Source organism: Trachurus japonicus, chromosome 16 (assembly GCF_045865225.1).
Source record: "Trachurus japonicus isolate A0001 chromosome 16, Traja_1.0".
Taxonomy (NCBI): domain Eukaryota; kingdom Metazoa; phylum Chordata; class Actinopteri; order Carangiformes; family Carangidae; genus Trachurus; species Trachurus japonicus.
Genome location: NC_140922.1, coordinates 12,612,191 through 12,838,440, shown reverse-complemented (window position 1 = coordinate 12,838,440; position 226,250 = coordinate 12,612,191). Strand labels below are relative to the sequence as shown.

At 42.7% G+C, this 226,250-nt stretch overlaps 23 protein-coding genes and 1 non-coding gene across 45 annotated transcripts; 8 read left to right on the top strand and 16 right to left on the bottom strand.

Moving 5' to 3' along the window:
- Nucleotides 1–3,094: 3,094 nt before the first annotated feature.
- Nucleotides 3,095–13,670, bottom strand: gnl1 (G protein nucleolar 1). The gene is made up of 12 exons (XM_085801621.1): nt 13,459–13,670; nt 11,994–12,138; nt 11,474–11,610; nt 11,200–11,351; nt 9,593–9,664; nt 8,206–8,398; nt 7,917–8,015; nt 7,611–7,793; nt 6,801–6,979; nt 6,295–6,481; nt 5,423–5,563; nt 3,095–5,312 (listed from the first exon to the last, which is right to left on the bottom strand). The coding sequence occupies exons 1-12, from the start codon at nt 13,529–13,531 to the stop codon at nt 5,047–5,049; spliced, it is 1,827 nt and encodes a 608-aa protein (XP_085657747.1). The 5' UTR covers nt 13,532–13,670; the 3' UTR covers nt 3,095–5,046.
- Nucleotides 13,671–14,681: 1,011 nt separating this feature from the next.
- znf384b (zinc finger protein 384 b) lies at nt 14,682–23,619 on the bottom strand. Of its 8 annotated transcripts, none has more exons than XM_085801609.1 (11): nt 23,403–23,610; nt 21,322–21,413; nt 20,952–21,180; nt 20,361–20,474; nt 19,217–19,371; nt 19,054–19,145; nt 18,009–18,233; nt 16,661–16,828; nt 16,454–16,532; nt 16,172–16,330; nt 14,682–16,024 (listed from the first exon to the last, which is right to left on the bottom strand). In XM_085801609.1, the coding sequence occupies exons 2-11, from the start codon at nt 21,409–21,411 to the stop codon at nt 15,629–15,631; spliced, it is 1,707 nt and encodes a 568-aa protein (XP_085657735.1). In that variant the 5' UTR covers nt 21,412–21,413; nt 23,403–23,610; the 3' UTR covers nt 14,682–15,628. The 8 variants fall into 8 exon arrangements, with proteins under 8 accessions (XP_085657735.1, XP_085657736.1, XP_085657737.1 ...); XM_085801610.1 differs by having other exon boundaries at nt 19,054–19,130; XM_085801611.1 differs by having other exon boundaries at nt 21,346–21,413.
- Nucleotides 23,620–24,488: 869 nt separating this feature from the next.
- On the top strand, nt 24,489–31,992 carry LOC146971963 (uncharacterized). Its single transcript, XM_085801617.1, has 13 exons — nt 24,489–24,786; nt 26,666–26,784; nt 27,249–27,493; nt 27,836–27,959; nt 28,247–28,368; nt 28,920–29,006; nt 29,194–29,283; nt 29,590–29,678; nt 30,368–30,590; nt 30,732–30,854; nt 31,012–31,177; nt 31,367–31,455; nt 31,611–31,992. Exons 1-13 carry the CDS (start codon nt 24,697–24,699, stop codon nt 31,715–31,717), a joined length of 1,674 nt encoding a protein of 557 aa, XP_085657743.1. The 5' UTR covers nt 24,489–24,696; the 3' UTR covers nt 31,718–31,992.
- A 455-nt stretch (nt 31,993–32,447) lies between these two features.
- Nucleotides 32,448–40,208, top strand: pianp (PILR alpha associated neural protein). Its single transcript, XM_085801620.1, has 6 exons — nt 32,448–32,581; nt 33,111–33,167; nt 33,369–33,778; nt 34,165–34,243; nt 37,676–37,822; nt 38,542–40,208. Exons 2-6 carry the CDS (start codon nt 33,157–33,159, stop codon nt 38,561–38,563), a joined length of 669 nt encoding a protein of 222 aa, XP_085657746.1. The 5' UTR covers nt 32,448–32,581; nt 33,111–33,156; the 3' UTR covers nt 38,564–40,208.
- Nucleotides 40,209–41,656: 1,448 nt separating this feature from the next.
- Nucleotides 41,657–52,372, bottom strand: cops7a (COP9 constitutive photomorphogenic homolog subunit 7A). 2 transcript variants are annotated; one of them, XM_085801619.1, is made up of 8 exons: nt 52,301–52,372; nt 48,444–48,566; nt 46,554–46,629; nt 45,672–45,760; nt 44,658–44,860; nt 44,418–44,523; nt 43,580–43,758; nt 41,657–42,233 (listed from the first exon to the last, which is right to left on the bottom strand). In XM_085801619.1, the coding sequence occupies exons 2-7, from the start codon at nt 48,564–48,566 to the stop codon at nt 43,585–43,587; spliced, it is 771 nt and encodes a 256-aa protein (XP_085657745.1). In that variant the 5' UTR covers nt 52,301–52,372; the 3' UTR covers nt 41,657–42,233; nt 43,580–43,584. The 2 variants fall into 2 exon arrangements, with proteins under 2 accessions (XP_085657745.1, XP_085657744.1); XM_085801618.1 differs by having other exon boundaries at nt 43,589–43,758.
- Nucleotides 52,373–53,777: 1,405 nt separating this feature from the next.
- On the bottom strand, nt 53,778–60,634 carry LOC146971960 (CD209 antigen-like protein C). The gene is made up of 6 exons (XM_085801607.1): nt 60,209–60,634; nt 58,651–58,761; nt 55,739–55,870; nt 55,483–55,634; nt 54,398–54,519; nt 53,778–54,050 (listed from the first exon to the last, which is right to left on the bottom strand). The coding sequence occupies exons 1-6, from the start codon at nt 60,297–60,299 to the stop codon at nt 53,888–53,890; spliced, it is 771 nt and encodes a 256-aa protein (XP_085657733.1). The 5' UTR covers nt 60,300–60,634; the 3' UTR covers nt 53,778–53,887.
- A 1,040-nt stretch (nt 60,635–61,674) lies between these two features.
- On the top strand, nt 61,675–63,862 carry LOC146971959 (C-type lectin domain family 4 member D-like). 2 transcript variants are annotated; one of them, XM_085801606.1, is made up of 5 exons: nt 61,675–61,736; nt 61,868–62,044; nt 62,185–62,336; nt 62,436–62,557; nt 63,601–63,862. In XM_085801606.1, the coding sequence occupies exons 1-5, from the start codon at nt 61,715–61,717 to the stop codon at nt 63,764–63,766; spliced, it is 639 nt and encodes a 212-aa protein (XP_085657732.1). In that variant the 5' UTR covers nt 61,675–61,714; the 3' UTR covers nt 63,767–63,862. The 2 variants fall into 2 exon arrangements, with proteins under 2 accessions (XP_085657732.1, XP_085657731.1); XM_085801605.1 differs by having other exon boundaries at nt 61,850–62,044.
- Nucleotides 63,659–84,213, bottom strand: cd4-1 (CD4-1 molecule). Its single transcript, XM_085801604.1, has 11 exons — nt 84,085–84,213; nt 72,068–72,189; nt 68,600–68,678; nt 68,365–68,511; nt 68,099–68,254; nt 67,297–67,539; nt 66,816–67,196; nt 64,992–65,249; nt 64,734–64,834; nt 64,576–64,619; nt 63,659–64,367 (listed from the first exon to the last, which is right to left on the bottom strand). The coding sequence occupies exons 3-11, from the start codon at nt 68,655–68,657 to the stop codon at nt 64,337–64,339; spliced, it is 1,419 nt and encodes a 472-aa protein (XP_085657730.1). The 5' UTR covers nt 68,658–68,678; nt 72,068–72,189; nt 84,085–84,213; the 3' UTR covers nt 63,659–64,336.
- Nucleotides 84,214–84,778: 565 nt separating this feature from the next.
- Nucleotides 84,779–88,558, bottom strand: cd4-2.2 (CD4-2 molecule, tandem duplicate 2). 2 transcript variants are annotated; one of them, XM_085803322.1, is made up of 9 exons: nt 88,449–88,558; nt 87,433–87,473; nt 87,071–87,244; nt 86,839–86,979; nt 86,284–86,514; nt 86,096–86,170; nt 85,833–85,963; nt 85,686–85,735; nt 84,779–85,489 (listed from the first exon to the last, which is right to left on the bottom strand). In XM_085803322.1, the coding sequence occupies exons 2-9, from the start codon at nt 87,458–87,460 to the stop codon at nt 85,414–85,416; spliced, it is 906 nt and encodes a 301-aa protein (XP_085659448.1). In that variant the 5' UTR covers nt 87,461–87,473; nt 88,449–88,558; the 3' UTR covers nt 84,779–85,413. The 2 variants fall into 2 exon arrangements, with proteins under 2 accessions (XP_085659448.1, XP_085659449.1); XM_085803323.1 differs by lacking the exon at nt 88,449–88,558 and having other exon boundaries at nt 87,433–87,554.
- A 287-nt stretch (nt 88,559–88,845) lies between these two features.
- Nucleotides 88,846–100,062, bottom strand: usp5 (ubiquitin specific peptidase 5 (isopeptidase T)). 2 transcript variants are annotated; one of them, XM_085801510.1, is made up of 20 exons: nt 99,785–100,062; nt 99,081–99,209; nt 98,859–98,925; nt 98,627–98,754; nt 98,155–98,300; nt 97,708–97,892; nt 97,442–97,536; nt 96,314–96,507; nt 95,974–96,045; nt 95,277–95,364; nt 94,990–95,115; nt 94,748–94,901; nt 94,028–94,190; nt 93,841–93,929; nt 92,501–92,686; nt 91,964–92,107; nt 91,733–91,869; nt 90,473–90,620; nt 90,216–90,300; nt 88,846–89,745 (listed from the first exon to the last, which is right to left on the bottom strand). In XM_085801510.1, the coding sequence occupies exons 1-20, from the start codon at nt 99,890–99,892 to the stop codon at nt 89,652–89,654; spliced, it is 2,538 nt and encodes an 845-aa protein (XP_085657636.1). In that variant the 5' UTR covers nt 99,893–100,062; the 3' UTR covers nt 88,846–89,651. The 2 variants fall into 2 exon arrangements, with proteins under 2 accessions (XP_085657636.1, XP_085657637.1); XM_085801511.1 differs by having other exon boundaries at nt 92,558–92,686.
- An 804-nt stretch (nt 100,063–100,866) lies between these two features.
- p3h3 (prolyl 3-hydroxylase 3) lies at nt 100,867–108,367 on the top strand. The gene is made up of 16 exons (XM_085801509.1): nt 100,867–101,488; nt 102,402–102,586; nt 102,830–102,988; nt 103,421–103,613; nt 103,715–103,846; nt 104,274–104,416; nt 104,714–104,803; nt 104,909–104,961; nt 105,047–105,126; nt 105,201–105,328; nt 105,415–105,510; nt 105,591–105,741; nt 105,890–106,007; nt 106,231–106,306; nt 106,419–106,559; nt 107,817–108,367. The coding sequence occupies exons 1-16, from the start codon at nt 101,212–101,214 to the stop codon at nt 107,985–107,987; spliced, it is 2,193 nt and encodes a 730-aa protein (XP_085657635.1). The 5' UTR covers nt 100,867–101,211; the 3' UTR covers nt 107,988–108,367.
- Nucleotides 108,368–111,540: 3,173 nt separating this feature from the next.
- On the top strand, nt 111,541–117,708 carry gnb3a (guanine nucleotide binding protein (G protein), beta polypeptide 3a). 2 transcript variants are annotated; one of them, XM_085801507.1, is made up of 9 exons: nt 111,541–111,749; nt 114,826–114,938; nt 115,135–115,280; nt 115,547–115,610; nt 116,156–116,318; nt 116,439–116,505; nt 116,590–116,791; nt 117,038–117,254; nt 117,366–117,708. In XM_085801507.1, exons 2-9 carry the CDS (start codon nt 114,882–114,884, stop codon nt 117,470–117,472), a joined length of 1,023 nt encoding a protein of 340 aa, XP_085657633.1. In that variant the 5' UTR covers nt 111,541–111,749; nt 114,826–114,881; the 3' UTR covers nt 117,473–117,708. The 2 variants fall into 2 exon arrangements, with proteins under 2 accessions (XP_085657633.1, XP_085657634.1); XM_085801508.1 differs by lacking the exon at nt 111,541–111,749 and adding an exon at nt 113,769–113,916.
- Nucleotides 117,709–119,045: 1,337 nt separating this feature from the next.
- cdca3 (cell division cycle associated 3) lies at nt 119,046–121,814 on the bottom strand. Its single transcript, XM_085801506.1, has 6 exons — nt 121,743–121,814; nt 120,860–121,010; nt 120,659–120,779; nt 119,642–120,568; nt 119,492–119,559; nt 119,046–119,322 (listed from the first exon to the last, which is right to left on the bottom strand). Exons 2-6 carry the CDS (start codon nt 120,989–120,991, stop codon nt 119,230–119,232), a joined length of 1,341 nt encoding a protein of 446 aa, XP_085657632.1. The 5' UTR covers nt 120,992–121,010; nt 121,743–121,814; the 3' UTR covers nt 119,046–119,229.
- Nucleotides 121,815–122,656: 842 nt separating this feature from the next.
- Nucleotides 122,657–133,130, bottom strand: pex5 (peroxisomal biogenesis factor 5). Of its 3 annotated transcripts, XM_085801503.1 has the most exons (17): nt 132,888–133,130; nt 130,597–130,754; nt 130,392–130,430; nt 130,125–130,242; nt 129,864–130,010; nt 129,558–129,642; nt 129,013–129,103; nt 128,603–128,725; nt 127,403–127,516; nt 126,926–127,009; nt 126,456–126,575; nt 126,116–126,259; nt 125,845–125,915; nt 125,316–125,537; nt 125,051–125,216; nt 124,802–124,959; nt 122,657–123,919 (listed from the first exon to the last, which is right to left on the bottom strand). In XM_085801503.1, exons 2-17 carry the CDS (start codon nt 130,708–130,710, stop codon nt 123,673–123,675), a joined length of 2,043 nt encoding a protein of 680 aa, XP_085657629.1. In that variant the 5' UTR covers nt 130,711–130,754; nt 132,888–133,130; the 3' UTR covers nt 122,657–123,672. The 3 variants fall into 3 exon arrangements, with proteins under 3 accessions (XP_085657629.1, XP_085657630.1, XP_085657631.1); XM_085801504.1 differs by lacking the exon at nt 127,403–127,516; XM_085801505.1 differs by lacking the exons at nt 127,403–127,516; nt 128,603–128,725.
- Nucleotides 133,131–134,491: 1,361 nt separating this feature from the next.
- Nucleotides 134,492–156,634, bottom strand: clstn3 (calsyntenin 3). 2 transcript variants are annotated; one of them, XM_085801501.1, is made up of 19 exons: nt 156,303–156,634; nt 155,104–155,170; nt 152,419–152,541; nt 150,600–150,810; nt 150,258–150,466; nt 148,942–149,091; nt 147,579–147,764; nt 147,199–147,486; nt 146,542–146,654; nt 144,023–144,182; nt 143,153–143,212; nt 142,876–143,024; nt 141,656–141,804; nt 139,205–139,431; nt 138,902–139,063; nt 138,371–138,516; nt 138,042–138,177; nt 136,727–136,911; nt 134,492–136,640 (listed from the first exon to the last, which is right to left on the bottom strand). In XM_085801501.1, exons 2-19 carry the CDS (start codon nt 155,168–155,170, stop codon nt 136,491–136,493), a joined length of 2,871 nt encoding a protein of 956 aa, XP_085657627.1. In that variant the 5' UTR covers nt 156,303–156,634; the 3' UTR covers nt 134,492–136,490. The 2 variants fall into 2 exon arrangements, with proteins under 2 accessions (XP_085657627.1, XP_085657628.1); XM_085801502.1 differs by having other exon boundaries at nt 155,104–155,162; nt 156,298–156,376.
- Nucleotides 156,635–157,115: 481 nt separating this feature from the next.
- lpcat3 (lysophosphatidylcholine acyltransferase 3) lies at nt 157,116–170,315 on the bottom strand. Its single transcript, XM_085801500.1, has 13 exons — nt 170,049–170,315; nt 167,400–167,507; nt 165,577–165,683; nt 164,949–165,042; nt 164,680–164,717; nt 163,241–163,419; nt 162,972–163,080; nt 162,786–162,872; nt 162,310–162,473; nt 160,418–160,565; nt 159,815–159,970; nt 158,878–159,021; nt 157,116–158,779 (listed from the first exon to the last, which is right to left on the bottom strand). The coding sequence occupies exons 1-12, from the start codon at nt 170,131–170,133 to the stop codon at nt 158,902–158,904; spliced, it is 1,395 nt and encodes a 464-aa protein (XP_085657626.1). The 5' UTR covers nt 170,134–170,315; the 3' UTR covers nt 157,116–158,779; nt 158,878–158,901.
- Nucleotides 170,316–171,082: 767 nt separating this feature from the next.
- LOC146971949 (U7 small nuclear RNA) lies at nt 171,083–171,136 on the bottom strand. Its single transcript, XR_015037979.1, has one exon. It is a non-coding gene; the product is annotated as a U7 small nuclear RNA (small nuclear RNA).
- Nucleotides 171,137–172,849: 1,713 nt separating this feature from the next.
- Nucleotides 172,850–177,019, top strand: tpi1b (triosephosphate isomerase 1b). Its single transcript, XM_085801499.1, has 7 exons — nt 172,850–173,050; nt 175,139–175,262; nt 175,435–175,519; nt 175,623–175,755; nt 175,910–175,995; nt 176,102–176,189; nt 176,281–177,019. The coding sequence occupies exons 1-7, from the start codon at nt 172,942–172,944 to the stop codon at nt 176,397–176,399; spliced, it is 744 nt and encodes a 247-aa protein (XP_085657625.1). The 5' UTR covers nt 172,850–172,941; the 3' UTR covers nt 176,400–177,019.
- Nucleotides 177,020–179,058: 2,039 nt separating this feature from the next.
- Nucleotides 179,059–180,389, top strand: LOC146971947 (uncharacterized). The gene is made up of 2 exons (XM_085801579.1): nt 179,059–179,337; nt 179,460–180,389. Exons 1-2 carry the CDS (start codon nt 179,166–179,168, stop codon nt 180,239–180,241), a joined length of 954 nt encoding a protein of 317 aa, XP_085657705.1. The 5' UTR covers nt 179,059–179,165; the 3' UTR covers nt 180,242–180,389.
- A 6,586-nt stretch (nt 180,390–186,975) lies between these two features.
- Nucleotides 186,976–200,865, bottom strand: atn1 (atrophin 1). Of its 7 annotated transcripts, none has more exons than XR_015037838.1 (10): nt 200,420–200,656; nt 198,059–198,196; nt 197,440–197,541; nt 196,944–197,063; nt 193,854–196,720; nt 193,468–193,684; nt 191,761–193,321; nt 188,976–189,132; nt 188,594–188,774; nt 186,976–187,781 (listed from the first exon to the last, which is right to left on the bottom strand). XR_015037838.1 is itself a non-coding variant. In XM_085801523.1 (10 exons), the coding sequence occupies exons 2-10, from the start codon at nt 198,083–198,085 to the stop codon at nt 187,748–187,750; spliced, it is 5,277 nt and encodes a 1,758-aa protein (XP_085657649.1). In that variant the 5' UTR covers nt 198,086–198,196; nt 200,420–200,865; the 3' UTR covers nt 186,976–187,747. The 7 variants fall into 7 exon arrangements, 5 of the variants coding, with proteins under 5 accessions (XP_085657649.1, XP_085657652.1, XP_085657651.1 ...); XM_085801523.1 differs by having other exon boundaries at nt 188,952–189,119; nt 200,420–200,865; XM_085801526.1 differs by having other exon boundaries at nt 188,976–189,119; nt 191,761–193,318; nt 200,420–200,771.
- Nucleotides 200,866–203,099: 2,234 nt separating this feature from the next.
- Nucleotides 203,100–207,964, bottom strand: LOC146971945 (gamma-enolase-like). Its single transcript, XM_085801570.1, has 13 exons — nt 207,741–207,964; nt 207,254–207,339; nt 206,998–207,093; nt 206,817–206,875; nt 206,654–206,723; nt 206,410–206,543; nt 206,078–206,300; nt 205,796–205,993; nt 205,218–205,294; nt 204,718–204,842; nt 204,513–204,621; nt 203,918–203,976; nt 203,100–203,723 (listed from the first exon to the last, which is right to left on the bottom strand). Exons 2-13 carry the CDS (start codon nt 207,336–207,338, stop codon nt 203,654–203,656), a joined length of 1,305 nt encoding a protein of 434 aa, XP_085657696.1. The 5' UTR covers nt 207,339; nt 207,741–207,964; the 3' UTR covers nt 203,100–203,653.
- A 1,173-nt stretch (nt 207,965–209,137) lies between these two features.
- On the bottom strand, nt 209,138–214,597 carry mlf2 (myeloid leukemia factor 2). Its single transcript, XM_085801583.1, has 8 exons — nt 214,506–214,597; nt 213,155–213,263; nt 213,032–213,067; nt 211,940–211,993; nt 211,709–211,837; nt 211,231–211,390; nt 210,912–211,127; nt 209,138–209,637 (listed from the first exon to the last, which is right to left on the bottom strand). The coding sequence occupies exons 1-7, from the start codon at nt 214,547–214,549 to the stop codon at nt 210,916–210,918; spliced, it is 744 nt and encodes a 247-aa protein (XP_085657709.1). The 5' UTR covers nt 214,550–214,597; the 3' UTR covers nt 209,138–209,637; nt 210,912–210,915.
- A 1,091-nt stretch (nt 214,598–215,688) lies between these two features.
- On the top strand, nt 215,689–220,027 carry cdc42l (cell division cycle 42, like). The gene is made up of 6 exons (XM_085801588.1): nt 215,689–215,738; nt 217,678–217,782; nt 217,955–218,027; nt 218,152–218,261; nt 218,687–218,884; nt 218,987–220,027. The coding sequence occupies exons 2-6, from the start codon at nt 217,678–217,680 to the stop codon at nt 219,074–219,076; spliced, it is 576 nt and encodes a 191-aa protein (XP_085657714.1). The 5' UTR covers nt 215,689–215,738; the 3' UTR covers nt 219,077–220,027.
- A 596-nt stretch (nt 220,028–220,623) lies between these two features.
- Nucleotides 220,624–224,470, bottom strand: wnt4b (wingless-type MMTV integration site family, member 4b). Its single transcript, XM_085801576.1, has 9 exons — nt 224,108–224,470; nt 223,543–223,781; nt 223,042–223,195; nt 222,772–222,856; nt 222,517–222,648; nt 222,049–222,191; nt 221,831–221,971; nt 221,558–221,720; nt 220,624–221,455 (listed from the first exon to the last, which is right to left on the bottom strand). The coding sequence occupies exons 2-9, from the start codon at nt 223,629–223,631 to the stop codon at nt 221,286–221,288; spliced, it is 1,077 nt and encodes a 358-aa protein (XP_085657702.1). The 5' UTR covers nt 223,632–223,781; nt 224,108–224,470; the 3' UTR covers nt 220,624–221,285.
- Between the last annotated feature and the right edge of the window lie 1,780 nt (nt 224,471–226,250).

Sequence of the window (226,250 nt, the reverse complement as noted above, 5' to 3'; positions counted from 1 at the left end):
CACATGGGCCTAACACAGACAAATTTAATTAACAGTTTTGAAATTTATGGTGTCATGCACCAGTAAATCTGGGGTCTTTGTCTGGGCGTAATTACTGCCATACAGGTTTGAGGGCCACAACATAGTTAGGGCTTTAGCTGGGGAAATTAAGCAGCTCATAGCTCCGTCTGTGAATCGGAAACAGTTCCAGATGATTCCACTCTTCCCTCCTCTGAGTTTATCTTGTCAGCAAATAGCATCTCTGAGTACCACACGAGTTGGCACTGAAACCAAATTATGCGGAATGGGGGGATTTCCGCCCACTTCCACACCGTAAATAATGGTTATGGCAACCCTCAGTGATGATTATCATCATACCATCCTAACTCACTCATGGACTGTGCCCAATGGGTCACAATAAACATAATGAGATAATAGCAGCAGCCAGATTTACTCTGACAAGCGGATCGAATAGGCGTTGAGTGTGAATAATTAGACAAACACTGTCAATACAGTCATCCCACGATAACAGTGACACAGAGCACTCAAACGGCACATAAATCTCCAGGATGTGTTTCAAATTTTCGACAGATGACTATGGAAATCGTTTTATTAGAGGCTGATTCAGGTGATAATATATTCCATATGACTCACAGCTCATAAAAGCTGCGACGCAGTGGACAACAGCTCCGAGTTCTGTTTTATTGCTCAAGTCACTCTCCCCCTCCCAAGCATATCCTGTTTTATTAAGTGTAGTCATGTAAGACATACGGTGGAATGAAATTGGAAATAGGTGGTGCTTTGATAAACAAACAGGATTATAACAGAAGCAGATTCACAACATATCCCTGAGCAGCACCTTTTCAAGACTGTTGATTCTCATCTCTGCTCTTCAAGGGATCAGATGCCTCTTAAGAGGACAAACAAATCACACACAGTACCATCCAAGAATGTCTCAAAATTAACTATGGGATTGTTGGAATATAATGTTTCAGCCTCAAGATGCTGCAGAAGCCAATAGCTTTTGATTTCGGACTATTTATTGATTGATCTTCCACACCTCATTTACAGGTTGGAGTCTATCCCATAATACATTAACCATAAATCCTGCTTATTACAGAGCCAATATAGAGTCTACACATAGACACATAGATAATTACTTTAACATCATCAGAATTTTTTGTTTCCAAATAAATATAGTCTACCACAAAAGCTCAAGCTTGCTATTAGGCTGGATTATTCTTTAATGATTTTGTGGTTGGGTAAGTTTTACTTCATGTCATGCTATCTGTGTCAAACATCGCCCATCTGTAAATCGACCAATTAAGTAGTTTGAAAGGGGTTTTAATTAGATGTGTTTTCAGGGCAGCTGATTGTTGCAATCAGCGAATCTCATCGTTGTAATCATCAGTGTTTGGTACTAATAAAGGGAAGTCACCAAACTAATTACAAGACAACTTAAGCCATAAAGCTCCATGAGAGTGAATTCATGCCTGCGTCTATTTGGCAGTCAGGGAGGGTACAAAATGTAATTAGTCTGACAAAGCTCATCCAAACATGTCCAGGCTGTCCGATTGATCACAAACATCCCGTCAACTTTTGTCAAATCAATTAAAAGGAAGAGATCACACATCATCTGTTCACGTTTTAACTACGTACATTTGAAACTATAGGGATTTGCCAGATGAGAGGTGTGTGGGTGACTTTTTTTAATGTCAGCTTGTTTCAGCCCTTTATCTGTTTGTTTCTCTCTCACTCTCTTTGCTAATGTATGTCCTGTATTAATACAGTCAAATGACCAATAAAGCTTTTCATTTACATGTTTTTCAGTTTCTGTTGTCAGACAACAGAACAATCAAATAGTGGCTAGAGTACAAACTATTAAGATGCTGAAGCCGCTTCTCTGTACTGATGAAATCTTGATTTTAAAACGTTGAGAAAAATCAACATTCACGTTAACTATTCACAAGATGGTTTTCACATAGTCCTTTTTAAATGGACCACACGCAGTGCACTTAAAGTGGTTTTTTTATGCATTGTGAGTTAATTTAAAGACGGCTCAACTCTCTTTACGGTTCACAGCTCTGATGGAGCCTCCGTCTTCCTCATGTTCACACCGAAGTTCCTCTGAAGTGATGAGACCTTCACTGATTTGGGTTCAGTGTTGTGGAAGCTGTTGCGATCAAAAGGGTTCAATTATAGTAGAGATGCAATGGTAAAATAAAAGTCAACAAAAATTCATTCATTTCTTTTGATGGATGAAAATTGTTTGTGGTTTCAAAAGTTATTAACACAACAATGACAAAACAAGAGTTGAACCACTTGGATCACGATGTGTGTGTGTGTGTGTGTGTATGTAGATACATAACATTATGACTACTGACAGGTGGAGTGAATAACACTTCATCATAGCACCTGTTAGTGGGTGGGATATATTAGTCAGCAAATGAACACTTTGTACTTAAAGTTGATGTGTTAGAAGCAGGAAAAATGGGTATTTTGACAAGGGCCAAAAAACTGCAGCTCTTGGGGTGTTCCCAGTCTGCATTGGTCAGGATCTGTCAAAAGTGGTTCAAGGAAGGAACAGCAGTGAACCGGTGACAGCGCCATGGACGGCCAAGGCTCATTGATAGAAATGGGGAGTGAAGGCTGGCCCTTGTGGTCCAATCCAACAGATGAGATACTGTTGCTCAAATTGGCTCTGATAGAAAGCTGTCGGAACACAGTGCATGACAGTTTGTTGGGTATTTGGCAGCAAAAGAGTCCAACACAATATTAGGCAGGTGATCATAATGTTAAGCCTGATCAGTGTATAAAGGCATACATTATATTCTCAAAGCTCACCTTGAGTGGTTGTCTCTCAGTGTTTGCTTTACATGCAGTGCGGCTGCCTAGCAACTGTTTGAAAGAGTTGAGTTTGAAAGAGGAATGAGTTTGTGAGAAAACTTCAACTCAATGACCGATGGGAGAATTATGAGCCGTCATATGTCAGTCGGTCAGTACAATAGTGATTTCCCAGCCCTCCTTGAAAGATAATCTGTCGCAAATGCATCATCTCACATTACAAGCAAATGTTGTAAAGATGTCATCAAACCCACTTCCAAAGGCCAAGATAGTTTAGAGGAATATTTTCTTTTATTGCAGAAAAGCAGTCCAGTTCGTCATTAGGCATACTAGGAATGAAATGAGGAATGCAGCAAATAGCCCAAACACACCTCAAGCCTTCACACCACAGTCTCCAGATGACTGCGGTTTGATTATTTCCAAAAAAACTAAAACGCACATCAACACAGCAAAAACGTCTGCTGTTTCCAACATCCTGGTAGTGTTGAGTAACTGCTTCACATTGTACCAATGGTAGAAATGATTGCATGTGGCTGCAGTGTGATGTATTACATGGTAACACAGCACTGTGCTGTAAAGATTGTTCAGTGAACACATGAAGCAGCGCACACTAAATATACAGCACTCAGGATTGTAGCGGAGAGAAAGAGAGAGAGAGAGAGAGAGACTGGTCAAACAGTTTCAAGAGAAAGTTAGATCTAAAAATAATAATAATAATACTAATAAGATGCCCAAGAATGAGGAATGTCTGCAGCAGGTGTTTGAACATTATAGGACCGGGTCTTGAGTTTGAACACGGTCATAATTATATTTCATAAAACCAACACTGATGGAGTGTGTGATGTTATTTATAATGAAGGACAAATGGAAGCCACAGAGGCCAGTCTCTCTTTCTGTGTGGTTTGACATTTTGTTTAAGATACTCGTTCACTTTCTTGACAAGAGCTAAATGAGAAGACTGATACTACTCTCATATGGCAAATAGGAAGCCACAGCCTGCAGCCTGTTAGCTTAGCACGAGAGTGGACACAGGCCTGGCTCCATCCAAAGGAAACAAAAACTCAGGCTGGTAGCCTGGCATCAACAAATGATGCATCATATAACCTCACACTTTGGTGTCTGTACTTCTTAAACAAACAAAATAGTCTATTATCTTTGGAGGCATCAATTTTCTCATCTCACTGGCATCTTGGCAAGAGAGCCAATATGCAAATATGTCAAACTATACCTTTAAAGCGTCTCAAATGGATCACTTCCGCTGCCTTTAGTATTATAACTTGAATGAGTGTAGCTATATCGTACACTAAATACTGTAAATCTCTACCAGCATATATGAATCATTTTGTAGTAGTTAAAACACTACAGGTTAAATTCTTTAAACAGCCTCATCCAGGAATACAGGATTCAACCCGCCCCCCCCGCCCCTCCCGCCCCTCCCCTCCCCCCCTCCTTGACTGTGTAGAAGCACACCTTGTAAAATATCACTCTCAGATACAGTATCATCTAAATCAAACCCAAGTTCAGATAAATGGATCTCTTACAGGGTCGTAATACTGGTAACTGAAAAACTCTGTGAGGAAATATCGGTTTCATCTCTCACATCCCCATCCCACACCCTTTAAGCAAAGTTGAGACATATTATGGTCTACAAAGAAGATTTAGAGTGATGGTCTTAAATCTCAAGCTGCTCTGAGAGCCGAATGGCTGCTCCAGTGAATGACATCATATCGACAGTGCATCTGATTTGTTTTGTTTTTTTCAACCATTCCTGAACTTTGGCATCTCAGCTGTGAGGTCACTTATTAATAGAGATTGAAAACCAGTTGGTTGATTATTCCAGACTCAGGGAGGTTACTTGTTCATTTGTATTTGAGAACTACATGCAAAAAGAAAGATTAAATCAAATCAAATCAAACCAAACCAAACCACCCCAAACCCATTCGTAGAAGCAACATTAAAGAACAAGCTTCATGGATGAACAAGCGGAGCAGAGGCACAACATGGATTACATGAATATGCTCTGTATATCATAGGGAGTAGGAGACAAGATGAATTCATTAGGATAGATCGTGTTTGTGCACACGGAGGGAAATGACATGAGGGCGGATAAGCAACAAAAAATGAGAGGGAATGCAGGTTTTGGCAAATAAAAGGAATGAAAAGTCAGTGGGGAAAAGTCAGGGAAGAGAAACAACTTATCACCGCTCATCTTTCCTTCTGTTATCACTCACACTCATTTTCCCGAAGGACATTGTACATGTTAACGGTGAAGCCAGATGGCTTATTGTCCTCCCGTCTTGGATGTCCAAACCCCTCATCTTCATCATCCCCATCCTCATCATCATCTGCATCCCTGTCTCTCTCTTCCTCCGGCTCGGTACTGGACTCTCCGTCCTCCTCATCGTCCCTGTCTCCCGTCCCTTCCTCCTCTGTCATCCGTCCTTGTAGGGTCATAATCTCTGGCAGGTCTGGGTGATTTTCCCATTGCCCTGTAGACCATAAATAATCCCCAAAAGAAATTAATTCCACCCACCTGCCATTTCAACTTTTCAAATACACTTGAAGCTGAAATTATTAGTCATGGAGGAGACTCTTTTACCTCTCAGGCAGCTGTAGCTAGGTGGTCTGAGGCAAAGACACAATCTGCCATCAATTGCCAACCGAAGGAGACTGTTAGCCGCACGATAGACATCATTGCGAGCTGCTTTAGCCGTCTTATATCCTCTCCTCTCTGCCCAGGCTGAGGAATACAAAGAGATATGGGGGAGAGAGGGGTCTCTTAGACAGTTTAACACATCATGGTGAGGGGAGAGATATGCAGCAAGGCTGGACTCAGACCTGGACTACTGAGGCAAGGAGCCTCAGTACATGGTTAGATGTTCAACCATGTGAGATACTGGGTTGCACAGACATTAGCATTTTGAGTTAAGGTCACATATATGGCCCTGTTGACATAAACTGACACAACTAATCGAGGACTGAAAACAATCACCCCAAAATACAGTATTTACTCTGGTGAGCATGGTTTCATTTTATTCCATAGTTCCAAGTAAACTATACCAAAAAAGACAGAATAACACCATTCTTATACCCCTAAGTGGAGACTGTCTCTTTACTTGTGAATCGTTTAGATGTATACTGCTGAATTACAATTAGGGTACAATTGGGATTTCAGTTGGAATGGTTGTTTTTGAATTTCATTTTCATTAAAATATAAAAAAGTCCTTCATGTCTGGTATGATGTGTATGCTGTGGCATACAGTGCTCTTAAGGTGCCACAGGTGTACAGCATTTTGACACATTTAACCTTCATTAAAAACAACAGCAGTTTCAATTAATTGTAGAGCCGTACTGACTGTTGATTATGAGCCATGACATCAGTGCTGGTAAATAGTGGTAACCTACTGTGCACATATCATTCTCACACTCAAATTACATTAAAATGTCTGGTGTCACGGTGGACTGTCTTACCCTCACACACATCCCACGCGGTCCAGCTAAAATCTTCAGACCCTTGGTTTCTGTTATGGGGGTCCTTCTCCAGCAGACTGGGATGTTGTAGCTTCAGCACGGAGAGGAACGGGGTTCGCTCACACAGGTATCCAACTGAGCTGTAGGGCTCCTGGAGCTGAGACACTGGGTAGATGCCAGCCAGGATCTATAAATACAAAAGCAAACTCTAAAGAAAACAGGCCAGGGAAAGAAAAAGTTCAAGGAAAAAAAGAAAAAAAAACGAAAGACAGGTCCAAAATCAAGGTTGAAAAAAAAAAAAAAAATGTAAAAGTTGAGCAGCCATCAAACCAAACAACCCTGGAGTCTTTGAAGCATATCAAGAGGGAATGTATCAAATCAATAGTCAATTTTGCCAGAGCTGTGTGAATGTGTTGTCCAACACATTTAAGTTTCCACTGAGTCTAAACAACCGAGCAAACTGAAAGTCACATTTGCTCTTTAGTACGCAAAAAGTGAGTTTGTACCTGCAATTGTTTATTGACACGGGAGGGAAAGACAAGTCCAGGGCAGTCACAGAGTTTGACTGTTGGGGTGAGGTAGTAGGTCTGGAAGTATTTGGTGTGGCCTGGGGTTCGAGACACGCTCACCACCTTCCTCCCCACCAAGCTGTTTATAACAGACGACTTGCCAACATTTGGAAACCCTGGAAAAAAAGAATGAGTTCATGTTAGTTACGGTTAGTTTTAGTGCTATTCCTTAGAAATTTGATTGGTGATCTAAAGCCTTAAATAAAGCCATAATTAGGGGCGGTGCGTGGCGGTTAAGGCGGCCGCCCCATGTAGAGGCTGCAGTCCTCAACGCAGGCGTCCCCGGTTCGATTCCCGCGTCGGGTGGACCTTTCCTGCATGTCATTCCCCCTCTCTCTGCCTCCCCCTTTCCTGTCTATCTCACTCACTATTAAATAAAGGCAAAAACGCCAAAAAATATACTATATATAAAAAAATAAAAAATAAAAAAAATAAAAAAAAAAGTCATAATTTACATATGAAGATGTTCTATTATTAACTTTATATAGACATGTTTTTAATGTGTCACTTGAATAGAGCATTGAAGCACTGTGACTTTTTACAAAAGGTAATTCGTGGAAGTATGACAAGAGATAGTGTGGGGCCTGTTGTGCACACACTGAAATGACACAAAAGGCTTTATCTTCTTGTTTCTGGTAAATCTTATTATTTGAAAATTGTGATGTAATTATCCGGTGTTTGCAAAAACTGGCCAAATCTCACTCTTTATATTTGTTTTAAGAATCTCTACAAACAGAAATGTCCTACCTATACAGCCCAATGTGAGGACGCCATCTTTGTACAGCTCCTGTGATGGACGGCTCATCTCCATAGCACTGTCACTTTGATGCTCCACCAGCACTGACTCAGCGGCGTCATCTGGGCGTTCTACATCTAATTTCTCTGCAACAGCATCTCTCTGGATCTTCTGTTCCCAGCTGGACAAGTCAACTGAGAAAAAACAACAAGAGGGAACACAAATGAGTAGGACGAACTGGTAATGTCGACAACTTAATGCCTGTGCTATTACAGTGATTTTATTTTAAGTATGCTAGATGGCGTGCACACACGCACCTCTGCCTGCTGTGATGTCCTGACAGGCCTTCAGGATATCTATAGGACCTCCTGCATAACTCCAGTTAGCCTTCTTCCTCATCCTCTTTTTCTGGAGCACTATATGCCGACAGAGAAGGAGACAGTTATTCTTACTGCAACAAGAGCTGCAGACACACAGCAGTTTATTCTGGTGATACTGCTCTGAAATGATTTCATTTCAATTATATTCATCATTCTTATATATTATTATATGCGTCACTAGTGTCCACCATTTTTCCATTCCCCCCTTCTCCCTCTACCTACTTACCTGTGCTGTAGGGCTGTCCAGGGTGGGAGGTGAAGCAGACTATTTGCAGGTGGGGGAACTGAGAGGTCATGTAGTGTTTCCAGGCGATCACCATTGGAGGAGGACACAGGTCAGCTTTGTTCAACACCAGGATCACCTGCTTCTGTAGATCACCTGTGATGTAGTGGTACAGGGATGGAGGGAACTGCAGCACCTAGGTTTAGATGATGACACACCTTGTTAAAATACTAACAGTGATCTAATCCAACATATAAACCACTCAATCAAATCATTGACTTGCGCACTGTTTCTAAATTTGGATTAAATCTGAATAGAGGAAGTAAATTAGTTAAAGCAGATATCAGTGGAATGTTTTTGTTAATATAAGTCCTAAATAGTCCTATTTTCCGTCAGCAATCACTTACATGAAGTATTTCAGCCTAAACACGAGTCTCTCCGTCACTCTGCTCTGCTGTAACCCGAGGAGAAAATTTTCCTTGTGGGATACAAGTGTTATCCAATGAGGAGAGAGAACGGCATGAAGGGCTGTGTGTGCAGCCAAGGGATGCGCGTGAATGTGGTGACGTAGCACGAGGACCAATTGATGCCTGACAAGGGCGGGGGCTGCTAACTCATGGTGCGTTCAAAGAAACTCGTACTTTGTGTTTTTCCTTCCTGTGAAGTCATACCAGTTCGATCTGGTACGAGTTCACGGGTCGGAAGTTACGAGTGGCCGTTATAGGGAACTTTCACAGACAACAGGACGGTAAAAACACGAGCTACGGGTTACCTGGAACGCTACCAAGTCGTAGTTGTGACTTGAAGCTGTAACTTACGGTTTCAAAAGCCTGCCTTGAACACAGCATTAGCCGAAACGGCCGTGAAGCTGATATCTGCTTTAACAAAATAAGTGTTAGAATGAACGTTAGAGACAAAGCATGTCAGAAGCAGACATTTGTAATTGTAATTGGGTTTCATTTTAACTTGGATAAATAAGCTGCAAATCAATCACACTAGTAGACAAAGAAGAGTAGTAACCCATGACCATTTTCCCTCACTTCATCACCAAGAGCGCAGCAACGTATACAAGATTTATTTTTCAAAACCTTAGAGGGGGAACAAATGGTCGTTGTTTAATATTTTGAGACACTGCAAAACTGAACTACTGATTAATACTTTTACTTTGTTATCAAAATTAATGGATATATTTCCCTGTAACTAGTAACTACAGACAACTGCTTATAATATTATAAAAACAAAAACATGCAACAATTGTAACATTAAAATGGATTGGGTACTTAAAGAGATACAGAATAAGCATCATATTCGGTATTGAGATGGATCTTGAAAGTGTCTCCATCTGGTGGCCTGCTTCATCCAGCAGGCTTCTGCAGACAAGACCACCTACCGGGTGCCTGATGTCCACGATGAGTAGAATAACATCGGACATTTCCAACACTCTCCATAACTGCCTCCATGTCTAAAACAAAATCAAAATAAGAGTGTGTATGGTTATGATTGATACTGTTAATAAAATAGAGTGATGGATAAGTTTACAGTTACTTAGGAAAGACGGACAAAACAACTTAACAAATATTCATTATTATGTTTAATGCAAGTCTCACTTTCATGCTATAAAATGACTATCCACTAACAGAGGCAAAATAACATGCTCAAACAAGCAGCTTACTCATATGTTATTTTTTTTCCTACTACTTTGATCCTCGGCACCGTTTAAATAGACATCATCTCTAGATTAATGAGAGTCACTTATTACACCACTAGCTGCTGTGTTGTGCCTCCTGAGCTTAGCCCACGCTTTGAAATTAAATGATCTGCTGGGTTTTTAATTTTGAAAACAGTGGTACCATTTTCACAGTCTGAGCAATATCACAGCATGCATGTTATATGCAGTATGATGCCGCTTTATTGCCAGTGGAAAATACTAGGCAACGTGCAGGTATGACATATAATTCTGACAGATCGCAACATGATGTCAATTTGCCAAGATGAAGTTTGTGATGTGTCCTGGAACAGCCTCAACCGTTATTTCTTTTAGATGAAAGCGGCGAAGCGAGTTTCTGGGGTAATTATCTGTTTACAGGCAATCCATTTTGTACAGGAACATTGCTAGTGGTTTATTGCTCTAAAGTGAACTTCTGTGCCACCAAAACCTTTCTGATGTAACACACATGCGTCTATGACTACATGCTAAACCTGTTGTTGGTCTGAGCCCAAAAAAAAAAGGACGAAAAAACACATGTGTTTATTGGCTCAAAATAGTAATTAAAATGGGTATATTCCTGGCCTACGTGCATTTTTGCAACGAGTAGCTGCCCAAAAATGTCACATTTTATGTTGCAGCATTATGCTAAAATGGAAAATAAGAATATATTTTTTCCTCTATCTACACTCAATAACCAATGACAAGGCAAATATAAAATTTCAGAAATTATTACAATATTAAAAGGGGGGAAATATAAATACCATTCTTCATCCTTCAGTTTAACACTTAAAATCTAGCTCTAGTGCCTGTCATCATCTCTAACCCGAGCCCTGGCCCATCTTCTCTGAGATACTGATTTGGAAAGGCAGACACCTGTAGGTTCCATCCGACATGCATTAATTCAGGTTCACCAAGTGCTATGGGAAATAGATCTCCCTTGTGTGTGTGCTACTGTAGATCTAAGATGTGTGTGAAATAAAGTAATGACATTATTGTAAAATCCATGCCCTGGTAGAATGTGACAGCAGTGAAAGTGAAGAAATTGGTGCACCACTCATCCCCAGTCTAATGTATACTGCATTATTTACTAGCTAATTTAATGCAGATAAAGATTTTTACCTCTGTGTGAGTTACTTTAAGTCACTGAGACAATATTGCTATGTGAAAAATGACTCCCAAATCTGGACATCTCATCATTCAAATTTCAAAAGTAGTTTCCCAGTCAAGCACGGGAACTTTGAGAATCAAAAGTGTGTATCATGGTATACCTAGTCAGCTGACGTACTTACCTCTAGATTGTGTTCAAAGTGGCTGAGAGAGCCGGGTGGGTTTCTGGAGTGTAGCTCATTTAGGTACTCTTGGTACGACCTCTCCTCTTTCTTCAGCAGGTTCTCTCGTGTCATTTCATAATTCCAGGGCGGCCGTCGTGGGAAACCAAGACCTGGAAGTGGATAATCAAGTTTCAGTGTGTCAAGCGGTGACCCACTCTATTAATTTACTCTGTTTGGCTTATTTTGAGACTGCCATGTGAAGAGCATTAAAGAAATAAAGAAACAGCCAGACCTTTCTCTGAGGGATAGATGTCATCGATGCTGACTTCAAGCTCTTTGTCTGAGACATGCTGCAACACCTTCTCCCTGGCCATCTTCTTCCTTTTTTCCACCTCCTCTTTGCTCTCTTTCTCAAAGTGCAGTCGGAACCTGAGGAGAGGAGTAAAATCATTAGTTATTCTGTCACACTGCATCACTATAGCTTAAAAGTGATGATTTAATATAGATTTCACTTATCTACTTACTAATTTAGATACATATTGGATTAGAACATTCCCATTACACAGTATGGACAAGGACATTGTGACAGACAAATTTAAGTAATCAAGATATAGGCCATTTCTGATAAAATATCGTCACCAAAACCCAGTGTTGAAAACTAGGCCTCCTTTTCTTTTATTATCTGCAGGCTCTGACATATTACTCCAATTAAGTATCTAAGGTAACCATTTTTTTCTTATTCAAGTGTCATCCTCCTCATTCTTTTAATCAAAGTCGACCAATGTGAGCATGAACAGTGATACTGAACTCACCTGTTGGGGTCATATCTACCTTCTCTGCCGGGCTGCTGGTTTATTCTCCTTACATCAGTGGTCTCACTGTCTGAGGTATCTGACTGTCGCTCTCCTCCTCGCTCCACACTGGCATTACGGCTACTGGGCCCAGAGCCGGTGTCACCTGGAAGTTGAGGACAAAAGTCAAACGCAGGCGCACATCACTACACTTTCTAGAATTAGAAGTTTGGACAGACACCATTTAAGACATTTGAGGACATTACTTTGGACATTTTGAGAGGCCTTTTCACTATTTTATTGACATTTCATTGATTAATCTAGATTAAAATAGTTGTATGTTGCAGGCTACAATATGATGTCTCTCATCAGGTGTCCTCAACCAGGTGAAATGAAATGAACAGAAAAATGCGTTTGATGTAGAAACTAATAGGTACGTGTCTCAAATTATTCTGAGATCTTACTAACTGGAAGTATACACTGACCTTAGTGGCCAGGAGCACTGATTAAATTATTAACCACCAAGCACTGATGACTTTACCTTGCTTGATAGCAGGGCTTTTTGATTTACTAATCTACACTGTAAGAATTTTAGTATTCTTTCAATAAAATGTAGATTTAGAATAATTGTATACTCTATGATGTTTGTGTTGGGAAATGCGTAAGAAGAAACTTCTTGACACTGCTCCTTTGAAAGTTTGATGTACTCTGTCTGGTGTGTGTTTTAACATTAGCTATATAGACCATCATCTTGAACATCATGGAATACCGGTAATTGGGTTTAGAAAAAACAAATTAAATTTTGCGCTCCTAAGTGAAATCTACCATCTAGAATTTTTTTAAATGCTAAGAAATATTGAAAGATATTCTAGTGATTATTCATTTTGTTGCAATTAAGGCAAGGGAAGGTTACTTGTATTGCATTCACAAGGGAAAGTGCTTTACATAATGCAACAATATATAATAAGTAAAAACTCCAAAAGACAGTGACAGCATACGTACATAAAAATGCAGAACTCAATAAAACCACTAGCTACAGTATAAGAGAAACACTGAATCATATAACTATCATAACACCACCGTTAAAAGCTGTGTGTCAGTAACCTATGGGTGACAGTTATGTACCTCAGCCTGATGACTTGTGGTTATATCTGGCTTTGTTGAGGACTGAAAAAACCACACTGAAATGTTATTTTTGACGCTCCAATCACAAACACAAGACTGTGTTGCTGTGTCGTGCCATTAATACTGATCAAGTTGGAGGGCAAGTTGTGACACTCCGCTTGACAGGGGCAGCTAACACTACAGGTTTATGTTCCAGGTTAAGTGTCATTGGGGTTGACATGAAAACGTAACTTGACACTACACAGCAGGCTCAGAGACGAGCAGACAGTTTACCGCTGAACTACGTTTAGTAACGTTACGTTAGCTGTGGCTAACTGCTAACTACTAGCATGGCAACGCTAACGGCAAATGTAGTAGTTACCTCTCTTTCTCTCCCGTTTGACTTGCAGCTGTTTCTTCTTCTGTTTGTTGCTAAATGGCTTTTTCCGCGGCATACTTGAAAACAAGCTGGTAAATATATATATATAAGAACCGTGTATTGCTATCTGAAGCGTGTCAAAGCTTTCTAATAGACGTTATTTACATGGATGAAGTTTCTCGACTCCTACACTTTTAAGTGACGCCATATCCACTGCAGACTGCAGAGAATGGTGGACGAAACCAAGTTGAAGTGTTCACAAACTACCCGACTTTAGATGTGTGTGGCTTCAAGTAGGTTACCCTATTCAGGATTAGCTTTCCAACTAGTAAGCAGTGTCACTTCTACTATCACAAGACGCAAGAAGTGTGGACATTTTAGTTTATCTGGCGGAGATCCCCCCCCCACACACACTTTAATGGTACTGCCCACTTTTGTAAACACCTCACACATTTGCACATTCCTGCAGAGCAGACATGCTTGTATTATGCTTGAAACATGGACTGTATGGCTTGAAACAATAAATATACCTGGACGCTGAGGAGCAGTGCACTATTGAATAGTGTCATTAAGACCTTTGTACGTAGGCTACTTAAGTCAGCATGGTGTGCAACATTCAAATATCCCCGGAAGATAGGAGACAATGTCCTCAATGAATTGATAAATTAATAGAAAGTTAAATAACTAATCATTTTAAAGATTTGTTCAATGTTTAAGTAACCCCCCCCCAAAAAAAGTGGCCTCTCAAAAGTCAGTATTAGCTATTGAATGTTTTTGGGTTTTGACTGTTTTGTCAGAACCTTATTATATTATATTAACTTTACAGTTTATACACTAATAAATCAATTACCTTAGAAAATAATTGGTTGATTAAAATATAGCCACAGTCCTATATTCATGTCCCTACATTGAGCCACTGTGGCACATAAGGAAATTATATTTATTACTTTATTTAACAGGGACCATACAGAACATTGTTACACACACAGATAAGCAATGCAACAGATGTGTGATGTATATATAGGGCATAGCTGAAGCTAACGTGTTGCCCCATCCCTTATTAGGCTTTAAAATCTAGGATTAATCTGCCAAACAAAAAAAGTGATAAACCATAACTGGGATAAAAACAACAGGACAGATAAAGTCAAATGTGTACATGAGTATATGCATGGCACTAAAAAAAAAATCATTTGGCATTAAACTGAAACAGAACAAATGCCAATAAGAAAATTTCATAGGATTTATTGTATTATAAGCAGAAAAAAACCCACAATTTTTCAGATGTTTAAGTATGTCTATAAAGTACTGTAAATGTTATTGTGGAAATATAACAGCAAGTACACATTTGGATAACATTACTCTTAAGACATACACGCAAAGCAGTACAATAGGATTACATGAAACATGAACTGGCACATCATTCCCCAGAAGGTCATGAGAAGGCCTGCGAATGGGTCTAAATAGGTTATATGGATTACCACATCCTTTAAACACACAATCATTATTTATAAACTGGTAGTATATATATCTATATATATATACTTGATTGATATTTTTTCTTTCCTGAAAAAGAAATAACCTCTACATCCCTTTTAAGGTCAAAAAAAAAAATTTAACTGCAGTCATGTATTTTACAACATAGTAAAGGTAATAACACTGAGTAAAAACTGAAAGCCTCTGTATTAAAGTATAAAAATTTACCTTCAGTTACCCACCAAGTTTGTCGACAGAGAGACCATAAATTTCTACGGCCGAAACTGTATTTGTAGGGAAGAGCCGGAGATGATAAAACGACTGAAGCACTGTTTCTTTGACTTTCTTCCTCTCTTAAAAACCATCACTGTGATGGACCGATACATATTTTATTGCAGCCTTTACATGCACTTTCTACTAAGACGGAATAGCTAGGCAAAAGGAAAACAAACCAAGCAAGGCAGAAAGAAAATAAAAGACAAATAAAAAAAATAAAACAAAATTATAGCCTTCAGTATATTGTGTCACCATATCATTTGTCCTGTCTGCCTCAAGTCATCGGTCAGGCACAGTCAGATGTTCAAAGTTCGTGTGTCATCATAGTATTGCTTTTTTTTTTCTCCTTTGATTCTCCATCCTCCATTTCTTGTATTCTTAACTTCCCTGCCCTCCCCCACATACACCCCTCCTTTCATCACCTCTAAGGGTTGAGGTGCTCCACTTGAATGGTGGATGCTGACACAGTAAGACAGAGGTCCTTGTGGGAAGTAATGTCAGCCACACTGACTGGTTTGTACTGGATGTCACTGGCAGACACTGTCTTATACTGGTGCAGGTCAAATGGACAGGGCATGTTTTCTGACTGGGGGTAGTTGCCCTGGCTTTGTCCCTGCTGGCCTCCACCTGCTCTTCCGCTCCCAGCTCCCCCGGGGCGGCTCGATCCTCCATCTGCACTCTCTACCCGGCTCTGAGCTCCAGCCTGGCCCTGGGCCTGGCTTTGGTTCTGGTTCTGTTGTGTCGTCTGTGCTGCCACCACTGCGGGTGCAGTCAACTGGTCTGGGTTGTGTTTCTCCATGTGTTTCACCAGATACGTCTCCTGAGATGAAGGGAGGATAGGCAGAGGGGAAACAGTGGACACATGATGACTACACGGTGTAAAGTAGCTGCCAGGTGTCTGTTGCCAGTGAGGCGATTCATAGTGTTTCATGTAGAAATGCTCTTCAGAAATGGACATTTGTCTTACTGAGGTATAAGTGCGGTTGCAGAGACCACAGGAGTAGATCCTGGCGTGTTTGACAGTGTGTGTGGACATGTGCACCTCCAGGCTTGCTGCGTCTATGTATCCTTTATTGCAGTTAGTGCACTTGTAGGGCTTGTCCTTGTTGTGTTGACGCCGGTGAGACTGAGAAAAAATGGTTATTCAAAAAAACAAAAAGGGTCACAGTATAGTGTAGGGTTGTGTAATACAGGAAATAACATAAGCATGCCATGCACTGTCTGAAAGGAGATGTAAACTCTGCCACACCTGTAAATTTGAGAGTTGTGTGAAGGATTTCTCACAGCCTGGATGGGAGCATTTGTACGGCCGATCTCCGGTGTGAATCCTGTAGAGAAACACAATACAAACACATACATGTACGTGCATGCCCTCCCATCACTTTCATGGTGATCTAACTCGACCACAGAAAGACACAGAGGCTGATGAGAAACCCAACACCAGTGACTCACTTACCTGTTGTGTTGCTGAAGGTGACTGAGCTGTCTGAAGCACTTTTGGCAGTAGGAACAGGTGTAGGGTTTCACGCCGGTGTGGATGCGGATATGTTGGGCCAGGTAGCTAGAGTTGGCAAATGACTTGGTACAATGGGGACACTTGTGAGGCTTTGACTCTGTGTGATTCCTAATGGGGGCAGACAGGGAGGCGGCAGAGAAAGGAACATGGGATTGTAAGAGAAGATGATACTGTGCTTTACAACCCTTACATCCATAAAAAAACATTTGAAGAAAGACATCCAAGACAAATTAAGAAAAGTATGGGGTGGTAAAATATAACTTATTAATAAATATAACAAATAATAATACATCTTAACTTCATCATCTACACCTACAGCATTTACACTTTCCAAGAAGGGTGTGTCATTTCAAAGTGCATAACATTGACACCCAACATTGTCAACAAAATGAGATGTTATAGATGTTTTGTTTCCAATTTAATGATTGGATTTCATCACTGCAAATCAACATGCCTCCAGAAATGACTGCAAACTGATTTGAGGACGCCCAAAAAGAAAAGAGAAAAAAAAGGGGGAAACAAACAACAGCAACAGCATGAAAGCAGAGTGTGACAGCAGAGGATTTCTATTGAGCATCACCATTCAAAGCACCAATAAGAGACAGTAATACAATGGGTTACATGGGGAAGCTCAATGGAACAAAGCCTGCCTAAAAAAACTTTCATTTCAACATGTTTTTCTAAATGTGTATGTGTGTTTCAGTGAAAGAAGCACTGGCAGAAGAGATGACAGAGCATGCAGACAAAAGAAACACGTAGAGGTGTGTAAAGCAGGAAAAATATATGATGCAGTGCAAAGAGTATAAAGGGAAGCAAGAGGTGTGCACACAGGCAAATGGAAAAAATAAAATTAAAATTAAAAAAATAAATAAAAAAGGGTCAAATATTCTCATTGTGTCAATTCATACAACAAGAGCTCCATGCATTTTAAATTGCCATTCTGATTAGTGTATAAATAATGGAAAATCATTTCATGGACGAAGCCCAACTTAAAAAGGTGCGATCTGAATTCTAATTTTCCAAAAAGGTCACTTCATGGTGGAACTGGTAGCATGCGAGCCAACATCTACAAGGCAGTGTAATGTGCATCTGCACGCCGCTCCGCTCTCTTCCCCAGGTGGAAGAAGAAGACAGGAGTCTGGGCTTCGAGAAGGAATTTTTGGCAAGACAGGATCAGAGGACAGGGAATATGGTACAGGGTTTGGGGGGGGGGTGGGGGTGGTAATAGGGGGAGGAGGAGGTGGTGGGAGGGAAGGGTAGAGGAGGGGAGGGAGGGGTTCTGCAGTACCGTGTGTGCTGCTGTAAATGACTGAGCTGCCTGAAAGATTTCTGGCAGTAGGAGCAGGTGTAAGGCTTGGCCCCGCTGTGGATGCGGATGTGCTGGGCCAGGTAGCTGGAGTTGGCGAATGACTTGGCGCAGTGAGGACACTTGTGAGGTTTGGCCTCTGTGTGCGACTTGGAGTGGATCTGCATATCAGACTTACTGAAGAAGGTCGCCGCACACATCCGGCACCTACAGGCGGAGAGACACAGAGATGGGAGGGGGTAGGGGTATGGGTTTGGGTTGGAGGAGGAGGAGGAGGAGGAGGAGGAGGAGGAGGAGGAGGGAGGCAGGGGCAGGACGGAAGAACACGAGGGAAGGGAGAAAAAAAGGAGACATATACAGAAAAGGAGACACCAGAAAACAAGAGAGGGTGAGAAAGTGGGGGGAAATCAGGAGAGGGTGGTGGAAAGAGAGAGGGAAATGAAGCAATGACCCACAGAGAGAAATAAGATGAGACAAAAAAAATGAAGAAATTTGAACAATAAAAGAAAGGTTGATGAAGACAGAAGTTGGTTCAGGGACATGTAAACACAGGGAAAGATGTCGAGGGAGATATCAGTGAAAATTGAAGGGGAAAGGCACATAGATACTATAAAAAAGTGAAAGAGCAGGACTTGAAAGATCACAACTGAAGGAGCATGCTGCATAAAGACAAAGAGGACAGCAGAGGGCAGGTTCATGTCCAGTGTGCGCAGATAGCATCTATGAAGCGCTGATGTATTTGTACGTCAAATACATTTTTTTGAAAGAAGGAATCAACTGTCCACTACGAAGCAGGCACGTTCTGCCACAGCATGCAGTGAAGTGTGTTTAGAAGAGGTGTCTGGGTGTGTGTCAAGGTGTGTCTATCCAGCAGCGCCTAGTTCATCTATAAAAGCTCGACATCTCTACGCTGATTTCGACAGGACACAGAAGAACAGATGCGCTTGCATTCCACAGCTAGAGCAAGGAGAAATGGGGACACACAGCAGGTGTTGCTTGCATTATATATTTTTTTTTGCCACCATACCTGTATGTCTTGGTGCTGTCCTTCGGGCCACGGTCCTCGTCTTCGTTCGACAGGTCATATGGATCTCCACCGTGATGCTGCAAAGATGTCACCTATCAGAAACAAAATTCTAACTTATCTGATCATCTGCTCGCGTCTCTGTTTTACATCTTTATTTTCCTACCTGGCCGCCAGATGCCAGATGAGCCAGGATTAGCGTTTCATTTCCTGGTCCACCCACGGGTCCGACCCGGGGTACCGTGGTCTTCTTCTTCCTGCCTCGTTTTGAGGGCGCAGGCATCACGACAACATGGGATGTCCCATCCCCTTCCTTTTTGTCTACAACAAGATAAATAGCAGCGTTTAGAGGACAGAGCACTTTTGACTTTTTTTTTAAACTCATGTGAGGTGCAGGAAGTATTGTTTTTTGTGCATTCTTCACTTGTAATTGCCTTTGAATGAGCAAGGACAGAGAATTTGGATAAAAAGCTACTAAACTAAACCAGGCGTATTCCTGTTGGGTAAAACAAACTGTCAAAATGATAATAGTCCATGACTTAACTACATCAGTTTCCCTTGACCAATTCTAGCAAAGTACAATAAAATCCCTTTCTGTAGGCAGGTAAAAGACCTTCTTTTAACAGAACAAGATTGTGAATGCGATGGTTGCCCTCATATGTTATTAGTACTGAAGGTGTATTTGGCCTTGTGGGTACTGGCCGAAAGTTTTATTTTGACGTGGGAGTCTGAAGAAAAGTAACTCCAAATGCTGAATATGGCTCCCTCCCTAGAAATAAAACACAACAATATGAGAAACTGCGACAGCACCTCCTGCATATGGAAGATATTTCTGATTCTACTTTAAGAGGTAAAATCCCAAGTTACGAACAAAGCCTGGATAAGAAATTAGATTATTTGCTCTTCATTCTCTGGTTCTTTTGGTTTGTACCTCCTGAGATCAATACATGCTTTGATCTCTGAGAGCGAGCTCAGGAAAATCAGATTGTATTTTCTCTCTCATAGCCTGGGCCTAATGAAAAGGACACTCGGAAAAACAACACTTAGAAAAAGTAAACAGGTCTGATCATGTTCAAAACCTCTAAAAACAAAATTAAAAGCTGCAAAGCTTGTGTGATTTTATCAGCTCTGTTTTCTTGCATCTAACTTTGTACTGCAATCATAACTTCTGAATAGTGTGTGTGCGTGTGCTTGAGAGAGTTGTTCTTCAAAGAAGCCCAGTCCCGATGAAAGAAAGCTCTATAGAAAACATTTTAGAAAACAGATAATAGATATATCATAAGCTAAATGTGTCATTCACTGTGTTTCACCTTGAGAATGGAGTGCAGAGACAATCATGGTTGTTGCTGGATGACCAGACACAAACGACTGAGAGGAGGTGGGAGAGACTAGCGTCCCCTGGGGAGTCGTGATGACCAGACCCGCTAAAGAAAGAGACAGAGAAAGAGGAATAATGACACTGTACTAAAGAGACAGCAGGCAGCGCTAAATCAGAGAAAACTAAGAGATAGTTAGACAATATTCTGTTCTAAAGTGCGTTGTGTTGAAGTATTAACATTATGCTACAGAAGAGTTTGATAGCACAATGTTGTTGTCACACTATTTGAGGAAACCCCTGAGGTTGTAGCATAAACTCTGACTTCATTCTACCGGCAAACTTTACCCTGAGCCCTTCAGTGCTTTTCAATTTGAACTCATAAAGTAGACCAGTTATTGCGCTGCTGTTATCTCATTGTTCAGAACTAAACTTATGCGATAGTCTTCCAACCTAAACCTTTGGTCTCGTTCCGTTTTCAAATCGCACCTTGTTGCACCTCGTCAAATCTATCGTGAAATAAACAAAAACATTCCCAGAGTGTGAAACACCCAGAGGCTCGCCCCCTGTGCACAAACAGACTCACCTGCTGTCATGATGCCTGTGGAGGGGACAGGCAGCACCGTGATGTTCTGGGTGCTGTGAGGAGGGTGGAGGTGTGTCGCATTCCCAGCCTGGGCTCCTCCATCTGTCTTGGCCCCAGGATTGGGGATGGTGAGAAGAGCTGTTTGGTAGTGGGATGCAGAGGAAGGAGGGAAGGATGCATTCTTCTCCTGTTGCTCTTTCACCTTGTTCAGGAACATGGCATTCTCAATCTGTCGGGAGAGTGGAGAGTTTGTCATCTTTGGATGGGAAAAAATTGATTCTGATCTGGAGATGGATGCATGCTTTAAAACAGAGTTAAAGTTTGAAATACATACTGTCAAATTTGATTGCAAAAAAAGGAAAATACATACTGTCCATGTGTTGTCCAGTCTTACCTGTCCTTGCACAGTGGGGACGGGAGACCAGAAATATGATGAATTAAAATGAGAATCTTCCATCATTTCTGGAACGACACAAAAACAGCAAAAATTAAATACTGCATATAAATACAAACACGGCAATTACACATGCAACAGGACACAGAACGAAGCAGCTAAAAAGCACAATTCAACCCTGACCAAAAGAGTTATATCACATGGAGACTAACTTTATGGTCATTATAGATGCTGTAGTTTATTGTGCTGATGGTGGTGGACAATATATTGCAAAAACCTTTTAGTAAATGGCAATATAATTCAGCAGCACCGCAAACTACAGCTGCCAAAATGCCCATAAAGTTGAATCAGCAGCACGTCTCTGAAACAGTTTCCACAAAAACTGCATTATAACCTTCATGAAGGTCGGATTTATTGCAGAGCCGTTGTATTAGACTGCATTAGTTTAAGCTAAGTACACCTGATAAACTGGCAACTGAGCACGTGTGGCTAGCATTAAAACTACAAACCAGAGCACCACATCGCTAAAGTGATTTAAAAATAGTAATATGTGCGTAAGTGGCCAATTACTTTGCAGTCTATTGGGATAAGACCTGAATGACACCAAGTGATTTCCTGCACCTACAACCATGTGCTAAATTTCCCTCCTGAAGATCAATAAAATCAGTCTTATCAGTGCTGGAACAAAGTCTTAATCTCAAGTGCTTTTGTCTATACCATCACATTGTCCCAGGTTTGCCAAGAGGTAACTGTTTTAAATCCTAATTCAGTACTAAGACAGTGCCTTGTAAAGCAAAATATCATCTGGAATAATGGAAACAAGGCCCTTTCTTTAAGATCTGCAATCAACTGGTCAAACTTGACCCATGTCTTTTCACCCATTAATTCACACTGAGCTGGTGCACACTTCCTGACAGATTCACAGAGTTTCCACAGCAGATATTTCCACCTTGGCAAAGAAGGAAAAGCGCAACAACATTAACATCGGCCCTGTGCTATTCAAATGAACAACTGAGATGTGACAGTGAGCAAATAAACCAGGACACTGAAACTGAAGCAGCCATTATCATATGTGATCTCACTGCTGTAACATGTAAAAAATAAAAAATAAAAAGGGGGAAATAAGTCTAAATTCCCACACATTATGCCCCAAGTGAAGGCCTCTTGAAGGTTGAGTGCTCCCTTCCCTTTGCCCTGATATTGATGTTGATGTGCAGCCTTAGGCCCATGCAGCCCTATAGGATCCTACTGATTACAGTCCAATTAACGAATAATTCAATAATTAACGAGATTATGAGAGGTAACTTAGGCTATCTGATTAAAATAAATATTAACATTAAATAACGAATAAGACGAACCACGGCGGACACAAAGAGTGAAACCATCCGTGTAGTAACATGTTGGTCTCTTGAGGTTGAGGTTGATAGCTTCAATACAGTCGTTATTCACAAAATGTGTGCTAAAACGTACTGCTCCTGGATCAGCTAAAACATCGATAATGAGATGTACTGGTCAACTTTCTCCACTGGACTTTACCTGTAAGGTAGCCTACAGTGTTCAGGGGTTTTGAGCGCGAACATGCAGTAAGTGCCGGGGATTGAGTGGATATTTACAGCACATCCAGCTAGGTAGCTAGAAGTTGGTTTAGCAGAGACAAAACAAAACAAAACAAAACAAGCAGATGTGTCGCTAAGTTCACTAAAAACGCCACCAATCCGATGTATGTTAATGTTTACAGTAGGATAGCTTCAACAGCAGGAATCCATTTCGGCTCCTTGCATGTTGTGGTTAATCAGGCCCGACGTGCTGATTAACACACAGTTAGCAGACAGCACAGTGAGGCTGCAGTGCCCTCCTGCTTGGGGAAAATAACAAGCATAGCAGTGAAGGAAAAAAAAAAAAAAAAAAAAGGATAAAAAAAACTGAAGCGAAGAGAAAAAAAACCAATAGACCATCCTCACAGACTTCCGGCTGTGGAGACGGGCGGAGAGGCGGCAGCAGAGTCGTGCAAATCTACCACAAATACTACACACTGCATGGAGAATAGTGGCGTTTACCGGTTCAGACGAGTCCGTCTCCCACCCCGGAACTCCCGTGGGCCGGGACGATTTGGACTCGGTTTCCAAATCTGTCCAAATTCCTGCAAACCACTCAAGTTTTTTTCTACTCTTCGCCTTTTTTTTTTTTTTTTTTTTTTTTTTTAAGATTTTTTTTTTTCCCCTCCGGTTAAGCAGCTGCCTCGTCTGAGCTTCACTTCCTCCGGATAAGGTCGTCAGACAAAAGGAGCCTGTGTTTTGATGTCACTTCCTCTAACGGAGGCACACACACTGAACACTTTAAAATGTACATTTATTAAATACCTCCGGTCCTCCGGCCGCTGGCTAGCGGTGGCTGCTACCAAGGATGTGTAGAAAGACTGATCTGCTCCGATATGGTCGTTTATTTGTGTTTACTTTAGGAAAATGTGGGCTTTTGGGTCGTCAAAGCGAGAAGGCCATTAATGATGCCTTCAAGTCCTGTTGGAAATAACAGTATCCAGTTGGTGTCGGCGTCAGTTTGAAACCCTCAAAGGACTTTTTCTCTGTCACGAGAACAAAGTTAATATGTGGATTGTGTCAACGATGTTACTTAGATGCAGGGTAACTGTAACAGTTTGTTTTTTAACAACCACAAGCTATCGGTTACTACAAAATCCCAAATTGTACTGAACTATGCAATTGTGTGATTTATTGCTAATGCTTTTTTGTTGTTGTTTGTTTGCTGATCCTTAAGTTGCCTTTTTAATTCTATCTTTTACATTTTCTTTGGTGTCTTATTATCATTTCTGTCTGTTTATTGAGTGATGAGTGAGTAAGTCAAAGATACAAGCTAAATTCTAGCACTTGAAGGCAACACGGCTCCACCGCGCCTGTCCTCCGGTGGACACTTTTTCTAATGAGTCGCGTTTCTGTCCTTGTCGGTGTAAAAAACGGATGAAATATTTAACTCTCTGAAACACTACCATGTCGTCGGAAATAAAGGGACATTAAACTGTGCACTTGGGACCCAGCGTATTGATTTAAGAACAGCTCTCGGTGCAATACCCCGAGTGTGCACACGGTGGCGCTGCAAGGACAGGTATACACGTCTAACATGATCATCAACATCCGGCGACACGTCTCCCCCCAGTGCCACCGCCGTGCTGCTGAGCTGTGTGATACATCTTTATTTATTCAAAGCTCTCCAGGCCCTTCAGTAAGAGGCGATGTGCCGTGTTTGACATTCTCCGACAACTGGAGAGTCAGAGCCAGGCAGCCCGGAGAGAAATTAACCCGCGGAGCTTTTAGTCTTTAGTGGAGCCCAGTGCCACAGATGGGGGAGGTGAGGAAGCTGCAGAAGAAGTTGAGACAGATTGAGAATCTGGAAATTAAAATCAGTCTCACCCCAGAGGAGATATTCAAGGTACAGAAACACTTAATCTGACTTTCTTTATTTTTCATGTGAACTTCTGTGTGAATTTGGCAAATCCTCAATAGATTTCCCTCAGGTGTAACAACAGGTTATGAATGACAACACCCCACACCTCTCTCTCTCTCTCTCTAAATAATAATAAAAGAGATTAGATATTAATCTTCAGATTGTTTGTAGAGTGGAGTGTCATAATCACACAGAACAGTCCATAAAGTATCACACATGGTTAAATAAAGATGATGTTTTAATGAAACTGATACATTGTTATGTGCGTTTCCACAGAGACGTTGGTTTCCACCACAAAGCCTCTTCTTAAGACTTGGTGAATAACTTAAAAAAAATAAATAAGCAAATGATTAGTGGCTCAGAAGTTCACACATTCCTCAAAGTGTATCAGAAAATAATGATGAGGAACTTCAGAGGACGGCCTCAGTTTGTTAAAGGGCAGTGTCTGAGTGTTATAAGTTATGATTATGCCCTTTACTGTGTTTTTTTTCCTCTACCAAACTGACCTTACATCCCTAATTGGAGACAAGAATATAAATGCACACTGTACTGTCCATACATTTACATCTGAAGATTGCAGGCAGGGTGAGGGTGAGGGTTACTGTGGTATAATGCTTAGAATTAGTGACGTTTGTGTCAGTTTCCTTTGTGTGCACTTAGTTTATCATGAAATGGCCCACAACTAACCAGAGAGTGTTTTGACACAAAAGCAGACTCCCTAAAAGTTATCTGTGCACATTTATCACCTTAAGTAAAATTAGGTAGATTTTACATGTTGAGACTCGCCACATTTGCATTTCCATGAAGTTGGGAGACTCACAAATAGTGGCTGAATGTGCCATAATTATATTCACTGTCAAGTTCTGTGCTTTAGTACAGCTCGGTGATACTTGCACATAAATTGAGTATTTCTGTTTTATGATACTTTTTTTTTTTTTTTTTTTTTTAGAGGGAATCACTGCTTTTAATTCTTTTATACATTTTCTTGACAGCCACAGTTATACAGTCACTTCTGGCTTTTCAGATAAAAAATTTAAATGCAAAACATGACGAGTTCATTACTAACGACACTTTAATATGAAATAATAATGACTTACTGTAGATTAAACCCATTAACTGAGCCAGCAGTATAGGTAGTAGCTAGAATTAGCTCATTTCAACTGGAAACGGCTCCGGAAAAGTTATACAGTTCAGTAATATAATAGCACATGGGCAGGGGTTAACAAAATACTTTTTTTTATGATACTTAAACTTTAAAAGTAAAACACATCTCCTGACAAATTCTCCATAAAATACAATGTACTTTCAGTCCAGGATTATCAAAGGGAGCATTTCACAACCTTTACCCAGGTTATATATAGCCTATAATTGTAGTATCTCTGCCTCCACTGTGAAAATTAAAGCCACAGATACCCTGACTTTTAGTCCTCAGTAATGGACCCCCGCCCCCCCTCTTCTTTGCACTCTCTGCCTGTTCAGTGTCCACATCTGGACAAATTCTATAGTTTCACCCTCTAGTCTAAACCATGATGACACAAGCCTGCTTATTTCCTCAGTCTACAGAACGGTTTGATATAAAAGCAGAAAAGACATCACACAGTGGTTGTTGGCAAGTGAAGTGGGTTAAAAACAATTGGTGGAATGTTCCTTTAACAAAGGAAACAGCCACTTGATATCAAGTTGACATGCTTAATTCCCCCATTCATGCATATTTCATAACTCAGAATCAGGCAGGAGTGTAGCGTATGTTGCCAGTTGCAGCCTAATAAATCAAGACAGACTGAGCATGTTGGTTGTGCATATAAACAACTTGTGGATTTAGTAGCTTGGTTTACAACCAATCTCGTGCTTTCTTTCCCCTCAGATCTCCAGGAAGGCGGAGCTGCGTTCCAGATTGGCTGAGCTTCAGCTGCAGCTTTCTGGCCCGCAGCAAACTCTGGGGATTGTGGGAGACGGAAAAAAGGAGAAGATGAAAAGACAAGTGTAAGGAAGTGAGGGAGAGGTACCGGCGAGAGGGGGTGGGGGTGCAGATGGAGAGAAACATAATTCTTCAAAAGCAACAACATTCACTTTGAAGCCTTTGATCTTTTTGTATGTCTATCCAAACACACTGGAGGTCAAATTCTGTCATGCTGTAAGAAAATGGGAACTTTCTACTGTTCGTAATGTGTCATGTAAACATCACTCAGGGACGTCACCCCCCCATACTGAAGCTCCTCGAGGCCTTTGAGCAGATTACTGTAATCAGCCTGTGAGGATATCAACATCAAACTGAATGAAACACTCATTCTCTCTTAATACACAGACCGGCAGCTCATTAAGAAGTAGTGTTGTTGTTTGTATGGGACTTGGGGATCCTCCACAGGTACGCCCGCTGTCACAGAGGAGGCAGTGTGCAGTTTGCATCTTGATTATTCATTCAGCTCTCGCTTTCTGCATTGGCACAGGGTGGATGCTCCTGGGGCCCCTCCATCACAAACGCCTCCAGCCTCCAAGATCCTTAAGGGAGAAGATGAGTCCAAAGCTCAGGCAACGCCAGCGCTGGCTGCCAGGCAGAGGGAGACAGCGGGAGGGGCGGCGGAGATGGGCAGACAGCAGGAAAGGACAGCGCCAGCCAAGGTGTCAGATCACAGCCGAGGCGAGTCAGGAGGCTGTCCAGACTTTGACGAGGAGCAGCAACTGCGAAAGGAAGGTGGGATAATTAAGAAAAGTAGCAAAGGAGATTGTTATTACAGTTTATCACGGGCTGTTAAAAGCACAATCCAGTGCCTTCACTTCCTATTAACGGCTAAAAACAGATTATACATGTATGCCCCGAGGAGTACTAACAAACCCATGTGGCTGCCAGTATGAAAAACCAACAGGCTGCATTCACTTCCCTGAAGACAGGGCCCACGTTTTGCATCCTTGGAGCTAAATTAGCCCCCAAACTTCTCTGTGGCAGACTAATCCATATTGAAGAACTGTGTAGATTAACAAGCCGGGGCGCTGATGAGTCAACAACTGCTAATTGCACAAATCATTTCTTTCACAGAGGCTGAATTTACATCCCTCAAAGCGTCTTGGGAGAAGGCGAAGTTTCGCTTGAGGCTGTTAGAGGGTCACAATGACATAGTCACCTGCGTGGTTGCCGTTGACAACCTGGTGGTTTCTGGAAGGTAAGGCAGCAAAGAAGCCCCGATTTGCATAATGGATGTGCAAAGTGAACATTTCACCTAATTTATTACTTAATACGCTTCCGCTCTCTCTCCCTCTCCTCTGTCTGACATCTATTTGTTTTTCTTCACCCGCCCCGAACGCTCGGCTCAATTCCCTCGTGTCTTGTGTCAAACGCCTTTTAACTTTGCTTGTTTTCGCCGCCTTCTCCCCCCCCCCCCCACCTTGCCCTGACCTTTCTCTTCCATCTTCCGTCCTCTTTCTCACTCTCTCAACTTCATCTTCCAAGCCGAGACACGACGGTAAAGGTGTGGCACGTTCCCACGGCAACAGAGCAAAAGAACCTGGGGGGTCACACCGGTGGGGTTACCTGTCTGTCTGCGCCTCCCCCCGAGTACTGCAAGAGACTGGGTGAGCCGGATACACACACACACACACACACAGCCGACTGCAGCTGAGTAATGCCCGTGTCCTGCAGTCTGGTAATTATAGGAGCAGTTCATCAGATCAACCCCAGCGAGAGATAACCTCGCTCGGCACTTTAGAGAGTTCACTGTCTGTCTGAAGCAGGCAGCCTTCCATCACTTGAACTCCGACGGCCTCCACTGGCTCCTCTCCTACACACTCCACATATCATTTCCCTTTAACTTAAAATACAGAGTCTAGAGGCGCCGTGCATAAATGATGCAGCTCAGGTGAACTAAAGTCACAGGACTCACTGGCTAATTATTATTCCTTTTTTTTAAAAAAAAACGTGTATCTTCTTCTCTTTTTGCATCTTTCTTGTGAGCTTCCTCTTTTTTTTTCACTTTGTGCATCATCACCTATTTACAGCTTCCTCTCAGCTTAATCTTTTTGTCTTCACCTCTCTCTCTCTCTCTCTTTCTGATCCCTGCTTCTTCCTCCTCCTCCTCCTCTTTTCTCCCCTCCTGGTCTTTTGTCTGTCTTTGTCCCCTCGTCAGCCTGGTCCCTGTCTTTGTCCAGCCAGGAGAGGTTTATCCTGAGTGGCTCTGCAGACTGCTACGTGAAGATCTGGGCCCTGAGCATTGGTATGCTGCTTACACACGCAAAAACATGCACTCAGAGATATGTAAATATATATATTAAGGTAGAAGCCGCCTGAGGGCTCTGTTTGAGTAACGTGTGTGTGTGTGTGTGAGTTGTAATCAATGTGCGCCTGGTTGACTGCCGGTCTGTGTCCTGTCAATTAAATTAGTGTTTTCCCGTTACCTCCAGGGCAATGTGTTAAGTCGATCTACACCTTCAACGCTGTGACTGCTCTCTGCTTTGTGCCCGAGGACGACGGCTACATCATTACCGGATCAGGTGGGGATAGTTAAGTGCATGTTGTCATATCAGACCTGATAACTATTTCCGTACTGTATAGATGCATCCTAAATTGAACGCACTGTTTCAAACCAGTGTGCACTGCTAATAATGCAGGCAGGGTCTGACACAGTGGTATCATCTGCCAGTGAGTTAGTGAGTGTAGCAGAGGGCTATCAGGGTGAATCCGAGAGATGGAGGCAAACAGTTTAGGCAGTCAGGCTCAGGTGGGTCGACCGTGACCAACAATAATGACTGCCAGCCGCCTGTCAGCACATGTTAACCTCACACTCCGTCATCCCGCAGATGGAGGGAAAGTTCAAGCCTGGAGCTGGCACACTTTCGAAAACTGCCAGTCAATCAACGCTCATCAGGAAGCAGTCACCTCCATCCAGGTGGGTGGGTCACTCACCCGCTGGCCCCGACACGACCGTCCGCCCCCGAAGGACGCGCAAACTGTTTGTTCATTTGCAGCCTATTTTTAAAAATGCAATGGCTGACACACACAGAAAAAAACACACACACACACACTAATGTTTCTCTCTCTGTAAAAGCTGTCCAAAGTAGCTTCAGAAGTCTTGATTACTAATTTGTGAAAAAGCCTCTTCTCGGGAAATCAGACGGCTGTATTTCTGCACTCTCTTCCCCTCACACAAGCTTTCCTTGTTTATTGCTTTCAAATGGAAATCAAAGATATTTGTTGGGAGGTAAGCTTGGCCAATTTTAGAGAGCATACTGTACATATTTTGAGCAAAAAGGCTTTTTATGAATATTGAAATCCACAGCTGCAAATGCACATTTTTTTTTTTCAATTTGCAGTCATCAAAATATGCCTGGAGCATTAAAGCGTAGCGCATCATTGTCATCCTCTTTGTTGTTTATCATGCAAAGCACACAATCCATTTATAACCGACAGCGGCACCGAAACGTACATTTTGAAAGTGTTCGTACACTTGTTTTCCTTTCACACAAACACGCACATTCTCTCTCCCTTTTGCTCCCTCACACACACACACACATACACACACACACAGGGTAAAGACTCAAATCACCATGACAACCGTGTCTCTTGTGCCCTCCGCAGACTCAGGGTCCGCTGGTGTTCAGCGGCTCGGCCGAGGGAGGGGTGTCTGTGTGGGAGAACCGCTGTTCGAAGCAAGACCCCCTGAGGCTGCTGCACCGCTGGAGCGGCCGGGTGACGGGCTGCGACGGGGGGACAGGTGGGCGTCTGACCCTCAGCCCGCGGGGGGACAGACTGTTCCTGGGTTACGGTCAAGCCTGGCTCAAAATCCTACACTGGAGGACTGGTGAGCTGTGGAATGGGATGGGCAGTGTTTGTGTGTTTGTGTTTGATGTTGGGGGGGAAAAAAAAAAAAGAGTGGAAAGGGAAAATAGATGTGGGAACATTTGCATAATCCTTCCACCTAACATCTGTCCAATTATCACAGGGACGACATCCAGGCTGACCAATCACAGCAGCATCACCGGGGTAACAGATTGTGTCCAGCAGACAGGAGGCCTCCTAATTGGCTCCTGCTATGATCTGGCAAATGGAGACAGCGCGCTAAATTGTGAGTCCCAGAGTAAACCATGTGCAACCAGAAGTTGCTCACTCCACCCGGAGAGCGTGACAGCACGATAAGGACTTAAGATAAAAATCGAAACCACTTTGTTTTCCTCTGTTGACCTCCATTCCCTTCATCCCCCTACTCCATCTCCTGCCTCCAGTATTCTCTCTGCCTCACTGCCGCTACCTGGCCTCCCTGACCTGGCCCGAAGCTCCCAGAATCCTCTGCTTCGCGGCGTGGACCACGGGGAGCGGGGACCACCGGTGGGTCACGGGAGGTCGCAGTCTCATCGTATGGGAGCAGCTGCCCAGCTCAGGGAAGCAGAGGTGGGCAACAACACCTGTCCACACAACTCACATGAAGAGACTAAAAGTCTGAACTGCTCAACTATATTCTTTACGTGAATAACTTTCTTTCTCACCTCTTTCCTGGAGGGACACTTGGACGCACCGGAGCGTGACGCACACTTCTGATGATAATAGGTGTCTAATTAATTGTGCATGTGAATGTTTCAGGGGTGACGTCACAGTGAAGAGAGACAGTCGATTAGACTCCTGCTCACTGGAATCAGACGAGGACACGGGGGATGACGAGGAGACCGACGGTACAAAAAAACACACAATTTCACACAAGTTCACTTAATTTATTGACTCACACCCTCAGTGACCGACCGTGGAATTGCACATTACACTGATGTGCTAATTTTACCCGACACGTGTTGAGACGAATCCCCCCCCTGCCCCTTCTTGTCAAATTTAGATTACGAGGCTGACGATGATGATGACATCGATGAAGGAGGAGACGGCCGGTCCGACGGCACCGAGGACGGGGGGTCCGGCTCGTGGTTGCGCTGCGTTCTCCAGTGAGTGCTGGTTTCTCACACTGAGGACACCACGGCCTGCAGCCATGAAGAGGAAATGAGAAGGAGGGAGCGCAGTGACAGCAAAGGAGGGTGGAGGGGAGTGAAGTGTGACAGACTGAGTGTCAGTGTCGGAGGGGGAGCATATGGATGGCGAAAGTGTGTGTGTGTGTGTGTTTATGTGTGTGTGTGGGTATGTGTGAGTGATAGGCAGATTGTTTTCTATGTAAATATTATTTCCACACACAATAAAGCTGTCACCCTGTGACTCTCACCTCTAAATTTGCATCTCTTGTCTTTTTTTTCTAATTCCAACCTGACCCTGCCTCTTCTTGAAACACCAGTTCAGCGCCCCGCTCTGCCGCTGCAACCTGTGTAAATGAATGTAAATTAAATTTTATTCCATCTTTATTCCCCTCGTTCCTTCCTCCCGCCTCCTCCCCTTTGCTGTCTGTTTTTCCGTCTCTTTCTCTCTGGGGTGTCCTTGCTGTTTTTGTAAACATAATTGAAGAGTTTTCTGTTGTTTTTTTTAGCTCTTTTCTTTTTTTCTTTAACCCCCCGCCTCCGAAATGATCTTATTAATGTTGTCCTCAGTATCATTTCTGTTTGCCTCGTCAAATCCATTTCTTTTCCTCTGTGTCCGTTTAATTGAACCCATTTAAAAAAAAACACACACACACATAATTAGCATTTAAATCTCTTTCCTACAGTCTCTTGCCCTCCCTACATCGCTCTCTCTCCCCTCTCTTACTCTAGCAGACTCGACATGTCTCAGTCGCTAAGGCAACCGATGCTTTTTTTCTCACTTGCTCTCTGTATCTCCCCCTCTCTCTCTGTCTCCCTCTCTCATTCCCTCTCTCCACTGCCAGAGGTAGGCATGATAACTGATATGTGTCGGAGTGCGTGTGTGTCTGTGTCCGTCTCCCGGGCGTCGCTTGTGTGTCTCTAAGTGACATTTCTGTGGCATTTAGGCAGTAGTTGAAGATAGGAAGTTACCTCTCTGTGCTCAAAGTGCCTTATAGAGTATTGGCTCTGTGCATGACGCCGCTAATGATGATTAATGTGCTGTGCTCAGGTGTGTGCACTGTAAGTGTGTGTGAGAGAGCAGAACAGACAATGAGTGTGCACTTCTTGGTGTTTTTGCATGCAGATGTGGATTGTGTAAACATGTGGTGCATAATTGAGCGTTACATTTAAAAAACCCAGGGGGAGGCTGTGTATGTTTTTTTTCTTTTATTCTGAAAGAGGTGACAGAGTTGGCTTTCTGCTAATACTATAGCAGGTCTCTGTGATTACATGCTTTTTTTATCTGAGAACATAAAAGAAGAAAAAAAAGCTGGACCCTCCCCCTTCCTCTCGCGCTCTCCATCCCTCTCTTGCCCCTCTGTCTTATCTTACAGAGAGAGATGATCGGAGGAGCGGAGTCTCAGTGAACAGAGCGAAGCGATGGAGAGATGGTAAGACGAATAGTTTCTGAGGTGAAGGAGGGATGTATGGGGGGCAGATGCATAAAATGTCAGTCTGAGTGATGGCCGGCGCTGGGATAAATGTCCGAGCTGTTGAGGTCGTGCAGGGCGCCTGTGGACAGTAAATTTTCTCAGATAACTTCTTCTGTCACTCCATCACCTCTGATTGTTTCTCCTCCACCTCTCCTCCAGCTCCATCTCTCCTGTCGCACGACCGGCCGCCCTCGTCTCCCTCCTCCTGGTTGCTCTGGTGACACAGCCCTCCACCTGTAATCGTGACGACACCGAGGGCGAGGAGCAGGTGGACGCCCTGTCGGTCCAGCTGTCCGTCACAGCCCAGGTCACGCCCACCCCTCTGTGGGCGGTGGTCTGGGGTCCCACACAGCCGCTGGAGGACGAGACCTACCATTTCCTCCCCAGCCAGGAAACGGACCCCCTGTACCGGCATGGCAACCAGCAGGAGGCCAGCACCGCCACATCCGAGGACTGGCCTTACCCCGATGCGAGCGTGCAGCCCAGAGAGGAGACGCCGCTGGAGTCCAGGGAGCAGGAGGGAGTGGAGGACGGAGGGACGGAGGCGGAGGAGACAGAGCCTGAGGAAGGTGGGCATCAGGAGATGCACATGAAGGATTTCTAAATAAAGGTGGCCATGAGCTGCAGTTCATGTGAGCACACACACATGCCAGGAGTCCTCCAGGGAATTAGCTGTCACCGGGGTGAAGGCTGACACCCTGCTGCGTGCAGCCGGCTGAGTCTGTGGCGGGGAATGCCTAATAAAGTTCTCATCACTCACAGGGAGGAATTGGCCGTCAGACTGCGAGATTCAGGGAAGACGTCATCGGACTGGTGTTATAGTTGGAGGCCAGAGTCTTGCACATTCAATTTCATGTTTCAGCTGGCTTCATTGATTTCTTCTTTTGTTCGTGATACAATTATAAATAGTCACGCTCTGAGATTAGTAACTGCATGAGTATGTGTGTGTTTACAGTGGACCCTCAGTTCTACGTCACCGTGACCATCTCCTCGCTGCTCATCCTGATGGCAGTCGTCATTATAGCCAAACTCTGGTAGGAACCAAATCTCTCCTCCAAACTCTTGTGTGTGTCTGTGTCTCTGGCCACATCAATATAAAGTGAGCACCACCGAATACGAGTGAATGATCAGAAGACTTTCCTCTTTTTCGCGGACATTGAAACACCTCAGGGTTTTTTCTTTGGTAAAAGTTCTGGAGAGGACAATTTCTAAATTTGAAAATGCACACACAGCGAGGTGCAGATACGTGTGAGCTCCAGAAAGAGATGCTTCCCTTAATAAGACGCCGTTTTGCTTTTCTAAATTGGCCACTTTAAGCTTACAGGGTTAAATGTGGTGCTTGATCTGAAACCATTTTGTAGCTCTACCTCCTGAATTACATTTAGTCTGCAAAGTGGAATCTTTTATGATAATGGGTAATAATGGATATTCTAGTTAAAGCAGGAATCTATTGAGGTCGCCTGTAGAAAGACGTAGAGGAAGGGTTCCTGATCTGGGTGACACAAGGTAAAACCTGAGGCATTGTCAGGTGATTACATTTACATTTTTAGTTTAATCTTGGCTTTTTTTTTCTTTCTTTTTTTCAAATATTTGAACCCCTTTTGATCTTTGAAAAAGACAAAATCCCTTCATTGGCCTGCTTATTTGTGGGCATATGGATATGGTGAAGAGGGGTTGTATGTAGCTTAATTTGAACTGGTCAACAAACCACTTACAACAATTATTATCAATTATTTTCTATTATTATTTTCTATATTGTGCTGAAAAGTTGAGACTTGCCCCTTTTTCACTCAGCAATGGGTCAAGATCAAAACGTATGGATGTGCATGTTTCAATGAAAACCTGAGGCCCTGGAAGCTGCAGATGTGTTTGCATGTGCATGTGCATGTCTGTTTGTTTGTCTGTCTGTCTGTCTGTCTGTCTGGTCTTGTGTGTGTGTGTGTGCCTGTTACTCATGGTTACACAAACAGTCTACAGTACACACCCCCTCCACAATGAGAACTGAGTAATTGCTTACTAATGACTTTATTAACAACACTTGTGTTCCTGAAAGTCACAGTTGGCACAGATGTGTCATTCGGTGCCATTAAAGTTGCAATGATTAAACATTCACTTCATCCATTAGGATGGGAGACGGGGGGCGGAGGGGTGGAGGGGTGGGGTGGGGGCAGGGGAGGCAGAAACAGATCTGCTGGCTCATGGGCCTGAGCAGTAGCATAACATAACATGGCCACACCGGTGTCAAGGCACTTAAACATACCACAGGCCATTAAACCTCTCAGAGCATGTAAACAGAGGGGTCTGGGGGTTACGGTGGTGGGCAATGCGAGTGTGTGTGTGGGGGGTTCCTGTATATGTTACGTTTTTCAGGTCTGGTAGGAAGTGCTTGCAGCTCACATGGCCATTAGCTGGAAATGGGGGGAGTCATCTCTGTGATGTAGTGGAGCACTTCCACGCTTTGCTGATCAAACCAATAACATCTAGTTTATTTGACCACTGGGACTCCGCTCTCTCCCTGTGTCTCTCTCGCACTCTCTCTCTCTCTCCCTTTTTTTCTTCTGGTCATTCTCCTTGTCTTTCTCACCCTTGTTATACTTTAACTCCCCTCCTCCTTGCTGTAATTCTCTTATCTGCTCATCTTATTTCCATTGTATCATAATTTTTCATTTCATTGCCCGAATCTGTATAATTTGTTCTCCTTCATATCCCTTTTTTTCACTCTCTCTCTTAATCTCAATTTTGCTCCCACACTCCACATTAGACCCCCCCTCCTCCCCTCCCCTCCCTTCCTCCCCTCCCTTCCTCCCCTCCCACTCCAGCCTCCAACCCCTTTGCCTCGCATGTATTATTTCACCCGCTTTCTTTCTCTGAACAACCATGTTTCCTCCAGCTTCTTCACTCACTTCCAGTTATCGTCGTTGCCTCGCCTGTCTTTGCACAGCCTGGCTGGCACCCCTCTTCCCACCCCCCCCCCCCCAACCTTATCTCCGTCACCAGTCTCCTATCTCTCCCAGCACCGCCAGTCCGGCTGCAGATCCACAGATAATCCTCCAGCTTTGCCGTGAGCTGATACACGATAAGCCCCCCCCCTTCTCTCTGTTCCTGAGACTGGCCTTCGCTGTTGTTTCGATAACTTACTTCACCGGAGGAAAGAAGAAAAAAAAACACACGCACACACACACACACACACACACACGGCTGCTGGTGGATCCAAAGTGGCCTTTTTTTTTTCTTCAAAAAACAAGAAGACATGGCAGCAGCCCCACTCTCTCTATAGACTGGCTCGTGCTTCAGTGTCATAAATGTGTAAATAACGCCATGTGTCAGATGGAGGAGGGGGAGTTGAGGAGGGGGGGGTTGCAGATGGACTGAAATGATAGGCCTATAGTGGAAATTGGCCACCTTCCAGTTCATTATGAGTATAGAAGAGCGGCATATGTGCTCAGTGATTTTCCCAGCCCTAAAATTGTCAGTGTGGCTAATGCTATCAAGCGTGACTGTGTTTGTGTGTTTATATATGTGTGTGTATGTGTTTATATATATGTGTGTGTGTGTGTGTGTGTGCATATGGAGAGGGAGGAAGTCAGCCAGAAGAGGACAGGTGTTAGTGAGGGAAGATGAGGGTGCGGGGAGGCTTTTACGGCAGTGAGAACAGCTTTGTTGTGAGTCTGAAGTATTCTTAAGAGCCCCGGACCTGTGACTCCCCCCCACCCTCGCCATAACTCACTCTCCTCCATCCTTTCTCCAGAGTAATGGCACGCTACCTCAGTGATGCGTCATGCCTCACCAACCCCCCACACCCCTTTCCTCCACTACCACTCAGCCCATTTCATCACCTTGTTGCATCCTTTGCACCTCACCCCTTCTGACCCCTCCTCCCCTCATCTCCCCCCCATCCCTCAGTGGCTGTCTCCTTCCCCCATTTCTCGCTCTGCCTCCCTCTCCTCTCTGACAGCGCTTTAATGAGTCCGATGAGTGCACTAATTCTCCCTCACACTGGCACTGTAATGTGTTCGCTGATGCTAAATGGCTCTGCTGTTCTTGATGCTCTCTGACTATGTTTCTCTCACTCCACCACTCTCCTCCTCCTCCTCCTTCTCTTTTGTCTCTCTTCTGCCCATATCTGATTACCATCCCTTCATCCCAACCCCTCCCTCCATCATTTCCTGCCATCCATCTCTCGATTTTCTCCCTCTCTAACCTATGATCTGTCTCATCCAAAACTTTCCTTTTTTGTCTTTTGATCTAAATTTCTATTCCTGTCTCTCTTTTTTCTTAATTCCCACCCTCCTTTTTCTTTCTTTCTTTCTTCATCCCTCTTTCTTCCTCCTCCACCTCCTCTTCACTCTGTATTCCTTCTCCATCTCTTTTCCCAATTTCCTGCCTACTTCCATCCTCCCTCCTCCTCCTCTTTCTTTCTTTCTTTCTTTCTCTCTCTCTCCATCTGACTCTACTCCTTCTCCCAGTTACGATCGCAGCTGTTCCCAGCATCCGCCCCCGCTTTCCCGTGGTGTGGCACCCCCTCTCTCCCTCGCGCTCCCTCGTTCCCTCGCTTCGGAGGACAGCCGGCAGACGTTGCACAGCGCCTCCTCCTCCTTCACCGACAGGGAGAGGTAATGAGTCGCCCCACCAGCCTCGCACAGTCTGAGTGTGTCTGTGTCTGTGTCTGTGTCAGTGTGTGTTTAAGTCTATCAGTCTGATGTGCATGTGTGACTCCCTGTGCACCTCTGGATTCATCCTTGTGTGTGTGTGTGTGTGAGAGCAGCAGCCTCATCACCCCCTGATAAGGCTGTAGATGGGGTGTGAGTGGACCGTGGTGCTATTCTCTGAGGAGCCTCCAGGTCTGGAGTGCTGTTCTGCCTGAAGACGCAGCCTATCAGTGTTTTCAACTCTCTCTTTAGATGAGTCATTGTGGGCCTGTGAAAAGGCGCCCAGCCCCCGTCCGTGAAATGATGCTTTTATTCGAGGGTATTTAAAGTTAATCTCAATCAGGATAATTATAGAGCTGTACTCCAGTGTTCCCCTCTCACCCCCCCCCCCCCTCTCCCCTCCTCCTCCTCCCAACAGCTTTGCCTTCACCTTCCTCCCTCTCTTCCGTCTCTTCCCCCTCTCTCGCCGCCTGCTCGGTCCCCCTGCGATGCAGCTTTCCGTTTGCGTGTGCACCACTTTTCCAGCTCCGGGCCTTTCTGTTCCACTTCTCCTCTTCCACTTCTTCTTCTTCTGTCTTTCCTCCCATCACCAAAGCTCCCAAGCTTCCCACAACCCTCCCACCACCCCCTCCTGCCATTTTTCTTACTTTTCTCTTCTCTGTCTGTGTCTCTTGCTGTGTCAGGATCCCAGTTGTGAACCTCTGAGGTGACTTGTTTTTCCATATGGTAAACATTTCCACGGGGCCTGAGGAGCAGCATCAACACGACCAGAGGATGTGCCTGCAGTGCTGTTTTATCTTCTCCGAAACTGTGAAATGAATTCAGGGATCCCAGGTGTCCAGCCATCACAAAACTCCTTGGCTTCCCTGAGGTCTAAAAATCCCAATCTCATCTCCCTGCTGCTCCCTTCTTCTTTCCTCCCTCCTTTCCTTCCTTCCCTTCCTTCCTTCCTCTGTGTGGGGTGTAAATTTCTTTAATGTGTCTCTTCGTCACTGTAACCAGCTCCTCGCTCTTCCTCCTCTGTACGGCCCCCGAGCTCTGCAAAAGCTACCCAGCCACTCTTGCGCTTCAACAACCTGCCATGTCTAATTCACCAACATGCAGTTAAACAGCCATGCAACATCCTATTACCCCCGAAATGGCCTGTACCTGTGCTTCCACAACTGTTTCCAGTGATCCAGCTGCACACGTGAAGCTGTCCAGTATTAAATCAAACCCAGCAGACTGTTTTCGTTTCATGAGATGACACTCAAAAATTCAGCTTCACGTTTCAGAAGGCTATAGTGTGGCTTGCAAATGGTTAAAAAGCCATTCTCAGCATCTCCAAACACCGAATGGGGTATTTCACAAAGCTGTTTGGCACGGCTGTAGCCAACAGGCAATGTGTTTAACATGTCACGCTCCAAAAACTGCTGTTTATTCCCCGCTTTGGGCGCCTGGAATGCAAATAGTGCGGCTTTTTTCCTCTGCAGTGTGTAGAAGAGTCTGTGTTGTTTCCGTTTTTCCTCATGATTTGTTCTCTTAATTATCTGGCTGACGTTCACCTCTGTGTCAAGCCATTGCGAGCACACCCTTTGTTCCTTGCTGGACTGTGCAGAGGTGTTTTAAGCATCGAGTACTTCCACTGGTGGAGATAAAATATTCAGAATGGGAAGAAGAGGCATTCCTGTTGAAAATCAATGATTCCCAAAGCTTGTTTTTCTTTTTTTTCTCCTTTTTTTTTCTCGATGATGCACAACAAAGACAGGTTTATGCCTTCATGAAAAAACGAGAACTGTACATGTGATCAAAAGGACTGATGTTACCACAACAACAAGACACAGGAAATTTTTTTTTCTTCCACCTGACAGCCAAGTATCACTAAATCTGGAAAACAAAACCGCCATCATTTCACTTCATATCATTTTCCACTCACTCTTTATCAGCTGTCATGGGTGCACCAAAGGAAGGTAGTACATCAAGGAGCGTCATTTCTGTCTCTCCAATGAATCTGCATGTATACAGTAAGAAAACCTGCGAGAGTTGCTTCAAATCTATTATTTATAAATGTCTATTTTATCTATCAGTGAGAGATGTCTTATAGAACCTTTCAAAGCCAAATGTCAGTTTGTGTTTGGCAACTTTTCTAAGCAGCTTTGAGACATGAACCCCCTTCAACCCCCTTCCCTCCTCCTCCCACACCACTCACACACATTTCCACTACACACATAGTGCTGGTGGCATCATGCGTGGCTCGTGCAATCCTCCAGATATCCAGTCTTGTGGGGTTTTTTTGGTAGCATTCCTGTAGAAATGTGTGTTTCTTTTCTGTACCATGGAAGTTCAATAAAGATTCAACACTGGCGTTTTAGCTTTGTGTCTGTCTGTTTATTTCTGTGCATGTTGAATGAATTCCCTGGGGAAGCTGTGCGAATCTGCAGTGCTTTATGGGGACGGATAAAGCTTACACTGTGCATTTTAATAGCTACCTTTGTATCCTAATCTTTTTCTTTTTTTTTCCCTTCCGTGAAGTGAACATTTAGTCCACCGCCTTGCATTGATTTTGAACCATGGGCTTTGGCATTAAAGAGTCCTGCATGTGCCGATCATGTTTTTTTCTTTCTTTCTTTTTTTTTTTTAACCACGAGGAGCAGCTAAAAAAGACTGGTGAAAAATAAGACGGCTGCTTGTGTCTGAAGCTTTCCCCCCTTATCTCTTTACCTCATATGGATTCTGCTCGCTTCAGAAAGATTAACAGGATGCTAAAGAGAGAATTTCCTGTGTGTACAGTTTTTCAAACAAATGTCAATAAAATCAGGACGAGCACATGAGGAGAAATGCCACTCGAGTGTATTGAGATTCTCCTGAGTCTTCTTGCGCCAGCCAGTGATTTCCAATCTCCTCTGGGCATTTTACTGATCAATCAAAGTAATTGATTGGCTCGGTTCCACTATAGGAAGTTTTAATGGCCGTCTAGTTATGAGACACATACAGCAAGCCAGGTGCAGCAGCAATCTGTAAACTGCAAACACCAGCACAGAAGTTAGGTGTGGACTGAGTGACGCGGTTTGCAGAGTCATCATCACGGACAGCGCACGCCACACCTGCAACTTTCTCTCCCAATCACACGTACGGCAGAGACAGCAGCCGCCCGCGTCTCTCACAAACACTCTGAGAGGTGTACAGCTGTTAGAATTCACAGCTGCAGTTGAGCAAAAGCCTGTGAACTAATGTAGCTTGATCACACCGACTGAAATTAACACCACTATTTATAGAGGTGGGGAGGGAGTATGAAGGTTGTAGGAGAAAGATGCAGGGTTTAAATGAAACAGGATCATAATTTCCATGTCCACGTCCCTCTCACTGTGGCTGCCGGTCAGCTAATTGCTGCCATTAATGTCAGGTTGGATGAAAAGCAGAGAATTTAGAGAAAACAGATTCAAAAGAGTGAGAAAGCGGGCAGGCATGATGAAGGCAATTTTGAGTGCGTGATGGAGGTACAAGGGAGGATGGCAGGCAATTTCAACAGGCAATTTTGACACTGAAATAGAAGCTCTGGGCAAAACATACTCGTATGAAATATGAATGCACTTGGTGTGTGTGTGCGGATGTGTGTGAAGCCATGCCGGTTGCGCACAGGGGAAGCCTCAGCTCTATAATACATTAGTCTCTTTGGGGACTTGCCCTAATTAATGTCTTGACCTCCTAACGGGTAGCCCCCTTTCTGTGAGTTAACATTTAGCAGTGCACCCTCCAGAGATGCACTTTGAAGTGCATTTATTAAAAGGAGTGACAGTGACATTAATGAGACAGTCAGGATAAGTACAGGGCTTTGTTTTATTTCCCAACAATTTATATTCTTATTTTTACACATCCCAACTCAGCAGAGAGAAGAAAATACAAAGCAACAAAAGAATTAACCTAAACCAAAAAGAACATTTTATTCCAAACCAATAGAGATGCACACACATACGCTTCAAATACACTGATCCTGTTTCTGGTCAAAGGCAACTGACTCCTGCTGCAGACTGCTCTGTATTCATGTGTTACAAGTGCTGTGTGTGTGTGTGTGTGTGTGTTTGTGTGTGTGTATACACTTAAAAGTCCGCCTGATAGGCTATTAACAACTGCAAGAGTGGATGTCGCACCTGTCATATCCATCAGCCAGTGTGTGTTTCTGAATCCGTCAAGGTTGAGATTAGGTGTCAAGAAAAATTCCCATGAAGCGTCCTGGTTTTTAAGTGGTGTCCGTGAGCATCGGTCACATTGTCTGATGTATCCATTTGTCTGTTAACGTGTCCACGTGTCCATTCATCAGTGAGAGTGTCCATCAGCGCAGCTGTCTATCTCTTGTCCTCAGTTAGACTTGGACCAGATTTTCCCGCTGCCGCGCAGCCTGAGTGGTAAACAATGAAAAAAAATATTGAATTTGTGTCTTGTTTATCAAAGGCATTAAGTGGTTTGCTTGTTTACTTTTCAACTTTAAATACAGATGGTGCACTGAACCCGCACACTGCTCCTAACCCGGCTGCTACAGAGCTTTTGTGTTCAAAGGTCTAATGACTTGTACTGCTGCATTAAAATTGATCTCGGCGGATTTTCCATTTCTTCAAATTAAAAAGAATTTTTGAAAAGAACCAATTTCTAATAATAACCGCGGCACTATCAGTACCATCCTTTAAATAGCTTTATAAAGAAATGGTGTCAAAACTCATTTTAATTCGAGGATTGAGGTTAAGCTATCATTAATTTGGATTTCAAAACATTAAGTGGATCTTCATTTGAATGAAGTGCAGTGCTGAGTGATGAAAATTACAGGGCTCTATGCTTCATCAAAATGTGACAGGCAGCCAGAAAATAATCACTGCTTTCTGTTCAGCGGCAACAACATAAACAGCAGACGAGCAAAGCATCTCGTCTGATCACTGGAGGGGGAAATGGTTCTTTCAGGAGGAGAGGCACGCGGGGCATTTGTATATCCAGTGACATTTTACAATCCAGGACAGATGTGAAATTAGCCATCGGTAATTGGGCCGGATGGAAACAGAACAGAGAGAGAGTCCCTGATAGCAGGGTTAGAGTACTGCTGCAAAACACTGATGTACATCTGATAATAAAGCTACTTCATGCAGACACACACACGAACAGACCACTTACATCGGCAGCTGGCTTTTTAATGTTTATTGAAAAAAAATGGAAACATAGCAGTGGTTCTCTGCTGAATTAACTTTGCGCTCTACAAGAACATTGGACTAATGGCTTTAATTTAGTGTTTGAAGTACAGTCTTTATAGCACTGTGGTTATAACTAGGTAAATTTGTATTTATAAAAGCACCTCTCAAAAACCACAGTTACAAAGTGCTTTACAGAACAAAAGAAGCAGCAATAAAAGAAACTTAATGGAAAGAACCTCCACATGCAGCTCTTTGTTCCAGTTGTAGGAATAAATAGCATTTTTTGCCTGAGAAAACTTCAACACAAACCTGATTTAAGAGCACACCAACAAGCCTGAATAAAACATAATTTTAGAAAATTATTCTACATGGCCAAACATATTTTCAATTTGTGAAACGTTTGCTCTTGCTTTAAAAAAAAAAAAGAGGACACAATTTCTATGCAAACTCTTGCTGCTCACTTTTACATACAAAAGCTATAACATCAAAGCCACTGTCAGTGCTGCAGTCAGTGTTTGGATGCATGTAGCCATTACGCTTTGCCACAGTGAATACAGAAGGTAATCACACTACTCACCCTTTCACCTTTGAGCTTTTTTTGCCTGGTTGCCGAGGTTCCTGAGAAGAGGCAGGGTCTCGCGGCTCGGCAGGTTGGTCTGCGTCCTGATTGGAGGCGGCTCCAGCTGGGGCGGGGCCTGACGATGGAGATGCGGCGCTGGCCTTTAACGTTTTCTGTAGGTTTGAAACCTGAGGGAAAAGTGAAGGGATTGAAAATTAAAGGTTAAGCAAGAGAAGAAGTTAAAAGATGGATTCATATCACGATCGTTCAATTCCGCCTCAAAGTCAACTGCCCGTATGAACGATGTCATGTTTTTTCCAGCTGTGCATTCTGCTCAAAACAGGAACAAAATCCAGTCCATGAGTTGTTAAAATAAAGTGTGTATTTCCTAAGGTTAAAGTTCTTTTAATGAAAAAATACCTGTGTGATTTTTTACAGAGTTTCCTTACCAAGCTCAAGGACGGTCACACAAAGAAGGGATTAAGGAGTAAGAAGAATGTAACCTTGGAAGATACACACTTGATTCATCCTTGTTATTAGAGCAGGCAAAAGCCTATTTTCAATGCTCACATGAGTCTCCAGCTGAAGACCAACTGAGAGGCTGTGAATCTCTCCTTTTAAGTGAGGGATATGGACATGCTGCTGAGCGAGTTTACACTCAAACAGGATGCAAAAAAAAAAAAAAGAGAAGGAAATATGCATTCAGGAGGAAACTAAAATACCACCAGTGGCTGGAAGCGTAACAACTGAGATGGAGAGAGTCACATTTACTGGATTTTCTGGGGGGCGCTGGGGGATGAGGGAGTGAGAGAGGACTCTTGGCTGATGGGATGAGGGATGGACTAACCTCTGTTTCCACTTGGACTTTGACCTTGAGCTGGCTCTCTCGATATTGGTTGGCCCTCGAGACCTGCTCCTCGATACCACACAACACGGCCTCACACCCTGTACACCTGCGAGAGAGTGAGAGAGTGAGCAGAGAGAGGAGACGGAGACGCGGAGGGAGGCGAAGTGGGAGTTAGGAACACACACGTAATTGAGACATAAATCTGAAGTGTGTGCACGGAGGCACAGCGAACACACTGACCACTCCTGCAGCGTGTTGACGATGTTGGGGAGCTCGTTGGGGCCCAGGTCACGGCCCACGCTGCAGTCCACCTCCACCTGCTGGTTCCTCTGGTCCAGTTTGCCTTGGATGATGTCACAGTAAACAGCCTCGATCAGCAGGTCCTCCAACTCCCGCACATTCTTCAGCTCCAGCTGCTGCAGGAGGAGCGAGTACGGCAGGCACTGAGGGAGTCAAAATAAATAAATAAATACTCTCACACTCTCTTCTTTTTTAAACCAAACTAAACAGGCAGAGAATTTAATTACACTTAAAAGATTTAATGGGAAACGACAAATAAAATGTTACAGTCAGATTGCTTATTTGTCCAAATGTCACTGCCAGAGGAGGATGAGAGGAAAGTTTGGACTTTAACAATCCCTCACTGGGCAATTAGAGAGTTCAAGTCTACATGCAGTGACATATTGCAGAGAAAAACAGGGGGCAGGAGCGAAAGAAGTAATGGTAATGGAAAGTGAGATTACGTTAAAGCAAAAGGAAAGCACAGCGATGGTGAGGGTAATGAATCAATTATTTATCAGGAGCAGAGAAAGAAAAGGGCACAAGAAGAGGTGCAGCATGGTTGGAAGGTGCAAATGAGAGATGCCTTAAAAAAGAACATTTAATACTTTATGCAGATGGAGGGAGGGGTAAGGCATCTGAAATAGCATGAGCAGTAGTAGTGGCGCTGGCATATTTTTAAGGCTTGTCTGATGCTTTTGATCTAATTTAGCAGATATTAATACAGCAACAAGCTCAGATAAACTTTTAAAAACATGGGCTATGCGTCTGAATGAAACAGTAATGACATATTTAAAAGCAGAATTGTGGATACATCATTAACATCTTGCTGCATGACGCCTACAGCGATATATGACAGCAGCAGCAGGAGTTAGGTTTGTTTGATACATTTGAGACAAATACAACATTGTGGCTCATTTGCATTTTTCTGTAACAAAATACATTTTACAAAAAGTGGACGAGAAAAGAACAAACCTTGAGGTTGGAAGCCAAGCTGATGATTGACAGGTGGCGGAGTTTGTTTCTCTGAGCAGGGGTCAGCTCTGGAAGAGAGGCTGCTCTCTCTACAGCAGCAAACAAGAACAGAGAATAAAACACAAACACACAATGGGAGGGGGGATGTATATAAATATATATATACATATACACACACACCAGGGCAGTGTGTAAGAGTCATTTTGCTGAGGGTCAAACAGTCACACATAACGGAGGCACAGCTTCACACAGAGACGGTGCAGGTGAGTGTAGAGCTGTTTAAGCAGTCAGAGAACAAAGTCGAGCAGAAGTTGGTCTCCAGCGACTGTGTCTCCTGCTGCCTTGCTCCCTTGATGACAGGATTCACCCCCCCACCCCACCCCCCCTCTAAGTCTCCAGCTCTGACAGCTCCTCTAAGGGCTCCACTACACAGCTCTGTGAAAGTAAATGTGCTCCCCCGTTGGTGTGACTCGAAAGGGAAGGGAACAATAAAAGTAGGCTAGATTCTTTTTCCAGGCTATTGGTTGATATTCAGCATAAAATTAGACATAATTAACATTCCACTTCTTGTTGAAAGCTTTCCCAACACGCTACACAGACCGCAAATTAAGTCAGACAAGACGAGTTTATTGTCCATTTGTGCCAGCGCTGCCGCAACAAAAACCATCAGCAGCCAATTGTAACGCCGGGCGAAAAGTTGCCCCGGCAGATAAAAGTACCCCAGCTATTTTGTCTGCGTGTAACCTGCCTGCAGTGTCTCAGGTGAGGGTGTTTAAATCCTCCGTGTCAAGGTACCTGCCTTGTAGCGAAGAAATACGGCTCATAATAAAAGAGTCGCCGGCTGCCCTATTACTTATTTACATTGTGCTGCCACTGCAATACCTTTGTAGTCGCAGTAGGTTCCATAGGCAAAGAGGTTCAGGAGCTGGTACACCGGTGCATGAGGGCCGTTCTCCAGCTGTGGTTCAGTGGGAAGAGAGAGACAGAGGGAGAAAATGATGTGGCAGAACACAGAAGTAATGAGACTCTACACAAGAACTGTGCGACTGCTTTTTATCTATGCACACTGAACAGGTCTGAGCAGAGGTCTTGCTGAGAAAAGGAGAGGGAGAGGGAGAGGGAGAGAGGGAGAGAGGGAGAGAGAGAGAGGGGCCATATGGAGACCTGGCTGCTTATATTCACACATATTTGGATTCATCTGAGGTGGTTTATATTTACACCCAGCAGCATAATGTGTGCACAGTGTTCCTTTGTGATGGGACTTCAGACGTCTGTTCGTTAATCTAATAATATTAGTGGAAAACTTGTCTCCTAATGGACGCCTTGAATCAGCTGATGTCGTGTTTTTTGTTTTTTTTGTCATTAAATTCCACAAGGCTTGAGACTGATGAAGCTGCTCTACTGTAACTATCGCACTTCTGTCTCCGACTCTCTCACCTGTTACAATAAACACCTGCGGGGGGAGAAGCTACGAGAGATAAGCCGCTGCAGTTTTTCAATTTAGCAGACTACTAAGACTAAAGATGTACACGAGCTCAGCGGCAGTTCATCTGATTTCTATGCGTGCACGTGTCTGGGAAGCACTGATTGGCAAAAGATAATGTTCCCTGCTGCTGCACCACATATGTTTGAAAGGGAGACGCTTTTAGAAATGCAAGTAGTTATTCATCGTGCGAAAGGAAGGCGGAGTGTGTGTGTGGAAATATTATAAATAGCCAATGCTATCAGCTCAGGATCAGTAATAGAACGAGTTATGAAAATTAATGTGGAAGATTTCTGATAAAACTTCTAAACTCCGTTAACTAGATTTATTGTTGTGAACAGATAAAAATAACAGACCTACTTAATAAGTATTGCTGGTTGCTTCAGTCATATTTCTCTGCACTGACCTGCTATGAACCATTAAAAGTTGGAAACATACATATTCAAGCAGGAAACCACTAAGGGGAATGGATGGTTGAAGCTTTGTGTTACATTAACAGACTGTTGCACTGTTGTCCTTTCATCTGTGGTAACTTTGGTATGCATCTTTATAATTTGGTGCAATATTATCGAGCTCAGTTACTGAAGTATTAAATTGTTTTAACCATGACGACATCTCCTCACATCCTCTCTCCATCTGCCGCTCTACCTTTTCTCTCTGATTCTGTGAATCCAAGAAAACTTGTCCTGCAAGACTTAATGCCAGGCAATAAACTTCAGATGCAATGCACCCGTGCCACTTCTCAGCCGGTCTGGTCCTTGTAATTAACGACATACGCAATTTAGGTGTTTAAAGGAGACACAAAGCTTCAGTAAATACTCCCATCCTTCTTTCCAGATTGAATCGATGGGGCTGCACAACCACTCTCTACTGTAACAGCAGCATTTCACTCCCAAAATAGGGTGTTAACTACGTATTTCCTTGCGCATTTCACATCCAACATGTGTAATATGTCGGAAATGTATGTTTGAAAAGTGACAGCAGCATCAACGTCCAGGAATTCTATACATAGATGCGCTAATTGGGAGGTGAGTTGCGACTGTGATTACGCCATTGGTGCACATGTACACAGACTTTCACAAGAGTCGATGATAACAATGCTCGTGGTCCAATTAACCTTCTGAGTGTGGTTTGGTTAATCAGACTCTCTGTGCGCATTGAACACATTAACACTTGTGAGATTGCCCTGTCTGTCTGCGATTAAGATGGATTTTTGTGCCAGGTTTGAAAAGGTCTGAAAAGACAAGAGAGTGAGATGGATGAGGAAGATAAAGTGTGAGAGTGTTTACCTCTCTGACATTAGGCAGCTCCAGGATGTCAGAGAAGACGTAGAGGCCCGGGGTTTCCAGCAGAGAGCTGACAGCCTGGGCCAGTGCTGGGCCGGACAGAGACAGGAGCTGCTCCACCTCCATCTGACGCCGGGTGACACAGGTAACAGAGACACAGTTAGCAAGTTAGGCTGCGGGGACTAAACACAGACACAAATACTGTGAGAGCAGCAGCAGAAAATACAAGTATGCTACAAATAAAATCAAGGCAATCGCATCTCGGTTGTAACCTTGGCTTTCGCTTTATTACTGTGTTGTAAAAGTGGCCATCCACAGACAGTCACCGTGTCATAATCTTCCATAAATACTCGAGCGACAATCACAGCGCTCTGAACAAGGACACAGCATCTAGAGATCACACCATGCCTTTTGAAACACCGGGCAAAACACTCGTGGCCTGTTGAAAAGACATCACTGTGACTGAACAATATTCCCTCCTCATTTAACGTCTAACAGCAGAGTACTCTTGACCGAAGCACTTGACAACACCCACAGATTACCTGGAGAGCTGCTCAAGGAGTGGATAGCACCAATGCGGGCAACAAGTCTAATGGATGTGAAGCAGACCGTGTACATTCATCAAAAAACATTTTCTGTGTCGACACATGAACCAACCACCAGGATAATTAGTGTAGCAGTAGTGACACAGACGGACACACACGCACATCCACAAAGAAGCTGTTCTCTGATGTAAACATCTCATGTACATAGTCCAAAAACAATATTAAAAAAAAGCAGATCTGGATGTCAGTGTGAGTCTAATTGTGTGTTCCTCCCAACTGACAACTCAATGTGAGGAGATGTCCTGTTGACTTTGATGGGATATTTTAAGATTTTAATCCCAGCAGACACATTCTAGGGCACGAGGGAAGTTAAATCTTACAGATGCATGAAAAAAAGATTGCAGTTGCATCAGATCTGTTTCATTACCCGAGGCCATTTCCTAAAATTAATGCAACTCAGTCTGCTGTGCTAAAGAGTACAGTCTGACTGTTTCTTCCTGTTCTCAGCCGGTGCCGATGTATTGTGTGGTCCTACATCTGATGAGATTTTGAATGAAGCGCTGTGCACACCTTGCATATGTTCCCCCACTGGACCGCCCTCTAGGAGGTCCAAAGAGCACATTCCCAGGTAAGCAGAACAGATGAGCAGCCATGTGTCGCAGCCAAACAAATTAACCTACACTCTGTTTCAGAAACAGTGCATTCGTTTCAGTTCAGGTATTTTTTAAAAGTCAAATTAAGCTCTGGATCCGAGGCTGGATTAGATCCATCTGCATTTTTCTACTGAATTTAAAAGAAGGACAAAACTGGCTGCACTTCAGTGACAGATGGCTGGAGAAATATGTAGACCCAGTCAATACACACTATGCAGCTGTTCGGATACGGTGTACCTCAGTGACCGCTGGGATGCAGAAATAAACACAAGATGTATATATTAACATTAATAAAAAAATTATACTGAAAATAGCCAATAATAATTGAAAGGATCCCAAATGCACAATGGGATGCATAGTTACTTGTTGTGATAAATGTTTTGCCACGCAGTAATGACCATGGATAATGACAGCAGTGTTTGTGCTTGGCCCTCTTCTCAATTCAAGTAGCCTATTATTTTAAATTGTGTATTATGTCAGCTTAATGTCAAGGAGAATCATTGAAATTAAAACCATTCCCTTGTCCCAACGCCTTCTGTTCCCTTACATATGATACAACAAAAACCGCCACTGAAAACATGTTGGGTTTGTTTTGCTACCATCACAGCTTTATTGCTATTTGTAATGTTACAAGGAGCTTTGGATTCAAAATGGAGTTAGAGTCTAACCGGATAAAATGTCATAAAAAAAAAAGGTACAAAGCTACAAGGAGAAAAACAATTTAAAATTGGAGTTGGCAGCTCTAAGCTTCCACTGTTGTATATCATACCCAAAACTCAGTAAAAAGCACTCACTTCAATAGACTCTCAGCTCTATTAAGAAGTGGATGATCCATTTTTTCCATAATCCTCTTCTGCCAAAGGGGACTTTAAATGGCTCTGAAGATCTCTGCAAACCACTTCTACGATTTGAGTTTACTGAAATGATGTGCTGCATGCTGAATATGTTTAATGCTAAATTATGCAGTGTTTGCAGACAAGTACCTGCATGTGAAGTTTTGCTGATGAGCAAGTCAACTACAGACTGATACAACCAGCAGTCTGCAGACAGACAACACAAACTCATGCTGTGCAACCAAACATTGTTTAAACATTAAAATTCTTGTGAAGCTCTCAAGCTGCCAAAAAAAAATAAAAAAAACTCCAAATATGTCAGTCTGAACTTTGGGGAATTGAATAGAAAATGATGCACAATGAAACTAGAATATTTCCAGTGGATGAAATGATGAAGCCCTAAAAGCACTGATTGATCGAAAACTTCAGTCACTACATATAACTTCAGTACATAGTACAGAATATACTTGTCAAACAGTGAGGGGTAATAGATAATGAATGATATCTGTAAAGCTGGTTCAGGGAACTAAATGGGTAAACTGTGTGTTTTGTTGTAACTGCATGTGGGTATTAGGTATTTCAATGCCCTGAAAAAGTGGTTAAAAGCGTTTTATTATTATTATTAAAGTAATTTAAAGATATCAGCGGTTTTTTAAAAGTATTGCAACAAAGATTTCGTTATTATATTAAAATATTCACAAGCATTAAGAAATGAATGATACTGGGACAATCATTTTCACAAACGTCACTCTGCCTTTTTAATTACTTGATTAATCAATAAGTCCATAAATAGTCAGTATCCATAGAGTCGAAATTGTCTTAACAAATTCCCTGTTGTTTTAATTGCTTGTTTAGTCCAACAGTGTAAAACCCTAGTTAATTCAATTGAAATGCTCTAAAGCGGACAAAAGCTGCAGCTGCTCAGGAAATGTTTGCCAGCACAGCCTTACTAATTATTCAGACTTTAAATCAATAACCATATTGTTGTTGATTAGCCTAACTTCTCGACTGCACAAGGTAAGTCAACTCAATTTATTTAAGCATTAATTAATGCTACGCTGTCGGTTTCCCAAAGATGTAATGGCCTGGATTACAAACCAGCAGTCTGCAGCACTACATTACAAAATCCTGTTTAAGAAAAGAGAACATACAGAATACACCGAAAACTATACAGAAATTCAAACAAGAAGGGACTTTCACTTTACATAATCAGTCGCAGTCTCAACAGAACAGAAGGGGACTTGTATGTAGTAGCCTAAATAATAACACTGTCAGGTTGATCCTCCATAATTATATAAGTCACCATTAAATAGATCAGATAAAAGAAATATTCAACCACAGTCAGAAGTGGTGTTTCAATACACTCCATTGGCGATATGGGGTCCTGAAATCGTGATCAAGAAATTAGAGAAATTCAGCTCCCTCCTGCAGAGCTGTGTAACCTGTATTAGCCTGTTAGCTACTTTGCTAAATGACCCGGCTAATAGTAAAACTAAGGACTGACAGCATGCTTTGATGCAACAGACAGACAAAGTACTAAGCGTACAAAACACGTATATGCTTTAGATAAATATTGTCTTTACAGTAACAATCCTCATTAACGTGTTTGTTGTTTATTATTGAAGCTCCATGTGTCATGCTAGCTCGGTTGCTAACGCTTAGCCAACCGCCAGGCTTCACATCACCGTTGGTGCTGGGCCTCAGTTCAATAAAAACCGACCTGCTGGTTTATGCCACAACATTACGCCAAATAAATGAACGGGGAGGTAGATAAAAATCTTCAGTGTTAGCACAAAGTGTAAAATAAGGCTGTGTAGGTTCAAATTTACCTTGTTATGTTGGTTTCTAGCAGGTAGCCTCCCTCTCGATTGTTCAGCTCACGTCAGCTCACGTATGACAACAAAGCAGCGTAACCTCTGATTGGCCGGTAAAGGGAAGGGGGCGGGACAAGTGGAGCCGTCAATCAGCATCTGTATCCTAGGATCAGAGCGGATCAGGGAGAACAGCGTCATCTAGTGTTGACGAGGTATACTCCACTCAATGACAGATCAATAATCTGTGATTGGCCTATATAAACTCATAAACTGACACTTGAGCAAAATTCCAGTTTTTTTTTTTCTTCCTTTGGTTTCTAAAGACCCCACAAACAACTGCCGAATAAGGCTGGCTGTACTTACATGCCTGCACTAAAACCTTGAGTCATGACTCCAATGGATCTCACTTCCTTTAAATTAATCCCAGCCAAGAACACCTTCTAAAAGGGCATCATCTATTAATAATGTAATTAGCCATAAACAACAGCTAAAGGTTAATGGATATTTTACCAATGCATCACTGATGAGTTATTAACAATTAATAAGAACCCCATTGGCTTGCAAACTTGTTGGAAATCCTCCTCAACGCTTTGATCGCTCCAATCGACTGTTGGGTTACAAGCTATATGGATCAAAACCCATTTATAAACTATGATTATAACTTTTACAACTGCAGACTTACAATGATAGGCTACCATTTTTTAACCAATACAGAGTTCGACCAGTTGTCATGTGCAAAAACATGAGACAGTAGCCTACATTAATTAATAAAGAAGCATCAGCCATTACAAAAGTCAGTAGCTTACAAAGCCCTTGGCGTTTTATTAGTAAATGGCTCCCATTCTTCTGCAAGATTGTCAGATGCAGTTACATCAGTGCACAGAAGTGTGAATGTCAAATAGCATAGCCTACTGTATATCAAAAGGTAGCCTGTATAACAAAGATCATTTCATTGACATTTATTTCACATGTTTGGTCTCACAAGTCTGGAATATTGCAAATAAGCAACATAGATAATCTTAAAGGGAAAACAACCGAACTAAAATAAAATCTACAGTGTTATTTATAGTTATCTGCAGTGAAAAGACAAATGTAAAACAAAAGACTTCTTCCTGGTGGGTTAGAACTGTAATCTGTCAAGTCTCTATAAAATCATATACTGGCACCCTTGTCTAAAATGCCTGTGCGTTCTGGTTTTTCCTTTTGAATTTATTTTAAAACAAAAAGCAATCGCGCTATTGTGACAAGCCATGCTTATCTCCCTCAAGTACAACATCAGACCTCTATCTGCTGATTTCCAGCTACTATAACTTCAAGAAAAGACAAAAATGACAACAACAAAAAACACACACACACACACACACACACACACACACACACACACACACACACACACACACACACACACACACACACACACACACACACACACACACACACACACACACATTTGGGGGATGTCACAAAAAAGTAATTTTTTGGTCTGTAAACATGAGTTTCGTTTTCTGTAATCCCAAATATGTAACCATTACTTTGAGGGTTTTTCTTTCACAACTCTGAAGTTTCCAGATTTTCTACTAGTATTGTCAGTTGCGCGAGGATTCAGTCAAGTTGAATGGCATCCATCTGGCAGATTCGTTTATAAATGTGATCACAAGGGACATCAAACCATGTCCTGGAGTGGCTGTCCAAGGTGGCACAGTCCTCTCCATGTTCCCCTCCTGACTGGTGGTTATCTGGCTCTGAGTTCTGCTGATCCCAATATCTGTGATAGAGGGAGAGAGCAGGAGAGTGAGATAGAGCTATAAATAACAGATGTGAACATCTCTGACAAATGTGAAAAACAAGCTCGCCAAACAATTTGTTGATGATGAAATGTTTGAACTCCAATTTATCTGGGGGTTTGAGGTGAGGTGTGTGCCTGACTTTTTTTCTTCTTTTTTTACACATTTTGATGTTGTGAATGTTGTGATTTGTAATTTTCATAGTTGTAAGCCTGGTAAAACAGGCTCTTCTCCTTGGACAGTTTATTCAAATTAACAGAAATATAGCAACTTGGCTGTATGCATTAGTTATTAGAAATAGATAGGCTACTAAAAATTTAATTATTACTTGTGCTGTAGTGTTGTGTTGTCCACCCATCTCCAGTCTCCTTCATTCTCTATATCAGACAGGCCGATCCAGTAGTGGTAATCAAATCCACCGATTCTCTTGGCTTCTTTTTCCAGAGCATCCTATAGCATCACACAAACACACTATTGGTTTGTATCTTAATGCAGTCTCTATTAAATCACACACACTTTGTTATGATTGTGTTGTTGTTATATACTGCAGAGGATCTCCAGAAGCATTGGTAAACCAAACCCACATCGTTAGCACGGCCCAGCAGGTGTTACCAACAACATAAACAATGCTTCTATTGTTCAAATCCAATGTCCCAGTAAGCCTTCACAGTGTCACAGTGAGCCAGCACAAACAATACCAGGACCCCGAAAACTGAAGCAGCTAAATGTAACTGAGCCATAATTCATGTCATTATTTATCCCTGTGCTTCTCCTCCTCCGACATGTCAATTTGTTTTGAGTGAAAAAAGGGGCCCATTGCTTGACTGAACTCCATCTATACAAAGTCAGATAAAGATGTTGTGTTCAGCGTTAGTAATTACTGTAAAATAGTTTCCATCCTAATCTTTACAGTTTTTACTTTTGCACTTTCATTATTGACTAGATTGTTTTGGAAATCAAAAACAAACCAATGATAACTGGATTCCATAAAGCTGCTTCATTTTCAGGTTCCTGTTATTGAGCATGTTGACTCACAGTCACGGCTTACTGGAATAGTTCAATAGAAAAGAGCCATTAGATTGTAACACCGGCTGCTGTGCTAATGGCACTAACTTCTAATCTTAAAATAATGCCTGTGCAGAAGTAGACCAGACAGAGTGACCTTGCCTTGCAAAAGTGTCTGTATGTGCCCATTTACACACACACACACCTACACACACACACACACACACACAGAGTTTTCTTGTCTTGTTGACAGCACACAGTAACCGACCCAATTAAGGCGAATGAGGAACACCTGTGCCGGTCAGCAGGGTGCTCACTTCTGTCTATGAAGTCTCTTGATAAGTTGTGTCCACTTCAGCCCCATCCACACACACACATTAGCACACACACACACATTAGCACACGCACATGCTGTTCCATGGTGTGCAGTATGGTGAGGTGGCCACCCGTCTCTCCACAGCTGTCCCTGCTCTTCAACCAGTCCAGCTTGTCATTGCTGAAGTAGTAACACTGATCCCCGACAAGCAGCCATTCTTCAGGACACTCGCTGCACTGCTTAACTGTTAATGAGAGAGAGCGAGCAAGATAAAAGGGTGAGGGGAACATTAAATGAAAGGCAGGAGGAAGTGCAGAACATGTACATGTTTGATCTACATCCTGCCACCTGTCTTTGAACAGCTCTGCCCCAGGGCGGTGTAGTCTTTACACAGCTGGGTGTAACGTGTCTGCACCGATTTCAGTTTCTGACCCGCTGATGACGAGTCCACAGAGGCACCTGGCTCTGGCCTGTAAAACACTGAGAAATAGACAGGTAGGTAGGTAGGTAGGTAGGTATAGGTAGGTAGGTAGGTAGGTAGGTAGGTAGGTAGGTAGGTATAGGTAGATATAGGTAGGTAGGTAGGTAGGTAGGTATAGGTAGATATAGGTAGGTAGGTAGGTAGGTAGGTAGGTAGGTAGGTAGGTAGGTATAGGTAGGTAGGTAGGTAGGTAGGTAGGTAGGTAGGTAGGTAGGTAGGTAGGTAGGTAGGTAGGTAGGTAGGTAGGTATAGGTAGGTAGGTAGGTAGGTAGGTAGGTAGGTATAGGTAGATATAGGTAGGTAGGTAGGTAGGTAGGTATAGGTAGATATAGGTAGGTAGGTAGGTAGGTAGGTAGGTAGGTAGGTAGGTAGGTATAGGTAGGTAGGTAGGTAGGTAGGTAGGTAGGTAGGTAGGTAGGTAGGTAGGTAGGTAGGTAGGTATAGGTAGATATAGGTAGGTAGGTAGGCAGGTAGGTAGGTAGGTTAGGTAGGTAGGTAGGTAGGTAGGTAGGTATAGGTAGATATAGGTAGGTAGGTAGGTAGGTAGGTATAGGTAGATATAGGTAGGTAGGTAGGTAGGTAGGTAGGTAGGTAGGTAGGTAGGTAGGTATAGGTAGGTAGGTAGGTAGGTAGGTAGGTAGGTAGGTAGGTAGGTAGGTAGGTAGGTAGGTATAGGTAGGTAGGTAGGTAGGTAGGTAGGTAGGTAGGTATAGGTAGATATAGGTAGGTAGGTAGGTAGGTAGGTATAGGTAGATATAGGTAGGTAGGTAGGTAGGTAGGTAGGTAGGTAGGTAGGTAGGTAGGTAGGTATAGGTAGGTAGGTAGGTAGGTAGGTAGGTAGGTAGGTAGGTAGGTAGGTAGGTAGGTAGGTAGGTAGGTAGGTAGGTAGGTAGGTAGGTAGATAGGTAGGTACTAGGTAGATAGATAGATAGATAGATAGATAGATAGATAGATAGATAGATAGATAGATAGATAGATAGATAGATAGATAGATAGGTAGGTAGGTACTACTAGGTAAGTAGGTAGCTAGGTAGGTAGGTAGGTAGGTAGGTAGCACCTTCACTACGCAGTACGCACCATTGTGGTCTCCATTGGTTATTACATCTTCAGGGGAGCATGAATTCCTGGGCTAAATTTTATGACAAGCCACAAAATAGTTATTTCCCTGCTCCAGGAAAAGGTCAGGGAATCACCAAAGCCAGCAGGACTCTGCGGATCATAAATGTCTTTACAAAATGTCACGGTGATCCATCCAGCCGTTGTTGAGATATTTCAGTCTGGGCCAAACTGATGTGACACTGCCATCAAATCAAAGCGTGACTAAAAATGACTAAAAAATGTTTCAGACGGTTGTGTTTCCTTGTTTTCTCACCAACTTTTCCCTCTTCAAACATATGCTTGTCCTTTGTACAGTTTGTGAATCTCTGTACGACTTTATTGCTGCTGTTGCTGGAATAATTGAGTTTATATGAGCTCCCCCGCGGCTGTAAGAAATTATCATTTACAACGGGAACTTAGTCTGGTTACACTGCCACATATTTTTCCACATTCGTGTTTTCTTTGTTTATGTTTGCCACCTCTCTTTTGCCCATTAAGACGTTAAACATTTATTCCCATATAAAGGAGACTAATTGTGTGATGTAAATCATAAAAACAGATATTGGCTATATATTTATTAGGCTTTTAGCAAGCAAGACTGGCAATCTGACAACAAACGGACACAAACAACAGCTCAGAGTGAGTGTGAGACTATTACTGCTGAAAAACAGAAAGTCGATCAACTGCCTTTTATTACGTAATTATTTCAGCAAATAATTTACTGTGTTTTAACTTCATTGACTGTAAGCTGATTCACTGTGGTTGCAGAATTACGTCAGAGTTAGTGATTACTGTTGAACTGTTTCTCTAAAATAAACGAGAAACTGTGATTTCCTGGTGAGCAACTGTACAGAGGTCGAATGTGGTTTATACCACAAAGATTTTCACAAAAACCAGCCTGATACACAGCAGGTGTGAAAACCATTTAAAAATCTTGCAAAATGGTAAAATGTGCTGAGTTTTTTTCAACGCAGGGTTTGTGCTTCGTTTCATTCATTCATTTCAGAGCCTACCTGGGTAAATATTGACTGTATATTTATGATACAGCCTATATATTACCTTACCTACAACAGAAACCAGGAGGAACACTTGTGATTTATGGTACTGTTGATAAATGCACTTCTATATACCACATTCATAAAGCAGAACAAAATCGATTGGTGATTTTTTTTCTATCAAGAGTTGTACAATTTGTTGCAGTTAGATGTTGTTTTTTCCTTCTCTTGTTGTAAGACATGCAGGTCATTATTTTCAGACACTAAAATTGCACTCAATAGCTTGTGTGTGTGTGTAGTGTCTTGAAATATATGTGTGTGGTAGGGGTGATTGATCAAGCTCGTATGGCCCCAGTGGTGTTTGTTTGAAATGAGAGTGTCCTCACAAGCACATTAACAGGCTGAGCTGCCAGAGACTCTTGGCCCTGCAGGAAAAATATTTCACAATTATGGACTTTTGTGCTTTTTCTATTACATGACCCTCACTGGACTGGAGAGAGCGCTTTATCTTTTTTATTGCCAATTATAGGTGTCCGAAAGCACACTGAGCTGAAATAAAGAGAGAATAATCAGGCTTGCTGAGGAATAGAGTGAGACATACAGACAGAGAGACAGACAGGGAGATATACACGCTCAGTCCGGAGGGCAGGAAGCACAGGAGGCTGTAAGACAGTGTTTATACTTACAGAGCACAGACAGTACGATGTTGGCGCAGATGGAGGCCAAGAAGCCAATAAGCATCAGGAGAGCTGTCTGACTCCTCAAACACTCAATGCCCCGCTTCCGTCCCAGGGAGCCTGATTAGACACAAAACAGACCGCAGCATGGTAGCTGTCAATTCACTACTTTTAATCCTCTGGTGGAGACTCTGAGTAAGAGGAGATTGCAGAGCTGAACCACTTGACCAGAATTTAGCTTTGTAACATTTACTGTTCCCAAAAGATAAAATGTCTGCTGAAAGTAGTCGAGTGGATTATCTCTGTATGTGTCTCACAGCGTCACATGAACACACAAATGTTAAAATATGCACACATACAAGTACATAATAGTTTACATAATAGCATAGCCTACTGGAAGAAAAATACTGCATTAACACTGCATTAACAGTAATAGTCCCTATAGAAGTAGAAAGGCAAAAGCATTAATCTTCTTAGACATAACTTTACATGCTATTGTAATATTATCATCCCTGATGCACAAATGTGTGAGCAGCAGTTTAATTTTGAGGCTGGTAGAGGTGAAGTCAGTTTAAACTATTTTACATACTGTTGGGCAATTTAATTTGTAACACTGCACCATATTTCATGAAGATAATAATGTGCTTTGTATGTAAAATCGTTATCAGTAACATCTAACCACAGCTTTTATATTCAAATTCAGGTGAATGTACTCCACTAGATTCAGTTTCTACTGAAAATGCAGAATTTCCCCCCTGAGAGACTGTGGAGGACGAACATAAAGTGTTGCAATGAGGTAATACACCGGCTTAAATCAAGATCTTGAACACGGTGCTTAGTTGTCTTCCTCACAGTGGTGTTTATGGTTTCAGATACTTTACCAATACAGCTTGTAAAAATGCTCCATTATAAATAAATGTCAGTGGAAAAATTAGCATTGGCTGAAGACTATGACTAATTACCAAGTATTAGAGTAAAAGCGCTGCTCTGACTGATGTATAATAATGTATAACATCTTTATACTGTTAATAGTGTAACAGTATGGTACTGCTGTAGCTGGAGGTAAAGCTGATGTACATTCAGTTTTATATACAGGGACAGCAGATTAATCTGAAGAGGGGTGAAATGATGGAGACATGAAGGAAAAACTAAACTTATAGTTATTTTTGGGGGATTCTTTCTCTGATCTTTGAATTTTGGTAAGATGTTGAATTACTTGAACATTTTTTGAAATCAAACCATGAAGGAGCTTTAGAGAGAAAAATCACTATTTGGGGAAATGTTATCCAGGACACACTCTGACTTTTGTGCAATGTTGGGAGCCACACAGGAAACCACTGGTTTAATCATTAACAGTGTGTTGTATTTTAAAGGTTTGTCCTGTTATCCACTGTGTAAATAAATTAAAGCTGTCAAATAAACAGCACAACATTTCCCTATAACGCTGTGGAACAGAAATATAAAGAGTGAATACAAGTAGCTCAAAGCTGTACTTGAGTAAATGTACTTAGCTACTTTCCAGCACTGTTTACAGGTGAGCTCTCTACATACACACAAAGTAGGCTACCGTTGCTGTGCTGGAGGATGGGCCTGTTCCCTCCAGGTGTTGGTTCCTCCATGAACTCCTGCAGGCTGGTGTAGTTTTCTCCCTCCTCCATGTCTGCAGTGTCCTTGTTAACTCTCTCACTTTGTCTCTCTTCACACTGCGCCTCCTCTGGTCCCTAAAGGCTTCGGTATCTCCTCTCCCAAGCAGCAATATTTCTCCATGAAATTAAATTTGTCCCTGCTGGTTGATTTATCGAAGCACGTTCCTCTGCCTACAACACCGCTGCAGTGTGAAGCAAATGTGCTCAGAGAAATGCTGTGCTTAAACTATGCAATCCTCCCTTTTTTTCTTCTTTTTTTTGTTAAATGTTTACTGGAAAAGACGAGACTCTGTTAATCGAATCCGGGAGTTTGCTTTTCCCTTTTCTGTGTTTGTTGGCTCTGTGTGGTGGATCTCTGGTTTCACTGTCAACTTGCCATTAATTGCACAACAACCCCAGTAGTTTCTTCACTTTCACTCTGTTTGGAGTGAAGCACTTTTTCTGGAAATGACAGATGTGTGGTAGATGACACAGCATATTATGTGCATGGCAATGTGACTCAGAGCACACACTCTGGAAAAGTTTTTTAAAGAAAAAAAAAAACTCTGCGTACCTTCAACTTTGTGACATTAATTAAAATTGGGGCTGTGACAAGGTTGTGATGGGAAAGCAAGTCAGAGCTGTGTGTGTACTGACTTTTTTCTTTTTCTTTTTTTAGAAAATACTGTATGGCCAAGCTCTGAATCAGCACAGAGATTCAGATGATAAGTTTTTTTGTATGGTGATGTATACACCCACAAATTGTATCTCACTAGTGCCTTCTCAGAGATAAGAAACTAAATACACTACTGCTTTAATTAGTGTGGTTTGAATAATAAAAGCTCATGAAGTACAAGAGCTGACAATGGCTGTGGGAATAAAGTGCCAAGAAATGAAAAAAAAAAAAAAAGTGGGACATGTACCAAAAAAACATGTTGACAGTCTTCTGGAGCAACAAAGTGGGCAGCTGGTGTGCCTGTGTGGTGTAGAGGTGATATTGCTGCAGCTGCTCTCCCAACGAAGAGAATACAAATAACTCTAAACACATGCAAAGATGCACGGACACACTGTACCGATAAGTGCTGAATCATACTTTTTAGACCTCCATGTTGGCCGGTTTTGAAACAAATAAATAAATAATGACACCGAGAGGGAACTTTGCTCATGAAATGGCAAATACGATAGAGACCTGCATGCCAGAGATTCATCATCAAATGTTTGTTTATCTAATCCGATATGGCAGGTCATCAATGGTTTGGCTATGAGATATTGCACCATCTGAGTTTACATACTTTGATGATCATGAAGAGTCCAATCTGTCTGGTAGATTTTGTGCAATCTGTACTTTCCATTCCCTCCTCTTGGTACACAAACTGCTCTATAAAACACCCAGAGGGCAGAGAGAGGAGAAGCCAAAGTTTGGGATATTCTGCAGCCTTACAGCCACAATGAATCTCATCAAATTCAAAGGTAAGAGCCCCTTATACAGCATGCACGAGTGATGTCTATGTCTGTGTGTCTGCTGGCATGTTATATCTAAAAATGCTATGTTTTTTTTGTTTTTTTACCCTCCATCCGATCAGGAGCCCTGGGAAACAAAGGCCACATCATGCGCTACGTTCTCATTGGCCTGTTGGTGTGTGAGGCCATTTCTCAGGCTGTATGCAGTCCAGAAGAAGAACTGGAGGTTCTGAAGCTGAGATTTAGCTCTTTGAAGAATCGCTACAAGCATCTTTGCAACCAGTACTCTGACCTGGCAGGCAACTGCTCAGCTCCAGGTACTGTACTGTCCTCTTCCAGGCTCTCTAGAAAGTCCATCATTAGTTTATGCAGCCCATGTCCTTCTGTACTCCTTTGTGTGCTGGGAGGTGTTTGGGAGATGTTTGGGTGATCACTCCTCACTCATCTCTCTTCACAGGGCTCAATTGCACCGAGTGTCCACCCAAATGGTTTCAGGTCGGGGATCACTGTTTCGAGATGAGAACTGACAAGAGGGACCGGCATCAAAGTGAAAAAGATTGTGAAGCATCAGGTGGACAGCTTGCCATCTTAACCACCAGAGAAGAGCATGTAAGTGTTTTGTGTGGGTTTAAAAAAAAAAAATATCTATTTCAGTTTATTTGACATCTTGAAAAGGGGTTGTAAATGCTGCTGTAATATATTTTTTAGGAAGCTGTGGAGAAAGAAAGCAGAAGGATCGGAGGGTTTTACACAGACTACTGGATTGGACTGAATGACATCCAGACTGAAGGAGAATGGAAATGGGCGGACAAATCAAACCTTACACACCCGTATGTATAAAATGACTAAAATTCTAATTATTGTCCCTAGATTAACAAACAACATGATGATGGTTAAATGCCAAGTAAATGCAGCAGCTGCCTGCACAGACTGAGAGCTGTACCTAGGATTTATTGACTTACAACAAAGGCCTCGTTTCTTACTGTAAAGATAGCATACAGTGTGACACCTACACAAGATTAATTCTGTGCATCTTCACGTTACAGGATAGAATTACAATAAAGGCTATCGCTACGTTGGCAACATCTGAAATACAGCCAGAAATCGGGATAGAAAAATGCAAATACATCAGAGACAGGTTCAGTGAGTTTGCCAAGACCTCAGAGAATATTAATGTGAACTGACCTTGTTGAGCAGGTGTAGTGTAAAGCACGGGCGTCTGTGGAGCTCATTCTTGTCGGTGTGTGTTTACGCATACAGACCTCAGATATTTCTAACAGTGACTGGCTGTGGTCATTTGCTTACTAGTTCTGAGTACAAATTACAGCTGAGGCTGATGTGAGTGCCAATAGTTTTGCAGGTATTCAGCCACCAACTAAAGGTATTCAGCCACCAACTAAAGCACAAAATGTAATTTTGACCCGATGGCAGTGTAACGTGTAATAGTCATGAGAACGATTAATGCAATAAATATCAAGACAAAACCTCATGGTGGTGCTAGAGGAAAAGCCACCAGAATTCATCCTCTGGGAACCATGAGTAACAAACAATTCATCCAGTAGCTGCTACTGTATACATATTTCAGCCTGATGATTGTTGATAATCACGCATGGCTAAAATGTGGCTTTCCTTGGCTTTCTAATCAGTTCAGAAGTGTTATATTGTATCTAAGAATTATAACAAATGGCCAAGTTGTCTGTCCCATGTGTGATGCACATCAGCTGTTTTCCCCTGAAAAAATTGCATATTCATGCACACGCCCCCTACTGAAATAGTTTGACCACACTGTGCACAAACAAGTGCCATTTCAAATACAGTTCATCTAAACTTTGCTCACACACTGATCTTTTTTTCTTTCTTTCCCGCTGTGAAGCTTCTGGAACAGAGTGAAATCAGAAGAGCCAGACAACAACCAGTCCGGTGGGCCGGAGGGAGAGGACTGCGTCGTGGTGGACAGCCACTCTCAGACCTGGTTCGATGTGCCTTGCACCTTCTTGTACCCCAGAATCTGTCAGATGGACGCCATCCCTCTCCACTGACCTCCCGTCCTCCCCGTCCTCACCATGAGACCATCACACACATGTGATGATGTTATGATACTTTATTAATAAAAATTTCAATGTACATCAAAATAATTTCACTCAAAGGTTCCAGTTTTTATTTTAAGTAATAAAGCGTCATCATCTGTGTAGACATAATATAAATGAGTATATTACATAAATATTTATAGAAGAAATAACCAAGGCTTTCAATGCAGTATTATGAAGCATCATAAAACACATATACATAATGCTCATAATGGCAATTAGTCCTGAAAAAAACTGAATCTAACAGTGTGAATGAAGTAACTCCAAAATATTTGAACGAATGATGAAGCAATTTTTTGACACAAAAAATCCCTTACATTACAAATACAACATGTCCAACAATCCAACTGACTGATATATATACAAGTGTAAAATACATTTTTGTGATTGAAAGACTTCAACAGTGATCAAACTTCGCTTCACAGTTCACAGTTTTAGCTGATGTGATAGAAAAATCCATCGTGTCCGGACAGAAATTTAGTCGACTGCCATGTCCTCTTGAAAATGTCTTTCTGCAAGATCTCATGTCCTGTAGAATCCTTTTGGCTTGGGGCTGAAACACAAAGTCACAGGTTTTTGTTTAAGTTGTGGAAAAAGACACAGAGTCTACAAAAAGTAAAGTGCAGGTGTTCACTTGTGTGTGCTATAAAAAAACACACACACACACATAGAGGTGTTCTTTAGATTTCACAGCTGATGAGTGAGAGTGTAAATGTGTGTTTGAAACCATCTCATCAATCCAGGAAATGGTTAGTACGTACTTCTTGCATTGGCAGAGTCGATGTCTGAGGTGTCTCACCTTCCGCTGAAGTCAGCCACAAAAAGCGACAAACAAAGAGAGAGACAGAGAGTTAACTTTTATTATGCTACACTGTCATCTAACAGACAGAAATATAGAAATATAGAAACGTGAATGTACTTGTCTGCGACGGCAGAAGATGAAAACGAGGATGAGGATGAGGAATACGCTGGCTGCCGCGCTGCATATGATCACCAGCATCCACACACTCAGTTTGGGTTCTGCATATACAACAGAGAGAGGGACAGTCATCAAACACTGTGCAGTACTGACAGCACATCGTGTAAAACCTAGTAAAGTCTATGTCATAAAAAGTGTGTGGCCACAAGGTCATGCCCAAGTCATATTTCCTGCTCTCCTCTCACTTCCTGTGCTCACCGATCTTCAGCGTTATCACAGCCGACGTCAGCTCTGTTTTATCCCGCCACAGCGCACACACCCACTCTCCTCCATCTCCTGTACCCACTTCCGGGATGATGAGGTTGGCGGGGTGGTGGTCAGATATCAGAGACGACTGGGACGATCGCGGTGGTGGGATCCACTTCAGGTGTAGGTCAGAGGGCAGCGGGTGGCCAACGCTGCAACTCAGGTTGAGTGGCTGGCCAGAAACTAAGTCTGTCGGTGGGGAGGCCATGACTGGAGACAGAACAGAAGAAAAGAAGTCAGAAAGAGAGAGAACAAGGAAATAAAACACATTTATTGAAATGAATAGAAAATGTACAAGAAAAGCTGTCATTTCTGAAGCTGTCAACTTCCTCTAACCTTTACTGTTTGAATCTGACTTTGGCCTCTGTCACTGCAATGCGCCACAGAAACCTACCGGTTATTCTTAACAATATCAGAAATAATAGGAATTGCCATAAATGACAGCAATCAATCTCAAAGCACACAGCACACAGCACACAGCACACAGCACACAGCACACAGCACACAGCACACAGCACACAGCACACAGCACACACAGCATCATGCACAGCAACACAGCCTAAAGGAAAATTAGAGCTATCATAGTCGACTCGATGATTGAAAAGCAACTGAAAAACAATATGCTTTGCTTGAGTAATCATCCTTTTTTTAAAAACATTTAAACATTTTCATTGGCTTCAAATCCCCAAATGTGCTTGCCTGTCATCTTAGACTGTTAAAAAACTGAATGCATTTGGGGATTGGAGGGTGCTCTGAATTATCTCCAAACATTTTATGGATAAAAGGTTCATTAAGTTCAGAGAATAACTCGCAAATAATGAGATCAATCATAAATTACCTTAAATGCAGGTTGCGCTGGATAACTTGTCTATCTACTTAGTATTATGTACAAAATTTAGCTCTTTCTAAGTTAGAAACAAGACTGCATAAATAAAAAAGAAGATAAATTCAATTTTCAAATTTCTACACATTTAGTGCAACCATGTCATATGATTCTCTGCATTTTTAACATGGAGGTACAAACACTATACGTACAGTATCACAACTACATGTAACCTAATACTTTTACCTACCTGTTTATCATCTAAAACTTTAAAAAGGTCTAAAACTTTTTTTTCTGTTGGTTTAACATGTCAACTAGTTTGGACACCAAAGCAAACAAGCCCTGTGTTGTTTGAAGCTTTACACACAAATCTATTTTGGTTTGGGCAAAGTCAAAGAGAGACCACAAAAAAATGAGATCACTGCAGGGGTCCACAAGCAAATCAGAGGGCTTATTTTTGCTAAATGCCCCAGTGCCTAAAATGAAGCCATCAGATCAGAGCTCCTAGTTAAATAATTCATCAGATGAAGATGAGAAATCTCATATTTACATTACAAATGCTCAGAACATAGAGTCCAATTAAAATTCATTGTGTTATCACAGTCCTCTGGCGGAGGGGTAGCTCGTTATACCCTATTAAAACAAGTGGAGCTCGACAAGTGTATTAGCCACTGAATTAGACACATGTCGCACCAGGGACATTTCCAAATAAACTCACAGTAGAGAGTGTGAACACTTCCATTGGTAGAAGAGAGCAGAAGCAGAAAGGTGGCAAATAAACAAGTTGTCTCCAACACGTAGTGAATGACAATTAGGGAGAAGCAAAGACACCGGGCATCGTAAAGATAAATGAGGACACTGTGATAAGTAGCCTGAGGCAGAAGCTAAAAAATCATTCAGATGTGAGTGTAACAGAGAGCTGTTCCTGTGTCAAACAGCTGGTTTTGACTTACTTTGCAAAATCTCCACATGTACGGTCCTGTTCAGAGTGGCACCATCTTTAAACTTCATGATGCACGCGTATTCTCCCTGGTCTTCCTTTTTGCTTCGCTTTTTGGTCAGAGACAGATTTCCACTTTGGAGGCCTCGCACGGGTTTCAGTTCTTTGCTTTGGCCGGTGTTGTTCCACGCCTGCGTATTCTCCATAGAGAGGACATACAGCTTCTGTGGATCACGACCTGAGGACAGTTTAGGTAAGAACTGCCAGTAGATTTCTTGGACGCCTCGAGCTTTGAGCTGCTCCCAGGAGACACGTGGAGCAAGGGAGCAGGGGATGGTGAGAGGCTTTGATTCAGCCATGTACTGATGTTGATGTAAAGGAGCCGGGGAGAAGTCTGAATGAGGAGAAGAGGAGAAACAATGGTATCTTCAGGATGAGGGCACGCTACTTACTGTTACTTACAAATGCATAATTGTGCATAAACAGTCACTCACCTATAACTGTAACAAGAACTTTGGCCTCTTTCACTTTATCTTTATCTTTACTCACAACACAGGTCCACTCCCCATTTTCTTGGCTTTGGACCATTGTGTCGACTTTTCCTGTGTTATATTTCACTCTCTCTCCCTTGGGATTCAGCCAGTGTACGTCAGGACTCCTGTCACCCTGAGTGTCCACACTGCAGGACAGAGACAGGGATTCCCATGGCAGCAGGGGAGAGGATGGCTTCATGCTCACTAGCACAGAGAGATTAAAGGAAACAGGGAGAAAATGAAGAACATGATTTGATGGTAAGTAAAAGAAATTCCAAATGCTGCAGCATTTAGGTTAACCCTTTATAAGGGATTTAAACACTTAGAAATTCAAAATTTAAACCCTGGACTAATATTGGAGGCTATAAACTTTATAGCCTACATAAAAAATATTTAAAACATATGGATAAATGTGTAAAAAAACAAAAAAAAACACATATTCTAAACTTGAGTACTTAACTTAAACTTAAATGATTTATTTTATTGGTAAAAAATAAGTGTTACTTGCCCAACGAAGAGTTTAAACAGCCCAAATGATCAATCTTTTGTTGATTTAAAAAAAAAAAAAGTTTTTTCCTTCTTTTTTTTCTGAAAGTCTTAAAGTTAAACCCACAGCTGATGGGTCAAACGCACACTAGGTAAACACATCTACTTCTTGAATATTTCCAGAGCTATATAAAGTATGACAGCCCCAGTTTAGCAGGTGGACATGTGACATGTGACATGACTGAACTGAAACTTGGAGGCCTGACTTTTCTCTTACCGTCCAGTTTGAGTACTTTGATGGTAGTGACAGTCCGGCCATTCTCAGACACTTCACATTGATATGTCCCGAAGTTTTCGTGATCAAGTTTACTGACGACCAGTGAGCCATGCTGTGCCCAGGTCACCTTACCAGCCCATCCTTCTTCTTCTGCAGCTGCAAGGCAAGAATTGACTGTTTGAGTAACTTTAGCTACCTGTAATGTAGAGTCCAGTGACTTCAGGAGATAATGAAAACATGTATGAATAGTTCAATGCATGTTTTACCATCAAAGCCCTTTCCACCAAAGCCATTGAACCAGGCAAGGTTAAGGGTTTTCCCTCTTTTAAATATCCAGCGCATATAGGTATCTGGTTCTGGACAATGGAGGGTTACCGTCTCTCCCACCTGAGCGTAAATCACCTTGTCAGCACCTAAGAGAGAGAAACAGATGTCATGTGTTGATGTGTAAAAGAAAACGTCCAGCCATAAGTTTCAATAAACGTAACCAGAGCATCTTACCTGAGGTCGAGATCAGCACAGCTATGAGAATGAGGACAAGTTGAATAAAGAGCTTCATCTTGGTCGCAGGACTGAAAAACTGTAATTTTAGAAGAGCAGAGGTAGTATAGGTTGTATAAAAAAAGAGGTAGTAAAGGTTATATAAAAATTATATAAATGATGCAGTTGATGAAATGTTTTACAAGAAAGTTAAATGATTATGAGTTCATTGGACATGAACGTAAGTATTGTTGTATGTCATCTGCATAGCAATACATTTCATAGTATGTTTATGTACAAATGGAAAAGAAGTGGATCATTGCATGGAGTCCTGATGCAAAAAAAAAGAAGTAACATTGAAAATGTTAAACTAAACACAGTTTTGGTTATTCTGTTGAAATATGAGGTTTATTTTTTGTTTTGTCTTGTTGGTGATGTTGTTATAAAATTAAACTGTTTCTAAAAATGTGTCAAATACCTCCATGAACATGCATGTATCGGCTAATTAGAACAAACTGTCAGTGTATGGTTGTTCAATCTAGTGTCAAAGTAGCAACATCAACTTGATGAGACACAAAGAGCATTTATTGTAGAAATGTTTTTCATCAATAGATTGTATGGGTCTGTCTAAAATCTTATAACTGAGAGTATGCAATAAAAAAAATCAAATTAAACTTGATCAAAATGGGGGCGGTGTTTAGCTCAGTTGGTAGAGCACCCGCCCCATGTGTTGAGGCTGCAGTCTTCACTGCAGGCGACCCTAGCTCGAATCCCACGCCGAGCGGCCCAATCCTGTGTGTCATTCCCCCCCTCTCTGCCTCCTATTTCTCAACTACCCTGTCAATTAAAGGCAAAAAAGCTCCAAAATATATATAAAAAAACATCGTTGAAATGTGTTTTGAACACTTGATATTTGATATATTTTACTGACTTTTTTTTTTTTTTTTTAAAGTGGCTATTTGAAAAGTAGCATTCCATTAAATAAACATTTATATTTTGTTATCTTCATTTGTATGTTTGTAAAAAATTTTGCTGCAATGTGAAAGTGCTCTGCAGGAAGCAGAGAGGGGTCTGCGGTGGTCTCAGATTTAGACAGATTTAGGAAGATAAAAGTGGAAGGGTTGAGAGAGCTGAGAGTAGGCGGCCTGTGGTGGGCTTTAGAAGCAGACAAAGGTTGGAGGGGAAGAGACACTGAGCGTACGCTGGGTTGTGGTGGGCCTTGATTTAGTGAAGGTGCAGATTCTTATCCCAGTCGTCCCCCTCCCCTGCTCCCCCCTCTGCCTCTCACACCCCCTCTCTTCCTCCCCAGTTCCACGAAAGACGGATCTCTCCTCGCTTATAAAGACGATGTAAAGAGACCACAGCAGCGGCAGCACACCTAGGCTGTGGTTTAAGGTAGATGTCTCTCTTTCTCTCACTCACTTATCTCTCTGCCAACCCCCCCCCCACTCTGTGTTGTGTACAGTATGTCATGATTGTGCACTAAAAATCTTCTCAAAGGCATTTGATGCTGCTCTTGCAGTGAGTCGACCCTATAATAGAAAAATATGTTTTTCTAATTTTTTCCCCCCAAAATTAAAAATTAAAAACTGACTAAAAGTCAAAATATATCCATTGTTTATACCAACTGTGGTTTGTTTCATTTTAAGTTATGAACAAAGGTTTTATTCTGATGTCAAGAAGAAATAAAACTGAACATATCGTAATACTGAAAAATTCTAAAACACAGCTTATTATCGTTGCATCAAGATTCAAGGCATTAATCTGTATAAATAAGTGAAGATACGCAATGAGCGCTGACAAGAACTTTGGGTATATTTCAAATTAAATTAATGCTTAATGTCCAATATATAGTTAATTTAAAAAAAAAAATTAAAGTTGCAACACCCTGGTGGCTGAGCGGTTACCGCGTCGACCACAAATGTAGTGTCCCTGGTTCATGTTGTTCATGGTCACAGTCGCTGGATGCCCCCCCTCCCCGCCCAAAGTTTCTCTTGACCCAAAATTGTCTGATAAAAAAATGTGTCTGCACATCTCTATATTTCACCATATTAGGTGAAATCTGTTGAGAAAAGATATGCAACGCCCTGTGAAAATGTATGAAAACCATCAATAAAAAAAGCAATATGATAAATATTTCAAATTTACTATGATCATAAAGTACTTCTTACAAAGTATTTTTTTTGTACTTTATTCAACTAACAATAAACACAACACACTGATATAATCATTTAAATTGTCATATCAACTGTCTGAGGCCTCACACTTAGAATTGTTGCATTTTACACGGAGGCTACAGAAAGAAAAAACAAAAAAACAAAACTAAAATGTTTTTGTTTCACTACATAACTCAAAGAGGAGCCTCAAGAAAACCAGCATGAAACATAAATTGTGAGGTAATGTGCGTCAAAGGGAAAAGTCTCAAAGTGGTTGGTGGGTTTATGTATCTTTCAAAGAGGACTGTATGAATATGAACATGAATATGTGGTTCAACCCATCTGATGAGATCTGACACAAAATAAAAGATGTTGCATAATTTGATAGAACTGAGATCAGAGTGTGTCAGAAAAGAATTAGGCGAGGGGACCGGAGTGAAACTGGTGATAAACACACGTTCAAAGTCATCGCACCTGTGGAGCTTTAACCCAGAAACCGAGTTAGACAATCATCTACAGTCAGGATGGAGCTTCAACAACAAGCAGGGGGGAGGGGGAGGGGGAGGAGGGAGGGGAGGCCAAATTCAGTGGAGAGGTGAGGGAGGAGAGGAGAGCGAACAGAACAAGGGGAAGGAAATGATACGAATGGATAGGATTATAGTGTATATGACCGAAGTGTATGTAAATCTATTTAAGTGCCATGGCACTGAAGTGAACATCTTCTTACTTTTTTAAAAGTCCTCCAAAATAAATTCTACGGCCCTACGTAAACCAGAAATTAATTGCTCATTACTCCAAAAAATCAACGCTAAAGATGCACAAATAACGCCAAAAGTAACTTTACATTTCAATTAGTTTATATTGTCATGTTGCATTTAAAGGTCTGTGTAAAATAAATGTTCTGTTTTATTATGAGAATTCAAATGAAAGTTGCCGGTCAGCGGCCCACTGGTGAAACACCTTTCAACCAACATAATGCAATAAAGTTGAAATACAATAAATGCAATCAGATATTTTAGAACGATTCGGTATGTATTGTCATTTTTATCACAATATTTTTATGATGATGATTTTGATATGTAATATTTTAGCATTTCTTCCCGTTTTACTCAAAGGATCAGTGTGTGTTGTTGATTCACACACATCTTTTCTTTTAGCTGTATGAATAAAAGACATCGGCCCCTCTGGGCCTGCTGAGCTCACACAGGTTTATGATACGATCGTGTAGGAGAAAACATTTGACACTGATATTTAACAGGTAAAAGTTTTTATATTGTGAGTTATATGTATATTTAGCAGAAATTTAAAAGCAACAAACTTGCAGTATACTTACAATCGTCTTTGAGAGCTGAAACGTCCCTCTGCGTTCACTGATCTGGAGTCAGGAGGAAGTGCCGAATATTTATCAAACAAGCCTTTTTAAGCACCGTTGCACCTCCCTCGCCGCCGATTGGTCTGGAAACAAAACACAGAGCTGTTGATCAAACCCAAAGTCAGGATAATGACCTTTGATTGGCTGTCACAGAGGAAGAGGGCAAGATCGCCACACCAAACTTTTCTTAACTCTCTTAAAACCGTTTATCACTTCTTCTTTTAAGGACAAAAATGTTTACGCTGCATTAAAACATTAAATGAAACAGAAACAAAACCCATCAGTTGGGCAGTGTAATGCTGCCATAATTTAATCAGTGGATTAAAATGCATTTTTTTTTATCATCTGCATACGCTTTTACTTTTTAATGTCTCCAACAGAAATATAAATAAACAGCAATCTTAATTGGCTAAATGGTTATTTGAGCTTCTGCTGGATAACTTATATTGCAAAATCCGAGAAGAGTCTGACTGGACTCTTTATGCATCTTAAGCACGTCGGCACGGTCGGTTTGCGTCGTAATTTATTATAATTGCTCGGTAGATTTTTTCCCCCCGATCATATAATTGTGCTGATTTAGATACATAATTAGTGTATCAAAACTCAAGCCATGAACTGCTGGACCAATTTCCACAACAGCGGCTGAAGAGTGTAAATTTAAACTGGAACGTATGCAAAAAAGAAACACCCAGATTAAGTTCTTAATACTATAAGCGAAAAATAAATTGTTTGGGGGGAAAGTGTCTTGCTGGGATTATGGTACAGAGATGAACGTTAAATATTCATATATGGTGAAATTAATACGGTATATCAGGACACTTTAAAACTAAAAGACACAGCCATCGACACGTTTCATCTGCTCTATACTCGTGACAGCGCCTGTGTACGTCTTTACACATCAACATTTTATCACCATAGTTTGTGTCTCTTGCTGGAAAATTGTCTTAGTTCTTGTCAACATCAGTTTTTCTGTCTCTACCACTTTTAGATCTCTCGAAAATGGTCTTACTCTTCTAAGAGCGAATGCTGGTGTGTGAACTCCGGGACCTACGCACATCTGTCAACTTTGTCATCTTCAAGTCAACAACAAGATAAGAGAATATTAACGCTGTATAAAGTCCTGAGGAGAGATTTGTGACATGTCTGATGAGAAAAAAGAAGACATCATCCAAAAGAAGCAATCTTTTGTTTCATAACTGCTTTAACACTCTTAAGATAAGATGAAGCCATTAAGATAAATACTGAAAAAAACAATATGACTCTTGAATTAGCTCTTAGGGACTCTAAAACTACATCATTTACTGTTAATAACCTCATAAACATGACCAGCAGCTGCTTGTTACACCACTCCATTAAAGCTCCTGTATGTCACACTGGTTCTGAGTGAAACGTTCAAATTGAAGACACAGGGTTTTTAGCTGCATCAAACATTTGGTCCATTTTTGACACATTTCTTTGGACTTCAGAGACCTGTGTTTTAATCTTTGGTTGCAAAGATAATTTGAATTTGAAAATAAATCCTTGTGGGTTTCATCAAATTCTGGTCAGGTGCAAGTTTGCCGTCGATAAACCCGTCAAACGCTCTGCACAGGTGGAGGACATTGATAATTTCACTCAGTGATGTTTTTGTGTAATTTCTTGTTTTCTGGTAAATTAGCATGCAGTGATCGTACGGATTTAACCAAGCAAACGAAGGCAGTCTGGAGATTTAACAAACAAACTCGTAAATGGAGAATTTACGAGTGGAGGTTTCACCTCTGAGACGGGCAACATTTATTATCGTATGAAATACTAACTAAACGCTGCAGTGCATTAAACTGCTTCTTATGATATCACTTTCAACTGACCCTAGTGCATGAAGCTATCAGAAATCAACACCTGTATTTTACATCTTTTCATGATGACATTTATCATTTGCAGCACTTCACAGTCTGTCAGGGTCCACAGGCCGAAAACCGCCGCTCAACATAAAAATCTATGTTTCATTCCACAATTCGTTGAGTTTTTTTGGTGAAATTAAATCGTCAGTCACCCTGTGTACAATTCAGATTACACACTGCGTGACACAGTAATTTTCTTATTATGTTCTCAGCCCATGTACACCTGCGCGGGAGCCAAACATCTGCTTGTGCTTATCTCGGCTCCTAACCTGCTGTAGAGTCTCGTCTGCACTCAATACAACAGTAATTTGACACCTGTGTCTCTGTCTGTCTGAGTCTGTCCCTAAAAGCTTATTGTTATCCTCACTGTCAGTAACACACGCCACTGCAGGGGTTGTTACTGTCACAACATCCACTATACAGCTGGGCTGGAGTGGCTTTATGGGAGTTAAGAAGAAAAATCCTCTAATAGACTTTAACACATCTCAAACAAAAGTTTCTGAGAAGATAAAAGAAGATAATGTGTCTTAGTTGGCAGGGATTTTGTTTGTGTCTTTCCAGCAAAACTTGCTCAACCAATTAAGGTTTAAAATGATGATGGAAGTTTACGTAGGAGACATTTAGTAGAATTAGAATCACAGAGAACAAGCTACAGCGATGGATTGAGGGTGTCAAGGTCGATTCAAGTCAGTCTTTTTCTTGTATTGAAACATATTGAAACATTAATTTTTCAGCATTGTCACAAAAGTCAAATTCTTCCTCTGGTGGTCAGGTGATGTGACAGTGGACATCTTGTCCTGTGTTAATGGCAGCTACAAGGATCAGTTGATTGACTAGAACCGTCAAAGCACGGTGTCAGGGTGGTTTAGCGACATGAACCACAACAAGGACAAAACAAACATCTCGCACACTTCTCATGTGTCTCTCTGAGGTTTCTCTGCCTGCCTCTGTACTGCCTTCATGAAGAGTTCACACCTGCTTCCCTTCCCTCTGAGCTCAAAATGAAACAAGCTCTTTGTTTGCTTCTTACAACAAAAAACCTTCAAGTTATGGCTCCGGCTTTGTAACATCAGCCTCCGAGTAAATGGATATTTTCTGATTTTCTTCTCTGGGTGTTTTCTCGTCGTGATTTTGATGGAAAACACCTGAAAGCGAGGACTCCCTCATTAGTCACACACCTAACGGAGGCGTTTGTCCCACATCTTGTCATCACTGAAAAATAAAAAGACAAGAAAAAGTGTGGGCCACAAGCGAAAAATGAGGGGTGATTCACTTTTTTCATATGAATCTCCTGTCTCCTCCGTTCTCTCCTACAGAGGGTTTCCCTCGCTGTGCCATCTCCGTTTTCTGTGTCTCTCTGTTTTATAACCACTTCGAGTTAGAGCTCAGTGTGAGTGTGAGGCGACAGGCACGTAGCCAGGCGACCGAGGCCCTGCGACGGTGGGAGGAGATGGAGTTTGTGCTGATTGTTTTGGTGCCTGTGTCTGCTCTGATGCTTCAGAAATAAACAAAATGTCAGTGGAAAACGAGGTTAAGAATCAGAAACAAGTGACATTCTGCTCAATGACTGAAAACATTTAGAGTCTTACGCCACACGGGGAACTTCATTCAAGCTTCTTTGAAGCCTCAGAGTTGTGAAACAGCAGATGAGGACAGAAAGACTTGGTGAAAAGATGAGTCTCTCCCACTCACTGCTTCACCTCCGTCGTCTGTACACATCAGTGGTTTGTAACTTATTTAATTATTTACAGTCACTCTGCTGTTTGTGGGCTGCTGCGTTATCATTTCAGCAGAATGGAAAAATAGATTCTTCTTAATTTGTTGCAGCCAGTGTTGATTTTAACCCATGAACCGTCACGCAGAACATGAATCATGCTGTTCGGATGGTTGTAATATCAAACTGTGTCTGTGTCATCTGATATGTGTGAGTTATTTTTAGTCTTTCAGAGGAAAACTGTATCGAGACACTTAGAGACACACTGTAACGTAGTGATCAGGTTTAAGCTAATGAGTTTAATGATGACGTTGGTTTCCCATGGAAAAACTGCTGTACAGTTCCACAGCGCCTACATACATGAAGCGTTTACTGTTTGTGTAACTGAGGTTACTGCTGCATTCCTGTAAGTAATCAAGATAAAGTGTTCATGTTATTGTCAAAAAAAAAAAAGACTGGCCAGCAAGGTGACAAAAAAAACTGTTTACAGCTTTACAGCTCTCCATCTCAAAACAAGCTTTCCTGCAATCATGACTGTTATAGTTTTCAGTGTTACAGCAAATAAACATCTTGAAAGACGCACCACGATTCACATTAACCCCTACGTTACATTACACAGTCAGCATATGTTTGCTGAAGGAACTTTATCGATTCATTAAATGCATTTGGACGCTTAGTACATTCACTCTTGCTCCACTTGAACTGGGGTGGCTAAGATGTTTGAAAACCACTATTCTTCTCTGTGGCTTCGCTCTGGAAAACATTCAAATTTAATTTGCTGCTTCAATCAAGCAGTTACAATATTCATAGATTTGATATTCGATTAGATGAAAGGATGGCTTCACATTTTTGCATCTATCTCAAAACAGCAGTCACATGCCCGCTCTGTTCCCCTGACAAAAACGCTGTATCTGTGTCAGACTTTATTCGTGTTGAAAATCAAACAGTAAACAGCACGGAAAACTACAAACACACAGGACACACACAGGATTTCTCTATTCATTCCTCTACATAGCAAAACCAAATTCAAAGTCTAACAAACAAGCATGACCAGAAATGTCATGTTTAAAGATCAGACCATAATCTCACTCGTACTGTTTCTGACACATCTTCAGTCATTCTTTCTACAGTTTTATTGCAGGAAGACAACACCGACAGAGAGTATTATAGGATTGATGGCAACCTTCCTCCTTGGACTCACCGCTGCTCTGAACCTCTTACTTTCTAACGCCCTGACTTTTCAGCACTTCACAAATAATGTTTAATGTTCTATAGAGCCATCAAATTTCCTCAGAAATTGCAGTTTCTGGTTGTAACACAATGTTCCCTTTAAAAGACCTAATGCATGAGATGTGGGGGCAATTTCACCTTGTTGAGACCTTGTTATGCATAAAAATGTATTATAAGTTACACTGAAGTGAATCTGAGGCTTCAGCAGTTTGAGTTAGTGGCAAACTTCCGCAATTTATTAGGCAATATCACACAAGAGGGACTGAAGTACTGGATATCAGCGCGGCTGTGATTCGGTTGTAGGTACGAGGCTGTAGCTGGCCTGAAACTGGAGAGTTTCTAGGCAACACAAACATTTACCCGCTCGACGCGCACACCGACCTGCTCTTTAATCTACACATTAACTCAGGTGTATCCAGGCTTATTTCCTGTTTTCCATATGATTTAATTTAAATGTCATTTCTGGAAACAAATGAAAAACGATAGATAATAGATAGATAACAACCATTAATTAAAAACTAACCTGTAACTGTAAAGCAGTGACACGTCTGATGGTTAAGCCTGTGCATATTCTCATTTGTCCAGGTCGGAGGTTAAATCGAAAGCAACTGGACAAATAACTAAGTCCAGTTGCTTTCGATTTAACCTCCTTTGAGGGTCTGATGGTTAGTGACCCGTAGTGATCGCTTTCCATGCTGCATTGTGGGATACCATGAGTCTACCACAGTGAATATCGACATTTTCACTATACATTTAGAGAGAACAAAAAAATGCAGTAGTGAGTGATTTTGACACGGCTGTAGATAAAAGGCCCAGAGCCGTTATGCTCTATGTCAACACTCATATATTACTTCTAGTCCAATCACATTACTCAGCTGAAATAAATGTTGTAAATAACTCTTTCTAGTGGAGAACTCACTCTCTGTGCTCCTTTAGTCATCTCATCTACTGCAGTTCAAGAGAAACACACTAAGGAATAAAAGGAGAACCAAGATTTCCACGACAATACTGAAAACAAGAAGTAGAAAAAAACTGAAAACTTAATCTGCTGACATTGTATTTTATAACTGAATTTCTGAAAACATATTTCACACAGAACAAAAACCATATAGATGCAGCATCCCGTCTTTCTACATAAGAAATGCATAAAGGGGGTTGCATTTGTTCACAACCAGCAAGGACAGGAAGAACAACCCTGTTTCTCTGTACATGTTTGCACAAGTGTTGTATTAATGTGGGCTTGACAAAATCATAAAGTCCATAAAACTTTGTGTCACAGCTGTAGTGAATTTAATTTCACAGCTCTATGTTTAGCGTCTGACTTGAACACGAGCTGCTGATCAGAATCTGCACCGAACTGAAGTGAAACCTGAGTGGAAGTGAATCTACACATGAGGGGAGTTTACAGAAGGGGAAACCACCTATCAGATCATTTCAATTTGAAGGATTGTGGAAAGACAAAATCTATAAAAATGTGTAACAGTGGCTCAGTTTGCACCCGCAGACTGAGCACACAGATGGCTGTCTGGAGCTCTGTTTAGCTGAAAACACACACACCAAAGTGCTGTTTGTATGCACCTCCTCGTGTGCAGCCAACAAATGCTGCTGACTGGCGGCAGTCGAAGTATGATGACACAATTTTGTTCCAGGTGTCTCCGAGGTTCAGTTAATGTTTTGTTTGGCTCCTGATGTTTTTACAGTGATGGAATGACAACCCAAGTGGAAACAGAAGAAGGGATGTACACCAGTTCAGAAATTTCAGTTTCACTTTGAATGACTGTGTGTGTGTGTGTGTGTGTGTGTGTGTGTGTGTGTGTGTGTGTGTGTGTGTGTGTGTGTGTGTGTGTGTGTGTGTGTGTGTGTGTGTGTGTGTGTGTGTGTGTGTGTGTGTGTGTGTGTCAAACAACGAAAAAGAAAACTGAGTAATAAGCCATGAAAAGGGAATCCTATTTTCTCATATGAAAACACCCCCGGTGCAACATAGATGTTGTATTTTCATAACAGAGCAAGGGAAGCACAGCTTGGTAATCACCTACAGAGAAGAAAAATACACATCTAAATGCAAATGTTGGGAGAAACAGTGACTTGTTGCTCTCCGCTAAACTCACCCTAACTGATTTTTATTCTTTACAGGGATGAACGACAGTAGCAGCAAAATGGTGGCACTTTATTTTCATACTTCATCCCAACACACTGGGTTTACTTTGAATAAAACAATAACACTGAGCCTAAAGTGTTGACCTCCAGATCTACAGGGTGGTAATGGATGAACGGTAATGGTAACGGTATCACGGCTCTCACTTGTACAGAGTCCTTTAAATTTTAGGACAATGCAGCAGCACGCTGATCCCAAAAATATACACAGGGCAAACAGGGAGTTTTCATGGGCCAAACACGGGAATGTTTAGTCACCCCCAAAACAAACAATACCATGGTTGCACTCTGCTCTGGTAGAGCATCATCACATGAGAAGTGCCCGCTGAAATATGTGGATCACACACTTAAGCCGTAAATATTAGGACACATGATCATTAAAAAAAAAAAGTTACAATTAATTATTGTAACTTGTCCACCAAGAGAATGTCCTCTAAAATTAAATTGAATATTCTTTTTTATATATATATGTATATAAATGAATGCAAAGTCGACATTTGACCCTCATAGTCTCTTCATTGTTTTATCGCTAACACCTACCCAACTTGTCCCCCTCTCACTACATGTGGACCACACTACATATTGGTCCCCACATTTCATTTGGTTCACAATCGCAACAAAGCTCAAAACAGTTTTCACACACTCATGCAAATTTAAATGTACACACCAAGTAAAATGTCGGTAACAACAGCACAGCAGACTTCCAAGGTGCCTTCATCTGAGCCGATCAGCGTTAGTGAATACAGCGCGGAGAGACACATAAGAGGTGAGCTGGTGAGCCCCCCATGGTGGAAAAGGCCCTAACCCTGACAATTAAAGAACCAGCATATAAAATGTCAGGTGAATTTGCTTTTTACTGTCTTATATGTGCCGGCATCAAGCTGCGCTGACCATTTCTACAGAAGAAGTATAATATCTTGGTACTATTCAGTAACCATGATAGATTAATTATGTAATGTAAAATAATGAATAATGTTAGTTATTATTGCAATGTTCCCTGTAATAGTGGAACTCTACAAAATGTGACTCACTGGTTGGTGATTATTTGCCTGATTACCTCTAAAACAATATGTTTATCTCAATACAAACTGGACAAATGCATTGGGACTGAATTATAAACCATGTTTATATTACTATATGACTATATCCATGGGTGCAGATCCCGGGGGGGACGGGGGGGACATGTCCCCCCCAATTTCTGAAAAACATGAATTGTCCCCATATCACGCGGTTGTATAATGCTAATTCTTCATTTGGTGGATATAAGACAAACCAGAGAGGGCCGACAGCGTTTTGAGCTTTTCTCTAACAGGTCATTTGGACATGTGATAGAAGGAAACGCTCAGGTGTAAATAATAAAACCAAATATATACGTAGCTGCCTCAGTGTCAGGGTCCTCGTGCTGTATGACGGCTCAGTGTCACACTGTCATCAAGGCCGTAGCTACCATTGAGGACACCGAGGTCATGACCTCGGTATTTTTTTTCGGCCTAATGAATGAAAAAAAAAAAAAAAGTGCAAAGTATTAGGGAGGACAGATGGAAGGTGACTGAGTGACTCTCCTCTCTTGTCCAAACAATTCCGGTAGGCCCATGCTCTTGTTTATTGACGCCCTCACGTACGCTGGTGTTTGTTTACTGGTCGCGGGAAAAAAGGCGATTCATTCGGAAAAAGCGAGTGATACAGCGCGTCGCGGAGCCTGCGTGCATGGAAGAGAAGGCTACTGAGTGAGTTGGTTGGCTCTAGATAAACTGCTCTTTCCAACCAGTTGTTACACTGTAAAGGTTTCGTACATAAGTGCACTTGAAGCGCTGTATTATTTCGGGACGGAACCTCATGTATGCGGAGAAAACAGCTGTTTAATAGGGTCAATTCAGCGCCGTTTACTGTCTGTGTCCTGTATATGCACTAGTTGAGCTACAGTAAGTGGGGGAGAGCAGAGACCTCTTTCCTGCAGATACTATACTGAGGAGGCATCTACTGCACTGTCCATTCTTCCATCAACTTTATGTGAAAAGCACAGTGGCATGATACATTTTATGTTTACAGACAGGGGCGTCACTAAGTTTTAAGGACAGGGGGGGCTTAGCCCCCAGGAGATGCACAAGATGTGAGCATATGTGGTGCACGAGCACAAATATTTCACAAACAAAGACTGTGAAATTTTTTCTAAAAAATTTTGGACAGATTTAACAAAGAGCATACGGTGTAAAGTTTAGGCAACCATTAGTTTTATTTCAGTCTTTTTTATTTAGCCTATTTAAAGAAAGCTAAGACCGGTGAGATTACTACAGACATGTCTGGAGAAGGCTACAGTAGAAAATGTAAATTTTTCATCTCTGCCTGGTAAGAATACTAACAAAAATCACATTAGAGTAAAATCTACCTTTGAATCATGGGATATCAGGCAAATGAATAAGTAATGTGTAGGCTAACTGTGTAAAAGTAGATGCTAAAAAAAATGAACCTGAACAATTTTGCAGCTGTTTTATTATCAGAGATACGTATGTCCAGGTGGAATTTGACCTTTGGAAAACTAATTAGGCTATATTTCACTAATAGCCGGTGTCATAATATTCACTCCATCCAAATACAACTGTTTTTGGCTCATTTTGATTTCACCTAGACCTCTTCATATTTTCCCATTCAAAGAAGACCATACAACCGAAATGAAGTTTGACACCAATATTTTACTCATAAAAAATATGCATAGAAATGTGAAATACTACACAACCAACAACCAAAATTTGCTGCAACAAGGAGCAGTCAGATGTACTGTATGTTTGTGGTAACTATAAGGAAGAGCAAACAAACTTCCTGGGCCTGTTTCAAAGTGAGGAGCACAGCTGACGCTCCAGAAGGAAGTCACCCAAAAATAATAGGCTATAGCTATGGTAAAAAAGAGTGCACACTTCACCCTAGAAACCTGTTCATCTTTATGTTAACAACCAGGACCTTCACATTGCATTTCAGACTCTTTTTTTTTCGAGCTGGAATTAAACTTTATAATATAATATTTTTGCTACTCTGTGGCTGCTACGAATGTGAGGAGCTAGTCTACTGTTTGTAATGGATGGTGTGTTCTCATCAGAATTCAGTGAAGTTGGGTCTTCTCTGGATGATCACTAGTGATGATAATATCATAAAAATAGGATTAATCTAATATGATGTGTGTAGTTTTTATCTGTCAAAGTGCACCAGATTGAAGCCTTTTAATATAAAATTGCCCCAAATTTCTGACGCCACCCCCCCGCGCACCACGACTATGACCTCGGTATTTCAAAAATCCTGGCTACGGCCCTGACTGTCATGAATTACTGCGACACTTAAATTAAACGATGCCATCGTTTCGCCTGTGCCACACTGACTATGACAAGTTCAAATGTCTTTGTTAATCTCCAGAACTAAACAAAAACTATAGTTTGCTTGTGCAGAGTCAACATGGCTCAGCACTTGTTTTAAAACTTCATGTTTCTTCAGTGGCAGACTGTGCACATTTCTTAAAAAAAAAACGCTTGTGTTAAACTCCTGCAGTTTGAGTGTCGTGTTGAGTTATGTTACGTTTATGCTGCAGATGACATGTGTATGGTGCAGCACATATAAATATATATATACATGTACCACATTTCTTAAGCTGTGATGCACATTTACAGCCATTTGTTCAGTCAACCCACTGCTGATATATTTAAAACACACTGGGCGATTCCATGAACCTGAAAACAGTCACTTCTGGCTGAGTTAAGATTTCATTCATTTGTAATTTACACTACATTATCAGTGTCCTAAAATACATAACCAATCAAGTCAAGCCAAGTCATCATGATTGTTCTCTTTAAGGCAGCTTCATGTTAGAAACTAAAATGTTTAAAATTCCAATGACTACTCTGTGCCCTTACGTTATGAATAACGTCTCTAAATACAATACTACTGTATTTCTATTATTTATCATAAATAAAATACTGTACATACGGTGTTATATTTCTAAGTAGAAAGATGGAGAATGTGAGCATTTAGTGCCACTGAACAATAGTGAATCATTTAGTTTTGTTTTTTTTTTTTTTACCAATTATTGGTCTTTTAAAGCTGCAGCCATCTTTTGTCATACGAGGCAGTCAACAGGTCACAGAGATTTCATCAACACTTGACCATGAACATTTACATCCCCCTAAATTTAATACATCTTTTCATTTTGTATATCTCCTGATATTTGTGTCACAGGAAGTAGTTTCTATGCTACTTAAGTGAGATTAGCATGAACTCCATTAATGTCGACGATTGCAAAACCTGCTCTGTGTTTCTGTCGTTATTGCATAAGTTTTGATCTTTAAATCCGAAGAGATGGAGGGGCAGACGATTCTATTTTAGGCATTTCTGGTAAGATATTTTGAAATCACTGTTCAGGTTGTCACAAGCAACAACAGCACAATACAAAGAAGACTGATACACGATCCATTGAGGGTCAAATCCACAGGTCGAGGCTGATGCATTTGATTTATTATTTAAGGCTGGTGATATAACAATGTAGTGTATCACTGAAATTGATCCAGTTCATGTGTAATGCCGGTCTTGATATCAGACACAGCTCAATAACAACACAGATAATACTCTTATCAAGTCTTGTACCTATTTGATATCATTGTGTCAGTTCTATTGGCAAAATACAACCAACACAGATGATACTAAGAAGAAGACTAAAGCTAAGACAAAATCAAAATCACTTGTTATGTGAACCCAGACACAGACTTTTTCCAAAAACGTGGCCTTGAACGAGCCCAGGTTCGAGTACTTCAGCCTTGCCCCTCTCTCTCTGTCTACGAGAGTGGATCTCCGGCAGCGTCTCTGCGTCTTGTCAGTATTGGTACCAAGCATTTCTAACCTGATACACGGACATATTGAAACCCTGACTTTATGTATATCCTCTCTCTCTTATAAAATCCCTTCAATAAGCTTCTACTGAGAAGAATGGTGAGTGTAGATAAAGCAGGTTTAGGAGTACTCACATGTGATGTGCTCAGTGGAGCGATGACTTCAGCTCTGACATTTGGTAGGACGTATGCACTGCAGGTGTCTCTTTCATAAACACACACACACACACAGGAAGTCAGCCAGCTCTATGATCCCATCACCTCAGTTATATACTAAATGGATTACACTGTGTAGTGTAGGATTAGGATTACGATGTTGACATTTTGCCGTTCTGTGAAGTTGTTGTTATAATAAATGACATTTGGTAAACTCATAATCAACATCACATTGCTATTTCACTCCTAAATCTGTATGAATATGTATGTCGTTGGTGGTCTTGGTGTACTGTATGAAACAGGTGTTTTGTTGTGCGCCTGTATGTCATTATATGTAGGACACACTGGTATCAACACCTGACTTGTACTGCACCAGTTGCGGGGTATACGCTCCTCTTTGGAACTGATGCTCGTACGCTTCAAAGCATATAATGGCACAAAAGAGAAAAGATAATGATTGAAATTATGTTGAACAATGCCATAAAAGTTATAATCCTTAACACTTTTATTATTTTAAATCCCCTTTGATGGTGCTTAGAGTTGGCATATATTCTTGAATTAGCCATTCAGTGTCTGTATGACTTGTAATTACCTCTATATAGTGATTTCAGTTGCTAATGGTGGAGTTTGCCCGTTCTGCATTGTTCTGAAATTACCTAAACACAGGGGATTGACACTGCGTCGTCAGCTTTTCTGTGTGTGATTTCATTACGGACACAAGTTCCCCAGGTCTATTATACAAAGATAGAAATTAGGTTTGCAGTTGGGTATCATTACAGTTTATTGACTGAAGAAAAGAAGATGAGACATTACATTTCAATGCAGTACACCAATCTTTTCATTAACAACATACAGAAATAAAGACAAAGTATAAATCTATCATATGCACAGAAACACAAGGAAGAACATGTATCTAAATTGGTTTAATGGTATTTAAAATGCAAAACAGATGCAAAACAGTAGGAGGCTGACAGTGCTTCATATACTAGGCTTACTAGCTACATTAATGTGGAAAATAATTACAGACTGTTGCTGTGGAAGGACCTATTTGCATTCAGTTCACAGGTTATATTTATTGAAAAGGCTCAAAGTGCCCACATCATTACATTTGATGTTTACTTTATTTTCATCAAGAGCATTTAAAAGCCCATTTACATTCATCCCATATTCACACTGTGGTTCTCTTTCACTTGCTCTCCTTTTTTTCTTTATCTCCATCTCCTCTTCCCTCCCTCCCTCCCTCCCTTTTATTCTTCTCTTTCTTTCTCCCCGTCTCTCCCTTCTTCAATCTGCCTTTCACGTCACTCCTTATGCTGGTTGCAGAGGGAGGGCTGATGGCTTCCCTTTCTTACGTCCTTGCTGTGGTTTTCTTGCAGCTGTTGGTCTGCGATAAAGAGAGGAGAGAGGAGAAGTTTTCACACTAATTACGACACAATAATGAAGTGCTCGGTAAAAGGCACAGCAAAAAATGAAGGTCAAACAGGCATTAATATAAAATGTAAAGTGAGCAGAGATTACTGGGGAGAGGAGAGAGGGGGATTTTTGTTACTATTAGATAGAAGCAAGTTAAGAACATTTACCGGTTACACTGGCAGTACTGCTTGGGTCTCAGCTGTCTTTTCTTCATCCTCTATAGTTGAATAAAAAACATATTATATGTGTTTTGTTTGGTCCAGAAAGCCATGCTCCTTCACATGAAGAATACTGTGATGATTTTTGTCACCAACCTTGTTTCTTCTGATCCTCTTGCACAACACAATGACAAACACCACCAGGAGAACCACAAACAAGCAGCCACCTCCAATTGCGGTCCACATCCACCAGCTGAGTTGACCAAACCAAGACATAGGGCCATCACCTGGTTGGGTAAAGACAGCAATTTGAAGAAAGCAAAGATAAAGAGCCAATGATGTGTCCAGTGAAGGATCACGTTGAGTAACAAAGATCATAGTCAAAAGGTGTTCACAAAAAAAACACTACTGATTCGCACAGTTGGGGCAGGATGGCCGTTTAGGGTTGGACTTTGAGCCTTGGGTCGTTGTTGGTGTTGTAGGAGGAGGAGGCTCTGGAAGCAAAAATACAGTACATCTTATTGTTTTTCCATTGACCACATGGATAGCTTTAGTAGTGCTAAGAAGCACAGGCAGAGTCTTGGGATGAAGCTAAAGTGTTGTATACCTTTAACTTTGACAACTAGTTGCTCACTGTGCGTCTGACTGTTGTAGGAGACTGTACATGTCCAGGTCCCTGCATGTGAGAGAGCTACAGGCTTGAGCTCATGCGTCCCCTCGTGTGTTCCTCCATCTGGACTCTTCCATTTCACTGTGAGGCCTTGTTCCACACCTTTAACCTCACAGTCGAGCCTGGCTGTGCCGCCCACCTGGAACTCGTCAGGGGAGGTAGCTGAAACTGACACAGGATGAGACAACAGATATATAAGGCCTAAATTTTGCTCTCTTTTTTTTCAATCAATTCCTCAAAGGTAACATTTTTTTCTTATCAGTAAAATTGAGTTATCATGGTAAACGTTTTGCTCAGATCCAAACTGATCTGAATTATTTCTCGTGTTCAGTTCTTCAAACATCTCAAACCGTACAATGATTCCCATCAGGCCCACAAGTATTCACTGTGCACTTTCGTTTTTCTAATCAACAACTGTAACAACTCTTCATGAGGTAAACCCCTGTGCTACAGTATTTTATTCATACAGTTTTCTTTGGTTGTGTTGCCTACCTGAGACCACAAGAAGAGTGTGCTTTTCAGACTTTTTATCTACTTCACAAGTGAACTCTCCAGCATCTTCTCTCATCACTGAAGAGATTGAAAGTTTGCCATCATGCAACACCCTTGACCTTGCCTGTACGGCAGCAGTACCTATAGGCAGAGAGTACATGTAATGTAAATGAACAACAACAATGTTGATTATAAAGTCATACTTTGTGCTATCATGTGATTTCATGACTACCTTTGCGAGCGGCGCCAGACTTCGAGTAAACATAAGTAATCAGGTTCTTGTCACTTCCATGATACCATCCTTGGTCTTTTTTGCTGTCGGCGATCGTACAACTCAAGTCGACCTTCACCCCTAACCCTGGCTTTGTGAAGATCACTTCGCCTGTAGCAGGGAGTGCAGCCAGCACTGAGAGACAAACACATTCATGGACACACACACATTTAGTATCATGATCACAGGACACCACAAACTCTTTGTACTCTTTGCATACAACTGCAGCTTTTACTGCAGTCTTGTAAATATAAGAGACATATTTAGCTCTATGTGAAAAGAAACTCATTAACTTTCTGTTTTAAAAAAGAGGCAGAACTTACCAAAGCCCAACCACACGATGGTCTCCATTCAAATGACTGATCTATAAAAATAAAAAAGGGCATTTCTATCAAGACTAAAACATTAATGTTCAGCCTTAACACAGTAGCTTATTGGAGTGAAAGCACTTCATAGAAATACCACACATAGCTTCTGTTTGAAATGAACATCACACTGAGGAACATGTGATCCCCAACCACCAAGCCAACGCTCTACTTCCTTCCTCCTTCTATCTCTTGTTTAAGAAATGTTCAAAATTATTGTAGATGTGCATTTATAAGGGATAAAAAAAAGCTAAAAACAAATCAGTGGGAAAATTCCATCATGTGTTTTGCCTCTTTTGACTTAAATTAATAGTATTAACAATCCACGTCAAGGTGTTTCACCATACACCCGTTCTAAATGTATGTGATCGTGCATTAAAAAATAAAAAGGTAGCACCACAGAATTATTGCTTTTAAAAAAATCATGTTTTTTTACCAAAAGGGAAACTGAATCTAAGAAATTCTTGGATTCAATTTGACAAAGTGTCCAACAACCTGTCTCTCTCTCTCTCTGCATTCTTCGAAGCGTTTCATAATTTTCAGAGGATCAAGAATGAATTTCAGGAGGGTGAAATATTTCAATTTGTTTAAACAATTTCTCATTTTAAAGGCACAAGTTATATCTTTCTATTTTGGCTACTTTAGGTATATATTTTGATGTATCTTAAGTGGCCAAAATAGAATTATTGTGTGTATACACACAATAATTACAATCTACAATTTTTAACATTTTATACTTCACATCAGTGGCCGAGCAATAGATGTAAAGTAAATACATCTTTAACCCCTACAATCATATTTACACACTAAAGGCCTATAAAGATACACTATAAGCAGAATGTGAAATTGCTGCATCCGTCAAGTTGAACTTCAGTACGAACAAAGCGAAAATAGCTTCAGGATGCTCACAATAAAACCATTAATTTAATTTAACAATATAAAACTTGATATTATAGTTCAGTTTGACATCTTACCTTAATTTTGAGGCAATGCTGTGACTTTTGCGTGTTAAAGGAGGCTGAAATCTTTCCTCATCCTCTCTTGTGCTTCACTTCATAAAAACCATGAGAGCAAGGATGCAAAGACTGTAGAAAGCGGAAGAGATCTGAAGAGAAACCTGCTTGCTCTTTGGAAACTTGTACGCCAATGCAAACCCCAACTCTGAGGGCTTTGCCTAGTGCTTTCTTGAAAACTAGGTCTAGGATTTTGTAGTTGAGGAAAGCTTTGGTGCAGTGGCTTAGAGCTGCTTCATTTCAAAATAACCAAAACTAGACAAGCCTGGTATATTGATCCCACTAAGATATGGCCAGGTCATCATTTATTTCCAGTAATCCAGTGGAAAAAAAAAATACTCATCAAACGGCGACAGTATGACAGAAAGACAATTCTTTATTTGTCACAGCAGAAGTAACAAAGGATTTTGCAAAATAAAAACGGAATAAAACAAATAAATCACCCAGGTATCACCCTCACCAAACTTTTTTTTTTTTTTTTAAACAAAAAACAAGTTGATTTGGTGTTTTGACTTTTTTTTTTTTATTTCCTTTTGTGACACACATTTGAACTGTTATTTATCGTTTGACTTTTTTCTCTTTTTTTGACATTTCCACTTATGGTGAATGTTGAACTGTTTTTAGTTCCTCACTGCAAAAGGTGGGTGATGCCCAACTTCAGTAAGGACAGAACTGATCTGATGAGGAGGGGCAGTGGCTACTGTTGGCAGTAGAAATCAATAATCAGGGCATGGATAACTGGTGAAATTTATGTAAACCTATTAATAAGGAGTGAACAGACTTAGTTAGTAAAGTCCCAGGGCTTGTTTTTGTGAGGCAGGTTTTCTGAATTATCCAAAAATATTTGCTGAATAAAACCTCGAACAAACCCTTTAACCGATTGTGAACCGAAGTGGTTCTCAGTTTTACTCAGTAAAAATTTGTCTTGGTAAATAACAGAATCAGTGGATCAAAAGACACCCCCCACCCCTCATCTGTACACATCTGCACCAATCAATTTCACTGTGTATATATGCAATCTGAGAGATTTATTTACACGTTTGTCAGTTGTGAAGCGTGCTAGGGTTTTTTTGTAAGAGCTTGTTGGGGTGCAGTTTATCAATGCATGTTTGTGGTGGCATCCACGTTTTTCTTCCTTCACCCCAAGTGAAAAGCTCCTCCCTCTCATTCGGCCACTCTCCGATAGAAGTAGAGGTATCCCAAGTCTTTGGGAGGTTTCTCTGAAGCACACACCTTCTGATCGTTGAAGATGACCCACCTGAGAAGCAGAGAGGACACACTGGTCACGAAGAGCAGTTTGATAACACTTGCTTTCACCAAATAATTAACTGCATAACATTAGAAGATATTATGGCCCATTCCTGTGATCACAGGGGTCCACTAAACCAGATGCGATTATTTATTTCTATTGTCAAAACAAATAAATAAAAAAATATTTTCTTCATAAACCACTTGGTAGGTTATATGGAAGGTTGACATTTAATGTTCACATCAGCAGCTGCGACCAGAGCTGGAGTATAGTGCCCCCTGCTGGGCCACCATAGAACCAGCTGCTGCTTCACAATATTATCAGTTGCAGACATTTCCCCTGCGATCATGGCTGAACGAGGAGCTTAGCGAACAGAAAGCGTATACGGTATCCTTGATCTGATATTTAAATGCATTTGACCTTAACATACAACATGACACGACTTGAAGCTAGAAACAAGTGCAGGTATAAAGACTCACTGCTGATCCTTCTTGATGTGACAGACGTAGTGGCCGCACATTGTGCTTGTCCCCATGTGGCTGATGAATGCAAACAGCTCATACTCTGGATAAAAGGAGACAAAACGTGAGTTTGATTATAATTAGAATATACTTATGAAATGAAATCAAAAAAAGATAAGGTGGAGAAAATAACATTTTGAATAGTAGATGGTATTGCTGCTGTCCACATGTCATGTTTTTGATCCCATCTCTGGAACTACTGTGCGAGTACTCACTGCCTGGTCCGTCTCTGACACGAGGCCCGGGAGGAGGCTCCCTGCCCTCGCTCTCTGCAGCTGAGCGACCTCCCTCAGACACATCCATCGACTCCAGGTCATCCAGGTGGGAGAAGATCCAGTCCACTGCCCGGTCCAGGACGTTACTCTGAGAGATGAACACCAGGTAAGAGTAATACATGCAAATGGAGGTTGTGGTCCGATCTGATCTGATTCAATATTTTATAAATCAGAAGGCCAAAGACGGCTGATTACATTTCTTCAGAGACTGACCACAGGATTGTAGAAACACAGCACAATGCACTGAATGGATGGTACTAATTTCCAACCCAACATAATGCAATAGTTGGGTCTTGATACTTAACAAAGAATTCAAAACACTATGAGCGTTCATTCCCAGAAGGAGCAGGTGTTTCATGACATAGTAGGTACTGTTAGCAACCGTAGTCAACAGGGTAATTTTTTCAACGAGAAGCAGAGAAAATAAAAACCACAGAGTGAAACTAACACTTCAGCTGAGAAAAAACGCATCCACCTTCCTCTTCTGGGCTGGAGGTTAGAGGTTCACCCACACTCACACCTGCAACGCTTCGCTCAACTAGTTCTCTTGTGCAAAACAAGAAACAAGCCAACAAATAACATGCCGACAAATAAGTGGCAACTATTTTTCTAAATGTTATGACCAAGGTCTACTGGTAAAAAAAAAAAAAGGCCTACATAACTAACTTAAATTGAGGGCGCTCCAGCAGCTCATGTTGTAGAGCGCTTAACACATGGGCTCAGTGCCGACTGAAGCAGCCCGAACCCTTTGCAGCATCTCATCCCTCAACTCTCTCCTCTGATTTCGTATCACTCTCTTACCGTCTCTCTCATAACAAAGGCCTGAAAAGCCACTGGACCACTAAACCTAAAAGCTTTGTCCCATAACACAATATACTCAGTTCTTCTATTTCTCACTTCTTAAAAGAATATCTGGCTGTTCCATTTGGACATAAAAGTATGACATGACATACAGACACTATATCTAAGTCCCATCAGTTGGCTTAGCTTAATGTAACTTCAGTGAAACCCTGCTAGTAACACAGGGGCACAAGAACAACCTCTGTGTAGTTGTCTCCAAGAATGACTGAAACTTGGCTACATTGCTGTTTGAATTAAAAGAGGCAGCTGTGCTTGTATTGGCAAAGTTATACTTTTAGCCTAGTGGCCTGTGAAATTAGTCAAATCCTCGCCTCTAGCTGGAAGGAATTCGATACTAACCGTGGCTCGAAGTGCTTTGGTTGCTTGGTCTCGGCTGAAGCCCATGGAGACGATGGTTGCCAGGTGTTCCTCAGAAAGGCTTTCAGTGGGAGTGGTCACGGAGCTGCAGCCTGGCAACACCAAGGGGGCTGAGAAGTCTGTAGCCAATCAAAAAGGGGACAACATGAGGACTGAGAGACGCAGTCAGACTGATGATGATGCGTTCTGGTGAATGCCTAGTGCTCCACACACCTGGGTCGTCCATATGGCCCATGATCCAATTCATGGCGGCATCGATTCCAGTGTTCCCAGTGTAGTACACCGCTTTCCTGCAGGCCTCCAGTGGGAATCCCATTTCACATAACTGGGACACAGTGGAGTCGTCAAGGACTGGAGCTGAGATTTTGTTAAAAGGAAAGAGTTGAATTACTTGGATGTGCTTTGTGGAAATATTTACATAATGAAAAACATTTCTGTTCTTGTTGTTTTTCTGTTCCCTGAGAATTTCCTTGATATTAACAAAGGTTTAAAAGAAATTAATAAAAATAACAATGGCATAAATAAATACAGAAACATCAACTCATACACTGGAAAAACAGAACAATTAAAAATGGACGTCTTTCGTTTCAAACAGAACTCAAATCACTTCACATAAACAAATAATAAGGCAACAGAAGGACTTGTGAAAACAGAAAAGGCAGAAAAGAAGAAAAAGGAGGAAACCAGGGTGAACAAATAGGAGCGTCACAGAGGAAGGAGAAAAAGTGCAGAAATGACAGACAGACTGACACAGCAGTGGGGAGTAGAGCGAGTCGTCCTCCTCGTTGCCATGGGAACCCAGGATACCTTTAACCTCCACGTCTGGGGTCATGAGTGGGGGCGGGGCCACCTCTGGTAGAAGCTCCTCCCCTGGCTGCTGGCCGGTTGCACGTAGCGCGCTCAGGTCCAGAGTATCAGGAACATCGATACTCACGTCTGCACGGAGTCAAAAATCATATAGTGCTCAAAACTGCGGTTCAGACGTTTGTTGACTCTTAAAAAATGCATGACTATTGATGCCAGAGTTCATAAATAAAATATGTGTGAGTAAATGGAAATAGGAAAAAGCCCAATCAAAGTATGTTAATTTTCATCTCAACACTAAACACACCCAGAAGATTTGGGCTTGTGAGAATAAAGACCCAGCCTGACACCTCAACTGTATACGTGTTAAAGGGATAGTCGCCATAATCCCTATAGTCATAGCAGTAAGTTTGTTACCTTCAATTGTCGGTGCAAGCTATTTTTAGAAAGGTGGAGCAGAGCCGCGCTACGGAGGCTAATGGGATTTCTTGGTTTCCTTCATCAAACTCATCAAATACACAATCCAAAAACTCCCAAAAGCTCTTGTAGACAAGTTGTGACCTGTACATTCATCACGCTATGAGATAATAACGGAACGTTACGAGACAGAGTTGTTTTAGAGGTAAATTCATGCAAAACCGCTGATGCACGTTCCCGTCGGGGGCAGTTTTTCAGCAAGCAGTCTCTGCATTTGCCTCGAAAACAACTCGGTCTCGTACCGTTCTGTTATTATCTCATAGCGTGGTGAATGTGCAGGTCACAACTTGTCCACAAGAGCTTTTTGGAGTTGTTGGATTGTGTATTTGATGAGTTTGATGAGGGAAACCAAGAAATCCCCATTAGCCTCCATAGCATAGCCCTGAGCAGCTCGCCGCTCTGCTCCACCGTTCTAAAAATAGCTTGCACCGACAATTAAAGGTCGAACCTGTACTCCTAAAACTATAGGGATTATGGCAATGGGCCAATTTTCCTTTAGGGTGCGGCAATTCAATGGCAGATTATTCAATTTAAATTTCTTGAGACAAATGTTGCTGATTTCAGTTCAACCATTTCATGTAGCTTTGAGCACCAGTGCTATCGCTCAGATTATTCACACTTATGTAGAGCGGTTATTTATGAGGACTCGTGCAAAAAGTGCTCCAGTACATACAGTGATTTGTCAACAGTATAAACACTAACAAATAACAGTGAGCTCATGTCAGGAATTACACTCATTGATCTGTAGTGAGAAAATCTCTAAATATCCATCTCTGCAACAAAAAAATATAACAATATGTCTTGCTCACCCAGTTTCTTGGGCACCCAGTCAAGGCCAAAAGTAAACTTCTTAATCTGGATAACCAGGTAGTCTGGGAAAGAGGCGAAGCGGGTTGTTCTGACAAGATGAGACAAAAGGAGATATTGATAAATACATCTTAAGAACTGTTGCAATCTCAATCTCTTTCAGTCGTGTCAGAGAGTCTCTCTTCATACTTGGTAGCAGTAGTCTTGGACTGCACTGCAGAGCTCCAGAAGTCTGTCAGGACCTCTGGTTCGCTGAGGGCCGCCATGCAGGCTGTGAAGGGGATTTGTGCACGCACTGTCGGGGATGATGAGTCTCCCTCCTCACGTCGGCGCTCTGCCTCCTGGAGCTCCTCTGTTGCAGAAATATATGAATTGATAAGAAACTTTTTTTTCTGAAAACTTGCACACCAAGTTCAATGTGAAAACACAACGCAAGACATCAAACACAAAGTTGTTTAAAAATATATATTGACCAGAGGTGATTGCTCGCAGACTGCAAAGGAGGTTCTGCTTCCTCTAAAATGTCAAAATAAATCAAATATGTACTGCTGTGTATACATTTCATTGACTTAACACATTCAACTCTAAGGCGAGTTCATTTGGGGCGGGGGGGGTTCGGACAAATCTTAACAAATAGGCCGAAATGAGATTCCCCTCTTTGAAAGAGCTGCCACTGATATCAACATGAGATAAAATACAGCAAATTCATTTCTAGACTAAATAATAAAACATGTGATTCTTCAGTAAAAATAGAAAGTCTACATACATTAAGAAATATGTTTTTACTTTTCATTGCTGCCACCTGGCACAGGTTGGTGATGTGAACTAGCCTTCGTGTGCCATCATGTGGTGGACATAAATAATCATATGTGACCTAGAGAGTGTATCCTGTCCCCGTCAGCCCTTCACCTGTGTTGGTGGCCTGGTCCATGGGCACAGGCAGCTGAACAATGTAATCTACCCGCTGCGTGTACTTGGCTTTCTGTGATTGCTGACACACAATCCTCTCCTCCACAAGGAACCTGAAGGCTTCAGATGGGTTGGGTCCAGAGCGACAGTTTCTCTGTGGGTAAACAGTATAAAAAGTGAATAATGATACAAGAGAAACACCAGGGAAAGACCAGAGAAGCAGAGGTGTAGTGTTACTTTACCTCCACCATGTTTATGAAGTGCAATAAAAACTCCTGGGCATCCTGTTGTCGATTGGTGGAGAACTCTGGGTGGCCCCGCCCAACAAGTGCTTTAAACATTCGTGGTGCTATGCCAGATTGGTCTCCCTGCAAACAAAGTGTGAACAGTCTGATGTGTCAATGGTGAGAGCTAATATTAGGTCGACTGCATTCTCACTCTCTCCTGAGAGTAAATCCCAAGACGTGTCACGGATATCAGTGAAAACTAAGACGTTGTAAATCCGCTGTGACTGATCACTTCCTCTTACCCTGGGTTCAGATGCACCGTTTTCATCTCCAGGGTCTTGTGCTGGTTTGGAATACTCTCCTGACAACAGACCGTAGCCGAGCTTGGCTCTGCGATAAACAAACAAAGCTGACATCACTGCACATCCAACAATATACCAGAGTCTCACACAGGAGGAGGATTTGGGCGAAGGCCTAGTTGTATTCCTGGATTATATATAACATGGTGGGATGTCTTATAAGAGAGAAGACTTGTTACCTCTGGTGGGAATAAGAAAAAGTTTTTGGACAGCATCAACAGCAAAGACTGTTTATAACCAAGCTACATACACATCTACCAGATTTCATTAAAACATAAAACTACTGTGTAAAGTACATTACTGAACTTCCCCTGCTGGTCGTTATGCAACATTAAATTTCAATGACAAGTCAAATTACACAGACAAAGTAGACTGTACCAGACTAAAAGGAGAAAGGGCTCTGTCAGTTTATATGAGACACAATAGAAGAAAAGGTCTTTTCTACTCAAACACAATAGAGGAAAAATGACTCAAGGCCAATATAAAATGTCTAAATCCTACTAATATACATAATATAAAAAAACCCATTTGACATAACATGATTCTTCCTGTCAAACCACAATGGGGTGACAGCAGACATCCAATGCTAATGCAAGAATTGGTCACATGTAACAACAGGGCATTATGGATGGAGACTCACACTTGGGTTTTGAAGTCCTGGGTGGGGTCACTTGGAGCGTCGTCAATGATCTTGTCGATGTTAGAAACATACCTGGAGAGAAGCAACACAAAACCGGTATGACACTGAATCACTATTCTATACTTCTGCTGGATTGAAATGTTTAAAAGGAATATCCAAGAAATGAGCAACAACACATTCAGCTCTACTGCTGTAATGATGAACATGATGACAGTGTTTCCATTGCCTGCCATAAGAACCAACACTGTTCTTTACCACTGAAAGAGGGATGATCAACACAACAGATGAAAGGGACAAGTGGACGAACGAAGCAATGAAAAAAAAAAAACAGGGTACTGACTTGCTCTGGAAGTCTGGAACGGTGAAGAGCACTTGCATGACAGAGTTGAGGTAGCAGCTGTTGCCCAGGTTTTTCATCCCCGTCAAGCCGGGGCCATACATGGGACGGAGGGTGGTGCCCGACTCCTGGATCACCTCCCACTCCCCTACACGCTGGTTCACAGCAATCTCCAGCTCTGTCATCGTCCGCTCAGTCTGAAAACAGTCCGAAGGGAAAGGGGGAGGGAAGGATGCAAATGAAATTCTGTGCTGCAGCTTTCGCACATAAAGTTCTGAGAAAGGAAAATTAGCCTATATACAGAAGTAATGACAGCAGGCAGACGAGCAACGAACGACGAAACCCATCATCACTTGGCTAAGTGCTGTACTTTGTCTTCTGCTCCACTGTCGCCCAATTCCTCCACCCCCTGTCTGTGCTACATCATTAAGTGCGTGCGGCAATACATTAGCACAACAAGAGGCAACAATTCAGTACACAGCGAGCGGTAAAGAGACCACACTTGACAACTGTAATAGCCTGCGCTCTGCATAAGGGGGAAAGCAGGTGGCACAGAAATGAATGGCAGCAGGAAATCAAAGACGAAACAGGTTCGGAGGGAAATATCTGTAACTGGGAGAAAGTAGGTGGATATGGTGATGGGTATGCCATTAAAGTCAAGCACACAAGGAGAGATACGACTGTATTAACATAATGCATCAGTCATAGCAGTATAACAATACATCGTGTACGCATACATTGACAGTGTGCTGGCAAGAAGACAATAATCAAGAAAGTTGACTAGTTACTGACAGAATTTTATGATGTTAATTTTTTAAGTGCAATTGGTTCTCCAACAATGCAGCTGAATTACTGACCCCTTAGTAATAAAAAGTAATCATTGCCTGTTCTATGAGGCAAATCCAGCCATAACTGTTTGGATGTCTGCCAACAGGGGGAAAAAATCCATTATGTCGGAGTAAATTTATAATGCTCCGATTGTAAAGCGAGGCCAGACCAGTACATCTGTCTAAGAGAACTTGATCCGATTCCACACAGTAAACCAGTGGGGGGAAAATGCCAGATTCAGTGAGACAGAAAACAAAGACAAGGTTTTCTTCCACTCATGACAGCAGAAACAGGAGAACTCACCTTCTCCATGGTCATCATGTCAATGCCAAAGTGAGATAGGTGCTCTGGTAACTTGGAATCCAGCACCATGTCATCCTCATCGTAGGAATACACATCTGGAAATACAAAACAGTGGTGGCGATCAAGTTCACTAATCACTAGACAAATGGGCATACTCTTTAAAGGTAATCAATATCCAATAATGAAGACTCAGTGGAGTTAACCTATTATGTTCTTGATATTTAACATTTTTACCACAGGAAACAAAGGTCATGCTGTTTGCTTACCGGCTCCATCAGGAGTGATGGTCCCAAGTTTGACAGCAAGTGGGTATCCTGTCTCTTGGAAGTGAAGAAGGGCGTGGTTGTTGCCTCCAGACCCGTCAAAGTACCTGCGACCACACAGCACTTTGCCGTCCGTCAGGTTCATCCAAATATTCTCCTGGAGGTCACACACCTCACACCTCCAGCCACTGAAGTGGAGAAAAGAAAAGTATGATAAATCCTTCATGGATGATCTTATAGAATTTAACAGCTATTACTACCATAAAAGACACAACAGCATTCATAAAGTAGTGTAATAATAGTATTACAGTTATGTACGTCCCCTATGACTTTTAGCCACTGTGAGTGAAACACAGGAGCAGCTCTGTTCATGAAGTCACTAATCTAAATAAGCTAAGCTAACACTTTACTGATATTGATTTTAGGAGTACCTGACAAGTCAAGTCTCACCTGGGAGGGATTTTGACTCCGTTGTCAAGCTGTTTAAGGTCAGCGGCATGCCTGGACTCCTGTCTCACCTCGCCGTCCCATTGTTGAACTTGTAAGGTATGAGACACTGAGTCAGCTGCCATGATACCGGCCATAGACAGAGACACCTTAAGGGGTGGAAAATAAAATAAAAAAAACAGGAAAAAATTAGACCAGCCTAACAGCTCAAGATGAAACCTCTGAACATACCTTATGTTTAAGTATAAGAGATATTCCTATAAAATGTCAAAGATCTGTGACGATGCCTTTGTATGCAGCATGACTCTGTGCTTTGTACCTGTACTAAGGGGCACAACCAATACATTTTTTTTACTGTCCTTTATTTTATCACAATCTGATGTTTGGTACTATGAAAGTAACCGTAGCCAGGAAAAGTAATTAACTTGTAAAATCATATAACATTTCTCTTGCCAGGTAACAAATGATATCTCACCCGCTCTCTGACAACGTCAGGCATGGTAGTAAGGTCCTCTGATGTCACCTCCTGTCTGTCAGGTAAAATGACAACCTTGATTTCCTCTTCGTACTGGTCCAGATCCACATCAAAACCTCCTTCAATCCCTGGAAAAAACAGAGACAAGAAGGGAGGAGAAACAAGTCAGCCTTAAAAAAAAGGACTGTTGGATCCAAGTGTGTGTATATATTATACTCTTTCATATAAGCACCTATGGCCAGTCTGGTGGGCTTTTTCTTAGGTGGGTGTCCAGATCCAGAGTTGTTGTCATCTTCCTTCTGAGAGAATAACATGGGATATCAGTGGGAGTTGAGATTTATTCACTGGGTATGGAAAGATATGGTGCCGATAATATCATATAACATTAATTTGAAAGGAGGAAATGATCACGGTCTTGAGGAAAGTACATTAGAGAATAAACATGAATATCTACCTTATCCTTACGAGTCCGGGTGATGTGCAGGTAAGCCCTCTGACCAGTGCGAGCATTGTGCCTGTCCACATACTGACCCCCAAAGCCCAGGAAACTGTTCATGCACAGATACAGGCCTCCTTCACTTTCCTGTACAGAAGAGACAAGCAACATCCAATGTTACAACCTGTCCTCATGTCTACCTATCGTGACACAACACCTGAAACTTGAAGTTGGGGACACTGTATGCGTCTTAAATTTGCAACAGCATCAGCTGCTGCATTTTAGCCAACTAGCTCCCCAACCAGCCTGCTAACGCTGCTTGCAATTCATCCTAGCATTGTTTTTTTTGTTTTTTTTAACTCTCATCTAAATCCTCAAGAAAGGTCTGCTGAGAAATTATGGGCTAAGTTATGTTTACGAGCATGACCAGTCCTGCAACAGTTGTGACCATAAAGACCACTAGTTTGACAGCACACCCAGTTACACAGGGGTAGCTAGCTAACAAGCTAAGTTTCCATTACAGTGCACTATTAGCTTAGCTTGATGCTAGCCTGCCAGTTAGATGAAAACAGGAAAATGTAGGAAGCCCGGCAGGTTAAAGTAGAAACTGCGTTGACATAACGTCACATTGGGTAAAAACCTAGAGGTAGTGAGAGGGAGGGAGGATGAAACAACACTGTTTATGAGCCGACGTTACGGTTTGTAAAGGGAAGATGGCTCACCGGCGAGGAAAATGACAAGGCGCATTCGTCTTTGTGGACGCGGTCCCCGGGCTTCGGGACCCGGATCGTGGACAAAACCGACATCAAAACCTCTCCGACGTCCGCCATGACGAGAGAGCTACTTCTGCCTTTCAGTGGGACACTTGCTCCTCTGAGTTTGGACCCCCCAGCCTCTTGATTCCTCGGCTCAGAAGCGTGTCCGTTGTCTAGCCCGTCCTCTAGAGTCTGTGCTCGGCTGAATGAATCATGAGACGCCGCCTGGAGTGGAGCAGAGGCCGGACGGACTGTGTGTTGTCTGCACGCCGACGGGCTGCGGCTGCTACCGTAATCTGTGAAGTATATGCGCACTTCTGGATGTTTACAGCGAAGGAAATTTACATCCCTATCGCATGGAAAAATAGACATAGAAGTAGCAGATTTAACAATACAGAAACTAATCATTAACCATTAGGCTACATACAATACCTGCACCTCAACCAGCAACCTGCTTCAGCATTACCCTGCTTTTATATAAATCTACTGTCCACAGACAATATTGACACAATAGCATTTATGTTTCATAACATGAACATGTTTCTTCTCTAAATGATTAAAAGATTTTTTTTTTGTTATTTTTGCCACAGTTTTAGGGAAGTAGGCCTACAACATTTGAATACTTATTCCACTAAAACAATACTTTCTGATGTCTCCATTTAATTATATGGTCTATTATCATTTAGACTTTGAGATAACTGGTTAGAAGAAACATGGTTTAACGTTACTTACACTGATTAAAAAATGGTTTAAAGGTTATAGCTACAACGTTTTCATCAAAAGGATACATTTTTCCAAAAAATAATGCATCTACAGAATGTCTAGAGGGGTGCAGAATAATAAAAGTATTAATTTTACAGATTTTTTTATACGAAGTGCTATTTCTGTATTTAAAAACAAACAAACAAATACATATTAGTATTAATATATTCTAATTCGGACTTGAATTAACTGAATAGATCTGTTTCTTGTAAATAATAAGTGAAAGGGGTTCATTGATTTTGGTTCAGCCGGTTTATTTGTACATTTACGGTAACGGCCGTTGAACCATACCAACTGCTGCCCCTCGCGGCCACCCGGGAGAATACAACAACGCATGCAGCTGCGTAATAATCCGTTTAAAACACGATTTTGCGTCATTCAGCCCAAAACAAGCAAACAAGTTTAATTGAAGTCGATTTTAAAGGAACGGAATGGCCCGTCGGCGAGGAGTAACAGAGCCCACATCGTCTGAAATGACGGCGTTGACTTCTCTCAAGCGGGTGAAAACTTTCTGGATGAGAGTCTCCTTCGCTCCCTAAATATTTCCATAGTCCCTCCTCCTCCTCCTCCTCTCCTCCTCCACCTCGGTCTCCCAGCTCCGTCTCCTCCACACCGGGCTGCTCTCTCGGACCATGGCGCGGCTCTGTGAGCGTCTCACTGTATACGTGGCGTTTCATTTCTTTCTTCCAGCATCCCTCGGTGTCGGCGGCAGCGCTAATCTCCTGTCGCTGCTGCAGCCCTTTGACTTTCTCTACTACAGCGGGGTGCGTGCATACTTTGGCGAGGAGTGGAGCAAAGCTGCGGAGTTCCTGGAGAAATCCATCGTGACCAAGGAGTCACTGTTCAGGGTCCGCAGGCAGTGTTACCACGACTGTGTGGCAGCAGGGAAGGAGGCACTCTCTAAACTTGGTATGTTATGAAGTGATGATAACTATATGTGTGTATGTGTGTTTGCACTGTCAGCAGGGTGTAGTGATTGGTGCTCCAACGTTGAGTCAGTGGTGAGCCAGATTTACTACAGTCTGTTCAGGTGATAATGAGTCATTTAAATTTCACTTCTGAATGGTGCAGTAACATTCAGTAATGTGTGAATTAAATGCAATGCTGAATTTTCCATGTCCTCTTCCTGTGGTTCTTCTTCCTCTTTGGCTTTGTGACCCCTGTAGCTAAATGAGGTCATGTTTACTTGTCACCTCCTCTTACATTCCATGTCCTACACTACACATATGAGTAAACTTAAAGTAAGCACAGTAGTTCTATCAAAGAGTAAATCTGTTTCCTGCATTGGACTATGCACATTGCACACATGTTTAAAATTCTTCAAGAGTTTATAAAACACTCAATTATAACCTTCACATACTGCTTCCTGTCACTTTTTACTATCATTAGGGCTGGAAGTGGGCTGTACTAACTGCTCTGGGTGGAGGATAATTACTGGTGGGGAGCTAGAAGTCAGTTTCCCTTTTTTTTTTAGTGTCTGAGTACGTGACTTTGAGCAAAAGGGTAGAAGACTAGTGCAATGCAAAATCGAAGAGGACTAGAGAAATATAAATATTATAATGAAAATGAAATAAAATAGTTCAGATATTGCAACAGTAAAACCCTTTACATGAATGCATAAATAATATTAAAACCATTTGATTTAATATGTACAATTTAAACTGTTATTATTGTTTATCAAAGTCTATGTGGTGTTTACATACAGAAGAAGCTCCATTTTTATTCCAAATGTAGACAGTGTATAAACAGCGTTTATCATTTAGACATTTTGTAAATAAGAGATGATGTTCATTGATATGATTCTTGGTCTCTGTGTTGTCAGACTCTAAGGAGCAGGGTCTGTGGGACCTCTGGATGTTGGATTGGGTGCAGCAGAGAGCTGAGTGTCTGAAGTTCTGTGTTGGACGCTCCGTCACCGTTGCAGGGCAGCTCCCTGTTTCTTCAGACATAGAATATGAATTCAGCTCTCGCAACCCCTACAACTTCCTGCAGGTCACATACTACAAGGTAAGCTGCTCCTCAGGCAGTTGTTAGCGTCTGTGACAGTCTAATGAACAGTCATTTCACATTAGCGCTGGTTGATGTGCATATTAGCTGAATTCAAAGTTGCATTTAAAGACAAGATGCTTCATGTCTGTGCTGTGATCCTCTAAACCAAATTATGATTTGGATCACAACTTATCCTCTGAAGCAACACTCCTGACCTTCTTTGATAAACTTTAACCACACTCTTCTCTTCATCCATACCAGTTGGAAAAGCTGCAGAAGGCAGCGTCAGCAGCTCACACCTACTTTGTGGCCAATCCCAGTCATCTGGAGATGAGGAACAACATTGAGAAGTACAGGAGGATGGAGGGAGTGACAGAGGAGGCCTTCCAGGACAGAGAGATTGAAAATGAGAAGCACTGGGTGAGGAGGAGGAGGGAGGTGATGGATTTCAGTCGGGAATAGTGTTGGACGAGCTGATTTTGTACACAGCAGATGACTGTTGCTCCAAAAGGAGTGTTTTCAAAGAGAGATATTTAGAAATGTAACCAAGTAGAACCAGCCACAGCCTGAGGGACTGAATTCCTCTCTCTCAGCTTCACTCTCTGTTTTCCAACCATGCAATCCAAACCTAGTTTTACTCATTGAAGTCTCACGTGTTATAACACGATAAGTCTTGTCTGAAATTGGCTCAGACGGTCCGTGCAATTGCATCCACTTATATCTCAGAGTTCAGACACCATTTTATCTTTTAATTAACACAACAAATGTTGCCCTTAGCTAAGTTTTTGTAATGAAACAAAAAAAAGTCTGTGCATAGTGGAACTATATCATTATAATTTCTATAAAACCCAGGTCCTGTATGATGCTGCAGTCCAGCAGGAGGCCTCGTCTGACTGGGTGAAGGCGGTGGAGAACTGGAAAGCGTGTGTGAATGAAACACTGCGGCAGACGGAGGAGTGCAGGCTGCAGTGCGAGGTGGCCTCGCAACGGCTGCCCGAGGACAGGGGAGTGGATGGTGTTGGTGGCGTGTTTGAGAAGGCCGCAGGTGAGGAAAAAAGGCTGCAGCCTGAATGTTTTGTTCTGGCAGAGATGGAAAGTAAAGATATAGCCCTCCCTTTTTTAAAAACATTTTTACTCCCCATCCAGCTCTTTCTCTCTCCCTGCTGTCGTGCCGGCAGTCATGTGTGACCCAGGTGGCCACGCGGCCTGGAAGAATATCTTCTCAGGAGGACTACCTGCCCACACAGCTGGAGCATCTGCACATCGCACAGTTTAAAGGTAAGGGTTTTAAATTCAACAAAATGACTGTTTAGCGCAAAGTGATGATAAACACCGATCAGACAAAACATTACGACCACCTGCCTAATATTGTGTGGGTCCCTTTTGCTGCCAAATACGCAACAAACCTTGATGCACTGTGTATTCTGTATAACACCCTACAAGAGCTGCAGTTTTTCAGATGCTCTGACCCAGTCGTCTCGCCATCAAAATTTGGCCCTTGTCAAACTTGCTCAAATCCTTACACTTGCCCATTTTTCCTGCTTATAACACATCAACATTGAGGACAAAATATTCATTTGCTGACTAATATGTCCCACCCACTAACAGGTGCCATGATGAAGTGTTATTCACTCCACCTGTCAGTGGTCATAATGTTGTGCCTGTTCGGTGTAATGCATGAGGTTGCATTACTGCTTCCCAACAGCTGGTGACATCAGTGGAGCGGTGAGGACTCTGCGCTCTCTTCTCCTGTTTTACCCGTCTGATAAGGACTCTCTAGACAACCTGCAGCTCTACTATGAGACACTAGGAGGCGACACAGAGTCACAAGGGACAGAGCCTGTGCAGGTACGGCTCACTATCCATTATATTAAAATCACCACTATGTTGATAGTAATGACCTAAGTTCTTTGATTTTTTTCCCTCTTAATCCATAAATCTCTTCAGCCTGATGTGGGAATGAACAATTCTCAACACAATGTGGTTAAAATACAGCAGTAATTTGACCAATGTGCCACTTTTTTTCTGTCAAACATTAATGTGTGAATCAGTAAAGGTGAGGAATCACTGCTCATGCACAGACATACTTCACATTCAACTTACTTTTAGTGTTTGACAACAGGTTTGTGTGTATTTGTCATACAGGAGATTGTCCGGTACATCAATCGCTCTCTGCAGGAGAAGAAGCTACTGTATTTTGGTATGGAGAACCTGGACTTCAGTTTCATAGACCCAGTAAGCACTGCTGCTGAATAAACTATATTCTGATGCACATGGGGATAATAATAATTCATTATTATAATTATCCTCAATGAGATCAATGCTTGCTTTTCCATGTAGGATCTTTGGACTCCAGAGGATGTCGTACCTGAATCCCTGAGAGAGACTTGGAGGTGAGCCAGGCAGGACGAAAAGTGATAAAGTCTCTTGTGCTTCATTAAAAGTTAATGTTGAGTGTCTTTCATGTTCTGCTGTTAGAGCTGAAAAAGAGAAAATGCACAAGAGGGTAGACGAAGGACAGCAGCAAGAGGAAGTGGATGACAGTGGCTTTTTTGCAGGTGAGACAGGAGTCACTGTCCTTTTTAAAAAAAAATCTGTAGCAGTTTATAATTCACCAGTTTCCTCTTCTCAGGCGGTCCGGTCCCTCGTGTAGGTGTGACCATCACCATGGACGACGAGGTTTTGAACGGCACAAATCGCGTGGTTCTGGACGGAGTCATGACGGAGAAGGAGTGTGACAGAGTGCTGCAGTTAGCAACGGTAAGTTCACTCTGGTGAAAGAGTTGGGCCTCATCAGATAGAATCAGGAACAGGCTCACCTTCCACTTCCTCTTGCGTCTTGATAGGCTGCCGCATCAGCTGGGGACGGTTACCGAGGACGACGGTCTCCGCACACACCTCATGAGACCTTTGAGGGCCTGACAGTGCTCAGGGCTGTAAAGGTGAGCGAACAGGAGATTATCATGGTGCACAGTGGTGATCTCATGTTTGAGAGTAAATGAGAGTAAATGTTGTTTTACAGTTGGCACAGGAGGGTCTGGTCAACCAAACAGATGCCAAGCTGCTACATGAGCTTGGCGAGCGGGTGAGAGTCCTGCTGCACTCCTACTTCAGGAGCCCCTCAGGACTATTTGTCTCTTTCACACACCTGGTCTGCCGCAGTGCTATCACAGGTAACACAACATCATCATCCACGTTTCTCTGAAGGGAGGTTAATCTGCTCATGTAGAAGTAAAAACAGCTACAGGGTTTCACAGAGTTCAGACATTGTGAACTGAATGAGTTCTTTTGGTTAAGTAAACCAATGCTCTCTGCTCTCAGGTGACCAGGAGGGCAGGTTGGACCTGTCCCACCCCGTCCATGTTGACAACTGTCTCCTTGAGCCAGAGACTAAGCAGTGCTGGAGGGAACCACCAGCGTTCATACACAGAGACCTCAGGTACACACACAAATTCTTAACACGAATAATACTTAGAGATACAGCCAGATGGAGGTATCGTTATTTTAGTCCATATCCTTGAATCCAGTGATGTATTTATGAGTCCCTTGAATAGGAGAAGGTAGTTTGAAAGAGACGGTCCAGGGAAAATAGAGTAAAATAGAAACAGATCTGTTTGTGTTAATTTACCTGAACAAACATCTCAGACATGTTTCTCTCACAGTGCCATTCTCTACCTGAACAACAACTTTGATGGTGGAGAGTTGTTTTTTACAAACAGGGATGCCAAGACCATAACAGTAAGTTACTTTTCAACCTGGTCTGATATCATCAATAATTTAAATCTGTGGTTTTTAAACCAGCACCCTAATGTTTTTTGGGCCTTTTCATTTTCCTCCTCCGTGTCTCCAGGCCCGAGTCACACCGAGCTGCGGTCGACTGGTGGGCTTCTCGTCAGGTCCGGTGAACCCCCACGGTGTCACTGCAGTGACCAGTGGCCGGAGGTGCTCGCTGGCCCTGTGGTTTACAAAGGAGAAGCTCTACAGGGACATGGTAAGCATCAGGATGACACTCTCCTCAAACTTCCTGTAGTCACGAAGCTGTTGATGTTGTGACACCAGTGTTAGGTAAGACCAGATGGGGGCAGAGCTAAATGCAAATTTGGTGGTTGTTTCTGTCATTTACAGTACCTGGTCTGTGAACATACCATGCTATAGATTTACTGGGAAATGATGAATCATCCAGTATCCACATTCATTTGAAACCCAGCAAGCTTCTGCATTTAAATCAGATATCAGTTTAGTTGGTCATCCTGTTGGAATCACACTGGGCACGGCACACACTGATTAACTCTTTACAGTGAGACTGTAACATAAAAGTATAAATAACTTCTTCCTAAAGATGAAAAATGTCTTAGGTTTTTTTTTAGATAAGTAGCCTCAGAGCTTTTTGCTGCTATAGCCTTACTTGGTCTGCTGTCATGGAGCTTATAGTTGCTAATACGAGCTAATGTTAGTAAAGTTGTGTATGTCAGTAACACAACTTTACTAACATTAGCTCGTACTGGGTGTTCTCTACCAGTGCTATTATTATTGTACACTTTAATATAAATCATTATCATGGCTCCAGTGGGGACTCCTCAGCAAAAACTTCAGTGTCACTTTATAATAGGAGAATTACCTTTTACTGGTGAAGCCTCTTTGTTAATAGGATATTGTCAGACGGACGAGACTAGAAACATTAAAGGGACTACGAGGAGTTCTGGAAAGTGAAGTGTTTTCACACTACATTTCCCATGAGCCTCTGCGCGCATGGTGAAATTCTTGGACCGGCGCAAGACAGACGAAAGCGAAAGCATTTAACAAGAATGTTTTCATTCATCAAGAATGAAAGTCGGAGGTTCGAAGACGATCAGATACCCTCGTAGTTCCAACCATAAACGATGATTCAGCTGCGTTATTCGCGTGACCCGCCCGGCAGCATCCAGGAAAACCAAAGTAGGAAATGCTGGGCGAGCCGACCACTAAATAATAATATCAAAATAAAGACAAAACAATATATTTATCGAAAATGGACCCATTAACAAGTGTGAGTAACGTAGATTCATCCACATTAATATGAGACTATTTTATAACCAAAAGCAAACTCCTCGGGGTCTCTTTAGAACAAGTTTAACAATATTCTTCCAGAAAGAACATAGATGTTAAATACAGATTCTCTTAATAGGGGTAAATGTAATTAGTTGCTTCCAAACTTGCATTGTAATTTTCAATACTTAATCATTGCTATACTTTTTTTTGTCTTCCTCAGGAGCGAGAGGAGGCGGAGGCTTTGTGGGCCACAGACGGACAGAGTGTGGTGAAAAAGGACAAAGAGGAGTCAGAGGGCAGCTCCGCCACTTCCAGGAACGCTCGGAGCCAAGCAACAAAGGAGAGGAGCAGAGGGAGAGGCAGGGTGACGGGAGGCAAAGATGAGCTGTGAGAGCCAGAACAAACCTGACAGACTGAAACTGGAACACAGTTTCATTTGCATCCATTTCAGTGGAGAAATTCCCCATCCAACAACCAGGGCCATTGCACCAACCATGAACAGCTCTTTGATTTCACAACGCAGATTTTCCTTTTTTTTCTTTTTTTTTTTTACCCACACACCGATTCTCTTCATCCTGCTGCCTTTTCATGTAAAGCTTGCATCATGTGTATAGACTGTATTTATACTGTATATGATGAAGGTAAGTGAGGGAAACACAACCTTTTCCTCACTCTCTAATGTCCGTCTGTACTTTTGTTTTAGCAGCTTTACTGACCGATATCACTCGATCACTTGATGAATGAAGAGAATAAAAGAAGAAATGAACGTGACTCCAGTGTCGCATGAGAACTGTGTGCCACATCCACACAAGCGAGGTACAGAAAGAGCATTACAGCAAAGTGAAAGAAAGCCTGTGTAATCTATGAAGTGATTCCCTCACACGGCCTGTGGCTGCCTGCTGATTAAACTGAAAAATGAGAGGGTCCTCAGTCTGTAACCTGTCTGTTAAGAGTACAAGCATGTGATAAGATATGCAATTAGACAGCAGCACAGCAGTAGGAAACTAAAAGTAATTACATCAGCATAGTGCATAAAAAACTACAGTTCAAGGCAGTAAGAGGGAGAGGAGGGAACAGAGAGAGAGAGAGGTGCACAGGGAAAAAGAAGGATAGAAATAGAGAGATTACTGTTAATCCCTCATAAATGAGTGCATTTGTTTATGAAGCTTAAAAAATCTCCCATTTAGAATATGGAATAGTAATCCAGCAAGAGATCATTTAATCATTCACGTCCAGTGGAGTGACACTCGACTACCCACTTCCATCTTATCCTTCCCATTACAACCAGTGCCTCCTGTCAGCCCCCCTCCCTCCGTTTTCGTCTCGTGCATTAGGTTCAAGTCGAGCACTGTTTATGGCCCATATTAACACTCTCACTCCCCCCTGTGTTATAATCCCCCGCCGCAGCAGAATTGGGTCGGCAGGACTGTTTAATGGAGCCTTGGGTTTAACCTCTTCCCTCCCTCACACGCTGAAACCACGCAGTACCCTAAAAGTCTGCATTAATCTTCTCTTAAGTAGGTGTTATGTCTGTATAATGCATCTAAGATATCCTCACACTAAGCACCCGGGCCGTCTCCTGTTCTAATTACACACTTGGCGGAAAAGCATAAAATTTACAGCTGCGTGATGATGTCATCTTGACGTGTTTTATATGATTAGCAGACATTACGCAAGGCCTCACAGCATAGTTATAAAACTGAAATCACAACATCCTCTCGTCATTATAACTGAGTGCTGTGTGTAGCAAGTAGTGGACGGGATCGCTCATCCCTTGTGTTGCACTTCCACGCATTAACTTTCCCACTATTTGTGGCCCACACCACTTATTGGGTGTCCAGTGCTGATTCCTGGCCACACCACATGATGCTTTACATCACTTGTAGGTGTAATCATCAACATGAGATTCAATAGGAGTGTGAGGATCATAATTCATGCCCTAACCCCACACTCGTGTCACAATAAATCATTTAATCCAGTCACCCCACCCCTCTCACTCTATGCCATCCTGCACCTCATTCATTCAAAACAAGGTCAAAGGGTCAGGGGCCCTTAATGGACAAAACAAAATCTACTCAACCCAACAATGAGATGGATTCTGTACCACATTCATACGACTTTGGAAGTGAGACAGAAGCAAAACAATGCTAGTTATGATCCAAGCTACAAATAGTAAAATAAAATTAAAGATTTTCTAACAGGGATAATGCAAGATAAAGACACCACTGGTCTTAAAGTAGTAGCCCAAAATAAATCTGTCTTTATTTGTCTGCACTCTTGCGCTTGCTAACACAATCCTTTTTTCCACTCTTTTTGGTTTTCTTGTGGTTTTTACACACCATCTCACATCCTCCATCGCCCTAACTCCATTTCTCCAAATCTAGTGTCAGCTCAGCCAAAACGGGAGGCCTGCCTCTGTCATTGCCACACTCTACTGAGCAAGGGTCAACACTCTGAAACTACAGAGCTGAATTTATCCGTGCTGAATCAGAATAAACCCAGGAAGCAGGAAGAACTCTCTCTCTCTCTCACACATACACACACACTCACACACACACACACACACACACACACACACACACACACACATTCCAAGCCTTTTTCTTCCATACACAGAAATGTATGCAAGCGTGTAAACACACAAAGGAGCCTGTAATCTACAGTATCAGTGGTGCAGTGACGCTGTTTAATCATCTGAATCTTCAGCCCCGAGGGTTTGCGCAGAAAGTAATAATGTGATAACTGATTCTTGTAGGAAAGTTTTCTCCTAAGGTCAAAGGTCACAATTAGCTACAGCAGCAGCATCCCAGGGCTTAAGTGAGGATTCAGACTCTGTTTAGTCTCATTTACTTTTGTTATCATTGGTTTTCTACTTAGCATCCGTGTCACATGTCAACTTGAGTATCATGTCAGGTGGCATTATGTACATGTGTACATGACATGTTACTGCAGCCCTGCACAGGTAAATTTATTTAAACATAAGTTTGAGATGCTTTAACAGACTGATTGACCATGTTTGCTAAAAGCAAACTACAATGTATGTAAGACACAGCAGCACACATACAATAAGTAAACAATAGCTGTCAAAGGATCATTGTAAAGATGTTTAGTGGATAAACTGATCCAACCTACAGCCTGAAAGTGTGATCTCATGACAGTGAGCACAAGCTGTGCTGTTTCATAACTGATACAGGTGACTTACTTTGTTAGATAATGTGCAGTGGCGGTGAGGTGAGTGACGCACACTTTCTAATGGGCAAAGGCAAAAATTAAAAGAAGCTCTTTAAGTCTGGGGGGTTTGTTTTGTGCTAAGGTTGAAGTGGAGCAGAACTTGAGCCAATAAGGCCAAGGCAAAGGCCAAACAGAGGGATCCTGAAGAGTATGTGGGTCGCAGAAGTGCCCCTCTGGTGGGACATTTGGTCAGATCGTTAGAAAGAAAAAGACAAAGGAGCACAGAGACTGTAGAGTTGTAGATAACGTACATCCTTATTCCTATAAGTGAATGTTCATGCTTGGTGGCACTGTTAGCTGAGCACTCTCCTGTATCCTGTAGTGATTTCATACTTCACCATTGGGCCCTGTCAGATCTCCGCTCTGCCCCTCAACTTTCTAATATTAGGTTCACCTCAGGTTTACAAAACACAAACCCTCCTGCCAGTCATAGATCTTTTAAAGACTCCCACAGTACCATAAAAAGTCATGTTCCCGGTTCCTCTATTTATCTTCTTTGCCCTCCCCTCCATGATTTCCATCTCTTGGGTTTTTGATTCGGATTCACCCCCAGCTCCCGTCTTGTGACCCCGCAACCATGCTTCGGCACCTTGTTTGGTTTCCCCCACTGTCTCCTCTCCCTTTCCGTCGCTTTCACCCCACCCCCACCCCCCCCCCAACCCCTCTTTCTGTCCATCCCAGGGTTTATCCCCTCATCACTGATCTCCCTTCATCCCTCCAATCCTCATCTGTTCCTCATAGGAGCAGTGGAGAGAGTGAGTGGCGGAGGAATATCACACTGTGCGTGATACCAAAAGTGAATGAGCGGGGGAAAGTGTAGTAACAGGCGGGCTGAACTTATGACAACGAGCAGAGGGAGACCGCTGGAGGAAGAGTGATTACACACCTGCCAACACACCTTGAGAGGAGTCTCCTGCGAGCGGTGAGTTGGATGGTCTGTTCTTGGTAGTTGTATGTGTGCCGTGTGTGCAGTTGTGTCACGCTGCTCAGATGATGGAGCAGAGGGATGAAAAGTCTGAAAGTCTTAAAAAAAAAAAAGTCTGACATTTATCACCAGCATCTTCAATAAGAAAATACTGAAGCTTAAAGGAAGTGTTGCCTGTCGTGATGATACATCCTTTAACACCAAAAAATGTTAAACAAAGTTAAGGATTTATTGTAATGCAGCACACTTTGAACCTTATATACTTGTGTACTTACAGTATGTAAAATATTAATTAAAAACATTTTAATATCAAATATATGCCATTCAAGATTGCACTGACACATTTAATGCACTTATCTTTTGTTTGTGACACACACAGCAGAGATTTGGATCATCGCATCAGTATACAGCGCTGTGTGTGCTTTTGTTGTGCAGACTGATAATCTGAGTAACACACAAATTCCTTTTGTGGTCTGATTCTTAATGCTGACAGACATAATCTGCATGATACAACTATGTTAAGTTGTTATTGTGGGTGTCAAATGTAGAATCCAAGCATGTGTGAGTGTGTGTGAATAACAGAGGAAGCAGCATGGTCAAACAGACCGAGCTGGAACAACATGGATAAAATCTATAACAGTATGTGATCCTACACTGCAATATTTAATAATCTTGAATCAGTTTCTGGAAACTAATGAGAAACTGATTATAGATGAAAATGACTAGATGAATAAAACAAAATGTTAATTAAACTGAATTAAATACTAAACAAAACAAGGTACATTTTCTCATTGAATGCAAAAATCATGTAAATCCACTTTGACCTACAACGTGGCCTGCTACAGTCAGATACACCCTGACATAGATGGCTCACACAAAGTAAACTAACACAGCGACAGCTCTGTTGATTGACAAGTTTATATTATCTCATGGTCTATAAATGTGTGTAATCATCATGTTCACCAGCTTTATTACAACAAGTAAAATGTTTGTTTAGTGTAAACTGGCAATGATTGGACACTGCAACTACGAGGAACTGCAACACTAAAAGTATAGGCCTGCTCTGCTTTTAACCAAATGAACAAGAGCTGCGTTTTCTGCTATGTCAGTCAGAAGTTTTGATTTTGTTCAGCGAGTTGGGCCAAGACCTCCGGACTCTGGTGTGCAACCAGCAAGGAGGCACCAGAGTCACCGGTCAGACTCAAATTCAGATTCATAGGCCTCGGTCGCGCAGAAAACACCGGCTCCCGTTCTCACAACTCCCTCTCTCTCTCTCTGTCCCCTTCCACTTCATCCATCTGCCCCCTCCCTCATTCTCATCCCACTATCTGCCCCCCTCCTCCCCCCCCGTCCTCCCCATCCCTTTCTCCATCTCTTATCCAGATGCAAAGAGCAGTCAGTAATCGGATGAGAGCAGATTTGATTCAAAAGGCTTCCCTTAAAATCTCAGCCAGTAGGATTTAAAACTCACTCTCCTGCCTCGCCTCTTACCCTCCACCCCACCGACTCCACCACCCATCCACCTACCCGCCACCCTCCCCCCGGCCTCCCCCGCCTCCCTCTTCTCCTCTCCCTGGCTGTGTTAATGCACTTCACTATCCAGCAAACCCCTAGCAGTCATTTAATCACATGGAACAATGGCAGGGTCCCAGGAACAGAATGGCAAAAGGGTAATAGCACGACTAAAACACTCAGGCATTCATTTCAACACTCATTATTGGAGCAATTTCCCATCTGGAACAAAGGCCTAAAATCCCCTGTTACCAACTTCAGGGACAATGTAGTCATCAGCAGTTAAATGCAGGACAGCCATGCAGTTGCTCCTGAGGTGTTTTAGAGCACTGCAGTCCTACAAAGGCCATAAGTCAGCTCTTTTAATTTCATTTGAAGATGTTTCAGGCCATCTTCCACTCACCTTAAGCATTACAGATGGATAAAGGACAGATCCCAGTGGCGAACAATTAAAGCAAATCTCTTTCTTTTACAGAGTCACTCCCTCCTTCTCTCCCTTCCTCTCCTTTTCACTTCAAACAAATTAGAGGCAAATCCACTTGGTCATGTGTTTTGACAGGCGAACTCATTCAAATAGTGAACGAGAGGGAGAGAGATTGCTGCAGGGACACGTACGATAAGATCAAGTATCCCCCCTCTTTCAGTTTTCAAGGTAAGATAAAGGAAATATCATCACGGCAATTTATCGCTTCCGAAGAAAAGAGAAGTACTGCATGTGTACAGTAGAAGGAGGAGGACGCTTTTGTTTTGTTTAAGTTGGTTATATTGTGCTGCTTTGCCATGAAGTCGGGGTCATGTGTCATGCTTTCCTCCTCACAACACTCTGTTTCTGTTAAAAGGAATAATCAGCTGGGAGATCGTGACTCTGCCTTTTCACTTGTGCCTTGATTATATTTGTCACACTGCATGAGTTTGTCCATTAGGCGATTGCTTCACTGCTAAACATCGCTCATTTAATCATGACATTACCAAATTCAATAGCCATCAACATTAAGTGAGAGCGCACTGGGGTGTTAAATGGCCCGAACTCTCCTGTCAGTGTTGGGAATTTGATGTGAGGTGAGAGGCGACCCAGCAGAGAGCTGATACTAATGACATTATTACTGGACTTACTGGTTTGGTGTGTACACTCAGGGTGAGGATGTGTGCTCGCAGCATCACCTGGAAGAACAAATACTCTCACTGCTAATGTCATGCTAGAATATTCATACAGCCCGCATGTACGTGTGTGTGTCAGTGTGCGTGCGTGCATATGTGAATGCATGTGTAGGCGTGATCTGTGGGCCTCTGTTTGTTTATGAAATTTTGCAAAGTAGACGAGGGCCAGTTTGACTTGCAAAGTAGCACTTACTTAGAGACCAGAGCTGGAGAGGATTAAAAATCGTTCAGGTAGGTGCAGGTGAAATTCCAGCATGAGGCTTTAGTGCAGGACACGCTGTCATAAGGAGGATAAAGGTATCAGTCAGTTATTTTTTTTCTTGAATTGTTCCTTGTAAATTGTTTCTGTTTTTGTTGTAACCCTACCTCTCTTCTTTTTTCTCTTTGTCTTCTTCATTTGCAGGAACATCAACTTACCTGACATCTCTTCATTAGTGACTGAACCTAACAATCATCACCATGGGTGAAATGGAGGAATTGCGAAAGGAGGCGGACAGTCTCAAAGACCAGATCACTGTCAGTAGGCTCATCCAATTATCTCTAAAAAAAAAAAACACACATATGACAATATAATTATTCATAATATCAACTGACTTTGCTTCTCATTATGAGCTGGTTCTTAAATCTTGCATTATATTTTTATTGTTCATCACAACATTTAAGGTCAGTACTTGCAGTGGCCTGACCTCCTTTGTTTATGTGTGCTCCTCAGGCAGCTCGTAAGGCGGTGCAGGACACCACACTGCAGGAGGCAGCAGGTGGGATCACTGTGGTGGGGCGTGTCCAGCTGAAGACCCGGAAGACGCTAAGGGGTCACCTTGCCAAGATCTACGCCATGCACTGGTCCACTGACTCCAAGTAAGTAACATATCATATTGTACACAATCTGCAACAACACCTGCCGCTTTATTTCATAGCCAAGATCTGATGGCTTTTCTATTAAATTTAGCACAAAGTTAGAGGGAGAGGGGGCAATCACTGGGATGGGAAATTCAAATTGGTGAATTAGATTTGCAAAGTACAAATATTACATTAAATTGAGAAAATGTATAACATATAGCTGGTGTTCATTTTTCACTTTCTCAATCTTTGTTGTTTAATCACTATTAATGTAACCCCACCAGGCTGTGTGTCAGTGCCTCACAAGATGGAAAACTCATAGTGTGGGACAGTATCACAACCAACAAGGTAAGAAACAGCAAAAGAGAGTTGGGCTAGAGTTACAGTAAATGACAGAGGCAGGCAAATGTAACCCATATAAAGACACTAATTTGTTTTTTCATCTGAAACAGAGTCAGTGGTTACTGTGGCCAAAACAATGCAGCATATCTACCTCCAAATACACCTAAATGCACACGTGACCTCTTGACCCTTTGAGCATTTCTCTAAAATATTAATGAAATAACATCTTTATGTGTTGTTTATGAACTTAGCTAATCTGCTTCTACAGGACAAGTGGTTTGATCAGATTTGACTGAGTGGCAATAACAATCCACACACCATCAGAGTCTGTTTTACATAAAGAATTCCAAGGTGGTTCACCTTCTTCCTGCCCATTGCAGGCCAGAAAGAAAGGTTCAGAGAAAACAGACAAATAGAAATGTTTGTATTTCAAAAAATGTAGCAATGTGTATATAGGATTCAGTCACACATAGTAAAAAATATGGTGGAAAAATTAAGTGTTTGTAGCTTCTATTCAGACTTGGGTATTTGACTCCATTTGCTTTCCTCAGGTCAACGCCATCCCGCTCAAGTCCTCATGGGTGATGACTTGCGCCTATGCACCTTCGGGGAATCTAGTGGCTTGTGGCGGTCTGGACAACATGTGCTCCATCTACAATCTCAAGGGCAAGGACGGGAACGTCAAAGTCATGCGTGAGCTGGCGGCACACACAGGTAGGACAACACAACTTGGAAATGACATCTCTCAGTCTCTGATGCTGGACTTGCTTTTGATACTATTTGGTCACAGGGGACGCTCGTGGTTTCTCACGTAGTATTTCTTCGGTTGCCCAGGTTACCTGTCCTGCTGTCGTTTCATTAGTGATTCAGAGATCATCACCAGCTCTGGCGACTGCACTTGGTAAGATTACCAAACTAAAGACGAGGTGCAACTTTCTGAAATATCTGTTGTTAATACTGAAATATATATTGTGTTCCTTTAAAGCGTGCTATGGGACATTGAGACAGGAACCCAAAAGACCATCTTCGCAGGACACCAGGGAGACTGCATGTCCCTGGCCGTGTCCCCAGACTTCAAGTTCTTCATCTCAGGGGCGTGTGACTACACAGCCAAGCTGTGGGACATCAGGGAGGGCGCATGCAGACAGACCTTTGGAGGGCATGAGAGTGACATCAACGCAATTGGGGTGCGCATAAAGATTTCTTGCTCAGTTTTACACATATCTTTGACACGAAAGCAACTGGACTTAGTTATTTGTCTAGGAAGACGTTTCACCTTGGATGAGAGGTGAAACGTCTTCCGAGACAAATAACTAAGTCCAGTTGCTTTCGATTTAACCTCCTTTGAAATACTATGACCTGGGCAAATGAGAATATGCACCGGCTTATATCTTTGACACATTTTTTTTTCTAATCACCTCTCTTTGGTGCAGTTCTTCCCTAATGGTAACGCAGTGATAACTGGGTCAGATGATGCTACTTGTAAGTTGTACGACCTGCGAGCCGACCAGGACCTCATCACCTACCAGGACTCCAGCATCATGTGCGGTGTGACCTCCCTGGCACCCTCCCTGTCTGGACGTCTCTTATTGGCTGGCTATGATGACTTCAACGTCAACATCTGGGATGCACTCAAATCCGAGAGAGTGGGTGAGTACAGGCAGGAAACAGAGACAATAAAGTGAGGTTTTAGACACTGAAAGAGTCTAAAATGTGATTTCACATGGCGCTTACACCATTTTCTTCTTTGCGGTGGCCTAGGGGTGCTGGCTGGTCACGACAACAGGGTGAGCTGTATCGGAGTATCTTCAGATGGCATGGCATGTTGCACAGGATCCTGGGACAGCTTCCTCAAGATATGGAACTGAGGCTGTTCCTCACCAGTGAGCAGAAAGCGAGCAGTTACCATCTTCCTGGGAGAAAGTGAAGAAGATTAAAAAAAGAAATTGGAGTTTGAGGGAGGGGTGAGGGACGAGAAGCCACACAGGGTGAGAAGAAGGTATTTTAATTGTGCCAAGTCCTATCTGATGTTGGAGAGGAGTTGTAGTGTGGAGATTCTCTCCTCTCTCTGTCACATTGCGCTCTCAGCTTTCTTCTCACATTATGGGGGAATTTGGGGTGGGACACTGGGTGGTAGAGTGGGGGCGGGTCTCAGAAAAGACCATCCCTCTTAATAGTGAATAATATTGCGTTTCAAATCAGTAACATGCACATTTACTGCAGCAATTCAGACATCACCCAATGAGAAGTTGCCAAATGGAAATGGTAGCACACTGGATGAGATAGAATTTGATTATGTGTCAAGGTACGGTCTGTGTAGGTTCACACTAGCTCTGCTAACATGCTGTGTTTTATAACAAAGCATAAGTTATGTCATATGAATACTACGAGCATTTGCGTTTTTTGTTTCAGACTGTTGTTTGTTCTTAGATTTGTAGATTCCCTAGATGCTTAACAGTTACATTCTTTTCATTTTCTAATTTTAATTATAATGGAGTTATAGTTTGCAGACATGTCTACATTAGTGTTTGAGTTGTTTTGTATGTGATTGATGGAAAATATTTAACAGGATTTGGGGTCTCATCATTTGAACCAACCCCAGGTTAGACCTGAAAAGTGCTCTGGGTAAACTGTTGAACTGACAGATGGGATAATAAAATGGTTTTTATGGTTCATTAAGCACTAACAAAAAAGATGACCCATTTGTCTCAGGACAGGACTCTGTATGAGTGTGTGTTTTTTTTTTTTCTTCTCGGATGATAACTGCTATTGTGTGCATATGAGCAATACATCTGAATCTGTATATACGAGCTTACCATTTCCTCTGCATGATAACAGATAAACTTGAAAGTTTGTGTAAATACAACAAAAAAAACCTTCCAAGCTCTGATTTGGACAATCTCTTTTCCAACACTTGGATACACACTGTGCAACGTAAAGCAATACCTTTCTTAAAGACTGTCTAATAAACTTGGGATTCTGCATTACACATGTCTTCAGAGTCAATGTCTGATGTTGACCAACATGCCTCCAAATGCTAATTGAGCCATGGAGAGAGAGGGGGAAAAAAACTTATTCAATGGCTCAACACTGCTGAAGCACTGTTTTGTGTCTGAGTTATGAGTATGTTCAGATGAAGAGTTTAGTTTCAAGCTCAGTCCATTACAATTTCATTTCAAGTTGTTCATTAGAAATAACAGAGAGGAATCAACAAAGCGTCAAAGCCAGGAGTTTTGTGATCCATATAACGAATGCATCATGAAATATGCAAATGTTACAAAATGAATATTTTAGTGTTGAGCTTTTATTCTGTTTGTGCAGAAATAAAAACTATTCCATTATACAATTTAGGTAATGAAAATTAAATTACAAAAAAAGCAGAGCATAAAATATAGCTGTATAATGATTTACAACCCGTACAAAGATTTAAAAGCTGAGGTATGACTGCAAATAATTTTATTTATATTTACAAAATGACAAACAGGATAGAGGACTTGCACAATGTGGCGGTAAAAAGCAATATACACAAAAGAGAAAAATCAGCTTAGGAAAACTGTACATGTAAAAGCACGTTTTAAGAGATATAAAAGTGGCAGGAACCTGTACACTACTGAGCTACTGTACATCATCTGTTCTCTTTATCCAGAGCCACGGCCAGCACTCTGCGGTCCATCTGTCCACGCCTCTGCTTATCAGGGGTGGACACCTTCAGCTTCATCTGGAAGGTGGGGAGGACAAAGGTTACCACAGAGATAGATTCACTTTGAACAGCTACATTACACAGCATCACTAAAAAAAAAACAACCCTGCATAGATGAAAGTAAAGTTGCTCTGAGTAAAAAGGAGAACATCAATCACAAGCAGTGAAGTGGCTGCTTTGTGAATACCTGAGAACGCTGGTCCCTGGGTGAGTTAGTCTCCTTAAGGATCTGCAGTGGTGAGCGGCCTTCAGTGCCTAGAAAAGCAGTGAGAGGCGTGAAACAATGGCAACATCTTGTTATAATCATACGCTGGAAAGCCACAAATGGTTTACACACCTTTCTGCTTCAGTTTTCCAGACTGTCCCTTGTTTTCATTGGTTGCGTTCTTGACAGCCACACGGACAGCCAGAGGAGAGGAGCCTCCTTTTCCACCCTGCCCCTGCACTCCTCTTGCTCTTAGCCCAGAGGCGCCAAAGCCTTTCCCCAACCACTGGGGCTTGAACACCACCTGGCTCGGACTCTTTGAGTCGATGGTGAGGCAGCGGATGCCTTTGCAAGGCTGCAGCTGCTCTGGGCTGGGGACGGCTGGTGGCTCTGAAGCAGATGCGGATGGTGAGGAAGATTCTTCAACAACCTCTTTTGTTTCTTCAGGAACTGGCAGTTTCTCTGCCTCCTCTGGCTGTACAGGGGAGGCCTGAACTGGAGCATCCTCAAGATTAGAGACTGGAGAAGGCTCAACTGTGGACTCTGGTTCAACTGTGACAGAGGGAAGGGCATAAGAGTGCTCCACGCCACCTCCGATAGGCCCCACTTCCACACTGGGTACTGGAGAGGAAGTACTGTCGCGGTGCACCTCTGCAAAGATCTGTGATGAGGTTGCTCCCTCGTGGCACGTGATGAGGCTCATGCTCAGTCTCTTGTGAAGAGGAGACTCCCTTGCTTCCTCTGCCTCCTCCAGGGTAATGTCTCCAATCTCCAACTCCACCTGGGGCTCTTCCAGAAGCACAAAGGGGCTCGAGTCACCCACCTTAGGGGCGGAGTGCTGCACAGGAGTGGCGAGGAGGTTGGCGTGCTCGGCCAGGGAGCTGAAGGTCTGGGACGTTTGAGGAGTCAGGAGGGGCTCGGTAGAAGCCAGCTCCTCGCCCTGGAAGACATCCTCCTCCACGACGTCATTGATGTGTTTTTGAGGGGGGTCAACGACTCTACCCTCAGTCTCATTGTGGAAAATCATTCCCAGGCGGCGAGCAAAGGACCCAACTGTTGCTGTAGGGGCAAGTGGAAGAACATCATGTTACACAGCATTTTAGAGGTGAGGGCCAAACCAACCAGGGGTTGTTTGTCGTTCGTTCCTACCTCTCATGACTTCTCTGGCAGGGGTGCGAGCGATGCCAATAGTAGGTGAGCGTGGATCAGTGAATGCCAGTGGACACTCACTTTTCACGGCAGCAGAAGCTTGGGACACAAGCCCAGGAGCCTAGGATAAACATTTGGTATGGTTGAACAATTTCAAGACATTTTCAATATGTGTGGTAGTAAATAAAGCAGGTAACACACCTGAATAGGAGTACGATCAATGCCGGTAGAGGGAGAGCGTGGATCCATCAGTTGCTGCACACGACCATTTTTGATAGGTGGCTCTAATTTTTTTGGTGCAGATACAAGCAACTTGCTCTCACTGGATCCCATGATGCTTCTTTACTGCTACCTGTTTCATAGATAAATAAAAATTAAAAAAAAAAAAAGAGAGAGCTAGAGAGAATAGAACACACATTTCAACTAAAGCAGAACTCTTTTTTAATTAAAAACAACTTAAAATGCTAAATATATGTCGTGAAAAAATATGAATGTAAGTTATAGAGACAAAACGGTAAAAAAGAAAAAAGGAATAGGTTATTTTCTAAGGTCAATCCCAGCAGTAATTTGCAAACAATGGAGAAACACGCCTCCTGGCTGCTGCTCAGTAGATTGTTACACAGCACACAACCAAAGTGTTGCACACAATATCAAGTACAACTTGAAAACGTTAAACAGCGTTGACCAATGTTAGTGATCCCAGTTTAGTCTCACATGGAAATACGAGAGCTTTTACCTTATGTTACACAATTAACGTTTACACAACAGCGATACATAGTATGATTTCGATGTAATGTAGCTTGTTAACAATTGTTTTTACAATTAACGTTACTTCCCATATGTAAGACATCATTTTCACGTCATTTACGAATCACAGGAGTGACTGAAAGCACACAACAAGCTAACGAAGCAAACAGCAAGCTAGTCAGCGTGATGTTTCCCTATTTCACTCTTTTAACCAGGTGAAGGTGATATGAAACATAATCTCAGTGATAGTAGTTGATAATGTTGAGCTAAAACATCGAGTTGAGATTACTATTCATAAGAACCAAGTTTGCTAAAAATAAAATATGTCCTTCCTTACCTTAAATGAGACAAAGAAAGTCGATGAATCGCGCAGCTTCGTCTTCTTTCACTGACTCTACACTTGAGATAAGCTGGAGAAACTCGTGAGTTTTAAAACATTTAAATGGCGGGTATGCGTACATGTTACTTTTAAACGAGCCAATCAGCGTGCGCGTCCTCTCCGCCCCCTCGGCGCTGATTGGCCTAGGGCACAGCATTCTAGAACTGGGCGTGGCGGCCTGATGATATTTGAAAGTGGGGAAATGAATAATCGCGTGGTTTGTTTTTCCCTTCCTGCATGAAATTTAAAATGCACGGACCAACAGAAACATACGTGCAAAGGCAACACTCAGTGGGCGGTGCTCTTTAGTGTTTACAGTTTACAGGGAGACCAGAGCACAAAATTACAAATCATGACGAGATTATCTGTGTGGGATGTAATTTTACCTTTAGTTACAATCATAGATAATGCAAACGCTTTTACAAATTGCTTAAACACGTTCAATGAAAATAATATCACACTGTTCATAAACAAATCAACATGGGATGGGATGAATTATCATTAAACAAAAACTACCTGCTCAATCTACATTAAAGATCCCCTTATGGTCCTCTTTACATAGCCTACACTAAAAGTATCTTATTCTAACTCCTCACACTAAACAAAATAAACTGAAAAAGATTACCCGTAATTATCTGTTTGTGTTAAAGCTCTGAGGGTATCTTAAAAATCCTGGAATAAATCTGTAAACACAGATTTTCACTATGTGTGGTACCTTAGATTTCAAACTCTTCATTGCATTCAGTTCCGACTTAAAAACACTAGCTGCCTCCAGTACCTGCATAGTTGGCCATACTTTCATGTAACATCTGGCCAATTTGTTCATCAAAAAAATTAAGTAATGAGAAAAAGAAAAAAATCACCAACACATGTTTGGAATCAAAGCTTTATTGCTGAATATTATATTAAACATTGTAATCAGGATATAACTAACCTGAAAACAATTATAGTGCAACAATTATGTTACAATACACAATATGGCATATAGCATTATTTTACAATGAAGCAAATTGTTTTACAAGAGCGATATGAAAAAGAGCACGAGAGGAGCCCAGAGAAATCATTCTCAATGATATTACAATTATATGATCTTATCATCTGATGCACGATTAATATCCCCCAGCCAACCACCAAACACACACACAGACACACGCACACGCAAACACACATACACACATCTTATCGTGATAGTAACAGTCCCGCTGGTTGTCAGTTCATTGTCCTGGCTGATAACTGATAACTAAAAAATTAAATAAGGAATTAAAAAGGGAAAAAAAAGCCACTGTAGCACTTCTGACTAGTGTTTGTACTCTGGACCAGCAAAATCCTTCTTTACAGAGCACTTTTGATAAAAGGCAGTACTCTTTTTAATGTCAGGGCAATACTGTACCTTTAATTTACATATCCGCAGTGAATATACAGTTCAATTTACAACCTTCTGTTCAGAAAGACCGTGAGAGCATTGAGTGTCATGACAAACATGATAAACTGTCCACATCGCTGGTTATCGAATACAGAAGTGATTGACTCATTCTTCACCATTTACTTTCTTCACCGAGAGCAATTTTCAAATCAATCCCAGTTGTCCACAGATAAACAGAAGAGGAGGGAATGAGCACACTCTCAAACATGTAAAACACAGTGCTGTGACTGTATTACTGCTGGCTGTTTCTGTCCAGGTAGACTAATACTGCAACATTTGATCAAAGTCATTTTAACACACACAAGCACAAGATGAGATCTTTAGGATGGTGGATAATTCACAGTGTCTTCCATCTCCATTTCTCTCTAACCGTTACCACTCTGATTCCTCTCTGCTTCGTTCACCCAAGCATCTACCTCCCAGCAAAGCACATTCGCACTCAATGAGCCCTCCCCTGGCTGGTCTTCATTCAGTTCCACCTTCAACCTCTCGCTGGCAGAAGTGAGCCAGCAATGCGTCCAAATCCCGGCGATCGGCAGCAGCGTACAGAGAGCTCTCGCCCATCATGCTGAGAGCCATGCGCAGGGTAGACCAGATGTTGTCCGACATCATGGTTGCCATAGCGCCTCCGGGCCCCCTGGCAGCTCTCGCTCCATCTCCAGCGGCCTGGCGCTGTAGAGACAGGGCTTCAAGGAAGTGCTCCACTGCCTCTCTGAAGATGAAAGAGAAGGAAATGAGAGGAGGACGAATGACGGATTTCAGACAGATTAACATTTACACCAGTTGCAACATGACCTCTATTTCCCGGATTACCTTTATTGATACAAAAAGTAAAAATAAACACTCATCTCACTCAACGAGGTATGACATCATGCCCCACATTGACAATAAATCTGGATCAATAACGTTTTTATAAACATTTTATTAACAAAAACTGAAAAACCAACATGGAAGCGTAATTGCAGGGCTGTTGTACTGAACTGAATTATTTTTTGACTATGCCCAATAAACTGACAACAGAGCTCTTGCTGCCATCTAGTGGAAGTAAAAGTAATTGTACTCCAGCAATGTTCGATTAATACAATTGTCCCAGATATAAAACAAAAAAATAACCAAAATTATTGTGTTATTCAATTTAAAACAGAAAACTCACAACACTGTTACTCTCCACTGAAGTTATTTTGACAGAAATGGAAAGTAGTACAGTATGTTGCATTACAGCTTGTCCAAAAGATAACTGGTTCAAAACCAGGGCATCTTTCATGAGATCAAACCTACTGCTCCCCTTTAGTCCATATTAAATGACATTAAACACACTTAATCTTCATCTCAAGCACTTAACATAAACAATAAGATGCTTAGTAAAACCCCATATAATAATTTGCCGGGCGTCATACACATCACAAATTTTGTTGAAGGACTGTGTGTTCACTTCTACAAAAAGACAAGCAGTGTCAGGGACGTATCCCACCCAGTGTGTGAACACCAGGAGTCAACAGTCTGAGAATAGCAGACTTAACTTTTTTTTAGTTTTATTTGTATTACTTTCATAAACTTAACTGCATGTGTAAAACCAAAATAATTCCTCCTTCACCTGTGTGCTCCTAAGTTGACACAGCTGATTCCCAAGTTGTAGCGGCTACGGACGAAGCCCGGCTGCAGCTCCAGAGCTCTTCTGTAGGCGGCCACTGCCTCCTCTGAGCGGCTCCCGTTGGCCAGTGTGGCACCTAACTTATTCCACAGCAAGTAGTCCTGATGGAGACAGAAGAGAAAGAGTGAGAGCTCATCGACAGACAGGGTGGAGACCGATGTTAGGGATCGCAGCACTGGCGTCTTCACTGACCTGTGGTGTGACAGAGAGAGCAGCGCTGAAACAATCCACCGCCTTGTCGTACTCTCCGCTGAGGTTGAAAAGAACGCCCAGTCCACACTGCAGCTGAGGGTCCACCTGGGCTGGGTCAGAGTTGGCCGCGCGCAGGTACAGGGTCTGGACGTCAGTAAACAAAGATCTGCGCAGGAGGAAAAAGAGACATAACAAGAGGTTAGTGTTCATGGTTTTGAAATCGCTGGATTCATATCTTCGGTTTTAAAGCTGAATTTGCACTCACTCTGGCAGCAGTGACCCAAACCTCTCCCTGTCTTTCTCCCTGTCTCTGGCACCTTCCTGTTGACGATCGCGCTCATTCTGCTCCCAGACAGAGCGGTACTTGGGATTGTGCTTTAGCCAGTCACGAAGAGTCTCACAGGCCTGCCTGTGCAACGACTCATTAGTGAAACTGACAGCCAACGCCATCAGAGCAGTCAGGTTGTCATTCTTCAGCTCAATACATCTAATGGAAGAAAGGTGATGATGAGAGGGGGGAAAAGAATCAGACAAGAATCAATATTACTGTTTTATCTGGTGTATAAACTGACTGGTTTAACACTGCAGCAGATACAGCAGTAATTGAGTTAATGACAGTCTGAGGAACGATGCTCATTATCAGTATATGCCGTGTTGCACTTGTTTCCTAATTTCCAAAAACAGCACAACACAGGAGCAAATTTATAAGAAATATTTGCCTCCTGAGGTCCAGAGAAAGTGTATTAATTTATCTGTTCTGCAGAAGTTTTCATTTTGCAATTCTGACTTCTGACCTGCGGAGGGCGCTGATGGCAGCAAATTCTTGCTCATTCTCTGCCTGACAAGTTCCCAGATATTGCCAAGCCTGCAATTTAAAGAAGACAGATGCACACACAGACACACACCAGATCATTATCACAGCAGATTTATGTTGGGGCAAAAAAAAAAACTGCAAGCAAATTAAAAGTTTAGGAGATTTATTGAGTTGTTTTCAACATATGCATCGATGATGAAAAGTGTAATCAAAGAATTAAAACCTGAAAAATGCAAATAAGACATTCTCACCAGCTGGTTGTCTGGTTCTCTCTGTACAGCACTTTCGAAGAATCGCACTGCACCGGGGATGTCCCCTGCCTCCATCCTCTTCACTCCCTCTGACAAAGGGTCCGGGTGGGATAAGTACGGGTTGTCCTCTTCAAATTGATACCCCTGCAACAAAACACAAGAAACACACGGGGGCTGCTGAGAGAGCGTCTTGCAGAGCCATAGTGCCTGAGAAACAGCGACATACTGTATGTGGTGCACTTTTAGACACATCTGAGAGCGGTGTGTGCAGAAAAGCTGAAATCCTCAAACACACAAACATAGTATCTCTCAGCAGATGGCTGCACAGGTTGACAGCTACCTTGTCATAAGAAGTGCTGAGTAGCTGATCGAAGTCAGACAGCCAGGGATGGCTCTCCGCATCCCTCTTGGCCATCTCCTCCCACTCCTGCTGCAGTTTCTCCCAGAAATCCACATCACTCTGACAAAATGACAGAGATACACATCATTACTTCACCCCTCACATCATATATCATCCAGTATTATAGACACGTTTGACCTTTACTTTTCCAAGTGAAAGATGAGTGTAGTATATTGATGGTGTTTCCAGCACAACATAGTCTTATGAGAAATGCAGTGTTTTTTTGGTTTTTTTTTCCCTCTAATGGGATAAAGTAACTTTATCAAAGGCACCTTGATGCTAATTGCATTTTCAAACCTCAACCTCCCAGGACCCACTGTGCTTTAACCTCAACACAACGTCTCCCAATTAATACACAGCGGCTTTATCTTTGGGTTTCAAGTTTGACTAGTCGCTCATTCTTGTCTCACCTCCACTGCAGCTTTGGCTTGTTGAAAATCTGGTCCTGATGTGGCAAACTCATCCACCCAGGCTTCAGCTGACTCCTCTGAGACCTGAATAACAACGTAGAGCATTGACAGGGGTTGACTGGAGTCTGCAAACTCTGACTATTTAAATTGTTATTTGAGCTGAGGGTGGTTGCATTAGAAACAGGAAAAAATATAGAGGGAAGTGAATGGAGAGGAGGAAAAGATGAAAGAAGAAACAGCACAGAAAAAGCTCATTGTCTCCTACTCCTACTCCTACTTTTGTCCTAATTAACTCCTGATGTTCTTACTCTGATGGAAAAAGCACTCAACAGCAACAAAGGAATTTAATGCTGAGTGTATCCTATTTTTTATGTAGAACAAAACTAAAGGAACAGCACTAGAAGCAAAACTTTAATACAGCTATAACTGCAGCTGAAAATAAAACACCTATCGCTGCCACGACCACAGAGGTCCTACCTGCCTGATGACCTTGGCCCACTGCTCTGCCTGTTTAGCTTTAGTTTTCTCAATCTTCTTATTCTTCTCTGGGGGTTCCAGGGGAAGAGTCCCTCCCCCTGTCTCCATCAGGAACTATGGCAGGAGGCGAGGAGGGGTGGCGGTGGGGAATGGGACAATGTTTTGAGGAGGAGGGAGCGTGGTTTTTTTTTTGGTTTTTTTGGACGGAGTAGGAGTCATTTTAAGTAGTAGGAGGAGTAGATGAATGGCAGTTGTTAATTGAGGGAATGGGAAGCCGAGAGTTCGGAGGCAGGTCAAAAAATGGGAAAAGTACATGTCAAAGTTAGAGGGCAACTAAGTACATATGGAGCCATGGTTAACATATTCATCATAAACAGGACTGAGGCACACATGCACAGTAAAACATGGAAGCCCTTTTCTGCCAGGAGAAGTAAAGAAATAGATGAGAAGTGAATCAGGATAAAAAATAAAAAAAAGATCAATGGTGATTGAAATTATGAGACATTAAGTCAAAATTTTTAACTATGTTTAATAAATATTTTTTTGAGTTATAAAAGAAAATTATTGGATACAAAGGCAAATTTAAAAATGTTGACCCAATAGCTCATAACTTTTGCCTTAATTAGTTGAAATCCGACTCATTATCTAATGATTTTAAATTTTCGTCTCATAATTTTCATGGAGCATTTATATTTTCTTCCCATCTAACTTTTTTTTTTTGTTTCGTTCTCTTTTCTTGGCGTAAACCAGCTTCCACAATGTTGTGATTTCAGGGGGAAAATGTAGTTTGAAGTCCAAAAAATCTGGCATTAGCCTTTTTGTGCCTGAACTGAATGAGGCAAAGTTAAACCACTTACAAGCCCCAGTTAACTCAAGACCTCAGGGAAAACTGAGTCAAGATGGAAATAGCTCGATTAGAGTTTGACTGTGCACATTAAAATCTAGTTGCATAAGAAGAAAAGCTGACAGTCAGAAGAGTCCTCTCTTTGCCCAGCAACTTCCATCTGCTCTGCTGAGCAGTCTTGAGCTTCATATTACAGGGACTGTAGTGGCTGCTTTTGGTTACATGTGTGGAAAATGTTACTCGACATCAGATACTGAGGTGATGAGTCACGAGGCATAGCCTATACTGTGTTAATGTGCTTCCCCAATGTATTCCCAGTTACAACCATCCCATCCTTGGTGGGCAGTGACTCGTACCTGGTTGAGGTTGGAGGCCCAGTTCTGAGCCTCCTCGGCCTGAGCTTTATCTGTGAGCTGTCTGTCTGTTTTGCTCTCCACTGTGACACTGCCCTCGCCAATCTGCCTAATGAATCGCAGGAACTACACAACAACGGAAAAAAAAATGACAACAAAAAAGCATTTACCATTACTGACTAGTTGGGTTTACACTAATATACTACTACTTTTCAACCCAACTACTGTCTTCCAGACTAAGTCAATAACCTTGAAAAACCTTGTGTCATCAACATTAACAATGCACTATGCTCTCAAAGAGATGCTCTACATACACATTTAAGAAAAAGAGAAAGAATATGGTATAGATAAGTAGAAAATGAATGAACCATGGTATAAAAAGAATCCAAGAAAGTTATGAACACACTGCTCACCTCTGTGTTTTGTAACTTGGGGTCATCGACCTTTGAGACAAGTTCATTGGCTGTCTGCCTCAGCTCTTCTCCTGGTTGATACTCCTTTGTCCTACAAGGTTGACAACATAAAAAATGTATCTTATACAGCGAGGCTGTGCTATTCTGCACATATAGGCTATAGAAAATCAATTCAAGGCTCAAGAATGCACTTCTTTTGTGGCTACTGCACTATGCTGATAACTAGACTGATATCTGTAAGGCCAATATACCGTACACCAGATTCCACAGTTTTTTAACAGAACTCATAGTTGGGCAAGTACATACTGTCAAGCAGGGCTAGACAAGGTTAAAAGTATGAAAATGTTTTAAATTGAAAAAGCCCAATGACTGGAACATTATTAAGATTCAGGCATTCAATTCTGCCAACCTTTTTCTACCTGTGCTCTTGTTCTCTTTTGTTGCTTATGCTGCACATTAGTAGCAGTGTGCCTCAAGAAGACATTTTTCATCTGCATATTTTCAACTCTCTCTCTCTCTCCATGTGGCCCAGTCCCTGTTCTAACCATTCATTCTCCTTGTCTCCCAGGTCTCCGAGCCACAACTTCTCCTCTGACTGCTCCAGATACTCCTCTGCCCAACGCCCAGGATCTAGAGCAGAGGAAAAATGCAGGGAGGCACATTGTAAAAATGACTTTCAATGCAAAAATAAAATGATTTATACAAGGCAGATTTTCTCTGATGTCAGTTAAAGGTGATGACAAATGACAGTTGTGGTGATGACTCCGGAAATGTGAAGTGCACCTTGAGGAAGAGTGAAAGAGTAAAAAAGAAAGAAAAAAAAAGAAGCAACTATAACAAACTCAAGCTACCTGCAGCCTCAGCGATAAACTCCCTCGTCCAATCCGCATCTGCTGCATCGCCAAGAGCGATGAGCCCGGGTGCGGCGCCAGAGTCAGAGCCCGAGACGAACTCAGCTGCCCAGTCACCAGAAAGGGCCAACGCTGCCACATCTGGAGCTATGACATGAACGTAATGGACAAGACACCGAGTTAGTGCACAGACTTAAGCCTATAATAGGATTTTATGTAAAAAGAAATACTGTATAAAACAATAATAATAATGATATTAACCTCTCTGTGGAGCTTGTCTGTAGCTCTGCTGGTCAATCTGCTGCATTTCCTCCAGCAGCTGACCCATGTCAAATGTGTGTGGGGGTCGTGGGGGTGCCTGAAGGAACTCATTCACCAGCTGGAACCAAAATAAAAGCATGTTATTACAGCTACTAAATCTCACCTACATTTAGAAATCCCAAACAGTAGTCCCCAAACGTTTACCAAACTGAATGCAGCATTATAGTCAACACTTTAGTGAATGCCGAGAGAAACACAGGCACTCACCTCTTCTTCAGTTGCAATTTCAATGGGAGTGGGGGGAATCTGAGCAGTTAAAAAAAGAAAAGAGAAAACAGTCAGCCAGAGCCACATCTGCTATTAATCAGCAATTTTCATGATAAGACTTAAATATGCTGACTTTGGAGGAAATAGTTCAGCTGATAAATTTTCTGTTATCTAAACTACTAATGAAAACCTGCAAATTACTCACTGTAGGTGTCGAGCGGTGCCGCCATGCCCCCCCCTCCGTGGTCATGTGACTGGTCAGCTTCATGAGGGGATTGGCTCCCCCACATTCTGCCTCCACCAACTCCCGCATCGCCATGGCAACACAAAGGACGTGGCAAACCCAATCAGACCACCTGAGAACTGAAAAGAGCATGAACAGATGCATCACTCAATTGTTTGTTTTGGACAATTGCACATAATTCAATCTGAGTTCAAGGAAGTTAATGGCATCGTATTTTTAGGCCTCCCACTCTTCAGAGTCACACTGCGGCGTAGCGCTGGATAACTCAATAGTGTGATTAATTCACGACGATCCCCAAAGGTGCAGCACACAGTATAGACTTTAATTGCAAAATGAAGATGACAGCAGTTCAGGCCCCACACATCAAATTACACAAAACAAAATGAAGCACTCTGCGCAGCTGAAGGCACCTTTGTACAATTACCCTGTCAACAAGAAACATTTAGTTTATTGCCTGGGGGACAATTGAGAATGATTGATACAAACAATCCAGTGCCATTAGCATTAACTTTCTTTAACATCCCCAAAACATTGCTTAGTTTTCCTGAGCCCTTTGAAACGCTGATAGGCCAGATGAAACCTTCAGGGTGTCCACACGGCACAGATAGCTTCATGTCACATAACCAAATTCAAGCTCCATCTGCTGTTTTCCGATTCATTTCCTGGCTTAGGTTGACCCATAAATAATGTGGATATGATGGCCCAGCAGGCACAGACATTTACTGCATATTTCACTCCACTCAGCTAGTCCATTAAGTTCAGAGGACTTAAGCTATTCGCTCTACTGCAGCCTTGAAACAACAAAAAAACGAAAAACATATAAAGCTAAATTACAATAACGATATAAACAAAAATCACAGTTTTAATTAATGTCCTGGTGGAGCTGTTTTAAGGCTTTAAATATTTCTTTGGTACTGACTGAAATATGCCCTTAGCAGTGAATATCAAAAACGGAAAAATACTGAAGCATTAAAAACTGCTATTGAATTGAATCCTTTTTGATAATCTGTTAAATTAAATTAAATAAAACGTTTTAATGGAAAAAAAACACACACATTATTAATTATACACACATTTTATATAAAGTAAGATACTGAACAAATAACCTGACAGTCAATTCTCAGTACTGAAACTCCAAGTATAATATTAGGACTACTTAAAAATAAAAATTCATTATATTTTATATCCTGATATCAGGTCACAGACATCAACAAAACAATGATATTCTGTATTATTTGGCCTTTGATTATCTGGTGACCACTCACCTCGTCCTCCAAAAGCAAAACAGTGACAAGAGTAAATTCACTGGAGCAGTCCCTGCGTGCAAACCCTGAAAATAATTATACGTGGTCCAGGAGAAAGCCCTCCTGCACAGCTCACTGGCCTATATCCAGGGCCAGGGATGAACAGATGACAAACTGTTATACATGCTGGCCTGCTCAACTTCTCTCTGCCCCTGGGGGAATACATAATGGTTACAATTTCCATAATGAACTGTCAGGAATAGAAATTTAATTCCTTTCCTGTCTCCACCACTCTACTCTACTCTATTGGACCATAGCTGGGTTAACCTAAAAAAAAAAGAAGAGCAGTCCAGAAATGACACAGAGTCCACTCTACAGGTGGACTCCTGTGGTCTGGCCTGTAGATTTAAAGATATTTTATTCAGTCTGATTCAAACAGCTGCTGCATGATGATTAGGGTCAAAGTAAGAGGATTAGACAAAGATATTAATACACACACTATGACAGATAGGCCACTGTGACACCTATTCACTTGCTCACTTGAAAGCCACATACCTACTGCATCATGTTATTATCAGTGGAGGACGGTGATGTTTGTCCAGCGCAATCACACACACACTTTTACTGTGAATACCCATTTACATGCATGCATCAAACAGCATCCAGGTGAATTGCAGCCTGTGTCAGAGCAGTAAAGTGACTGGCACCAGCAGTGAGTGTACACTGTTAGCATTGTTATGCCCGAGCCAAACAGTGTCTCCAGTCACAAACAGCAACATTAGCTCTCTCTCAGCGTTGCTCACTGTGTTTCTTTATATGTCGCTAACGTGCTCTTCTTGTGAAATAGTAGGTTAAACGGAAATTATATCAAGAATTAACCACCCCCTTCGTCTTTTAACAAAAGCTACTGCAGCTAGCCGAGGCTAGCGGAGGCAGCTAGCAGCAGTAGGGCCAGTGCAGTGCGCCCTCGGAGGCATGAACAGACGGGGAGCATGGTGCTCATCTCACCGCCGACAGCTGCTGCTGCTGTAGCCGCGACCGACCGACCCTCCGCTCCGGTCTGCCCGCTCCGTCTCACTCTCTACGGCCGCGTCAGGACAAAGGCTCCCGCATCCAGCGTGTCCCAGCTCCCCGTGACCGTCGACAACCAGCTGCTGCGTGTTATCAGCGCTTCTCTTTTATTTACCTTCCTCCTCCATGACCCACAAAACCCTCCACCGAGCTGCTGCGAGTGTCTCGTAGCGATACGCTACGTTTGCTACTCTCCAACGCTCTTACGTAAGAGCACGTCTGCGCTTGAAAAGGACCGTAGTTTCAGAAACGCACACTGGATGAAGTACCCAAGCCAAATAACTTTACCCTCTACCCAGCAGCAAAGATTTTTTTGGACCAAAAGACATAAATCACAGCACTGTCATCAGTGTCTGATTTATTTTACTTTATAACTGTGTAAAACATTGATCATTTGTAATTTAAACTATTTGGAAATAAAAGAAATACCTAAAATACAGACTAAAAAAATAATCAACTTGATTGTAGGCTATTATTTCTTCGTACACAAAAAAATAAATCCAGACAGTACCTACTTTACTAGTCTCTCTGTGTCCTGGAACACGGTGGCATGGGGGGATTATGCTCAATCAGAAAGGTGTGTACTTCGGATCATCACAACAGGTTGAGAGCCAGAGCACTTCTCTGTGTGTGTGTTAACTGAGGCAGGACACAGACCTGCATTAGTGGCTTTGACTTTATCAAGTTGATCACTTTGATCCTGTTGTTTAAAATCTCATGTAACAACAACCTGAATTCATAAAGTTTCCTCCCTGCATGTTTTGTGTTGAGATGCAGCTGGAGATGAGCCAGCTTATGCCACTTTCCCAACAGGAAAAAAAAACAATGAGTGGGTTGCAACTCGTGGACTTAAATCCCTTCATCACATATTCTTCTGAATACTGCCGGGATTTTACCGGCTCTGGTTTCCCCTTTTTATCCCTTATCCTTCCAGATGTTGATCCCTCTGTACTTGACAATAACTGAAATAGTTAAAATCTGACCCATATTTGACCATATAAGTCAACATCAAAATGCTGATGTGGTCACATGTTTATTTAATTAATTACTTTTACACATTACTTTCTCCACTGATTAATACTGTTTTTGAGGAGGATAGATTCACATGTCAGCATGCATTTGATTGTTTTATCTAACTCATATATTCCTCGTTGGTATGATTCAAAATATCTGCTGATATTATCATTATTGAAATTTCTTTATTTGGATAAACCCCTTAAGATGAATCATCTCGTTTTCAAGGGGGGTAGGAAAAAAATATGAAATTGTTATGCTTGTTTTGTGAAAACTACAAAGAAGCTAGTGACTCAAATTATTGTGAAATGTTAAATATTTCCCACAATGTAAATTAAAAAGGAGCACAGAGGGAGTAAAATACATGTATCTAAAAATGTACTGAAGTGCAGGGCTCAGTTAATGTACATTTACTTAGCTGCATTCCTCCACTGCTATATGGTATTTCAATTTCTGAGTAAGTAATAAATGTGGTACTACATTCATGATGCATGAACCCTACTCTAGCAAGAAATCCTTCTCGTGGAGACGTCATATAGTGTTTTTATTATGAATTTTGTAATGTTTTCTGACAGTTTTCAATAACAATTAGTCAGCATAATCCATGTCATCATTGTATCAATAATTACAGATAATGTTCCAATAGTAACATAGTAATAATATAAGTTATTAATCGATGCAATGTTTATTCCTTCTTAACATCACACTCAAAAAACGACAGGCTTTATTTACTGACAGGTTTAGCACTGCACATTGATAGGCTACACAGACAGACAGCAAGAGACACAGAGGGAGCGTGAGGGAGAGGTGAAGGAGAGAGGCAGGGAGGCGAGGGGGGAGGGAGGGAGAGGTGAGGAGAAGCACACAGTTGGACATTCATTGAACCAAAGATATCGGATGTAGAGAAAAGTAAATAGAAAAATTAAAAAATATTTAAAATGCAAAAAAAAAAAGTGGTCGTGTGAGAGATAAAATGAGTGAGACATATCTAAGTATCACAACAATGTGCCCTCCTTTTTCTGTGATTCAGATATTGACAAGTTCTTAAATTACAACAATATTACACACAAATTAAGAGACACTCATCAAGCCAGGGATTATCATCCTTATCACTACTACTATTATTATTATTATACTTTTTCTGATGCTGTCAAGGTGATTACTCAAAATGGGAAAAAATAAGTAAATCATAATCTGCTCCCTCTCAAAGTGTGCAGAAAAAGAGAAAGGGTGGCTGCAATAATAATAGTAATAATAATAATAATAATAATATCATAATATTCATCATTGTATGTACAGAAAATTCATTACAATCAATACAATCAAAACTGCCCAAGCTGAGCTGACATTCTGGAGACAGCAGGGGTAGCATTATGAAGAGTGTGTGTGTCTGTGTTTTGTGTTTGTTTGCATGTGGTGTGGTGCAGTTGTTGTAAGAGCAGTGTGCAGTGAGTGAAACAGTGCAGTGAGAGTCGTTTAGAGACATTCCAGCGGTCACTGGGAGGGGAGGTCAGAGGTCAGGGTTACACCGGTAGTTTTAGTGTACAGTAGATGATGCTGTTTTGTCGTTTAGTCGCACAAGCTGAAACTTGGAAAGAGCCCAGTTTGAACCAGAAACCTCACTGACTCAACACTAAGAGGATATTTGTCTGTATAGTTGGGAGTATTGCAGAAGTACCAACTTGGTGAAGGATGAGGTTTTTTTGGTTGATAGTCCTCAAATCGTATCATCAGCCCTAGATAAAATGTAGTCGGGAGCTGAACAGTGAAGTAGTCACAATACCAAAAAAAAAAAAAAAAGAATACCTGAAAGCATACCAGTTTTTTTTTTTTTTTTTTTTTTTTAGGTTTTGTGAATACGCTGGAGAGTGACCGCAATGTCTGACCTCACTGTCTTCACTCTGCGGGTTAACGGTGGTCGAGGAATGTGTCGAGAGAGGATGCAAAGAGGGAGAAAAAAGAGCTTGTGCACAGACTTCTGGAGTCAGTCTAAGCAGAGACGTGTTAGGATCAAGGCTTGTGTCTGTGCCTACAGATCTATTCAAGGCCTGCATGTTGCGGATTGTTCCAGTATTCATATTTGTTGAAAGATTTCATTCTGTGTTCGATAACAAAAGATAGAATACAATCTTTTTTTTTTAAAAGAAAAAGAAAAAAAAGAAAAAGAAAACAGAAATCTCATTCAACCAGTAATTACACTACACAGACACATGACCATTGTGTTATTTAGAACTGGTGCACCACATACAATTCTGGTGGGGTTTGCTCAGGCGGTTAAATTACATTAACTGTATACATTGTGCCATTGAACATTTAGGTGGAGAACAACAGCCCATTGTTGGCTATAGGTCACATATGGCGTTGCGTGTCAAGAGTATTACAGTGACTGTGTTGTGCGTAGTGTTTGTAAGCATACATTCCTTATACTAGTGGTGTCAGCAGTCGTTGATATTAAAAGTGTTGAAGTGTGTGACTGGTGAGCCGGTTTGTGGTTTCCATGAGAACTGGTGCAGGGATACATGTGGCTCAGTAGCGACGGGCGTTGCCGTCTCTCCCCTCTTTCTTGATGATGATTCGCTGGTCATCGCTGGCGTCATCAGGTGACTCTGCTACCTCCTCGTCCTCCTCCCCCTCTCCTTCGTTGTCGGCGCAGATGCCCATGCGAGACTCATAGGACTGCGGAATAAAGACCAACGTGTTGATGAAAACACGGGCAAAACAGTCGCCATCGCTCACCGTCGATTTCTGAAGGGGGTCTTTACCTCCATTGGGTTGACGATGATGGTAAGCGCAGAGTCGTCCCATTGGCTGCTACCCTCCTTGGCACCGCCTCTGGTACCTTCACCTCGGCGATGGATGGAGCGAATTCGAAACACACCAAGGATCACCATGACAACCAGGAAACCCACACACACCATTATGATGACGGTGGCTGCTCCTGGTACCACTGAGGAAAAAAAAACAGAGACACAATTAACTATAGAGAAGAATCCAAATTTAAAGGATAATTATGAATTATGATCCACATTTGTCTTACTTTCAACAAATACATTTATTCTACTAACAAGCACTAGGTGTGTTTTCCAAGTCTGATGCGGCTTGTGTCATTGCCATAGAGCTCCAGTAATACATTAGTCATCATACAAACACACGGGGTGACATATTCTTTCATTAGAGTAAACAGAACCACTGCTGCTGCTTTTAGCCAAACCTCTGTACACATATTCCTTTTGTGATATAATCTCATTTTCCCAGTTAGAGTGATCTTTAAAAAAAAAGATCAGTTATATCTGTTTTTTTAATTGCTTTATGTATTTAGTGGAACCAATTTTGATTGGACTAAGTGTCAAGGAAAATTCAATTTTTTCAATATTCTCCCTGAAGCTCTTACACATACAGTGCATTAGCTTTAAATGTTGACCTGATCACTGAGTTAATGGTTAATTAGCAGCTCCACTCAAAGATGTTTTTTCCACTCCGAGTATGAAAGTATGAAAAATGGCACAATCATCCGATCTGATCTCCTTAAGGGCAGACTTAAACTCTAGGCTGTAGGACTGTGTTGGTGCTGTGGACCAGCCTGATAACTCTATCAGTCTGAAGTTAATGCACCACTGAGACACCTGAGGTTTCTTCCACACACTTGTTACACTGGCTCTGCACCAAATCCAGAGTCCAGGCCCTGTGATTAGTTTTAGAGTTTCTGCATGATTAGGCATCCGCCAACATTAGAGACCCGCTGCAGTCCTTTATCACCAGTAGGTGTCTGGGGTCTTTTGATAAGGGTCTGTTGGTTGTTCCTCGCCCCAGGCGTAAAACTAAAGAAGACTGCGCCTTTGAAGTCATGAATCTGAAACTGGAAAGTTCTCCCTTTGAATTATAGATCTGTGAACACGCTGGACACCTTTAAAGAGCAATTACTCAAGCGAGTACCTGCTAATACGTGTAGTTTTTTTAGTTTAAACCTTTACGTCTGTGTTTCATAACTTGCTTTGGTCTTTTTCATCTTATATAAGTGAATTTTTATAACATATACAAGAGCAGAAAGTATAGAGCTGTTGAGATTGCAGATGTCACCTGAGTTGCGGTGTGGATTGGGCAGGGTGTGTCCACTCAACTCCCCGGCGTGATGCGATGGATGAAGAAACTGCTGCTGGGAGGCCAGCAGGTGGGACGGGTGGTACAGACTGTCCAGAGAGTGGAGGAAGTTCACCTGGGGAAGAAGGGAGGAAAACTGTCAACACAGACACATATGACAGGATGTGTACAATACAACCTCAGCTCAAAGATCCACTTCTATAGAAACACACTCTTCCCAAAGGTCAAGAAACTTCCGACCGACAGGATTTCAATCTTCACTGTCAGCACCAGGGGTGTTACTGTACGTGAGTGATGTCTCTCCTCACCTCCAGAGTCAACTCATTACTGGTGTATCTGCCATTCATCTCAGAGCAGGATAGGCGGAACCGCCTCTCAAAGCGAGCTGAGCCTTTGGCCAGTCGGTAGCGCACTGAGCGAAGGACATCCTCGTACACGGAGATGGATTCGGCACCTGAAGGGAGCGACGAACAAAAAGGAAGAAGAACAAAAAAAGAAGACAGAGAGTCAATACTGTCTGAGGATACAAGGAGGAGGAGTGAGTCATGGTCTACAGAGAAGTATCGACAGTTCAGGGGGCTGAATTGAACAGATGACTTTTACTTTTTAGGTCAAAGTAAATCTATTACAATGAAATTCAAAGGACCGAGTGAAGAAGTTTTGAAGGATTAGTTTTACATGAAAACATTTTTTGCCAACAGTTTTGGTTGATTCATGTGAGAGCTTTCTGTGTTTCGACTTTAACTAGGCAAACCTCAGTTATAAATTTTTTTTTTTTCAATCTCAATGAATGTCACCTAAAAAATAGATAATAATATTAATGACAGTAAGTGCTGTACCTGTGATGGCAATATAAGCAGTGGTATTGATGATTTCCAGTCCTCTCTCTCGCACGACATCCATGTCCACCAGAAGCTCCTCCCTGTCTGGGTTTAGCTCCTCCCCCAGCGGTTGGACCTCACAGCCGTCCAAGGTGTGAGCCACAGCGTCGGACATTAGAGCTGAGTGCGGATGGAGAGTTTCAGGACACAAATGACAACATCAAATGGATGTCCACAAACAGGTAAAAAAGCAGCAGAGAGGTAAACAGAAAAATCTGCTATAAATCTGCATCAATCTGAGCTGTTTCATGTGCGACTCACCTCCACCCTCCATCCCCTGAGCGGCCGTGTTGACAGCGTGAGACAGGGAACAGACGATCCGGAGCTCGGGGAAAAGGGGGACGCCGCGGGGACCTTCAAACTCGGGGGCGGGACGAGCCAGATGAGGGCCGACACCAGACAGGGAGATCTGAGGGGCATCAGGCTGGAGAACCACCAGGTAGCCCTCCAGCTGCTTGAGGGATAGGCAGCTCTCCTCGTTGAAACATCTGGCCAGGAGGAAGGAAGTGTGTATGTGTGTGTCAAAGTCAGAGAGAGAGAGAGAGATAAAATGATAGTTTTTCAGTGTATGCCAAACCAATTTTTGCCATTTTTTAAAAGTCTGTCTTGGCTCTTGGCTGTGTCTCCCCTGTTGGTCCAGGCTGAGATATCTCTGCAGCTACAGTATTGATTGGCTTGCCATGAAATTTTGTGCACATATTCCTGCTGTTTTGCAGAGAACCTTCATTTACCTCAAGCACCAATATGAAATCAACATCCTTTGATCTGTAGTAAAAAAAAAACTCTCAACAACTGCTGGCATGAAACTTTAGTCACTGTGAGGATTTTGGCATTAACTCAAAGCACCACAAGCATGGCTGTAGACTCTTGGTCCCGTTCTCTAATTGGCCACATTGTGACCCAAAGACATGGAGACAGTTGGCACAGTCAGTCATTATGCACTAAAAGCTCTAAATCCAGTATAATGTGCTCACAATCCTGTGCACAAATTGCACCATGACTATGGTTAACTTTGGTCCATTGTGATGCTGAAAGTAGCAAATGTCAAACCACAGTTAGCTCTGCTGTTACAAATTCAATTCTCCTGCCAGAAAGGGAGAGCAAATCAGATTGACGACAGGCTTACATATATTTGTTCAACTGCGATGTAATTCAGCATCATATTTGAAAAGGGATTAAGCAAAGAGCGTGTGCATGTGTGTGTGTGCATGTGTGTGTGTGTGTGTTACATTTCCACTATCAGAGTGAGCAGCTGCTTCTATCAGCCTCTCCAGAAGGGCCTGCTGTTCAGCCATCTGGGTAACTCCTGGCCTCAAATCAGTCTAATCTTCACATACGCAATAAAACACACCGAAGAAAGAAAAAAAAGAAAAAAAGAAAAGAAAAAAAACTCTGGTGCACTTTACCAAAACCTAAGGAAAAAAAACATCTGTCCATGACCTTGAATCAGTGGGATCCTCAACACGGTCAGTGCAAAAAAAAAAAAAAAAAGAGAGAAAACTCCAGCACTGACTTGTGGCCTGGTAATCATTTTAATCTTATCAACATGCGACAAAAACAACAGTCAGTGAGACAGTAATAAGAAAATCTGCAGAGGCTGAGAGTTTGATGAGATACAACTGGTCAGCAGGCTGCCGGATTTAGTATAAAAACACACTATACCACGGTAGTGTATGCAATGGACTGTACTTCCCAAGGTGAGTTAATATTTCATCAGCTAAAAGTGACTGCTAAAGCCAGAGAGGCAGTTCACAGTTGTTAAGCATGGCTGAGCACTGACCCGCAGTTTGTGCGCTTTTATTTTCACAGCCAGGTGATACAGATTCAACCCCTGTAGGATAGTTTTCATGGATTGTGCAACGGCTGAGCAATGTTGTGTTAGGCAGAACAGTGAAGGTGAAAAAAATGTATTTAATCCTACAATATCCTGACGTAGAGCTGAAACTAAACCAGTTTGAAACACGCTGAACTGTAGAAAAACAAACATTGTGACATTAACAGATGCAAATGGCTCCACACAACAAACTGAAGCAGTTTCTTGAACGCAATCCTTTAACAACCTCAGTTATTATTAAACCAGGTGAATTTTCTTTTTCTTTTTTTTTGGCCCTTTTAGATGACTCCGTCAAAGGCAACTTAACTTGGTTGCTGAATGTACAAGGAGATAAGATATCCCCTGTTATCGCTTGCTTTGACATGTCCTCTATATAATCACTTCTTTCATGTCACATCAGTCCTTATCACAGCCGAGCCAAAGTCCATGTTTGATGAGTTCAGTGTCGAAGGAGTGAGCGGCGGCACAGGCCCCTCAGAGTGATACCTCATTTGCTTGCTACAAACTGCTGGAGGAGAAGTCAACTCTCAGAGTAGACGTACGATGAACTGCTAACAAGTGCCTGATGCAACATTTGTGATGTTCCTTTTTTTGTTTGTTTGTTTTTTTTGTGTTGTATGGTGTCACTTTCCCTCTGCCTGCCTTGTCATCTACCCTCTTGCAGTTAGTTCCTTGCATTTTGCAGAGCTGAGAGCTCTTGTACAGATGAATATTGGTTTATGCTTGTGTGCAATCTTGTGGTTGCATTACACCATTCAAATCTACTGCTGGTGGTGAATCGATAGCTCCACCTCCTCTGTGATTGATTTTTTATCTGTTGACATCCATACACACTTGTGAAAACAGCTCTGTATGCTAGTGTGTGTGTGTGTTTGTACCTGAGAGAGGTAGTGAGTTTGAGGGGTCGGACTCCAGGGGTGGCGAAGCGTAGAGAGTTTCTGTAGGTGACCTGCTGCACTGCTCGGTTAAAGCTCTCAATGTCGTCTCCCTCCAGCACTAACACTGACTGACTGGGGTTCACGTGAACCTGAGATACCGGAGGACAGACATGAAAAGTTCACTCTAATTTACATAATCATATTAATCTGCATTGTGTCACCAAGGCCCAAGGGAAAAAACACATTCCAGCTTGCATTTGCATTACAGAATAGGGTCAAAGGGTTAATCTAGCTGAATCTGGTTCCATCGAGGTTAATGAAGAAGATATGGGAGCAAACCACCACTAGAGGAGGTTAGACACACATTCAAGAACTTAAACAACTATAAGTGTTTGCAATTAATCTGCAACCCACATGCAGCAAAACTAAAACGACATTTGCACACACAACTGAAATACAAAAATAAGACACATGAAAGGTTGATGGTGACATCTCCTCTTACAAAACTCATTTCTACTTATTGTGCAACCCAAAGAAGGGCTTTAAAAAAACATATTTTTCTCAAGTTGGAGATAATTTGACACAAAAGCACACACAGAATTATCAACATAAAACCTAATTGCTGATGGAGAGCAAGTGATGATGTCTTTACTGGCAATGTTAAAGACTTTAGAGATTTAGGTTTAGATTTATAAAGGTCTCTCCTTAATGGTGGGATAGTCTGGATTTTGTAAATTGGATACTTTCAGCCTAAGAGGGTTAAAAGAGGAGCTAAATCTGTATCCATTTGAGTTCAGGGGTTTACATTCATTCTAAAAAAAAACAGAACACTTTTTTTGTTTTTAATTATGCAGCCTTTAGTTTAGGAAGGAATGCATTTGACTACATAATCTACACATCTTGTAAGAAATGTAAATACATTACATTTAAATAGTATAGAATTTGTACTAAAAATGGTAATTCAACTTTCCTATCCATTAATAATAATTCATAAAATGTGTTTGTAATATTTATTTTTTATGCTTTTAATTTATAGTCATTTATGATGTTCTTATTTCTATTCTTAATGTCTATCGTGACCAATCTTTGAAATGGACACGACGAGAATGAAAGTTACTTTTATTTTAGGTGGTTAAATCAAGGTGTTAATGTGTTTGTTCAGCAGCCTGTGTGTGTGTGTGTGAGGTGGTGTATCACAGTATCACACTCTGAGGCGTTACCTTCATGCCAGAGCCCAGAGTCTCCAAGTCTCCAAAGTCCAGCCCCTCCCTGCAGGCGTACAGACACTCCACCACACTGTGAGGCTCCACGCTGCCGGGACGCACCGTCACCCCGGACAACAGGCCATGGTAACCACCGACATACTTCACTAAAGACCAGAAACAGCCCGGTGTTAACAACACACATGAAAACTTCTAATATGCACCAACAATGACACATCAAAATAGCAAACTGTGCAGCCTCATGCTGACAACAGAGTCAAAACAAGAAAGTCACCTGAGTCTTTGGCCTCTGGGATGGTGTTGTTCAGTATCTCCTTCTGCTTCTCTTCGGGCTCTGCGGGGAAAATCAGAGAGGGTCAAAGGGGAATAGAAGAGGAGAAAACACAGAGAGAGGGTTAAATGTTGTTAGGTATGAAATGGAATTGAGAGAGAGGGGGGGGGGGGGGGTGCCACAGATTGACAGGGCAGATGAGAAAATATATAAATAAATGAAACAAGTGAGACAATGCGAGTGAAAAAGCTGTAGATGATGAGAATGCACCAACTCCTCATTATCTGGGAGCAGCTGCTGCCACGCAGGAAGCAGAGCGACTACCACTGCAGATGAGAGACGGTGAATCTGTGTGTATGAATGTGTGTGTGTGTGCGTGTGTGTGTGTTTCTCTGCACTAATTGGCAGCCAGAGTTTCCCATTTTAACCAGTGGTTCAGGCGTAAGCGCCTGGTAGCTGTCTGGCCCTCGTGTTGCTCTGCTGTCCTGAATAATTGATAAGTCACTTACATTATTAGCCTTTAAAGACCAAGATCAACCAAATTATAAGTGAGTGAAATGAGGGAGGGAAAGGCGTGAGGCAGGAAATGTCTCAGCAGATTGTCTAGAGAGGTCTTATGAGGGTTTGTAACTTACTGTTGCTTATGCCAAATGTGGCATATGGTTGGAGATGTGCAATTTAAATGGCATTTCATGGAAGGAGGAATGCAACCCAAGGAAGAAAATACAACGGTGCGCTCATGGCATTTATGCAAAAAAAATGAGGACGCCGCTCACATTCTGCTCGCATTCATTTCTGTCAAAATCCATCATTAAGACGGAATGAAATGTATGTCAGCTGTGAATTCACTGAGCATGAATATGTGCGTCTCACCCCAGCAGGCGCCGATGAACATCCGCTGGCGGGGGGCGGGGTTGGGGATGGCCCCGTTGTCGTGGATGAGGGCGGGGTCGAAGGTCACGCCGTCCACATACAGGGTCACTGAGGGGAACTGGACACTGAGCGACAGGTGATGCCACTCGCTGTCACACACCTGTAGGACGGAGATCAGCATTTACAGGATGGTGGATGTGACGGGGTGAAACACATATTCAGTAACGTGAAAACACTCTGTCACAACAAAAGTCCTGTTTTTATAAAATTAAGTGAAAGCACAGAAGAATTAGAAGAATGTACCTAAAAGTAAAAGTTCTAGGGATGCACAATAACGTTTTTTTTTAAACTGATACTGATAACCGATAACATACCTGGAGATAAGAAAGACCAGTGAGGACCAAACATATATATCATGACATCAATACTATAAACAAAACCAAAAACTGTTTTGACTCTTTAGATTAAGATATTCTATTAACAAGCCTTTCAAACATTTGCTAAAAGATCTCAAACAAAACTATTTGATATCTCAAATGAACATCTATTTAAATAAACTTACTTATCAAAAAAAGACAGATAACTATCGTGCATCCCTAAAAAGTTCTGCAGAAAAATGGCTTCTCACACTGATATATTATTGTATATGTATATAGCATTTTGTACATTAGCATTGTAATTTTTTGTTGCTTTTTTTAATGTAGGTTTTTTGATGTGGGCTTGTGTGAGATAGTTTTACATAATCAACATTACCTGCAGTAGATTCTGATCAGGCAGACTAGCAGAGCTACAAGCTGCTCATCAGATAAAAAAAAAACACAGGAAAACTAGTGTACCTACAGGGCACACTGTATCACGCTGCTTTTTCTATTAATTCAGCTGACCTGCGGCTGCGGTGTGATACAGTGTGCTCCACAGGTGGGCTAGTGCGTAGGAATACAGTAGTTGAGCGGTTGAAAAAATGTGGTGCCGAAGGAAAAGGAAGATAAACCACTGAAAATATTCTCGATGAAGCCAACGTTTATTGGACTGATAACGGACTGTTTCAGTGGGCGTTTTCTAAAAGAGTCTAAAGCACATTGATCTCGTGGCTCCATGCACATGACACATACCTCTGCTAGTGTACCAGCAGCACTCCTGATTGGCTCTCCTAACATGCAGCATGCTGAACAGAATCTACTGCAGGTAATGTACCAACTATGCATGAATACCTTCCACTACCCATGTAAATAAACTAACTATTCCTTTAACTCCTTTAGATACAATTGAGTGATGTAGTGCAGTTCCTCTCAATCTGAAAGGTCATGAAATGATTAACTTTCCTTTTTTGGGACTTTTTTTTTTTTTGCCAATATTGGGTCTTTTTTTTTATCTGTACAGCTGAAATGTTTTCAATGGTAAAACTGATCATATTTTCTTTTGTACAAACTTAAACTTAATCTGTGGTTATATATGGGAGTAAAATGGAAAAAAGACTGAGCATCGCTGGTGAATGTTTCAACAGTGTCGGTAAATTCCTGTACACATTTGTTTAAGAGATGTGGTGAAAACAGAGAGCAGCACAAAGAGGAGTGACAGGGGAATTATACAGGCAGAGGGGCAGAAAAGTCAGACCGGAGTAATAAGATATCGTGGGTCAGACAGAGGGATTTAACAAATCTTCTCTGTATCAGCTCAGCATCCTTTAATCCACGCTGCTTCAATCTGTCTGAGACCAGTGGCTTCAGTCACAACAAAGCCCCTTCACCCCCCACTGCACCCACTCAAAACCACACCACACTCACATGCATGCATCCATATGCAAGTATGCCACATGATCGACGTTCAAAAGACCAACTAAGAAACATTGTCCTTTCCTCTTCATATATTCTGATGCATGTGGCACTGTTTACCTCATACGCATATCTTCGGATGATAAAATATGATAATGATGTTGGATACAATTTATTTAAGAAACTGTGTTGTCCACTTAACATTGAAATTGGACAGTATGTCAGTCTGAAATGAGTTTCATTTTGTATTCTCTGCCTTTTTTTCCACTGGGAATGCACAATAATTTGTTGAGTCAGATAAAATTAGGAATTGATTTTGTAAATATGTATTTTCCACAAAGACGGAGTGTGCTGTTCACATATAAATGAGCTAAATTAGCCAGTTTCTTCAAGAAAAACTGGGAGATGAAGAAAAAGAAATCCCTTGATCCGGCTTCATTTTAGTCAGTGTGCAGCTCATTAAGAAGTTTCCACATGAATATGTTATTTGACTGATGTTCTTTTGTTGTTTCCATATGCGTATTACTGGAAGATGCATGTTTTGTAAAATAGCACTCTCTTGTAATCCCACGACGGATTGGGCCAGATGTTTGGCATCATGGCACAGAAACAAAAACTAACTAGATACTTTTCCTTTTTTTTTTTACGTACATTTTCCTCCATTTCAGCTTGATTTCAAGGTACAAAGACAGAGGAAACAGAGCAAAGTGAGAACATCAAAGCCAAGTGTTGCCGCTCCCACAGTACCTGCTCCAGTTTCCACAAGAACTTGACGGGCCGTGCAGCGGAGACGTCAGGCCAGTAGAAGAGAGAGAGGCGGCAACCGTGGACGGAGAGGGAGTAGTGGGAGAAGGAGTCATCTGTAAATCAAGGGGCGGGGAAGAAACAGAAAATAATTGGTGGTCAGTGTAGTTCTGTCAAAACGACTTCACCTGGCATTCCTCTGGAGTACATCTCCAGGAAGCAATAAAAAGCTGCAGTGATCTTATTTTAGATTTTAATCTCTGTTTCTTTTCTAATTCTATTTCAGATGGAGAGCATCACAAACATTCGCATGACACACAACGTTCTGCCTGGTGCAATTACAATGTTTTACTGTTCATCTGTTGTCCACTTGGCTGCTCAAGTGGGGCAGCTGGGGGTTAAGTGCTTCTCAAGAGCACCTTTCTCCCGCTGGTTGAAACTATAAACAGTTAAAAATATTTATATCCCAGTGTGAGTTTTCTTGCAGTTTTATCAATGTGAGTGGTTGGGGAGTTCTTCTGGAGGTTAGAACAAGGTTTCTTTTTCGCTTTACGTTACTAAAACTGCCCATTTTATTCTTCACACATTAGAAAACACACAAAAACACACACAAAATCCCTTTAAACCTAATTAAAAACAAGACTCTGCGATATAACGCACCATTTTTGACAGTGCTGCACACGATGGTCTCCTCCTCTTTGCGGCTTCCTCTGGTCTGAGTGGTCGCAGGCTGGATGCTGGCACCGCCCCTTCGCATCCACAACTGGAGGGTGAAGTGGTCGCCTGACAACGCGGAGACGACCGAGTCCGGCACCACGGCGACGTGGTTGGATCCGTTAAAGGAGAAGACCAGGGATGAGTCAGAAGACGGGAGGGTGGGCAGCGCTGAAGTCCAGTTGGCTGCAGGGGATGGAGGTGGGAGGAGATCGACTTCGCCCCTGACGGCACCTGGTGGAAGAGAAAAGAGAAAAGGATCTTAATAAAAATAGACCCTGACTCCCAATTAGCAACAGGACTTGGTGCGTAACGGCTGAACCCACCACATAGCCGGCGCACAGATCTGTCAGAGTAGCTGTCTCTGTCGCAGCCCTTCCCGATGTGGCCGGTCTGGAGCTCTACGGTGGCCTGGATGTTCCACACCGTCTCCTCACAGGTCTCCAAATGCAAACTGGGGAACAGGGGGATGCTGCCTGACCCCGGTGTGTACTCAACACGCTTGGTCCATCCTTAAGAAACAACAAGATACAGTAGGATGGTTCAAACCTGACGCTCTCTCATAAAACATTTGGATTCAAAGGTTAAAAAAAGCTTAAAGGGATAGTTCACCCAAAATTCAAATTTCACTCATTATCTACTCACCCTCAAGTCGACTAAGGGCTGGGAGAAGTTTCAGAGTCCTCCGTGCCTTCTCGGAGTTACGGGGGGGCTCCACACAGCAGTATTTGTCCATATAATGGTTGTGAATGGGGCTCACTTTTCTTCGTCCAAAAAGACACCCCAAAAAACATCCAAATACCTCCAAACTGGTCTGTAATGTCCCTCTTGAAGCCCCGACATGAGAAATTGTTCCGAAAAAAATTAAATAAGTCTATAATTTAAGCTTGTTTGTAGCAGAGGCTACAGCGCTCCTGTGTCAGCGCAAATCTTGCGTGATTTGCACTGACCGGCGGAACAATTTCTCATGTCGGGGCTTCAATACAAGAGAGACATTACAGACGAGCAGTATGGAGGAATTTGGATGTTTTTTGGTGTGTCTTTTTGGACGAAGAAAAGTGAGCCCCATTCACAACCATTATATGGACAAATACTGCTGCGCGGACCCCCCCCCTCGTAACTCAGAGAAGGCACGGAGGACTAGATAATGAGTGAAATTTGAATTTTGGGTGAACTATCCCTTTAAAGAGATGACACGAGTAAAATTCTTTCTATTCTATTATTCACTCCATTTCAGACATTCACAAGCCATTCTCTTCCAACTGATTCTCTAATAATTATCACTTGTCCCTGCTCCACATCATGCAGACAGAAATTGTCTTTTAAAGTACTGTATTTTATGCTGAAATTAAAAAGAAATACATGTAGATAAAAAATGACAAATCCACAAAGCGGAGAGTGTTAATGAACTGTCAATCCTCATGATGCAGGAAAATCTGTTGGTAGTACTATGATGCTATAAATATTTGTCCCTGATATTGTGTAACTTCAGCACCACCTCTTTGAACCACAGTTCTTGATATAAGCACGGAAAGGTGATTCATCCTAGCAGCAGCCCACACACATCCCCAGTCAAAGTGATACATTTAATCAAAATGTGACAGATTAAGTGAACCAAAGTGCGACCGTGTAGCCTGAAGACGGTTAACCGAGTGAAACTGAAACAGCGCGATCAGTGACATTGATTACCGATCCATCCGGGTTTGCAGGACGGCTTGACTGTGACAACGACCTGGGCGTCGGCCTGAGCGCGGTTCTTTCCACAGTCGAAGGCGGTCACCCAGAAGGTGTGAACACGCTGGTGCTTCGAATCCAAAGGCTCCGTGTTCTTAATGTTACCTAGGGGAGAGAGAGAGAGGAAGTGAGAGGGATAGAGATAATGAAACAAAGAATGAAAGGGAAACAGAAATAGAGGCGTTAGTCATCAACAACATTGTGTTATTGAACGGCCCACACAAATGAAGCACTCATTGATAGAGCTTTTATCATGGCACATACACATTAGCACAGTCTCTATCCTGTTCGGCGCGCAGGAACAGAAACACACAAACAGAGAAGACAATAAATTGCAGCGCACAAAATGAAATGTGAAGGGTTTTCCTGTTTTTACAGATAAAGGCAACCGCGTGTGGACGTGACGGGCTGACAGCGCTCAGCACACCAGCTGACAAACAGAGAAGGTTGGAAAGAGGATGCTGTGACATGGTGAGAGGAGAGACGGAGGGATGAAAGAGATAGTGGGAGAAACAGAAAAAAGACAAAGTGAAGGAGGAGGAGGAGAAAACAAAATAGACAATGACAGGCCTACAGCATCTGAACAAGGTTGAAACAAAAGGTCTCTGTGCTGTGGTACCAGTCTGACCCAAAAATGAAAGGAGCTGCTGGTTCTGCGTGAAAAAAAACACACAACACTCTGAGTCTGGCACAAATTCTGCAGAGTCATCCTAAAACAGGGTCCTCCTCCAGCTGCTGTGTCACATTACAAAATGGCCACAACTCATCTACAGTCAATGGCTACAATAACAATCTGTGACACTCTTTCTTCCCCTGTGAAGAATTCAGGGAGTCTACGAGCAGCTCCTCAACAAAAGGTTTCTATATTGAACCCAACAGCTGCTGTAATGTTTATGCAGAGGGAGGGAAACAGCCCGCCCACACAAAGTCTATTTTAACATCTTTTGGTTTCTACCTGTGTGAAGAATCAGGTAGCTGCCACTCTTTACACTCTGCCGCTATGCAGATATCAGCATCACAGCGGTGTGTCTGGTGTGTTTTTTCATGTATTGGGGACATCAGGTGTTGAATACTGAGCTGAATATTGCATTTAGTGATTCTGCCTGCAACCAAGGCCAGACAGACACAAAAGAGCGCCGCAGACGGCAAACAAGCAAAAAATAATGTGGTGGCAGGGAATTGTATTTCCGCTGCGGAGAACGACAATTATTAATAGGTCTGTGATTCCAGCGGCCTTTGATTCACAACTACGAGATGAAACGTTATCTCACCGTCGTTGTCAATAGCGAAGGGCACATTGGGAGTGATGATGTCATAGAAGCAGATCTGGCTGTACTGTGGGGAGCAGTCGGCATCCAGAGCCTCCACCCGCACGATTCGGTCGAACAGACGCCCTTCTGGGACCGAGGCCTCGTAGCGACGCTCCACAAACACGGGGGAGAACTCGTTGACGTCGTTCACACGGACGTGCACGGTGGCCCTGAAGGAGTCGGACACGCAAAACACAAGCAGAGAGGCTGATTGTTTTAACAACAGGAAGCAGAGATGGCTCATCATTGTTAAAAACATGACATATCTCCTGTTTCAGCTGGGATGGAGGTGTGCACACTGACTTGTGGGATTTCTTGCTGTTGACTCCATCGGGGCCCTCTCCACAGTCGTAGGCCTGGATGGTGAAGCTGTGCTCCCGCTGGCTCTCGCAGTCCAGCGGCTCCTTGGACCGGACCAGACCCTCTCCAGTGGAGCGGTCCAGAACCACCGCTTCAAACTGGACCGTACCTGAACCCGAGGGACCGTTATGAACCCGGAAGCCACAGATTTCACCTGAGAGAGGAAGGAAATCAGATCAGACCACAGCAACACACTGATTTTACCAAGTTCCACATTTTCAATAAATGAACTGTCTGAATCCAGCACTTTTTTTTTATCAACATCAAATCACTTCAAGAAAATTGATATTTTTTTAGTTAAATCTTAAACTTCTCTTAACCTAACAGACTCTTAAGGGAAAAAAATATGAGATGTGTAATCCCGCGTTTAGCTTTTCCTGATTTCAGAATAGATTTGCTTTAAAATCTTCCTCATTAATCTTGGAGCACTACACTTCAGGCTCCAGCTTGTTTCTGTGCCCTCACTGCACTCCACTTCACACGATGTCTACACACAGAGCTCAAGGAGATTCAGTGTCAAGGCCCCCGAAACTTTGGAGCAGGCTAACTTGTATAATTGGTCTTTACTGCTTCGGTGAATTCTCTGCTGAAAAGCTAAATTTTTGGGGGGGGAATATATTTCTACATTACACACTCTCCCTGTGCACTGTCAGTTTTTGTTGACTCTTCTATTTGTGGTATTTTAATGTGTTTTTCCCCTGTAAAACATTTTTCACTTTGTAGCTTATTGTTATTTGTATTATCGCAGTAAAAGTAGAAATTTAAGCAGTTAATCAGCCCACTGTCTCGACCAAAAGTTTGCGGTCTCTAAGTGACCCTGTAGCTGAATAAAAAAGGACGAACAACTCAGGAGTGAGCCAGTATGGCGAGTGAAATATCTGGGTGAGTGTCACTTAGCATAGTATTGAGTAGATTTTAGGTCATATCCTCTTTAGCCTGTTATCAGAAAGGCACAGATACATATCTGGAAATTCCTTCAAGTGCCACCTTATCTTGCACAAGCAGTCATTATATGAGAAAAGAAAAGCATAGACTGCAGCTGGTACTCAAAATAACACCCTGAAAATAGCAGTTAATCTTCCCAGCCTGACATAAGTTGAAGGTAAGGAAGGTTCAAACAGTCAAATTTCTCTTCCTCCTTGACATGAGCCCAATAAATTTCAGGGACCCCCTGAGTAATTCTAGTCGAGCTGCTGTAATTTGACTGAACACGGTTATTTCCAGGACTCCGAGTACAAACATGATAACCTAATTTCATCGTGCTGCAGAGTGCTGCTGACTGCTCCTTGCAATGAAGTGTTGAATTACACTATGATGGTCTAAAAATAGTGGACTCTGTGACTGAATACATTGCCTTTAATATTTAGACTGCCCCGTTGGGAAGATTTGGGGCTGGCAGTAGCTCCAAATGTCTCTCTGTAATAATCAGAGTCATGTTTACTATAAATAAATAAATCAGGCCCTAAACTTGGTCACACAGCTGCAGCAACATCCTCGCTGCAAAATCAAAGTCAGATCTCTCTCAATTTGGCCTGATGAGATGATTTTTTTCGGTTTGGCTGTGCCAACACTTGATTTGACCTATTTTTCGCTGCAGCTCATTCTGTGGGATTTGAAGCAGATTCATGAACTAGTCTGAACATTTCAGAGTCTTTGTGTGTGTGTGTGTGTGTGTGTGTGTGTGTGTGTGTGTGTGTGTGTGTGTGTGTGTGTGTGTGTGTGTGTCACTCCTCTCTCTGCTGTTTATTGCTGTTTGTGTTACCAGCATAATGAAGTGGAGCATCTTTGTCCAGGGCGAAGAGCGGGGGATTGAGCAGCACGGTGTTGTCGTTCTCCATGACAATCCCCTGGTACTCTGTCTCGATCCATGGCTTGTGCTTATTGGCTGAACGGCACAGAGAAGAGACCAAAGAGGCTTTGGGTTAAATGGAGCAATTAGGAGGAAACCGACGACTCTATTTTTAACACTCCATTATGGGCAAGGACGTGGTGACGAGTGTGCACGGGTGGAAGAACACGCAACGTATGTGTGCGCGTGACCACAAAGACAAAGTTTCAGCACATTTACACATTTTCTTTTTCTCTCTCTCTCCCTCCCTCCACACACACACTCTCCCGTCAGTCACAGCCGCTGCCACTCCGCACACCTTCCAGGTTGACAGTCTAATTAAAGCCAGTCAGATTTCTGCTTATCACACACACTGAGAGGTATATTGCTCGTATCAATCAGCCAAACTGGCCCTCCACAGGCGCCGCGCAATAATGCTCTAAAAACCGGGTCCAAATCAAATGCCTGAGGTTTACTGTGAATTTAACCTTTAATTGCGAATTAATTATTCATCACTGTGGTGAATGTTCTGCGCTGAATGATCAAAGGCCAAATTAATGAGCCAGAAGGATGACGATTTTACACTCCAGCAAAGAGCAAAAACAAAAGCCGGGGTGCCCTCCCTCTGTAGTCCTCAATCTCGTAACGCCGGGGCTACAGAATTTGAAATCAGACGCAGGCACAAGACTTGTGTTTAGCAATTGCTTTGTTGTCTTCACAGTGAATTTTCCAGAGAATCTGACTGGAGCTAATTTTTTGCCGTCTCGTCTGTGAGACAGGGGAAAAGAGTCAACAGAGGAAAGTGCTGCCGGTTCTGGAGCTGATCAAACTGCTCTCTCTTCAAAGACGGAGCTGCGGATCGTTTGAAAATTTTCAATTATAGAGCCGATACGAAGCCAAAATTATACCTTTTTTCAGCACTGAAGCATGGAGATGTGCTTTTCTCATGGGTGGAAAGTGACTAAGTTGATTTTCTTAGCCTGAAAAACAACGCAACGTGCTTGACTATTTCCATTTTATTACACCTAATACTTCTCTACTTCAGAGAAAATCACATATTATTTTATATTGCATTTTTTTCCCACCCACATTTATTTGAAAAGGTAATGCAGATAAAACAATAAAAAAGCGGCTGTCTGATTGAGTTATAGCAGGATATGCTTATAATTGAGGGATTCAGATTGAGGTATTCCTGCTTTCACAGATGATATGATTTGGTCAATCAACAGAAAATCACAATTTTCTTCCACTTCCAAAAAAGGAAGATGTAACTGTCGACTCTTGTCAAACGTCCTCCTTGTCAAATTGCCTAATTTCCCAAAAAAAAATGAGCAGCTGTCTAAGAACAACTGTCTAAAATTGGCAGAATTTGTCATTTACATTCAGAAATATGACCCAAAAATAAGGGAGCGAATGCAAATCTTACAAAGCTCTTCCATGCCACGCTGCCTTCGATGCACTATTCCTCAGACAGTTATTGGTTGGTATCAATAAATCAAGGATCAATAACCAATCGTCTCCTCTCAAGGTCCAGCCTGTGTTAATGTCTCCTCCTTCTCCTCTATTTCCAAAGTCCTCAGTCATGTCTCTTTTTTGGTCATTTATAACCCGCCCTCTGTCCCCTCAGCTGATCCCCTCCCTCCCTCTCTCCCTCCCTCCCTCCCTCTCTCCTCTGCTATATAGCATTAATCTGAGCATCAGGCCTTTGGATTACATCCGGGATTACAGATTGAGAGGCATCCCATTCCATCTCTCTCTGTCTCCCCTGGCACACATCCTCTCTCTGTCACCCTATCGCTCCTCCACCACCCCACCCCTTCTCCCCGGTCACACACACATGCACAACACACACACACACACACACACATATATGCACGTACACAGACAGATGCTCTTGTATCTCACACTTTTCATTTTTCCCTCATGTCACCTGATCTCACATCCCAACTCTCCTCTCCTCTCTCTCTCTCTCTCTCCTCCTCCTCCTCCTCCCCCATCCTTATCGGCCTCCTGCGTCTTTTCGGCCACGTCCTCTCCTGTCACAGCTCCTTCTCCTCTGTCTCCCCTAACACCCCACCCCCCCCTTCTGACTCTCTCTCTCTCTCTCTGTTTCTCTGACACTCCATCTCCCCTTCCATCTCTCCGTCTTGCCTGTGTCGCTCTCCTCCACCTCCTTCTCTGACATTCTCCCTCCACGCTGTCTGTTTCATTCGCCTCCCCACAACACGATAATGACTGGAACAATAATGTTGAATCAGAGTCACGGTTACATCCAGGATGATAAATCAGCTATAGACAGATTCATCATCTCCTCAGAGTCACAGCACAGGCACATGCACACTGGAGACCAAAAAAGACACAAAACGCTTTGACACGCACGTATGAAATGTGGAATCACAAGTGCACTGTTTATGTAATGAGGAAACAGATGCTACGTCTAATTATGACACATATGACAGATAACGATAAAAGTCATCTGGGCGAGAACAGCCATGCCCCCCCCCCTCCCCCTCCCTCCCCATGTCTGAAAACCTCGACAGGCTCTGTGCGGCTCCCATGGCGAAGTAAACCATTATCGCAACACTTCACAATTAACAGTCAAAAGGATGAGGAACTGACCTTTGTTGCCATTGGCAACCGAAGTCAAGCAAAGGAGGAGGAAGGAGAGAAAATTCATTCTGTCCATCTGAAGGAGGAGAGGTAGAGGTAGAGGTAGATGGGGGTAACAGGGTGGGGTGAGGAGAGAGAGGAAGGAGGGGTGGGGGTGGGGAGGGGGGGCACAGTACATGCATCAACAGCTGATCAGCAGTGGAAGAGATAAGTACAGCAACATGACATAGAGAGACACAGAAACAGAGATCAGGCTTATCAGATGGTGCACAGAAGCTTTTACATTGCTGTGTGAGAAGAAAATCCTCACTAACGCATGTTAACCTCTGATGAAGGCCCGCTACCAGCAACCCCCACATCATGACCTAAAACTGGAGCTGCATGTTGAATCATCCAGCGTGAATGAACCTATACTTCATAAGTATATTCATGCACCCCCTCCCCACCATCACCTCCTCCCTCCCCTCCTCCTCCCTCTATAATGCTGTATTCTGGCTTTCCTCAAAATCAGACTGACACGCTTGCAGTCAGGGAGCCTAGAATAGCCTGAGGAGCAAGCTGCTGCACATACCTGGTCTGGAGTGAGTGAGTGTGTGTATGCATGTGTGGTGCCAGAGAAGGTTTAACATGAGGACGTGTGTTGTGTGTGTGTGTGTGTGTGTGTGTGTGTGTGGGTGTACCTCCTGTTTGAATTTTTTGTGTTTTTTGTTTTTTTGTAAATGCAGCTGCTGCCACTACTGGAAAAAAAAAAGGGAGGTCTAGGAGGTTTTCAGCTCTCATTGACATAACAAGCCTCTACATTTTCTCCATTGCTGCTGCAGTCCTTGATGGGCTACAGAACATCCACAGGAGAGGAATAAAATAAAAAACAAACAAAACAAAAAAAGCAGGAGAGACAGACTAGATAACGGCTACAACATTAGACTCCATCTGTTCAGAGGTAGGACAGTTCAGGCAAAACACACATCACATCCAGGAGCAGAGAAACATGCTATGCGACAATAATCAGCCCATTTACATTACAGGCTGGTGCTGCCTGACACACATTACCAGCTCGGGGCTACATAGCTTGCTCAAAGCCATGTTGAGACACCGTGCTGGAGAGCCAGGAGAGGAAATGTCGCAGAAATGAAGGTTAGCAGAGGCAGGAGCAAGAGGAGCAAAAGGAGGAGGAGGAGGAGGAGGAGGAGGAGGCGCGCTGACATTACCGTGCTGAGTGCTGCTGTGATGCTCCTGGTCTGGTACCCAGCCGCTACGCTCGCAGCATCCGCCTCTCACGCCCTCCGCACGGCACGGCTGCTGTCCTGTCCCCCCCCCCGCCGCTCCGCTGGCTACAAAAAACAAAAAAACACACACACACCAAACCTCCAGGTGGACAGGGACACACAACACCAACACTCACACACGCACACACACACGGACGAAGGCTTAAATCAGCAGCGGCGGCAGCGAGGAAATGTCAAGCGGTAATTCAGGCTCGGTGACGGGATGGGAGGAAGATTATTAAGACGCCGACGGATGCCCTTGTTTTTTCGGCTCTACGGAGGAGAGAGGAGAGGAGAGGGGGGAAAAACGGTGGGAATATTACGCTGCGTCCCCTCCCTCTCGGCGTTTCTTTAACCCGCCCACACTGCGTCCTTCTCCCTCTCTCTCTCTCTTTCCGCGGCCCCCACCTGCTCGGCACCAGACTGCTGCTCTGGCTCTTTTTTGCCGCTGAACGCACATCGAGAGTGACTCAGACCCCGACACAGCAATTCATCCCGTCACGTTAGTTTTCATCTCTCTGGGTCTTCTTCTTCTTCTTGCTTCACGAGATCCCCCCCCCCCTTCCTCATCCTCCTCTTCTTCTTCCCCCCATCACCACCACATCATCCCTCATTCCTCTTTATTAAAATAAAATCCCCACATTTCCCACACACCGCAAAATGACGTCATATCACCCCTTTTTTGCCCTGTGCTCCTGTCAAGCAGATGAAGGTAATGGGACATCCACACACACATATAAACCACAGAGTCCATGCTTGAAATGCAGCATTTTAATGAAGTTACAAAACTGTATTTTGAAAAATCACCCCCCTCCCCTCCCCTCCCCTCCCCACCCCACCCCACCCTCTTCATATCAATCCCAATTTTTTTCTTTTCCTTTGTACATTTGGTAGGAATAAGGCAAAAAAGCAGTCTCTTGAAATAGCAATTCACATCAATTAATAATCACCATGTCATGTATAAATATTACTAAAATCTGGGCTGTTGCTACAGTGAGGTTCGTCCTCCCCGTGTGTCAGCATCAGCGAAGGGACAGCAGCAGCAGGGCTGGGGTGCTCTCTCCTCCAGCCTCCCCCCCAACTTCCCCAAAAAGAAATACTCGAAATGAAATGAGAGTGAAGAGGCATCCCCACAGTGGGACCGGATGCCTCTGCTTCACACTCTTTTGTAATTTATCGCCTGTTGTTTAGAAACAGAAGAACAGGTCATAAGAGAAACTGTAGAAATTAAACACAAATGTGGATTTTTTTTTTTATTTTTTTTTTATCTCCTTCATATTTTTGTTTGTTTGTTCTTGTTTCCAGTTCAAGATGAGACAATTCCTCACCTCAAAAAACCAGCCGATGCCTCCTCTAAGAGACTGGAGTGAATAAAGGATGAGCTAAACAATAAACTGTAGTGACTGTATGGTTGAGGTGGTGCAGAACATCTCTATTTGAAATGATTCATTTGTATGCGTGTGTTTCAGAGGTGAGGGCCTGGCTTCAGACAAGGCTGACAGAGACAGCGGAGTGGCTAAGGTGAGAGAGGAGAGGATGCATGGCAAGAAAAAAAAACAACAACAGATAAACTTCACATGAGGAAAGGCAGGAGAACAATGCAAATCCATTCATGAAACTGTATCCAAAGCTACAAAAATGTTCTTTTTCTTCAAAGCTGTTAAAACACTATAAAATCAAATCTTTTTTTTTTCTTCTTCTTCTTCTTCTTCATCACAAATCAAATTAAAACCAGGACAAATGTACTGTAAAAACATTCATTAATACAAGGCCATTTTGAGTCAGGTGTTAGTGTACAGTGTGTGATTTACAGTGCTTGTATAACCACTGGCAGCTATTTTCAAAAAACAACCCCCCCCGATTATATTATTATTTTCATCATTATTATCCTCCGTCTTTTGCAGAAAGCAATATGAATGATGTATTATTACATGAGTAAGCGCCACATTACGTTGACGCTGTGCTTAACCTCCAGCAGAGGCTCAGTGCTGCTGCTAAATGCAGGTGGTGCACGACATGAGACTAAGAAATGAAACATAAATCACAACGGAGTCAATGACAGACTCTGGACCCGTGACTGGTGAGTGCAATTCTGTGTCGACAGCATGTAAGTCTCTCAAGTTCTACAAATCCCACATGTCTCCAAAAAAAAAAAAAAAAGAAAAAGAAAAAAAGAAACATAAACGAACAGGAAATCGCCCCTGATTGGCTCACAATTACCCCACGTGGCACAATGGTAATTTCCTGTAAACATTTCTCATAAATGTTCATAAAAACACCCTTCCCATTTGAAACACAAAAATATATAGAAATTTTTTACATGGACATACAGTATATATTACTAAAGGCCTTAAAATATTTTCCGTTCTGCTCCTTGAGAGTCACAGTTCCCTTCAGTGGATATCCAGCCTCAGACGGACCTGGAAGGGAAAACATTGTTTCACGGCCTGTCATTTGTCTCTATCAAATCACTGACTGAAACAAAATGGCAAAACACAAGGCCTGTGTGCTTGCTTACCATGCCAAGTCTTAGTACCCAGTTTTATTCCTCCTTTTTCTGGCTCTGCTCCTTCTTAGGCACCAGCGCCTTACGGAGGTATGGCATGATTAAAAAGGCTACGAGGAAGAATACATGACCACAGAAATAGACGGAAGAATACACCTGCAAAACAAGAGATGACAGAACAGTCGAGTGAAGAACAACATTTACAAATCCCAAGTTATGAATGACACCTCGTCTTTCTTCACACCAACGGTCGACTTGTTACCAGCACAAAGTTTTACTCCATTCACCTGACATCATTCCTGTCTACATATCTGTCTCCCTCTCCATGTTCACTTGTGTTGGGGTGCCGATACAGACAGGCTTGGTAAAAGGACACAGGTTTGTCTTGCATAAGTTGGACCTAGCATGACTTTTTCCTACAACACAATGCAATGGCATCAACCAAAGCGCTGCATTTCTAGTTGAGTAGTTTATAATATGAACCGCATTTTTACACTGCTTACCTCAGGATTAAATTATTCCAAGTGTGATAACTTTGTGTTTGTAGAGTTGTGAAATCCTGTCTCCTGTGTTTTGGTCTCAAATAAGCTTTAAAACTCATGGATCCCAGTATTGTTGTGGCAATAACTTGAGCGTTGCTCACATACAGATTGTAAATGGTATAATTTATCACTCGCCAAATGATTTTATGAGCTCTACAGACTGGGAACTGGTGTTGCAAATCCCAGCTGTGTACGTTTAAAATGAGGTGCATGAGTGCCACATCACTGCTACTCAACCCAACATGCACCTCACAAATGCAGCCCCTTGTGTTGCTGCACCACATGGTTGATTCTGGCCAGAACGCCACTCTCTGAAGCTTTGTTCTCTGTCTCTTGTTCCTTGTACGTGAACTACGATGACCAACATGTAATGATATGAGTGATCTACTGTTAGAGTTGTGAGTTACCTTGAGCCATTTGTCATAGGTGAAGAGGCAGAATGGCACTAGGGGGTAGCCCATGAAGAGCCAGTGTATAAACTGCTGGACTACATAGATGAGAGGGTAGAGCGGGCTGTTGGCCAGCTTCATCAGCAAGGGACTGTCCCTCACCAGTGCCAGGGCCTGTCACACACACACACACACAAACACACACACAAACATGTGATCAATAATAATAATAATGTGATATTAGATACATACAATGAAAAAGTAAATTGATACATAATAAATTCCAAATTGTGACTGTTGCAAAGACATGAGGTGCACTTGATCAGTAATATTAATGACAAAGTCAAAGTCATTTTATTGGTCTCCTGTGGGAGAGATTTGTCTTGGACAAAGGGCAATGCTGCTACAAAACAGCACAGAGCGGCTTCATAACAAGTCGTTGTCATAACATGACAAGAGGTCATCCCTTGTTAAATTCCAATTACAGAAACAAGGATAGATTTTTATTTCTTTTTGAGAAATTGGGTGGACAACAAACAAAATTAACCATGTATTGAATTACAGACTCAAATGGTTCAAGCTTCCTGCATGAGATTAATATTAGGTTACCGATCTCCGTACCTGTCTCTCTACTGTGATGATGAAGAACTCCATGGAAAAGCACAGGATGTACCCCGAGTGAAGGCCGTGCCAGATCGTCAAAAAGATCAACGTGGTCACATGGGACAGGGTCTTATTGCCAAGGAACCTCAAGCGTTTGAAGACATGTCTGAGAAAAAAGGAGAGAAAATAAACTTTGAGATCACCCACCCTTGGCTAAACATCTGGATAAAAGCAGTCAAATGACAATGAATCAGATCTCACTGTCTACATAGCACGTACTTATCTAGATGTTGTTGCATAGCAACTGAGGTTATATTAAAACATTTCAACAACTTTACACCCTCTACAAGCGTATTTAGTTCAGTGGTGGGCCAGACTGCAGTATGCAGTCAGTATCATTTCACTCTTTAAGACCAGTGTGTTTTTTTCTTACAGTCAAGGTGAAGGATCAGCTGTAGGGGGCAGGGACGGGCGGGCAAACAGGTACGTGGACTGGACAACAACTGTTGAAAGGGCTTTCTCCAGGTCTCAGTATGCGTTAAAAACAAAGTGTTTGTCAGATCATTAACAGCAGCTAAACCCACCGCACGTATTCACATCTTTCACCTTTGTAACATCAGAGGTTGGTTGGTAGGGTTCATATTAGAACGTCTCTGGGGTTACATCAGACTGTTTTTTGTTTTTTTAACTTTTCAAAACCAAAGGTCTCTCAAACACTTCCTCTTAACACCAGATTTGTTGAAGAGAGAAAATAGGAAGGATGTGGATTTCACAAGCTCCATTTTTATCACTTTTTACACAACTGTCTTAGTCGCTCCTGGGTCCGAGTGCAACACCACGAACGACTTGAGGAGATGAAACCAACATAAATGCCACATTTCCGTCACATTTTCCACTCGGATACGGTTTTAATTATGTCATTATGTCAATATAACATAATATTCAAATAACAGTAGTGGATTCATACACATGCCTTTGTATTTTATTTGTGCAGACTGTCTGGAGAGTCTGTTCAAACTTGTGCCATATTTGGGGGTAAATTTGACTTTGTATTAAAACAAAATGTTTACATACTTGCTAGTTTGGAGCATGCTGAGCCCTTCACCACATACAAAACACTGCTTATTGTACCACTTACCTAAAGTCCTCTGATATATGCTGGTGTCTCACTTTCTGTCTGTTGTTTGAATGTAAATACCTTCTTTCAAATTATGTAAACGTGTATTGAGAGTATTGTAACATAAAAGTGGCACACATGCCCATATGAATAGATTTATCTTCATAGGTAAAACAATGAGAGCATTTTAAGTGTCAAGTCTGTCTCCGAAGGGCCAGAAAGCTCTCTATTAACCAGCCATGCAGGATAATATAACCCATCAGCTGATACCTTACTTTATACCAAACTAGTTTCATTTCCATTTTAAAACCAATTCCCAACCCCCTCCTCTTCATTCTCTGTGTCTAATGTGGTTTCCAACAGTAGAAAATAAAAGTAAGCTTAGGTAGCTAATGCATTTGAATGAAATGGACCATGTAATAAACTGTATGTTAAATAAATTGCTTTGCTCGCTGTGGTCACCATCAAAGTGTGCAACCTGTGCAGAGAATTTCATGCATGAAGCTGCTGCTGGAGAACAGTCTGTAATTGTACTAAAAACAGCAAACTTTTACAGCCCTCGTAGGCCGTCTGCTCCTTCCCAGTGATGATTCTTCTGGTCTTAAAAATAAACTGTGGACATAGGCCTCAGCATGTGATAATCAACTTTCTTGAATCACTGCCACATATGCATATTGGATTGAACTGTCTTGCTCTCTACGTCAGTGTTAGCATATCAGTAAATATTTAACTTTTACAGCACTGCTTTGAATGTGAGCGAGAGAGCTTCACAGATTTCGGGCTCCACACTCACCTGGCAGCCCAAGCGTTTGTGTTGATGTTGAAGGAGGAGATGGTTCCTCCAAAAAGTGGGGTGGTTTCAAAGAGCCACACCTTCATGTTGGCACAGGCGTCCCACTGGTGCTTACCATCCACAACACCATTGTAGCCTAAGCCAGATAGTATGCATACACCTTCCTGTAAGACAAAGGACACAGCATTGTCATCACTTTACATATGTTAACTTGTGTCTCACTGCAAAGCACAAGAACCTGACAAACTAGGCCTGCACCTAGTAATACAGGACTAGGGTGTGCCATAAAAGATTCATCATGCGCATGAGAATGAATGAAAACATTTGTAAAGCAGGGTAGTTTTGCTGTTAATGATCTCTAATGGCAAGTGTTGACCTAAATACGGTTTAATATAGCTGAGGTATATTTCAGAAGCAAATCGGTAGTTGCTGTTTGCCATCATGCACAAATCTGAAGATCAAGAGAGAGTACTTACTGCTATAACCCAACAGCTGACATATTTATACAAAATGACTTTGGCCCAAAGGAGTATAAACACACAGCGATACCAGAAGGGCTGAGCCTGTGGAAAAGGACACAGTTTTCCATTTTAGACACTGACAAAGACATCAACATGGTGCTCTGACTTACGGAGTACATAGGGACTATTTGTCATGCTCACCTCATACTCATCTGTTAAGTAGTAGCTGTCTGGGTAATAGGGGCTAAATATTGTGTATATCACCAGGCAGACAAAACCCAGAGCAAACCTCTTCATAGCTGGTACAACACTGAAAGAGAAAACCACAGAAAAAGATCAGAATGCGAGAGGAGGAGGTGATAATGTTAACTGCTGAGTGGTGACACTGGACAGTTTCTTTAAACTGAGACATGATGAAGATATATTTTCAGCTCCTCTTTCAATTCATCTCAATTTTCTTGCTCGTCTACCTGTTTGGAGGCTTTCCAGGGCAGTCGGTGAGCTCTCCAGCAACCAGCCTCTGGTAGCTGCGCAGTGTAAACTGGGGCCCTACCAGGAAGCCTCCATAGAAGTAGGAGAAGCCGCACACCTCGAGCAGAGAGGGCACAGATGGCAGGGCCGCTGTCTTCTGCTCTGTGCTCAGTTGTGACTGGAAGACACGAGGAGGAGCACACAATGAAAAATAAAAAAGAAGAGAGAAAGAGAGTGAAAGCAAGGAAGGATGACAGGAGGGAAGGGAGTTAATATAGACATAATAGAAGAGAGGGACACTGATGAGCTCAGGATGGATCTAGTTGCAAAAACAAATTTGACCACAATCTACAATGACCACAAACTCAATGTGGCTGCATGAATTATAATAAATTGACTTTTAATTGTAGGCTATAAACTATGTACTTAGGAGGAACCCTTGGTCATCATTTGGAACACAAACAACACCAGCCAGATGGATTTAACCACATAAAAAGACAGAATGAAAAGCAGAATAAATAGCGGTTTAAATAAAAAATCTAATAAAGCAACAGAAAGAGCAATTAACTAAAATAAAGGTCTAATTTGCCGGTACACTTGACTAAAACTTTGGAAAGGAGCGCGGCACTCAATGAGTTAACAGCTGTCACAGCTGTGTTGGCTGTACTAAAATAGAAACAAACACTACTCAAGCTGCTCAACAGACAAGCTTTTTGTTATAAAAATCAACTTGAAAAGAGAAGGACGGGACACGAGAACAAATGACAAACACCTTAATCGGGCTGACGCAATAAAATGATATACACCAAGATGGCTCCAAGTGATCATGGGATACCACTTACACTGACCCAGCTTTCACTTTGACACCCTAGGCTGTATCCTGCCAATGGGTGTACGGTTACAAATGAGCAAGTCAGATGGTACTGCATCTACTTACAGTTTCTCAACTGAATATGCATTAAAAAAATACTTAATGACAATAGAGATAAATATGACATATTATTACTATCTTAATGTGATCATTGTGATTGTGATCTCACACAAAGCTCTTTTGATATGTTGCAGTTATTTCAGGTTGCTAACAGCTCTTTCTGTCCTTCTTTTGAGCTTATCTGTTGTACCCAGCTATTCAACACTACTACTACATAGTATTGTCTTTGCAATAAAGCGTGCAGCCTTGTGTCGTCTTATATTGTGGTGTGTGTTTGACACAAAGAAGTGTTTGCTCCCACACATTGCAGAGTTATGGTAAATGCATGTATTATATTGAAGCTATGTTGGCATGGAAATGCCTCTTTCACACAGAGAATGGAAAAGAGGTAAGAAATAACAATGACTAGATCGAACAGAGACAAACTAAGAGCATTTCAAGACAAACAACATCAATATATTGACCAGTAATCAAGTAGGCAAAAGCAAGAGAGCTCAACCAACTTACTGGTTCCTTGCCACCGTCATAGAAATCAAATGACAAACCTGTAATCAGAAAATGCAACTGGTGTCAGAGACTACGTTAGGGTGATGAGATCATTTCAATCAACACCTTTAAGCATGCAGAGGCTCTGGTTTATTTGTGAGTTAATCATTCAGTAGGGAACAGAGGGGCATCACAACGACAACCACATTAGAAAAACATCTACTTTTATCAAACTATTTGATTTTTGTTTGTGAAGCAGAGTGGAGCAAAAAGATGTAGAGTCCACTCACCAACAAGTTTAAGCATGAGGACGCAATGAGGCATAGTCCACTTGATGTCATACTCCTCGGTCGCTGTGTAGTAATATCCTGCCAGCAGGTATAGCTGCAGGAGGATGAGGATGAGGGAAAAATTAAAAACAACAACAACACAACATGCAGGCACCAAAGCTCAGGTTTATCAACTATGATCAGAAGGAACAGAAACCATGTGGGAAAACAGAAAATAGGCGTGACAATTCACAGGACAAGAAATCTGAATTTTACACATCTGTATTCATAATGTTGATTTTATTACCATAACTTTTGTGGCAGTAGAAAGCAAAAGGATGCAAAAATAAAGGCTACAGCGTTGCTACAGGAAGCATGTGACCACATGGTAAGATATTATCGTCCTTAGCTGTAAGTGTTTGTTTTTTTAAGCACACGGTTTAGATGGCATGTAGGCATTTAACAAAGGAAATCAAAGGGAATCACAGAGTGCAGATGCAGAAATAAGCAGAATAAGACGGTGCAGGCAAACTGGCGGGCAGGACTCGGGCCACTGCGGTAAAAGTCTGGCAGTGCACAGTTGGGAGCTATTGCTATCCTGTAAACCTGGGCGCATGAAGAAGGCAAATTATAAACAGGGACACCTCACCATTTGAAAGGTAAAGCTGCTCACGACAGTTGTAACTGTCCTTCCCATGAGCCTCAGCATCAGGAATTGGACAAGGACGCATACTGCAGAGTGATAAAGCTGAGAGCCTGGGAAAGAGACCGACAGGAGGGGGAGGAGGGGGGGAGAGGATGATGGTGAATGCAGTCGAGTGTGACCTGTAGAACTGGACATGATAACTGCATTTTTTTCCCCCCACAGTTCAGTATTGGCCGAGATGGAGGGACGACAACATGGGACAGACATGATAAACATCTGAACTGAAATGAGCTTTCAAAAAGAGAGATGGAGGAAAAAACATTCCACAAGGAGAAAGATAAAGCAACAGACCTGCTGTATAATCCAAGAGCAGCCACAACAGAATAAAAAACAGAGAAAAAAAATGTTAGCAGTTTGTGTTTAATTCAAAATGGCACTCTCATCCATGAACATGTGCCATCTATTCATCGTAGCCAGAAGTCGGACCATTGCTGTAACTACAGAAAATTAGAAATACAACTTTAAATGCAGAGATAAACCTAATAAATTAAAACAATAATTTAAATGACTTTTTACCAGATAGTCAGTGTCTACTGTTTCTTAAATGTGAATACTTTCTGATTACTTAGCTTTCCATGATAAAACAAACGGAATTAGGGTTACAACTATTTATTTTGTTTACTACTGGTTAACCTCGACAGAAACCAGCAGAGTGATCGATTGATTGTTTAGTCTGTGAGATGATAGAGTTGAAGAGCCTGTTTAATTTACTACAGCCTATAAGGAACAGCATGACAATAACATTGAGATGTAAATATGTGGTCAAGCCTGCTGCTGGCTTGTTTCAGAGTATCACATTAACTTCCTCGTCAGCCTAGAAATGATGAACAACAGTTGATGATTCATCCATATTCTTGATCTTCAACTAGTCATACTGTAAGCCCTCATGTTCTGCATTAAATGAGCTGAGCTGAGGGTGCTTTCTGGTTAAGTTCAGTGGTTAAGGACACAGGGTGTGGATGTTCAAATAATTCATTACACGTATCTAAATTATATTTTGAAATCTCAGATAACCGCTAATGCTCTAAGACACAAACATGTTTGTGTTGCAAATACATGTATACCTGTGCATTTTAACCAATGACCTAATGTTAGCTTTTATTCTACGTATGTATATTTATGTTGAAAAAGGACCCAAGGAAGACTAGCAACCAAGTCTGTGAAAACTAATGGGGATTCTCTTCACAATAAAGACCACTGTAGATAAATGAGGTGTGGACTCAGGTCTTATGACTTCCACGTCAGTTGAATAATGAATGTTTATGAGAATGTCTTGGTGCTAACATGTAAACAGTATGACCTTTAAATTTATAAAGGTTTGTTCTGGTCCTTCCGAGTTGCTATTACACTATGGAGTAGAGCTTCATTTTTAATGGGCTGGTCTTGTTTTGTTTATCTCATGCACACATGCAGAAAAGAGAAGAGGGAAACACCAATGAACCGTCAAAGATAGGGAAGAAGAAGACGATAGCTGGCCAGTGAATTCAGCATTTGAAAAATTGGCATTGCAAATATTTATGAAGAAAATGTTCAACACATTTGTTAAAGCTCATGTCATGAATAAGCACAATACACTAAATAACTTTCAAAACTTAAACTGAGGCCTGAGACATATTTGAACAAACTTGATCATTTAAACTGCTGTAAAGTTACAGAACAAAACTATACATAAATAATGGGATTGCTATCTTTAGATCGGAATAATCCCTTTTAAGTGTTTCCACCATGAACACACAACACAAGAGAAATCTTCCTCTTCATCTCACCAAAGTTGAAAGCTGCTAGAGCCAGTCCAGAGAGTGTGTGGAACAAGTGGATGACTGTGGGGGACTGGTGGAAAAAGAAGCGCCGGTACACCAGAGCACACGGATATCCTGCAGGAGAGACACAGACAAATACAGAAGGGGGGGAAACTGTTACAAGTATGCACTTTCATATCAGCTAAGTGAGCTACTGTTGACACCTCGCCATATTAATAACACTGACCTTGCGGTAGAAACACATGGCACAAATACACATACCAACACATTAATACCACTGGTGCGCATGTGTGGTGTTTGTTGGTGTAAATCTGCCATCTCAAGGAGAAAGATAACTGTCTAAAGTGGGACTACAGAGAGAGCAAACACTCAACAGTGATTATGGTTAATAAAATAAAATAAAATAAAAACTTCTTCCACAGGAACATCTAAGTGTGTTGCTAATTGAGTCATATTTGCAGTAAATATCTGAAATGTACAGAGCTTGCTCAAAATATGTTGGTCAGAACTGCGTTGTGATTCTGAGATGATGGCTGAGAGTGTGGATGTGATAACACAATGACACACAGTCCAAAATTTGAATCAGCTGTTTCTAACTGGATGAGAGGACCAACAAAGACGTATGGATACCAAGGCAGGGTTAGCATATTCACATGCACCACAGCAGGTTAGATGCAGCTTAGTTAATTTAAAAAAAAAAAAACCTCATTAATTCATCTTTAATCTAATAGTTAACACTCAAGTGAAGTCCCCACCCGATTCTGTTGTCTTATTAAAGGAGGCAAATGAACAGTGATTTAATCCTAAAAACAAGTGCTGCTGGCAGAGACAGAGCCTGATGCAGTTTACTCCTCTGTGCCATAGATCTCCATTGTTGTATGAACAATAAAATCCCATCAGTGATCAATGAGCCACACTGTTGCACAGGGAGACAAGTCGTTTTATAATGATGAAAAGGGCCACTGGAGTTTATTTTGAGACAACCCCATCCTGCTATCATAAAAAAAAATACCATTGTGCATGCTCACACCATTGTGTAAATATCTGGTTGAAAAATGTGCAACTGCAATGTTAGCTTGCAGCACTCTGCCTGCCTAGCATTTTAATTTGCCTTTTTTAAACAATGAATGTGTACGCATTTCTAATCAATTTTTTTTTGTTCAGAGTTGCCATGAGGGGGAAAAAAAGCTGAAGCACAGACAGGGTAGAAAAATACAAAAATATTACAACTTACACTTGCGATATCTATGCAATGTTGTTTGTGGACATTAAAATAAACCTGACAAACCACCTTATCCTTTTCAAACTTTTACAATCACTTAAGGTGTAAAGCAGCAATGGGGCTAATCATTTGGATTAGTAACTTGGATGCAGAGAATTACAGCTCTCTTGTGAAACTGATCTGTAGCTGTTTCTCGATTTGTATAGCTGTATTCAAATCACACACTGTGCATTACTTTGTAGCTGCTCTTGCAAAGCAGCTGACTGACCAAGGCCCAACAGTTGTCCAACAGTTTATGGCCTGGCAGATGAAACCTCATGCTATTTCAGGTTGCACTATGGAGGCAGTTACTGTGTTACTACAGGATTACACAAGACACACCAAAAAAAAGAAAGAAAAACAAAACAAAAACAACACTGACTGGGGCAAGGAGCATGCAAACAGGCCGATGGTAGAGTTTCATTTCAGCCACTGTCTGGCCACAGTCTGATCTGAATGGTCATGTTCAGTCTATTGTTTTGCATTATGTGGGCCCAGACAGAGAGAAACACAGACGTGTCCATGTGTCAGAGCAAAGTTCAGAGAGGACAGCGTGGAGGACAGGACACCCTCCCCCACCCCACACACACACCCACCCCTGGCCTGGTATTCCCACCCTGCGGTCCTGAAGTTGGGCTACGTGTTACAACCTGGTGCAGACCTGAAGTTTGGTGCAGCGTGGACAAACAGATTCACTCAACTATAATAATGACCCCCCTCTGCTCAAATGAGTAGGGGGCACATATTTTTGCAGAATGAACCTATTCTCCTTGTCAAAGCCCCCCACCCCCTCAACAACAACATTATGTCTATTATTTCCAGCGACCTCAACAACAACAACAACACTTGTCTCAATACAATTACGCTAATCCTACAGCCTACTAACAATTTCATCACACTGCAGGAGGCGGGGGTGTTTTGGTCGTCTAGATCGTCACATGCACCGCCTAGCTTACTTGACCTACTTGTCTATTTTGGTAGTAAATTAAACAAAAGGGAAATTAATTCTTAAAATGGCAGACAGACATGACAATATCTAACGGGACACCCCAGCCCCACTACAACCTAGCCGGCTGTAAGCAACCCTCACACCGGCTGCCAGCAACACTTTTGCCCGCTGGTGGAAGTGATATTTTGCAGGAAACTTGAACACTGAGGTGGTTTCATGGGGCACAGCTGACTAAAGAAGAGGAGCATTCATCTGTTCACAAAACAGCAGAACAAACCAACTGGTTTTCAGCCTGTAGCTGTGTATCACAGTCGGTACCTGAGTGTTAGCACTGACAGTCACACACAGCAGGGAGGGAGAGCCGCCCGGCGCTCGAACCTGTCACCGTGCTGGGTGTATTTACCGCCGGCTACAACAATAACAACTCCCGTGAGACGAAACTTACCGATTAAAATCGATAAAATGAGTCGAACCGCTGGCTCCGGGGAACCTAAGGACTCCGACAGTTTCTCCAGCAAGGGAGCCGCCATCTTTGTTGAGGGCGGAAACGTCCTTCCGTGACGGTTCAATGAACTCTCCTGACTCGAAGCAGCGCGCACACATACACACACTCACTCACACAGACACACACACGCCGCTTTTTAAACTCCCTCTATGGGTCAACCTCCAACCAAGTTGAACTGTGCGGCTCTCCACCTCCAGCCCCTCCCACTCCCACCACCTCCTGCCTCCCCCGGCCCCCATTACTACAGTTTCACCGTGACGTGTGTCACTCACGGCTGCACCTGCAGGACCGAAACCAGATTTACGCAACGAAGAGCAGCAGCAGCAGCAGCAGCAGCAGCAGCAGCAGCAGCGGACCTGGACCTGGACCTGGCAACAACTAACTGCTGCATTTAGGTATGGACAGTAACCTGTCTGCTCCACACAGGCCGGACACAGTGGAGGAAGTGTGCCCCCACATGGTGACACCCAGGAACAACACTGGCTGCAAGACCTTTACACGAGTCCTGTCCTGTCCTCTGTTGCTCACCCTGAGGTTTCCCCTGGTTTTCCCTGTTAAAATGGTTTTCTATGGAGTTTTTCCTGGTCCTTTGACAACATTCAAGCAAAGATACTCTATATACCCATTCAAGTATCGCTTCAACATTCACACTTGCTTTTTTCGTGTGAAATGGGAAGATGAGCTGCTGCAGCTCTTCTCACGGAGGTACTACACTAAAATACTAAATAAAAGTTAATATAGATATATAAATGGACGACTAAAATATGATAACAAAAACAAAATCAAACAGAAACGTTGTGCAAGGGTAGGCTGCAAATAGTTTATTTGCCAAATATCTGAATGTATTCATTAAATTTGAAAGACAGTTGGAGTCATTTAGTTCGAGACTAGCAAACTGATTCTTCTAATTATTTCTTGCAGTAATATCTATGTAATTAATGCATTATAATCACAGTCTTTCATTGGACAAACATATGGGCTTCTCTTTAAGAGAAACCTGCTAGATAAATTTCTAAAGAGCAAAATTTCCTTGCGAAACTCCGACCATTGAAACTGTAAGTACTCTAAGCATGTATATTGTTGTTATGGTGCAATAATGTAGCTAGACTAAAAGTAGCTGAAAACACAAACAACATATTTTCTTAAACAACTATCATTTACATATATCGTGACAAACTTGAATCTCTTCAGAATTATAACTTTTTTCCTCTATCAAACAGCATTTTGTTTAACCGCAGTGCATGCAGGGAATGTAAAAACCGTCCAATCAAAAGGTTTCATGCTTTGTCACTCAGCACAAAAAGGCGGGACTTTGGTCACATCAGCCAATCAAATAGCCTCTTTAACACTAGCGCTGTAGTGTTACAACCAGAGCGATAGATATAACTGTTATATCTATCGCTCTGGTTACAACCATAGACTGTAAAAAGAGGTTACAACTGTAGTTTATGTAGTTGGCATTACAATTAAAGAAATGAATGTGAGCTCACAAAACAAATAGTTAAGAAAATAGATATCACAACCTGAAATTATACTTTGCAAGGTTTTGTTAATCCCTTTCCAAAATAATGAATGAGTAAATGGATACAACATTTTTTCCAGACATTTTGCAGGGTGTGGTTTCTGTCAGCTACAGTTAATCACACCAAAGCCTATTAAAAAAAATCTCCAATCTCCAATTTACTATATTGTAATACCAATAATAATAGTAAATTCTCACTTTTAAGTTTACTTTTTTTTTTTTTTTTGCTTTTGTTTTGAAAGTTTGAAATCCATTGTCTTTTGATCAATTTCTCAATATGTGCAGCAAATCCAGTGCTGTGATAACAAGTTCAAGAAACATAGCAAAGACTATGTTGTTGTTACCAGGCTGCAAGTAGAGGCGGTGATGAGCAGACCAATTTCAGTATGTAGCCTACTGTAGGCCTAATTATAACTTACATAATTGCACTGTGTTTTCTGCATTTTTTTATTTTGTGTAATACTGCAGCCTGACACATCTAGCTACAGACAGAGACGTTTGCTACAGGTTATTTGTCAATGATAAAAATGTGACAATTTACTATTTGGTTTCAGTGTTCCAGTGTTTTTTGTTTGTTTCGTTTTGCATGTTTTTGTTTTCTTTTTGAATTATCCATTGGGAAAATGGGGCTGCGTGGTTAGTTTGATTATATACTGATACTACAATTTTTTTTTTCTGTCTGTTGAAATAAAAAAAATTCTAATGTATAAAGAGTTTTAATAGAACGCCTAAGGGTGTCCTTGGACTTGTAACTTGTTCTTTAGACATTTTAGGTGTTTAGATCCTTATTCATCCCACAATACTGTCAAGAAATGGTTTGAAATTTGCCCTTTTTTCAAACTTTTGCACAGCAGCACAACATGTGGGCTCTGGATCATCTTGCAGCGTGAAACCCATTGTAATTTGTACATTTTGTAATTAACATGTTTATTTCCAGATTTTTATATACTTTATATATGGCCCCTAAACTCATCTTATGTTTTACAAATTTTGCAGTTATTGGCAAGTCTATTGGGCCAGTGGAGACCCGTAGTACTCTATTTTCCTCCCGTCCCCACTAAAACAGGTGCACTTGAATGCAGCATGACATTTTGCGCTTCCCCTTCCTCAAATGGGGAGATGCGTTTGCGGGCGTGCCGCGACAAACCAATGGAGCCGAGCGAGAGGAGGGGTCTAATTTTCCATGTTCATAAATACCCCTCGTTACTGTTTCACGTCCGCTCTCTTGCCCCAGTCGAGGTGTACCCTGGTGTCTTGTCGGTACCGTTTTGATTCTCAGCAAACACACTACCCCCCAAAGAAACTGCAACCATGTCCAGGAAATTCTTCGTCGGTGGAAACTGGAAGATGAACGGCGACAAGAAAAGCCTTGGGGAGCTCATCAACACCATGAACGGAGCCAAGGTGGACCCCAATGTCGGTATGTGGACTCAGACAGACGCTGCATCCAACCTCCCATTGACTATTTAACATTTTAGCCTGTTGTTATTTTCACAGACACCGTCACTTTTGACAGCTGCTTTAGCCACGTTTCATTCCGGCGGTGCTACATTCAGGGTTAAAAAAAAAAAAACCCGACTCGGTCATTCAATAAATCAATGACACAATCAGCATCACAGAGCGTCCACCTCCATTTTATGCCCTAATAAAGTAACATTGAGTCTAGAGCTGGTAAAAACCCGAGCTCACACGGAGCTACAGGCGGACAGAAATGGATAGACACAGATGATGGGATGACGTTAAATGGGATTTTCTGGGTAATGTCGGTGGTGGGCGTGCGTTTGCAGCGGCACGTAGTCCAGCCGTGAGCCCTGCCTCTGCTGTGACTGAGAGAGAGAGAGAGAGAGAGCACGGTGCATTCAAGTGACTCAGGTCGCTGCTCGTTCAACTGATAACACAGCAGCAGCAGCAGCAGGCCACATTGTGAGACAGTTTTGTGAGTTATTTTTAATGCAACTTGTTGAGACGGCCGAGGGAACTTGGACACAGTGGTTCGTGTGCAGTAATCTGGGGTTTCCCGTTTGTCCAGACCGGGCCTGAACGCAGCAGTAGACGCTCGGGCCTGTTGCCTGTCTGCTTCCTGCTGGCTGCACACAACCTACTCACAAGATGCCGCCGCTGTTGCTGCTGTTTTCAGACACTACTCTGTTTGTTCAGTGTGTGTGATACCAGTGAAGTGACGCAGGGAGACGCTGCATGTGTCCGGGCCTGTTTCCGCTGTCATCCGGCCAGTTGTGCTGCTGCTGCTCCTCCTGCAAACTGCTGTTATGTAACTGTGATGTTGTGCATGTCAGGCCTGATCCGCTGTGGAGCAGACTGTCACTTTGTTCAGCTTCTCCTTGGACATTGGTCCATTAAAGAACCACTCCTCCTCCTCCCGTACAGTCAGCCTGAAACCCAAGCACCATTTCCCCAGTGGCCTCTCCACTGAGCTTTAAAGTCAAAGTTCATCTGCTTCCTCTCCCAGACTGATTTTACTTCACATGAAGTATATGTAAACTCCTTTATTTGACCTTTTGAACTCTGACCGGTGACTTTTCCTTGACTTCTGCAGAATGCAGCCATGTGGGCGACCTTTCAGAGGCTTGAACTCAGACCTTTAATGCAGAGAGGTCTGAGCAGTAACAGTGGAGAAATGACCTTTAGTCAACCAATGATAACCAGAGGCGTTTTAATATAGACTCCTGCAACTCCAAAGATATAGTTACATTGTGAATGTCAGTGTCTTTACTGTACTGTACAGAGTACAGATAGAGTACAGAATAGTCCTGCTGTTAACTTTGCTAAAGTCACGTTTGCACATGAGCAAACATTGCTTTCCTGAGTTTCTCAATACAATCTGTCAGTTAGGCAATGGGCAGTACAAATCTGGTGCTTGAGTTTTGATTTTAGTTTTTAGTGCTGCTGCAACAAGTGTCCCTGAACACACTAATGACTCAGTTTGTTGCACGTGTACATTTTTGTTAATTTAAGACCTAATGGTCAGATTGGTGATAGTTTCCAGTCTGGTGGTTTGGACCTTTACTCATGTTTAACCCTTTCATGTGACGTCTGGGTGGAATTTCTTAATTCACCCTTAATTCACCCTCCTCCTGTAGTGCAGTGGAGAAAATGCATCTACGGCAGTAATTCAGGCTAGTTTCCTAGTGTTTGTACATAATCTTTAACATTCATTAACTCACATGCTGCTGATGTGCCTTTTAGCAGTTGAACATGCTGTTTTACATTTATGAAAATGAGCCAATAGGAAATATAGAGCACTGAGACTATTGTGACTTTATCTGACAGAAAGGTTATGAGATTATTCTATTACTGGAAATGAAGAACATGCATGTATCGCTCCAAATCCAAATCAAATATGTATTGTTTTAAACCAACTCATCTAAATTATGACCGACACTAGCATAAAGTACATTTCAAATGGTCACATCATTGATATTAAAGAAGCTGGATAAACCGGTCTTCTTGTGAAATGTAACCTGAGCCTTGTTTTGTTGTGTTTTGACAGAGGTGGTTTGCGGTGCTCCAACCATCTACCTGGACTTCGTCAGGTCCAAGCTGGATGCCAAGTTCGGTGTTGCTGCTCAGAACTGCTACAAAGTTGCCAAGGGTGCCTTCACTGGGGAGATCAGGTACGCTGTGCCTCTGTCAGAGGAAAACATCAATGTAATGAACAAATAAATATGAATACATGAAAACTGATGAAAAATACAGAAAGGTGGCTCCACGCTCCTCTTGGTGCTTCAGCCAGAGTACAGATGATGGGATTACATTTGTGTTTATTCTGTCGATCATTTGTTTCAGCCCTGCGATGATCCACGACTGTGGTGTGAAATGGGTGATCCTCGGCCACTCTGAGAGGCGCCACGTCTTCGGAGAGAGCGATGAGGTATGTCTGGATGATTTCTATGCTCTAACTAGACAATTTTATTTATGTGAAGAAGATGGGGAATAAAAGTTTAAGTTAATCATTGCATCTTATGTTGTGTTAGCTCATCGGCCAGAAGACAGCCCACGCTCTGGAGAACGGTCTCGGCGTGATCGCCTGCATTGGCGAGAAGCTGGACGAGAGAGAGGGCGGCATCACAGAGAAGGTGGTCTTTGCTCAGACCAAGTTCATCGCAGGTACGAGACTCCTGACAACCCGACTGTAGAGGTTTATATGAACAGACTAAATATTGTAACGCATATTTCAGGGGAAGTTTGTGCAAGTCGGAGTTTGGAAATCTGAAATCTTATGAAATATGAATCCAAGACTTATCACACGTCTCCCTCACAGACAATGTTAAGGACTGGAGCAAGGTTGTGCTCGCCTATGAGCCTGTGTGGGCCATTGGCACCGGCAAGACCGCCTCCCCACAGCAGGTAAATATTAGAAACCACTGCATATTTTCTGATTTTAAAAAAAGCATGTTTGCTACAGTCTCTTACATAACCCAACATAATGCATCTGTTTCCTGTAACATCTCAGGCCCAGGAGGTTCATGAGAAACTGAGGGGATGGATGAAGACCCACGTGTCCGAGGCTGTTGCCAACTCTGTGAGGATCATCTACGGAGGTCAGCCCCTGTGACGAGATGAAAATAATCCCGTTCTCGTTTTGATTTCCCACGTTCGTCTCTTCTCACGTGTCTGCGCTCCTCTTCTCAGGTTCCGTGACCGGTGGTACCTGCAAGGAGCTCGCCTCCCAGAAGGACGTTGACGGTTTCCTCGTCGGCGGAGCTTCCCTGAAGCCAGAGATCATCGAAATCATCAACGCCAAGGCATAAATAAAAAATAATATTTAAAAAAAACCCATAGCAGCTGCAATGTCACCATGTCCAGATTAGAGGCCAGCTCCATTCAGATGATCCAGTTCCATGGTCCCCTCAACCTCAGCACTTAGCCATCTTCCCCCTACTTATTCAAAGTATTTTGTGTAATGATGTCATTCCCTCCTTTTCCTTTATCTTTTTTGGGTATATTTTGTCTTAAAGAAAAGGGACAGGTCGACACATGCACTGTACTGCACTGAAAGAGTTAAATCCACTGAGAATAGTCTGTGCATACTAACTTCCACACCAAGTGCTCAAGCTGTAAAGACGGACAGTTGCACCTTGAGGTGGGCGAACAGTCCACGCCTTTACTTGAAAAGTTTACCACCTTCTCTGCGTAAACAGTGTCACAGCTCTTGTCAATCAGATTTATTTGTCTTTTTAATATTGGTGTCTCTTTGTGTAATTATGATGTTCTTCTGTGGCTTTTTACCTCCCTGTAGACGTGCATGATCCTCCCTCTCGTTGGCCGGGGGGGAGGTGTCCATTACATGTAATCCATATTGTGTCATGGCCGACAGGTTTAAGGGTGGGATGGCTGTAAGGAAGCATTATAATAAACGGTTTAGAGACTGTTTCAGTGCGTTGTCTCTTGTTTTTCCACCCAATGGTCTTTTTTCCACCCTGTGTCTTTTTTCATGAAACCCTGAATTCATATTTTACAGAGCACATGGTTGTATACATGCCAGTTGGTTTCATAATCTGTGGCATGTTCATACACACACAACAGAGATCCCAGTGGTATTCTCAGACTGACTGAGAGAGAGAGGCTATCACATTACAAGAGTTGAACCTCTGTCCAGACAATGCCATGCAGAGAAGTGTTTTTTTTTTAACTGCTATTTTTATCCCGGCAACTCAACCAAGACAGACACGAGGCAGTCAAAGTTTTGTCCATCAGGAGAATTATATGTCCCCGTGCAGACAAAGGTAATGTCTAATAGACTGGAAAATAAAACCCAAAAGCACTCTGAGAATTTTAATCAGCACATCTTGTGCTTTGCTCCCACTTCAGGTCTCTTAAGTCTAAATGCAGCGTGTAGAGAGCTCTCAGCCCCGCTTCTTAACACCTCTCACTCTTTCATGTTACTGGACTCTGGAGTTCCCTCTTACATGTCAATGTCGAGACAAGGGCAAGTTTTTGTCTCAATAGATCAACAGACACAAAATAACAATTACAGGCTCAGTCTCTAATAGAACAGAAAAATAATACAGACAGGCAGGTTGGAGACAAGTAATGAGCTTGAAGTTACAGTAAGTGAGTAACGTTGAGGTGACACTGCAGATTATTCCATGAAGTAAACACACTAAAGGCTAAACAAAGTCTCATCTGGGCTTCAGGCTGAGGTCAAAATATCATTTTGGTTTTCCATCACAATCAGCAGCTCTGTCTACAGCAAACACTCCTTCTCCCCAAGCTAAATATTTACTTTGTCACTTTTCACTGTGTTGAAATAACTGATCACACTCCTGCAAGTACTGTGTGTGGACTCACAATATAGCCTCCAGTAGTACCTTGTGTTACCAGAATTTTTTGTTTTATTAGACTTTTTACTAAAACAAAGAAACATATCAACTGCATATGAACATAATAACAGTATCAATCATGTGTATTGATACCAATATTTTCAGACAGAGCTTGTTCAGTGGTCCTGGGACAATAATGACCTATTCACTCCTATTGAATTTTGTCTCAACACATTATCCCAGTGTGTAACTATCCAGTGCTCCTATGGAGGAATATCATACACTGTGCCTGGTTTGCATCACTTCCATTGGAATATAGTTGTTTAAAAACTAGGCTTGAACACTTGGCCTCTCTATAATGTTACTGTTTAATTTGTTCTTTGCAATTTCCATGCCCCACTTGATTTATAAAATGATCACACACTAATTACACCTAAACAATGTGGAGCTTGTAAGATATCACTCCTGGAGGAGGTCACTGATGTAGCCTACTTATATTTTACTGCAGGTATAATAAAATTAATCAATTTCCCTTCAAAGAAGCAACTTTTCTCACAAGTGCCCCTCTTATTTGTAGTAAATAGAAACCTTTTGAAGTTAATAATGTATTTTTTATTGAGTCAACAAGTAGTGTGTTAATGTGCTGTACCATACACTCAATGGCCCCATTATTACGTACACCTCTGCAGAAGCGTGGCAACAGGGCAGGCAACCCAGGCAATTGCCTAAAGGGCCCCCCGAGCTGGAAGTGGGCCCCCTGAGACAGCTGACATTGATCCATATCAATGACAACATTATGTTACCAGTGTTTACACAAAACATTGAGCATAGTTTGCAAAATTGAATCATCAATGGTTTTTGAATTAACAGTAAATGTTTGTTGCCGCAGAGTGTCTAGAAACGCCCCTGCACCTCTGGATACAATTACCTCTATGGAAAACAAGTGAAAAACAACATTAAATCATGTTTAAATTACATTCGACTGTACAGATGTACCTTACAATGTGCTTATTGATCCTTTTCCCCTACATTAATACACATGAACCTTTATCTTGTCTACCTCCCTGTGCAGCCTGGAGGCCCTGAGCCCTGCCCCTCCCCCTCCGGTCCACCAGGGGGCGGTAGTCCCCCACACACTCAGCACTTTGCGTGGCTCCGGTCTCATGTCCGTGTTTACAAGCGAAGCGTGACGTTCAGGGACTCGCACGAATACGCCTCCGAGCGCAACTAAAAGGGACAAATTCCCCGCAAAACATGTCCAAAATGCTGTCACTGAGGGCTTTCCTCAGCGAGAGGCTGGCGGCGGCGGCCGAGGAGATCTTTGGAGCCGTGGAGAAGACAGTAGCCGAGTACAAAGAGGAGATCTCTCGCTCCAAAGATTTAGAAATCAGTCGGCTCAGGATGCAGCTGAAGCTCCTCAAGTCAGGTCGGTCTGAGACTGAATCCCACTGCAGCCAAACCTCATTCACTTTTATAATTATTCAAGTTCAGTTACATGATTGTGATTTTTCCTCTGTGTGTGTGTGTGTGTGTGTGTTTGACCCTCAGACCCGGCTCGTGCAGACAGATGCCTTGGTGCCCAGCAGCAGCAGCAGCAGCAGCAGCAGCAGCAGCAGCACACACATCACCAGCACCATCACCATCCTCCTCCTCCTCCTCCTCCTGCTCCTCCTGCTCCTGCTCCTCCTCAGCAGCACCATCAGTCAGCCCCCGCTGTGGAGCCTCCTCCGCCCCAGCACTGTGAGGAGGCTGAAGAGGAGGAGGAGGAGGATGAAGGCAGCAGCATGGAGCAGGAGCACCCAGAGCCGTCGCAGCGGGTGAAGAAGGAGCAGCAGAAGAGCCACAGGGACTTCTGGATGGGCCACGACGCGGAGCAGCTGGAGAACCTGGAGTCAGACATCAAAGACTTCATCTCCTCTCCTCCTGGCCTCAAACCCAACCTCCAGGACCCCGCCTCCTTGCCCTTCCACCCCTACCACCACCTCCACCACCACCACCACCACCACCACAACAACAACAACAACAACAGCAGCAGCAGCAGCAGTGAGGACAGTAAAGAAAAACCCTACAGCTGCTCGGTGTGCGAGAAGCGCTTCAGCAACTGCTCTCACCTGGCGGCTCACATCAGGACACACACGGGGGAGAGGCCGTACAGGTGTGAGATCTGCAGGAAGACTTTCATCACCACGAGCGCGCTCAACAGACACCAGACCATCCACACCGAGGGGAAACACTTTATCTGTAATTACTGTGGGAAATCCTTTAAATGGATGGAGTCTCTTGGCCGACACATTAGAAGTGTTCACAAGAGGGAAAACGTGCCAGTATGACACCCTGAAAACACACTCACCCCCTAGATTAGATTTGTTATTGATTTAATCATATAAAATAGGTGCAAACAAAGAATGTAATGTCTGTCCTCTATGTTTAGTAGTGAATCCTGTTGTTTAATGTGCATGGACCTGAAGATCTATGAAGCCGTCTGTATGAAAACACCAGCTGCAGTAAACCATGTGTATACATGTGAACTGCGGGAGTACTCTCACTCTCTATTGTCATGTTTTGTTTTGTTTTTTAAAAACACTATTCTTACAGGATAAAGTAGTAATACTGTAATCATTCTGCTGTTCAATGTGTTTTTCTTTCTGCTCTGCAACATTTAGATCAGTAGGCCTAAATGGAGGCTGCACTGTTCTCCAGTAGGTGGCAGTAACAGCATTTCATTCATAATTTCTACAACACCTAGGTTATTTGCCAGTGCTAAGAGTGAATTATTCTTTTCTGGGAGGTGCAGTAGATTTCCAACCTTTTTTTTTTTTTTTTTTTTAATAATCAAAGCGTTAATCAATATTTAGGTGGTATGGTCACCACATGCAGTATATTTCCTACATCTAGGTTGAATTGATCTATGCTGACTAAATACACGATCAAGGACCATTAAATAATATTAAAAAAATTACCTCAGAATTAAATATTTAAATGCTATGGGATTTTTTTCCCCCTCCAATGTTTCCCATGTGAGAATTTTCCGTAAGTGAGGAGATAACTGAGCAGAAGTACCCTCACTTCTCTTTACTTTTTATTACCCTCAAACTGCTGTTAATTTGAGAAAAATAGTCTGTATCATGACACTTCATTAGTTCCATCTCTTTAATAGAAACTATGATTTCTACAATGAAATATTTAAACCCCCAAACTCCGTGTTTATCAAATGGATGCACTCAAGTTGTCCGGGCCATTATTCTTTTAACTCATTTCCATACAAATTCTGCTCAACATATTGTAATTGATGTCTTTGGAAACTCCACCACTAGAATTTTAAATAAAGTCCTGTGGGTTTGAACTATATTTAGATTCACAGCTTGAGTTTGTAATGAATGATCCACTGGTGGGTCAGTGGCATTTAGAGACTCTAAACCTCATAGTGGTTTGTTTGTTTTTTAAGGAGAAATTGACATAACTTCCCATAATATCACACTCAAAGAGGCTTCACTAAATATATACGACTTCCATTCAACAAATCAGTTTTTCATTGCCTTTTTCTGCCGTGGACATTTTGACTTATTATAGAATAAAAAGCAAAGGTGTTAGTCATAACATTAACAGGTGTCCCAGGGGGTCCTAGCACTGTGACAGTGAGAAACAGCACAGTAATTTGCCCATGTGTCTAACCAGGCTCCATCATGAGTGGAGTGGAAGATAAGTGCTCATGAGTGATACAGAGAGGGAAGATTGATGAAGCCATGAGCCAAAAACACAACTCATATGAATTCATTTTAACATGGTAGCTACTGGAAAAAGTGGGTTGGTAGCAAACAGTTTGTCCTGGCTGAGTGTCAACGCAGACTCACAGGCCGATGTGCCCATAACTGGAAGTTGATTTTTTCTTAATCTCATAAAATTTATGCTTTTTGGCTGTAGCTTGAACAGCATGGCCTCAATTACACCCCTCAGACTACAGTAGAAGACATTTTGATGTGTTTTAGTAGCGAAAGCACAGGTGTAAATAATAAAATGAATGATCACGTTCTTTAGTTTCAGAGCCCTGGTGTAGTGCGTGCAGTCTCAGTGTCACACTGTCATAGTTTCCTCAAATACCATCATTAATGCTAAAATATTACATAGTAACACCTGTGATTTTTCAACCGTGAACTGAGCCTAAATATCTGCCGTGAAAAAAAGGATCATAAAGACAGGACATTTTAGACAATGATATTTTAGATAACAGTGTGTTTCCAGATTCATGGAAACAGTTTGGGGAAACCTCCTCTTGTGTCAGCATGAGAATGATTTTCCAAGTTTGTTGTGGAAGAACTTCACAGAACCGAGATCTAAACTCTGTCCAAACCTGATGAATTGGAAAACAGAGTGTGAGCCAGGTCACAGTGTTCAATCTCAGGAGCAGATATCTGAAGCCCGGTTCCAAAGTCTTGTGGAAATGACAATTACTGGAAGCCGATGTAGCAGCAGATCAATGCCAGTGACTTTGGATGGAGATTTTCAACAAACATAAGAGTTCAGGTGTCAGTGCACGTTTGGACGTACAGTGTATTTGGCCTCAATTTTAGCTGCTCCTTTTGTTCACAGAGGAAAGACGCCTGAATCTCTTTTATAGTCAGGGTGAAACCTGGGTTTGCAAAACAAGGGAGCTGCAAGTGTAGAGGTGGATGTTTGTGTTATAAGAGCATTTTTTCGAGGTTATACTGATGTATGTATGCATTTACTTCCTGATAACGGCCATGGTAGATCTGGATCCTCACATCCCATGAAGCTGTAGAAAATCTTGTTGAACTGGTTTATTATTTCAGGCTACACTCACTTGCTGAGAGAGATTTTTCTTTTCTGAGAGCACTCATGTACATACAGGTGCTCTGTGCAGTAAACCACTTGTGACAAGTGTGCGGAGTAGACAATTAAAACGATGACACAATATCTCTTTGACATTGAAAATGTGGATTAGAATAAAGCTGAATTATGTGCCGGGGGCTCAGCTCCAAATCATGTGTGTAAACTGAAGTACTGAGAGTGGTGCTCTGCCCAGATCTGCCTTAACTTGAACATACTGTGCAGAGAAGGTTTGTGCAGAGAGGTTGTAATATACTGTGATTTCTTTCTTTTTTCTTTTTTTTTTTTTTTTACCACCCACTCTGTTGTTTGGTTCAATCTTTCAGAAGGTTTCCAAATCTCTAAAGGAGCAATGTGCTTCCCATTAACTCAGTGGCTAAAGGGCTCCTTCACTCTTTGTTTTCATTAAATGGGTACATAATGTTTCAGGTATCTGTGGAAACAAAAATTGTATTTATATAAAATTATATATATAATATATATATATTATTATTAGTTGCTGGAAAATGCTCTGGCATTATTTGGGGGGGGGGGGGGGGAAAAAAGATGGATTGAATTTGTGGTTTTCCTTTGCCATTTTGTTTGGCATGTCACATTTTATTAAGATAGGGGGTTAAATAACAACAAATACAACAACAACAATACTACTATTGATATTAATAAATAATAACAATCATCATCATCATCATCATCATAAAACACAGGCTATTGAAAGCCAGATTAAAAATTGGTCATTCACTCCAACATGTCATTATAATATAAAAGCCAGTTTATACCCGTATATGTATTAGAATAGTGCTAATTTAGATTAACTTTATCAACACACAACTCGTTAAAACAATGGCATGTGTCCTGATTCATGAAACCTATTTCATTTCGTTTAACAGAAGCATGATTGAACCTGCAGTGACCAACACCTACAGGGACACACTTCTCAAAGCTCACAGCTCTCTTCTTCTTCCACACACCTTTGCGATTCCGAATGTGAATGTTTGTATCTTTACCCCCGATCACAAATATCTACCCAGTATAAATACAACTGATCAATACATCCGCTCTTTATCTACCTTATCTACCCGCCCAGGATGTAACGTTTTGTACTGTACTACATCCATCTCACCACTGAGTAACAGGGGGACTTGAGGTGTAGAATTTTTGTGTGATGGGCAGTGAACACCTTGGACAGATGTTACTATGTTGGAAAGACGGCCTGGCTTGACTTACTTTGAACTCTGACACCCATCAAAATAAGAATAACTTACAAAGGCAAATAATAGGGGAGAGATAGGGCGAGTGGCTATTTAAAATGGGATCATTCACACAGTGCCAAACAGATGCCACAACCTCCTCTCCAGCTGTAGCCATCACCTCCTTTTGCCAAACAGCTGCTGTATGAAGGTGAATAGTTGGGCAGGGTCGCCATGGACCTGGTTTGTTCACCCCACACACAACTGCTGCGTTGTCAATGAAATCACGGTCTATTTTAAAATGCAGGATGGCAGGTGATGCACTGTAGCTGGAGTTGGACCAGCTTGAATCGCACTGTGGATGCTGATAAACCACAGGCAGCAAACTGTATACCTACCACAGTGTGTAGTAGTAGAGGGAGGTAAAGGGCTCTTGCTTCTGGTCACCCACATGTTGTCTACAACCACTTAAAGATGCTCAGCGGTGCCTCGAGATGATCCTCTGGGATCCTGCTCTCCAGGCTGAAATGGAGTGAGCAAGAGGTCAGAAGAGATTGATTGTCTGGGTGAGGGGAGGTGAAAGAGGCAACAGACTCGGTTCTCAGCCAGCACTTATGCCACTTTGCAGTTTGTCTGCTCCCGCCGCTGCTGTGGGCTTTGGATGGCACTCCTGTAGATGAATGAGATGTTGGGGGGGGTTTACTAAAGTTTCATTGACGAGGGTAAGTATCCCTTCATGCAGGTTTCAACAGATGATCTACTTCAGGTCTATGAGAGGCATTGGAAAAGCATCTCTCCATCTGATCAGATGAAACAAACAAACCGAGGAGCTCCAGCGACCGCCACAGCAAAGCTGGAGATGCAGGGCAGCAGCCACTGGTCAGGTGCAATAAAGGGTTAAGTGGAGGTCCCAGGGCAAACTTTATGAAGTATGACAGCTCCAGTGGGACGGGAGAGACAGCAGCGGAGCAAACGCAGCAGCACGAAGGGGCAGAAAAGTGTGTTAAAACTGTCTGTCACGAGCAAAACAGAGCTTGAATGAAAGGGAAGATATTTTGCTGGAGGGAGCAATGGGACAGGGACTACACCAAATTAGTCTCTGTGCTGTGCTCAAACTCAAACATAAGATACAGACGGTGGAGCCTGACATAGTCTGTGGCACCATTTGGAAGTCAGTGCATCACACTTTAACTTTCTGCCTGAGTCTCTCTGTGAATGCATTACTTGATTAATGGCACAGGGGAAAGTTAGAACTTGCAAAGTGCTACTGTTATTACAGTAACACACATGTGACCTTGTACACACATTGTTCTGCTAAACACTCATAACAATAACTAGACGCACAATATGCATCGGAATGCCAAGTGTATTTATTCGAGTGTCGAAGCAAAGGAATACATTTCATTTGGGGAACGTGTTTATTAGACTTACACGACTCTTCTTCCATTGTAATTAAATGAGCTAATTGAAACCCTTACAATGGAGATAAAAGCTGTCCCCGATTAGATGAGAGTGTGACTTTAATTATCATTTAATAAAAGAAGGGTGTTGATCTGTGGCTTTGTTTGTTTAATTGACTCAGATTGTTAACACATGTGGGACCAAAAGTGCCGGCAAATTGTTTCTTTGTAGGTTTTTTTCAGTCTTGCTGCTGCCAGACCGGGGCCTGCTCCTAATGACGGAGCGGTTAAATCCATAAACCTCAGAGATATGCTCAAAAACTCTGTGATTTAAACGTTACCGGACACCCTGCATCAATGTGACGCACCAAACCACTCATATCTGCAATTAGAAAGTAGGTCAATATAAAATAATACGAAATATTTGCGGTTATTTGTCCTAGATTTGAAAACAACAGCTGCTGATAATAGTCTTTATTTTGCATCTAAAACATCTCAAAGTTTTTTTTTTTAAACTGGTAAGGCTGTAGTCATATAAACCAGGCCTGTATAAAATGTGGTGGTCATATTAATGTTGTTCATCTTTCATCCACACCTTTCACAACGTCCTCATCCACCCTGAGAAAGGACTGATGAAGTGCTAAGAATATCACCCAGATGTGATGTCACCAGAGGGGAAAATCAGATTTGTCCTGCTGGAAGATACTTTACATTATGTTGACATACTTACTCAAGGTGACTTTTAATGACACCCAACCTACATAGCACCTCACACACACAAGCATGCCTTATACAATATGTATTCCATATGCCATAGCATGTCTCACACCCAGTATCACTGCCCTGTCTGTGATGCTTCTCACAGATGAGGCTATCAATCAATGTCACATCAGTATGACGAGTTTTTATTGCATCAAAGAAAAGAGATGCAGATTTTAGGCATTAAGGATGATCTTATAAGGTAATATAAATGGTCAGAGTGCATCATTGTGATGAAAATTTAAAAAAAAAAAGAAGGCTGCAAGGTTTGTCAACCCAGATCTACATGTAAACCAAGTCTGTGAGGTGGCAGTGGCTCTGTGTTTGAACGTGAAGGCAGCACTCACTGATCCGTATCCGTTTTGAAGGAGATTCCTCCAGCCGGACACGGTGAGAACACACACAGCCCTGAGCCTTCAGCAGCGTCCGTAAATCACACACACACACACACACACACTCTCGCAGCTCCTCCTCTCTTTTTCTCTCTCCTTTTCATTTCTCTCTTCTTTAGACATATTTTTTTCTCCCTCCTTGTCTTTTCTTTTCATTTTTACAGTGCGGTGAAGGAATGCTCACTCTACAGGGTGGCTGTGGTGTTCACTGGAGCAACTCAACTCCCGTATCTCACACTCATCCCATGTGTCTCCTATTAGCTACACTCACCAAAAAAGAAAGAATGAAAGAAGGGGGAAGTCAGAGAAGAGAAAGAGGGAGGGGGGAGAAGGAGGGGTGGGGGGTGGCGAGGGGGGAGGGGGAGGAGAGTGAGGAATTTGATATGCTTTGTGCATGAGTGACTTGTATAAAACAAAGACAGGGCAAATAGTCTGAATGTATATAAGGGGAGGGGGTTGCACACATGGATACACGAGAGACTAGCAAAAAAGATTATAATTTATTTCCAGATTTTTTTGCCTTCATTTGCATCTTGTTTCACAAGTTAAATTGAAAATAAAAAATAAAAATAAAAACTGCCTGCCATACCATGAAAATGTAAAAAAATAATACAAATAATATGTACTGTATATATAATTATATCATTATCAACAAACAGACAACATTAATCATAATAACAATACTATTTATCATAAACATAACATAACACTAAATTGCTGGTCTCATGCATATAGAACCCCCCTCAGATACAAAGGAGGGGGTGATTACTAAAAATAGAACCAAAAGTTCCACCAGTTCGGATTGAAGCGCCTAGCTACATGCAATGACATAAAAGACTCATGTACACATTCCTTCTGGCAAAAGTATTTTACACATACTGTACTTCACTATAGCCGTCGGCCCCCCCGCCCCCATCTAATATACTGTACAGAGCACGATACAAAACAGGACTGGAGTTCAAGAACATTATGCAGGGAAGCGCTGGAGTCTGGATCGTCATCGTGGTGCAGTTAGCAGGGACTGTGTGCAACATTTCACGTCCTCCTCCCTCCTTTTTTTTTCTTTTCCTAATCACTCAAAAAAAAAATCGTCTTGTTTTCCTCAGTCCAGCTCCTCGTCCTTTAGTCCAGCTTTTTGTTGCGAGTCTTTGTTTCCTTCAGTGCTTTTGCTTTGCTTTGTTTGTTAAAGTTTGCACGCACATTCTCCCTCGGTTTTTTTCTCCATGCCGCTCTTTGATGGGCCCCCCTCCCCCTCACAGGGTCTTGTCACTCTCTTTCTTCAGGTGACTAAAGGTCAAAGGAGAAACTGTGTTAAAGGCCAGGGTTCAAGTTCATTCTACACACATGCAGGTTCATGCTTTCACTCCCAGAGTAATGTCTGTAACATCGTATTAAAAGCTTTTAGTGAATACATAGATTACATTGTGTAGGGTTTTTTATTATTTGTGGAATTTTTTAACAGTTTAACAGTAGAGATATTAGGGACAATATACTCATACGATACTTGAGCTGACATGCAGCAGAATTTTGCTAACTGTCTCGCTCTCAAAATCCACAATTCAAATCTATCAATATCTGGTCAGTATCACTGCATTAATGTCATAGCTCACTGATATTCTCCAGCAGGGATTGGTGCTCAGTTTGTCACAAACACAATTGTTTAGCTTTAAACAGTCAGTCGTATGTAGTCACCAAACATCAAATCCAACATGTCCATTTCTGCTGTTTGGTTATCTTCCAATGTGATTGTATTCATGTATTTCTTTGCATTATTTCAGATTGCCTGTTGATTTTCTTAGAGGGAAAGACTGTGACCAATAAAAACATAACTTTGGATTTTGGGTCATGTGTGGATCTTTAAGACACAGGCTAAAGTTCTCCGTTTTAGAACCACAATTAATCAGCTATTCCGAGTAATTTTAGCAAAACTGGCAAAGAGTTTCTGCTTCTACCTCCTCAGAAGTGAGAATTCACTGCTTTTTGCATCTTATGATCTTCCTCTAGATGTTGAACTACAGTCAAGCTACTTGAAGACACCTTGCAACTTGGGCAGCTGTGATGTACCCTTTATCCTCTGACATTTTATTGACAAATCCTACCTGTAATACTCGTCCTGGGTGAGGGAGTGGTGGTGGTGGTGATGGATCCACTGTTGTTCCAGGGCCAGTCTCTGGATCTGCAGCTCTGCGCTCTGGGCCTGCTGCATGGCCTGGAGCTGGTGGGCTGCGGACATGGGACCGGTGAGGGAGGACGGTTGGGGCAGGTCACGGAAAGGAGCACCTGTCAGCGAAGCAGGTCGGAGAAGACAAGGGGCATGCAGGGGAACAAAAGAAAAGAGGGAGAAGGAACGAAAGAAAGAGCACTCCGGTCAATCGTTGTTATCATTTCTAAAAAAAAAGTATCTTCATAAACTTTCTGCACTGTGGAGTTTTTAGAGAAAAAAAACTGAACGTGTACATGGACGAGGAGCCTTCTCCTCACCGAACAGCTGTTGGCGGAGCACCTCGCTGTCAGTGAGGGGGTGAGCCAGGATGGGAGTGCCGAGTGTGGCTCCTGGATATGGGAGGCGTGCCAAAGGAGACCCCGACGCCAACGGGTCCATCAGGGGGTGAACCCCGCCCGCCGCTGGATGCCAATGATGTAATAGGAAATACAGGAGATATTTAATATGAGTCGAAGCATCAGCATGAGTTCAAAACAAAGACGGCAGACACAGAGAGAGACATTGTTGTTTTAGTCTAGACATATCAGAGTATTTACTGTAACTGAACACCTGAATCAGTGCAATCAAATCTGGTGTCTGGATGTATATATATATATATACACACACGTGGACAAAAATGTTGGTACCCTTCTGTTAAAGAAAGAAAAACCCACAATTGTCACTGTAAAATAAAGGACCAAAGGACATTCTCCCAGAAGCTTTGTGGACATGTGAGACAAAACTGAAGCTTTTTGGCAAGTCACATGAGCTGATCGTACACAAATACAAAAAATGAAGCATACACAGAAAAGAACTCTGTACCTACTGTGAAACATGGATCAGGCTCGGTTATGTTCTGGGGCTGCTTTGCTGCACCTGGCACAGGGTGTCTTGAATCTGTGCAGGGTACAATGAAATCTCAAGACTATCAAGGCATTGTGGAGTGAAATGTGCTGCCCAGTGTCAGAAAGCCCGGTCTAAGTCGCAGGTCAGGGGGCCTCCAACAGTGTAATGACCCAAAACACACAGCTAAAAACACTCAAGAATGGCTAAGAACAAAACATTGGACTATTCTGAAGTGGCCTTCTATGACCCCTGATCTAAATCCTATTGAACATCAGTGGAAGGAGCTGAAACATGCAGTCTGGAGAAGGCACCCTTCAAACCTGAGACAGCTGGAGCAGTTTGCCAAAATACCTGTCGACAGGTGCAGAAGTGAGTTACAGAAATTGCCTGACTGCAGTGATTGCCTCAAAAGTTGTGCTTCAAAATATTAGGTTAAGATTAAAGCAGATATCAGTGGAATGTTTTTGTTAATATAAGTCCTAAATAGTCCTATTTTCCGTCAGCAATCACTTACATGAAGTATTTCAGCCTAAACACGAGTCTCTCCGTCACTCTGCTCTGCTGTAACCCGAGGAGAAAATTTTCCTTGTGGGATACAAGTGTTATCCAATGAGGAGAGAGAACGGCATGAAGGGCTGTGTGTGCAGCCAAGGGATGCGCGTGAATGTGGTGACGTAGCACGAGGACCAATTGATGCCTGACAAGGGCGGGGGCTGCTAACTCATGGTGCGTTCAAGGAAACTCGTACTTTGTGTTTTTCCTTCCTGTGAAGTCATACCAGTTCGATCTGGTACGAGTTCACGGGTCGGAAGTTACGAGTGGCCGTTATAGGGAACTTTCACAGACAACAGGACGGTAAAAACACGAGCTACGGGTTACCTGGAACGCTACCAAGTCGTAGTTGTGACTTGAAGCTGTAACTTACGGTTTCAAAAGCCTGCCTTGAACACAGCATTAGCCGAAACGGCCGTGCCGCTGTTATCTGCTTTAAGTTAAATTAGTAAGATTAAGGGTATCATCATTTTTGTCCAGGCCAGTTTCATTAGTTCGTTTTTTAAAAATAATTCTGTTGAACCACAACAGAATTTTTCGTCAGTTTCAAGTTATTTCAGTGACAATTGTTTTTTCTTTTTCATACTTTAAGGAAAGGGTACCAACAATTTTGTCCACACCTGTATGGGCATTATAGCTTTTGTCCAATCATGCGCTGCATGAACAGCAATATGTTGTTGACAGTTTTTGAAAGGGTTTTCAATGACACATAGAGAGAAATGTTAATCCTCCGTGGGTAAATTGAATTAAAATTAAAATTATGTTGACGTTTCGGAGAAAACTCTGGCACATCATCACCCAAAATCACAGAAAAAGCTGTTTTCACTAATTAACTACACTAGTACAAAAATAACTTCCACGTGTTGATGGATAAGGCTGGTGTTATACTTGATTTCCTCTCATGAATAGATCTGAGACTACTTTTCTTTCAGTTGTGGATTGGTGTATCACTGCCACAATCCCAAACACACTGCATTATGATGTGTTATGATCTTTCTGCACAATGAAAAGCTCTATAAAAGGGTCAGTGACAAATAAGGGTTGGCAAGATGCGCAATTCAGAAAAATCTTTAAAAATTGTTTTAAAAGCATTCATCAGATTTGTGTACATTTTGCATTCATGTTGGTTTTATGTCATTTGAACCATTTTTAACCAAAGTAAGACGGATTGGCCTGAAAATGTCAAATGGTGCAACCACAAAAGAATGGTAAATATTAAATATCTTATCCACCTACAGTGGATTTAATTGTCCTTTTAAAAAATGTACTTTTTTCTGAAAACATTAAATTGAAATAGATTTTTTCTGCTGTATTTCTATATTAAAATTTTAATTCATTTGGTCATACTGAGCAGGACATAATCCTAAACACACCACTTTTTTTCTAAATAATGTGACAAATAATGTAAAATTTGCAAAAGTGAATTACAATTATCCCACATCTGGTTATACCACTTGACATTGTGTTGCATCACGTCACTGACCTATAAATAAAAAGTATTATTATTCTATCAGGATATCACCAGCCTTTTCCTTTCAGTTTTCAAAATCTTGCATGCCTGAAATCAATCTTTTTTGACTACATGATATTTTCAGAATAACACACTGGCGTAATCCCGAGGCAGCTGATAGTGACAATCACAGCATTGTTAGTAGCAGTGGGTACCTGTGTCTTGCTGGTGCAGGTGAAGATGTGAGTGGATGTGTGAATGCTGGTGATGATGAGGCGTCACATTTAGCATCTGAAGACGTCCCAGATTCTCTCCCCCACCTCCTCCACCTGTTCCTCCTCCGCTTCCCCCTCCTCCTCCTCCTCCTCCTCCTCCTCCGCTTCCTCCACCACTTCCTCCCCTTTCTCTCTCCCTCTCCCTTTCTCGCTCTCTGTCCCCAAAGGCCGGCAAAGCTGCCCTGTCCCTCTCCCTCTCCCTCTCCCTCTCTCTTTCGCCACTCCTGTCCCGCTCATAAGAGGCGGGCGAGCGAGCGGGAGTCGGGTACGCCTCGGGGGGAGCAGCCGGGGCAGGGGCTGGTGGCAGATGAGAGGACAGGGAGCTGGGAAAAGAAGAATGGGGGACTGGGTGATGAAGTGAGGCGGCATTGGAGGTCGGCGGAGCAGGTGGAGGAGGAGCTGGGGGTGGAGCGGAAGGGGCTGCAGGGGCTGGGGGGGCTGCAGGTGGTGCAGATGAAGAGTGAGAGGGGAGTGAGGGTGGAAGGAGAGATGAAGGGGGTGGATTGGACAGGGACTGTGGGGCAGGAGGGTTGGGAGGTCGAGTTACCGGAGCCAGGGTGGGGTTCTGGAGGTGTGGAGGGCCGGGAGGAGCCGGGGGAGGAGGAGTGCCATAGAGCGTCACCTCATTAGCCCCCCCTGCACCTCCTCCTAGGAGCAGAGAGTGTGCATGGGCATTGGCATGTGCATGTGCATGTGCGTGGGCATGGGCATGGGCATGAGCATGTGAATGTGAATGAGCCAGAGCGAGAGCTGCAGGGTCAGGTATGGACCCCGGTGGGTAAACACGCTCATCGCTCTTAAATTCAAATCCAGGCTTCATTCGATCTCGATGTGCAGCTACTGCATGAGGGAAGCCGACCCCTCCCAACCCCGCACCCCCGAGCCCTCCATGTACCGGGCCCCCCGCCACCCCGGGGTGCCCGCCAACACCTGGACCACCCTCAAGGCTGCCACCGTACAAGAAGCCCAAGATGGCCGCTGCCGTGGCTGCGTCAGTGGGCAGGTGGTGCGGGTGGCCTAAAGCGTGATTTTGGAACTGAGGGAGGAAGAACGACGGGTGGACATGAGGATGGCCGTGGTGAACTTGTTGGTGGTGCGCTTGGGCACGGCTCGCTGCCCCGAGAGGAGACATAGCATGAGGGCGAGCATACTCGCTCAGGGTCCTCAGTGCTGGGGTGTCGGGGCCCAGGTACGGACCTCCTAGACCTATCCCCAGAGCCCCCTGAGGGCCTCCGACCACGGCCGACGCCCCGCCCATGGTGGGCAGGAGCAGGGAGTGGGGGATGGAGTGAGAGAGGGAGGGGTGGAGATGGTGTGACGGAGTCAGGTGAGCATGTGGATGTGAGGGATGATGCTGGGGGTGCGGGGGAGGATGGGAGACAGGGTTGCCCGCGGAAGAAGAGGAGGAAGATGAAGGGTCGAGGATGATAGAAGACGAGGAGGGAAAGAAGAGGGAGGAACCCTGACGACCCCCTCCAGCGGCGTTGACGTCCTTCTGCTGCTGCAGAGAGAACATGAGGAGACAGTAAATCACATCTGCCCCGATCTGCTTTACCCCCCCGCCCCCCATTAAAGTGATCACTTTAATCTACATTAAATCCATTAAATCTGATACGCTACATAATTATCACGCTCAAATGTGCACACCTGTAGATGTCGATCCAGCTCCCTCTCACGCTCGCGCTCCCTCTCCCTTTCCCTCTCTTTTTCTCGGAGGTCTCTGGCCCGCTGCTCGACCTCCCTCCGAGCCCTCTCGATCATCTCGTTCCTCTTCTTCCACAGTTTGGAGCCGTCCAGCGGGACAAAGAGGACGTCGCTACGGGCGCAAGAGTTCCCACTGCCGCGGTCAAGGACCTTGTGGAACCTGGAAACATGAGACGCGGCAGTGAAGTACATCATTATTACGGCCATCAGGAGTCAGAATTGCTGTCATAAAAATTATCATTACGGTTAATTACATCTGCTCACATAGACAGGGAGTGAACAGAGTGATGCATTGGCAATCTCAGGAAGGACGGCGATGATGACGTTACCTTGCTGACTGGCTGGCGTGGATGGGAATGTCTACAGGTTTGGGTTCAGGAGAGGGGCTTCTTAGCACTGGTGGCGGGCTTTCACTCTCTTCCCTTTCTTCTATTGGTTCTTCCTTGATGACGGGTGTGGGGGGCGGCCCTGAATCTGAATGCCCGTCTACACTGGGGAGCGAAGAACTGGAGGCCGGGGTGGAGATGTTGTTGTTGTTGTTGTTGGCAGAGTTACTAAGAGGCGGAGGTCCCTTTGACACATTTTGAGGCGACAGAGACTGCGAGTTGCTATTGCTGCTATTGGGTGCGCTGTTGTTGCTATTGCTGTTGGTCATGTTACCGCCGCTGTTTCCGTTGGAGTGGTACGTCCCACTGAACGGAGGAGGGTGGCTGTTCAAAGTGCCGTGGAAAGGGGAGGGGCGGCATCCAGGTGAACAGCTGGATGACACACCTGGGCCAGGAAGTGGCATGTTGGCCGCCGAGGAGGAACCAGGTGGAAAAGATGAGAAGCCTCCCATCTGATTGGTGGACGGGCTGGGTAAGGGAGACAGGGGGGTTGGGGGAGTCTGGGCCGAGGACTGGTAGTGCGGGGGACGCGCACCGGGTGCCAAACCCGATGGGGGCGGCTGGGCATGGGAGGTTTGAGGTGGGGCGAGGGAGGACTGAGGCGGTGGTGGGGGGTAAGGAGCATTTGAAGGGTGGACATGATGGCTGGAAGAGGAGGAAGGGGAAAGCGCGGGAGGTTGGTTTGGACCTCCGCGGTTTTGGTACAAAGCAGACTCTCGCAGGTTTGAGTCCCTTTCTCTGTCTCTGGGCGCGGACTGGTAGTGGGGGTGTGATGGGTGGGGGTGTTGGGATCCTACGGGCCCTGAATACTCTCGTCCCAGGTTTGGAGTCACACCAGGGGAGCTGAGGTACTCTCGATTTGTGCCAGAGGAAGGAGGCGCCCCGGCAGGAAAGTCCTTCCCTCCAGTCGGAGGGTACTCTCGGTGAAAGTGGTCAGCTCCAGAGGAGGGGGTTTGTGCCTGATCCATTGGAGGAGGGAAGTCTCGGTTGGATGAGTTTGGTGGATGTGGGTGGGGGTGTGGAGGCAGGGAGGAATGGGACGGGTGGCTGGGGTTGCTTTGGGGCGATGCAGGAGGGTCCCGGTTCAGCATGGGGGCGACAGGTAGCCCGCCGGCGGAGCTCGGAGGGTTTCCCTGGGGGATGGAGCTACTGTTTGGGTTGCTGTTGCCCACAACCTCTCTGGTCTGGCCCCCAAACTCACCCCATCTGCCACCATCTTTGTCTCTGGGATGCCCCCCTCCAGCTCCGTTGGGGCCAAAGTCTCTACTCTGATTTTGGTTTGGCAGAGGAAACTCTCTTCCTCCATCGCGTTCCCTTTCTCTCTCTCGCTCCCTGTCTCTGAAACCTGGACCAAAGTCTCTTCTTTCAGGACCCTGCAGGTTGGGTCCGTCTCTCCCAGAACCAGCTTGAAACTCCCGGTTCTGACCCACTGGCAGACCCGCAAACTCCCTGCCCGGGATGCTGTTGGGCCCACCCATCCCACCACACGCACCGCTATTACTGCCCCCACTACTACTGTTGTTGCTGCTGTTGCCAATGGGAGCAGAGAACTCCCTATTGATCTCCCTCCCCCCACACTCCCCCCTCACTCCTCTCTCCCTCTCTCCTGCAGCCCCCCTCTCTCTGTCCCCTCCCCCACCAGCGTACCTGGGAAGGTACTCCCTGTGGGGGTGAGGGTGAGGATGGGGGAGGTAAGAGGGGTGGGAGGAGGAGTGGCGAGAGGACGGAGGGTTGTAAACAGAGGGGAGTTGCTGCTGCTGCACCGGGGGCTGGTGCTGTGGTTGGTGTGGGTGGTGGTTGCCAGGGTAACGGGTGTAGCCCCAGCTCCCCTGGCAACCGGTAGCTGTGCCACCCTGCCAGCTGGTGGAGCTGTAGTGATGAGGGTGGGCGGAGGTCTGGGTCTGAGGCTGGGACTGGGACTGGGACTGGGGGCCGGTCTGCGGCAACAAGGACGGAGGAGTGGACTGAGCCTTGTCCAGGAGTTTATCTGCTTTCTCTATTTTGTCCCTTTCCGTCTTAACCTCAGCGGGCAGGTTTGGTCCCCCGAGCTCCAGCGGCTTCAGGGCAGGTGGCGGAGGAAGGGGAGGAGCCAAGGAGTGGGGCATGTTGGGACTGTTGTGGGAGAAATCTCCTCCCGAGATAGTCGTCTTGGTCACACACTGTGTGCTGGCTTTGGAATTCATTCTGCTGCCACTAAGTGCACCGTCAACGCCCGTCGGCCCACCGTACTCAACTTTACACATCAGTTTGGAGTCCATGGAGAAGTACGACTTTCTCCCGCTATTGCTGTCACTCGACGAGTCCCCTCCTCCACGGAGAGAGGGAGTCAGACCGGAGGAAGAGCATGGAGTGGAGGGGGGCTTAAGGGATGGACAGTCTTCAATCCTTCCATCCACATCCCTCTTCTCTCCATCCCCACAGGCCTCCTCCCCTCTCCCCTCTCGGAGCACTCTCCTATCGTCTCCTGCCACTTTCCCTGCTCCTCCCTCCTTGCCTTTCTCCCGTTCCCTCTCTCCTTGCTTTGGTGAATCGGGGCCATCAGAGTCAGAGTCCAGGCTACCCAGAGGGGAAGCGGAGAGACTTGGGGACGAGGAACGATTGTCCTGGTCTATATCCCGCCCGCTGCTCAGACTGCTGCTGCTATTGGCCAGGCTCCCTACTACTGAACTCCTGCTGCCCTGCGATTGGCCGTCTTCATTGTCACTTTCACGGGATTGGCTGGCGACTGAGGTTGGAGGCGGGACAGTGGAAGGAGCTGAGCTGTCAGTCGAGTGTGTTGATGTTGGAGGGTTCGGGGTAGAGACCGAATCCTGACGAGAAAAAATAATTTACCGATGAGGCACAAATCTACACATTACGAAAGCTGTAATATACAGCAATACTGGTTGTGTGTGTATATTTACACAGATTTCATACATACAGAAGCCAAACTGTAACTCTTAATAGCTCAGACAGTGTCTTCTGAATACTTTAGCTGAATCAAAGCTTTATAATTGGTCTTTATATAACAGGTTGATGAAATGTAACACAAACCTGAACTTTCTGCCTCTTTGGAGGAGACACAAGTTCCTCCCCCTCACTCTCTGATGAATCATGCCCTTGTGATCTGCGACTGAAGCGATTTCCAGCCAATTCCTCAACAGCACCTCTTTGCTAAAACAACACAAGACTTTAAATTCAGTGGAGATGCTTTTGAATCTCTAATAGGCCCACGTCTGTTTTTAGAACAAAGCCACGCTCGCATGCACACACGCAAAAACATCAATGTCAAACATGAGACATCAAAGATTTCAAAGTGGTGAGCTGTAAAACACACTATCGTACAACACTGACACTGCAAGGGTCTGTGGCAATCACACTGATGACTCATACACTGACAGCACACACACGATGCAATACACCGTGACAGTTCTTTATTGGTGATGACTTTCGTACTTGCACACACTCACACTCACACACACACAAACTTATAGCGATAACAACAACAGGATAAGAATGAGAGACAAAGGAGATAGGTATAGACTCTAACCGGCTGTCTGTCGTTGCGCTCAGGGCGAGTGGGGCTGGAGTGCGGGCGTCTACCCCTTCTCTCCTCACTCGCCCCCCGCCGTCGCCCACTGCGCATGGGCATCTGCAAAGCCCAAAGTCCATGGAAAGGGGAAAATATGGAAAGGGGAGGAGGGGAGGGGGGGGGGGCATAGAGTGTTAAAACAGGGTACAACCAGAGGAGTGTATGCAGAGAGAAACGATTGATTGCAGAGACGATAGAGATAATACAAGCCAAAAGAAAGTCAAGTTCATGTCGGTGAGGGTAGAACGTTGCAAGGGCAACAACAAGTGGAGAATAAAAAGGAGAGGGAGGTGAAATGAGGAGCAGGGCACAGAGAGGAGGGAGGCATTGTGAGCAGAGGGAGGAATCAAGTATAAACATGGAATCAGCCTTTTTAGACCACATTACTGCATCTCACAACCAAATAAATAATTTACATCTTAGTCACCCTGGCTGTTATGAAATATTATCACAGGCTGAACTAATTATGATGTAGTCGCTCTGCCAAATGTGCTACACACAAGAATTAGGCAGGTACACAAATCCACACTGACATCACTGTCAAAAAAAGAACAAGAGACATAGGCCTTGCTCATACCGATTCTTTGTGTGTCCGTGTTTTCATTATTTCTTCTTTATAACGTCCATTTTACAACACAAGCCATTGCAGGGACTGAACTGGTTCCTGTTGCTTTACTGACTGGGATGTGTGTTACACCATGAGAGCTACCACAACCTGTAAAGAAGCATAAACAAAGAATTTATTATTCAGTCTTCATCTGCAGGGAAACCCCACAGACAAGACCTACGACCATTTGCTAAAAAAAAAACAAAAAAACATTAGTTCATGCGAGGATGTGGTGAACAATATCGTTTGGCATCTGCGCTGTGGAGTGTGGAAACAGTGAAAACATCTGAGTTTACAACAGCAAAAGACACAAACAACATTTAAATTCCCAGCATGCTTCACACTGTATCGGCACAACTGCTTTTCACTGCGCTCAAAGCAGTCTCCTCTCTGCCTTCTGTTTTCAACACAGCAGCCAAAACCTACAGGCACAGTAGTTTAACCCACTCGCTCTAACAAGAATGCACTGGTTTTCGGTTGTACAAGCATAACTGGGAGCTACCACATGCTGAAACACAGATAATAGATGGAGAGCAGAGAAGGTGTGGACTGGTAACACTGGTGCATTTGGATGGCAGCCTGCAGAAGACAGACAACTCCAGCAAACATCTTGGGAATATGGGGGCCACACCCCCCCTCCCATCCTCCAGCCTTCCTCCTCCTCCTCCTCCTCCTCCTCCTTCCACCTTCACCACAACAGCCCTAACCAACAGCCACTTGTGGTTAACCCACATGACCTGCTTATGGCCAGCAGAATCATGCTTATTTACCCATCCAGCCAAGCCGGGCAGCCATTAAGGCAACATACAACGTCAAGATGCTTTATCCATCCGGGTGGTGCCTGACAACATAGGTGGACTACTTTGCGAAGGCCTTGTCTGATCCATTCATTCATGTACCACTATGATGAAAAAAAAATGTCTCATGTATATTGAATGAGGATATAAATAGTGCACACCGCTGTTTGAGGAAGAGAGAGAAGAAAAAAAAAGATATATTTGGCTGAACAGTTAGCATGGCTAATGGAAGTGCACACTGCTGTGTAGCCGGTAAATACGTGTGTATGTGTGAGTTGATTAAGCAAGTAAGCTCCTGTAAATCCTGTAGCTGCTCCACTACACATGGCTATGCATTAATTATTAGTGCATGCTGCAGTGACCGATTCAGTCGTAAAAAGAGTACAATTTATCAGTCACAATCACTGCACACACTTCATATGCACAGTCCAGGAAGATGGCACCTACACTCCCAGGCAATGCAGTGCATGTACAGTCACCCCCTAATTAACATAGAGATGACTAAGTTGAGTAGAAAACACAGTCAGTGTGCCCAGTGGGCTTCTGTGTGTACACAATGCATCTCAGTTACAGGTGGCATCTAGTGGCCCGTCTGTGGTCCACTGGCAGGTTCTTGACCATGGTCAGTAAACAACTGGGGCACAAACCCAACACTAATACTCATCAGCATTAATAGCACTAGTCTCTCTCTGCCATGCTCAGAAACACACACACACACACACACACACACATACACGCTTGCACGAGCACAAGCACAAGCACACACATACACACTCACACATAATCACACACACAGCACATGCATTATCAACAAATTGACCACTGCATGTGATGCAAAGCAGCAGCATGCAGTTTGCTCTGCTTACATCACCAGCGAGCGAGCGAGCGAGCACTGCAACGACTCTTTCTTCTTTTCTTTTCCTTCCTCTGCGAAATGTTATTGATACACATGCAGGCAGCAGGCAGGCAGGCAGGCAGGCAGGCAGGCGGAGAGAGGAGAGCTCAGACCCGGCCGAGAGCTTTTTTTGCTGCACAGCCTCGGGAACACAGTCCACCACCTCTATACGACGGAGGGAGTCGTACTCAGCTGCACATACATGTTCACAATCAGAATGGATGCCTGTGCAGTGTCCTGTCTACCTCTCTCTCTCCCCCTCTCTCTCTTTCTCTCTCTCTCTCTCTCTCTCTCTCCAGACGCCGCACATCTTAAGAGAAAAGATGATATGGGAATGGCGAATCATGGCATTTCGCACCGGCTCTTCCCTTTTCCCCCTTCTCCTCCTCGCAGGAATGTGGCTGCGCGTCGTGCACTCTAGTTACCATTAATTCACCACCGGGACACACACACATTTTTTTTTTTTTTTTTTTTTACCATAACGCAAAAGGAGTATGATGATAATTAACGCACAAAGGAGAGAAAAAAAAGGAAGAAAAATGGGAGGGAGAGCACAAACGTGGCCAGCAGGAATAGCTCCCAAAAAAAAAAAAAAAAATGCAGTGTATAAGCATCCATTTTTAACCCCCTTCTCCTTACCTATAATATCCAGCGATGCGTGCTCTCACTCTCACTCCCCCTTTTCCTTTCTCTCCCTCTGTTTTGTCGCTTTATGTTGCGCGCTGACACGCACACCTCAGAGCCCAGGCGTCTGTCAACAGAGGCTTGTGCTGGCTCATATTGCAACGAGCTCCGATCATAACAATAATGCAGAAGAAAACCTCTTTCTATTCGTTGCAGGAGGAAAAAAACAGGGGTGCCAACTGAAGACTGTACAAATTGATGCGTACCCTCGCCTCTTCCCCACCCCCTTTCGCCCCCCTTTTTCTTTTTTCCTTTTTTTTTTGCCCCCCACCCCCTCTCCCACCCTACCTACTCCCCCTCTTCCTCTAAGACGACTTGCACTTTTTTTTTTTATATTTATATATGTGTGTATACACCCCTCTCCGGTCTTACAGTCACAATTTTTTAGCGGAGGGGTGAGCCCGGAGAGAAGGATGCACGTCGGGTGAGAGAAAGGGAGAGAGAGGAGGGCGTGATTTGCATAAGGAGAGAGAGAGAGAGGGAGAGAGAGAGGCTAAAGGAGGAGGAGGAGGAGGAGGAGGAGAAGGAGGGAGTAGTGAGGCAGGGAGAAGGAGGAAGAGAGGCGCAGAGAGAGGGCCAAAACTCTGAAGAGGGAGGGGATCAAGAGGGAGGGTCTCTCTCTCTCTCTCTGTTGCCTAGTCCCTCCAGAGTCACCTTTACTGTATGGAAAGCCTCTGCTTCAGACTGAATATCTGTCTTTATCTCGCGATGAACCCCGAGGAGCCACACACACGTCCGATGGCTCTTTGTTCTTGAACACGGGCCGATGGTACTGGAGTGAAACCACACACATATTTGATTATAGCAGCACTTTAATGACAGAGTGTCAGCGACCTAACAAAGAAAGCTCCCAACTCGTTTTGGAATAATTAAACAATTAACAAAGGGGGCAATTATAACGGTGTCCTCCTGTTGTTTCAGGTCTGTCCAGCAGCTCCTGTCTGTCTCTGTCTCTGTCTGTCTGTCTGTCTCTGCCTGACTGGGAAAAGCTTGCAGCCGTGTGTCCAGTCAAGCGGCTCTGCAGACCTCCTCCTCCTCCTCCTCCCCCCCACCCCCTCTGCTCCTCTCTCTCTCTCTCTCTCTCTCTCTCTCCCCTTCACGCAGCCCCCTGTCCCGTCTCCTATTGTGTGGTAACCATGGCAACCTGGCCGGAGACTGTCGCCTCGTGCGCCTGCGCGGCTCCAGCCTTCCTTCATCGTCCTCATCATCCTCATCCTCATCCCCACTAACACAAGGCAGCAGCAGCAGCAGCAGCAGCAGCGGCGGCGGCTCAGACAGGAACTCAGCCCAGCTCCCTCTGCTGCACGGTCTGTGTTACAACCATGGTTACAACACTACACAGCCGCTGCTGCTGCTGCTGCTGCTGCTGCTGCTGCCTGGTGTAGGATACCAAGGCCAGAGGCTGGCAGCGAGCACCTTGCCCAGGGACTGCAGTTGAAAACCAGCAGCATCTATAGTAATGTCAACTAATGTGCACTGTCCATGTGGAAATAAACAAATAAAGGTAAAAGTAAAATAAAATACAGTATGTATTCAGCAGGTAGATATGTGTGTCAGTCTAAAATGTCTATGATTGTGATGTCTTTACACAGTACGCATATCCAAATGGATTATTATTGATTACATTACTGATTTCATAGATGTATTTATCCTCTTTTGCCATTTAATGTCCTCATGCTGGGTATCTGAGTCAACCTGGTATTATAGTACAACTATAAACAGCAATTCCTCTGTTTTCTACTGTGTTTACTCTCTTTAATCCTGAATACTACGTTTTTGTCATCTATATGTTGGATATTTTATTTTTAGTAGCCTATTACAAATTGCACTTTTTTGACTGTTGCCCCTTAGTTGTCTTGTGCTGCTTTTCTTTGTCACTTTACTTTTCAGTATCCACTCTATCCAGGTCTCTATCCAGTATCCAGGTGTGAGAAATAAAATCCAGTAACATATGGGATTCGCTTATAAACATGTATTGTTTCTATGTAAATGGATTGAGTGGCAATACTAGTACTAGTATTGATGATGATGGTGGTGGTGGTGGCGGCAACTGTTTGTGATCGTCAGCTGATTATTTGTCTTATAGGTTGTGATTGTGTTTGTTATTGGACAAACACCTGCACCATAGACTGCCCCCAGCTGATAATATAGAAACAGGCCTAATGCAATGCTAATATATTTTTAGTATATTACTATAATACTCATTTGAAACATACTTGGTGATTACTATTGCTTTAGTCAGCGGCATGCATGAACTACAAAAGCTGCTGAATCAATGTGGGATGTTCAAACCAGTTCTGCAGGATTCTTCTTCAGCGTTGGAGTTATGCAGGAAAATGATCACTATAAATCCTGTAGGATAATAAGACTGCAGACTCAAAATGAGGTTGAGTTTGTTCTGCAGGATTCCTGTAGGATGAGACTTTTGGGAACGATGTCCAACACCTACTGTGACATCAATATTTAGTGTGTAGCCAGAAGTGCAACATGCCTGAATGCTTCTTCTTCTTCTTAGAGTGCTGCACCCTTCTGCGCTGCACAAGTGCTTTTCTGCTTTTCATCCATGTTTGATTCAGTCATAATTTACCCCTTGAACAAGAGAGGAGATAGACGACAGAACAAATGCACAAAGAGCTTTGGTTTGAGTTGACATGTATCCGTGTCTTTATTGAGCTTAACCTCAGACAGACAAAGTAACAGACACCATTTTGTAGCAAGCTGCTTTGTGTTCACATCAGAAACAACATGAGGAACAGGAGGAAGAGGAAATAACAGGGCACGGGAGATCAAAACATTTCAGCAGAGAGTCGAGATGAGACGGTCAGAGGGACCAGGAGAGAGAGAAAGCAAGAAGTGCAACGAGGGAACTGTGTGAGACTGTGCTGCTGAGTGGTGAAACACTGAATATTTTCCACCAGGCTTTGTTCAAGATTGGCAGCAACTGTCTGTGGTCAATAAAGTCAATCACTTGCTGAAGCCTCAGGTCAATATAGTGTAACGACTCTGCATTATCTATGTGTTTAAGTTACTTGAAAACGAATTAGTCTTAAACGTGTCTTAGTGTGTTTAGAGCTTTGCTGAAACAGATGAGTCATTATCTCATTACTGTGTAACGGCCTGCCAGGGAAAATGTAACTTGGTGTATATGCATTCTGCCTTCTTGTGCGTCACTGCCTTCAGCACTGGCGCTCAAAGGGCACTAGGGTTGCGGAAGTTGTGCCCAGCATAGCGGGCCTGGTCGCCCAGCTCTTCCTCGATCCTGAGAGGAAGAGGAGGCGATGAAGAAAAGGGAGAGGAAGTGCAGAGCAGGCAGATGAATGTGAAATAGGACAACAGCAGGTGAAGAATGAAGGAAAAAGAAGAGACAGGCAGACATATAAGAGCACAAGCGCTACAAGTCTTTCTATACATATATTGAAATACACATATACAATAAAAGGTAGAAATTCCCACCTCATGAGCTGGTTGTACTTGGCCAGACGTTCTGACCGACAGGGAGCGCCAGTCTTGATCTGAGGGGAGACACAAATACCAACAATCACAGAGGGATAGAGATACAGTTGTACACATCATTAATAATACATGGTATTTGGACAGCAAATCAACAGTTATTTCCACTATTTAATAATCTATTGATAGCTTCTTTGGTAAACTGCCTAGTCCAAATGTTAAAGAAAAATGACAACTATCCCCCAGACTCTATTCCCCTTATTTAGTTTAGAATACAATGATTTGTGGACTCATAAGTCAGTTTATAATTTCAGGACAACAAACAGCGCAGTAATAAAGTACATTGTTATTTAGTAATGTTTTTTATATTGCTAACAATGTTGGCCTTCCACTTCCTATTATTATATTACTTTACCCTTGAGCTGCTATTCCACTGCTACACAATGTATTATTGTCGTTATTGGCTTTTTTCCAAACTACTATTGCACCGTGATGTTGCTGTATTTGTACTGTCTCATTTATGCAGTGGAAAATTTATGTAAGGTGTAATGAATAAACACAGATTAATGCTGTGTGTGTGTGTGTGTGTGTGTGTTACCTGTCCAGTGCAGAGGCCGACCACCAGGTCAGCTATAAAAGTGTCCTCTGTTTCTCCTGAGCGGTGGCTCACCATCACACCCCAGCCGTTCTCCTGCGCCAGCTTACACCTGACAGACGAGGAGGAGGGAGGAGCAGTGTATTTACAAGTCCAGATAAGATGTAGGCAAGTGCATTCACCACATGAAGACACGATTCCCACTCACGCCTTGATGGCCTCGGTCACAGAGCCAATCTGGTTGACTTTAAGCAGCAGGCAGTTGCAGGACTTTTCATCCACGGCTCGTTGTATCCTCCGTGGGTTAGTGACTGTCAGATCATCTCCAACCACCTGCAAATTCGCACACACAAACACACAGTAATGACACATTCAAGTGTTTTGTTTTGTTTTTACTCACAGGAACAGCACTATTTCAATCTAATACATGAACCTAAGCCTGCATTACAAGTACAGGGCATTGGGGCTCTGTGACACGGCCATTTACCGGACCAAGGAGAGTCAATACGGTGTTGAATTTCATTACAGACATTGCAGAATCCACCATTTTGAAGTCATGAGAAACTACAAATCAGGATATCTTAACTTCTGCAGCATCGATCTGGACCAATTTCAGTGATGGAAATGCAGTTATCCACTGAGCTGCAGGGTTACCTCTATAAGGACCAGATGATTTACAGATAGCAAATCCACGATATGATAACTTACCTGGATGCCCACTGAGGCTGTGAACTGTGACCAGGCGGGCCAGTCGTCTTGGTCGAAGGGATCCTCAATAGACACGACTGAAGGAGGAACAAATTTGTGAAATTATGGTTTGCTCTCAAAAACCCTCTCATTTTCCTCCCCCCTCACTCACCTAGAAAACCAGAAGGACTAAAGCACCAGTGACATTTCCTCCAAAGGTACTAATGGGGGTAATGTATTTAAATGAACTCACATTACACACTGGTGCACACAGGCACTTGCCCACACGAGCAGGAAGCACACCATTGACAGGGTAAAGAGCCACATCAGAGTCAGTCCCTGTTTGCCAAATGTGCACTGTAGCGCATAATTAAAACCTCTTAAGCAGACCCAAGTGTCAGGAGCAGAGAGCAAAGCTGTGGAGACCTCCAGCTTTCTTTTCCCCCCTCTTGTCATCACCGTTTTCTCTGTCTCAACGGTGATGAAACAAGATGACAAATGTGGAAATATTTTTTAAAAACTGAGAGCAGCTATTAACATTTACACTATATTATCCATGAGTCCTCTTACACATGCTTGCCACACATGACAATACAAACCTGGATAGGAGTTAATGAAGCCCTGGTAGATGCTGGCCAGCTCGTCAGCACTGATGTTGCGTGCAGCGTTGGGCGGAGACTTGAAGTCCAGGTCATACTTTCCCTCAATGAAAAACTCTGAAGCAGCAACGTCCATCCCTATCACCACTTTGTCTGTGAAGCCCGCCTTCTCTATGGCCGTCTTGATCAGCTCCAGGGCTTCACACAGAGAGACATGGGGATGAGTAGGAGAACACCTCAGGCTGTCAGGTCACAACAATGTCATGTAGTGGTTGTTCTTACCTTCACTGTTCTCCTGTATGTTTGGGGCAAACCCTCCCTCATCTCCTACATTTGTAGCATCCTGACCGTACTTCTCCTTGATGACCCCTCTCAGCGTCTGGTACAGCTCAGCCCCCATACGCAAGGCATCACGGAAAGACTCCGCCCCAACAGGAAGTACCATGAATTCCTGCATAGCCAGTCTGTTACCAGCATGGGAGCCCCCGTTGATCACATTAAATGCCTGAGTGTGGGGCAGATAAAGGAGGAGAATGTATTTGTTGTCTTATTTGTGGAAGAATTACATTTGTGCACTGTAAAAAAAGACATTTAAAAAAAAAAGCCTGACTCACAGGAACTGGTAGGACCAGGTCTCCATTTCCTGCAAGATCAGCAATGTGACGGTACAAGGGGACACCTTTCTCTGCTGCGCCAGCTTTGCATATGGCCAGTGATACTCCCAGAATAGAATTGGCTCCAAACTTAGCTGAGGGAAACATATATAGAGTCACACAGCACATGGATGCACTGGAGCGGAAACATGTCACATGACACATAATGTGCCATCGGTGCACATGAGACGTGAACAAGGCTTACATTTGTTGTCAGTGCCGTCCATTTCGATCATCATGTTGTCCAGCTTCTCCTGCTCCAACACACCGATTCCCTGAGACAAACAGACCAGATGTCGTCATTTTAATCTTTTGCTTTTCCTCCCAGTCTGCTCCAGATCTGAACCGGTGCTGTGCTTCCTACTCACCGACTGGACAAGGGCAGGCCCAAGGGTGTCATTAATGTGGCCTACAGCCTTGGTTACACCTGATAAAAGACAAGATACAGTACAGACAGTCACAAAACCAGAGAACGCAAAAGATGAAACAGATGGCGGCAGGCTAAAAAAATAAAAAGAGAACATGAGGAGGATACACTGAAGAGGTCACCTTTGCCCTTGTAGCGAGTCTTGTCTCCATCTCGGAGCTCCAGTGCCTCGTAGATGCCAGTGGATGCACCGCTGGGCACAGCAGCCCTGAACACACCTGGGAGACAAGAGGACGGAGGGTGAGGTACAAGCACAGGGGTGAGAGGTGAAGGAGGAGGCCAGAGGGGCGCAGAAGGAGAAGGCTGACTGGTTTAGATTTGACAATGTTCACATAACAAGTTTAACAATGCTTTTTTGTTGTTGTTTTCTTTTTCAACCTTTGTTTGTGTGCAGATCTACTTCCACAGTGGGGTTTCCTCTGGAGTCCAGGATCTCCCTGGCAACAATATTCACTATCGACATCCTGTGGGGAGGAAAACGACAGAACCTTGTTCAACCATTTTCACTGCAATACACTGGTACACGCAATTACATGCTTGTTCATACAATTACACAGTCATATTCATTTTCATTGGACTAGACTGAGCAACGCAGTGTACAACGAGACAGATGCGTATGAAAATCCCCCCTAACATATAAATGGCAAACGGCAAAAATACATTTTATTACAGCTAACACTGGAGTGCCTCAATAGCAGTCACAAGGACTTCACACTCTCTTCCTCTTCCTCCACTTGCACACAATCTGTGCTGATAGTGACGCAGCCTTAGGGATGGGAAGCTGTGGAAAAGATGCTCCCTGGGAACATGCTGGCACGCACACACACGCAGAAGGAAACATAAATCAAAAGCTAATAACGCATACCTATTTATGAATCTAGTGTCAACCTGTTCCGGACCACGAGCCAGTTCAATTTCTCTGCTGTTTCAGTCAGTGACTGAGAATATGCACCGATGGAGAGATGAGACGGTGAGAAAATACAGAGCAGGGAGAGATGAGAAGAAGTGGGGGAGGAGGAGGAGGAGGAAGAGGAGGAGGGAGGCTTGGAATGATGAAGGGAATAAAGAAATAGATCAATCTTTTTAAACGTTACCTGCAGTATGTGTTGGAAAGCCTGGTGGAGAAAGTGAACGGATGTGGGCGAATGAGAGGGAGAGGTAGAGAGGGACGGGTGAAGGTGGGAGGAGAAGGGGTGAAAACGTATGACAAGCAGGGGGGGGAGGGGAAGCATGTGAGTCACTGGGAGATGCAGAGAGGAGGGGAGGGAATGAAAACTGGAAAAAAAAGGAGGCAAGAGCAACACAACACAGCAGAACAGCAAGGGTTACATTTACTTATTTTGTTTTAGGGAGGATACAGGGGAAGATGTGCTGTGATTTGCACTGTAACCTCGCTCAGTTTCAACCTATGTAGTCAACACCGTCTTCTCGACTCCCTACCAGCCCTTTCATTTGTTTGTTTCTGCTTGCTGTGTGAACATCTGCTCATCCCCTGTCTAACAACAGTAACGCTTTTGACATGTGAGCAAATATTGTCCCAGCAAACAGCTAACATGACGAAGTAATTTGCAGGCTGCTCTCTCTGAAATCCTGGCAGCGCTCCTGAAAAGTAAAAAGGTTTGTTGTTAAAATGGAAACAAACGTCCGTGCACTTCAGATGTGGCTGACAGGCAGGAGATATCAAAACAAAGAGAAGACGATGAGGAGGATGCGTTTCGGTGAAAAGACAAGACATGCAAAACGAGCTGCCTTGTTGGGGGAACTTTAAGAGATCTAATGACGGGGATTAAAGCAGACAAGAAGACAGGTAGACAGGTGTGAGGAGCCGTACATACAGGAGGGGAGGGGGAGGAGGGGGAGGGGGGGCTGCATTTAAAAATAGTCGTGGATGTAATTAAAGATACAGTGAGTACAGGAGGAGGCAGGGAGGGGGAGCCGGCTATGGGAGCGATTTGTCAAAAGAGAATGGGTTCGCATTGGCTCCACGTGTGTCCTCCATCTGGGCGTCACATGACCTGCAGACAGGGTGGCACAAGGAAGAGGAGACAAAGGTACATACACATACAGTGAGGAGGGGTGGGGGGGGAGTGGAGGGGATAAAAACGCATGGCCGGTTTGTGCGCTCAGAAGAACTACAGATTTACACACTCGAAGAAGTGTCAACACATTTTTATGAAGGGGAAAGGCTTAAAAAGGAAGCACATTTACAGATTGAGCTGCATATATTCATGCGATCTCCAACACAACCACAACAGAGACATATTTTGCAATTATCTAACAATGTTTAATGAACTTTTTATTTAGTTAGATTAATTAGTTAACAGTATACAATTCAATTCACCGACACACTAGTGTCTTCACAAACATAAAATGGACTGTACAGCAGATGTACTGTATACTGTAGCACTTTAGTGCAGTGGGCAAAAACACGTCAAGTTTTGAGAATGAGTATATATAAAGTGAGTGTAGTTATACCCATGTTTACACAAGGGCTCCACTTTGTGTGTGTGTGTGTGTTTGTATGTAACAGTAGGAGCTGAACTGTTAATGTAACTATCAAGAGTGGGGGGGGTTTAATCGTGTGTGTGTGTATGTGTGGGTGTGTGTGTAACATGTTGTTTATGTATAGACAGTCCAGTCATATCAAACATTTACGACGGGCAGTTGTGACGATCGTCAACTTCCGTCTTCAGCGTGGTTCACAGCATCAGGGAAACGTTCCCTCGACTTCTTCCATCCGGTTGCCTTGTCAGGTGTGACACCTGCAGGAACAAACCACAGCAGATTATCAACAAAAGAGAGGCAAACAGATCAACAGAGCTTTCACTGAAGAAAGGATTCCTGATATGAGCCATGGTTGACAAGCTGAAGTTAAGGTCCGACATCACATGTCATACAACGGCTAAGATGAAATTGCAAGGGAAATGCTGTTAAAATTCTCATTTACACATTTCTGCACTGCAGTTTCACTAATGTCTACATATTCTACACACTAATACAATACACGGGTTATAATTAAAGGGGAACTACGCAAGTCTGGTCGCTTTTTCGCTGCTTTGCTAACCCTCTTCTTCCTGCCTGGCCATGTGCATTTGTTTTCAAGACAATCCATGGAGCGGTGGATAACGTAATATCATATATGATCTCACGATGTGTGTATTTGTGTAGTCTTATCTTTCATAAACAAGAGATTACGGGTTACAGGGTGCGTTTGTGTCGTGGTGCCGCAGAGACGAGAGCTGGGACACCGGAACGGAGGCGCTTATCCTGCAAGGTTGGTTTTCAGTGACGAGTGCTAGGTGGAAGGAAGAGAGCCTCCATTCTCCTTGTAACAAGTCATTCAACCATTACAGTTATTTCGAAGCTGCTTAATAAAATAAAAATTAATTTTTTTATAAAGTATATCCTTTGGGGATTTTTGCCTTTAATTGATGGTATAGTTGAGAAAGACAGGAAATGGGGAGGCAGAGAGAGGGGGAATGACATGCAGCAAAGGGCCACCTGAGTCAGGATTCAATCCAGGACTGTAGCCTCTACCCACTGAGCTAAACAGCGCCCCATAATAATTTAAATTTAATAAAAAGGTAAGAATCTTGCATATTTCCTCTTTAAAAGGTGTTCAGAAATAGCCGTTTGTCCTGTTTGTCACGCCTCCTTCTACGAGTTTACCCGAGTAAGGAAAACTAATTTGATTGGTCGTTATCGAGCGAGAGGGATATTGAATGTTTGAGGCGAGACCGAGCTCGGTGTGTGTGTGTCTCAGACGTTTGATTGACGGATGACGGATCCAATATCAGTGGCTGATGAATCGTGAGAAGCGTGATGCATAATTCGTGTGCCTGTATTATCCAATGCGAAGAAAAAATGCCACACTTTCATCCCGGATTTACTCGAAAATAGAATTTTGCACAAACTTTGGCCTACATCATCTGAGAGATGAGTTATTACACTAATTTTATGACCCATAGTGGAATCAAATTCATTTTTCTTTTCTGTACACCTTTAAGCTCACCTTGGCCTACACGACCTCTCTTACCTTCTCACCAGTCGTAACGGGGGCGGGTCTGGGGCTGGCGGTGTCTGGGGGACTCGTGCCGATGACCTGGTGGCGGCGGCGTTGAGCTAGGAGGGGCGGGGAGAGCCAGCTGCTGGCCTCCTGCCCGTCGATCCCGGCCGTAGTCAATCCCTCGGGCGTTTGGGGGAGCATATCTTCCTCCACCCCTCCACTCCTCATCGAACGCTGCAGCGTCAGCTAGCAGGAATAAGATGAGTTAGTATGAAATATAACACCAAACTATTGAAACGCTGATGGGAACAGCTGAAACTTTCTTATCTTTTGCAGCCAAATGACTCACTCTCATCAAGATTAATGAAGTCGTTTCGTTCCTCGCGGTCTCCTGTGCGGCGATTTCGTGAACGCTCCATTATGTGTGCACGATCCCCGATGTGGTGGCCAATGGCGAGACGCTCGAAGCCGCTCTCACTGTCCCTCATTGACTGGCGCGTCTCACGGATCTGTGGTGAAAAGTGACAGGCAAACTCAGTTTACTAAAACAAACAGGATGCTCTGCCCTCTGCATGAACTCAGTCTGACATGTTTGTATGACAACCATGATATTTATACTGTACATGACGTGTTTATTGTCACTACAAGTACTGATCATTTAATGTGTTAATGAGGCCAGAAAACCAAAGTCATGCCTGGACTAACAAAGCGTGAAGACCCTAAGGAATTGGGTAAAATAATCAGGTCTACTTGGAATGCACTAACAAGCGCTCCCGACCTGTGCTGTTAGCATTTTAACTACTATGAGCTATTTAAGTCCTTCTCACCCCTCCAGGGCCTGTTCTCGTTGCACTGGTCTGCTGATAAACTTTTGGAGCCCCTATGTCTGACGAGGAGTAGGAGATCACTGTTGAGGAGGAAAACGTTTGACAGCTCGGTGAACCTGAAATTCTTTCCTAGAGAGAAATAAATAAAAAAGAAGAGGGTAAGAAGGATTGGTGTTCAGATGGTTCAGTCATCGGGGTAATTAGTTTGTTTTGTTGACAGAACTCACTCACCATGTTCTCCATCATTTCTCCCATCATGCCAAACATGTCCATGAATCCGCCGCCCTGAAAACAAATGGTGATTTGATGAAACACCCAGAACAAACTGTGAGGTACACCTCAATCATTCTCATGTAATGTAATCTCAGTCCTCACTGACAAAACAAACAACAATGAGCCTTCAGTAAATAAGGTAAGAAAAGTAAATACAGATCATATACTTCACCTTAAATCTACATGTCTACATTGGTGTAACTGATAAATTCAGGAGAAACTAACCGTAATTAAAGGGATGTTTCAACATTTTGGCAATTTCACTTATTGCCATAATCCGTCTAGTTTTAGGAGTAGGTTCATTATCTTTAATTGTCGGTCGAGCTGTTTTTAGAACAGCGGGGCGGAGATGTGAGCTGCTCAGCTAACTAAAGCTGAGCTCTCTCATCAAACTAAATACACAATCAAACAACTCCAAAACACTCTTGTGGACAAGTTGTGACCTGCACATTCACCACGCTATGAAATAATAACGTATAATTTTGTAACATTACGACACATGAAGCAAATACTCAGAACTACTTTCAAGTCACTCTGCTGAGCAGCCGTGTCTAAAATGTAGTTCCGGCTACGCATTTGCCTCGAAAACAATTCTGTCTTGTAACGTTACATTATTATTTCTGAGCGTGGTGAATGTGCGGGTCACAACTTCTCCACAAGAGTATTTTGGAGTTGTTGGATTGTGTATTTGATAGTGTATTGTATTGATGAGTTTGGTGAGGGAAAGGCGGAAGTACCGCGCACCGTGCAGAGCTCACGTCTCTGCCCCACCGATCTAAAAACAGCTTGCACTGACAGTGAAAGGTAATGAACCTACCCCTAAGACTATAGGGATTATGGCAATAGGCGAATTTGCCAAAATGTTAAACTATCCCTTTAAACTTATTTGTGCTATAAGAACGAAACTAAACTTGCTCGAAGTTTGTCTCTGTATTGCACTTAGAAATCCTGAATATCTGTAAAATGCTTTTCAAAAATAAGATTGGACTTTCTGCAGTTTAGTTCTGCAGAAAGTCTTTTCAGTAGGAGGTTAAAGACGTAACTACTCACCATTCCCATCATGCCAAAGGGGGTCAGTGGACCAGCCTAGAAGAACGTGTGCAGGAATTGTAAAATCATTAATATATGACAGACAATAGAACATAAATGAACTAAACTAGACAAGAATGTTACCTGTCTACGTGGTGCACGGGGCGGCTGGATCTGGGGGACGAGAGCAAAAGGGTCCATCCCAAACGGTGCAAACAGGCTCATCTGCTGCCTGTGAGCTGCAAATGGATCCCTGGAAGAAATCAGAAACATCAATGACTTTGTTTTGTGTGTGTGAACTGACTGTGACCGTATCTGGGTTGGCTACCCAACTATGCTAGGTCAAGGAAAGCTGAGAATGATACAGGAAGGAAACCATGTCAAATTTATCAAGGATAGGATGTGACAGATTATCTGGACAAGTGGTCTCTCAACATCCTCTTTCCTGTAAACCCAGTTTCAGGCCCCAAGGTCTCAGAGAGCAGCCCAGTAATAAATACATTACCATGCCATTATTTAATTTTGAACATGGGATACTCACTTTATTGTTTTGTTTTCACAAACATGGCAGAGATTTCTAAATGACTCTAGTAAAATAATGCGATATGTCCATGCACACTTAATTGTTATTTATTTAAAAACATTTAAAAGGAGGTTGCACAGAATTAAGAAACCAATAGAAATCCTCTCTAATACACTGTGCTTTATTTTTTAGCTACCCTTTATCACTTTCCTTTCATGGTGACAAATACCAATAGATCCTTGATAGTGTTGAAATAATTAGTCAATGAACTTATTAGCTAGCCGACAATTACCACACTTGTCCTCATTTTATGTTCTTAATTGAATTGTTTGTTCAAAAATGCCAAATACTTAAAAATATATACCCCCTTAAACTGAGTGGAAGTGAACCAGATGATTAGCTGGTGTGATTTTAAAGGTTAACTGTGGCTACACTTTATGTTGACTATATTTAGATTGAATCTACTTTGTATGAAATAAACAGTTTAATAAAAACAATTCCGGGCATTATTTTTGGGGGGGTTTGTAGGGTAGTCTACAGGAATTTTCACTGTCATGCATTTCCCAAGTGGAGGTAATGCACTAATGTAAATATGCTGCAGCTATTCTGGAGGACACCAGCAACCTGTCTTTAATTAAGTCTGACAAAGCTTTAACGTGGCTACAACTAACGAGATGGGAGCTGCAACGTTGTTTGTGAAACACCAGGAAGCCAGGCGAGTGTTGAATTGATCATTTGATACTTAAAACTACTCGATGAGCGAAAAGCTGCTGAGCACTGACAGTTTTTTTTTGTTATTGTCTATCCAATATGGTGGACCACCGTAGGCCCAGAGAGCTGGCTGGAGTAACGTAAGGTACCTGCTTCAAGCCACCGCTGCAAAAATATTATTATTCCTGCCAAGATATCCGTTTGGTAGAGCACACAGAGAGGAGATGGTCTAAGTAAAATGTATTAAATGTCAGTACTTACATCATGTAGGGGTCGTCGTCAACGTCATTCAAGAACCGAAACATGCTAGGTGATTTAACTCAGCTGGCTGATGGTAGCCAGCTAGCTAGGTAAACAGTCGTGTTTTCAAGGATGAAACAGAAAAACGGATTTAAAACTCTGGTCAGACTGAAATGGCGGACCTTTGACGAGCTCCTTCGCGAAAATACTAAATGCCCTCCGCTGTTAACCAAAGCGACAGTCCGTTCAGAGGCACAGTAGATAGTAAATTCCAGAAACCTGGACCAAACATGAAAACGGAAGTCAGTCCTCTGACAAAGAGAAGTAACACTGCTGTCAAGTTAGCATCGGAGCTAACGACCGTGACTTCCTGTCACTTTGTGTTTCAAAATAAAGTACTGTATATCCTGTCAGGTTTTCAAAACAATATTCTTTCATAATGTCATGATTTAGACAGTAAAATACTATGAACCCCAAATCATTATGTTATGTTATGTTATGTTATATTATATTATATTATATTATTTCTGATGTTGTTTTTCATTTCTATTTATTTTGTGGCTTAAACCTTATAACCCCTACTGGTGCTAGTGTTTTCACTCTTAGTCTAGGTTAAGTCAGTTTATGGGTAAAGGTGTCTAAGTTAATTATAACAACAATACACACACACACACACACACACACACACACACACACACACACACACACACACACACACACACACACACACACACACACACACACACACACACACACACAGGCATACATGTACAAATTATTGAATCTGGTGACCTTTTTTTTCAGTTTTGTCTTATCATGACGACTATACGACAGAAGATATTTTGATGTCATGGTCATAGAACCAGGATTTCATGTCACAGGGAGTTAACATGTTGTCTCACTGTACTGGCCACTGTACCAGTCACTGTCCTTGTCCCATTGTCTGACAACAGACAAGTGTCTGTATAAATTACTGTATGTGGTTATGGTCAGTTTATAGATAGATAGATAGATAGATAGATAGATAGATAGATAGATAGATAGATAGATAGATAGATAGATAGATAGATAGATAGATAGATAGATAGATAGATAGATAGATAGATAGATAGATAGATAGTTTTCTGTCCAGCAGGGGGCGGTGTTTCTGTTCTCCAGCCGGGACTGACGCTCGTCTTGTCCGCGGCTGCGCTCACAGTAATCCGACCCTCAAACCCGGATGTAACCAACGCCTAACCTGCCTGAAGAAAAACGGTGAGTACAGTTAGAAAAAAATACCCAAATGTAGTAATTCTGCTTAATTAGAGTAGGGGACAGGCGCAGCAGAGTGTGCAGGACAGTGTGTAGTTTCTACAGAGAGGAAGCGCTCGTTTACCGGATCAATAAATCGGTGTTAAAGTGGTAAAGTCAGCAGAGCTTGATTTGTCAGAGTTGGCTCTGAGGTCTGGTTGATGAAGTTGTCATAACTGTCACCGCTAGTTGTTCAGAGATCACTTTCTGCTGTCTGTCGATACAGGTTAAGCTGGAGTCGAACCGTGTGTTTTAAGTTTAATAAAAAAAAAGTAAGTGAGACATGAATCTTGACAGACACCGTGACACGTTATCAATATGACACATGCGCCACTTTATAATAACCCCGGCGGCCAGGCTCAGTGTTTACTGGCCACTCTTACAGCCTCTCACTTTTTCAGTCTTTTTCCCCTCAAAGTCACTTTATATGATGAGCTGTTTATTCAGCGGAAGTGTTGGGGAGTAACCGTGATAAATGAAAATGACAGAGCGCAAATAGGCCGTGTTTTTTTGCTCCCTTCTTTAACATCATTGGTATGTAACCTATGCGGAAGTGATTCTTTCTCATCAATAAACTTTTGCAGGCACATGTAATAACAGGCCTAGTGCGACTGATATCAAGACTGAACCTCCACTTTTCACTTTTTTTCTCTCCCACGTCTGTTCTTATTCCTCACTCACTGAGGATTCAGTAAAAAAAACCCACACACAAACACTTGATCTTCACTGCATCGTTTCTCTTGTCAGACAAAAACTCCCAAACTTTCTTTAGTTCCACTTTCTCTCCAGTGTCCCAGATTGTTAACTTTATATCATTGTAAACTAAAGGAGCAAGACAAAACAAGAAACTGGTGAACTCACATTAAACTGGAATTAAATCTTGATTTTTGGCATTTGTAAGAAATGCATAATCATTAAAATGCAATGGATTTTAACAGGTTTTTCTTCATTATAACCACATAAATGAGAAATATATAATATATAATAAATCAGGACTCATACAGTTGAATCAACATCTCTCTGGAACAGATTCAGCCAAAAAAAAGAAAGAAGAAACTCTACCAGGCCTTTCATGAAGGTTTGATTTCCTGCTGCATGAGACTACATTTGCTCTGGTTAATTGGAACTAATAAAGGGAAGGACTGTAAGTTCATAAGGTGTTACTGTATGTATGTGAAATATTTTAAATGAAAGTAATTGGCCTAATTTATGACATCAGATTAATGTAGGGCATTAAAATAAATCTGCAACGCGTTTTAAAGTTGTGGCAGGTTAGATCGAGCTAAGTTATATCAGTACAAGTATTTTGGTATTATTAGTAAACCCTATTTACTACTTATATATGTAGAGCTGTAGCTAACAACAATTGAAGGCAGTGTTTATCTGATTATATTTTCAGATTAATTATTTTTCTTTCAAAAGACTTTTAGAAATGTTTTTGTAGGATTTTTGACCTCGTCAGGTCTTGTTCTTTCTCTCCACCTGTCCAAAACCATGTGATGTTCAGGTCACTGTTAGAAGTTAGAACATGCAAATTCATTTCACACCGTTACCCTTTTGCTTTAGGAACAAAATAATCCTCATTATCAAAGTAACTGCAGATAAATATTATGCTGCTCACCTAATCAAAGCAGGGGAAAATTAAAGAAGTCTATTAAAGGAAAAGTACTACACCGCTTGAATAAATGTTGCACTGCTCAATTATTTTCTCATCAGTCTGTTGGTTTTATGTTTCCCTGCCTATTGATGTACGTGTGCATCTTCGTGTTGCATCACTTTGCTGCATCCGAGGCGGTGGGTGACGCTGCAAAGCATTTCGACTTCATGTGCGTTACTTCCTCTGTCTGATCTACTGTTTTTGCACGACACTCTGTGATGTTTCCTATTTTCTGTTTCCTTGTAGATGCAGACTATAAAATGTGTAGTTGTAGGAGACGGTGCGGTAGGAAAGACCTGCTTACTGATCTCCTACACAACCAACAAGTTCCCCTCAGAATATGTGCCTACGGTAAGAACAATCAATACGGACTGAGTCATACTGAATAAAAGTGCTGTACGTGGTTAACAGAATCCCTTAGAGCCAGTTCCTTTTTAATATTTGCTTGTGATTCAAATACATTGTAAGCAGATGTGTTCTTGTTTTGTCTAATGCGTTTTTATTTTTGTTTGTGTGCTCAAAGGTTTTTGACAATTATGCAGTGACGGTGATGATCGGGGGAGAGCCCTATACACTTGGTCTTTTTGACACAGCAGGTAACACAAACGTCTTGGACAGTCTCTCTTTTTTTATTTTTTTTTATCTCTCTCTCATTTCTGTCAATCTGAAACTGATAGAAAAACTTCCCTGTTCTTCCTGTCTCGTGGTTGTTGCTCTCAGGTCAGGAGGATTATGACAGGCTGCGTCCTCTCAGCTATCCACAGACAGACGTGTTCCTTGTATGTTTCTCTTCTGTCTCCCCCTCATCTTTTGAAAACGTCAAAGAGAAGGTCAGTTTTTTTTGTTTTGTTTTTTTTTTAACCATTTGTGCACTGGTTGAACTTATGCTGCCCACATACTGTATGATACCGTACTGATAGTAAAAAAAATAATAATTTTATGACATAGGAGAGTCTAATTAAAAAAAAAAATCTTTAAATCACACCAAAGATTTCAAATTCAATATTTTTGAAAGACACATGATGCTAAAATTCAATAAAATTATCAGAATTGTGTAATTGTGTAAATCAGGACCCATCTGCTCAAAGATCAACAATATTACAGTACTTTTAGTACTTGGCATTTTTTTTAATATATTTTCTGCAATAAACACATTTAGTTTAATAAAAAATATAAAGGATTGATACTCAGCCCTAGAGATGACAGTGAAAGAATAAAATACTAATTTAATATATTTGTCTTTCTCGTTTTGCAGTGGGTCCCTGAGATCTCTCATCATTGCCCACGAACACCCTTCCTGTTAGTGGGCACACAGGTGGACTTGAGGGAAGACAGCAACACAGTGGAAAAGCTGGCAAAGAACAAACAGCGCCCCCTATATCCTGAGAGCGGAGAGAAGCTGGCACGAGAGCTCAAGGCTGTAAAATATGTGGAGTGCTCTGCTCTCACACAGGTATGGCACAAAGTTTCCCCAGGTGAAAAAAAGCATATTTGTCATTACAGCTTCATTTCCCTCTGTGACACTTGTTTTCTCTCCTTTTCTTCTTCTTATCAGCGAGGTCTTAAGAATGTGTTTGACGAGGCCATCCTCGCAGCCTTGGAGCCTCCAGAGACCAAAACCAAGAGAAAGTGCGTCCTTCTATAGATGAACAACGACAACGAGAGAAGTAATGGTGTTAGAAAGTGTGTGGGGCGAATCAAAAAACATCAGAAAGATCAATGGCCTTTATGAAAAAAAAAGGACAAAACAAAAGGGGAAGGGAGGTACAATGCCATTGAGACTTATTCTAATACACGTGTACACTGATTGTGCCTTCAAAATAAACTTTGAAAGATGCTGAGGCAGCAAAACTTCAGCATGTAGTAAATGCAGTCAGTGTCACCTATCTCCTTTCCTGAAAGCTTTTAAAACTTGCAGTGTTCTCTCTACAGATATTCAGGTGGGGCGGGCCCCCCTGCCTGTCACTGTTGCTCCATTTTTAAAAAGAAAAGAAAGATCATTCATATAGTTGCCTTATGTCTCGCAATCACTTGGGGCTTTTAAACTCAGTGTAAGGAAATACAAACAGGGAAACACTTTAGTTACATTTAACATTAAGTTTTTAGAGAACTTTGTTTAGTACATTTAAAGGGGCAACTTAATGTTAAGTGGTACTTTATTTGCTTTCTTTTCTGGCGCTTTTGGATCGAACCATGAAAGCACAAGAGATGTATTATCACTCCAGACAAAGGTAGCTGTCTGAAATGACTTTCCTCCAACTCCCAGTGACGCTTGTGGGAGGCCAAGTGCATTTTCACCAAAGTCCCCTTTCAAGGCGACTTCTGAATTTCTATTTTATTCTCCTCTTGTGTATATTGTATTAATTCTGTGACTCTGTTTTGGGAAATTTTAGTTATTCATTTTGAAACTTGACTTTTTATTTTATCCAGATTTTTTATTGCTAGACTACCAACTTTTGAGTGATCGATAATATAACAAATTAAAGTTGTAATATTTTCGATAGATCTTAATCTTGATAGAGATTAAGATGATAACCTTTGCTAGTAGATTTCGGGGTGTTTGTAATCACAGGATATTTTTAATAAAAATGGTTTACGTAATGACATGGAAAGTTGTCATTGTTATGTATGTTTGAGTGAAACCTGCCCGTAGAGCAAGTCAAACAGTGACTAGTTATGTTCACACCTGTGTTTTTGATGTCAGTACATTCTGTGTTGCTGTTTTTTGCCAAGTTTTACCTTTATTGGGTCAGACAGTTAAGAAATATTGGGAGAATGACACCGACTTGGTCAGGATTCAACCACTAGCTTAGGAGCAGACGATGCCCAAATGGGACGTGTCAGCCAGCCAATCGCCCCCTTTGTACGTGTACGTGTACGTTTTTTTTAAGGAAAGCCAGTCTGAATATTTTGAATCGGCATTTGTTCACACCAGCATGTAGTCTTCTTCCTTTTCTCTGTCTTTTGGCAGTGCATCACAAGGTTACTCCGTCTCTGTTGCAATTCACACTCACCGTATGGCCTTTTGCACTTGAAATGTATATATCAGACTGGGATCAGCTCTGAAGTGACACATTAACACCATCCTGGGTCTATGTAGATAAGTCAGCAGTAGATAAGTAGATGACTCATGTGCCTTTGTCAGAAGGGAAACACGTCTGACCAGTAAGAGACTCAAAAAGAGACACCTGCTGGATAAAAACTACTGTATTTATTAGATTTCTTGATCAAACCTAAAAGCACTGCTTGTGCAGTAATACACAGAAGAGATGACAGTGAGGGACAAAACACAAGACAGACACTGATGTAAGTAGAAGTTATTTCTGTGATTTGAGGGGTCACTGCTGGAGGCTGAAGTGAAGATATACAAATAAATAAACCAGAATAGAGAAGAAGACATAAATAGAGTCAGCGTTTCAACGACCTGCTAGTCTATGATAACAACGCAAATAGTTTGCATAAGACAAAAACAGTGCTGCAATGTTTTTCTTTGTTAGTTCTGGTTAAGTTCAGCTTTAAAAGCTTTGTCAGTTCAATGTGATGCTGTGGAGTGTGTGTGTGTGTGTGTGTTTGGCACAGTCGGTGTCGCATAAGGTCAAGAAAGGTGGAAGTGAATTTTGTTTGTACCTTACTCACTGTTGATGCTTTGTCATCGTTCTTAATTTGTGTGTGTGCTCTATTAACTCTAGCTTCACTGCCCCCAAAATGAAAATTAGTTCAACTGCGGCTACTTTTGGCCAACGTGTACAACAGTTTGGTGTCTGCGTCGTCCTTCTTCCTTAGTCTTTGTGTTCCCAAGTGTCTGTCTGGTGGTTTGTGTGGGTCGGTTGTTCTGGTCTTGTCTGGACGCCGTCTTACACTCTGCAGGTGTGAATAGTGACCGTGTTCTTGCACTGCTGGCAGCGCACCGAGCAGCACCAGGAGAACTTGCAGGAGCAGCGCTGCACCACCTCAGCCCGACCCGCCCTGTACCCCGGCCCGCAGCACACCAGCTCGCATCCATCCGGCGCCAGCCGAGAGGTTCCTGTGGTGTGTTTTTAAAAGACAGAGCGGCATCACTTTCTGTCACCGATTCCATTGGTAAGTGTGTTTTACCTAGACGAGACGGTCCTGGCATTGATCTTACCGTTGCATCTCCTCCCAGCAGTCCCGGGGATACCGTTGTCAGGGTCGAGATGACAGAAATCTGGAGAAGGCGCAAGGTACAGAAGGTCTCTGGCAGCGGGGGGTTTGACCTGGGGGTCACGGGGGAGCAGGGCCGTCCTGGATCCTATACGAGTCAGACGGACCTGAGAGGAGCAGGATGTTTAAAGTCATTTTCAAAGTCTAAGGGGACGCTGTAGGGTTTCAGATCAAGAATCTGCGTTGAAAGAAATAAGCAGAAGATTAATTCAGATACCTCTGTGGCTCCATCGAAGCGTTCCTTGAGCACGACGCCCACGCGTCTGAATGGTGGCATGACCTTCCAGCAAGTCCTCAGCTCACAAGAGCCAGAGACGCCATGACATTTACACTCCACCTGCATGTTGTGAAGGATGGCCTGGGGATGACAGGATGGTGAATATAAGCTCAGAGGGTTGTCACTACATTCTCACAGATTTCCAGATTTTCACCGACCTTTCGGCCAGCCTCGTTGTTATGGAGATTCATAAGCGGTCGCCCCGCTGACAGCCCCTTGGCTCGTTCTGGTTCGTCTACAAATGTCTGGGAGAAAGCCACGCCATAGGACAGGTTGTCACTGCACCCAGACCACTGGAAACCTGTGGTAGTGGGACAGAAAAAAACAGCTGTGTGGAAAACCAGAGCCTTGGAAGTACTTCAGTTGATGTTTTCAAGTTTTAAAATGGATGACTGGTAAATGGAAAATCCACACTGGATCACATAAGGCGGAAACAACTGCTGCACTGCTGTCCCGGTCAGTACGATTGCGGCACAGCTGTTTTGACAGCTGATGGAGATATCACCGACCACAGCGTGCTCGTAAGTGTTACCTGGCTAAGCTTCAACCAGCAGTGGTTTCATGCTCCGAGTGACTCAGCGTGGATTTGTCTCGTCACATTTTTATGCACCAGGATCCAAGCTCACCCTCGGGGCTGACCCCCCTGACCTTCCTGTCACAGCCACACCTCTCCAGCTCCCCGCGGGTACAGGCTCGGGTCACGGCCACCGCCACAGCTGCCGAGGACAAAGCATGCACAAAGGCCGCCTCACGAGTGCCTGGATCCAAAATAGAGCACGTGATGTGGAAATTCAGATTCTGAAGTGCGTGTGAGAGTCGTGAGATGTTAACATTTTTTCAGGCAGTAACCCTGCATGACACAAGTTCAGTACTGAGCGTACCTTGGTTCATGACTCTGCCAAATACATTGATCCCACGTGGGGTGGTGGAACAGTTCCAACGGCGATTCCTGAACTGGTGCTGGCACTGAGTTAGACAGACAGACAACAGACAGATGGGGGGGTGGGGGGGGCTGTTATGTGAAATGTAACAGCTCCAATGCACTGATAGTTACAGCAATATATCTGGAACTGCTGTTGGATATGAGACAAAAAAATAATCAGATATAATGACGCATTCAAGTCATGATCCCTGAGACTATTTGGCCATACCTCTTCTATGACCATCTCTGCTGCCTTGCGTACGGACTCCATGACCTCCCCCCGTGCCCTGCACACCCCCACCTGCCCTGGGGTCAGCCCCCTCAGCCGTGCACATGGGGCAGCACCGGACACAGGCCTGGAGCGAGGCAACCTCGCCAGGGAGCTGAGGTAGAAAAATGGGGAGTGGTATAGTGACTAGAGTTTATTTAGGGGAAAAAGGAAGATGTATAATTAAGCACAGGGAGGGAGAGAAAGAAGAAGAGGGGACAAAGAGGATGAAGAGGTAACAAGTTTGAGAGAGGACAGAAACAAGCGCAGGACCAGGCGAAGCAGACAGAGAAGACACAGCAAAGGCAAAGAGAAAGAAAAGAGAAAAGGTCACCAGGACTGAGACAAAGAAAGAGAGGGGAGCAACTGAAAGAGATTTAGAGACATGTCACCATCTTTTAAAAGTTATAGCATGACAAACAAACTCCCTCTTTCTCTTCCTCCCTCGCACGCTAGACTTACAGCCAGTTGGTTGCCATGGTGGGGTGGGTTGCCCATAGCAACAGGAGGAGGAGTGGTGCCGTGAGATTGACAGTGGAGACAGTTGGCATCAGACTGTCTGTCTGTCCGTCCGTCTCCGTGCGTCAGGCTGGGTCTAGGGACAGCACGCTGCCCGTCTCCACAGTGGAAGCGATCCGTCCGTCTGCGTGTGGTGTTGGTTTATGTGTCAGGTCCAGGGTCTGGGGAAGATCCCCTCATATCTGTCCAAACCACAAGTGAAAAGATTAGTGGCAAGTCCACTGCTGAAGCTGTTAATGGTCCAATTCTTTAAGATAGTTTTGATCATCTTAAACTTAACAATAGATTACATAAAAATACTTATTGAAACATCAGTGTTTATCTGAGTCTGCAAAAGTTACAATATAAAACATAACATTACCAAAACTGCACATTTATTATTCCAAAATTAGATAAAATGCTGTAAATTCATTTTTGATTTAATGTCATAGTGATGGAAAAAGTTTTTTCTGATGCAATCCTGTGTCAAAATGTGCTTTCATCTTGTTAGAGTAACACTGATTCTTACCAGTTCATAGTCCTGTGATATCCAATTATTCTTCCCTTTTGTTTGACCTGAATTTTGTCCAAATTTTAATCAGCGCAGGCGTTCATCAGTTTCTTCTCTGGTGCTGTCAGTGACAGCAAAAGCATGCTCACAGGACAGGAGTGTTTTAGAAACTACAAGCAACACTCATCCTCTTATAATTCAAAAATGAGTCCTCATCTCCAATTCAATCGGATGAATTAATGAAATCTACCGCCTCAAAAAAGACAAATCGTAAAGTCCAGAAGTGCTAATGAAAGCCTAATGACATTGTGTCCGCAGGTACTTGGTTCAGTCCCAGGAAAACAAACGTGTCCATTCCAGTTTGAAACAGCGAGAATGAGTGAGAGCAGTGAGATGGGAGTGATGGGTTATAAAGGAGGTAGAGAGTGAGGGTGGGAGAGAGAGGACAGGCATGATCCTGGGTGTGGAGTGATGCCGAGGGAGGAGGAGGCTTTGAATAAAGGATAATAGTTGTACGACGTAAGCATTTAGAGTGATTGTGTTTGTTTGGCATGAGACCTAAAATCTGAGCTTGTGCTGGAGACAGAAGACTGCAGTCTTCTAAATGATTATCACAAATGTGATAACGTGCCCCATTATTTCCTCATGTGTTTATGCATACTTATGTGTGTTTGCCCAAGTCCTTTAGCTACAGACCATCTCCACACAGTGAACACAAATTCCAGCCTTTTGTTTCTTCTTCTGAAACTTTCAAGCAGAAATATTGATCCATGACACATCCTGCAAAATGCTCACACGGAAAACAATGACAAAGCATTTTTGTTTCCGCGTACATGCATATGCATGTGAGAAAGTGTCTTACCTAATGTTTAATTTTCCCAAACTTTGTTGCTCATTTTACGAGTCCCCCCCTCCCCTCCCCTTCCACTATCTCCCCTGCATTTGCCCTCTCGTTCTCCCTCTCTCCCACTCCCTATATTGTCTTAGAAGAAGGGGTGACATTTAGACAAGGGGAAGAAAACACACTGCCGACAAATATTGGAACTGAGGCAAATAAATCACAAGATAGGAGGGGAAGGAGGGCACAGGGAGAAAGCTGATGGGTGTTACACTGGGGTTAGGAAGAAGTAGCAAAGAATAACAACGTAGGTTTGTGAAACATAAATTTGAGGGGAAAAGTGGAATGACATGATACAGTGTGTGGATTTAATGTTTGAGAAAAAAACAGTTTTCAACAGTTTACTATTGAATGATTTACTTATCTCTCCTTTTGTCTCTTGATTTGTGCAGCCAGCAATATATTGTTATTGACCGTGTACAAAACAGGCAAACAAACTGATATTCCAACTTAGTTTTACACTAATATAGTTAATGAATCTATAATTTCCATCACGGTCAAGATTGCAATTATCAGACATAAAGTCATTTATGTGGTATTGTTAAGTAGCTGCTTTGCAAAACTGGGCTAGTTAGCATTTAGAAAGATAGCTAGTTAATCTGGTTTTTTTTCTCCATTATGTCAGATTTATCTTGTGTATTACTTGTGGGGTTATAACAAATTCATTGACCAAAATGCTGTAAAATCAAAAATCAGTTTCTCAGTTACAGGTAGAAAGAGTATGAACATTTGCTCTAACTTTCTTAACAGCTGCCTAAACAGATCGGCTACTGCCATTTGTCTTGTGTTTACCACAGCGTAGCCACATGTTTGTTTGTTAGTTTTTTCCTAGAACAACTTCTGATGATATTGACGACATGTTACTGTAGATGTAGGTCCAATTTAGCTTTTGTTTTATGATTGGTTATTTTTTGGGCCTGTATCTTATGTCTTCTTTAATCAGCGATGGTTCATTAGAATGGGTGCATTGTCATTTTTATGTTTTTTATTGGTTTTTGGGGGGGGGGGGGGTTGAAGACTTTTTATTTTAAATCCCAGAGGCTGGTCAAACATGTAGCACAGGATTGTGCTACAATCTTGTCACAACAAACGTATCTATTGCCTAGTCTCCGTCCATTTGCCAATTTACCTGAACCCTTTGACACTTAGTTCCTCAGTAAATGGTCACCCCATCCACCCCTCAGCCCCTCTCACTGTCCCTCTTTCCTCTGTCTATATCTGTAAAGACAGGTTTCTTCTAGGCCCCCTTCCCTCCTTTTTTGT

Excerpts from the sequence above, each read along its gene's own strand:
- cdca3 (XM_085801506.1), bottom strand. The coding sequence starts at position 120,991 with ATGGGATCCAGTGAGAGCAAGTTGCTTGTATCTGCACCAAAAAAATTA. Across the intron at positions 120,780-120,859 it reads TTGATCGTACTCCTATTCAG|GCTCCTGGGCTTGTGTCCCA; the intron begins GTGTGTTACCTG and ends TGTTTATCCTAG. Across the intron at positions 120,569-120,658 it reads TGCCAGAGAAGTCATGAGAG|CAACAGTTGGGTCCTTTGCT; the intron begins GTAGGAACGAAC and ends TTGCCCCTACAG.
- pex5 (XM_085801503.1), bottom strand. The coding sequence starts at position 130,710 with ATGGCGATGCGGGAGTTGGTGGAGGCAGAATGTGGGGGAGCCAATCCC. Across the intron at positions 129,104-129,557 it reads GGAGACAAGGAGAATGAATG|GACAAAGGAGTATCAACCAG; the intron begins GTTAGAACAGGG and ends TCAACCTTGTAG. Across the intron at positions 128,726-129,012 it reads CCAAGTTACAAAACACAGAG|TTCCTGCGATTCATTAGGCA; the intron begins GTGAGCAGTGTG and ends GTTGTTGTGTAG.
- LOC146971959 (XM_085801605.1), top strand. The coding sequence starts at position 61,715 with ATGAATCTCATCAAATTCAAAG. Across the intron at positions 61,737-61,849 it reads GAATCTCATCAAATTCAAAG|GAGCCCTGGGAAACAAAGGC; the intron begins GTAAGAGCCCCT and ends CCATCCGATCAG. Across the intron at positions 62,337-62,435 it reads TAACCACCAGAGAAGAGCAT|GAAGCTGTGGAGAAAGAAAG; the intron begins GTAAGTGTTTTG and ends TATATTTTTTAG.
- atn1 (XM_085801523.1), bottom strand. The coding sequence starts at position 198,085 with ATGAAAACACGGACACACAAAGAATCG. Across the intron at positions 189,120-191,760 it reads CCTGCACCAGCAAGACACAG|CGGCGGGCGGGGTTCACCCC; the intron begins GTACCCACTGCT and ends ATTGGCATCCAG. Across the intron at positions 187,782-188,593 it reads ACCCAGGACGAGTATTACAG|TCACCTGAAGAAAGAGAGTG; the intron begins GTAGGATTTGTC and ends TTTGACCTTTAG.
- cdc42l (XM_085801588.1), top strand. The coding sequence starts at position 217,678 with ATGCAGACTATAAAATGTGTAGTTGTAGGAGACGGTGCGGTAGGAAAG. Across the intron at positions 218,028-218,151 it reads TGGTCTTTTTGACACAGCAG|GTCAGGAGGATTATGACAGG; the intron begins GTAACACAAACG and ends TGTTGCTCTCAG. Across the intron at positions 218,885-218,986 it reads AGTGCTCTGCTCTCACACAG|CGAGGTCTTAAGAATGTGTT; the intron begins GTATGGCACAAA and ends TCTTCTTATCAG.
- znf384b (XM_085801609.1), bottom strand. The coding sequence starts at position 21,411 with ATGATGGAAGATTCTCATTTTAATTCATCATATTTCTGGTCTCCCGTC. Across the intron at positions 19,372-20,360 it reads CTCTGCACTCCATTCTCAAG|ACAAAAAGGAAGGGGATGGG; the intron begins GTGAAACACAGT and ends ATCTTGTTGTAG. Across the intron at positions 18,234-19,053 it reads GACAGCACCAAGACATACAG|GTGCCGGATGTGTGCGGCGA; the intron begins GTATGGTGGCAA and ends CTCCGCCTGTAG.
- lpcat3 (XM_085801500.1), bottom strand. The coding sequence starts at position 170,133 with ATGGCGGCTCCCTTGCTGGAGAAACTGTCGGAGTCCTTAGGTTCCCCG. Across the intron at positions 165,043-165,576 it reads GCAGCTTTACCTTTCAAATG|CTATACCTGCTGGCAGGATA; the intron begins GTGAGGTGTCCC and ends ATCCTCCTGCAG. Across the intron at positions 159,971-160,417 it reads TCATCACAGTAGAGAGACAG|GCCCTGGCACTGGTGAGGGA; the intron begins GTACGGAGATCG and ends TGTGTGTGACAG.
- clstn3 (XM_085801501.1), bottom strand. The coding sequence starts at position 155,170 with ATGGACAGAATGAATTTTCTCTCCTTCCTCCTCCTTTGCTTGACTTCG. Across the intron at positions 147,765-148,941 it reads CTGCAAACCCGGATGGATCG|GATGGACCAAGCGTGTTGAG; the intron begins GTAATCAATGTC and ends TTGTTTCTTAAG. Across the intron at positions 138,517-138,901 it reads TGCTTATATTGCCATCACAG|GTGCCGAATCCATCTCCGTG; the intron begins GTACAGCACTTA and ends CGCTCCCTTCAG.
- gnb3a (XM_085801507.1), top strand. The coding sequence starts at position 114,882 with ATGGGTGAAATGGAGGAATTGCGAAAGGAGGCGGACAGTCTCAAAGAC. Across the intron at positions 115,611-116,155 it reads ACAGTATCACAACCAACAAG|GTCAACGCCATCCCGCTCAA; the intron begins GTAAGAAACAGC and ends TGCTTTCCTCAG. Across the intron at positions 117,255-117,365 it reads ACTCAAATCCGAGAGAGTGG|GGGTGCTGGCTGGTCACGAC; the intron begins GTGAGTACAGGC and ends GCGGTGGCCTAG.
- wnt4b (XM_085801576.1), bottom strand. The coding sequence starts at position 223,631 with ATGCCAACTGTCTCCACTGTCAATCTCACGGCACCACTCCTCCTCCTG. Across the intron at positions 223,196-223,542 it reads ACCATGGCAACCAACTGGCT|CTCCCTGGCGAGGTTGCCTC; the intron begins GTAAGTCTAGCG and ends TTTCTACCTCAG. Across the intron at positions 222,649-222,771 it reads TGGCAGAGTCATGAACCAAG|GCACTCGTGAGGCGGCCTTT; the intron begins GTACGCTCAGTA and ends TTTTGGATCCAG.
- LOC146971945 (XM_085801570.1), bottom strand. The coding sequence starts at position 207,338 with ATGTCGATAGTGAATATTGTTGCCAGGGAGATCCTGGACTCCAGAGGA. Across the intron at positions 206,876-206,997 it reads GACTCGCTACAAGGGCAAAG|GTGTAACCAAGGCTGTAGGC; the intron begins GTGACCTCTTCA and ends GTCTTTTATCAG. Across the intron at positions 203,977-204,512 it reads TCGGCCTCTGCACTGGACAG|ATCAAGACTGGCGCTCCCTG; the intron begins GTAACACACACA and ends GTCTCCCCTCAG.
- LOC146971963 (XM_085801617.1), top strand. The coding sequence starts at position 24,697 with ATGGGGGAGGTGAGGAAGCTGCAGAAGAAGTTGAGACAGATTGAGAAT. Across the intron at positions 29,284-29,589 it reads CTACATCATTACCGGATCAG|ATGGAGGGAAAGTTCAAGCC; the intron begins GTGGGGATAGTT and ends GTCATCCCGCAG. Across the intron at positions 30,591-30,731 it reads AATCCTACACTGGAGGACTG|GGACGACATCCAGGCTGACC; the intron begins GTGAGCTGTGGA and ends CAATTATCACAG.
- mlf2 (XM_085801583.1), bottom strand. The coding sequence starts at position 214,549 with ATGTTTCGGTTCTTGAATGACGTTGACGACGACCCCTACATGAT. Across the intron at positions 211,994-213,031 it reads CCTTTGGCATGATGGGAATG|GGCGGCGGATTCATGGACAT; the intron begins GTGAGTAGTTAC and ends ATTTGTTTTCAG. Across the intron at positions 211,838-211,939 it reads GAGAAATGATGGAGAACATG|GAAAGAATTTCAGGTTCACC; the intron begins GTGAGTGAGTTC and ends ATTTCTCTCTAG.
- cops7a (XM_085801618.1), bottom strand. The coding sequence starts at position 48,566 with ATGGAGGTGGAGCAGCTCCTGTCTCTGTCCGGCCCAGCACTGGCCCAG. Across the intron at positions 44,861-45,671 it reads GCTTGGCTTCCAACCTCAAG|TGCCTGCCGTACTCGCTCCT; the intron begins GTTTGTTCTTTT and ends TGACTCCCTCAG. Across the intron at positions 44,524-44,657 it reads GTCAACACGCTGCAGGAGTG|GTGTACAGGGTGTGAGGCCG; the intron begins GTCAGTGTGTTC and ends ACTCTCTCGCAG.
- LOC146971947 (XM_085801579.1), top strand. The coding sequence starts at position 179,166 with ATGTCCAAAATGCTGTCACTGAGGGCTTTCCTCAGCGAGAGGCTGGCG. Across the intron at positions 179,338-179,459 it reads GCTGAAGCTCCTCAAGTCAG|ACCCGGCTCGTGCAGACAGA; the intron begins GTCGGTCTGAGA and ends TTTGACCCTCAG.
- gnl1 (XM_085801621.1), bottom strand. The coding sequence starts at position 13,531 with ATGCCGCGGAAAAAGCCATTTAGCAACAAACAGAAGAAGAAACAGCTG. Across the intron at positions 12,139-13,458 it reads CAAACGGGAGAGAAAGAGAG|GTGACACCGGCTCTGGGCCC; the intron begins GTAACTACTACA and ends CTCAACTTCCAG. Across the intron at positions 11,352-11,473 it reads CATCTATCCCTCAGAGAAAG|GTCTTGGTTTCCCACGACGG; the intron begins GTCTGGCTGTTT and ends ATCCACTTCCAG.
- p3h3 (XM_085801509.1), top strand. The coding sequence starts at position 101,212 with ATGGCGCGGCTCTGTGAGCGTCTCACTGTATACGTGGCGTTTCATTTC. Across the intron at positions 104,804-104,908 it reads ACTTCAGTTTCATAGACCCA|GATCTTTGGACTCCAGAGGA; the intron begins GTAAGCACTGCT and ends TTTTCCATGTAG. Across the intron at positions 104,962-105,046 it reads TCCCTGAGAGAGACTTGGAG|AGCTGAAAAAGAGAAAATGC; the intron begins GTGAGCCAGGCA and ends TTCTGCTGTTAG.
- tpi1b (XM_085801499.1), top strand. The coding sequence starts at position 172,942 with ATGTCCAGGAAATTCTTCGTCGGTGGAAACTGGAAGATGAACGGCGAC. Across the intron at positions 175,263-175,434 it reads GCCTTCACTGGGGAGATCAG|CCCTGCGATGATCCACGACT; the intron begins GTACGCTGTGCC and ends CATTTGTTTCAG. Across the intron at positions 175,996-176,101 it reads AGACCGCCTCCCCACAGCAG|GCCCAGGAGGTTCATGAGAA; the intron begins GTAAATATTAGA and ends GTAACATCTCAG.
- cd4-2.2 (XM_085803322.1), bottom strand. The coding sequence starts at position 87,460 with ATGGAGACCATCGTGTGGTTGGGCTTTG. Across the intron at positions 86,980-87,070 it reads GTCTGGCGCCGCTCGCAAAG|GTACTGCTGCCGTACAGGCA; the intron begins GTAGTCATGAAA and ends CTCTGCCTATAG. Across the intron at positions 85,490-85,685 it reads CAGTACTGCCAGTGTAACCG|ACCAACAGCTGCAAGAAAAC; the intron begins GTAAATGTTCTT and ends TCTTTATCGCAG.
- pianp (XM_085801620.1), top strand. Across the intron at positions 34,244-37,675 it reads GTCATTATAGCCAAACTCTG|TTACGATCGCAGCTGTTCCC; the intron begins GTAGGAACCAAA and ends TCCTTCTCCCAG. Across the intron at positions 37,823-38,541 it reads TCCTTCACCGACAGGGAGAG|GATCCCAGTTGTGAACCTCT; the intron begins GTAATGAGTCGC and ends TTGCTGTGTCAG.
- cd4-1 (XM_085801604.1), bottom strand. The coding sequence starts at position 68,657 with ATGAAGCTCTTTATTCAACTTGTCCTCATTCTCATAGCTGTGCTGATC. Across the intron at positions 68,512-68,599 it reads TGTGCTGATCTCGACCTCAG|GTGCTGACAAGGTGATTTAC; the intron begins GTAAGATGCTCT and ends TCTCTCTCTTAG. Across the intron at positions 64,620-64,733 it reads TCTTCTGCCGTCGCAGACAA|CGGAAGGTGAGACACCTCAG; the intron begins GTACATTCACGT and ends GGCTGACTTCAG.
- usp5 (XM_085801510.1), bottom strand. The coding sequence starts at position 99,892 with ATGGCGGACGTCGGAGAGGTTTTGATGTCGGTTTTGTCCACGATCCGG. Across the intron at positions 97,537-97,707 it reads CATCACTCCTGATGGAGCCG|ATGTGTATTCCTACGATGAG; the intron begins GTAAGCAAACAG and ends TTGTATTTCCAG. Across the intron at positions 94,191-94,747 it reads GGACCAGGCCACCAACACAG|AGGAGCTCCAGGAGGCAGAG; the intron begins GTGAAGGGCTGA and ends TTTCTGCAACAG.
- LOC146971960 (XM_085801607.1), bottom strand. The coding sequence starts at position 60,299 with ATGGAGGAGGGAGAAAACTACACCAGCCTGCAGGAGTTCATGGAGGAA. Across the intron at positions 58,762-60,208 it reads CATCCTCCAGCACAGCAACG|GCTCCCTGGGACGGAAGCGG; the intron begins GTAGCCTACTTT and ends GTGTCTAATCAG. Across the intron at positions 55,635-55,738 it reads GCAGAGCTGTTCAAAGACAG|TTAAGCAGTGCAGCGAGTGT; the intron begins GTGGCAGGATGT and ends TCTCATTAACAG.